The sequence below is a fragment of the Typopeltis vanoorti genome, chromosome 15 (genome assembly GCF_054136105.1).
Source record: "Typopeltis vanoorti isolate ZY-2024b chromosome 15, IOZ_Tvanoo_1.0, whole genome shotgun sequence".
NCBI lineage: Eukaryota > Metazoa > Arthropoda > Arachnida > Uropygi > Thelyphonidae > Typopeltis > Typopeltis vanoorti.
The window spans coordinates 15,814,175-16,075,461 of NC_143563.1; the positions used below are offsets into that span (position 1 = coordinate 15,814,175).

Sequence of the window (261,287 nt, forward strand, 5' to 3'; positions counted from 1 at the left end):
AATAAGATAATATTGAAAGCATTACATTCTTCTTAATTCTAGCAACATGGTTTTAGAGATATATGTCCAATAAACTGATTAAAGCATGCATATATTTATCAAGAACAATTATTTTGCTTTTGTTTTTTTTTTTAATGTTTAGATAATCAATATAATGAATTTTTATTTGTTTTAATATACAAGGACATTTTTTTTAATAGAATTATTTTATGGGTCCACCAATATACTAGCATGTCAGTGAAATATATAATTTAAATTATTTTAGCCTCCCCCACCACCTTTCACTCTCAAAAATGTCCTAGTTTGGGTGATAAATTATATGGCTACCCTATATACATCTCCTGTCTCTCCAGTTTATGTCAGCTCTTTTCATACTTATAATTTTATCTGGTTTACTTGGTCAAATGCCTTCTCCAAATTCACAAAAGAAATATGCGTCCTTTCTTACCTCCATTCTCTTATTTATTATTTATGATATGGAAAGGATTGCTTCCCTTGTCCCAGAGAGAAATCAACTTCTCTATTTCTATTCTGTTGTGTATTATTTGAGAAGGATTTTTGAAGCATGTGACGAGAATAATTGTACGATGATGTTTATAATCTGTAACATTAGCTTTCTAATGTTACAGATTCTAAACAGTATTATTATTATACGAGCACCTCCATGGAGTCTGAAGACTCATCGCAGAAGACCTAATCAATCCACACAATCTATAATACCTCTGCTTGAATCCATTAACAGAAAAATTACTCACAACTGACTCTGGCAACCCATTCACTATTCTCCAAGCAAAAAATATAGTCCTCACATCCCTACTGACCACACCTTTATTCAACTTCCAGGGATGACCCCTCGTTCTGGTCCCTCTAGCCAAATGCTGAAACATTTCCCCTGCATCTATCCTATAAAATCCTTTAAGCAACTTAAATGTTTCTATCATATACCCTCTTTTCTCCTATCAACTAACTTCTGCAATCCACACATACCTTCAATCTATCCTCATAGGGCACATTCCACAGGCCACTCACCTCTGAATCCTCTCCACTGCTTCCACATCTCAAGAAACCCAGGAGACCAGACTTGAGCACAGTAATCCAGAGGAATTACAAATTCCTTATCTCTACTTGTTAATGTGTTCTTCACTAGACAAATAATCTTATGGGCTACCTTAGTAATATGTCCTCTAAACTTTAACTCTCTGTCTACCACCACCCCTAAATCTCTAGCTTCATCTATTTCCTGGAGTACAGTGCCATCAATGTGATACACGGCTTATAATCTATTTATCCCAAAGTGCATAACTTTACATTTATTGACATTAAAACTCGTTAGCTGTTGCCCATATTGATAGCCTATTTAAATCGTCCTGCAATTCTCCACATCGTCTTGATTAATTATTCTACCTAATTTTGCATCATCAGCAAACAACTGAATATTTCCTTTCAGGTTATTTCCAATATCATTTATGCATACATTAAACAGCAGTGGTCCCAGCACTAAACTTTGTGGCACACCACTAGTCACCTGCTTTCGCCTCGATTCTGCCCCTCCATATATACCACTTTTTGATATCTGTCCAACAGCCATCCTCTTATCCAATTAACCATTATCACTTTAAAGGAGTCTATTGACTTCATGGTCATATTTTAGACTAAGAGACAGAACAGAACAGTTTGATGGTTTATGGTGAAAGTTAAGCAGTTTATTTTTTTGTTGAAACAAAAAGCATTTATTTGAAGATATCTCTAAAAAGGTTTCAGCGTGTAATTTAGTATTTTTCACTTTGAGTAGTAAAATACAAAGACAGTTCAATTGGTAAGCCAAAGCTGTTGATAAATATATTAAAAAAAAACAAAAAAAAAACTATAAGGTTATTTTAGGAGCCTCCATAGCTCAATTGGTATAGATTAAGCCCTTTGTTAAAAAAAAAAAATGAGTGTGATTCCCATCTATGACACAAAACCTTTATCAGATGTTTATGACAAAAAGGGGTCAGTTATCCAGCCTCACATGGAGGCGGAGAGTTTTTCCCCTCTCAGAAACCCAGGTTTTTCATCGCTCCAAACAGGCTTTGTGAAAACACACATCTACATAGAACACTTCAGGGAACACTTCCTAGTCAGGGGCCAGTGCAGGCCCTAGCTAGGAAGTAGCAGTTTCTAATACCTCATTTTGGATCCAAATGCCAATACTGGTATCCTGAATGCTCCCCTACACTGACAACAACAAGGTTATTTTGCATGTTCAGCCAGTATAGATGTGTGTGTATAATATGCAGCATCAGAAATGCAAAAGGATAAATGGAAAACCAACTGTAGAAAGCCAGCTTTAAGGTCTATAATGTCAAAAGCTGTATAAGGTGGATGTGAGAAGTAGATTTTTTGCATGGAGAGTGGTGGGTGATTGGAATGCATTGGTTGAGAGTGTGGTGAGTGCAGGGACAGTGAATGCATGTAAGTTGGGATATGACGAATTGTGCATGTGATAGTGAGACCTCCCACAATGAGTCTCTTGACTCTATGGAGATCTGTTGATAATAATAGTAATATATTAAAGAAATCTATTTATCTATCTTTCTTCCACTTGGCCTAGAATATATATTTCTTAATCCTTGCAGACTAAAATATCAAGTGACACGTATAAGTTGAATCTTTCTGGCTCTTATCTTCAGAATAAATATAGTTTACTGTTCTGGATGAGTGGATAATATTATTTTGTTACCAAAAACTGAAATTCCATTATTGCATAGATATTTTTTTAAAGTAAAAAGATAATGGATGATTTTCACTTCTCAGTGTGAGATCACCATCTTGCTCATGGAGACTACAAGAATAGCTGAATAAGCAATTATGTTTGGTCTGTACAGAAGGGTTCCCAGTTTATCCAACTCTTAGCACTTGCCCACAGTAATACATGCTACAGATAACCAGTCTTTTGAGAGTTATCTATAGTTGTTATAAAAAAAAACTACTGGACATGCAGATGTCCAGTAGTTTTCCAAATATACTATGCCATTTACAGAGATAATTAAATTTACTATATAATACTCTGCTCTTTGGTTCAATCAAAGACATTATCAAAAGTACAATGTGAAAGTTCTCAAATGTAATGATAATAAGTTTTTCTTTAACTTTCTACTCATATTCTACAGTATTAACGTGCTATAGGCTAGTGTTTGGGATCTCAATGATCAAAAGTGGCATTTTTAAAATGTAATGTGAGTAAAGATTTCCTCTGCACACAATACACTATAAACATAACCAATTAAAACAAATCTTGGCAAATAATATGTGAGTTCTCACAGAACAGGAAAATGTCACACAGAATTAATTACCTCAACATTATTAATGTAAGAGGAATGGAATAATAATAATAATAATAATAAAAAAAACTGGTGTCTTTTAGAACTTCAGAAACACCAGATTAAAGGCTATAAATTACAGATGCCAAGAAATTATATTCTTGGTTTCATCCTTTATCCAAGAGTAAGCAAACAAAGTTTGCATGTGAAATAACTTCATGACCAGGCTACTTGTATATAGATGCTAATGACTTCACATCAATTGTCTTAGTATCTCATAATGCAAAGCACATATCCTTACAGACAACTATAATGCATAACATTATGGAATGGGTCATTACCCAGACTGATTTCAACCTTTATTGAGGTCTGTCAGTGGGAGACTGACCTAGTAGTGATGTGATACCAATGCTGAAGTAATGCAGAAGTTATATTTCCATATACAATTAGTCAAGAGGTGTCACACTTTATTACTAATATTACTCTGGATTAAAAATATATGTTGAATTTTTTATTTATTTATTTTTTTCACTTGGTTATACTATAAATTATAGATACCAAGAAATTATACTCTTGGTTTCATCCTTTATCCAAGTGTAAGCAAACCAAGTTTGCACGTGAAGTAACTTCACAACTTGGCTACTTGTATATAGAGGCTGACTTCACACAAAAATCTAGACTAGCTACTCATACCATTACATTCAACTACCATACACACAGTCAAAAATTTTATAGACATCTGAAGTCTGTGTATATTCTCTTAATTCCAAAGACCATGGAATGTACATCAGTTAAATTTCATTCAAAAACTCTTATGAGCTTTATCAAGCGATGAACAAGTCCTTTATGGTGTCTAAATAAAAAAAAAGTAAACCATATTAAAATCTACCATAACTTCTGTGACTGTTTCACAATATTTTGATTTGCCATAATGGGTAAAATGACAAGTAATATTACTCTGTGATTTTCTTCCTTGACTACTTGTATAATAACTAAAACACTTTTTTTGAGTGGGATAAGTCATATGCCCTATATAGAAGAAAGCTACCATTCCAGAACCTTCAAGGAGGTTGCTATGGTCACCCGTTCAACAGGAAATCTAAATAAGAATCAAGGTCCAAGCCTACCAGAAATTTGGAAAGCTTTAATCAGATCACTAAACATCAAAGAAATGAACTTTCATGCCAATTACATTATGTCTCATAACAAATAAATTATGTTCCCGAGACACGGGCATTGTCTCACACAATACTAATTTTGTATGAATTAGAACTGTCAGTTAAAACCTAGTCTGTTACCTTCATATAGCTTACCAATTGTATTCCCTGAAGATGCCGATAGCAAAACTCGGCGAAACATAACCCACTTGACTAACATTCAAAAGAAGTGTTAGTTATTAAGTAATATTACTCTATTTAATTATAATTTACTATATGGCTTTCTGGTAGTTTTATTGTAACAGTGGTTGCCCAATATCAGCTTTAGGTCAACTTTAGCAAAGATGTGTTATATTGAGATATTTGGTGGGGGGGGGGGGTTACTGCAGAGCTAGGGAGGAGTGGAGGGGGCTGTCCACCTCGGGGCACTTTGAACCTTTTCGAACTTTTGCAATTAATTCTAAAATACAGTCTCGAGAACCCATTTCCAATTATTGTAATACTACTGTGAATTTTCCTCACAATTGCTGTAGGTGTTGTTAGTTGTGAGAGAAGTTTTTCTAAATAAAATAGATTAAGAAATACCTATATTACTATGAAATAGACTTCGCCAATGTTATCGATGATTTTGCTAACAGAAAAGCAAGAAAAATAACATTTTAGAATGTCGAAATTAAAGTTTTACTTCAAAAACGAACATAGTGGTTTAATTTATTTCCCTATGCGTTGCGTTTGACTTTCTGTAGTATTTTTGGTGTATATTGAGAGGGGCGGCAAAAGCTCTAGCTGCACTACTGGGTTACTCCTACGTAATGAAATGGACACTTTCAAAACAAGCATTCTTGCACAGTACAAAATGTTCTTTTGCCAGGTTAAGAATGGAATTTTTTAACTTTGACTATTTTGATTAGTTTCATTCTTGAAATACTGAGTTACATCGATCAATTTGAAATTTTCTCTTTCTTCAGAGAGAAATTTCGTTGCTTGTTATTTGTTACATTGTTTATGTAAGAAAAACAAATTCTATAATATGAAGTAGTATCTGAATTTAAAATGAATTTAAAAAAATATATATAGGAAAATTATTCAGATATGAAGTAGTATCTGAATTTAAAATGAATTAAAAAAAAAAATGTAGGAAAATTATTCAGAATTATACTTTTTTTTTTTTTTTTTTTTTTTTTTTAAACCCTTATCAAAAACTGTTTAAACCTGAAAATACAAAACTCGACAAAGTTAAGACTGGTATGGAGAGGATTTTTAGAATACATAATAGACCAATTAGAATCATTGGTTTCACATATGAGTGAACTTTGAGCCTGAAGTCGCTCACTTGTGAAATTTTCAAACTGAAGATTACTTAGTTGCAGAATCGTCAAACCTAATATCATTTTAGGTTCTTAAAAAAGTTATAAACATTGTAATGGAGGTATGTTTCTATCTTTCTCTTATTTTCCTTTTGATTCTAGAACAATATATGTCTACTTTTTTGACTGTTTTAGCAATCAAAAAATCAAAAAGAGAAAAAAAAAAGTTAACTTAGGTGTTACATATTTATCCAGAGTAACTCTCATTCTGTTAACATATTAATATAATGTTCATTCATTATCAAAATACATAATCCATGTGACCTCTGACAATACCAAAATCAGGAACATTTATTACCATTTGAGTCAAATTGTTACACACTAATATGCATCACCAGTCATTCACTATGTCTGGCACAATCCAAAAAATATAGTACATCCTTAGTATTTATTTTGCACAATTTATTCACAGGGCACAAGCTAATTAAGAAAACCATAACTTCATCATTCAGGTATTATTACTTTTAAATGCTATATACAAAAAAGGTATGGCATGCAGATAAGCAATAACAAAACCGGTATTTATAAATAACTTTAAAAATGTGGTCTTCACATATTTACATATACAATCAAAATATAAAAGGAAGTGGTAGTAACAAATAATAATGCTGCTAGAAATTCAACTTTTATTATTATTATTATTTTTTTTTTTTAACTATCTTCACTGATAGTTAAAAAAAATATATAAATAAACGTCCTCTTTACAAAACTGAAATTTCACCTTTTTTTTTTTTTTGTCATAATATTTTATTAAATAGCTTATTTCTATTGGAAGTGATTTGGTTTAAAACTCCACCTCTACAAGATGTTTAAGTATACATTCAGCAAATGCATTATGCCTATTATTTATATTGAATCATAGCTTAATAAAGACAGCCTAAAAATTAATGTAGTTTGTGATGTGTGTATTTTAGATATTCTTTCAGTGAGAAAATAAAACTCAGAAAATTCTATAATGACAAAGCACAGAAAGAGTCATTTTCAGATAATGATTTTTTTTCCAACTTGATATCAATTATTAACTTTTTCAACCTATGCAGTTCAAACTATACTAGGAGTGAGAATGAGTTTAAGGTTCAGTATCATAGATATGTTGCTGGTTCAGTGAGACCTACCACAATGAGTCTGTTGACCCCATGGAAGTTTGATTATTATTAATAATCATAAAAGGATGGGAAAAGTTAGCTGCAGTTTTTCAAATTTTTTAAGAGATGAAGGGGGGGGAGGATTAGACAACGCTGATTATAAATGTGCAAATGCTAATTATCTTCTCTAAATTATCTCCTCACAAACATTAATTCAAATTTTCAGATTGGTTGATGAATGTGCCTAATAAATTATTATTATTGAAACATTAATTTAGCATTTCTCTGAATATGTCTACTTATTCTACCACATTGTAAAATAAGCCATACCCATATATATATATGGGTATAGCTTATTTTTGTCCATTAGTGGATGTGAACATTGAACTGTTCCTGGAACTTCTGAATTTATTCCTATTGAACGGCAGGGCTCCAAAGGAGTAGAAAGTGAACAAGACAGCTCCATCACATACAGGAGGATCAAAGACAAGGTAGCAAATTGAAGACCTGTTGGTATTTCTGGAGTGGTATATTGGCAAATTTGTTTAAGGCTTGAATTCAGGAAAAGTGAGAGATATACTCAATTAAGGTAATTGTTTTATTATCTTTAGGATTGAGCAAACAGGGATAAAATCCTCAGTAAAGGTCCAGCATGGCTTTCCTAAGTATATACGTTTATTCAGAGCATATATAACCATAGCTATTTCCCCTATATATATATATATATATATATATATAGAAAGTATTCAACCTTGGGTATAATAAATGTTAAAGATACCAAGCTATTTTTAAACTTGGTTTTACTCCATTTCCCAAGAAAACAAACAGACAAACAAGTCAAGTTTGTGTCGGCAAGTCTATCTGATCCTGCATGTAGAATAAGCTCTGATTGCTAATCTTAATATTTACCCTTAATGCAAAGTACATCTCATGGAGGAGATGTATGATGCTTTGTATTAGAGGCAAGGGGCCACTACCCAGACTGGTTTCGGCCTTTATTGAGGTCTCATCAGTGGGAGCCAGGCTAGAAATACCAAGATTTTAATAATACAGAGCTTATAAGTATTTTACCAGAACAAGTTACCATAAGGTGTTTTAATCTTATTAAATAAAAATCTCTGGAGGAGATATAAATGTAGAAAGTATTTTACCTTGGGTATAATAAATGTTAAAGATACCAAGCTATTTTTAAACTTAGTTTTACTCCATTTCCCAAGTAAGCAAACAGACAAACAATTCAAGTTTGCGCCTGCAAGTGTTGCAAGTCTAGCTGATCCTGCACGTACTGCAAGACCAAGGCAACTCATGGTAAAAGTAGAATAAGCTCTAATCACTAATCTTAATATTTACCCTTAATGCAAAGCACATCTCATGGAGGAGAGCTTATTCTACTTTTACCATGAGTTGCCTTGGTCTTGCAGTACGTGCAGGATCAGCTAGACTTGCAACACTTGCAGGTGCAAACTTGACTTGTTTGTCTGTTTGCTTACTTGGAAAATGGAGTAAAACCAAGTTTAAAAATAGCTTGGTATCTTTAACATTTATTATACCCAAGGTAAAATACTTTCTACATTTATATCTCCTCCAGAGATTTATTTAATAAGATTAAAACACCTTATGGTAACTTGTTCTGGTAAAATACTTATAAGCTCTGTATTATTAAAATCTTGGTATTTCTAGCCTGGCTCCCACTGATGAGACCTCAATAAAGGTCGGAACCGGTCTGGGTAGTGTCCCCTTGCCTCTAATACAAAGCATCATACATCTCCTCCATGAGATGTGCTTTGCATTAAGGGTAAATATTAAGATTAGTGATAATAGCTTATTCTACTTTTACCATGAGTTGCCTTGGTCTTGCACTATGTGCAGGATCAGCTAGACTTGTAGGCACAAACTTGACTTGTTTGTCTGTTTGCTTACGTGGGAAATGGAGTAAAACCTAGTTTAAAAATAGCTTGGTATCTTTAACATATATATATATATATATATAGGGGAAATGGCTACATCATGATACTGCACAGAAGGATATCATGTAAACCGGAACAAATGATGATAGGAATAAGAGGATAGCTGACAGGATCAGAGAATTGTGGAGCAGGGTCTAAATAATGCAGATAACCAGGAGTGTGCCATAGGGTTTTGTGCTTGACTGCAGCTACTGCTATTTAACTTGTATGTTAATGTTACTGAGCATGATTTGAAGAGAAATATCAGTTATATGAAATTGATACATCTTTCAGGATGATTTGAACTGACTGATACTGTAGGAAAAGAATAATGGCTATTAGTTTAACACTGCAAAGCATGAGGTCATGAACTTTGGTTTGAAAGATTACAAGATGTATATTATAATGATGAGCTTGCAATGCAAGAAATTTATCATCATTATTATTACACTCTCCATGGAGTTGGCAGACTCATCGTGGGAAGTTCATTGAACTAACATTTATCATACTGAATCTTAAAATCCTTAACACTCCCTGCATTAACAACATATTCTGGTAATGTATTCCATTCATCCAAAATTCTCCATGTAAAAAATCTACTCCTCATACCCTTCTTCACCACACTCTTACATAACTTCTAGGGATGCCTCTGGCTCTTCTCCTCTCACTTTCTACTCTTTTTATAATTACCTCTAGATTAATCCAATAAAATCCTCTTACTAACTTAAATCTCTCTATCAGAGGTATTATTTCTGGGAAAGTTCCCATATATTATTTTTTTTTCTTCATATATCTGTTCCATATAAAACATCAGTAATGCCCTAAAATTTGAGTAAAAAGGCAATGACATTATAAAAAAAGGGATACTCCTAAACAAAAATAGGCTAAATAGCCATAAAAATAATCTATCATATTACCTCTTTTCCTCCTATCCACCCAACTCTGCAATCCACATTCCTTCAACCTTTCTTCATAGCTAACATTCCTGATATTGTCTTTGTCACTCATCTGTGAATCCTTTTCAGTGTTTCCACATCCCCATGAAAACCAAATCTGAGAACAATAGTCTCAAATCTCAGCACAACAGGATTATTAAATGGGTATCTCCATGGGAGTCAGAAGGCTCACCACCAAGATAAAAAACACACTTTTACTAACCATACTTTTATACAACACTTCCAGGAGTAATCCTCAGTTCTCTCTCTATTCATCATGTACTGAAAAAATTTCTTTTGTATCACTCTAACAGAACTCCTTTATTAACTTATAAGTTTCATGTCTCCTCTTTTCTGCCTATCAACTAAACTTTTGAAATCCACAAACCTTCAATCTATCCTCATAGGGAGCAATTCCATAGACCTATCACTAGCCTGGTCACTTATTCCTGGATCTCCTCTGCCACCTGCTGATCTCCAAGACACCCAGGTGACAAAATCTAAGCATAATAGTCAAGATGCAGCTGAATCTTGAATGAAGCTAGGAATCTGGGAGTGATAACAGATGGGGAGTTGGAGTTCAGGGGATATTGCAATAGTGCACAAAACTAAACAAAGAATCACTTGGATAAGAACATACTGACTTAGGAAGCATAAGAAAATGATTTCTTCTTTATAAGGCCTTGATATGACCATATTTGGATTACTGTGTGCTCAGATCTGGTGACCTGAGTTTCACAGGAATGAGAAAGTGGTGGGAGGATTCAGAGGTGGGTGATAAGATAGCATAAAATGAGCAGAATGCTTGCTATGAGGATAGATTAATAATGGTTTTCATGTTTACAAAATTTGGTTGAGATACAGAAAAGGGGGTATGATGATAAAAATATACCTTACTACAGGGATTTCAAAAGAGAGAGAGAGAGAGAGAAGACATTTTTAAATGCATGATGGGAAAGGAGGGAACAACAAGGAATCATACCTGGAGAATGGAAGCGTTGTTAACAAGGATGTGGTAACTAGATTTTTTGCTTGGAGAGTGGTGAATCAGGGAAATGGATTGCCACTGAGTAAAATTTAAAGGAGAGGTACAATAGCATTATGTGAGCCTACCACAATGAGTTCAGACTCTTTGGAGATGCTTGAATAACAATAATGATGATGCCTGCCATTTGTTCAATAATTTAATTATATAATCAGGCATTTCAATTATTTATATAACATTGTAATCTTTAATGGGAGTTAGCCAGCAAAGTGAGTAAGGACACAGTAAAGTCTAAATAAAAGAATAAAGAAATTAAATTATCACATTCTATATTAAATGAAAAATTGCAGTTAATACTCAGTTTGGAATTTCCAATTTCTGATATTACTATCAGAACTGAAGAGCTAGCAGATATATTTTGATACTGATCTGAAATATATACTTTATCATAAGCATGCAATCTCCATATGAAAAAAATTTGCACTATTACATAAGTATCCTGGTCTGATATTAATTAATGCCAGACCAGGATATTGGGTATATATTTCACAACAGTGGTATCATTTAAATGCTATAATAGAAACATATGGAAATGTATGATATAGCAGGGAGTGATGTGTAGATGAGCAATACGATTGATTCATTTTTAGAAAATTATTAAGTAATTTTACAAAATATAATAATGTAAACACTGATTTTTTAATATACAGAATATTCTGAAAAGCAAGTTTTATATAGACTGATTTATTTCACCACACACACACACACACATACACCTGTAAAAGTTGATATTAATTCAGTTATCTTTATTTACTCATAATGCCTATTCAAGGTAGCAAGGAATAAGAATTTTAAATGGATTTATTTTATAGTATTGAATTTTGCATTACTTGCAGTTAACTTTCTTTCTGTAAAATTATATTTAAAATGGCTTAACAGCAATAACTGCCTGTCAATGGAAATCACAAGTCTCTATACAGCAATGATATATTGCAGCTACAGTAACCAAATGAGCTTTTTTTCTTCATCAGGGTTTAAGGTTGGTTCAGCAGGAAAAAAAAACATTATTGGGTATGCTATAATTAGAAATTCTTTAATCCAACACTGAACATTAAAGTGTTTTACAAAACTTACTGTTTTACCTTTGAGAAAATTATTATTTTCTCATTAAAGTTATTCTATATTTATTAAATATGCAATATTATGAATACAAATAAAATTAATTTTTTTGAATACATTTTTTAGAAACCTGATTTTTGTGTTTTCGCAATACAAGGATTTTGAAATGTCACAATCAATACTTATTTATTAATTTTAATAATTCAAGAAATCCTTTACTGCTGGACAATTTTTTAATATAAGATACAGTTGAGCTACATTATGATCAGAGAAAAGACTAGAGCAGGGGTCGCCAAACTTCTTTGACCATCGACCCCTTCAAGAGTTTCTTCACGTTTCATCGACCCCCTCTATTTTACTATTACGTAATTATAACAGGACAAGCGAAAAAGATGCTTACGTGAGTTTTTAGATTGTTTATTTTACAGTTACAGTGTTTATTGTATGTATAATATAGTATATATTATTACATTACTACTACTATCACTAGTAATATCACTGGTATTACTAGTGATATTAATATTAATAAACTACTGGTATTACTACCAGTCCTGCTCAACTCTTCAACATAGAGAAGCTTAGTTCGTGAATGAATAACGATTGAATTATAATATGTGTTGATGAATTTTAGAACATTGTATGTTGATGCGCAAAAATGAGACTGGGATCGAATACGTGTAAGTATAAGTAAATAAGCAACCGCACACGTGTTGCCATCTCGCTCCCACCGCACCAGCCGGGCAGGAACCACAGACATCCGTTTATTGGTAAATATGTCATTTTGGCCTACTTGATCTGTAACTATTTTCATGACCTTGCTCCATCTTACAGGTCCTATTCATGTGACTGTTCCCACGATTCACTCTTAATTGCGTTGTCATTCAGGATGGAGGTAATCCAAGTTAACCGAATTAAATATTACCCGTACAATGATGTCTTATATTTTTCTGTCGACCTCTAACAATGCTATATCGACCCCTGGGGGTCGATATCGACCACTTTGGCGACCACTGGACTAGAGCATCGGTTTGAGCCCACTAGAACTGCCAAACAAATTTGGCACTTATGGCTCTACTTTTATTATTCAACTTTTCTATTATTTCATTTAAAGTTAAAATGAAAACAATTATGTGTAGATACTACTAAGAAGTGCGTGTAGGGAAGTGGGACCAAACCATGATACAATGTTGCAGTATATACACCATAATATGAAAAGCTAGTTTGGCTTTAAATTATTTAAAGGCAATAATTACTTAATAATTATTGCCTTTAAATTATCTACACATCCATGGTTAGTGTAACCATTCAGTTACAATTCGACATTTTGAAAGGTAAGGTTCTAGGTACATAATTACACAGAATAGTTTATTTTAAAATTAAAATTAAGAACGTATGCTATAGCAAAAAAGAATTTGCTTAAAAAAAAAGCAAATTCTTTTTTGCTATAGCATATGTTCTTAAAACTTGTTTTTGGTGATAATGATATGTTATAAAGTAAGACGTCCTAATTATTCAAATGAAGCACTTTTACAAAATATTTTCCAAAAAAACACAGAATAATTTTAAATTAATAATACCCTCATAAATGCTAGCTTCTAAGACAAAATTGTGTCCATATATGTTAATAAATAACTTGAATGATTTATTACTTCTGTAACAAATTCCTTGCATGTTCTCTTGGAATTTATTGAATTTAAGAGCTGAAGCTTAAAGTGAGAAGTAATTAATAAAGCATTAAAGTTCTTTATTAACATATATGGGCATACACAAATCTAAATGAGTGTATCGGGTATTTGCAAGCAATATATATTTTTTTCTTTTTTTTTTTGTAAGTTTGATGAATGGAAAATTACTTTTTATAAGCAATTCAGTTTTAACTTATGCTAAGTTTCAAAATACATTATAATTTTGGAGTGCTGCATACTCCAGAATTATATTTTGAGTGAAGTTTAAAAACATCCATAAAGTGATAGATAATACAGGGTATGCAAGGAATTTTGGATAAATGAGCAGAAAGATTTCAGGTCATGAACTGGTTGTAAAATTGATATTGAGTTCATGCTCCAAGTAGATGAAATGAAAATAATATTCTTGAAGATGACCATTATAATGAAGAAAAATATCAAAAGAGAAATTAATGCTAAAGTAACTCCCTCCAATATTCTTAAGAGACTTATGGATACCAACATATACTGTTAAATACTAACAGTACTAATTTCTGGTTAACAGTGAGGTTACCCAAAATGCAACATTTGTGAAACATCCTGGTATGTATAAATTATGCTGTTCCTGCAACAGGTTATTCTTTTGAGATCAGAAGAAGGTACTGATCAAGTAAAATATATGAAAAGGCAAATATGTGATCTAAATAAGCATATTAGTAAGTCACTACATAATATCAATTGGTCACTCAAAAACAATCACTCTAAAAGTGCTACCATATTAATCAGACTATTGATTGATTTTGAGGAAGTGATCAGATACAGCTCTAATCTAAATAGAAATTCACATATAAAAATGTAGTATTTATGATTAGCCAACTTAAACAGGGTTAATATATATGTAAACATTAAAATACACTCAGGTCTCTTTTTTATGCATATATTTTTTATGTGGTTTTGAAGTTATGCGGTGCATATTTCATGCAAATTCGAGATTTCTCTGTTGTACATAATGAACAGAGTGTTGCAGCACATTCTGGCATAACATGAGTAACATGTAAGCAGTGAGTGGAGTGTCCATGAAGTTTAATTTTACAAGCAAGTGTTTGTCTTTTCATTATCGCAAGTCTTGCTAATTTTTATTTTAAAGATTTAATTTGGCCCAATGGAGGAAATAAAGCCAAAGAAAAGCAATTTCTTTGGAAATGAAAATTGCAATTTTAGATTGCTTAGCAAAAGAAGAGGGATCTATGGTGATTGGTAAACATTTTAATTTAGGTGAATCTACTATGAGCAATTAAAAAGAATGAAGTCACAATAAGAAAATCTATCATTTCCGACAAAACAGGATTGTTTTGGAAAAAAATGCCTAGTCGAACTTACACTGCAAAGTCTGAGAAAAAAACAAGTGAGTTTAAAGCAAGCAAAGATCGAGTAACATTGATAATTTGTAGCAATGCATCAAGGGATCGATGTTGAAACCCCTCCTAGTAAATTGATTTCTAAGACCACCTGCTCTAAAAGGCAAAGATCTAAAACAGCTGCAGATATTGGATGGCTAATACAAAGGCCTGGGGAACAACTTCTATTTACTGAATGGTTCAATAATTGCTTTGTACCAGAAGTGGAAATATATATGAAGCAAAAACCTCTCAATTTTAAAGTTTTATTAATTATTGACAATACACCAAGACATCTGCATTTAGGCATCAAATGTGTAGGTAGTGTTTTTTCCACCCAATACAACAAGCATTATTCAGCTATTAGATCAAGGCATAATTGCTACTTTTAAAAAATATAACGGTAAGCACACTTTTCAATTTATATTGGATAAACTGGAAAATGTATCATTAACAGTAACCAATGTTTGGAAAAAATTTTCTATTTTGGACTGTTTAAATCATGTTGCATCAGCTATTGCTGAAATAAGACCACAAACTTTAAATGCCTGCTGGAAAGCAGCTTGGCCTGAATGTGTAGCAAACAATGCAACCATTCAAACATCTACATTATCATTACTTTGGCACATGAATTTGGTGGAGAAGGTTTTGATACATTTAGACAGAATGATGTAGATGAATTGCTTGTGGATAATGCCTTAAGTGACGATATTATTGGAAATCGATTAACTTTAGATATCGTCGAAGATCCAGAAAACAATAGTGAAGCGGAAGAAAAACCTGTCCCCCTCACTGCAAATATAATTCGAGAAGGTCTTGAACTGTGCAATAAATTGGAAAATCATTTTCTTGTTAATGACACAATTCTGAACAAGCTTTTAAATTCCAACGTGAGCTGAAGAACTGTATGTCTGGATATCGCGAGCTGTATAAAAAAATTAGTAAAATCATCATCGCAAGGTTTAATCACTAATTACATTGTCAGAAGAAAAAAATCAGCACAGAACGAGAGTGAAGCTAATTCTGTTTGTGAAGAACCATTGCCTTTACCATATAGATCTGATGCGCTGACTATCTCTTCTAGTGATGAAAGTGATTTTGCACAAGTTCACAAACATTGCCATATACTGCCTAATAGCAAAGATAATTCTGATGAAAAAATGTAAAAAAATTTGTTACTTTTCAATAAAATTAAATGAATAAAGCTTTAAACAAACTTGGGCATTCTTATTTTCCTGAATTTTTATAAACTTTTTTATGCGATTTTAGGTTTATTTTAATTCATTGCTTCAGTTTTATGTGATTTTAGAAAATTATGGAATGTATCCCTAATTTTTCAACGTAAATTAGGTCTTTTTTGTGCAATTTTTTATATGCGGTTTTCTGTGGAACCTATCTACTGCATAAAAAGAGACCTGACTGTATATAAAAGCATAATGCATACACATCAAATAAATACAAAAGTACTGTGAATGAAGTTTCAAGAAACTCATTCTGTGAGGTCTTACTGGTAAAAACTACTGTAGAAAGTTTTTGATTTTTTTTCCCACATTATTACAAGCTCCAGTGCAATCAGTGATTCTTATTTTATTTATATTTTTAAACAACTATGCATTAACTACTGTTACTCACTTCTACATTGAAATCTTACTACCTACAGGGTGTTCGGGATAAATTTGACATATTTATAATTAATTATATTTTTCCGTAAGTTACATGTATTAACACACACTTCTCTTCATTTAAAAGTTTGGACCCTTCTTCATTCATATACAAGATGTCAGAAAGGATGGATAGCTGGAACCCACCTGAATCATGGAAGAGAATAACTTGTATCATGATGATTCGTGCCCGCCATCAAAATAAGGATATTACGACTGCTGCCCAATGCTCCCTGAATACAGTAAAAACAATCAGGCATGAACTAGAGACTTGCAATGGTGACTACGAGGATGTAGCAAGAAGAAAGATCCCTAGCAGACGATCTGATTGCGTTCGTACAGCAGAATTCCTCGCAAATGTGCAGGAACAGGTGTTGAAGAACCCTGGCATTGGAATTCGGGCTTTGTTCGTGGAGTTGCTAACTGTAGTCAAGCCCTGGATAACAAGGGTAGCCAATGGTAGGCCGTATGTATGGCAGCAGGATTCGGCCCCTTGCCACACCTCTGGGAAAAGTCAAAAATGGTTGTCTGAAAATTTCTACGACTTCACCAGTCCAAATGTTTGGCCTCCAAACTCCCCAGACCTTAACCCCATGGATTATTTTGTATGGGGCGCAGTTGAAAAAGACACCAATCGCACTTCCAGTAATACAAAAGCCCAGTTAATGGATAAAATTAAAACGGTTTTTGCGGCCCTTCCCAGGGAGACTGTAGCATCAGCTTGTTCGAGGTTCCGAAGCAGAATTGAAGCTGTGATCGATGCTAATGGTGGTTATTTTGAGTAAATCTTGTTGATAGTATTGTAATTAACTCTGCCTGTAATGTTTTTTTGTCAATTCATTAAATTTAATAGATACAAAGAAGATTTTCTTTTTCCTTACGAAACTGTCAAATTTATCCCGAACACCCTGTATATATGTTTTTTTGTTGTTGAAGCTCAGGGACTCATAAGAACAATATATGAAGTATATTAAACAAAATGATAATGCAAATATTATATAGGTATCCTAGAGAGAGTTTGAAGACTCATGTGACCATTATTATTAAATATCATACCTCTCAAACTTATTCACTGACAAGGTACTTATTACCACCTCTGGCTACCCATTTCTTCTCATTCACCACTCTCCTAGCAAAAAAATTTAGTACTCATACCTTTGTTAACCACACTACAAAATTTTCAGGGATGAACACTACCACTTATCTCCTTACTTCTTATCATGTTTGGCACAATTTCTTTTGCATCTAGCTATAGCTCTCTCTCCAACTTCAATCTTAAACAAGGCACATATCCTTACCAGCACCTTTTGTAAGGCTTCATCAGATTGAAATATACATGGACATATTTCATCTTTATTACTCCAAAATTTTAGCAAGAATCTACCCCTAATTCTTGCGATCTGCCTTGTTAAAAAGGTAACTCCAAGGCCACCAAGCCCAATCGGTAGTCTCATATACTTGTCACTAATATTGTGTGTATATGTAACCACTTCCGGACTATTTTCCTAATTCCTTGGTCTATTCTTTTAATTTCAGCCTTTTGATAGGCCTTGTTAGACAATACATAAGTTAATCTTGGAAGGACATATTGTCTTAGTATGAAGAGCTTTTGTAAGGGCTTCAAAGGAGAGACCGTTATTCGTCTCAGACTTCTCTCTAATATGTCTTGATCCCATTCTCTCCCAAACCCAGCCGGAGAAAACTTCATTCCCAGATATCTCAAAGTCTCCCCCCCAGCAAGCATGGGTATAGGAACTCCATCAATATACCACCTTACAGAGCTGTCTACCTTGTAGGTGTAGGTACCGCCATGCAGGTACACTCCTCTACATTTCTGTGGATTTAACTTTAAACCCTGCTTTAATAGATATGCCTCTGATAATGCAAGCATAATAGTGATATCTTGAGGACTATCACTCAGCAGAACCATATCGTCTGCATATGCTAAAATATGAATCATTGCTCCCTTAATAGGGTAGCCTAGGGTTACTGGTAATTCCTTTATTAATCCATCGATTACCACATTGAATAATAGAGGACTGAGTGGGCAGCCCTGCTTAACACCTCGAAGTAATCTTGCATTCACTGAGTCACCACTGTTATTCGTGAAACTTGTAGTACAACCTTCATACATATTCTTAATGAGTTCTATTGAACACCCTGGGGCTTGTAGCTCTGAGAGTGCTCGAAATATAGCTCCATGCATCACCGAGTCAAAAGCCTTTGAGACATCCAGAAACGCTGCACAGATTGGCAAACGACGCTTAACTGCTCTCCTCCATACTGAACCTAGTATGGTGATATTCGTGGCACAGCCATTTCCGGGTAAAAACCCTTTTTGCATGGGATTCAATTTCACTAACTTCCCTAACTTTGCTGCAACAATCTTGCAGAACAATCTTAAAAGAACTGACCCGACCGTTTATCATACTCTCCCCTTTCTGCTTACCATCCAAATTTTGTCATTCACAAACCTTTGCTCTATCCTCACTGGGTGCATTATGAAGATATCACCATCTTGATCACCAACCTCTAGATCCTTTCCATCACTTCCTGATTTGTTTCTTAAGAAACAAAGGTGACCAAATCTTTGTGCAGTGTGGCCCTATCAAAGCTTTATAAAGCAAGATGATAAAAAAAAAATAACAATTAATTAACTATGGAATAAATTACATGAGACTTTTATTGTTGCATCTTTTGGTTGTCTCTTTTGCTTGTTTCATTCAAAAGTCACACTGAAGAAAAAGTAGGGTGAAAATGCTATGCTATGTAGTTAGTTATTTTGTTTGATTGATATTCCTAGTTGTCATGTTATTAGGGATAATAACCCTCCTACTTGTGTGTTTTTCAATATCCAAGTGACATTTCAAATTATTTTGCTCAATTTTGTAATATGTCTTCTAAATGTTAATTTTTTGACTGCTATCATCCCCAGATCTCTAGCCTCATTTATTTCCCAGTCTAGTTCTGTCAGTGAATGCCACATTTAACTGACAACCATCACCTTTGCCTACTCTATTAATCTAATTTAATAATCTTCGTAGGATCTCTACACCATTTTTGACTATTGCTCTACCCATTTTTTACATTAATAGGATACCCTTGAAATCATTCTATTTCTTATTCATGTACAAATGTACAAATGTACGATGTACAAATTCAACAACACTGAGGCTTCTGGTAATAAATTAGTAGTACGCAAATGGCTCTATCAGTTACATTACTAAACGATACTTGATGTTCTACCATTTATTAATGGCTATATAAAATCAATGACAGCTATGCAATGTTACTAATAAATTATTTGGTCATAAAAATTCTTAGTCAAAAATTTAAATATTCAAAACAACCCTAACTATGTTTGTAAGACAATCACAAATTTATGGATGCACTAATTTGCAATTAAAATACTTGTAAAACTATTAGCACTCATTAGTAACCTGCTGCTTGTATATTATACTTCTGAGAAAATACTATGTATATTAACTGTTTAAGAAAGTGGTTTTACTAATTTGGTTAATAAATTTTTTTTTTTGCTTTAAAGCATAACAATGAATGGTTTGATATCTTTGCTGGAATCACTGATTTGCTAATAGTGACGAAGCTCAGTATAATGGCATTGGCTATAGTGAGAGATGATTAGTAGAATGTAACAGTAAGGGAAAATAAACGTGTGTGTCACAATATCATTTTTTAATTTTATCTGAAGTTGTCAAAGAATAAAATTCTGTAGTAAATAAAGACACATTTGTATGCGAAAATTTCTGTGGTTTATCAGTTCATAAGAAAGATTCCGGTAATTGGACCACATGTTTATTACAATAAATAACAATAAAAAACAACCCGACAAGTTTCGTAAGTCGTATGACTTACATCTTCAGGGGTTAAAGGTAACTAAAAGTTAAAACACACGAAATGAGAAATTACTCAAAATTACTCATTCTAAGCAGTTGTCTAACTGTTCATTAAATTGAATATCCGAATGAAGATTCAGTGCAATGAACAATGCTGGATGCTGTCATGTTGTGTTGTTCACGTTCATATTGTCCGAGGTCTGACTTGGGTATATTTTTTATCAATGCTGACCAAACTTGGCATAGAAATAGACCCTGGTTTTTGTTGCATTGCATTGGAATTCTAAGGATCTTTGTAGCTTCTTTAAATTTCCTTATAAAACAATTTTTTTCAATGTAAGCCATGTTTGTTTTTTGTCAGAGTACATTATGGCCGGTGGAAGTTGTATGGTATGCTTCCTGTCTTGCCTACATAGCAGATGCCACAGGAACAATGAATATTATTTACACCTGGTTTTTTTTAAAGGATGATGTGGAGGTTTGGGGGGATGTAGAGATCTTGAAATTTTTCCCAACGGTAGAAAAGCCACTTTGATGTTATGTTTATTTAGTAATTTGGCCATTTTGTCTGTAACATTCTTGATGTATGGAAGCATGATTGTGTTCTTGAAATCTTGCTTTTGTGAGATGATTGTAGGAGGTGTGTTCAGGTTTTTTTGATAGTCTTCAGTTCATAACCATTTCTTTGAGGATCTGTGTTAAATGTTGAAGTTCTTCATTTCTTTTTGTGCTTGAAATATTATAAGCTCTGTCCCTCAAGGTTTTAATTAAACCTATCTTTTGCGAGGGGTGGTGGTGTGGTGCCCCATTAAGAAATCTTCCTGTGTTGGTGGGTTTTCTTAATTTCTTAATGCGGCCTCACACCACCAAACCAGGTGTATATAATATTCATTGTTCCTGTGGCATCTGCTATGTAGGCCAGATGGGAAGATCAGGGGAAATTCGCATGAACGAACACCAAAAAGACGTGCAAAAAAGAAGAGAAAACAAATCAGGCTTAGCATACCATACAACTTCCACTGGCCATAATGTACTCTGATAAAAAACAAACATGTCTTACATTGAAAAAAATTGTTTCATAAGGAAATTTAAAGAAGCTACAAACATGCTTAGAATTCCAATGCAATGTAACAAAAACCAGGGTCTAATTCTACACCAAGTTTGGTCAGCATTGATAAAAAATATACCCAAGTCAGACCTCGGACAATGTGAACGTGAACAACACAACGTGACAGTATCCAGCATTGTTCAAACTTAGCATTGCACTGAATCTACATTTCGGATATTCAATTTAATGAACAGTTAGACAACTGCATAGAATGAACTATTTTGAGTAATTTCTCATTTCGTGTGTTTTAACTTTTAGTTACCTTTGACCCCTGAAGATGTAAGTCATATGACTTACGAAACTTGTCAGGTTGTTTTTTAATGTTATTTATCGTAATAAACATGTGGTCCAATTACCAGAATCTTTCTTATGAAAGACACATTTAACCAGAAATTAATAATGCCAGTGTTTCACAGTTTTGTTTTTTTTTCTTCAAAGCAAAATGAATTCTCCTAACCATTTTTTTAAATATAAATTATTAAATATATATATTTATTTGAAGATAGATTTTAAAAGCAGCTGAATTTTGAAACTAGATCATTTAGTTTTTAAAACATTCATCATTAAATCAGTAATGTTAGTGATTCTAATAGATGCTATTTCAAGAGAATATTCATAAGTTCCCTAAATTTAAGTCTATATTTAAGCACTTTACTTTTAAAATATATTAACAGATCAAAAAATAACCTCATGATATGCTATAAAGTAAACTATATTCATCTATTATTATCTATTAATATATTTGTTGAAGTCCAAGCAGCAATGCGTTTTCATCATTACTACCTTTTTTTTTTTTTTTAAGAATTCAAAGGTTGAAAATCAAAAAGGTGATGCATCAATATAGTCTGTCAAGGGGGTTTCACTTAATTAAATCTAATTAAGTAACTGGCCTTTATTGATACAGATATAAAATACAATATGTTGCATTCATTTATATGAACTATCACTTGTAATAACAATGTTAAGAAAAACTGCAGCTTCATGGAGTAAGGCACAAACCTTCATTTGGGATAAAGGGAAAAATAAACTTTTAACATAAGAAATATCACCGGTTCTTGCTTTACAGATTCTCACACTCAGGCACTTGCTCGATGGTAAATTTCAAAAATGATCCTGTACTGATGTCACAGAAAATGCATGTATATATATTTATTTTTATATATTTTTTTTTCTTTTATGAAAAATCAGATATTTCTATTTTACAAGATGCTTTTCCACAAAAAATAGTTTTCTTAACGACAAAACACTGGTAGAGTTATGTGACACAGCATTTCCAAAAGTGCAAATGATGCATATTTCGTACAGAAATGACAGGGTATTCTGTCAGGAAATAATGTATAAAAATAACCTCCTCGATTTTCTGCTTAGCATCAGAAAAGCTTTATAAATAACAAAAAAATCAACTAACAGTAAGGTATATTATTCTTTATTTCGTCTTGAGAATGATGATTAGCAAAATAGTTGCTAGAACTTTTAAAACTACTACTTTCTGATCAACTCTTACAAACAATTATTGATCATATAACAGTTATATGATTTTTTTTTTTTTTTGTCAGCAGATCAATTAAATTAGAATCAAGAACAGAGAATGATTGCCCACTTAGCATGATAAACTAAGAGAATGCAGCCATCACAGATATGTCTTTAACAGGTCATGAACACAACATGGTGAAAATTTATAGGATATACATAACTATTAATTTTTTTTTATAGAAATTTATTTCCTATTTTAGTTTTTTTTTATGTACTTTAAGAATACATCTTCAGAGAATGGCTAGATAAGGAACAATGCTAACCAAATTTCAAAATTGTTGCAATCAAAAAAGGTATCAAATATATATATCTTAAGAAATACAATTACATGAATGAGCATTTAAAAATCTCAAATAATACAGTTCTTGTAAAACAGCATCCTTTTCCCAATATGAAAGAAATGCAGTTTACTACTAAGAGGGTGATAATATGCCAACATCACATTATGCTGTTCAGAATTCCTCCACACGAAATCAATCAAATGATGTATAAATAAAAGATGCAAGTTAGCAGTGTTATTCATTTGAAATAACTTTAATTGAAGATAATTTTCAGTTGACTCTTTAAAACTACACTGAGAAGAAAACTTAGCAATGGTGGCATACAGAAAGATAAAGAAACATGAAAATTTAAATTGTCGATGCTGGAAGTCATCTCAGAGAGAGAATTTTTTTTACCCGCCCCCACGAGATTGCAAAACCTGTAACATATCAGTGCTGTGTATGCAGATCAATAGTAGTTAAGAAGAAGGAACCTATTGATGTGATTCACAAACAGCTCAAGAACTTGGGAAAAACAGTGTGAAGAAACTTAATGGAGTACATCAGTTTTTTTTTTTTTACAACATCATATGACTAAATAAATTCTTTCTTTTCTTTTTTTTTTATTTGGATAACACTTGAAAAGCATTTCAGAAAGAGTGGAAATTAATTCATGCGGGTTACTATATGATTAAGAGGAACTAACTAGACAATGTAAACAATAAACATGTACTATGAATTATTAGACAAAAACACAGTTAATAGTAAGTTATCATTTAAACATTCTGATTGGTGATGAACTTCTAAACTTATGAATCCAAACGAAATGTGACAGATGTATTGCAACATTTGGCAGCTACTAACCATTAAAAAAAAAAAAAAAAAAAAAAAGAGTAAACCACTCTCTGTTTTCCCCTCTATCTATATATTATATTGATTACTCAGCTTGTGGAGTCAGATAGCAATCTCTAAGAGTAATGCAAAATTGAGAAGCCAATTGTATCACTGTTGTCTCAGAGCATGTATGGACATAATTTTAACTGCATTGTATTTGATTGTTAATTACATAAAATAACTTTACAATCTTAGTGTAGATGTCACAAAGCATGTGACAAAAACCTTTAGAAATAGTGAGATCAAAGGGGTTAGAGGATTATTCAGAGCCTCTATTATGGATTCACACAGAACTTGCCTGAAGATGTTAAATATGATGAATGTGGACAAGAGTGAAAGAATTTATAGCTACAAATTCAAAATATATTTTGTAAAATATAAAGCGCCTTGAGATGTAATAAATCAAAATTGTTCTGAGCATGAAAATTTGTAAAAAATCTTACAATAAAATATTAAAATGTAAATAAAAGTTAGGAAGAAATGTAACATTGACAATGAATTCTTAAAAATAACTTTTATATTACATTTTTGCTATAAATGTTATAACATTCAGAATTAAAAGTAAAGTAATTACATATTTCACATTTCTTGAAAAATTATTTATATACAGTATACACACAAACATAGAACAACTGAACACACATACATAGGTTTATTTTACATTACACAGGTACTGTGTGTTTCCTCCTACAGCTTTCGAAAGTACTGCAAGACATTCCTAAGAAATTATTTGAAGTTTGCTTTTTTTTTTTCCTGTTTATTTGTTAAACACACAGCATCCATGATTATAAGTTAACATTTATATGGCATATGTAAACGCAACTAGTTAGGTTAAGCTAGAATTACAAGGCTAAACTATACAGTTCAGTTATTAAAAAAAAAAGTAAACGTAAACAAATAGTATCAGGTGGTGTCTCTTGTTAACTTTGAATCTGTTTTCCCCACACCTCAATTTCATAAATATATGCACAAGTCTAGAACTGATGATGGTTAGCCATATGATATCACTTTGTGGTTTCTGTTGGCAAATCTCTATGGTGACATTGTAATAACACACAAATATTTAATCAAATCATGGACTATGAAGATACCACATACTTTTTTTTTAAGAGAAATCACCAATTCTGTGGCAAAGACCACAGCGTGGCAGTTTTATCAGCACTTGTAGTAAGAAATGAGAAATCTTGAGGATGCCAACGCCCTTGGATCACCTTGTCTGTGTGTTCAGCTACCACTATACTTGGAAGGGGCTGAGTAAGATCCCCTAAGTATAAAAATTATACATTTATTAATGTTTAATTTATTTATTATAAATAACTATTTATATATTTCTTTAAATATCTGAGCTTCTATTTATGTTATGTATTAGGCTGGGCAACCTGTTAAGAACAAGTAACTTGCTTGTCCCAAACCTAATTTTTACTAGAGCAGAGAAGTTACTCCTAGTCAATTGCATATATTCTCCAATATATGTTTTGGGAAGAACACATCAGAGTTACCAAGGTTCTCACCATCAGCTGGAGACCCTTATAAATATTACTTGCATTCTAGATGGGTTTTGAGCTCTGGTCTTTCTTTCAAAATGGTACATCTTTCTGACAACACTGTATAGACAGTAATTCTGTTTATTTATTATTATAAATAATATTTTGTTTTAAAAAAATATTACTATGACCTTCCTGCATAATATAATATTTAAATTTATTTCAAGGAATACATTTCATAATAAATCTGGAGTTAGATGAGTAATCACATTATTAAGGAAATGTTTCATAAGAAAAAAAGTTATGGAAATACTGTTAAGTACTGGTATAAATGACAACTCTTGCAGTTAATGAAACCGTGCTAATGAAATGCTACTGTGAGCAAAGTAATGGTTAGATAAATCAGAAACCACTGCTACAGACTAAAATGAAACTTTTTCATACTACTTCAGAATTTACAAAATTAGTAGATAGGCAGAAAAGAGAGGGAGGGGGTTTATATGATAGATGTTGAAGAAATTTTTTGACACAAGAAAGGGTTACTGCTGGAAGTTGTGCCAGGATATTTGTTAACAAAGATCCTTTGTGATGAACAGATTTTTTGCTTGGAGAAAGGTGAATGAGTGGAATGGGTTGCCAGTCATTTGCGAGTGCTCAGTGAATGAGAGTTCAAGAATTATAATAGGGATTGCACAAACTGTGATTAGTGTGAGCATCTTACAATAAGTCTTCAGACAGTGGAGATGCCCGTGCTATAGTAATAATAATTCTCTGATGGTCATTTTCAGTGAATCACTGAGAATGGAAATTGTCACCTCTTCTCAGTAGAGGTTTGCAAGTTAGTGCAATGGCATAATTGTGGCTCAATGCGCAAAGTGAAGAATTATAGATTAGTTTTATTAGTGTTGTAGACAAGATAATGGCAAAATTAAAATCATCATCAAATTTCTAATAACCTTGAAATGGTCCTCAGGATACTTTGATAGTACTATATTATTAAGTTTGATTAATCTAGCTTCATTTTAACAATTTTCTTTAAAATTAATCTGTCATTTGTCAGAATTCCTATATGGTAAGATTTAACATTCTAGTCTTCAAAAAGTACGTACTTTTGAAATGCATCAATCTACCTAGATCTCAGTCTTCCTGAAGGTCTTCTTTCCCTCCCTTCCTGGCACCAAATATGTTTTACTAGTACTTCCTCTCCTATTCTGTGACCATACCACCTACGATTATCAGTGCGCACACATCATCCACTCAAACTGTCTTTTTTTCACATTTCAAGTTTCTGATGAATTTTTCTATAGTATTGATTTGTGAGTGCTCAGTGAATGAGAGTTCAAGAACTATAATAGGGATTGAACAAACTGTGATTAGTGTGAGCATCTTACAATAAGTCTTCAGACAGTGGAGATGCCCGTGCTATAGTAATAATAATTCTCTGATGCTCGTTTTCAGTGAATCACTGGAAATTGTCACCTCTTCTCAGTAGAGGTTTGCAAGTTAGTACAATGCCATAATTGTGGCTTAATGCGCAAAGTGAAGAATTATAGATTAATTTTATTAGTGTTGTAGACAAGGTAATGGAAACATTACCTTGTCTAAGCTCTACCAATCGAATGTCAATTGGTAGAGCCTCTGCTACTAATGGCTCATGCAAAAAGTTAAGCAAGTTTGAGTGCGATTAGTAGTTGGAAGGAGGTCAATTGTTCGATGCTGTTGGCACACTCTCCCTCGATGAGTCTGACTCCCTGGAGGTGTAACATAATAATAATCTTCTACCACTGCTTTGTTCTGCTCATTTAATGATCTTTCAAAGTAATTACTCTAGATATCCAGAATATCTTTATCTTCCCCTTTTTATGTCACCTTTATCATCTATAATTCCTTTTATAGTACTCTTTTCTCCATTTCTAAGCTTTTTTTCAATAGACTCGAACATTTTGCTATGTTCACAATATATTTCTTCTGTCTTCTTACCAAAGTATTCTGACTTTTATTAGCTATTTTTGCACACAGTGCCATACATTTTTCTCTCTATTCTCTCATGGCATCTAATTACTTGCAAGGAACTTTGTATATTTGTTCTTTATCTGGACCACCTTTAACTTCTTGAGTCCAACATGAAATTCTGATTTTTCTTTCTTTGCAAATAACCCCCTCACATGCCTCCCTGTTTGAATAAACCACTAAGTCTTCAAGTTTTGTTTTTTGTTTTCAAACTCAATTTTTCTTATATATCTGTAGTTTATAGATACAGACTGAAGACTGGTCAGCTCTGATTTGTTTTAAAACTTTCTTATATATTTTTCTTCTCAGCATAATTGCTTTAACTTCTTGAGTCCAACATGAAATTCTGATTTTTCTTTCTTTGCAAATAATCCCCTCACGAACCTGTTTGAATAAACCACTAAGGCTTTAAGCTTTGCTTTTTGTTTTCAAACTGAGTTTTTCTTATATATCTGTAGTTTATAGATAAATAGATACAGACTGAAGACTAATCAGCTCAGATTTGTTTTAGAACTTTCTTACATATTTTTCTTCTCAGTATAATTCTCAAAATTCACACAGTATCTATCATACTTCAAATTGAACTCATTTACAGTCATGGCACCCACAACAGACTCTGGCAGCTTATTGCACTCATACACCACTCTCCAAATAAAAAAACCTAGCTCTAACATCCTTGCTAACCACACTCCTTCCCAGCTTCCATGGATGGCCCCTAGTCCTACCACCACCAGTCCTATTCTTAAAAATATCTTCTGAATTAATCTTATAGAAACCCTTCAGTAATTTGAATGTCTCAATCATATCATCCCTTTTCCACCTATCAACCAATTTCTGCAACCCACAAATCTTCAACCTGTTCTCATAAGGTTCATTCCATAGACCTGCTATCATCTTGGTCACTTGTCTCTGGATCCTCTCCACCTCCTCCCCATCAAGAAGAAACCCTGGCACCCAAATTTGGGAACAGGAGTCTAGGTGGGGTCTTATCAAGGCTCGATACAGAGGAACCATAACCTGTTTGTCTCAGCTTGTTAAAGTATTTTTCAGCAATCAAGTGATTTGATAAGCTGATTTAGCCGCTTTTGCAACGTGCCCCCTAAACTTCAACTCCCTATCCACCAACACTCCCAAATCCCTGGTCTCATCAATCTCCTAGAGTACAGTTCCACCAATGTGATATACTGCTGCTAATCTTTTCACCCCAAAATGCATAACCTTACATTTTGCCACACTGACACCCATTCTCCTTAGCCCAGTCCAAACTATCCAACTCACCCTGCAAAATCTCGACATCCTGTGCATTCACTATTGCTCTACCCAACTTTGCATCATCAGCAAACAAATAAACAGTTCCTCTCAGATCCTTTCCTATATTGTTAATGAACAAACTAAACAGTAGTGGTCCAAGAACAGAACCCTGCAGCACACCACTAGTCACAGGCTGACGTGAGCAAGTTACTGAGGCATGACCTACCCTTCACAAAACCATGCTGTCTCCGATACAGTATCCCATTTTCATCTATCCAATCCTGTATTCTCCTCTTGACTATTTTCTCCAAGACCTTGACAACGATTCCTGATATGCTGATTGGTCGGTAATTTACAACAGCAGTCTTGGAACCTCCTTTATGCAGTGGAACTATTTTCCCCTCTTTCCACCCGCTTGGGACTAACCCAGACCCAAGACTCAAATTAAACAAAATGGTCGAGGGCATTGACAATTCTTTAGCCACCTCACGTACGACACGAGCTGGAATACCATCCAATCCCACAGATGTATTGACATTGAGGTTTTGTAATAGACTATTCCGCCACATAGACCTCCACTTCATTCACCACCATTCCCATATAAGCTGTTGGTTCCTTCATTCCTGCAATGTCGCCACCTGGATGATATACTTTGGCAAAGTGCTTGCTCAGTAATTCCACCATATTAACTGATTCGGTTACCTCCATCAGCATTCTTTAAAATCATTCTGTCGTATACATTTTTTCTTTTACTTGCAACATATCGAAAAAACTGTTTGGGATTCTCTTTAGCCTGCATGGCTAATTTTCTTTCATAATCCGCTTTTGCTTTTCTTACCACACTCGTTACCCTTCTGGCCTGCGCTTTATACCATTCATGTGCCTGCAGGTCACCTTTCTCCTTAAATTCCCTCCACAGTTGTTTCTTTTTTTTTTTTTGCAGCTCAAGCTTAATGGTGTTATTCACCCATTTAACCCCTACTTCATTTACTATTCGGACTTTAGATATACAGTCAGCCATTGCCTCCTGCAAACACTTCTTAACCACCTCCCATGCACTATCAACATCCAGCCCTTGCAGTTTTACATGCCATGGCACTGAACCAAGCAAACTCCTAAGCTTGTCATACTTACCAGCCCAGTAATTCCTCATGTACCCTGTCTTAATTAAAAATTCCACACATTTAGCCACCTCCCAAGTCAAGACCCTATGACCACGTTCTCACCAATTGGTGGCAATGTGGTCATATTCATTACAACCAAATTCTCAGATGCAATTACTAGGTCAAGCACTCTCTGATCCCTAGTATTTTCCATTACATGCTGTCGCAGATAGTGATCCCTTAATAACTGCATAAAATCCAATTCATTCCTCCCATGTGTCCTCTCCTCCTTCCAATCAATGTTACCATTGAAATCCCCTATAATAATTGCCCTCCTTCCATTCATTGTTTCTATTTGCTAATGCATACTATCTCCACCATCTATTCCATCACCCGGTCTATAGCAGCACCCAATTGTACATTTTGTTCCGCTAGCCTCAATCTCACATCAAATAGCCTTAAATGTGCTCTTTTCTCTATCCTGCAGTTCAACTTCTATTCTCCTTGGCTGCAGTTCATCAGCTACCATCAATAACACTCCTCCCCCTTTTTATTCTCCCTGTCCCTCCTGAACACACTATACCCCTCACAATCAATCCCACTAGCTATGTCATCTTCTGTCAGCCATGTTTCACTAATGCCAATAACCTGTGGCCTGGAAGAGCCAACCAAGGCCAAAAATTCTTCCTTCTTGATCCTAATACTCCTGGCACTAGTATACATGCAATGCAGAAGCCAGTTAGTCACACCCCTATTTTGATGCCTTATACTAACTATCCCATTCTGATTTGTTGTCCTTCGTACTTGCTCGGGCATATTATACACTCAACTGCCTCCCTAAAGTCTGTATATCTAATCCCCCTCCCCATAATAACTCTAATTTCTCTGATTCTGCACTTCCACTTCATTCAACAACACTTTTTGCAAGTCTGTGCACACCAAATCCATTCAAATACAAACCATCCCTCATATTTTACCCACAAACAAAAGGTTGCAAGAGCTATAGCACATCAAGTGCCAAGTGTGGGTAAGAAGAACTTTATATGTTTTTCAAATAGTTCAGATTGTAGTCTTAGGAGAAGACAGAGTTAGGAAGGCTGTTCCAGAGGACTAAGGTAAATGAAATGAAAGAGAAGTTGGTTAATAATGATACTTTAAAAACATTGCTTTACACAGGTAAGGGAAATTAGAATTTATAAACAACTCTATATTTTGTTCACTGTAACATCAGGGAGAGAGCAAAATAATTGGTTGCAACACTTAAAATATTAACACAAGAATGAGCCAAACAGCATGAGTCATACTTTCAGGTGTCCTAGTTGCAGGTGAGCGAACAGGAGACAACTCCATTAAAGTTCCACGGAACCATGCCAATAGTTGTGTCATTAAAAATAAATAAAATAAATAAATACAATATGTATGAACAATTTATGAGGATTAGTTCCTAAAACTAGGAGATAGGCATGCAGTCTGATTAAGATTAGGGTCAGAACATAGCATTCCACATATTTAAAAGAATAGATGATCAAATTTAAATCTACTATAGTGTAACATACTATAGTGTCTGATCTCACTGAACTCTATGTCTAGTATCCATTGCATGTTTCTCATGTCACTGACACTAGATATGGAGTTGATAGCATGAAAAACTAGGTCTGAACCCCTCTGATTTCAGAAATCATATGTATGTTGAGTTTTTTTTTTTTTTTGGATTTAATAGCACAAGGACAGCTATTGTCATACTGCACCAAAGACATGTAATAAATAAGGGACTTATACAGGTCTAAAAACTATATATAAAAGTTGAAATAATAATAAAAATCATAAATGAAACATTTCTTAGGAGCATACTAATTAATAAATAAGACAACATAAAATCAGTGTAGAAAAACAAATGTAAAAGATGCATATAAAATAAAAGTAAAAAAAAAAATGTTAAAATTCATAAAACATACATTAAATTTGAGGGTGGTCTGAAAAGTAATCAGCCTAACAATGAAAAAACGAATTTTTAATTTCAAAATTATTTTTATTTTTCAACATAATCTCCCTTAAGACAAATATATTTATTCCAGCCGATGCTCCAGTGCCATTATCCTGTCCCTGTAGTAGTTCTCAGCAAGATCTGCAAAATATTCCTCTACAGCTGCAACCACCTCTTCATTCGAAGAAAAACGCCGACCAGCGAGGAAGCGTTGTAGTTTTGGGAAGAGACAGAAGTCAGAAGGAGCCAAATCTGGGGAATAGGGTGGATGTTCCAACAATTCATAGTGCAGATCCCTTAATTTTCCCATTGTCAAAACACCTTGGGCAGGTGCATTGTCCTGACGAAAGATAATTTTTTTCTTCTGTAAACTGGGTCTTTTCTCAAGAATTTTTTTGTCTAGTCTGGTTAAAAGATCAGAATAATATTCCCTGATTATTGTTTTACCCTTTTCAAGATAACTAATAAACAAAATGCCTTCAGCATCCTAAATTACCAATGCCATGATCTTTCCTGCTGATGGAACCGACTTTGTCTTCTTTGGCACTGAAGAAGTGGCTTCTGTCCACCGTTTTGACTGCTGTTTGAATTCTGGTGTGTAATGGTGAATCCAAGTCTTATCCATAATAATAAATCAATGCACAAAATCAGTTTTATTCTTGTTAAAATGCTCCGAGCACTGTTCAGAGATTTTCATGGGAGTGCGTTTTCGATCTGCCGTGAGCAAGCGTAGCACCCATCTTGTGCAAAGCTTTTTCATTTGCAATTCTTCATGCAAAATATATCCTACATGTTCTTTTGAAATGCCTATAGTCTAAGCAATTTCATGTACTTTCACTTGCCAGTCATCAAATACCATATCGTGCACTTGATCAATGATTTCTAGTGTTGTTACATATTTTGGACATCCTTCATGTGGATCATCTTCAAGGCTGGTACTGCCATGTTTAAACTCGGCAGCCTATTCCTTAATTGTCGATAACGAAGAAGAGTGCCCATAAACTTTTATGAACTTTGAATGAATTTCTTTTGGCTTTAAACATTCTTTTACAAAGAATTTATCCATTTCACAGGATACAGACAACACTTTTGCTTCAGACAGCTATATAAAACAAACTACTTGATAGAATGACTTGCAATTTCACATGGATGCTTAAGACAGATGTACCAACTTAGGAAAAAAACATAGTGTTGCCATTCATGGTCAAGGCTGAGAATGTTTCAGACCACCATCATATGTTATATGAGGTGGAAAAGATTAATATTCTGTAAAAACCATGTTGAAGTTGAGTCTGATAAAATGTGCCAAAGTGTGTAAGACTCAGATTCTAAAAGTTGCTAAAATAATGACGGCGCTCATTGGTGAAACATGGGTAGTCGATTAAAACATGAGTGATGGATAGGCATGTCATCACCCCTCAGAAGGAAGGAGTGGATGAAATGACTATGACTTATATGAAGCTGAACAAGAACAACTTTCTCTGTTCAAAACCTGCACAGGCTAGACTGTCATAATTTAATTTCAAGCTTAATTTGGTAGAGCTTATTATTACTCTCTGTTCTAAAATAGCCACTGAAATAGGAGTTTTTGTCTTATAATCTGCATATGGTACAAGCAGATAGTGGATGTCTGAGAAATGAGCTGATCTTGCTGAATTATCTGCAGCCTTGTGTCCTTTAATCCCAACATAGCTTGGAATCTAACAGAAGCATACATCAAAGAGTAGCTTTCATAATTGAAATAGGTGTTGAATTTGAGAGAGAGCATTGGACATTGCTGTAGCTCTAGACTTCTTGCCTGAAGAGAACTTTGCAAGTCTGAATATATTATGCACCTTTGGTAGCAGTGGAATCTGATGTATTTTAGTGCAAGCTCTATCACATACAGCTTTGCTGTAAAGTTGTTACACTCTAATGGGATCTGTGCAGATATATTTTCTTAAAATATGGCAGAAGATCCCACTAGGTCCTCTGATTTTGAGCCTTCTGTGTAGACAGATACCAAATTAGAGTATCCAGTTCTATGAGCTTTGAAGAGCTGCTGGAAGATGACAGCAGTGATGGAAAATTTCAGTGGCCTGCTGAAAGAAAAAGCTGCATGTATGATTGCCACCATGGTGAAAGTGAGTTAGGAAGCAGCTGAACTATGTTGTCTATCGCTATTTCTTGAGGATGTAAGAGAATGTTCATCAGCAAACAAAAGGGTTTTATGGCAGTCTGTCAAATTGTGGCCAAAAGATAGTTGGATAGATGGGGGTGCTCTGGCAGGGATTCTATTTTAGTTACATATAGAAGAGATAGCTGTTGGCACCGAAGCGACAAAGGTGGTTCATTTGTCTTGACATATAGACTAGGAATAGGTGATGTGCGAAATGCTCCATTTGCAATTCTGATAGTGAGTAGGGTCTAGCCATTGCAGCATACTCTCCATGATAGAAGCATACATAGACCTGGGACAAGAGGATGAAGTGCTCATTCTCAGGAGGAGTTGGATTCGGTGCCAGAGCTGCACATCCACCATAAGAGCCACAAATGGAAGCCCACTCACTAGCAAGCAATGCCTATGCTTGGGAGTGGAACACCAGGGCTACCCAGGACACTATACGAGCACCACAGCAAACCTTGTCGATATCCCTGGACCATGGGGAAGGAGACTCACTGCAACACCCTTGACCCTTGCAAGGAAACCCACTAGTTAAATGATACTGGTTGAGCTATCCAGGACTGCCTATCTTGCAGAAGAAAAGCAAAAGCACTGACAAAGAATAAGAATGAAAAGGTCGAGTACCATTACCGGTCCCCTGCAGCATGGTCACTAATTAGCTGGTGGGTGTCCAAGGTGGTGTAGAAGTTGGCTGTTGATGACCTTCTCTATAGTTTGTTTTTGAGAAAAAGGAAATGAGAGCAATTGGATGGTAGTTTGTTGGTTGACTTATCACCTTTCTTTGGAATGGAATGAATGTAGACTTTCATGTTGCAGGGTAGATGCCAATTAAGTAGAAAAGATCAAAGAGGCAATACAGGAAAAATATAGACAAAATTACATGATAGGTGTGAATTCCAGAGCATAAGTTTTTAGCACAACAGATAGCATGCTATCAGGAACATTGTGTCCAAATTATTCATGATTCTTGTGTTTCTTTCTGGCAGAAAACTAGAGGTGGCATACTTTGCCATGTCAGAAGCTATCTTCAGATCATATAACTCTTGATCATTCATTCAATGATGACTATAGTGCAACTTAAAAAAGAACATATATTCATTCGTGTGACTTTTGAACGGAGAAGATCTCCAGTGTGTTAAAAACTATCGTGCTTCTTCCTTCTATCCAGCAGTGAACTGATCTAGGTTGAAAAAAGACCATACATGCAGGTTGTTTTTCATGGAAAGGAAAAATATATAAACAAGTGAAATGAAATGTAACAAGTCTTCTCTCAAGTCAATTTCTATATGAAACACACCTGGAGAACAAAATACTCAATACAGCTGCACTCAAACCTGTAGTCTGGTTGCACTATGTAGATGATGTGTATGTTATCTGGACCTCATAGCATTAGATAGTGTGCACTTTTAGTGCACTTAACCAACAACCACTAAAAAAATTACATTTCACCATGGCAAGAGAATCAAATAACTGTCTACACTTCCTGGACATATTAGTCACACAATCCTTTAAATGGTTCATTATTTTTTTCTATTTTTATAAAAAGCCAACAAACACTGGAAGACACAAAAACAATTACTATCATGAAGTCCTACAATATAGTATCCTCAAAACAATAACCTATTTATATAACATACACGAGAAAAGTTATCTGTTCCAATGAATGACAACTTTTGCTACTGAACTTTAGCCAATGGTTACAACTTCCTATAAAAATCATAAAATCCCTATATCTGAGGTATGCTGGAAAAGATAACCAGAATGTTAAATAAACAATCTCCAAAAACAATCACTACACATTATCTACATAGTGCACTCTGGATGTAATAGATGGAGTATAAACAGCAGCACACCTTGTGCCTGTAACTTAATCTAATGTGGATTTTTCACTATCTCTCATATCTTAATGTGTCCCCCAGAGTTCAAAGAACAAACTAGGTGGAGTGAAATGGATGTGCAACCTTATTAAGCAAGAGATTCATAAGATGATATGAAAGGAGTATGTGAGAATAAGAGTGAGAGGAGTTATAGAATATATAAAGTTCAGGTCTGAAAAGTTACGAGTATCATGTGGAAAGCTAAATTAGAGTATAAAAGAAATTGGCTGTGAAAGCTAAAGGCAACCAAAAAAACTTATCACATGCTGCAAGTAAAAGAATGAACGAATGTGGAATAACTTTAGTGAATTCAATGGTACCTGTCTTTAGAGGCAGGTTCATTACATGCCTCTCCAGATGAATCAATTTACTTTATAGTTTGCCAATTTGTCTCCAAGGTTTGGTTCTTGCATTTCATGACAGAAAAATCAGAACTCCATGTGAGACCTAAGAAGATAATGAGACAGTCATGGTAAAAAAAAGTATATTGAAAGCACCTAGCAGGTAAGTCAGCATGTACTCTGAGGGAATAAAAAAAAATGCAAGAAAGCAAAGTGTAAAAGCAGCTGAACAAAAGTCATGAGAAGACTGGTAAGAATACAGAAGATAAATACCAGAAAGATGGCAAATTTTTTCAATAGCTTCGAAAATAAAGCTTAGAAATGAAGGAAAGAGGACATGTAAAAAGAATCACAGATGATAAAGATATTTTAGATGACTGGTGTAATTATTTTTGAAAGATTGCTAAATGAAATAAGAAGTGAGAGAACAGTGGTAAAAAATTAAAAACAAAATACATTCAAGAGTGCATATCAATGTCTGAAGAGTAAAAGCCATCAAAAAATTGAAATGTGGAAAGGCAACTGGAATAGTAGTATTCGATCATAAATGTTCAAATATTATTATTACACAGGTATTTTCATGGAGTCAAAAGACCACTGCAGGAGACCAACACTAACCATTATTCACACAATACCCACATACCTCTCCTTAAACTTATTCACTGTTGGGGCACTCACAACTACCTCTGGCAATCCATTACATTCATTCACCATTCTTCAAGCAAAGAACCTAGCGTATACACCCTTACTAACAACACTCTTAAACTTTCCTTGTTCTCCCCCCCTACTCCTCAAGCATTGAAAAATTTCTTTTGTGTCAATCTTACAGAATCAATCCCTTTAATAACTTATAGGTTTCTATTATGTCCCCTTTCGTTCACCTCCCACTAAACTCTGCAACCCCCCCCCCACACACACCTTCAATCTATCCTCACAGGGAGCATTTCACAGACCTCACTAATCTCTGAATCCTCGCACCACCTTCTGCTCTCCAAGAAATCCAAGTGACCAAATCTGTACATTGCAGTCCAGATGTGGCCAAATCATAGCCTTATGAAGAGGGATAATAAACCCTCCTATCTTTGTTTGTCAATGTGTTCTTCAACATCCACATAATCCTTTCAAAAGGAGTAATCCTTCATGCTACCCCTAGAGCGTATCTACATTCCTATCCACTAATTCCTGGATTTTACCTTTAACCAAACTTTTCCAATACTTTAACCAGCAATCCAGAGATATTAACTAGTCTGTAATTTGCTGCTTCTGTCTTGGAGCCATCTTTATGTAATGGAACTATCTTGCACTTTATTCACTCAATTGGAACCTTGCCAGAGCTGAGATTTAGATTAAACAACTTCACCATAGGCCCTGTCTGTTCTTGTGCACATTCTTGTAGCATACAAGCTGATATACTGTCAACTCCCACTGAAAGCTCAGGTATCCAGAATATGATTACCTTTCAGTTTTTATTAGTATGACTTAACTCCATGGCATTCAAGGGCACATCATGGGACACTGTACACCTATGCCCTTCACCACTCACTATGATAACCACCATCCACTAATTAAGCATAATATGGATTTTACTTACATAATTATCACAGAATTTTTGCTCCAGTATCAAGGGCTCAGATATCCTTGATACTGGAGTGACAATTCTATGCAATTTTAATATTAATTTACAAGCAGTGGAAATGAAAGTTTTTCACTGAAGGAAGATTAGAGAAGATAGAAAGAAATGGAGAGAATTGATCCACCTGATCTGACAATTTTTGTTGGAGCAGTTGTAAATAAAGAAGAATATTTTAATAATATGGTGATTCACCAATTTCCTGCTTGTATATGGAAATATGACATATACCACTGATTTGATTTAGCTCTCCATATCTCAACAGATCTAGCATCCACTGATGAGACCTCAATAAAGGTTGAAATTGGCCTGGGTGATGACCCTTTTTCATAATGTATGACAATATACATATTCAAAATATGTGTTGTGCATTATGGGATACTAGGACATTTGATGTGAATGTCATTTGCATCTACAGGGTGTTCGGGATAAATTTGACATATTTATAATTAATTATATTTTTCCGTAAGTTACATGTATTAACACACACTTCTCTTCATTTAAAAGTTTGGACCCTTCTTCATTCATATACAAGATGTCAGAAAGGATGGATAGCTGGAACCCACCTGAATCATGGAAGAGAATAACTTGTATCATGATGATTCGTGCCCGCCATCAAAATAAGGATATTACGACTGCTGCCCAATGCTCCCTGAATACAGTAAAAACAATCAGGCATGAACTAGAGACTTGCAATGGTGACTACGAGGATGTAGCAAGAAGAAAGATCCCTAGCAGACGATCTGATTGCGTTCGTACAGCAGAATTCCTCGCAAATCTGCAGGAACAGGTGTTGAAGAACCCTGGCATTGGAATTCGGGCTTTGTTCGTGGAGTTGCTAACTGTAGTCAAGCCCTGGATAACAAGGGTAGCCAATGGTAGGCCGTATGTATGGCAGCAGGATTCGGCCCCTTGCCACACCTCTGGGAAAAGTCAAAAATGGTTGTCTGAAAATTTCTACGACTTCACCAGTCCAAATGTTTGGCCTCCAAACTCCCCAGACCTTAACCCCATGGATTATTTTGTATGGGGCGCAGTTGAAAAAGACACCAATCGCACTTCCAGTAATACAAAAGCCCAGTTAATGGATAAAATTAAAACAGTTTTTGCGGCCCTTCCCAGGGAGACTGTAGCATCAGCTTGTTCGAGGTTCCGAAGCAGAATTGAAGCTGTGATCGATGCTAATGGTGGTTATTTTGAGTAAATCTTTTTGATAGTATTGTAATTAACTCTGCCTGTAATGTTTTTTTGTCAATTCATTAAATTTAATAGATACAAAGAAGATTTTCTTTTTCCTTACGAAACTGTCAAATTTATCCCGAACACCCTGTATATATAAGTAGCCTATTAGGATGTTGCTTCTCAAGCTTAAAGGATAAAAATAGGAATATAATTTCTTGTTAAGAATAATTTACAATTCACTTTAGTCATGTGCTGGCTGGATGACCTTTTGGAGGATTCACCTGAAATGCTCTGGAAAGGAGTCAAAGTAATAATACAGGAAGGATACAGCCAAGAAGTATCTAAGCTCAATTAGAAGACCAAGAGACCTAGGACGTCAAATTCAACATGGGAGCTTATCAAAAGGAGGCAGTTGGTGAAACAGACAAGAACAGAAGAATATAAAAGATTACATAGAGAAGTCAGTGAGGTCATCAAGTCAGGAGAAGGAAAATTTTTATGCTAATAAATGTGAAGGGATGGAGTTGTAAATGAAGAAGTACAATTATAAAAGGATACTTATATTTCTTTCAGTTTGTGACCTAAAACACAAGTTTAAAACCAAATTGAATGAAATCAAAGATAGCAATGGAACAGTACTAACAGAAGAACTGGAAATCAAAAACAGATGTTAAGAGTATTGTGAGAAACTGCACAGCAGAGAGAGTAAGGAAAATTTGGAGGAGCCTTCTCACCAGGAAAATTTCAATTTGGAACCTCTTCCACTTAGGCATGAGATTGAAAGCAATTAAACAGTTTAACAATAAGGCCCCCAGATGGAATCCTGGCAAAGTTAAGGCCACAGGAGGGGGATGGAGGGATGAGTGTTTCATAGATTGATAACAAGGATATGGGAGACAGGAAGAAGTCTGTTTTCATACCACTGCACAAGACCATAGATATGAAGGATTACAAGAAATATAGAACTATTAGTTTAATCTCTCATGCAAGCAAGATTTTATTAAAGCTCATTCTAAATAGGAGTGAGGCCAAAGTTGAGGTAGAGATACCCAAGGAACAAACAGATTTTAAGAAATAATAAATTTAGTTTAATCCTTTATCCAAGTGTGAGCAAACAAAGTTTGCACCTGAAAATATTTTCAGGACTGGAGTAAGGTAGTACAACACCCAGCAACTCGTAGCAAAGGTGGAGCAAGCTACCATCACTCCTATCCCAGTATCTCCCATAATGCAAAACACATCTCCTTGCAGATATGTATAATGTTATGCATTAAAGGAAGGGCCACTACCCAGACTAGTTTCGACCTTTATTGAGGTCTCTTCAGTGGGAGCCAGGCCCAGAGGTGGAGATACCAGGCAGAAGCAATAGCGAGGTCATCTTTACCTATAGGAGTTACCAAACGGTGTGCCACCTTTTTATTAAATTACTCTGGATTTAGAGAAAGATGTTAACATTTTATTTTTCACTTGGTTAGACTATAATAAATTTAGTTTAATCCTTTATCCGGGTGTGAGCAAACAAAGTTTGCACCTGAAAATATCTTCAGGACTGGGGTGAGGTAGTAACAATGGGCAACTCGTAGCAAAGGTGGTGCAAGGTACCATCACTCATATCCCAGTATCTCCCATAATGCAAAACACATCTCCTTGCAGATATGTATAATGTTATGCATTAAAGGAAGGGCCACTATCCAGACTAGTTTCGACCTTTATTGAGGTCTCTTCAGTGGGAGCCAGGCCCAGAGAGGCAGAAGCAATGGTGAGGTCATCTTTACCTATAAGAGTTGCAAACGGTATGCCACCTTTTTATTAAATTACTCTGGATTTATAGAAAGATGTTAAAAGTTTATTTTTCACTTGGTTAGACTATAATAAATTTAGTTTAATCCTTTATCCAAGGCTCCCACTGAAGAGACCTCAATAAAGGTCGAAACTAGTCTGGATAGTGGTCCTTCCCTTAATGCATAACATTATACATATCTGCAAGGACATGTGTTTTGCATTATGGGAAATACTGGGATAGGAGTGATGGTATCTTGCTCCACCTTTGCTATGAGTTGCCCGGTGTTATACTACCTTACCCCAGTCCTAAAGATATTTTCAGGTGCAAACTTTGTTTGCTCACACTTGGATAAAGGATTAAACTAAATTTATTATAGTCTAACCAAGTGAAAAAAAAAATAAACTTTCAACATCTTTCTCTAAATCCAGAGTAATTTAATAAAAAGGTGGCACACCGTTTGGCAGCTCCTATAGGAGGAGATGACCTTGCTAATGCTTCTGCCTTGGTATCTCCACTTGGGCCTGGCTCCCACTGAAGAGACCTCAATAAAGGTCGAAACTAGTCTGGATAGTGGTCCTTGCTCCACCTTTGCTATGAGTTGCCCGGTGTTATACTACCTTACCCCAGTCCTAAAGATATTTTCAGGTGCAAACTTTGTTTGCTCACACTTGGATAAAGGATTAAACTAAATTTATTATAGTCTAACCAAGTGAAAAAAAAAATAAACTTTCAACATCTTTCTCTAAATCCAGAGTAATTTAATAAAAAGGTGGCACACCGTTTGGCAGCTCCTATAGGAGGAGATGACCTTGCTAATGCTACTGCCTTGGTATCTCCACTTGGGCCTGGCTCCCACTGAAGAGACCTCAATAAAGGTCGAAACTAGTCTGGATAGTGGTCCTTCCCTTAATGCATAACATTATACATATCTGCAAGGAGATGTGTTTTGCATTATGGGAGATACTTGGATAGGAGTGATGGTAGCTTGCTTCACCTTTGCTACGAGTTGCCCAGTGTTGTACTACCTTACCCCAGTCCTGAAGATATTTTCAGGCGCAAACCTTGTTTACTCACACTTGGATAAAGGATTAAACTAAATTTATTATAGATTTTAGGAAAGATCAGGGTAGCAAAGATCAGCTCCTTTGCCTTATACACAGATCATTGAAATGCATAAAGAATTTATTTAAACTCTATGTAATGTTTTTCAGAGACTGCCACAAACCTTTTGACTGTGTTCAGTATATGAAATTGTGGGAAATAATGAAAATAATGGGCATATCAGGTTGATAGCTAACTTGTACAGAGAGCAAGAAGCCATGGTAAGAACAGGTATTAGATTAACTGATTGGCTTCAGGTCAGCGAGGTTACCTACTTTCTCCTCACCTATTTAGTATCTATGCAAAGAATATTATGCACATAGCATTAGATGAGCATTAGACAGAAATTAGGTATGCTGAACTCCTTTGCAATGACAAGGAAGAACTATGATGAATCCTTGACAATGTTCATGAGATTAGTAAGAACAGAGGAGACTTCAACTCAATCATAGCAAGACAAAGATTATGGTTCTCAAGGGAAATATAGACAGGGAAGCTCTTGAGAAAGAAGTGTAACTTAATGGAAAAAGAATTGAGGAAGTCAGAAAGTCTGAGTAGTACCTGGGATCCATTATTAATGTGAAGAATTTCTGTTCAGAAGACAGCAAAAGAAGATTAAAAATGTCTAAAGCAACAGTCAGACTTGTCTAAAATCTGGAATGATGGATCTATCTCCAGAGGAACAAAGTTCCTCTGGAGATAGATCATTCTGGATGCAGCTTTTTTCCCAAGTCACTTATGGATGTGAAAGTTGGAACCTAAAGAAGTTTGATAGGAAAAGGATATTTTTTTAGATGTGGTTTACAGAAGGCTGTTGAGGATATCATATACTGCAAGGTGGTCAAATGGAAGGTGCTAGAAAGGATCAATATCTTTAAGGCTTCTTAAAGATATTGATAGAAGAAAGCTGAAAAACATCAGACACAATTGAAAGGATGGAAGGAGAACTCAAAACAGTAATAAGATAAAGTACCTGGATAAAGAAGAAGGGGTAGATCCCCCGATGAGATGGATGGTGCATCTGGAGTGACTGATCTACAGATAGTCTAAACCATTAGAAAAGCATACAACATGACCACTTGGGGAGGACCTGATGTGCCATATCGCCAAGCAGATCAGTGACCATATGGCCCTTGATGATGTCCAATGAACAGATGAATGAATTTTAGTTATATATGTTACCAAAGAACTTTAATGGTCTATTAACAACTCCAAAATTAAAAACTGAACATTTTAATTCAGTATTTTGCCTAACAGTAACTGAGACATTTTCAAGAATAAAGATAGCATGTAAACAGAGAATACCAATCAATCATTAAAATATTTTTACTACATCTCAGGGCACAGTTAAAAGTAAACAGTTTTTTTTATTGATTTAAACACAGAATTACAGTCTCCCAGAAGTTTGACAGTTTTTTACATTTATATTTATTTAGATTAGAAGTATTCTGTAAAGCCATAAGCAGTTTCCCAGAATAAATAATCTGTCACTATGAAGTATAGTATGAAAAAGACTAACAGTCTTTCTCAATATCTAACTGCATGTAAGGTGTCAGCTGTCCTATTTCTTTTATCCTCCCTGAAAATACAGTACCCTGTACATTCTATCCCAGTAATATCATTTTCTGCCAACCAGGTCTCACTAATAACTATAATTTTTGGCCAAGTTGAGCTGACAACTTGGTTTAAATTCATAAACTTCTCTCCCTTATTTCTGATGCTTCTGGCATTCAGGTATATGCATTTCAACATCCCCTTTGATACACAATTACCTTTGTGTAATGTCATTACCAATCTATTTGAAACCGAAATTTGTGAAATTACATTCAACATTGCATAATCATTTTTGTACACACATTTATCCCCCCCTACCCCAATATCTCCAGTTTTCCTTGGTTTTGGCACTTCAAACTTTTACTAAACAACACTTGCTCCAAACATCTAACTCCACACAACCATTGAAATGAAGTCATTTAGGCATATATCCTACAGTTCTTTTTTGTCCACCAAATTCACTCCATGCATCTGTAAACTGCACTCTTTCCTTCTACAAAATCTCCTCATTGACTCATTAGCAATATCTGAACATTAATTCACATCACTATCCACAAGCAAATATATGGCATAACAACATTAACACACAGGGCTAGAGTTATTTCCTGAAATGACAATTTAATCCAAAAAAGAATTATAACAACATTTTTAATAATTTCACCAGTAATAATTACAATTCTAACAAGATAAACAGGTTGATAAATCCAGCATCTAATAGCTCTCTATTAGAATAAATAAAGGAAGCTAGTTTTAATATTGGTTTATTGGTAGTTTATAATAGTATTTATTGAGTATTTTTTCAGATATATTGTCAGTGTAAACTCCCATATTATAGACACCTGCAGCATAATGGAGAGAATACTAGAATTATATAGAGGTGCACCACAGATTTTTTGGCACTGTTGGTTCAGAGCCAAGCCGAATTAGCTGTTTCTTCAAAAATTATAGGAGGTGTTGAACCATCCATTTCCAATGAGTTATATACTTGTAGTTATGAACCAACATAATGACGAAATTAGAATGAGATCAAATCAGACCATCTGGCTTAAATTCACAAAGAGAAGAAACTACACCAAACTTACTGGATGTAGGTATTCAAAGTAATAGTTGGTGGAGTGTTTGCATTAACAGCAAGAGAGGGTCGACATTAAAGTTTATTTTGAATGGTACCATGTTCGTATAAACTAATGCACAAAACTTAGCGATATAAGTTTATGTAGTTTAAATTCTTAACTATAGAAATTAAACCACATGTGGGGATTTTAAAGTCTTGACTTATCAATGACATTCTTGATATTAAAGTGCATAATGGTGATTACAACATTAGTAGTCTCAGAAGAAACAGAACATGAAACAGAAGCAGGGATATGGGATTAATGATACATTGAATTCCTAGCGAGATGGCAGGTGTATGTTAATGTAGTGGAAGAAGCAGTGATAATATTATGGGACTGTTACTTAAAGAGATAAAAAAGAAAGTATTATTAATGAGAAAAATTTTTAAAATGAGAGATAAGAATTAGTGATGAGCCACATTAATTAACTCTGTGATGGCAACAGTATTGAGGAGTGAAATTTCAACAAAGCTTATTTTGAGGATACGTTAAGGGCATTTAAAAAGGTATTAAACAGGAGACAATTAATGGAAGCAACATCTTGCATAATTTAATGTATAGTTTATTCTTAGAAATAAATTTCATAAATAATTATGGCATCAGATGGATGGATAATAAAGTTCTCAGAGAAATTTTGCTAGCCTGGGCAGCCAAGTGGCTATGACTTTCAACTCTCCAACCAATAAGTTATGAGTTCAAATCGCATAGCAAGAATAGATATATGTGAATGTCTTTAATGAGAACTGACTACTGATGAACTAAAATAACTTTTCAAACAGCAATGTGAAAAAAAGGAAATGGAAATTTCATCTGAAGATGGAGAGAAAGAACAAATTACGACTTCTGAAATCAAAAATGTTTTGGCAAAGTGGGAGGAAGTTCAAAATGTTGCTATGAAATGGAATCCAAACAAATCTGAGGTTATCAGAACTGCAGATCTATTTAATGAAAAGTCCATGCAATTTTTCAGAAATATTTTAAAAAAGAGGCAGAAGCAAACAACCCTAGACATGTTTTTTACAGGTCCATTTGTCAAAAAACTCCGAAGTGAGCCCAATTGTCCTTCTGGTGAAGATTGATAATTAAATATTTTCATGAACAATTCATTTTATTAATGTTAATTTTTTTTGTAGCAAACACATATACAGTACTGTATAATAAATAAATGATATTTACCATATTTTTATGACATTTTAAATGAGTTTTATCTGCATTTTTAATATGTACTATGGTTGTGGAGAGGAGCTGGAACAAATTAATCGATTTTCAATTAAATGTTATGGGGAATCGTGCCTTGGATAATGACGGTAATCCATTCCAGGAATACCATCATTAACCAAGGCACCACTGTATATACAATTAAATAAAATAAAGTTAGGAAAGATTAGCTAATTTAAAAACTACTATCTCCCACAAAGAGGATAGATGTAGACCACTGGATCTGTTTAAGTTAGGAGAGTGAAGTAAAGTTTCATGTTTCTTTACAAAGCCATTCCACGAGGAGCTGACTTTTATGAAGAACTCTCGTCTTATTCCAATGAATTATGTCTAGTGTTGAAAGCAAGCTCTGCAAGTCCAGAGTGTTCAGGTTCAAGGTATTGAATATAAGACTTGTGTTCTTCTAGCTGTGATTTTCAATCAGTGTGCCATGAGGGGTCCTCAGGTGTACTGCAAAATTTATGGAAACAAATTAATTGATAGAATAATGTCGTAATTTGCTCATTTATTTATTAGTGTCTGGTCTCCCTCTTCTTGTGTGTGTAAATCAATCAAAATTATGCCTATTTTTTGCCAGATCATCAAAAAAATTAAAAGAATATATTTTTTGGTGTGCTGTATTATGGAAAAGGTTGAAAATCAATGTTCTAGCTGAATAAAAGCAGAACTTCCTGTTTGTCTGAAATAAGATAACACACAAGAGCAAGGAATCTGGTAGACAGCTGGATAACTGAGATGTGGAAGCTTGTCATTTGGAGAAGTGAGAAAGGTGGAGATTTTTCTGATGGGACGAAAGGCAACAGAAATATTTAGTGGCTTTAAAACTTTTGCTATGCATTCATTAATGCCTTGCACATAAGGGACAGGAATACGAGTTATTTCTTTTGTATTTGAAGAGGTAGAGATACCAAAACTGTTCAACGCTCTTTTGATGAAAGAATTCTTATAACCATTTGATAAAAAAGTGGAAATCATATGTTGTAATTCTTTCTGTAACAGTTCATCTGAAGAACATAAGGAATGGGGTTTGATGAACCAGTGTTTTAATAGTTCCAGCCTTTCGATCGGGATGGTGATGAGATTCAGCATGGATATAATATCCTGTATGAGGCTTCTTCCTAAAAACTGAGAAATGTAGGTTGCCATCTGGTTGATGAAGAATTAAAAGATCTGAAATGGTTCATCAGGCCCACTCCTTATACCGTTATAACTGGTAATTAGTTTACAGAATTAACAACGCATATAAAGTATATTAATTAAAGGTAACTTTAATAAATAACTTCTATATTTCGGCAACATCACGTTGCCATCTTCAGGAACATAAAGATATGGTATGTGCACACAGGCACTAACAAAAGCAAATGGGGAAGAAAGCAAGAAACTAATATTGTTCCTAAAGTCCTAATGGTGCCCTCTGGTGGGCTAATTTTTATTGACTTGGCAGTTGGGCTGAAGTTCTCAAAATGTAAGTCTCCCAAATTTGGGGTAGTTTCATGCACCTAAATTTGTTGAGGTTAGGAACGTTTTTTAGAGCTGCTGAAGATTCCTTGAACAATCTTTCGTATTTAAACTTGCTGCGGTGCATTATTTTTGTTTTCTTCCAACGAATTCTATGCTGCGGTGTATTATTTTTGTTTTCTTCCAATGAATTCTAAGGCATGGTCTGCCAGCCCAGAGCGGCTGTACTGGTGAAACCGGATGTAGTTTTTGTGTTCTGAAATCCTGATATTTGTTGTTCTGCCTGTTTGGCTCACACACTATACTGGCAACACACCATCACACATAAAAAACTCAGCCCACTTTAAAGCCAGTGTAGAAAACCTCTCACTCCAACACACTGACATAATGGTCAGTTTTGACGTCTCCTCTCTATTCACTAATGTCCCACTGAAAGAAACCCTAGAGCTCATCCAAGCCAAGTTTCTTCCCGATATCTCAGCCCTATTTCAGTTCACAATGAACTCAGGCTATTTCATTTGGCAAGGAAAGTTCTACAAACAGATAGAGGGGACAGCCATGGGTTCACCACTTCCCCCCCCCCCTGGCCCCCCCTCCACAATAAAGATTACACCAAATCTATCACCATTCCCTGCATCCAGGGCACCTCTGAGATGTAGGGGATGGTGATATAGGGAATCTGAGACTATATAAAAAGTTGGCATCCCTTATCTGCTCTACCAAAGACCAACCACTTCCCCTAGACCTACCTGGTGTATACCAGGTCCCTTGCAGCTGCAAATTGTCCTACTTTGGCCAAACAGGCAGAATAACAAATATCAGGATTTCAGAACACAAAGACTACATCCAGTTTCACCAGTACAGCCGCTCTGGGCTGGCAGACCATGCCTTAGATACCCACCATAGAATTCGTTGAAAGAAAACAAAAATAATACACCGCAGCAAGTTTAAATACGAAAGATTGTTCAAGGAATCTTCAGCAGCTCTAAAAAACGTTCCTAACCTCAACAAATTTAGGTGCATGAAACTACCCCAAATTTGGGAGACTTACATTTTGAGAACTTCAGCCCAACTGCCAAGTCAACCAAATTAGCACCAGAGGGCACCATTAGGACTTTAGGAACAATATTAGTTTCTTGCTTTCTTCCTCATTTGCTTTTGTTAGTGCCTGCGTGCACATACCATATCTTTATGTTCCTGAAGATGGCAACGTGATGTTGCTGAAATACAGAAGTTATTTATTAAAGTTACCTTTAATTAATATACTTTATATGCGTTGTTAATTCCGTAAACTAATTACCAGTTATAATTCATCATCATCATCAAATTCCTGACATGTACTGTCAAGGAGTGTAGAGGATATGATAGCACTACATGAAAAACTTACATCATTACTAACTTCCTATCTACAATTTTCCTCCAGATCTTATATTTCTAATTTCTAAGACACTTTTTACTGTATTAATCCACATATATCTTGGTCTTCCTCTGGGTCTTTTTCTTGCCAACCTAAAGAGAACACTTGTTTTGCTAATCTTTCCTCTATCATTCTGTTTAAGTGACCATACCAACTGAGATTACTTCTGCTAACACATCCCTGGTTGCTAACAATATGAAGTTCTTTCTCAGATCCACAAGTTAAAACTAGTTTGAACACTGTCTTGTATACAGCTAATTTAGTGTTTTGATTAATTTTTCTCTGAATAAATTTATATTCCATATAAATTTATTCAGTTCACTTCCTACCATACATAGGGCATTTTATGTCCTACCAGCTTTTGTTGATTCTCTTGTCTATTTCCATATTTAATTTACTATCTTCATTAAAAATTGCACCTAAGTAGCTGAAATGTTTTACTTTTTCTATAGGTTCTCCATTCACAATGCAGTTGATATTTTCAATGCTTCTGCCTATTTTCATTGTCTTTGTCTTGTTACCTTCAAACCAAATCTATTACAAGAGTTATTCAATTCAGTCAAGGAATCTTGCAGCATATTTATTTAGAAGTATAACATTATCTACATAAAGCAAAGAGCTGAGATTAACATCTCTAATTTTGATATCTGGTTTAATATCACTTTCCTTCATAATGTGATCCCTGTAGATAATGAATAACAGAGGGAATAATGTACATCCTTGTCTGACACTAGAGTTAACATTAAACCATCCTCCTGTACTTCAATTCTAACTGCTGACTTACAACTCAAATAAAGACTAAGTATTGCTTGATATAATGCCTCTCTGACACCGTACAATTGTAGCGTTTTGAATAGCTTCTCTCTTGGCACTTGTCACATGCCTTTTCCACATCTATGAGTGTCTGTCCATTTTCATTGTCTTTGTCTTGTTACCTTCAAACCAAATCTATTACAAGAGTTATTCAATTCAGTCAAGGAATCTTGCAGCATATTTATTTAGAAGTATAACATTATCTACATAAAGCAAAGAGTTGAGATTAACATCTCTAATTTTGATATCCGGTTAATATCACTTTCCTTCATAATGTGATCCCTGTAGATAATGAATAACAGAGGGAATAATGTACATCCTTGTCTGACACTAGAGTTAACATTAAACCATCCTCCTGTACTTCAATTCTAACTGCTGACTTACAACTCAAATAAAGACTAAGTATTGCTTGATATAATGCCTCACTGACACCGTACAATTGTAGCGTTTTGAATAGCTTCTCTATTGGCACCTTGTCACATGCCTTTTCCACATCTACGAGTGTCTGTCCACTGTTCTGATTGCTGCTTGGACTCAAGTGTGTAGTGGTGGATCCAAGTTTTGTCTACAGTTACAAATCAATGCAAAAAAAAAAAAAAAAATCCTACAAATTGCGATTAAACATGGGCAAACACTGCATTGAAATGTCTTTTCACATAAGTTTTTTGATCAACAGTCAACAATAGCAACACAAATCATGCACATAGCTTTTTCATGTGCAATGTTTCATGTAGGATATTATACACCTGTTCAGTTGAGATGACTACAATCTCAGCAATCATGTGCACTTTCGCTTGGCAGTCTTCCATAACGATACCATGAATTTTGTCAATCATTTCCTTCGTAATGACCTCAGTCAGGCATCTGGAGTGCACAAAATCTTCGATGGACTCACGACCACATGTTTAAACTCATTTATCCAAAAATAAATAGTCTTTAATGCTGGTGCAGAGTCCCCATGAACTGCATCATCTAACTGGTCTTTGATCTGCATGACTGTCCACTTCTTCAAATAAGAGTGTTTTATCACTGCACGATTTCGTTTTTCTCCATTTTTATGAAAAATGCAAACAAGGTCATTTTAAATGTTTGCCAAACGAGAACTACATGTCACACACATCTAAAATTTTGCCAGGGATCATGAAAAAGATGATACGTGCCAACACTGGTATGAATTGTGTCGCAGTCTATTGGAAATTTACCAAATTTTCAAACAACCCTCGTACAAAACTTAAATACCAATCTTTGTTATATTCTCATGATTTCTCATAAAGTGAAAATCTGATCCTGACAGCCTCTATCTTGCCTGAATCCAGTTTGTTCTTTTTTGCCACAAAGCTGCCACTGATTTCATTTAGCAATTTTTTAAAGTATTTACTCCATACATCAAAGATATCTTTTTCCCCAGTTTTTATGTAACCTTTATCATCTCTTATTCCTTTTATAGCACTCTTTCCTTCCATTTCCCCTTGACTCATGAGCCTCCAGGAGGGTGCTCGTGAGTCAAGCTTCTCTTCCACAATCCTTCTCAACCGTTTCTCAAGTATACTTATATAAATCTTACCAGGAACGCTCAGGAGGGATATACCTCTGTAATTCTCACATTTTATTTCTCTTTTTGTATAATGGGTACTATAGGTTCCACTTCAATCATTTGCAATTTGTTCCTCTGTCCAGGCCTTCTGAACTATGCAGTGCAGCCACTGTAAGACTTTTATACCTCCATACTTGAACATTTCTGGTCGAATATCATCTACTCCAGCTGCCTTTCTGCATTTCAGGCTTTTGATGGCATGTCTATTTGAGTGTCTTTTTGCCACAAAACTGTCACTGATTGTTTCATTTAGCAATTTTTTGAAGTATTTACTCCATACATCAAGGATATCTTTTCCCCCCAGTTTTTATGTAACCTTTATCATCTCTTATTCCTTTTACAACACGCTTTCCTTCCATTTCCCCTTGACTCACGAGCCCCCAGGAGGGCGCTCGAGAGTCAAGCGCAGTGACATGTATAAGAAGAGCTCCTGATTGGGATAAGTTTTCTAGGAATAATTAAATATACATGTGTAATTGTTTGAGTAAGAGAGGGCTGTAAACGTTGTGCGCTACCGGTTTTATTAGTGTGGGGAGATTTTTTTTGCCAAAACTTAATTATGAAATCGTTATTATTAGACTTAGTAACATGCAAAAAATGGTGGCAACATTGTCATTCCATGACTTGAATTTAGATTTCAGTCGTTTCATTAAGTGTGAAGTCTGTTATATGTATTCTTTCGATTACATAAATGATTTGTAGATATTTGGTGCAGATGGAAGGAGGGTGTGTGCGCGAAGTGTGACCTGAACGAGGAATTGATGAATGCAAATATGAAACTGATGACAGAAAGTGTTAGTAGCAAGATTGTCGCGGGGCAAATGAGTGCACGTTTGAAAGAAAAGGATGGTGAGAAAGAGAGGCAAAAAAATGTTAAAAAATCAGTATAAAAGAAAAAGAGCGATTTGAAAACCGTAACAGATGTTAAAAGGAACGAAAGTGAGGTGAGAGTGGCGGAAGGAAATGAAATTGAGAGAACGAATGAAACTAGAAATGGCGTGATGCAGAAATTGAAAGAATGGATGATAGCGAAAAAAGAAAGAATGACAGCGAAAGTTCGACGCATGTTGGATTGAAAGTACAGAATGATAGAGAGAATGTGTCGCAAGATTCGGAAGCTTAATTGGATTGGATGAGGCAAGAAATGAAATGGATGCGGAATGAAATTAAGAAAATTCGGGTAAAAACTATTAAAATAAATAATGATGGCATGAAAGAGTTAACGAAAGATGAGCGAGTGGTGTTGTATGGCGACTCCATTATTAAAGGTGTGCTGGAGGATAGAATGCACAAGGTATGTTTTCCAGGCGTTAAAATGAGTAGAGTGATTGGGGCAGGAGCGAGCAAAAGAGTTAATAGCATTAATAGGTACGAATGATTTGAGAGGGTACAAAGAGTGTGTCAGAATGTATATAGAAATCTGCTTAGAAGGATAAAAGAGAATAGTGTGACAGGAAGGGTAGTTAGCGTTTTGCCTAGGTATGACTGTGGCGAAATGAGGCGGAGAGCAAGGATTATGAATGATATGCTGGCTGAAACGTGTGAGGAGATGGGAGTACAGTTTGTTAACATGTGGAATGATTTTGAGGGACAAAGTGAGCTGTATGGGAGCGATGGACTGCATTTGAGTGGTTATGGTGTGAGTCGCTTGGAGAGACTGCCTGCTGGAAGGTAGAGAAGTGAATAGAGAGAATGAATCATATCGAGTGGGAAGTGATGTGGAAGAGCGGGAGAGTAAGACGGGAGAGATTGAAGAGGTGGTTATGAATGGGCAAGTGAGTGGTATGAGTATAGAAAATGAGAGAATGGATGTGCAAGAGGAGCAGGGAAACGGGGAGACTCAGGGTGGACAGGGGTACACAGCATGAGAAAGGTGGATGCTCCAAGAGGAGGTGAGCATGTGTAGGCAGGAAAGGAATGGGATGACTAGGGATCAAGAGGAAACAGTTGGAATTGAAAAGGTTTTAAAATGAAGAAGCAGAAAGGGAAATGGCCCCAGTCAAGCATGGAGAGATCATATCGAGTGAGTGGTATCAGTGGAACTAGCTGTAGATCAAGAAATGAGCTGTTGTGTTTATATACAAATGCTAGAAGTATAAGAAACAAGGCAGATGAAATGGTTGCACTAATTGTGTCTGTTCATCCAAAGATTGTCGGAATAAGTGAGACATGGTTGGAAGAGGATGACATCCTGACAGCAATAGAGATGGAAGGGTATGATGTGTTTCGTGAGGACAGAAGGGGTAAAAAGGAGGGGGAATGCTATGGAAGGGTATGATGTGTTTCGTGAGGACAGAAGGGGTAAAAAGGAGGGGGAATGCTATTGATGATAGAGAAAGAGTTATGTCCATATAAAGTAGAGATGCAAGAGGGAAATAGTGCCAGTGGTTTTGAGGCAGCATGGTGTGAGATAGAGGTGAATAGAATCAAATACTTGGTGGGATGTTGTTATAGATCAGGTAATGTGGATGGTGGTGATAATGAAATGTACAATCAAATTAGCCAAGTAAATAAGAAAAGGGTGATCATTATGGGTGATTTTAATTATGGCAATATAGACTGGAATGATGAGATAGCAACTGGAAGTAAAGAAAATGAGTTTCTTGAGTTTTTGAGGGATAACTACCTCAGACAGTATGTAACAGAGGGCACATGAGGATTGAGGGTCTTGGATTTGGTCATCTCATCAGAGGATGTAATTATAAATGAGGTGTCAAATCATCCACAATTGGTGAGAGTGACCATGAGGTGATTACCTGGGTAGTTGCCAGAAGTGCGAGGGCCTCTGTGAGAAAAGGGTATATGTGGAACTAAAAGGGGGGGTGGGTGATTATGAAGAGCCCAGGAGACAGCTTGTGGGTGTAGCGTGGAATGAGGAGTTAGCTGGAAAAGAGATCAATGCAGCTTGGGGAATTTTCAAAAACTGTTTAGTAGATGCAATGTCTAAATGTATTCCAAGGGTGAGAAGGTTAAATAAGGTGGATGTGAGAAGGATGAATAAAGAGATTAAGCATGCGATACAGAGAAAAAGGACATTGTGGAGGCAGCATAAGAGAAGTGGAAATAACCAATTCCGTGAGGTCTACAAAGACCAAGCAAGGAGGGTGACTTGGTTGGTGAGGGTAGCTAAAGAGAGGTATGAACAGCAGTTGGCTAATGAAGTCAAAAATAATCCTAAGGAGTTCTTTCGATATGTAGCCAGCAAAAGAAAGAATAATTATGGAAGGATGACATTGATTGGAGAAAATGGTATAAAGACAGCTGATGCAGAATGTGTGGTGGAGATACTTAATGAGCAGTTCATAAAGATCTTTCAATCTTGTGAATGTGACTTCATGGAGAGATTGAGAGCAGTTGATGATGGGGAGAAGAGACTGACTGTAGGTGAGCAAGAGGTGTGCGGGAAGTTGAGTAAACTAGATGTTAATAAGGCTGTGGGACTTGATAATATATCACCACGTATTCTCAAAGAATGTGCCAGGGGGTTGACACCGGTCTTGACATATTTTTTTAATATGAGTCTTGCATTTGGTCAAGTTCCTAAGAAGTGGAAGGAGGGCAAGATTGTGCCACTTCATAAAGGAGGTGATCGAACTCAAGAATCAAACTATAGGCCTATCTATGTGTCAAGTGTTGTGGTTAAGTTGTTGGAGAAGCTTGTGAGAACTAGGATTCAGAGTTGGGTTGATAACAATGGTATTATCTTTGATGGACAGCATGGATTTGCTAAAGGGAGGTCTGTTTTAGTAATCTACTTACAATAAAGTGACTTCTTCCTTGGACAGAGGAAAAGGATACACAGTAATATACTTGGATTTCACAAAGGCTTTTGATAGAGTACCTCATGATAGGTTGACAGTCAAACTAGAGCAGGTGGGGTTGGATATTAGATTGGTGCATTGGATTGGAGACTGGCTATCTGATAGGTATCAACAAGTTGTGTATGGAGGGAGCGATATCCAGGAAAAGGAAAGTCACTAGTGGAGTGCCTCAGGGGTCTGTTTTAGGTCCATTACTGTTTAACTTGTATATTAATGATATAGGTGAAGATTTGGATGGAGATATTCAGTTGTTTGCAGATGATGCAAAGTTAGGACGAACCATGAAGTGTAATGAAGATGTTGTGGCCTTACAGGAAGACTTGAATAGATTGAGTGATTGGGCACGGAAATGGGGATGTGAGTTCAATGTTGCAAAATGTAAGGTTTTAAAATTTCGAAAACAAAGATGGGATGCAGAATTTATGCTTGGTGAGAATATATTGTTGGAGGTAGAGAAAATAAGAGATCTGGGGTCTAGTGGATAAGGATCTGAGGTTTAGGGAACACATCGCCAAAACTGTGAAGACAACACAAAGGCTTCGAGGAATGATGCGGAGGACACTGACGTGTAGAAGTGGGGAGATTCTTGTTCTGTTGTATAAGGCTTTGATTAGGCCATACATGGACTATTGTGCCCAGATTTCGTCACCGGGTTTTCAGAAGGATGAAGAGATGTTGGAAAGGGTCCAAAGGAGACTGACTAAGGTAGTTTTTGACCTCTGGAATGTCGAGTATGATTGAGAAGATGTAATTTGCAGTCTGGTGGAGAGGAGGAAGAGAGGAGATATGATAGAGACCTACAAGTTGGTAAGGGGTTGTTATAGGATCAATGATGGAGAAGTTTTACAGAGAATAGTGGGATATAAGGGGAAAACCAGAGGTCATCCCTGGAAACTGTATAAAGAGGGTGTGAGAAGCAGGTTTTTTTTTCGTGCAGAGTTCTGAATGATTGGAATGCCTTGCCTGAAAATGTGGTGTCTGCAAAGAGTTTGAATGTGTTTAAAACACGGTATGATGAGCTATGTGTGATAAAAGACCTCCCAGATGAGTCTTTGACTCCATGAGGTCTTGGGGTGATGATAATAATAATTTCTGAGCTTTTTCAACACCTCCAAAATATCTTGCCACCTTCTTGATATTTATTTTCTATGTTCTTACCAAAGTCTTCCCATGACTTTTGTTTAGCTAGGTTTACATAGTGTTTAGCTTTCTTACATTTCTCTCTGTATTCGAAGAGACACTTGTTTGCCAGGAATGTTTGATATGCTTTCTTCTTTTCTTTCACTGCCTCTAACTTCTTGTGTCCATCATGGAGTTCTGATTTTTCTATCCTTGCAGACAACCACACCACATGCCTCTCTGGCTGAATCAATCAATGTTTTCTTCAATGCTTGCACCGAATCTCCAAGGTTTGCTTCTTATTCTCAAACTTTCCTTTTTTTCTTGAATAATGTTTGCGTATTTTAGTCTACAGTTCACATCTAAGAGCTGCTCAACTTTTATTCGCTTTAAAAACTTTCATACATGTTTTTCTTTTCAATATGAAATTCAATTTTATTCTTCTCAAGACTAAATGGTGATCACTTCCAGTTTCAAATTCTCTACACTCTAGTGTCCTGCACCAGGGAAAAAACATCACTATCAACAATAACATAGTCAGTGAGATTTTTCTTATTCCTTGCTTCCTCTCTCCATGTGAATTTGTGCACATTTTTATGTTGGAACATGGTGTTAGTAATAACCAGTCCATGTCCTGAGCAAAAATCCAACAGGTATTTACTATTAGCTTTGCACTCTTTTCTTCAAATTTTCCCCAAATATTTTTGTTCTATTTAGATCCTCAACAAGAACCAACTTTTCATTTTTCATTGTGTCAGTTGCTTTCTCTAAAGCCTCAAAAAATTCCTCCATTTCTGCCTTAGTAGAACCTTCTGTGGGACCATATGTACAAATAAGTCTCATTGTCCAGTTCCCCATTCTGATATTAGCCCACATCACTCTACTTGATTTTGCCCGTCATTCAAGAAGATTAGCCTCATATTTAGTGTTGAATACTATAGCCACTCCTTTTCCATGATTGTCATTGCTTGAATTTATTATTTATTTTGCATATCATTTTGTATTTATTGCTCAGAAAGATCTCAAATTCTGTCATGTTTTTGTCTTTTTTGTTTCAGTCATCCCTATTATGTTGATCTGGTGCTATCCACTTCCTCAGCTAACTCTATTTCTTTGCCATTCAGGCTTCTTATGTTGATAGTACCGATCTCAAACCATGGTGATGTTGAGTTGGGGGTGCGTTTTAGGATTTATTCCAGCAGCTGACTTTTTTGCTGTTTGCCCTGGTTCCCTGGCAAAAACAATGGGGGGTCTTGTTTAACTGGATGTACCCCAGCCAGCAGGAAATTCTGTCATGTTATACCATCATTTTAATTATTTTATATTGTGATTTAAGCCAATAAGAATAGAATTTGGTCGGATAAATCCCAAACTGCTAGCCCATCCTCGTTTTTTTTTAGTATCCCGGTAGATACCCAACAGGGTAAAACACGAGAAGGTGAGTATTGGACATTAGGTCAGAAGTCCTGGTTAGTTCTCCACATTCCTTTAAAGGCTATGTGGAGGTCTCCTCTCAGTTATATAGCTTTGACTCTCAAGCACCCCAAAGCATAATTCAGAAGGTCAAATTCTAGATGAATGGGATAGCTAGCTACTATAACACTCATCTATAAAAAGTGATATGAAAAATTGTGGAAGAGGAACACTTGGGAAGATAACAAGAACAAGTTTCAGACTAAATAAGGATTGTTTAAGATGAGCTTTTACTTTAAAGCAAATAGTCAAAAATTATGGTAACCTAACAAGGATTTGTAAGTATCAAGCAAAGTAAATACCTCATTTATGTGGTTAATTTGTTCAAGTTTTTGCACAAGTTGCAAGTTAAATGGTGCTTAAACATGATATATTTTGGGCGAATATGTTTGATTCAAAGGATAATTAAAGCCAGGTTCTGCTTATGAAAATAAAACTGAGAAAATGAAAGTTCATTCTGGATCCCCCATTCATGTGCTGTCTCCTATCTAGGAGGTTAACTACGGGTGAAACGACATGTGATGAGGGCCCTATCTCTTCCACATATTGTTTGTAAGTATTCATGACTTTAATCCATGTATGTTCACCAAGCCGGTTTGCCTGTTCTGAAGGACAAAAAAACCAGTTTCTGGGTGAAAACCCTCAACCTCCGTATGAGACCTGGCTAACTCACCTTTAGTCGAAAGAGACCAGTTAAAGGTTCCTCACGTCATAGACGGGAATCGAACCCAGGTCTTTCTGACCAAAGGGCTTCGTCTATATCGACTGGGCTACAGAGGCTCCCATTCTATTGAGATTATAAATATAAAAGCATGTGTTATTGTAAGAAAACATACAAACGATATTAGTATATACAGTCTGTACTGCTGCAGCTCCCCCCCCCCCCCCCCCCAATTGTAAACCAGTTTATAGCATGCAATAGCATTTTTGGTTTTCTCTAGCATAAGCACATGACTTATCAGTATTTGTTGTTGCATGTCTTCAATCAAAATTACCAATAATTTTTTCCATTTCTTCTATTAATATTCTTTTCCATTAATTTCATCTTTTCTTGGAAGTGATCATGGATTGCATTGGCTGAACTTTTAACTGATGCATAATGAAAACTTTTTCTTTTGATGAAAAGCCAAATGGCTATTTTTCTGGCGAGGTTGATAAGTTAAGATTATAAATAAGGGATTTTTATCCCCTTAACTTAACTTTTTCTTTTATAATTATTCTAACATTCTTGTAGACAGGCTTATACGTTGGTTATGCATTATTAAAACACTTAAGGAAATGAACAACGTAGTTAAGGATAAATTAAATTATACTTTAATAAATATTTTCCGATATTTCGGCAACGTCGCGTTGCCATCTTCTAAAGGAACTTACAAAAAAAGGCACGTACACGTAGGCACTACAAATACAGTAACTGGGAATGAAGAGATGAAGCTATTGTTCTTCTAAAAGTCCTGATGGTGCCCTCTGGCGGGCTAAGTAGGTGTTCTTGGCCGTTCGGCTGAAGGTCTGCTGATGTAAGCCTCCCAAATTTGGGGCAGTCGCATACAACCAAATTTGTTGAGGTTTGGAGAATTTCTTAGGGCTGAGGCTGATTCCATAAATAGTCTTTCAAATTTGTATTTGCTACAGTGTATTACTGTAGCTTTCTTCCACCGTATTCTGTGGCGTGTATCCAGAGCATGGTCTGCAAGACCAGAATGGCTGTACTTGTGAAACCGGATGTAGTGGTGTATACCAGTTCCCTTGCAGTTGTAAACTGTCTTACTTTGGCCAAACAGGCAGGACAGCAAATATCAGAATTTCTGAACACAAGGACTACATCCGGTTATGAAGGAGAGTGGCATTAAACCTGATATCAAAATTGAAGATATTCAACTCAGCTCTTTATAGAGATATTATACTCCTAAATAAAGACAGTAAAAATTTTCCAGATTATTTAACAACTAAGCCAAATAACTGCTGTAACAAAAAATTGGCATGAAAATCAATGAAAAAACCTGCATTCTCAATGGAAAACGAATAGAACAGAAAAATATTTCAGGTATTTTGGGCATTATTTAATGAACATGAAAATTAAATGACGAAATAGACAACAGAATAAGCAAAGTGGTATGGCAGACAGTCAGATAAATACATTTATATGGAATAAGAGAGAAATCACTCAAAAAATTAAACCACATAAATGTTATTTCTGGAAATTTTTCATGTTATTCCTCTAAATTGATGTTACGAGGGTGGTCTGAAAAGTTCTCAGCCTCCACCATAGATAGCAACTATTGGCAAGATTTTTTTTTTTCTAAGTTGGTACATCTGCCAAAAGCATCCATGTCAAATTGCAAGTCATTCTATCAGGTAGTTTGTTTTATACAGCTGTCTGAAGCCAAAGTGTTGTCTGTATCCCTTGATATGGATAAAACTGAGTATCATATAGTTATAAAATTCTTTGTAAAAGAAGGTTTAACACCAAAAGAAATTCATTTGAAGTTCATAAAAGTTCATGAGCACTCTTGTCTTTCGTTTTCAACCATTAAGAAATGGGCTGCCGAGTTTAAACGTGGCTGTACCAGCCTTGAAGATGATCCACGTGAAGGACATCCAAAAAGTGTAACAACAGCAGAAATCGCTGATCAAGTGCACGATATAGTATTGGATGACCGGTGAGTCAAAGTGCATGAAATTGCTGAGATTATAGGTTTCAAAAGAACATGTAGGATATATTCTGCACGAAGAATTGTAAATGAAAAATCTTTGCACAAGATGGGTGCCATGCTTGCTCACAGCAGATCAAAATCACACTTGGATGAAAATTTCTGAACAGTGCTTGGAGCATTTTAACAAGAATAAAACTGAATTTGTGTGTCTATTCATTACTATGGATGAGACTTGGATTCACCATTACACACCAGAATCCAAACAGCAGTCAAAACAGTGGACAGAAACTGGTTGTTCAGCACCAAAGAAGACAAATTCAATTTCATCAGCAGAAAAGGTCATGGAATCGGTGTTTTTGGATGCTAAAGGCATTTTGTTATTAATTATCTTGAAAAGGGTAGAACAATAACCAGGGAATATTATTCCGATCTTTTAACTAGACTAGACGAAAAAATTTGTGAGAAAAAGACCCAGTTTGCAGAAGAAAAAAATCATCTTTCATCAGGACAATGCACCTGCCCACAAAGGTGTTTTGCCAGTGGGAAAATTAAGGGATCTGCACTATGAATTGTCAGAACATCCACCTTATTCCCCAGATTTGGCTCCCTCTGACTTCTATCTCTTCCCAAAACTAAAACTCTTCCTTACTGGTCAGCGTTTTTCTTCGAATCAAGCGGTAATTGCAGCTGTAGAGGGATATTTTGCAGATCTTACTGAGAACCACTACAGGGATGGGATAATGGCGCTGGAGCATTGCTGGGATAAATGTATTAGTCTTAAGGGAGATTATGTTGAAAAATAAAAATAATTTTGAAATTATAAATTCGTTTTTTCATTATTAGGCTGAGACCTTTTCAGACCACCCTCGTAATACTTATGGTTATTTTGCCTATTTCCATAAGTACCACTTGTAATAGGTCATTGGCTTTTTTACTCTAATTAAATTAAAAGTAACATAAAAGGAATTTTTGACATACCTTTATAGAATCCTCAAGATGAACTTTTTATGGAATAGCATCAGAAATATATTGATAAAAGTATATATATAATTGAATTTTGAAACCATTACAATGAACTATAACCATTTAGGGCTATTATTTGAATAAATACATTAGAACTTTTTTTTTCAAAAAAGAGCAGTAAAATAGAGATAAAAATATATAGAAAATAAAAATGCAGAAACTAAAGATGTAATTTTTTTCATGTAGTACTATCATATCCTGTACACCTCTTGAGGGTACATGGCAGGAATTTGATGATGATGGAGAAAATAAAGATATGTAGACTAAAAACTAAAATATTAAAGACGAACTACAAAATTTAAAAAACAAAAAGGAGAAGATAAAGATAAAAATTGGGGTATGAGTTATGAGCAGTTTTGGTAAGTGTTGTCTTCAGAGCTCATGCGCAAAGTGAAGTCTATGTCATGCGGCTTTAGCTTCAGATTGTTTCTATTCATGGGAATTTCGGCGTAATTTGCATTTTGTTGAGATTCTAACTGTGAGATTACATAGGGACAGTGGATGTTTATGAAGTTTTTGTTGCATTTAATGGCTATTGTTTCTGATATCCTTATCATTACTTCATTATTCTGTATGTCTAATATGGATTTATCAATTTGTGGGTGTTTCTGTTCAAAGGCATGTATTGCGATTTCTGTTTCCTAGTAAATGTTTTTTTGTTCTTAATTTGGTTTTTTCTCATCTTATTACTTAAATGCTCTGGAATTGGTATATTGCAATCTAGAAGTGTTACTGTAGTCTTGCCCATAATGATCTAATCATGGAACTTGTATAGGTGACATCATAGTTGTGCTTGCAAGGAAATTTGGGAGGTTTTAAGAAAGTTGCCAATTTGTGACTAGTAGTAAATGTTCCAACATAAAAATGTGCACAAACTCACATGGAGAGAAGACACAAGGAATAAGAAAAGTCTCATTGACTATGTTATTGTTTATGGAGTTTTTGTTGCATTTAATGGCTACTGTTTCTGATATCCTTAGTATTGAGAAGATGCAAGGAATAAGAAAAAGTCTCATTGACATGTTATTGTTAACAGTGATGTTTTCTCTCTGGTGCAAGACACAAGAGAGTACAGAGGATTTGAAATTGGAAGTGATCACCATTTAGTCTTGAACAGGATAAAATTGAATTTCATATTGAAAAGAAGAACATGTAAGAAAAAAGCGAATAAAAGTTGAGCAGCTCTTAGATATGAACTGTAGACTGAAATATACAAACATTATTAAAGAAAAAATGAAAGAGTTTGAGAACAGGAATCAAACCTCGGAGATTCAGTGGCAAGCTCTGAAGAAAACATTGATTGATTGATTCAATCAGAGAGGCATGTGTAGTGAGGTTGTCTGCATGGATACAAAAATCAGAACTCTGATTCAGGTGGACACAGGAAGTTAAACGGGCAGTGAAGGAAAAGAAGAAAGCATATCAAAAGTTTCTAGGAAATAAGTCAGCTTGTGCTCTTAGAGAATACAGAGACAAATGTAAAAAAGCTAAACACTGTGTAAAACTAGCTAAACAAAAGTCATGGGAAGACCAGGAATGCAATCAGGAATGCATATCCATACTTGAAGTAGAAAAAGTCTGAAATATGGAAAGGCAGCTGGAGTAGATGATATTCGACCAGAAATGCTCCAGTATGGAGGTATAAAAGTCTTACAGTGGCTGCACTGCATAGTTCAGAGGGTCTGGACAAAGGGACAAATTCGAGATGATTGGAGTAGAGCTCTCATAGTACCCATATATAAAAAGGGAAATAAAACTGAATGCGGGACTTACAGAGTTATTTCTCTACTGAGTGTTCCTGGCAAGATCTATGCAAGTATACTTGAGAAAAAGTATTAAATATGATATCAAAATTAGAGATGTTAAATTGTGAATGAATACAATTCACTAAAGAATGTTTCATTCATAATTTGACAAGTTAAAACCCTTGAAAAGGATATGCTTGTATTTTAGTATAAGTTGTATATAGCCTGACAAATATTGGATACTGTAATTAGTGTAAAACTTGTGAAGATTCCCATGTAAAATACCTACTAAATTGTATATTAGACAATGAATTTATTATACATATTTTCTGTTAGAATTGATATAAAAGAATTAATGTGTAAATTGCATATAACCAACCGAGATTATAAGGTCAAAGTATGCGGGCAAGACACTGGATTAGTAAGTTGCCTCAAGCGGTCATGCGTGCATACGGCACGTGGCGACCAAAATGTTCGGGAAAGACGCTACGAAAAAGCAAGACCCACAAGTGCAAAGGAATAACGCGTCAGGTGAAAATTTAGGGTTACAAGGAGTCCCAGAAAGGGTTCATATAAAAGGGCTGGAACCCCCCCCCCCCCACACACACAGAAGGATTTTTTTTTGTCTGGAGTCTCTGTTCACTCTCTCGGTGGCAGAAGTTGGAGGTGTCGGGTCGTGATTAGAGGGATCGCGGATTCCAAGCCCTACAATAACGAATAGTAGATTCTCGAAGCAACAGGCAACTCCTGGAAAAGATAGTGGCCAGGTAGCATGTCTTATGGATGCAGAATCGCCTCGTGCTAATAATATTCTAGGCATAGATGATCAGTATGCAGACTCCATGAGGACCAACCTAAGCTGACAAGAATTTTAGCCTTAACATAGAGGGAAGAAAATGTTTGGAAGGAAAGGAATCCAAGAATCGAAAGGACAAGCATTAGGAATCCTAGAGTTCGGTATAGTAAACCTTTAATCAAGTAACGTGAGAGATGAAGGTAATTGTAACTTAAGAATCTTATACCTTCATAAAGTTTTGAGAAAGAACTGTGATATTTTAATTGTAGTCGGTGAGCAATATGTGCTATGTATTATAATTGGACTTGTGTTGATTGCTAGCTATGTTTAAGAGCTGTAGAGATGTCTAATCCAGACAGCTTGATTAACACCTAAAAGTCATTATTGGTTTTATAATCTAAGAATGTGAGCTTTGAATCTTCGAACAATGTTTTTGTAGTATTAATTACTGTGTGATGTATATTGATTTTAATTTTACTTTGTAATCTAGTAGTACAGTGATAATTGAAAGTTCTTCATTCTGTATGATGATCATTATGTTAAATAAACCTTTTGCTCTTATTAATTTGGTTGCCTGTGTCTAAGAATCCGATGCACCACTCATAAATTATTCGGATCTAAGTGGGAGGTAATTGTTAATTAAGACCATGACTGTAAACATGGTTGATTATAGAAGGTACTGATAATTGTTAACTTAGTATAGAAATAGAATAGATTAACCACATGCATATCTGAAAGTTCACTTCTTGACTGAGAAGTTTTTCCAATCTAAGGGTTCTGGGTGGTGCAGCAGAACAAAATAAATTTTCCCAGAACCTTAAGAGAAGTTAACTTCAGAAGCTTTGTTACTAAGGAGTTGGCTTAACCTTGAGACAATCTCTTTGTAGACCAAACTCGTGCACGTGATAATCTGAGGGGCTGAAGTATATAATAGTAAGACAAAGACAGACACATTATTCAAGAGATGGTTAAGTAAAGGAGTTAAACCATTTTAAGTAAATATCAACTATTAACTACTACAACATCATAACATTATACTTCTAAATAAATCCGCTACAAGTCTGCAAGATTCCCTGACTAAACTGAATAACTGTTGTAATAGATATGGTATGAAAGTCAGCAATAACAAGACAAAGACAGGCAGAAGCATTGAAAATATCAACTGCATTGTGAATGGGGAACCTATAGAATAAGCAAAACATTTCACCTATTCAGGCACGATTTTTAGTGAAGATGGTAAATTAAATATAGAAATAGACAACAGGATCAACAAAGCTCGTATGGTAGGAAGTCAACTGAATAAATTTATATGGAATAAGAGAGAAATTATTCAAAAAAGTAAATTAGCTGTATACAAGACGGTGTTCAAACCAGTTTTAACTTATGGATCTGAGAGCTGGGTTGGAAGTAAAAACTTGACCAAAGACTAGAGACCACAGATTTGAGAGTACTGAGAAAGATCAGGGGCATGAACAGATGGCATCAATGGCAATATCATATTAAAAACGAGGATATTAGGAAAGAACTTGACACTGTTAGCATCCAGCAATGTGTTAGCAGAGCTAATCTCAGGTGGTATGGTCACTTAAACAGAATGGGAGAGGACAGATTAGCAAAACAAGTGTTCTCTGCCAGGTTGGCAAGAAAAAGACCTATATGCTTGAATATTCAGAATATTCAAGATGATATGCTTGAATATTCTGGATATATGGCAGTTTAATGATTTTTTTTTTTTTTTTTTGTGCTGGAAAGTTTTCTTTGATTATGGGACTGGTTAGACAAGTTTCACTGTTTAGATAAAATTATTTATTAGCTACGTGGGGTAATTTCAGTTTTTCACAAGTTCACTGCCAACTACGAGTATACTCATAGTTGATATATGAGTCTCACAAGCCAACTACGAATATACTCGTATGTCGATTACCAACCTCCTATGCCAAGCACAAGTTAACCCATAATATAAGCACATTAATTTGGACCCTTGGCTTGTGAATAAAACGGAGAGCACGTTTGGGGGATTGGTAGAAGGAAAATAATTTCAGCAAAAGTATAGTATATTATAAGAGGTATTGTTGCGTAAACTGTGTATTTATTAATGCAAATAACACAATTTTTTTTAAGTTTTTTTAACATATATATTTATATACGATATATCATCATCTGAGTCATCGCTAGAGTCGTCTGTAGAATTATAATCATCTTTGGAATCAGAACCAAATAATTCATTCCATTCATCATCACTCATATTAGCGTAAGCTTCTAATTCTTCATCAGTAAGTTTTCTTTTACTGGCCATGATGTAATTTTTTTTTTTTTTTCACATTTGATGTCCGTAGACGCGTATGGTCACTGCCGTACCTCACATGGTTTTGGCAATGATGTCTTCTGCTAGAATAAGTGGCAGGGTCGCAGATTCCCTTTCCACACAAAGTTTGTAGGACAATCACAAACATCCATGCCCAGGGCAGGATTCGAATCCGCAGCCTCTTGGCTGAAAAGTGGACATGCTAATCACTCGGCCAACTTGGAATGACATAATTGAAGGTTTTTATTTAGATAATTTTAAATAATTGTAAGATTAGACACAATAAACCTCAATGAACTGAATGCTGAACGTCACTGGCTCTGAATGATATTACACAGTCGTCAGCGCATGTAAGACATAGGTGGGGAGTGACACGAGATTACTCATAGTTGCCGTATGAAACAAAATTCTGTCTGATAAGCGAGCTATGAGATAACTCGTACTGACCTACCAAGCACTTTCACTTGTAGAAGTGAAAGTGCTTGGCGTGCGGTAACAAACTATGCCCAAGGAGCGTGACAGTGAATGTGTTAAATATGTGTTAATTTTCTAATCTCCATATTAAGATAATTATTTGTGGTCTAAAATTTGTATGCTGTTATAAATTGTGAAAGAATAACCAATGTTTTAATTTTAATGTATAGTATATTAGTAATTGCCAGGCTAAGGATCTCCTCCCTCCCGGCCTTTTTTTAATAGTTATATATATTTTTGTATTTTAATTTATTTTGTTACACAGTTTAGAAATCCCACTTTACAGATCAAACATAGAATTTTTTCAATCCACTTCAGATACTCAATAAGTGAGGTGGTGGTCTCACACTAGATGATGAAATTCATCTCACACCTACAGACAATCACAAACATCCATGAACATGGCAGGTTCAAACTCAAAGCTTATTGGTTGGAGAACAGAATTTGACCAAACAGGCAAGCATTCTGAATCGCAAGAGAATCCTGGCAAAACAATTCATAATAATCTGATCTGTACTCTCCTGGGTAATATATGCAATTACACCAATAACGATATACAGGGTGTTCGGGATAAATTTGACAGTTTCGTAAGGAAAAAGAAAATCTTCTTTGTATCTATTAAATTTAATGAATTGACAAAAAAACATTACAGGCAGAGTTAATTACAATACTATCAACAAGATTTACTCAAAATAACCACCATTAGCATCGATCACAGCTTCAATTCTGCTTCGGAACCTCGAACAAGCTGATGCTACAGTCTCCCTGGGAAGGGCCGCAAAAACTGTTTTAATTTTATCCATTAACTGGGCTTTTGTATTACTGGAAGTGCGATTGGTGTCTTTTTCAACTGCGCCCCATACAAAATAATCCATGGGGTTAAGGTCTGGGGAGTTTGGAGGCCAAACATTTGGACTGGTGAAGTCGTAGAAATTTTCAGACAACCATTTTTGACTTTTCCCAGAGGTGTGGCAAGGGGCCGAATCCTGCTGCCATACATACGGCCTACCATTGGCTACCCTTGTTATCCAGGGCTTGACTACAGTTAGCAACTCCACGAACAAAGCCCGAATTCCAATGCCAGGGTTCTTCAACACCTGTTCTGCAGATTTGCGAGGAATTCTGCTGCACGAACGCAATCAGATCGTCTGCTAGGGATCTTTCTTCTTGCTACATCCTCGTAGTCACCATTGCAAGTCTCTAGTTCATGCCTGATTGTTTTTACTGTATTCAGAGAGCATTGGGCAGCAGTCGTAATATCCTTATTTTGATGGCGGGCACGAATCATCATGATACAAGTTATTCTCTTCCATGATTCAGGTGGGTTCCAGCTATCCATCCTTTCTGACATCTTGTATATGAATGAAGAAGGGTCCAAACTTTTAAATGAAGAGAAGTGTGTGTTAATACATGTAACTTACGGAAAAATATAATTAATTATAAATATGTCAAATTTATCCCGAACACCCTGTATATCATAATATTAGCATATATGAAAACTTCTAATAAGTGATGAAACATGTAAAACATGATAATAGCTTTAAGTTCATACCACATACCTTGCAAGTCAGTCAGGACCACTTTGTGATCATAAGAGCCTGTAAGAAGATAATAAGCTTTAGGTGAGAAGCGAATAGTTCTGACATCAGCTGTATGAGGGCGAAAACACTGGATAACTCTTCCTCCTCTAATATCATATAACATACATGATGCATCTTCTTGGCCAGATACCAAGAGACGACCTGAAGGATCCACAGAAACTGCTGCTACTGGGCTTCCTAATAACGATAATGTAAATAAGTCTTTTAGGCAAAATGAATTGGTAGATGAATGTAGTATATATCTAATGAGATAAGACTAGTTAAAGAATAAATTAGCTACAAATTAAGAGATTTTATTGTGTAAAGCTCCCTCCACACAAACATGTGGAAAGCCTTGCAGATCTGCTTACCAATGATACTACTTACTGTACTGCTGGCATTATTTTTTTTCTCTTTCAGAATACATTAAAAGCAATCTTGGTCCAACCCACTTACCTGACTGATATTCTAAGGCAGTGAAAATATTTTTTTACTGCTCAAACTAGTAAAATTTGATACAGATTATTAGTGATGCTAGTGACAAGTATATATTTGGAAATACAGTACAAAATGCCCACTTAATATATTTTTTAAGCCCTGCCAAATTTTTTCACACTTTTATTGCATATTAGAAAGAAAGAATAAACCTTCAATTTTTCATCTCATCTTATCTTAGATATACCAAGTGAAAGTAGCAAAGTGAAAAGATGCAAGAAAATATTCTATGGTCACACGTCAAGAGTTTGCCTCTATGAATATATAAACCTATGTGTGCGTGTTTTGGAACATATAATTTTGTTTAAAAATGCAGAACAGTATGATTAAAAGCAAATGTTTAGTGATTCACTATAATTTTATGAATAGATGAATTGTTTTCCTAGTTAGGATGTGCCCACAAAAATGAAAAAGTGATGCTAGTGAATTTCTTTCAGATAAAAGCAAAATTGGTGCATCAAATATATGAGTATGAAATACTGTATCAGTGAACAATTATTATCTGAAAGAAGTGAATGTAAATTGAAAGACATAACGCATCACTTATGCATGCTAATTTAACATTTCTTCATTTAAATTTTTTGCTATAAAGTTATTTTAATTAACACAATTTACAACTGATAATGCTATTTTTGACCACTGAATATTATACACGTAAACATATAAACTGGGTTTAATTGGTCAGAGATATAGCCTACTAGTTTCACGAACTTTACTGTTAGTCTGGGCACACAAAAAGCAACAAAAACAGCATAATACAGAAACGAGCTAAAGTATCAGGTTAAAACATAACTGAATGCTAAATATTATCAAAATTCAAATGAAATGTTACATAGAAGTGTTGAAGGGTCTCGCATCTGTGGTCGGACAGTACATTGAGATGAAGATGGTTTTAAAATGACAATCCCTGAAATATTTTAGAAATGAATGAATCATATTTGTCAAGATTGCATTAATTGTAGATGCCAACTTCTTCAAAAATGTCTGAAAAAGCTGACGAATTGTTAAATAAATACAATGTTCACACTGTTTTAAATCACATGTCAAACTAGCAACCCTTAAGCATTCTTCTAAGGACAAATTCCATCCTTTGACACATTCTGAAATGTATAAAGTATTTTGTTCTTATAATTTAGTGCATCATGGACAGGCATGAACTACTGATGTTCACCTTGAAGAGCATCAGAAACATGTTACTATCGGTGTGACAAGGAGGATTGGCAGACGACATGTTGGACATCCTTTAATGCAGGATTAAATGAAAGGAAACTACAAGTCTGAGAGACTATTTTTGGAATTAGTATCAGCAATTAAGCACTTCTGAAAGCTCGATTTAAGAGCTGCATTAATTTGCCAAACATTTTGAAGATGGTAATTTTAACTGTAACTTAATCAGCTTCTACATATACCTAGTGATTTTCAGGAATTACAAGCATGCCAAATGGGACTCTGCAACTTCTACTCTTCCTTCTTCCCCATGGTATGACTATTGCTTCAGTACTCGCAATCCAAATGCCTTCTTAGATAAAAGTCAGCCGACAAAACTACCATCCAACTGCTCTCAGTTCTCTTCTCTCAAAAAATATGGCAAAGGTCATCAACAGCAAACTTCTACACCACCAATGGCTAATTAATGACCAATAACATGGTTGCCAGTCTCAATCCAAGTTGACCTTCTATCATTCATCACTCACTTCTGAAATCAAGCTATGGAAAGGGTTAGCAAACTCACATTTTGCATAATAGAATAACAGAAATAATTATAACTCGCCCCACCCAAAATTCCAGATCAGTAAAAATACCTTGGTTCTCCAACAGATTTTTCAAGACAGTCATGAAAATATTCAGCATATCACACAAATGGCTCGAGACCAAAACTTTAGTATTACAACTCCACATATATTGCAGTATATACACACATATATAGATGTAATGGCGAAGAAGTTTTTCAATTAAAAAACAGAGCCATATTGTATTATAGAGGCCAAGATAAAGAAAGAATCAGTTAAGTTGGATTCATGATTAACAAAAAATTGAAGAAAAACATAAGAAAATATGACAGTATATCTGATAAAATAGCAAGTATTATTGTTCAAATCTCAAAAAGATACACTCTTAAGATCATCCAAGTCTATGCACCAACAATAAGTCATACTGATGAAGAAATTGAAGACGTCTATCATGATGTATCCCAACTTTGCAATAAAGAAAAACATATGTTGAATTTTTTTCTTGACAATTATTCATAAGACTATTAAACTTTTTTTATAATCTTTGAATTTTGTTTTATAACTACCATTCAAGAACCTTTAAAGAAGCAGCTACAGTCGCCCGTGAATCAAGGTCTAATTTTACCAGAAATTTGGAAAACTTTTATCAGATCATTAAACATCAAAGAAATGAACTTTCATAACAATTACGTAATGAGCCATAACGAATAAATCACGTTAACAAGACACGCACATTGTCACGCACAATACCAATTTTTTGTATGAATTAGAACTATCAGTTATAACCTAATCTGTAACCTTCATTTTAGCTTACTAGTTTGTATTCCCTGAGGATGCCAATAGAAAAAGATTGGCAAAACATGTAGGAGGATAAAATAAAGCTACTTGACAAAGATTATAAAAAAAGTGTAATAGTCTAAAGAAAAACATAATTTCAGAATTGTAATGGAAGACTTTAATGCTAGAATTGGTATACAACGATCAGATGAAAGCTCAGTGGGAAATTTTGGATATGGCATGAGAGATGATAGAGGAGCAAGACTAATAGAATTTGCAGAAAAAGAAAATGTGTACATCATGAATTCTTTTTTCAAGAAAACAACACATAGGAAGTGGACATGGAAAAGTCCAAATGGGAAAACTAGTGAAATTGACTTTATCCTCAGCAATAAGAAAAACATCTTTCAGGACCGTTCTGTTATAAACACCTTCAACAATGGAAGAAGTGACCATTGTATGATTGTATGGTGGCAGTAAGATTGAAATAAACTGCCAAAAAAGAAAGAAGAAAAATGTTTCAAAGATCAAAGCAAAACATAGATGTACACAAACTCAATATTAAAAAAAGATATATTCCAACACGAACTAAACAACAGATTTAAAAATCTTATTATTGATGACGGTGCTGATCCATCAGAAAGTAATGACATTATTACCCAATACCTTTTACAATGCTCACTCGAAATAGTCGGTAACACAGAATAGAAACAAGACAAAATGTCTGAAGAAACAAAGAGAAATGAATCAAGCAAATAACCTACAGAATAAAACTGAATACACTGAATTGTGCAAAACAATCAGAAAACGTATCAGGGAAGAAATAAGAAAATTCAATTGAAAATTCATAAAATAAACAATTAAAAACAACTGTAGTCTCAAAAAAAGCCAAACAGCAATTGATGAACAGCAATAAACAGACTGTTGCAGTCAAACTACAAGATGAGACCATAACCAGAAATAGATATGCTACAGCAAAAAAGAATTGCAGAATTTTATTCAGTATTATATCAGGATGATGCACTAAATGATGAAGAAGAAGACAACTACAAAATAACTGAAGTGCTGCAGATTCTACCAGAAGAAGTTATGAGCATCCAAAGTTGCAAAATGGAAAAGTTGCAGATGAGGATGGAGTTCTAGCTGAACTTCTAAAAAAAGGTAGGGAAATGATCTACAAAATCCTAGCAAAATTATTTACCTTATGTCTGAAGAAAATTGATGTACCAAGAACATGGAAGAAGGCTATCCTAATTTTCTAATACATAAAAAAGGTGAAGTAAAAACTTGATAAACTACTGACCCATCAGTCTACTATCAGTGGTTTACAAAAGTCTTGGTTCATAAGCTTGGTACACCTCTAGACCTAGCACAACTAAAAGAACAGGCAGGCTTTCGAAGTGACTTTAGTACAATAGACCATATATCAAGTTGTACAACAGATTATTGAACGGTGTAACGAATATCAGTTACCATTATGTCTTCGTTTTATTGATTATGAGAAAGGCTTTGATTCAGTAAAAATATGTGCAATACTCAAAGCATTACGAAACCAACAAGCAGAGGAGCCATACATCAGGACCATCAAATCATACCATACGCCAATACAACAGCAGCAATTCATTTCAATGGAAGCATCTCTACTGTGGAAATACAGAGAGGTATAAGACAGGGTGACACAATATTTCCAAAATTATTCATAGCATGCCTAGAAGATAAATGGAAGATATTTAAGTAATTTACACTTTGCAGATGTCACAGTTACCTTTACTTCAATTGTCCATGAATTACAGACTCGTACCCACAAACTCTGAATTGCTAGCAAAAGAGATGGCCTAAAGATAAAACTAAAGAAGATCCAAGTTATGCTCAACCAGAAATAATAAAAATCAGTAATGATGAAATGAAACAAGTATAGCATAGAGATATCAATGGAACAAAATATCATAGATAAAATTAAAAGACGCATGATGTTTGGATGGAAAGCATTTGGAAAATTACAATTAATATTCAAAAACCAATTTAACCATGTATTTTTCTTATATTGGCATATGGCTGTGAAACATGAACACTAAATGTAAAGGAAATTGAAAAATTAAGAACAACACAATTTAGTATGCTTGGTATCACAAGACATCTTCTTACAAGTTTACAGGAAAGTAGATAAATGGTGGTGGCCAGTTTGGAAGACTATCGTCACCTATGAAAAGACATAACGAGAAAAAAGAATATAGTGACTCTTCCATTCTAAAAGGAATGTGTGTTTTGCATTATGGGATACTAGGGCAACTGATGCAAAGTCATCAGTCTCTATACACAAGTAGCCTAGATGTTTGCAAAGTATGCAAACTTTGCTTGCTTATATACTTGAATAAAGGATTGAACAAGAATATGATTTCTTTGCAAGTTTAATTTGAAGAAATAACAAAATGTCCATGAGGAAGTGATTAGTGGTCTGTGATAGAGAAGTCATCTCTTAAACTAACTGCCCTCTTTTGCACAGCATTAAGCATTCTTAAAGGTTTTTGTACATAACCCCAAATATGCATTCTGTGATTTATACAGTGTTAGTTTCTTCTGGGTTATGCTAGACTGTGAAAGTCAACCCAAGAAGGAAAAAGTTAATCTTGACCGGAGATCAGAATATTTTTAAAAGCAAGGGAAAGTGAAGAAAGATTTTTCTGAGAAATAGGACAGGACTGTCTTTGGCAGCCCTGAAATTCACTAAGTTATCTATATTCCAATGGAGAACATTGAAAAGATCGGTGTCCATCATCAGCAAAACCACAGAGGATTTTAAGATTAATGAGAAGAGAAAGTGTTGTGAAAGCAGAGATCCGAAGTACACCCTGGTACCGACAGAGAAATCTGATGATAGAAATCATCTATCATCTAGATTTCTCTAGAAATGAAACTGGCAACCCAATAGCAAAGGGCAGGATGGAGACTGGACAATGGCAGAATGGTAAGAAAGTCATTATGCCAGGTCTGATTAAAGGCCTTGAATATTTGTTGAGAGAGATGGAGTTTCTCCAAACTTTTTTTCATGGCTTTTGTCAAAGGATAGATAAGGTTGGCTATGAGATCTACAGTGGAATAAAAGTGGCAAAATCCATATAATTATTTTCAAGAGGGCTGAGGTGAGGACAATGGGATGATTTATCCAGCCTGTCTCTTTTTAGAGATAGGCTGGATAAATAAAGGCTTACTTCCAATGCTGTTTGGTAGGTACCATATAAGTAGAGCAGCTTGAATAGATTATATCATCTACAAGACAATAGACGATATAATCTCTCTCTCTCTCTCTCTCTCTTTTCTCTCTCAATACAGAATGAGTGTCTATTTTGGGGCACAAGTTTTAGCACAACTGAAGAGATACCATTTGGACAAGGAGACTTATTATTATCTAAATTGAGGATTTTTCTGGTGAAAGATCAGAGGATGCAGTGAGCTGTTCGTGATATGATGAAAGATAATTTTCTTTTGTTGTCTACACATAAGACAGAGAGATGACTGAAAGTGGCAAGAGGTTAACTTTATCTTTTGGTGATGTTACTAATGCACCATCAGGATGTGAAAGAGAGAGGGGTATAAGTTGCACCTATCAGTCTTAGTGATGAATTGATTGCTGTTAAGTAGGAAGCAAGTGTTCTGCATTTGGCCCTTTCAAAGTCAGATTTGGATTTGTATGCTGAGCGTAAGCTGAGAGAAAAAATGGTGCTTGATTAGAACATTTAAAAGATGTAAATTTTGAACTGCTTTGGCACACTTACTGGGGAAAGGCTTGATAGTGGCCAGGAACTTTGTGTGGGGGTGGGGAATGAGGCATTTAGCAAGTTATTACAGTCATAGATGTGCTCAGATTGAGAAAACAGAAACAGTAATCGGAACATGGTCATTCCAACTTGTATAGTGTCAAAGGAGATGATGCTTAGATTGGTTGATTCAGAGATAAGAAACCATGGACAAGGTTATGATCAAAGTTGCTAAGAAAAAGACAGCTAACATTTATAGTATATCTGGATAGAGGGAGGTTCAGAAAAAATCAGTATGTTGATAGAATGATCAAGATTATCCAGTATTCTGGTAGCAGGCAAACAATTTGTCTCAGATCATTACTGACAGCAAAATAATTTGGCTTGCCTTCCAGTTGGATCTGTAAAATTAGAGAAGAGAAGCCAGTTTGATTTGTGAACATTGAAATCTTTTAAGATGTACTCTCTGTATGTATTACAGTGTAGAAAACAACCTTCAGAGAATAGTAACCAAAGAAGTCAGTATGCAATGGGAATCAGTGAAGACAGCAAATGAAAGCAGGAAAGTGTGGCAAGGAAATTTATAGGCAGAGAGGATCATACAAAGGAAATTCAAAGCGTGGTACTCTTTAGAATGTTGGATCTGACAAATATGCATATTCTGTTCCTTCTTATAGAAGGATTTAGACAGAAAGTAGTTAGGATGAGGAAAAATTGTGGCTGTGGTGGATGTACGGTACTTGCATGTATGAAAATCTGATCAAAACAGATCAGTTTGATGCATGCCACATGCAAGTGGTGGTGGTATTTATTGTATTTGATATTTCTTTGTTGGTTTTTGAAGATTTTTGAAATACGGTGCCATTTATTATGATATCTTGTATGACAGGCAATGTTCCACAGAGCAGGGACATGCAGTGAGGTGCAAGACTTCTGGAAATGACTTTTAGAGATGAAAATGAATAGATTCCAGTCCATGCATGGCCTCAATGCATGGACTGATAGATAAATAATCTTGCTGACACTTACTTTACCAGACCATGCCTGCAGGCATGGTCTGGTAAAGTAAGTGTCAGCAAGATTATTTATCAGCTGGTTGGGAAATCTCTTTGAAGCATTATCATCAAGTTCGGACCATATACTGTTTACTGGCTGGCATGCAGAAACACTTTGCTATTGCACTCCTGAAGGAAGTGATCGCTGCCTAGTTAATTACAATATGTTGAATATACCTATGAAGGAGGTATCATCCACAATGCATGTGTGCAGAGTTGGGAGGAGAACCTGGACTACTCTGGAAATGAAACCTGACCACAACCACTTCAGCATTCAATAAGCAGGATGGTGGTGGTGTTTCACCTGATGAAGAAAGTAATCTACCACCTAGATGTCTAGCAGGTATTCTTCCAATTAGGAAAAAGTATGCTTATAAGGCAGAAAAATGTACCTTGGTAGAACTTCTAGCCATGGCCCACTTGGGACAAAGTGGGCCACGACTAGAAGTCCCCTAACATTACTAAATGTCATTGTTCAAATGACAGTCCTTGCCACTGAAGTCTAGTTAGTATCTTCTTAACATTTTTAGGTAATGGCCACAACTCCTAAATCATAGATAAATGTTACATGCTCCCCTCCTTCCCATCAATCCTATGTACAACCAACACACAAGATCATTTATTTTGATCACAAGAGTAAAATTATTCCTATCCCATATATTCAAGGTACATCAGAAAAGAACTAAAATTCTCCTTACATATAATTTCCATGCTACTTCTGAACTACACGTCCAGCTAGCAACCTTCATCCATTCTACTAAGGATCAACTTCATCCTCTTGCACATTTCTAGAGTGTATAAGGTTCATCAAACAACTTAGCTTGGATTGAACAGACTGGTAAATTTGTTAATATCTGGCTTGAAGAAAAACTACATCTGCTATACCCTATATGGCAAGTTAGTATCAGCAAACTATGCTCTGGATATTCCTTCACACAGAAATAAATGGAAGAATAGGTGTGAGACACTATTTTTGTAATTGACATCAGCTATAAAGCACTACCCTAAACTCAATAAATATGACTGCATTAATCTGCCAAAAGTTCTGAGAGACAATCCTAAGACCACATTTAGTTTGAATTTTCTAAATTAACTTATCTGATCCATAGAGAGTGCCTTGTTAGGATATTAATTTATTTTCAATTACAATCTGAATTGTTTCAACAACCATCTAAATGAATACTACTACAGCTGATGACTATAGTTGAAATTTGAGCTCTAATGATACTGATTAGAAAGTGAAATATTAAGTTTAAATAATAAATTATTTTCTTTAGGTGTTGTTTATATCATGAAGCCTACCTATATGCACTCGAAAATTTAGCATGCTATGTGCATCATAGCTCTAGTTGCTTTCATAATGAGCTAATCACATATTAAAAATAAAAATTATTACTTTTAATAATTAAAAAAATTTAAAACATCCACTAATACAGAAAATTAAATAAAAAATAAATTATACGAGACAAACAATTATATTATTTTTTAGTCCTTCAAGGATGTACATGAATTATCTTCATGACTAAGCTACTTGTATAAAGTTAACTTCACATCAAACATGTTCCCATAATGTACAGTATACCTCCTTTCTGATGTGTAAATTGCTATGCATCATTGGAAGAATCATAACATAGGCTGCTTTTGACATTTACTGAGGTCTCATGAGTGGGAGCTAGATCCAGGATGCTACTGAGGTTAAATCAGTGCAAAAGTCATGCATAGAAACTTCTTGTAAAAGAAGTATCATATTTTGAATATTGATATTATCACAATATTACACAATACAAGTGAAGTATATTAATTAGTATATTTGATTTTCTTTAGTATGAAATTTACACAGTTTTAAATTATTCATCCTTGTTAACATACCTGGTCCTGAGCCCGAGGCAGGTGGTGGAGTTACAATATGTACACAACCACGAGTTCGCAGATCCCAAAATCTGATTGTCCTATCTTGTGATCCACTAATGAACATTGCTCCTCCCCAAGTATACAGTGATAAAATATGGCCTATATGAATTGAAAGATTTCAATATGAAGTGAGAAAAATATTTTCAAATATGTTGTTCTTACACAACTGTTTGATGCCATATTTATATTGTTACTATTAATATGTGAGATTATCTACTATAATTCTTTCTATATTTCATAATTAAACATTCATAATACTAGGAATTAAATATATTTTTTCATGGAATGACTTAGAATTAATTATCCTGTCACATAATTAAAGAATGAAAAAAGTATAATGAATTAAACCTATATAAATGACATTAACCTGAATGTCCTGACAATGCTTGAAAGGGTGTTGCAGTCTCACAGTCAGTAACATAGATTTTACAATCTCCAGCTCCTCCCGTTATGAGAAGACTAGATCTATTACTCAAATCTTCTATGAAACACATATCTCTTACTGTTCCATCATGCATTGTAAGTTCTGCTTCATTTCCTGAAGAGAGAAAAGAGAAAAAAAGCACATGATTAATTCCATGATATACTACTCAGATAAAATACAAGTAATTATGTAATTTTTTTCAAGCTTTTTTACCCTACCAAAATCCACTACACATCTCAAATTTTAAAACCCAAACATGAAAAATCATATCCTCCCCCACTCTGTGTGTGTGTGTGTGTGTGTGTGTGTGTGTGTGTGTGTGTGTGTGTGTGTGTGTGTGTGTGTGTGTGTGTGTGTGTGTGTGTGTGTGTGTCATTAATTTATGACATGTACCTTCAAAGGGTGAACAGGATACTATGATAATGCTATGTGATTGATTTAAATATAGTAGACTAGCACTATAGCTAACTCATAGGGGCCACAGGAAGAATTGTTTGTTATAGTGGATATTTGCTACAGTGAGTTTCCTTTAACAAAGCAATGCAACTTTGGGGCTTTTCAGTAGTTTATTGAGTTTATTTATTAAAACAATGTTTGCTATATAGTGAGAGCTGACTGAACTGCTAGCGTCCTATTCACAGTTTTCTTCCAAATTAATTTTATTTGTCAGGACTCCAATACTGCCAGATCTTCTAAAGCAGATACCACTAACCACATCAATTCACCTAACCTTGGTCTTACTCCCAAGTCTCTTTCTTGCCATGCTGGCATCAAACAAGCATCCTGTTCTGCTAACTAACATTTCCTTATCTTTCTGTTTAAGTGATCTTACCACTTTAGATTAGTTATCCTTATGGGAAGACAAAACTAATCTTAGGATGTAATCCAAGGTTAACAATATCAAATTCTTTCTGATAACTTACTTTTTATGATTTTGCCACTGAAGCTGCTTGTTCACTTTCATTTTTCTCAGAATTCTCTTATTTGGAGTCTCAAGTCTTCAATCGATGTCTTATTTCTAACCCAACTTATTCGCAAGTTAAAACTGGTATGAATATTGTCTTGTATATTACAAGTGTTTTGGCTATTTTCTCTTTCATTACACATACATTTATTCAATTCACTGTTCACCATACCTAGCTAATATAGCTGAAATATTTTACATTTCTACAGGTTTTTCATTCAGGATGCAGCTTAAAAGAAGAGTCTCCAACTGACAACTAAGTGAATTTTTGCACATCTTTATGTTGGAATATGGTGTTTGTAATGAATAGTCCATGTCAAACAGAAAACCAGAAAGCATTTATCATTATTATTAACTTTTCTCTTTAATCAAAATTTTTCCCCAAAATTTCTATGTCTGGAATTAATTTCTTATTTATATCCCCAACATGATCTTACAAGTTCATGTCAACTGCTTTCCCTAATGAAATAAAAATAAAAAACATGAAGCAGATCCTCAGCACCTCAGAAGTGGTGCTGAGGATCTGCTTTAATAATTTAATAAGCCGAAAGGCTATTTTACTGGTGCATATGTTAATAGAAAGGGGGATAGTAAATCCCTTTATGTTTTTATAGCTGGGTACGAAACTCGGATCGAAATCCATAGAGTTTCATGCCGAAAAAACTATCGGCGAGCCCAAGTGTAAATGATCACTCGGGTAGTACAACACTAGGGCAACTCCATGCAAAGGTGGAGCAAGCTCTGTCACTAACTTTAATATTCTCTCATAATGTAAAACCCAGCTCCTAAGAGATGTATATATATTGTTTTACATTATGAGAAGAGGTCACTACCCAGACCAGTTTCAACCTTTTTTGAGGTCTCATCAGTGAGTAGGTAGACCTGGAATATCGAGGTTTTAGTGAACATGAACTTACATACCTCTACTATCGAATTGCCGAAGTGGTGTACTCCTATATTTATTGTTAATTACTAATTTAATAAGCCGAAAGGCTATTTTACCAGCGAATATGTTAATAAAAGGGGGATAGTAAATCCCTTTGTTTTTATAGCCGGGTACGAAACTCGGATCGAAATCCACAGAGTTTCATGCCAAAAAAACTATCAGCGAGCCCAAGTGTAAATGATCACTGGTTTGGGTAGTACAACACCAGGGAAACTCCATGCAAAGGTGGAGCAAGCTCTGTCACTAACTTTAATATTCTCTCATAATGTAAAACCCAGCTCCTAAGAGATGTATATATATTGTTTTATCCAGACCGGTTTCAACCTTTTTTGAGGTCTCATCAGTGAGTAGGTAGACCTGGAATATCAAGGTTTTAAGTGAACATGAACTTACATACCTCTACTATCGAATTGCCGAAGTGGTGTACTCCTATATTTATTGTTAATTACTAATTTAATAAGCCGAAAGGCTATTTTACTGGCGAATATGTTAATAGAAAGGGGGATAGTTTTTAAGTTTTTAAAAAAAACAATGTTTTTAAGAGATGTATATATATATTGTTTTACATTATATATTATTAATATATATATATATACAAGGTCAATAAATTTCCTAAAAAATTATATATACAATAAAAAGTTAAGAAAGATTAGCTGAATTATAAAGTACTATCTCCCACAAAGGGGATAGACGTAAACCATCAGATCTGTTTAAGTTAGGCAAGTGAAGTAAAGTTTCATGTTTCTTTATAAAGCCAGTTCCATGAGGAACCGACTTTTGTGAAGGACTCTTGTCTTTTTCCAATGAACTCTATGCCTAGTGATGATGGCATGTTCTGCAAGTCCAGACTGTTCAGGTTCAAGGTATTGAATATAAGACTGGTGTTCTTCTAGCCAAATAGAGACAGATCTTCCTGTTTGTCCGAAATAAGATAATCACAAGAGCAAGGAATCTGGTAAACACCTGGATAATTAAGATATGGAAGCTTGTCCTTAGGAGAAGTGAGAAAGGTGGAGATTTTTCCGAATGGTCGAAAGGCAACAAAATTTATTCAATACCTTGAACTTGAACAGTCTGGACTTGCAGAACATGCCATCATCACTAGACATAGAGTTCATTGGAAAAAGCAAGATCCTTCACAAAAGTCGGTTCCTCATGGAACAGCTTTATAAAGAAACATGTGAAACTTTACTTTACTCGCCTAACTTAAACAGATCTGATGGTTTATGTCTATCCCCTTTATGGGAGATAGTACTTTAGAATTCAGCTAATCTTTCCTAACTTTTTATTGTATATATAATTTTTTAGGAAATTTATTGACCTTGTTAGTTATCTTACACTAGCTACTTAGGTGGCGCTTTTTGGAATTGTCAGTTATTGTTTAATTTGAGCTTAAAATGTACTGAAGATGCCTGTGACACACAGGCGAAAATAATACTATTAAATAATCTTTTTAGATGAATTTTTCCATTATTAATTTTGTATTTATATGTCTGCTCACGGTTTGCCATTATTAAAACTTATTAATATTTATAATAGCATGAAGAATACTGAATGTTTTCCAGAATTGCACGAGAGTCTAGTCATTTCCTTTAGTGGTAGAAATGGCTTGTAAAAAAGTTGTCCATAGATAAGCCTTAAACACTGCAAGAAATCCCTGATCCATCGGTTCGATCAATGAAGTAGTGTTTGGAGGGGAAACATGACCTTGAACTTGGTGAAGATCATTGGTATAAGACTTAGAAGACGGAGGACCCAGGAGCATTATCCAGAATTAATAAAATTTTAAATTCCACATTTTCTTTCACACAATAACTCTTTATTTCACTCGCATAACAGTTGATTAAGGCATCCTCAAACAATTTTTGAGTCATCCATGACTTCTTATTGCTCCGATAATGAACTGGGAGTATACCTCCTAATGTTTTTGAAGATTCGTGGATTCTCACTGTGCCATATCACAAATGGATTCAGTTTGTATCCAGCCACATTACCCGTAACAGAATCATAATACGGGCATTAAGAGCTTTGAAACTAGGTATAGATTTCAGCTTTTTGTGGATGAATGTTCGCTTGGGCATTTTTTTAAACAAGGACATCTCATCCATATTAAATAATTGCTGTGACAAATAATTTTCCTCCATAATAATTTTATCCAATTTTTCCACAAACTCCTTGGCAGCCCTCTTAGCACTTGCAGATTCCCATACATTTTCACACTAGGCAGTACAAAACTGTGCTTGAATCTCATGAACCAACTGGAAGAAGGATTGAATTCGTAGTCATAATCGGGTTCTGCTTTCTCCTTAACATGTTGAAGAGACTTAGTGCCTTAGCAATTATAGTCACAGTGCTAAGGGGTATGCACTTTTGGTTCAGGTCTTCTATATATAGCTAAAAATGTTATTTATTCCCTTATGGGATCATGGATGTATTTTCAAAAGGACGTAACTCGAGGGATGACTGTAGTTCTGCAATGATCTCAGATTTTTGCTCTGAGTTTCCTCAAAGCATCAAGAGGTGTTGTCTTGAGAGGTAATCACTGTTGTCAGTGTAGATAAATTTTTGACTAGCTGCTGAAAGGATGTCACTTGTATACAGGTTGAATAGAGATGGGCCTCATTCTGAAAATTAACTAACTGCCTTCCTATATGAAACGAACAGTATATTGGCATATTCACTATACTATGGAGAATGAGATTTCTGGAAGTTTACCCCTTCTTGGATATCTTATTTACCTGTCCAACTTCTGATACTTTGTCAACCAATACATATCAGAAATCTAACTTCACTGCCACATATACAAAATTCTGTGCATTTCTCCCAGAAAATTGGAGCTGTCAAATACTTAATTAACAGATCTGATTAGGAGAGGGTGATTAAGTGAGATGTTTGAAAAGTTCATGGCCTGACAGATGATGCTTAAATTGCCAAAATATTTTTAGCATTCTAACCTTTCAACCATTAGTATGAACATAGGAGAAATTTCATCACACAAGTAGTTTTTAGTTGTGCCATTGTTTTGGCCCATTAACACGTTCGCTGCCACGCTACTTTGGCATGGTCTGTTCCCCTACGCCGATCAGTTTTCCTTCTTCAAGGTCAGTACGATAATCTCGTTACCGGAGGTAAACGTCCTACGAGTATACTCGTAGTTGGCTTGTACGGAGCATATACGGTCTATGGGAATACACAGTTTTGATGCTAGCCCCACAAGCCAAGCATTTTGGCTTCTTCAAGGTCACTACAATAACCTCGTTCCCGGCGGTAAGCGTCCTACGAGTATACTCGTAGCTGGCTTGTGAAGCAGGTTCACCTACTACGAGTATACTCGTAGTTGGCAGCGAACGTGTTAAAGTCAGCATCTTGAGCAGTTATTTAAAAAAATGGAAAACACTGACTGTTATGCTATCATCATATAAAGAAAAGTATAACTCCAACTGATAAAACTGACATGGGCAGCTATATTTACACATGGAAGATGACTGGGCCACACTTACACTTTTCCTGAGGTGGGCAGGGCCTGAGGCACTAGTGCTCCAGGGGCCACCTCATTGACTCTTAAATTAGCCCTAATTTTATGCATTCCCCAGCTAGAACCTTGTGTGCCTGTGCATAAGTACAGTCCTGAAGATGACTATACACAACAAATGAATAAACCATTGAAAAAATCCATGTTATGGTGCTGAACTAAATTAAAGTGCAAAATTGGTAAGGGTATGTATGGGCATCTCAACTGAATGGGTACACTATATGCTAACACAAGAATCAGGTATATATCAAAGGTGCCCACAAAGTGAGTGTTATGTTTGTTGACAATGGACCACAAATACTTTCGATATCAAATTTCGATATTGTTCAGAGCATTCAATAAAGAATCAATCCAATTTTCTGAGGAGATTTGTCATCATTGATGAGACTTGGATCTACCACAATAAACCAGAGATGAAAGATCAATCAAAAACAATGGTAACAACTCAAATATCCATGTCTGAAGTAAACAAAGGCAGTTCCTTTAGCTAATTATGGAAATGCTTTTGCATAAGTCATGACAAGTCTTCTAGGATTCCAAGGAAATAATAATGATCAATTATCTCCCAAAGGGTCAAACTATAAACTGTGAGTAATATACTAACTTCCTACAAAAATTACACAAAAATTTTTGAGAAAAGAAGATGGACAAGAAAAAAGATACTATTCACCATGCCATAGCATCAACACACACATCCACAATTGCAGTAGCTAAGCTTTACAAATTTGGCTTAAAATTGTTGACAACATAATTTATCCATCATAACTTCATGATCCTCCCCAGCCTCATCAGTTTCTCTAAGCATAATCCCACCAATATAATATGCTAATGTGCTTAACTTTACAGTTACTAACACTGAACAGTCATTATTGTATATTAGTATCAGAAATATCAGTAGCATTCCTGATTGTCCTATTTATCTTTGCATCCAAACAATCAAACATCTCCTGCCTGGACCTTCTCAATATTATTAACATATAGACTGTATTACAATGATTCCCTACATTGTAATTCCCCAGAACTGGTTCCCTAGGGAACCAGTTCTGGGGAATAATACCACAGTTAATTGAAAGATATGTTACCATGTTGGAATATAAACTATTGACTTGGATAAGTGAGAAGCTGATGAACAGCTATTAGAAAGTGATATATAGAGATATATAGAGGATGTTAAGTCCACCAGTCACCTTAAATCTGGCAGACTAACTTCTCCATATAATATGACACTTTCTGATACCTGTCCATCAGCTACTCACTTATGCAAGTCAATAATTTATACTCCAACATTATATCTTGCAATTTATGCAAAACAAAAACTCAAACATGTAGATACAAGAGGTTTACAACACTTTATTAAATCAAATTCAATCTAAATAAAACAGATTGTCAGCAGAGAATTCAACAAGGAAAAATAACAATAGATATCAAAAGATATGACATGCACTAGTGTAATACAGTAACTAGATTGCTAGGTGTGATCTAAAACAGAATACTGCTTGCAACTAATAAGGATATGATTTTCCCAAATTTTAGGTAAAGAAAGACAGTCATTGTGGTTTCAGTTAGGGTGATTCAGTAGCAGTGCTTCAGCTCTTTTTGAAACAAATGTTCAAATTAAAAACAGCAATGTGTAGTAGCATACTAAACCAGACTTTTCAGGCTTTTTATAAATAATAAGATTCATGTTTACTATAGTCCTTAAATAAAGCATCCTGTCTATCCAAAGTAAGAGAGATGGCAATCACAAGGAACTTGATAAGCACTGGGAGGGACAGAGACTGTTTACCCCTGATAGAAGGTAACAAAGAAGTGAGTTTGTTCATAGGAAAAAAAAAAAAAGGGCTCTAAATTATACTTCTTGAACCCTTATGATCTCAAACTAGAACTTTACAACATCCAATATATTATGCAACAGAATATCTTCTCACAGAAGATTCAGTGCATCCTTGACTTTTATAAGCCTCTTTCTAAGAATCCTGAACCTGTACAAAGATGAGAGTTCCAATTCCTTATGTGACTAGAATCTCTGAACCAATTTCAAATATCCTCAAGAAATTATTTAGTGATCATGTTTTTTCTGTCAACAAATTCACTTCTTGGTTACATTTCACCAAGGATAAATGGTCTGCTCTGTTCCTCTCAGGTGTTTACCAAGTTCCTTGTGATTGCCATCTCTTGTATACTTTGTCCAAAGGAAAAATTACAGATTCATCTACAAAAAGTCTGAGAAGTCTGGTCTAGCACAGCACGGAGTTCATTCTGACCATAGAATCTTCTGGTTTGAGACTACCCTAACTTAAAAGAAATGGGCAAATTACTAGCATGCGACCTCCTTTTAGTAAACCCATGCTGTTTCTGACAAAGTACATCTTGTATGTCAATCCATTTCTGTGCAGGTTCTTAGCATGGCACAAAAAAAACTGCAGAGGAAAATTAGCAGTACATGAGAAATGGTCATGGAATATTTGAAGGAAAGAGTACCACACTGCATATACAGAACGGATTATTATTATTATTATTATTTAGGACCTCCATGAAATCATTGTGGGAGGTGAGTAAGTGAGAGGAGTGGTATGTCAGTCTATCATGCCATTCCTTAAACTCACTATCTATCTCACTATCCTTTCAAGAAATGCATTCCATGCTGCTTCTTCCACTTACCATGTAAAAAGAAAAACATACCCCTAACACTTTTATCATTTCCTTTTGCAACTTCCAGAGATAGCCTCTTGTCCTTGTTTCTCACCTTCATTTTGCTATATCAAAATGCCTCCCCAATTCCAACCAATAAATACCTCCCAACAGCTTAGATGTCTCAGTCACTCCCTTCATCTTCTATCTGTTACACATTCTACAATACTGATAACTATACCATTTTTGTTATCTGCATCTCAACTCCCTCCAAAGTTACTTCATTCCCTTTAAATTCCAGTGGCCTGACATGAGCACAGTGATCCAGATGTGATCTGACCTTATACAATAGAACTACCACCTTCTGATCTCTATGTCCTCAGTAATGCAGAAATCCTATGGATTGTCAAATACCATTTTGGCTATTTCACTCCTCAGTCTCATTCAGTTGCAAGTCTTTCATTAAGTAGCCACATCAGTGGCATGGCCAGTTCTCATCCAGTCCCACAGTTAAACAGATAAGTAGCATCGTTAAAAAAGGGGTTACAAAGAGAAATGTTGTGAAGATAATGCAAGATGAAAGTTGAAAAAGTTCATGAGCAGTACAGAGTTCTGGCAAGAAGGGCGACCAGCAATTTAAAAAAGGTAAAATGAAATAATGAAAGTAAATTAAACTAAACTGGCTGAAATAAATCATAAAGCGTTTAATTGCTAAGTGGATATTTAAAAGAAGGAATCATTATGGAAGGATAACTTGAACAAATGTAGATGGTGGGAAGGTGACTTTGTAAGGATGTGAAAATAAAGCTAGAAGAAACAGAGGTGTTTAGGATATTATGAAATCACAGAGTGGATACAATCAAAGGATTGGATGGGATATTGGCACATGTAAGACAAATTACTCCCACTTCTTTTGTCCCAGTACAAGAAGTGGAGAGCCAGTGCTCTGCCAGAAGTGGCAGAGCACTGGCAGGCAAAGTCCTAAGGGAGTGAAAAGAGGATAAGATAGTTCCATTACATGAAGGAGGCTTTAAAACAGAACTGTAAATTACAGACCAATCATTACTCAGGAGTAACAGTTAAGGTATTGGAAAGGCTGATTAAGGCCAGAATTTATGAATGCTGGATAAGAATATGATAATCTAAAGAGGATGCATGGTTCTGCATGCAGGTCTTGCCAATGTAACTTACAGAAATTATAGACTAGTATATAATTTGTAGGTAGTGGTAGTTGGTTTCACATTCTCAGTCAGTAACAATGATGTCTTATGGCTTGATAGATGTGGGTTTGAATCTTCTTTAGGATGTGAAGAACTTGAGGGCTTTAATTGAAGGTGAGTTAATCAGTCTCATAAGGAAGTATCATTTTGCAAAAAAAAAAAAAAAAAAAGCAAACAGCCAGAAGAACATACACCCACAATTAATAGACATAATACACTGTCCTTCCCAGAGCCTGCTCCTTCAGCTACAATTACAAAATTACCTAAATCCAGCTTTAATATTTTGTATTCCATGATGCACAGCACACTCCCTTCTTGGACATGCATAGCATATTCCTTTCTTTGACATGCATGTCATACATTGCAGGAAAGATCATCAGCCTGCACACTTATGCACAAGAAGCACAGCTATGAAACAGGTAAACTTCCATTTCTTCATGCTTGGAGATAAGAAGGATGAAAACAAGAATATAATTTCATGTAAAGTATAATTTATTTTCCTTCTGACCAAAACCCTGTTAAAACTAGGTCTATTCTGGGGTAATTTTGCTACTCTCCCTTTTCCTTCACTAGAAATATGACTTCTGTCAGTGAGGTTCACTCTTGGTATCTTCAGAGGCCTAGCTGCATTGATGAGGGACCTTGATGTATGCCTCGAGTAGGCTGCCAATGAGTAAAGTTGGGATTTGGCATAGCGTTGTCCATACAAAAAAAAGTGTATCCTATTGAGGAACAGGTTTAGAGTGATCTTTTTAGATCATTCATAGTCTTTGGAAACTTTCCATATATATTTTTTTTACTCAATAGAAGTCTAAAACTAATCTGTATAGTGACCCTTCTGATGCCATGCATTATGGCAAGAGTCAACCCAGACTGCCTATTTGTGCCAACTGCCTCTATATGCCTCTAAATAGCCTAGTTGAGAAGATATTTCACCACATGTTTGCTCATGCTCTAGGTAAAGTACAAATTAATGTTAATATGAGTCTCGCCTGCAAAAAGATTTTAAACCTATAGTAATTTAGAATTAGTCCCACAGGTCTGCTAAAGGTCAAATAATCCAGAAAAGTACTCTGGGGATCAGACATGAAACTTTTTCAAGTCATTACAGGCTTCCAGTAAGCAGAGTGGTGGTCTTTGCACTGTAGACGAAAATCACCTACCACCTAAAGACATTCACAAATATGCCCACAGTTTGATTTGAATCCTTATCCTGTTAGTTGAAGAATGGATATACTGTCCACTCAGCAAACTATGATGGCAGATTTCTAGTTAAGTATAATTTACTTCAGTGGGTTCTGTTCATGGCATCCACCATCCTTCCCTTTTCTGCAAAGATTACATAAATAGCAACCGATAAACATCCATTTACAGTTCAACTAATTCACCATATCTGCTTCTGCTAAACCTCTTTCATTCCATTTACCTCTATTCTCTGGAGGAGCCTTCCTCACAAAGTATTTCTCAAGGACTACAACCTCTTAATAGATTCCTCCCTTAGGCCTTGGTCACACATGACACTAATGTGCTATAGATTCTGAAACCTCTTATTTGTGAGTGATAAAAGTCTAATGGAGCTTTAATTAATCCAGAACAATTTTCTTTGGCAGAAATGCGAGTTAATGCAAGGAAGCTTATGCTGAAGATTATGTTTTTACTTTACACTACCAAGGCTCTTATGAGCTTCTAGTTTCTAAATTTCTTTATTGGCAATCATTTATCTACATTTATAGATAACTATTCACCAAATGAAACCTTTCTACATATTGTAATAGTATGGTTTATTAATGTACTAATAAAGGATAATTTCCTACTCATGGCAGGAGTTCATCTATTCCAAGGCAGTATACATTAAAAAGCACATTGTCTTATATCCAATATTAAATTTTTCCTGATTTTTTTTTTCTCCAAAAAACTACACAAATTTTTTAGCCCAACTTTTTTGCCCATTTTTAATACAATATGAATGTTATATGGATAGAAACATCCTGTTGGTGTGGGTGTGGGTGTGTACATGTGCAGAATCATTATAAAAAAAACAACAACACTATCTTATCTTATGAAATTAAGTATATTACATGATTTTGCAGCTGAATTATTGCCATTAACTGTTGGAGAAAAGCAAGCAAACATGGTTATGATAGCTGGTGAACTACATAACCAGTAGTAATAGTGGTCATGCTCTTCCTCTAACAGCAACAAACATGCAAAATCACAGCTTCAGGATCATTGTCTTTTTTAATACTGATTCTATACACAAGGGGCAGAAGAACCTACAGCACATTAATGCCATGTATGGAGTACAGGTGACAACTGGGAAAAAGAAAATGAGGTTGACAGTTTTTCTTGATGAGTTGGAGGAGTTGTAAATGAGGAAGGCTGTTCCAGAGACAGAAGTGGATGAGAAAAAAAAAAGGAAAAGCAGGTTCAATATGTTTGTAGTTGTACTGAAATAGAGATGTTGGACAGCTGCTCTTGTTTTAACAGAGCCAACACAAAGTAAAGAAATGATAGCAGCCCATTCAGTGGAATGGTGTCCACGGAATACCTGTACAAAAGGTAGAATTGAAACAATATAAGATAGTTGTTGAAGTGAATCAGTAAGTGGGGGGGAGGGATTATCTATGAGCTGAATTTCTTTCCTCTGGACAGCATCCAGAATTTTTATGGAGGTTTTAGATGCATCAAACCAAAATGTGAACAGGATTTTAAGGATGTATGGATCAGGGATTTGTATAGGGCTAGTAGCTGGATGGATGAAAAGTATATCTTTAGTAGAAAATAATGCTTAGTTTTTTTTTTTACCCATTTAAAACTTCCATAAAAATTCTGGCTGCTGTCCAGAGGAAAGAAATTTGGCTCATAGATGATGTATTACTGAGGGGATAAGGGGTGTGCAAACAGATCCCTTTTGTGATTAAAAAAGGCAAGACTGCATTCAGGTGGCAATGAAAGTGACCAGGTTATCATTACTCCATTGCGGGATGGCAAGGAGATCAGGATTTAAGACACTAACTGCAGAGTTTGAAGATTGGAATGTCACATGGTTTGTTAAACAAGTGGGATGAATGGTATATTAGTTTGTGGTTTACTGGTGCAAGGAGAGCAAAGGTCATACTGCAACATTACAAAGGTTACATAATATTATTTGTAAAAAGTTAAAACTTCATGCAGTTTGTCTGAGTCTGGCAAGATCTGCTGGACTGTATATGGCCCAGCCAGATTAATAAAAACTGCATTCCTCTCAAGCAAAGTGCTGCTACTTCACTGGAACATGACATACGGTAAGATGATTGTTGCACGTTTTACACACAGGTGAGTTATCAGTCCTCAGATAACTAACATTTGTGGAGCCTAGCAAGTAAAAATTCTTCTCTTCTGTTTCTACATAGACTAGACCACACTTTACTTCAGTCTTAATCTCATGCAATATGCCACTGCTTCCTGCCACTGATTACTTAACTTTGCACTTCTTAACTATCTGTAAGGGAAGTGAGAAACAGTATATGGAGAAAGTACAAGCTAATCTTAGATGCATCTGCAGTTTGATTTCCTTGATCTAAATGCAGCTGGATATATAAAATCAAAGTCCTCATTTGATACAAAATTGTAGAACGTATAGAGACCTGGATGTGAAACATACATTCAGTGCTTTATGATGGCTTGCAAAAAAACTCAAGGAATCTGTATAAATTCTTATACCATAACAATGGTCTCGCATCAAGTCTCTTATTTTGATAATTTAGCCAGTTATACTTTACACAAAAGTCTTTTTTTTTTTTTTTTTTTTTTATCAAAAAAAACTAAGCAACTTGAACAGTCATTCCATCACAAACAAAGAGTCTTTGACATGTGCGTTCTGTAGTTAACTCCACTCATTTTCTCAATTGTTTTTAATTTGTTAACCATGGAAGGGGGAAAGAAACTACTAATCTTTTTCATTTTGTTACTTTATGGTTCAAGCATTTTTTGCATCATTTCTTAGATGAACAGAAAATCTACTAATGTTGGATAAAACCAGTAAAATGATTTACTTAACACGTTTGTGAGGGAAAGTGAAAAACTAGTGTTGTACCTGACCTTCAAGCAGGACACAAAAATTTGTTGAGTGCTTTCTGTTTGCATATCCAGTATATATTGGCAGTTTAGCACTAGAATGAAAATGATCCTATATAGTAAAACATATCTCCCCCTACACGCATCACAGTACACAGATACAAGCAAAACAAAGTAAATTTTTATTGTAGCACTAAAAACAGCAAACAGAGACAGTCAATGTATACTATATTTAGTGAAAAATAGAGTAATCAGAGTAGTTAAATTAAAGTGCCAAGAAATTATATTCTCGGTTTCTGTGATTGATGTGAATTTATTAGTATATACAAGTATATACTCTATATACAAGTAACCCAGTTGTGATGCAACTTCATGCACAAACTTTGTTTGCTTACGCTTGGATAAAGAATGAAACTGAGAATATAATTTCTTGGCATCTTTAATTTATAGTATAACCAAGTGAAAAAACTTTCAAAATCAGAGTATTAGAGTTTAATTAGAAACAACAGGAATGAACACGATACTGCATACTTGCAAACAAAGCACTAAAATACAGTAGAGTTCTGCTTGAGGTGCAACTTGAGGTGAGACACAGCTAGTCATTAATGTGTTGATATTGATATATTATAAACATGAAGGAAATTTAAAATCCTAAAAATAAATTATAGCAAATATTTTAACAATAGGTGTAATAAAAATGTAAATTTCATTAAATAACTAAGCTGATTTGAATAATAGGTAAATGTGCAAAAAAATTACTGAATATTACAAATTTCTAAATGCATCACATCCATATGTTAAACATCACTGTTTAATAGAGGTGCCAGTACTCTGCCCAGTTGCATATCATAAAAAAAAACAAAAAAACACTGAACTAAATTAAAGATTATGTAATTGAATTAATGGGCACATCTCTCCCTCTCAACCAAGTTTGGTTTGGTTATAATAATTACAGCCAAAGCATTAATGCTATAAGGCCAATGTATTGTGTCTACTAATTGCATGCTCTCTTTTTTGCAGAATAACATTTCTCACATCTTAGAAGGGATTTGAGTCCAAGTCTTTCCATGTAAAGGAAAAAATATTACATCGTCCTCAGAAATGTGCTACAGAGGTACTCCTCAAGTTTGGATAATTAGTACTATATTAGTAAACTATATTAAATAAGACGTATACATGTCTTAAAAATTCAGATTTTCAGTAAATTGAACATTGAATTTACTAAACAGAAAATTTATGCTGTGGGATAATAACAAAGGTATATTTATTGTCTCATTGAGTTACAGTAATAAAGCATGATCCACAAAAAAAATTATATCTCTTACCTTCCACATTACATGTTTCCACATTAAACTTCATTAATTTTACCGTTTTATCATTGGATCCGGTTGCAAGCAAGTCTCCAGTGGTATTCCAAGCCAGGCAATAAATTGATCCTTTGTGATGTTTCATTCTTTTAAATAAAACTGTTGGCTGATGAGCCACATGGTCTTCTCTAATAAATATAAGATGTCTTCATCAATATAACGTCTTTATATACAGAATTATAATAAATATATTTTTAAGACATGAATTCTGTAATATTCAGGTATAATGCAGATAAATGCAGGTATATCATAATCAGAAAATGTTTGTAAAATAAAATATTCTCACCTGCACTGAACTGAACTTCACTAAACACTCACTGCTCTGTGAGAGAAAAATCTAGCATTCAATCCTTTCTTAACTGCACAAACTTCCACAGATATACTTCTTGTCATTTTTTCAGATAATGAAAAATTCCATCAAATAGCATCCTATAACATCCATTCAGAATTTTACATTGCTATTATATCACCCCACTTTCTCCTGTTTACCCATGTCTGCAGTTCACATATTCTATAATCCATAAACTCAATATCACCTTTGTAACTCTTTTTTGCACATTCTCACAGCTTCTTCATCCTCTTAGAACACAGAAGACCATATCTGCATAGTAGGTCAAGTGCAGGCTACTGTTTGCAGATTTGGTCTGCAATAACTATGATTCCTGGCTTCAGTTTCTCCAAGCACAATCATGCCACAGGAAATATGATTGTACCAAGTGCATAACTTTACATTTACTAATTGACAGCTATTATGATTTGTCCACAGTACAAGCCTATTCTGTAAGTGTTGACTGCCAATGACTTTCCCTGCCTATCTTTGTAGCATCAGCAAATAAATGACAATCTCCTGTCAGGTCAGCAGTCAAGGAAAAACATTCCAAAATAGTTGTTTTCTGTTTCAGGGGTAAATAGTTCATGCCTATGAGATAAACTATTCACATTTTTCAATTATTCATGTATCATGCTTGGATAAATGATTAAAACAAGCATATGATTTCTTGTCAAGTATAATTTATTATAGGAGAAATGCAATAAATCCAAATGTTTCATTGATTTGATAACCAGAATTCTCTGGATGTACAGACTGGATAAAGATTGAATAAATTCACCTATATGGAGAAAAATATGAGAATCTGAAATGATGCATTCTGAACTGCATCATTTCAATGCAAATTCATGGCAATTTCCTCACTTGAATTCATGAGTTTGCTATAGTCAACTGAAGTTTTATGTTTCAGCCAACACTATTTCTAATGATGGCTAACCATATTTTCAAAGATCATGTTGTGTTACACTATCAGGGAACCTTGGAGGGTGGCAGATTGGAAATTCCACCAGATATGATGGAGTTACCCAAATTTATTGAATGAGGACCTGTGAACCAACAGGACCACAGAGGAATATTGACTAGATAACAAGGGAAGTGGCTCTTCCATGGTCCTCTCGTTTGGTCATCTTTTGTGTACTTTGAATCACACTCATTTCTTTTAGCTGTTCTATTTGGTCATTCTCTTGATGACCTTGTTTTCATCTGACTCTGATGTTATTATCAGAGTCAGATGAAAACAAGGATGTGTTTTCATCTGACCCCTTCTTCTTCTTCTCTGGTTTAATTCCTCTTAAGCCTTAGCAACATACCTAAGAAGAGGTAATTTTGAAATCAAATGCTAGTCCAACAGGTTGGAACTTTTACAACATGCTAGCTTCTTGTCTGGATAAAAATATTGCTCTGAATCTCAAAATGAAAAGATTGGTGGATCTTCTTGGCAACGACTATGCAAGAAACAGAATGATTTTTGGGACAAAGAATATACGAAGTAGAAAATTGAAAAGTAGATGTTATAGTCCTCACAGAAATGAAGAAAGGTAAGGATTTTGAAATATTGGAGTAAATATTTAGATATATTTACATATATGGAACAGAATGGTTAAAAGCAGAGGGGTTATAGCTGGAGCAGCTATTCTCATAAAAAAAGCAGATCAAAGAACTAAGTAAAAAGTTGGGAAGTAGTAAATGAAAGGTTTATAAAAGTAATTCTTGAAGTACATGTTTTGAAAATACTCTTTATCATGTGAAGATGCTTTGCTTGATGAAAGAGAGTATTTTGAAGATCTCAGAGAAATGACTGAATCAGCAGGTGGATGCAAGGAATTATTAGTGTTAGGAGACTTTAATCAATGAGTTGGTTGGAGTGATAATCATTATGTGGTGGAACATCGTGGACCTCTCATTTTCATACACCTGTTAAAGAAAATGGATGCAGGTTGATTCAGATGTGTGAAAATGAGGTGTCAGTTATTAATTACCTTTTTTCAGCACTAAGATATACAGAAGTTTACATGGACCCAACCAACTAGTGGTCTGAAATCAATAACTGATCTGCTCAATAATAGCCAGACAAAAGAACATGACCAGTGCAAGATGTGGTTCTGTGAAGCTGAATGTAGGACAGATCATTATATGGTAATACGTACATACTGTTACATCCAGAAGGCCAAATATACCTCATACGATGGTAGAGTTATTGAAATTCCCAAATATAAAACAGGACTATTAAGATACAGATACAGAATATAGAGTACACAGAATTTATACAGATGACATCTTGGGGAGAAATTGGATTTAACCAGAAAGGAATATACATCTGAGTTGTATGATCATTTAAAGGAATGCGTAGATCAGGCTGCTTGAGAGACCACTAAAGAAGAGGTAGGAGATGAGGAAATATGGACTGAATGAGTCAAACAAGTGGGAAAGATGACAAAAAAAAAAAAAAAAAAAGACGGGAACAAATAAGAAATGGTTTATCAGTACATACTTAGAGAGAAGTACAACAATATTAAGAAATAAGTGAAAAGAATAGTGATTAAGGCAGAAGTGTATGGACTGAAATAGTCACTCTGCTGAGGCTTGATGATTTGTGTGAAAGGCAAAAGTTCCTTACTGATTTCAAGCAGAACTTAATATTGTTTCCCTTCAAGTTAAGAGATATGAGGGTTTATTTATATGATAGGGTAGAATATCAAGGAGATGAGAGGCTAGTGTCAAGAGAAATGACATTTGAAGTGACACTTGAGGAGGTGATGTGGACTGTTCAAGCATCAAAGAATGGAAAGGCAGCTAGCCATGGTGGAATGGTAATAGATATGATCAAGTATGTGGTTTTGAAGAATTATAGATCCTGACAATGATATTCAGAAGTTACTGTATGAGTGGAACTTTTCATCTATAAGACAGTGAGAAAGATGCTAAAAGTTATAGAGGAATAAGTGTTGCATGTTTTGTTAGCAGGATATTTAGGTGAGTCATGAGTAAGTAACAGAATTGAATTCAAGCTATCACCGAAAATATCAGAAGAGCAGTCTAGCTTTACAGCAGGAAGATCTCGTGTGGATAACATAGAGCAGAACTCGGTTATAACAAATTCCACAGGACCGCATATATTTGTTCATAATAACCGTTATTCATTATATCCAAGAAGGTCATAATTTGAGGGAATTAAAAATGTTTTCAGATTTTTCTCAGCATAGGTATATTGGGTAACATAAATACATATGTGCATACATATATATAAAGAACAAAAATTTATTTTTAAAACTTCACATTTTTACATAAAAAATCATCAAGCATGCTTTGCATTGCACAAGATGCATATTTCATACATTTGAAATTGTTCCTTATACCACTAAGATGCTTGAATGTGTTGTCTGAACTTACAGATCGCGATTCCATAAATCTTATTAAAATATGTAAAGCACTTTCTGCTTCACACCAGGTAACGATTTTTTCATCATTGCTATTTTCTTCCTCGGAGTCACTACTACTATTATCTTCTTTTGGTGTATGAGAGATTTGTTTTAAGATGTCAGTGTCTGTTGGTATACCCGAAGTTGCGACGCCATAAGGGTCAAAGCTGTATAACTGAGAGGAGACCTCCACATAGCCTTTCAAGGAATGCGGAGAACCGACCAGGGCTTCTGACCTAATGTCTAATCCTCACCTTCTCGTGGTGCACCCTGTTGGGTATCTACTTTGATACTGAACGAACGAGGATGGGCTGGCAATTTGGGATTTAGCCGACCAAATTGTATTCTTATTGGTTAAACCAAAATAAAAAATGATGGTACTACATGACAAAATTTCATGCCGGATGGGCGCGTCGCCCGGTTAAACAAGGCCCCCGTTGTTTTCGCCAGGGAACCAGGGCGAACAGCGAAAAGTCAGCTACTGGAACAAATCTGAAAACAAACCCCAACTCAACATCACCAGAGTTAAAGATCAGTACTATCAATGTAAGAAGCCTGAATGGCAAAGAAATAGAGCTAGCTGAGGAATTAGATAAGTACCAGATCGACATAATAGGGGTGACTGAAACAAAAACAACAAAAACTGGTGAGATCTTTCTGAGCAATAAATACAAAATGTTATATTCAGGCAATGACAATCAAGGAAAAGAAGTTGTAGCCATAGTATTCAACACAAAATACGAGGCTAATCTTCTTGAATGGCAGTCAGTCTCAAGTAGAGTAATGTGGGCAAATATGAGAATGGGGAACTGGACAATGAGACTTATTTATGCCTATGGTCCCACAGAAGGTTCTACTAAGGTAGAAGTGGAGGAATTTTTTGACACTTTAGAAAAAGCAACTGACACAATGAAAAAGGAAAAGTTGGTCCTTGTTGGGGATCTAAATAGCAGAGTAGGAAATGATTGTGAGACATACAAAAATATTTTGGGAAAATTTGGAGAAAAGAGCAAAGCTAATAATAATGGCAAATATCTGTTGGATTTCTGCTCAGGACATGGACTGGTTATTACTAACACCATGTTCCAACATAAAAATGTGCACAAATTCACATGGAGAGAAGAGGCTAGGAATAAGAAAAGTCTCATTGATTATGTTATTGTTGATAGTGATGTTTTCTCCCTGGTGCAGGACACCAGAGTGTACAGAGGATTTGAAATTGGAAGTGATCACTATTTAGTCTTGAGCAGGATAAAATTGAATTTCATATTGAAAAGAATAACATGCAAGAAAGTTTTAAAGCGAATAAAAGTTGAGCAGCTCTCAGATGTGAACTGCAGACTAAAATACACAAAGATTATTGAAGAAAATTTGAAAGAGTTTGAGAACAGGAATCAAACCTTGGAGATTCAGTGGCAAACTCTGAAGAAAACATTGATTGATTCTGCCAGAGAGGCATGTGGTGAGGTTGTGTGCAAGGATAAAAAAATCAGAACTCCATGGTGGACACAGGAAGGTTAAAGAGGCAGTGAAGGAAAAGAAGAAAGCATATCAAAAGTTCCTGGCAAATAAGTCAGCTTTTACTCTTACAGAATACAAAGACAAATGTAAGAATGCTAAACTCTGTGTAAAACTAGCTAAACAAAAGTCATGGGAGGACTTTGGCAAGAATATAGAAAATAAATATCAAGAAGGTGGCAAAATATTATCGAGGTTGTTGAAGAAGCTGATGAATGGAGGAAAGAGTGCTGTAAAAGGAGTTAGAGATGATAAAGGTGACATGAAAATGGTAGAAAAAGATATCCTTGAAGTATGGAGTAATTACTTTGAAAAACTGCTAAATGAAACAAGCAGTGATGACAGCACAGTGATAAAAAACACTGACCAGGCATGCAGTCAGGAATACATATCCATACTTGAAGTAGAAAAAGCCATCAAAGGCTTGAAATGTGGAAAGGCAGCAGGAGTAGACGATATTCGACCAGAAATGCTGAAGTATGGTGGTATAAAAGTCTTACAGTGGCTGCACTGCATAGTTCAGAAAGCCTGGACAGAGGGACGAATTCCCGATAATTGGAGTAGAGCTCTCATAGTACCCATATATAAAAAGGGAAATAAAACTGAATGTAAGAATTACAGAGGTATTTCCCTACTGAGAGTGTTCCTGGCAAGATCTATGCAAGTATACTTGAGAAACGGTTGAGAAGAATTGTGGAAGAAAAGCTTGGTGAAGAACAAGCTGGATTCAGGCCAAATAGAGGCTGTCAGGATCAGATCTTCACTTTACGACAAATAGTCGAGAAAGCATGGGAATATAACAGAGATCTGTATTTAAGTTTTGTCGATTTGGAAAAGGCATATGACAAGGTGCCAAGAGAGAAGCTATTCAATACGCTGCAGTTATATGGTGTCAATGGGACATTATATCAAGCAATACTTAGTCTTTATTTGAGTTGTAAGTCTGCAGTTAGAATTGAAGGAAGTACAGGAAGATGGTTTAATGTTAAATCTGGTGTGAGACAAGGATGTACATTATCTCCTCTGTTATTCATTATCTATATGGATCACATTATGAAGGAAAGTGGTATTAAACCTGATATCAAAATTGGAGATGTTAATGTCAGCTCTTTGCTTTATGCGGATGATGTTATACTTCTAAATAAATCCGCTACAAGTCTGCAAGATTCTCTGACTAAATTCAATTGCTGTTGTAATAGATATGGTATGAAGGTCAGCAATAAAAACACAAAGACAATGAAAATAGGCAGAATCACTGAAAATGTCAACTGTGTTGTGAATGGAGAACCTGTGGAACAAGTAAAACATTTCAGCTACTTAGGCTTTTACTGAAGATGGTAAATTAAATATAGAAATAGAGAACAGAATCAGCAAAGCTGGTATGGTGGGAAGTCAATTGAATAAATTCATATGGAATAAAAGAGAAATTAGTCGGAACACTAAATTAGCTGTATACAAGACAGTGTTCAAACCAGTTTTAACTTATGGATCTGAGAGCTGAGTCAGAAGTAAAACACTTGACCAAAGACTAGAGACCACAGATATGAGAGTCCTGAGAAAGATTAGAGGCGTGAACAGATGGCATCAATGGCAATATCATATTAAAAATGAGGATATTAGGAAAGAACTTGACATTGTCAGCATCCAGGAATGCGTTAGCAGAGCTAATCTCAGGTGGTATGGTCACTTAAATAGAATGGGAGAGGAAAGATTAGCAAAACAAGTGTTCTCTGCCAGGTTGGCAGGAAAACGACCCAGAGGAAGACCAAGATATAGGTGGATTGATACGGTACAAAGTGCCTTAGATGATAGAAATATAAGATCTGATAATGTTGGAGTCTTGACAAGTAACAGACTGATTTGGAGGAAAATTGTAGATAGGAAGTAAGTAATGATGTAATTTTTTCATGTAGTACTGTCATATACTGTACACCCCTTGAGGGTACATGGCAGGAATTTGATGATGATGATGATGATGATGATGATAAAATTATCAATCTCTGCGCACGTTTCAAAATTGTTCCAGTTTCGCGCTTTTAACCAAGATGAAGAGGATAACAGTAAGTTATCCTCTTCATCTTCTTCAGATTCACACTCGTATTCCGCAAGACCGGCTTAAAACAGTTTTGTATCGTAGACGATGACACCAAATTCCAAGCATCACTCATTAAACGTATTGCGTGAAGTACACTGATTTTCGAGTCGTAAGCATAAGCATTTTCCGCAGATTTTTCTCTGCGTTCTATCAGTTCCACGACTAACAGACGATGAAAATGGGATTTAAAACATCTAATTACGTCTTGATCAAGTGGTTGCAAGACAGATGTCACATTCGGCAGCAAAAAAACAAGTTTCATGTTCGTTAAATTAGCCACTACAGGATGGGCAGGACAGTTGTCTATCAATAACAAAATTTTCCGGTTTTCACTGAGAAGATTTTTATCCCACTTGCGAATTTCATTTTCGAAAACTGAAGATGTCATCTAGGCTTTCTTATTCGCTGTATAATCAACAGGAAGTTTCTTTATGTTTTTAAAGCAACTAGGCTTTGCCGATTTTCCAATTACAAGAAGCCTTCTTTTATCGCTACTGGTCATGTTCGCACAAACTAAAACTGTGAGTCTATATTTGATAAGTTTTCTGCCAATGCACTTTTCGTTTTTAAATTGAAAAGTTTTATCAGGCGTTAAATTATAAAAAAAACCCTGCTTCGTCTGCATTATAAATGTTGTTGTATCCATACCTTCATTTGATGTCTGGCCATACATTCTTGTTCCAGTCAGAAACAACGTTTTTGTCAATGGACAACACCTCGCCACTTACTTTTGCATAGACAATATTGTTTCTGTTCTTAAAGCAATCAATCCACCCATTGTTGCATTTAAAATCGCTATAACCAAGTTGAACAGCAAATTTTTCGGCTTGAATTTTCAAAATTGGTCCGCTAATAAGTAAGCCAGCGGTTCTTTGCACTTTAAACCACGAAAGAAGTGCCTCGTCAACGTCACTTTTATTACACTTTTTAAGTTTTTTACACTTCGATAAATTGTTTTCAAAAGCTTTCAGGGTCAACTCGCGATTCTTCCAAATTGTTGATATTGTAGATAGGGACAAACCATACTTCTTTGCTACTGTCAGATTTGATTGGCCACTTTCCACCTCCCGTATAATTTCTACTTTTTCGGAAACCAATAAAATTTTCCGTTTGACTCCCAACATTTTTCCACAACCAGAAAATGCGTACGTACAAAATGTCAGTAAAGGAACGACTAACGTGTATTATTCGTTCGTTATTCCCATGAAACGAATTCGTAATAAACATGAAATACATGCACTAAATCAAATGCAATTCAAATATACCTTCAAAATTATTCGTTAGAAATGTGAATTCGCTGTAACCATGATCGTTATAACCGAGTTCTACTGTATTTTCTTTATGGCAAGTATCCCAAAAAATGGTTGATAAGAATAAAGAACTCCATTTGATTTCTGTAGATCTAGGGTAAACTTATGATACTGTCCCAAGGAAGACAACGTGGCAGGCATTGAAGAGAGTATGAATAGATGAAGGAACAATAGATATGATGATGGGATTAGGGTCTGCTATAAACATTGGTAACTCAGAGAATTTTATTACTAGCAAAGGGCTCAAAAGCAGGAATGTAGCATGTCATTAATATTGTTTAAGAGGTTTTATTTATTTATTTAACATATGGGTAAAAATACAAGAAATTAATAAGCAAAACTATATATAGAGTGAGAGTTCAGTTAACTAATCAATGGCACTATTTGGGAGTAAATACAAGTTTCTCAGGCCTCCAGGGAAGGAATGTGTCTAGGGCAGTGAGTGATATGAAGGATAGCAGCAGCAGCAGCAGCAGCACCACCACCACCACCACCACCACCACACACACACACACACACACACACACACACACACACACACACACAAAGGTGATTCTGAAATTCCCCAAAGATGTCATATATCTTTGGGGGATTTCATACATGGGCACAGTGGCCTTGTTCAGTCTAAAATATGTTTATAGTTGGCTCCAGAGGTGTTGAGATAGAATGAATCCAAGACAACTGATAGATGGATCTGTAATCAGGTAGTTGTTTGTAGTTTATTTCAGAGTTTTCTCCACTAGTCCTGGGGACCTTCATCTGGTATTTCCATAAGGCAGATGGGAGATCTGGAGGTCAAGTGGCAAGCTGAAGATATCTTAATGTACAAGAAGGTTTGCGTTATTTCTGATTTTATTAATTTCTTTGATGGTAGCTTCTCTTCTGAAGCATGGAGGAGTGATGTGGAAATGAACAGGCACTTATGGAAGAGGATTAGATCTTAAGGTAACAGAGATGGTTCTCACTGTTAAGCTGCGTGTCCATGAGTTGTGTGGCGACCTTGGCTCCAAACTAACAAGCAATACTCTGCCACTGGGAAGACCAGAGTCAGGGTGCTGTTCTAAGAGTTGATGCATTACAACCACAGTTGTGCTTGTGAACTTGCTTACGATGTTGTTCCTGGCAGATATCTTTAACTTAGTTTTCCCAGACTTTTTGGTATATTAAGCTGAGGTTAAGTGTGACATCAAGTGTTACTTTCATGTTGCAGAAATTTATTTTTAGTTTTCTATGAGTCTCATTGTTATTTAAGTGGAAAGTTGAAACAACAGCTTTGCTGGGGTTAGGAGATAGTGTCCAGTTTTCAAAGTAGTTTTGCAGTGAGCTCAGATCGTTTGTGGTGTTTCCTTAAGGCATGGTACTATCCTGGATGGTGAATGCTATGTCATCAGCATATAAACTTTCGACTAGCTGTTGGAGCAATTTTGCTTATGTACAGGTTGAATAGAACTGGGGCAAGGATAGATCCTTGCAGCAATCTTCAGAATGAACCTTTATTTTCCTATTGGAGAGCATTTACTCTAGTAGTTTTTTTTGGCAGTTGATTATTTTGGCTATTTTATATAGTAAGCCTTTCTTCCATATGACGTCATAAGCTGATAAGTCTATGAAGGCAGTACCTGTTTTCAAACCCTTTTGGTATCCACCATCTATGTGGGTTGCAAAGGCAAGGACCTGGCCACAGCAGCTTCTGCCAGGTCTAAACCCAGCCTGTTCATTGTGTAAGATGGCTTCTATTTTTAGAGAAATCCTAGAGATGATAGTAATCATTTCAAAAAGTTGTGAGGATCATAAAAATCACAGAGAATGGAATCTGAGAACAGGCAGTTGCTGACAAGTGGAAAAGCCTAAAAAAAAAAGTATGTTTTGTTACAGTTCAATAGTATACATTTCTATGAGTGAAACACAGCTTCAAATTTTTATGACATATCTATAAGAAAGTTATGGCTTGCTGCTATGCAATGATCTGACGTCACGATGTAGAAAATATTTCTTTTGTTTTTTTTTTGTTTTCTTCTCTCTGCTGCACAGCTGTCTTTTATAATCTTTACCACATAAGTGAAAGATCTTAAATACATCCAATCTATTTTAAATGAAGTGAGGAATTTTTTTCATAATGAAGAAAAACTTAATAATGAAGAGAAATCTATCAAAAAATAAAAATGTCTACTTTTTCAAGAGTGACAATCCTACCTGTTATATTTAGATTATACAGTAACAAAGCTGCTCTTTATGTCTGCATCTCCTTATACAGGGTGGCCCGTAAGTCATGAAATATTCTGTAGAAAGGACCCATCTTTGTGAAAATGAAAATGGCAGGCATTTATGGTATCTGGCTTTTTATAACTGATAAAAAAATCTCATGATGTTAAAAAATGTATGCAGTTGCTTCACAAAGATGGGCCGTATCTACAGCATGTTCCATGACTTATGAGCCACTATGTATTAATGCCACATATCTCTTGAAACAATGCAATTTCTAGGTTTTATTATAACCATTTTTAGATCACTGAATTTCAGGCAGTCATGTTATTGTTGTTGGATTTTTTTAAAAATCTCTTCATTATGCCTAATTTTCATGCGAGATAGCAGTGTGATACAACATTTTGAACAACAAAACCTCATGTACCAATGGCAAAGTATTTGGGTAGATTCTGTTCCTCAGGAAAGAAAGAAAAAAGCCTCTGGATGCACAAATGAATACTTTGCTGTTTCCATTACATTTCATTTAATTGAGGTTTGTAGAGATTATTCAAAATGCTACATCAAAACAGATAAACGAGAAATAAGCTGCTGCAGTGCATAATCATTAGAGGGAATTACAATTTTCAGAAAACAATGACAGGAAAACACAACAGAAAAAAAAAAGAAGAAAAAATCACTGAATTATTAAGAGGAATCTGCTTCAAGTTGCCTACACAATGGGTGTCTGAAAAGTTTTAGTAAAAGTTCCAAAAGATTAATTGGATCCAAGTTGCATCTATAGTTACAAATCAACTGGCTGGATTGCATTTCAATGTGATAATAAATTATGGGACATTCATTTAGGTGTTGTTGATCAAAGTGTCTGAATTAAGACATTCTGACCAAATGAGGCTTTCCTCATGATACTACTATAATCAGATATGCCCATTTCACATACCAACACAAGAGAGAGAGAGAGAGAAGCACAAAATATCTTCCTGACCAGAAGTCTCAAAGGCTCTACTTTCCATGCTCATTCTATACGAGGGAGAGAGTCTTGAATTTACCATTTTGAAGTAATGGTAAAGGCATTGTGTTCTAATTAAAGTTATCAATAACTGCACAAGAAACTCTTAGATGGTAAACTTATTTTATCCTTTTTTTTCTCGATAAAAAAATGATTAGCAAAACAAGTGTTCTCTGCCAGGTTGGCAGCAAAACGACCTAGAGGAAGACCAAGATATAGGTGGATTGATACTGTACAAAGTGCTTTGGACGATAGAAATATAAGATCTGATAATGTTGGAGTCTTGACAAGTAACAGACTGATTTGGAGGAAAATTGTAGATAGGAAATTAATAATGATGTAATTTTTTCATGTAGTACTATCATATCCTGTACACTCCTTGAGGGTACATGGCAGGAATTTGATGATGATGATGATAAAAAAATGAATCATATCTCAAAGACTTGGCTTTTATTCTTCCTAGGTAAAGACCTAAAGAGTTTGATGGAAAAAGAAATTACTTAAAAATTACATAAAACAATCTCTTCCACTGTCCACAGATAAACTTTTCAAATTGTGTAAAATGGAAAATACATGCTGAACCAGTGACTTCGACAACTTGGTAATTTTATAAGATATAATTGTTAGAAAAGTAATAATGTTACTGTAATGAAAGAAATATTCTAGAAGATATCAACTGAAACAAAGCAATAGTCTTGTTAATAAGCTATAATAATACTCTTATGGTATAATCCTCAGAAAAGAATTTCACTTGCAAAACTTATGAGAGAGAGAGAGAGAGATGCATGCAAACAAAATTGGGATAAGATACAATACACAAGACAAAAAGGAAAAAAATGTAAATATTTTACTGTATAAGAATATTCAATATTACTTTATATCTCATAGTTGAGAACTAACCTCAGATCATTCATTTTAGGATAAGAACAAACCCGCAAAGTTTTGGAATTAGAACCAATCGCATATAGTTGTCCACTAGGATGAAACTCTGCAGCCCTGATTGCTTGTGCATCCTCCAGTCGTGTAACTGTGATAAAATGAGGTTTTTTCCCATCTGTGACATCGCCACCACCTGATTTGGCAACATTCTGGCCTGGAATATGCTAAAATAAAATTAGGTGAAAAAAAAAAAAGATTCTTCAACATATTTCATATGATTAAAAAAAAAAACTTTTTTATTTTATGATTTTTGTATTAATAAACTATTCTATTATTTATGTTTCCCATATTTTGGGAAAAGTTTTATGCAACCATATTATTCAAATTAGGCTGATTTTTAAGAGCAGCAACAAATTCTAAAAATAGTCTTTCTCTTCTAAATTTACTGTGATCGAGCATGGTGGTCTTTTTCCAACTGATTCTGTGAGCTGCGTCCAAAGCTAGTCTGCAAGATGTATATTTCATGTTCTTCCATGCAGATGGTAACTGATCTTCCTGTCTGTCCATAGTAGGACAATTTGCAGGAACAAGGAACTATATACACCTGGAAGAGAGAGAGAGAGAGAGAGGAGGAAGTTTGTGTTTAGTAGGTAGATTTAAGGGTAGATAGTTTTAAGTGGCTCTTGAAAGTTGTGCAAAGATTGTATTTCTTTTAAGATTGACTATTTTTTCTGATGTGCCTCAGTCACTATTTTTCTGATACTGTGGCCATCACGTTCATTTTGTCAGTGCACACAAACTGTTCTGAACTCTGGCTGAACAGATTTTACTAAAGTTTGGTACTCAGGATTACTAAAAAAATTGGTTGAGCACTCTCAATTTTCATTTTAATTCATTAATTTGCACAAACACTAAATTGGAATTATTGCAGTTATATACTGCAATAATTCCAATCTGGCTAGATGAAGTTTAATAAAACTTGGGATTTAAGATGTACAAAAGAAGATGTTAATATCATTCAATTTTATAATAAATTTAGTTTAATCCTTTATCCAAGTGTGTGCAAACAAAGTTTGCGCCTGAAAGTATCTTCAGGACTGGGGTAAAGTGGTACAACACCGGGCGACTCCTTGCAAAGGTGGAGCAAGCTACCAACACTCCTATCTCAGTATCTCCCATAATGCAAAACACATCTCCTTGCGGATATGTATAATGTTATGCATTACGGGAAGGGCCACTACCCAGGCTAGTTTCGACCTTTATTGAGGTCTCTTCAGTGGGAGCCAGGCCCAAGTGGAGATACCAAGGCAGAAGCATTAGCAAGGTCATCTCCTCCTATACGAGTTACCAAACGGCATGCCACCTTTTTATTAAATTACTCTGGATTTAGAGAAAGATGTTGAAAGTTTATTTTTCACTTGGTCAGACTATAATAAATTTAGTTTAATCCTTTATGGGTAGTGGCCCTTCCCGTAATGCATAACATTATACATATCCGCAAGGAGATGTGTTTTGCATTATGGGAGATACTGAGATAGGAGTGTTGGTAGCTTGCTCCACCTTTGCAAGGAGTCGCCAAATGTTGTACCACTTTACCCCAGTTCTGAAGATACTTTCAGGCGCAAACTTTGTTTGCACACACTTGGATAAAGGATTAAACCAAATTTATTATAGTCTGACCAAGTGAAAAATAAACTTTCAACATCATTCAATTTTAGTTTCAATGTTATTTTTATTAGCAAAATGATGTGAAATGTTTATAATTCTGCAGGCTGAAGGGAATGTAATGACATTTGCCATTTAGGATCTCCATTAAAATTTTGTCAAGCAACAACAACACTGGTTGAAATCGAATCATTTGTAGTGGCAAAATTAGACAAAATTATATGATCCAAGTATACAAGCCAAAAATGACGTATTAAATTTTTACAACAGTAATAGCAATAACACTGGAGAGAGTTCTTTGAATAATGCAAATTTGATTGACATGGTAGTTTGCATGAAAACAGCAGAATTTCAACAACTGAAAATTTTACTCTGAAAAAATTTTAAACCATGTCTATAAATAATTATTAAAACCTGATTACAGTGTGCATTTGGCCATATGAACATGGTGATGCAGTACATAATTTTCATTGTAAAATGAAAACAAGTTTAAAGACAGGTTGAAAGAGGATTATTTCTTTGAAATTCTGTTTTCATTATCAAAATAATTGAAATGATAATTTCATGCTGGCTTGTTGGAATTTAATTAATTTGGTATTTAAGATTATTAAAGTTCACTGTGAAAACAGCCTGATCAAATGGACCACTTGATACAGTAGATTCTGTATCAAGTAGTCCATTTGATACAGCTGGTTTTGATAGTGAATGGTATCATTATATAAAATGCACCAATTTTTATGACAGTTTATAATAATTTCCATGCTGTTACAAACACTAAGAGGAGGATTTATGTTTACATAAATACAATTTGAAACTGTTGAGAGATGAATTTTCAACTACTGACATTTCCATCATTTTAATGAAATCCATATAATTATGTCTACGACAAATTTAGGGTATTCAAAGGAGAATACTGAATGGTTGCAGTTTTATAAAAAAAAAATAAAAATAAAATAAAATTAAATGAATAAGCATTAAAGTTACTTGGTTCTATTGCTGGACAGCATATGCTGAATGTTGCCTTTAATTCAGCAGCAGAAAATAACACACCAAACTCTGGAACATCTCTACAGATACTGAATGCTAACTCAATGGTGGATGTAACCATATACATACATATGCAAAATGATTGTCATATTATTACAATATTTTTATTAAAGATTATTTTTATTATATTCTTGTTTTCATCTTTATTTTATATACCAACTACACTGCATACAAATAGCTCTCATATTTTACATGCAGAAGGTTGTTTGCTACACTTTAGTAAAATAAAGATAAAAGCATGAATATAATTTGTTGTCAAATAATTTCTTTCATAGCAAAAAAAAAGAATGACAATTACCTGGTTCTCTAATCTAGAATACTGTAATATGGTGATTACAGTGTTATTATTAATATTACTGACCTTCCACAAGGAGAGATATGTTCACTTACAGTGGCAACTGTATTATTATTATTACATGACACCTCCAGGGAGTTCTAAGACTCATCGAGGGATGGCACCTACTCTACATCTCTCCATCATCATCATCATCTACACCAGCGGCACCTACTGCCTACCACCACCACTAGTATTTTCACAGACAATCACAAACATCCATGCCCATGGTGGGATTCGAGCCCACAGCCTTTTGGCTGGAGAGTAGATATGCTAACCACTCGGCCGGCTAAATGAATGAATTATATTAGTATAATAACAAGAGACTCTGTAGCTCAGTCGGTACAGATGAACCCCCATTGGTTGGAAAGACCTGGGTTCAATTCCCATTCATGACATGAGGAACCTTTATGTCTGGTCTCTTTCGACTAAAGGCGAGTTAGCCAGTCTCATAAGGAGGTAAAGGGTTTTTTCTCCCGGAAACTCGAGTTTTTTGTCCCTCAGAACAGGCAAACGGGCATATGAATACACACACACAGATCTAGAGTCATGAAATACATACTTAATCTCTCATTAGAAGGGCTCAACCTGTCCTAAGGGACGGTGAGGAAAGGAGGAACCTACACAAAATAAGAGTATAACAACACATAACAGACTTGAAAAAAAAAAAGTTTAAATGAATATACATTTTTTTTTGGCATCTCCACTGTTCCACTAACAAGTCGTGGGTTTGAATTCTTGCATATTTATCAGCCTTACACAGTGGAAGGTTTTCAGTGACTAGTGTGAGACTACTACTGGCTTGAAGTATAGTATTTGAAGTTTTAGTTTTCTGATTAGAGAAGTTTTCTGATTACTTTAACAAGCAGTCCACCAACAGTTCTACTAAATGTATGATCAGTTTATAACTTGGTGAGTAGCAAGTCAGACATTTGGTCTGTTTCGCTCATTAATCCACTAATTTTTAATCATTTTTTTTAAAAAAAAATCTGAATATGCATTGCTAATAGTGAATTATAGAACAAATCTATTTTCAGTAATTTCATAGAAAAATGTGACTAAAAACTCCATTTCTGGTAAGAAAATGGAAAAACTAGCAAAAAATGAGTAGCACTTCTAGTGTCTGTAGAATTGCAAACTTACAAATCTAGTGTCTGTATGTTTACTTGTTCTGAGAGACGAAAAACCCTCTATCTCCGTACGAGACTGGCTAATTCATCTTTAGAAGATAGGAAGATTGCCAAGAACTACAGTATACAAACTGAGAACTAAACGTTTTGTGCTGTTCACCATAACTACATCTGTCCGCATATAAAACACACTTTATAATAATACAATGCAAATTATAAACAGGAAACATTTCGTTTGTTTTATTCAATATGGCCCACCAAAATGAATAAAAAGTGACGTAGTTATTTTCATGAGTTCAGAATTCGGTAAGACCAAACCGAAGTTAGATTGCGTACTATATTTTTCAGCAACATTAAACTAGAACAATATCACAAAGCGAAACTTGAACAATTCGAAAATGGAAGTTCAGTGCAGGTGCTTATGTAAAAGTAGGAGTTGCACATTGGCAAGAACCGTATATCGGCACTTGGCTTAATTCCCACGTAACCATAACACTGTTAGCCATGACCCCCGGCGCATCACTAATTACACTTAATTATTACCATTCCCAGTTCGCAGTGTTCCCACATACAGTTACTTCAATAGTACGTTTTGAAAAACGATAACAAAAACGCATTAATTTCTGTCTACGGCACACCTGAAAGAAATAAGTTAATTATCTTGTTCAAAATACAACAAATTCGCACAATGGCATAATCATTATCAGTCTCTGTTCAAGTTCTGGTTACACCCATTCGTAAGTGATCTTTTTATGTCCGTCACGTTAAAAAAAATACTTTTTAAAAAAGTAGATTTTGGCATACTTTTCATAGTTCGTATATTTTCATACACAGCTCTAAGTAAATATAACTAACTCCTTATATATATAGTCATGTCAACTAATGCTAAACTAGAGTAGGTTAAAATAAAGAATGACCACGACATACACAAGCGAAAGCAATACGACAGCAATAAGAAAAACAGAATGAAAATACAGTATTTAAACAATAAAAGAAACAAATTGTACTAATGATGAATGATAGACAACAGTATCATAATGACGAGAAACTAAAAAGAACAAGGCTCAAAGAAAATTAAAATTTCTGATCACAACAACTGAGGAAAAAAAGAGCAAGGATCGGGAGTCTTAGTCTAACTAATCTGCGTTCCATGACCAAACAAGATCTTTATCAATTCATTTCAGCTGGATTAAAACAGGATGATAAAAAGCATCCACCTTTAGATTTTGCATCCTTGCCGCCTTCTTTCATAGTTGATAGTGATTTGCATTCATTATGAAGACAACACCATGTTAAAGTAATAACTTTATTTTAAATTAAAGATTTTACTCTAACACGGATTATAATGAGAAGACAATGTGAACTCGTTCGCACATGAAAAAAAAAAAAAAAATCAGCGGAAGCATAGATTGAAAAGCAACAGGAAATTACCATAATTCAAAATCAGATTTTGTGTGTGTTGTTTTGAAAATGCTGAAACATGATTGATATTAAAATATAAATAGTTGGTAGAATTGAGACTATTCAAGAAAAAGTAAAAGGCAATTCAGAAAGAACTATATACAAATTACATAAACAATAGTAACATTGTTGGTGAATGGATTTTTTTCATATTTGTTTTCGGAATTAATATATTAGTGCTCATCATTATTAAGGGGGTTCACCCATAGCAAAATAACCGTAATTAACGATCAACAAAATGGCATGTCGTTCATTCACCTCATCACCCAGCAATTTAAAAGCTGTTTCCGAAGTCGCACACAAACGTTCGAGTGTTATTGCGGTTGCTTTGTGCCTTTGGGATTAACAGACCTATATTCTGTACAGCTTGTTTCCTTGAATGAAAAATTTGAATCCACATATTCATATTCCCCTTAAGAATATCTGCACGGCATTCTTGTTAGCATCTCATGATATTAAAAGTGGTCAAGAAATGAGTAATTACGTAACTATCAAAGCAAAATATTTCAAATCTATTAAGGACGCGAATTAAATTTCACAAACATTTATAACAAAAAAAATAATGTTTTTTTTTTTTTTTTAAGTTCTCAATCTGGAAATAATATTTTACGTTTGCCCAGCACTTACGCAGTTTTACATGCTATTTTTTAAAATCAAATACTGATGAAGCTTTATTTAACTTTTTTATAATTTCATTTGGTTACTATAGTCATTATCAGCATTATTCTTTGTTTAATTTAAAGATGTTACAATGTTTGCCATGCCAAACTCGCACTCATTCTTCGCACTCCCTCAGCTTCGGGCAATGCATTCCACTCACCCAATAGGGGAAGGAAATAAATAAATAAAAAGCCCTACTCCAGACACATTCACCGCACCTTCAAATACGACTACCAAAGAGAGATTCGCACACTCTCTCCCCTTCTACCCTGTGGAAAGGGAAGTGAGTACGCCCATACATGTGTTCATTTTATACCTCTGCGTATCATACGACTGATATCATACGATAAACTCATAACTATAGGCTTCCTACAGCGGAAGCAGACTTAAAAACCGGCATACATATAAAGGCTACTCCGAACAAGGTTTCGTCGATAGATTCTATTTCGTATAAAAGATATTTAGTATTGTAGTGAGACTAGAGCGCACCTATCTCACGATTAAAATAGTATTAAAATGTTAATGTTGCGAAAACATTTAAAATTGCTATATATTATATGCATAAGTCACCAACAAACGTATGTGTGGTGGTGGATTAGTGACGCGTGAAGGTGAATTGCGCAGAGCCCCGTAATCTTTTTATTTATTTTATTTTTTTTAAAATTTATTAAGCACTGCACTGTTGAAGATATCTAAGTAACTTTCTGCAAAAAAAGGTGCGGAAGAGAAGGGAACAGTAGAAACAGTATGAGAGAAGCTTACTAATTAATGTTTTTCCAAGACAGACTAAACTAAATACGAGAAAGAAGTGAATCGGAATCCGTGGAAATGGATATTAAAGATTATACAGGGTTATTCAAAACACAAATTGTCATAAAAATCGTTTAATGTGTTTATTGGAAATGTAATAAATACTACTAAATAAAGAAAGGGCGGTTTGTTTTCGAATTGCATTCTTAACATTGCCTGTTCCAGTTATAACACCGTCACCTCGAAACTTTTTTTTTTTTTTTTTTTTTGGAGTGGGGGTCTTCGAGTTTCGTAGGAAGTTACAAGGAAGAAGTACTGCATATATTGTTTTCGTAAAGTTGGCTGGTTAGGTCTATGAAAGTTTTGTTTTTGTTTCTCAATATTGCAACTATTTATACCAGTGGGAACGAACGTTTGCGAACACAGCTGACTGACAAACAGGAAAGTTTTCCGAACATAAACATACGCACGCACATACAAAAGCTGTGTTCAACGAAGTAACCGAGAAGTGAACTCTTTTTCTCTATAATCACACACTGAGTCATGGTAAAGGCCTTCCAGTATAATGGCTGCTTGTACATTTCCTTTTATGTATATATAAAGAAAGATTTACAATCTTATGTACAGACCTTGAAACAGCAAACTGCAATATTTTGTTCCTAGTATCGCCTATTAGACACGGTTTCTGTCATTTAAGGAAGCGATAACAAATTTAAAACTCCTAATGCAAGATTGCACAACAGTAAATCAGAAATATTAAATAAAAGTGTCAACTTTTTTTGGAAATCTTTATATGAAAGGTAGATTAATGAATATAAGTAAGTACTGCGTTATTATTATAACCAGTCGTGGGGGGGGGGGTCGAAATACCCACACAACTGACTGATGTTCCAAGCTTAGTATTTAGACAGACGTCACAATTTAAAAGGAACTCCAACTGATTTACTGACCATTATTTCATCAATTGTTTCATCAATACCAGATAAATAAAATCCACGAACCCCAAAACATGAGCAAAAACAAATTATTTGGAAGCACGAAAAGTATTTCGTTCCCACCTCTAGCTTACTCTGTCTATTTTAAATCGGATGAATTCAGTACAGGACTGGTGTTCGGGCAGGCAGAACATCGAATTAACACTAGCCATAGCATCCTCTGGTTTAATGCTATGTTCTAATAGAAGCACCTACAAATTTAGACACGTCTTCGGAGAAAATGCTTAAGTTGTTCCTCATCGTCCACATCCCAATTACGGATTTTCTATGGGAAAACGGTCATTAAAAACTTATATAGAATCATACTACTGCAATAAATGTTAACCTTTGAGACTCTTGCGACTACATACTATATATATACGTCATGCTCCCAACGCTCAATTGTTTTTGAATTATTCATTCATGACACTGATGGTAGTCTATGAAAAATAAACCAGAATATTTATATCTAATTTTCATTTTTTCATTAAGTTTCTATGGTCCTGGTTGTCCGAGTGGGTAATATTCCACTGTAACTAGCAGGCGGGCTGTGGTCAGACACATTACGGCATGGACGTTGATGAATTTCCTTCCGCATTCGGGGAGAAACCGGAAAGGAGAACACACGCAATTTACAAACAAATATTACATTACAATCGATATCTCTATATTGGTCTCATAAGATGGGTGCCTGCCTGTATGAGTCTCATGGCTGACGGTGTATCATCATGCGTTAAATAAATAGTATTGTTTTCTCTCCCATAAAAAGACGCAAAACGAACAGAAACACGCGCAATTACATAATTGTTTTAGGCGTAGAGTGGATCTGTCATAATGTGGCCACCTGCGACGAGTTATGAAACTTTATGGCGGTGGCATGTGATGATAAGATAATCTTCACTGTATGTACAATGTGTAAGAGTCGTCCAAAAAAAAAAAAAAAGAATCATGTCGACCCATTAAATGCGAATCAATAACAGAAATATCAACTTGGCATTAAAGCACTATTCAGTAACGATAAAAAATATATTTTTTTTTAGTGTACGCGGTACGATGTTGTGAAAGAAAATAATGTTCGTATTTGAAAATACTTCTCCACTGAATAAAAACAAAAAATAAAAAATTAAGTCTTGTGTAATAAGGAAATGACAAAACCTGAAGCAACGCCACATACAGACAAATGACCCATGCTACTAGCCGTAGAAAAGGCAACAATTCTGCGACCTAAGTGTTGATTATTTCTTTAGTTTTGTGAATCCACCTTATCACCCATGAGCAGTACTTGAACACACAACAACGTGTTCCTAGTCATAGAGAAGAAATGATACGACCAAAGTGTTTATTACTTTTTTCAGTCTGCTGAGTCGCCTTTTGTTTTTATTAAAGCACATCTGTGGCAAGCTCGGCAATCAAACTGATTGCCAGCATCAGTTTGATTATAATAAGTTCATAATACCACACTCGTATTATCCTTGACATTTTTTTTTATTATTCTTTTTTGCAGGAAGAGCGGATACAGTGTCACAGGAAATATGAAAATAACCTCTGCTTTTATGTTACTGTAATCATTAAACGCTTCAACATAAAATGCTAACCTTTTAAACCCGATGGCATGTTACAGAGTCATCTGAAATAAGTTGGAATTCAAAAATACGTCTAAGTGTTCAATTATGAATATCAGGATATCGATATAGCAATCACCTGGGACTGTTTTCCTGGCAGAAAATGTAGTAGTCATCCTCTTTATTCGAAAAAGAAACCCCAAATAATCTGACAAGCAGAAAATTTGGCTGCATCGTTTAGTTTCGAAAAGCTTCACCAGATCTGATATGCTTGCATTCCATCACAGATGTGCCAAAATTTAAACTCTAACTCATTTGAAAAAACGAGTCTTGGCTGTTCTAAACTCCACTTAGCATGTTCCTTTGCCAATTTTAAAAGTGAATAATATATGCCGTTCACCAACCGACCTTAGCACAATACTAGTTACAGTGACTTCTACATCAAGTTTCAGGTAATTTAAAAGTTGCCCTGCGATTTTGTAGTAGTAATAGCACTCCTAAAATGTTTCAGATGAGCTTGTAGATGGTGCAATAGTGAATGTATTATACAATCAACTATTGATATTCCATCATGGTAGTGATAACAGTTGTGAGTTTCTCTTTGAGTATTTATTCCCAGTAAAAGCGGAAGTTACACGTTTTGTATAGGTTGAATTTCTTAGCATTGTTGTATGTAATCAAAGAGAAAAATGCTGACAATTAACTAAATGAACCACTTAATTAAAGTGTAGTTTTCGGGAAATGGGTTATCCAGTCTCACATGAAGGTGGCAGCAGGATTTTTCACTCAAATCTCAGATTCTTCAACCTCGCACTGATAATTACAGCAAATTATGTTAAGAGGATTAACTGCAATTTGAAATCGGCTACTTCAATGACATTGCTTTTAATAATTAGTGATACTGCAGTTATTATTTGAAATTAAAAAAATAATAAAATAAAACAAAATTTCATTCTCGACAAATATTTAGCCCACACAAGTCATTGATGTGCTTACTGCAGGTTTTGCAGCCTCTCTAGGCAGGGGAAGGGAGGGGGGGGGTTGATACTTGAAATAAAACAAAAATGTTAATAAATTGCTGAAATCAGTTGAATAACGATACCTGTACAAGTATTTGCATATTTTACTTTTAGCGAATAAAAACATCTAACTATATTCTAAATTTTGCCGAGAATGGTTGAACAGCGCGATTAACAGAAGTTCTGCAGGAAAAAAAAAAAAAAAAAAAGGCAATCAATCAATCTTTATTTTAGCAACCGGTAATAGATGAATTTCATAGAACCACGGTAAACAACCTACGAATAAACTACGTTCGAAATATGGTCAACTGAACGATGCAACTTCGGGGTATGCTATCCTTTCGTTTTTAGTTCGACTGTAAAATTCAGACCGCTATGCTCAAATTTGGTTAAAACCGGTTGCATGCTATCTGTAGAAGCATCTGCGAAGAACAAAAATTAAGTAAGGAACAACAACCGTCTCGATATGGTCGAAATCAGTTGAATAGCGCAACCTGCAGAGATGTCTGCAAAGGATGGGGGGGGGGGGTAAATGCCTTTAGCGCATTCAGGCCCGTTTCTACATTTTGAGGGCCCTGTGCGAAATGGAAAAGCGGAGCCCCTGAAAGTTAGTAACCTGTATGGAAATTTTAAATGGAAGAATATCTTGTTAATTAATTAATTAAATCAAATATGAAAAATATTTATGCCCATAAATAAACAAATATGCTCTCTAGCATCAATTTAAGTAAAGGGAAAAAATTAGTTAAAAAATAATGCATGTACATGATATATTATTTTATTATGTAAGTACACATTATCATATAAATACGCCAGAACAATGATTTATTTAATAATATAAATAATAATATAAAAATATTTTAAAAAATCCGTTTTTACTATAAAGAATGAAATATATGTATAACAACTTATAAGATTTAAAAGAAATCTTAATATATTAAATTTTATTTAACCTAATGCGCTTATCAATAAAATCATTTATGACGCTATCAAAATTCAATTCTTTTGTAATTTCATGCTCTATAGATATTATTGCCAGGGACGACAAACATTCTTGAGACATAGATCGCAAATAGGTTTTTATTAATTTTAATTTGGAAAATGGCCTTTCTGCTGATGCGACCGTAACTGGACTGGTCAATAATATTTTAAATGTCGTAGTAATATTTGGATAAATATCGGATAAATTATTTGCAATTACGAATTTTAAAACATTAATGGGTGCATCTTCTGGAACAATATTTTTAAAAATAATTAATTCATTGCAAAATTTTGATTCATCAATACCTGTATTTAATTTTTGATACAGCTGTTTGCAGCAAAATTTTAATTCATTTTCTGTCCTATTTCTTATTAATTTCATATCATAAAGAAATCTAAATGATTTTTCGTATATTTCATACAATTCAAATATTTTTTTGACAGATTGTAGAGCAGTATCTAAAATTACAAAAAAAGAAATTCATCCTAAAATTATCTTTCTTATCACCTATACGTGATTCATCACGCGTTTCATAATCAAAAATTACTTTTCTTCGACGTACTCGACTTTCTTTAAATTTAATTTCCATTTTTAATAGATTTGACAGTTCTTTAGCAATCTCAAAACAGCTATCAAATCCTGATATTCTCTGCTCTTCAAAGTGCTGCACTAACTCTTTAATATGCTTAGTTGCTACGTCTATGGGAATTTTTGCATTTTGTAATACTTTACTTACTAAATTAACTTTTGACAAAAACTCATACCAAATTACAAGGCCTAGTATAAACTCAAATTAATCTATTTGTTCATATATTGAAACTACTTCTACTTTGATAGTACTGTATTATCTGATTCAGTTTTAAACAATTCTTTTAGTGCATTTAAAAACGTTATACGATATTGTTATATATCTTAGAGTAGTTTCAAATACTACCACTACGATCTTAAAATTTATTCCCTATACAAATTACTGTTTATCCTAATGTTATTTCATCGAACAATAGAACGGCCCCGCGCCACCGCACAGTTCGCACACCCATGAATACGGCTCGGAGCGCATTTTAGCTGCTATTTGGAAACTTCAGCTTTTTTTTTTTTTTTTTTTACTTGAACCCAACAATTCAAATTTTGGTTCGTTTGTTTGGATATCGGCTAAAGCAACTAAGGCTATGAGGTCAATGCTAAATGGTCTGACCAGTTTGGTTAAATTCGCCAATTTTATTCCATTTTTTTTTTTCCCCCCAATAAAAATATTCAACTTAGTATTACATCAGGTCGAATTGTGGCACCAATGATTCTTGTAATAAAAATCAGTAATTCTTTACGGTACGTGGCTTATGAGCCAGTGCTGTAATTCCAAAATATAATGAAGCACTTTACTAAAGTATTAAATGAAATATTTCCAGTAACGTCAGAGATTGTTAAACGTAAACACAGGCAAATGGACTGCTTTTTTTTTAAAAAAAATATATTATATATATATATATATATATATATATATATATCGCGGAAAGAACTAAACGCAGCCTCAAGACAATCATTAGGTTATCTGTTCAATCACTATTGTTTAAAGCGAAACAATTTTTTTGTGATGACTACATTTGCTTCTTAAAAAGTCATACTTATGTTTACATATGCATTGTACTGAAGAAATGATACAAACATTTGAGTTTTTCTTAATAACAAAAAAATAAAAATAAATAAATAAATCCGAATACAGTAATATTACAGTAATTGTAATTTTATGTACGCGATATCCCTGTCTTAGCTAGGTTTTTGTTAAATATTCATAAACCGCTAAGACGTTCAATTTATTAAATTAAATGTTGGGACGATGTATTTGCCTAATAACATATGCCCCAACTGTAATTAATTAACAAATATGTCCATTAATTTAAAGAATAAACATCGTGCTTCGTCACATAATAACCAGATCTTCCCAACAGTCTAGTCTGTCTAATCACGGCGGTCAATGCACCACGCAATTCAAACTTCAGTTATTATAGCATGTAATGTGTTGGTAAAAACCTCTACTCCTAGTTGAGAAAATACACTGATGCGGCATGGGAGGAACGCACAACTTTTCTTGCATCCTCATATCCTTTTCGGATTTCTTTCCACCACCATGTTTTCATCTTTTAATGACGTCAATTATCTCGGATGATATAAAATGTAACTTACAATCACACAAACTGATGATTAATGTAATAGTTTATACTAATAAGTAATTAAATAGTTTTTTTTTTTTTTTTCCCCTCCTGGGACGCTACCATACCTCAACCACAGCCATCCAAGTGTCAATCACGCAAGATGCACACCATTGCAAATCAGAAACATTTCTTGGGATGACGCTGAGCTTATACGCGGCAACCTCATGCAAACTGACGCTGTGGAACTCCGCCCATGACGTTTCTCTCACAAACTTCCATGGCTATCCAACTGAAATCGTAAATAAACTTCTAGTTGAAAGAATCCATTACATAAGCTGCTCCCAAATGAATAGAATGGTGCTAGAACGAGTTGTGAATTCCTACGCACTAATCTTTTCAGCACAACTCTATCCCTTTTCAATAGGTTATGTGGTGTGCCTGACAATTTCATTTCTTTTTACCATCATGATTCCATTCTTAACATCGCCAGCCATAGCTGATTTTGAATGTTCTAAATGAGCTGTAATCACATGAACTGAGTGCTGACTAATAAAGAACCCAACCTTAGTCGAAGTCGAACTAAAGTCATTTTCAGCTGTAAATAGCTACAATAATTACACTGAATTCCCTTGCTATGTCAAGTGATTTGTTACTGGAATGCGACTGCAAGAGTAATCTCTGCAACACTATATGTGAGCATGCACACCACTCTCCAGGCTAATTATGCAAGCTACGTTTACGCGTTCCAATAAACGCAATGGTCTTCACTAATCCACGATATTCCACACTTCCAGTCTCGTATTGTTTCCAACTTACATCGCGTACAAGTACTGGGTTCGCATCGCATGCAGGGAGCGAGGAACCTTAATAAAGACTTACACCGAAGGTGAGCTAGTCATCTCACACAAGTAGTGCTCTTAATAAGCAAGGAGCCTATATTCTACCTAGCAATAAAATTAATAACCTGACTTACACAATCAGCTATGCCTAGTGGGATTCGAACCACAATATGGTTCGAATTCCCAATGGCCATCGAACAAGCATCTAGTCAACTGTTTGCTACTTTTATAAATTTATGAAGCGCCTCCGAAGGGAACGAAGCTCTCAGAATAAAAACATTTATACCTTTCCGACCAATGTTATATCAGCCATGCCCCATACGGAGGTGGCGGCGTTTTTCGTTCTGCAAAACACGCAAACCGATCGGAGAATACACGCAACAGACATAATGCACCCACTTCATAACCTTAAGGGATCCCCTACAATGCAATATTAATTGCAAAATGAGCTGCCGAATTAATATTTTACAAGTGATAGCTTGGGTGGGGGGGGGGGGGAATTAAACGACATTGGGCGAAAAGAGCGACAGGTACCTCATGACTAATAAGTTAATAAGAATTTGTTGAAGGTGTTAGAAATAAGTGAACTTGCGAGGGCACTTCAAACTTGATTATATAACAATAGTTTTTAAAAAAGAGGATATTGTTATGAGAAAATGTCATCTACTTAACAGTAGATGACATTATATTAACATATCATGTAACATTAAACTAACTAGTGGTGCAATAAAAACCGATACGTCTACAGTTGTAATTGTTGTTTATAGGAAAATATAGGACTGTTTTTATACACTTTCCGTTGCATACTTAAATTGAACAAACGCCTTGAATTTCAGATTGTCTGGAGATAAATACTACAGCTCGTTACACCAATTGTGTTTATACACTCCCCAACATTTTTCTTGATTACACCAACTTTCCTTACCCCCCCCCAGTAATTGAACAGACACTCTTATTAAGAAAAAAATAAAATATAAAATAAATGCAACAACAAAATACGAACTTACAAGATTGCTGAAAGGCGGAGGGGATGCCGCCAATCTTTCGGTACTATAAGTGCGTTCGGCATGTACTGGACAAAATCCAGCTATAGGAATGGGTTTATTCAGAAACACTTGAGTCATGACTGAAGATATTAGTCCGTTATCTCGTTGCTACTAACAAAGTAGTGCACGATGTTTCTGAGGTAATAAAGAGCAATCAATGGCGCCAGGCTTAAGAATGGCTGTACTTAATAAAATTACTGCAGTCTCACGTACTTCCGAAGCTCACACACGCGCCAAGGAACCAATCACCAGAGGCAAGCAGGGTATAAAATATAAATATACCAATGTTGTAATAGTTGTTTACCTACACCTGCGTCTTCCGTCTTTTTTGCACACATACCCTACCATGCGGGAGTAAAAACCAAGGTCGATCTGAGTAATAATTATGAAAGACGAACGTTAATGTAAACTTTCATAATTGACGATATTAACAATGTATAATCGGCTGTACGTGGGAGTATAACCCGGCACACTCTTGTTATGAATTTATTCGCACTAGTTAACGTGAGAGCAGCGTTGCGTAGTTATGGGTTACACGTCGAAGCACGTGTTATTTGATTCTAAACAAGTTCCTGCGATGCATCTAATGAGGAGAATTACCAAGGGAATTGCGACATTCTCCTGGAATCTAAATGTGGCAGACGATAGTACTCAAGCTCAAGTAAGGCGTGTCATGATTTTTTTAAAAAAAGTGCACGTGAAAAAAATATTAAAAAAAAAAAACTACATCAACGGAACTTTATATCAGTTTACTTTTATCGCAGACGATACAAAGAGCGTACTTGACCATTTCGGCAGAATGCCTTCTCGAATTACAGACACGTCTCTTGTCAGATGCGTTTTTGTTTAGCACGCAACGTACTTTGTACGTTGAAGACGTACAAAGCATCGTCGCACAAAACAGGAGCATTCTACGTATGGAATTCTGATAAAATTTGTTATGGAGAAAAAAAAAATTCAACTAAGCATTCAGCAAAAATAAAATAAAATGTTTAAGAATTAAAATTGGAAGTCCGATTTAATATTACTTAGAACTCACAACGGAAACATTCCATATATGTGTTAGCAATAAAGTTCAGAATTGGGTTGACAACAGAAAAATCCTCCTTGGCGGCCAGCATGGATTTACTAAAGGAAGATCGTGCTTTAGCAACCTGCTTACTTTTTATAATAAAGTGATAAATGCGTTGGATAAGGGTATTGCATATACAGTGGTATATTTAGATTTTGCAAAGGCGTTTGATAAATTGCCACATGACAAGCTGGTAATTAAATTGGAACGGATGGGGGCTGAACAGTAGATTGGTTCACTGGATTGGAGATTCGTTGTCTGATAGGTATCAGCGAGTTGTCTATGGAGGAGCGATATCCCAGAAGAGGAATGTTACTAGTGGTGTACCTCAAGGGTTGTTTTGGGTCCGTTGCTGTTTAATTTGTATGTAAATGATATCTGGAGAGGTCTGAATGGTGATGTGCAGTTGTTTGCAGATGATGCAAAGTTGGGCAGAGCTATCAGGAGTAGTGTGGATGCTGTAGCTTTGCAAGAGGACTTGGATACACTGTCTGAATGGGTAAATAAGTGGGGATGTCAATTCAATGTTTCAAAGTGTAAGGTTTTGAAATTTGGGAAGCAGAGATGGGATGTAAAGTACACAATCGGTGCAAATATCTTGGAAGAAGTAGAGGAAATGAGAGATCTGGGAGTGATTGTAGACAAGGACCTAAAATTTCGGGGACATGCTACCAAAATAGTGAAGACAACACAGCGGATAATGGGAATGATGAGGAGGACATTGACTTGTAGAAGTAAGGATGTTATGGTTCCTTTGTATAAGATTTTGATCAGGCCACATATGGATTACTGTGCACAGATCTGGTCACCTGGTTTTCAAAAAGATGAAACTGCGTTGGAAAAAGTTCAGAGGCGATTGACTAAGGTGGTTTCTGGTCTCTAGAATGTAGAGTATGAAGTCAGATTGACAAAATGCAATTTGCAGAAATTGGTGGATAGGAGGAGGAGGAGGAGGGATATGATTGAGACATATAAGCTGTTAAGTGGTTATTACCATATTAAAGTCGGGGAGGTTTTGCACAGAATGGGTGAGGATAGCAGGAGAAAAAGAGGCCATTCCTGGAAGCTGTATAAGGAGGGTGTGAGGAGCAGGTTTTTTTGCATGGAGAGTGGTTGGAATGCTTTTCCCGAGAGTGTGGTGTGCGCAGAGACAGTGAATATATTTAAGGCACAGTATGATAAACTGTGTATAACAGTGGACCTCCCACGATGAGTCTTTGATTCCATGGAGGTTTTTATAATAATAATGTGTACATACACACAACTTGGATTCATACATCGATACTCTGACAGGCTTTTATGAAATTGGAGAGCTTTGTGCTTTTTATTTTTTTTAATCTGTTAACTAATATGGAAATCCAAGCTATCACCACAAACACTAAAATTCAATTTTACAATGTGCAGTTAATATCAATGATAGTTTGGGACAAATGCCTTCGATCGATATTAGGATATACGTGGCAAGACCAGATATCTCCTATTATTACTCTGGAGCAGGCCACCAAACACAACTAATCAGAAACAATTCCAGAAAAGTCAACGGATGCGATTGAGACATCATCTTAAACATCCACCATCACCTATGTTCAGTGCTCTTGCTCCGTAACCAACAAATGGAAATAAAGAAAAAGGAAGACCAAGAGAACAGTTTGAAAATGTTCACATATACATACCATTATTATATACATATTTTAAATATTATTTATTAACCACACTATTACAGAATATTAAAGTAAAAAAACTATAAAATCCACAGGGATCTTTTTTTTTTTTTTTTTTAATTTATTAAGCTTTTTATCAACCATTTTTGGTCTGTAAGAAAAACGAACACGAACCAATCGTGAAGCTTTTGTGCACTAATCAGCATATAAGCAGTGGTGAGCTATAAGGAGCTCGCGCGAGCCCTTTGTTAAATTTTTCTCAAATTTGCGAGCCCCTTGTTCTTCTTGTTTACTTTATTCCCCCCCCCCTTTTTTTTTTGAAACATATTACAAACTCATAAGGTAACCTAACAAAAATCAGTCTATTCAGCAGTGTATAGATTATTTAGAATTATTGTTTCAACTCCTCTATAACGAATGCGTCCAAGTTTGAAATAAGTGCATGCGCTATCTTTACCCTTCTCTCTTCTAGTAGCCAATCGTATGGTAAAACCAGTAGCCAATCAAATGTTTTATAAAAGACTATAAAATATTTCATTCTGTTATATTCTGATAGTTAAAAATGTTTTGCTTATGTAAGATAAATTAACACAGTTCATTGTGTGCAAATATTTCATGTTTAGATCATGAAATATTTGTTTAAAAATGATAGCCTTTAGATGTTGATTGTCCTCTCATACTTTTTTTTATTGGAATTTGTACACAAGCTGTATTAATAAAAGTTTTTGTGAAATACGGCTTTTTTTTTTTCTTTTGCTCGACGATTACGAGCCCTTTGTTAAAATTTCCATAGCTCACCACTGCCTATATATAAGGCCTGCGGAGAAAAAAAAAAAAAAAAAGGAATTTTCAAAAACTCGCATCACCTCCATCTGCTGAAATCAGTGAGCATCGGATGAAACTTCAGCTTGTAAGATGCATAGGTAATTGAAATTTATGAAAATCCAGCTTAGTCAAACAGATGTACGCAGTAGGCGATTAAATGTCAAAAGCCGCATATGTAATATATTGAGTTGCTCCACTATTGTGATAAAAGATAAGACAAACCTCAATATTTTACTTCATTCGGCATTCTATACGCAATGCACAATTCCGGATTAAATAAATTTGGTTTTTCTATTTCACACTTCCTATCGCATAGGCAATGATGTTATTTTGAGGCGTTTTATTTATTTTGTATATATGCTTTCCACTGCGATGCTTTTCTGTTTCCTGATACGCTTTTTGATTGAAAACGTAATTTTCGTTCTCTGATGCGAGACATCCACCTTATTCATTGAAAAAGTTTCATGTATGGTCTGTAGACCAAGGTTTTCGGATTATCAAACACCTCAAACTCGTGAGTGTAACTTACATTAAAAATGTACACTTGTATTTATTTATTTATTTTGTAGTGTACTAATATTAATAATTATGGACGAGGAAAAATTCTGCCTGATGGGCAAGATATTCTTCCACACAGTGTTTCGATGGTCAAACTTCTTTTAATTTGTGGAGCAAATTAAAAGAAGTTTGTATCATGGATGTGACTACAGAAAGTCACATCCATGATACACTTAGAATTAAAATCCATGATACACTTAGAATTAAAATCGTGATTCTAAGTGTAAAATATCACATCGCCTAGACTTATATCTGGAAAAATATTTAGCATCGTAATTTTACCCAGAAAATTATTTCATAACCTTTAAGCGATTTATTAAGAAATTTTTATTATGGTGTCACGTAAATGATCTCAGGCTGCAGTTAAACTGCATGCATTTTTAGTTTTGCTCCTCTCCCTCCATCACATTAATTCTTATGGAGGAAACTCTTTCGCTAACCGTCGTGTTTAAATCTAGAACATTTTAAAACCAGCAAAAAACGCACAGGAATCATTTTTCGCTTTTTATTTCTCTGCAAGTCGTATCTTCGACCAATTTGAATGAAATACAGAATCGAGTTACTCCTCGCGTTTTTTATGCTCTTCCCCAGCATCTTGATACACTGGAACCAAAATGAAAGAAGTGTTCCTTTCTACATAGACACTGCAACCAATTTGAAATATAGTTGTTTCATATGTTAAAAAAGTGTCCTGAGAAATTCAGCTCTAATTTTTTTTAATCTCTGCCATGAACGCTTGTAAATCTATGGTGCACATTGAGTGAGCTGTAAATCCTGCTGTAAAGACCAAACATCAACCCACTTGCAGTAAGCAAAGGTAGTCTCACATTCAACACATAGCGCGATTACATTCATTAGCAAACATTCCATGACCACTTTTGGAATCAATGGAGCCCAGATACGCTTAACCACACGACAAACTTTAAGTCACCAACCAGGCCGGGGACTAAAATGGAGAATTACATGGAGACATTCTTATCTCCACTAACAATTCTAGGTAGCATCGTTCAACCATTCTTTACCAACTTCGGAACATTTCGTGGGAAATTCAACACAACTAGACTAAAATAAAGGGGTACGGGAAGATCACTTCCTCAGACGCCTGTAGAGATCAAATCGTTCGACGGTTTTTGATAAAATAAAACTTGGTTCACTTTTTCTTTCATGGGATATTTTTTTTTAAACGAGATATTATATAACGGTCAAAATGACCTGTTACAGTGGCAACATTGTATTAAGTTGTAATTCCCGTTATTTCAGGTGTTATATAGTAACCCAGTTTGTAAATACAGCGGAAGAAACCAAGGCTACAGAATATTATGTCTATTAATTGCATATATTCTTCGGTTGCATGCTTTATAAAATGGGAAACCCTGTCACGAGATCGGCTAAACTCATCTTTAGTTGAAAAACATTTACAGCAATTCGTGGAGTCCTAGATTGGATTCGAATCGAGGGTTTTCCGAGCCAAGGGCATCGTCGTTCTGTGCTAAGGAAGCTCTGGATAACAGACTACATGGGTGATTCATTAATCCTCTTTGCAAATCTAAGGGTATTGAGCTAGGAGCCAATTCCTTCGATTTTCCTACAAATGTAAAGCTAGAATGACCGACTTCATGGGCCCAATAGGTAGAGCCTCTGCCTTTTCTCTGTATTTCTTTCTTTTTCTTTGTATTCTCTTTCAGAATAGCAATCGAAAATTGCTATTTTGAAAGAATATATGGAATACCACCAACACAGGAACGATAAGTAAAGTGGGAGGCAGCAACCTTACGCGTTACTTTGTAAATGGTTCCGATCTTTAGGAAGATCAGAACCGTTTAGTTTTACTAGACATTTCATAGCCTGAAGTGATATTCCTTTTAAGCAACAAAATATCTAGTCACGCCCCGAAAGCCACTCACCTAAACACCGTGAAACTTTTACTTTCTATTTTGTATATACATTCGAATCAATGGAACACAAATTTCGCATCGTCTTCCATTCGACTATGGAAAGAGCCATTTTATTGAACCTAAAATGATCAGCTGGGTGTTACTCGTGCAGAATTTTTTTAATTTAAATTTGATACATTTTTTAAAGATTTTGCTGAAGAAAAAAAAAGAAAAGAAAATTTCTTTACAATTAGGATTTTTTTAAAAGTATAAAAAATAATATTTATTAATTAACTTGCTATGGGTGAAAATTACCGCCACAGTGAAATTTGCACGCGCAACAACTATACACAATAACACAGCATTATCCTTTGTAACGACAAAGGACTTCGTACATTTTCCGCAACAAAACATGAAACCTAATATAGTGCAGAGAAAAATAAGGAATCACTTTCTATGCACTCTATATTAGTATGTTACATTATACATCATGAAGTACAAATTCAATATTTTAAACAATGTTTAAATATTACGATCATTTCAAAGGTAAAAATATCTATACATTTCAAAAATGCATAAATGGAACTGAAATGTTCGTGTGGGCAGAATGATTCTCCATTAACATCGTGCATGCGCAATGCCCACACAAAGCCATCACTGGTATAATGTTAAAATTTTCGTTATGCCCAAATAATACATGTATTATTGCAAACTGTTATTTAGAAAAGTGGTTTTCTTTTTATTTAATTTTTCAATTATGAACCTCTTAAATGAATTTATTTGTTCCGGGAATTTGGTTTTTAATCTTAAGCCGCGCCCACACACAAAGATTGCACAATATATCAGTACTGTGTGGACAAATAACGTAAGACTATAGCAGTAGTTTTCATCCATATATTATTTATATATTATATAAAACAAACAGATAAATTTGCTCATCCTCGCTAAATCATTTTATGTGGTTGAATGAGGTTAGGATTTTCTTTCCATAACACACAATGCAGTATTTTACTCCTTTCACAAAACATATTTTCTCTCTAAAGAGGGCACCACCTACACTTCAAGACAAGCTGAGAAGTCTATGTGGTCGAATGGATAGCATTTACGCTTTGCAATTAAGAAGCTGCATGTTCAAATCCCACTAGATGAAAGTTTGCTGCAAACTTTTAGAGAGTAGTGGCGTTCAGTCGGCAGGTTTAATTGAATCATCCAGAGATTATTTAATCCTTAACCTACCAACAGAATTAAATGTTACAGGTTTTCCAAACCTTCCGTGGGTAGGACTACCATTAAAATTAACATTAAAACAATCCCTAATCGCAACTTGCCTTAAATGTTACCTTGGACATTCTGATCGTCTACGCAAAAAAAAGTGAATACAAAACAGTATATGGATCTTCTCATTCTGAGAGTGGCCTGTCAATAAGTAAATAAAATTATTATAAATAAATAACAAGATTTTCGCTCATTAAGGGAACTTCGATTTAGAATCTCTAAATTTAGCTGAAGAACAATTTTTTCAAGTCGCTGATTCAAAGCTATATAAAATTTAGGATCGTGTAGGTTAATTAGGAAGCAATGACACTTGAAGGAGTTTTTATAATATTCCATAATGGCATATTGCAGCTATAGCTGGAAATCTTGCAAAGAAGAAAAACTTTTAATCACTGAGTTAACACTGGCTTCAAATTGCACCTTAACTCAATATTGTTCAATCTATAAGCATATCATATAAACCTGCTTGCTTGAAGTACACGATCAACATCGTTTCTAACTTATATTGTACACAAACACGTTTTTTTACCTGCATCATACAACTTCAAGTTTCTAAGATGAAAAGTCGTTAAATTGGAATAGCGTTTTATTTAGTTCTTCCACCACTAAGACAAAAAAAAAAAAGTCATACACAAACCGAAGTTAATTCCAAAAAAAGATAAACAAATGAAGCACTGACTCACTCTGACACCAGCAACTCGAGGAAGACGAAAACCCCATGGATACAAAAAGCTCATGTGATTAGAAAGAAAACAGTTCGCCATACTCCTAACCCATATTAATAATCCAGGTGACCTGTGGTTTCCTGACTTACTGATATGCCAACAGGAAGTCAACACCAATGTGTAGTTAGCAGTAACTATTGCCACACAATGGCACTTCAAAAGGATGTCTACCGAACCGAAAAGTGCGTTACTCATCACCATGAATACAATAAACAGTGGACAATATACGTAGAAAGTTCTTTCAACAACAAAAAAACACCAACGCCATCTCTGGACAGGTCCAATAAATGAAGGGAGAAACCAGCAAGATATGAACCATCAATGTGTAAAGATTAAATAATGAAAAGATAATCTCGTATCCTATAATGATTTTTTACATCCCAGTAAAATTACTTGATAACAAGAAAAGCCTAGAATCCTTTGAAAACGTGCACCTTAATATTAAATAATGGCATATAACATATTAAAAAAAAAAAAAAGAAGGAAAATAGCGTAACCAAACTATAGCATGAGTTGGCTACAAAAAAAGTTGATGTATCTTAGCCGAACAGTCTACACTTGTTAGCTAAAAATTTAGAAGGCAATTGCTCCTCGTAAAGTGAGATGGGCACACATACACGATTCATATTTATACTGAAAACAAACGTTCGCGATAATGAACATTGCACGAGGCTTGCGCCAAATTTCCAAGTTGCATCACTACGTACTGCTCATGTTTACTAACCTAAAAACGATTGCAGTTATTACATATTCTGATTATCATTCTCTCTTGAGTGCGTCATTCGCTCATGCCCAATTTCCTTTAATTTAAGACCTCTCCCAAGCAGTAACAGTACACTATAACGTAAGCATTGTTTCTATCTGTAACATACGGTAAATGCTCTATAGAAATACTATAGTATTAATTAAAAAAAAAGACATTTTCAAAGTTTTGTCGCAATATTAGAAGAACAGTTTCCTTCATACTGTACAGAATGAATTTCCTAGCACAGATTGAATATGGTTTCTTTTTTTACAGTCCAATCGTTTATCGGTTTAGTATGAATAGAATAATGGCGGAGGCAAGTAAGACCACAAAGAAACCAATAATAACAATATTGTTCAAGTATCAAACTAATAACACCAAATAATCAGATTTGTAAATCAATAACCCAACTGCGAAAAGTAACAGAACTGGAATCACTTTCTCTTGCCTCAGAAAGGGTGAGGTTGAGAAACAGTTAACAATCCTTGTTTTATTAATATTTCAATTTTCATGGAATTAATTTATTTTGATTTTTCATTGATATCAAAATTTTAAAAGTACATGCAACAACTTAATACTTTTTTCCATTTTTGTAGTAAAAAATTATCGATTTCCTGAAAAAAGAACTCGACCATTCCTCCATATTAATCTGCCATGGTATATCAGTGATCCGATCGCAATGAACTTTTTGTAAAACCCGATCACCGCCTTTAGTTTAGAAGTTTCTCTAAAAAATTATAATTTGTACTCCTCAGCGAAAATAACCGTAAAACATGCACGAGAACGTAAAATAAATACTAGTTAGGATAAGGAACAGTCTCTTTCGTTCAACACGCTTCCAAAATGCAACAAAGTGAACTAAGGCGATGAACGATTGAAACCGGCTGCCTAACAATTTCCAAAAAGTCAGTAAACGGGATAAAACTGTGTTATTTGCTTCCTTTCAGGAAGTCAGAAGGCATTATGTTTATTTATTTTATATTTTTGTGGGCAGTGATTGTCCATCTGTGTGCATTGGTCAGCTACAGTTGTAATTCCTTGATGCGATCCCAACGAAATTTTGGTAAAATTCTCAACAGTTCTGAGACATCTAGTTCAAACGTTATGTCTATAACAACTGCGGTTAAGCTCGTTTCAGATTCCCAGTGATCCAATTTCCGTGTAACATTTCGCACTATTTTAAATCACACAAGAGGAGCAAGCTGTACAAAACATTTCGGTAAAAATAAGGGGGTTTGAAGTTTTAATTCAAAAGTTGGATAGGTTGATCACATCAAGACATACAGCCATAAGCGGTAATAGGATTTAACGCACAGTGCTGAAAATAAGTCTCAAAAGTAATGTGTGATGTCAGAAAGCTATTCAACAAGACGTGCGTTTTCCTGAATTTCTTCTTATCAGCATTTTTAAGAAGGGGACAAACAGAGCGGGTCACACTGACCGGAAACTTTCGTGCTGTAAGAAATGCAAACAACTTTCTTCCCTTAATTTTGACGGCTGAATAAGCAAGTAAATACATAAAGCAATTTCACACGTTTGCCTGGCTATTTGTTGCTGACACGAACTTGTTTCCGTACTATTCAAGCTGACTAGACTTGCGAAGGAAACTATGTTGTATGTATTCTAACAGCACATTTTACCTCAGAGATTTAAAAAAGAATAAATAAATAAAACCGTCATGCAGAAACTTATACCAAGAGAACTTCGGATGGTATATTAATGTAGTTCAAGAAATTTATTTTATTTACATTTCCCGGACAACGACTAACGTTATGCCGTACGCTGTTCTTTCCATCCTCGATGCTTTTCTTTCTGTCTCGTGTCTACTATTCTTACTGCTTCAGAATTTCAGACAATTAAATTGTCTGAAATTCTGAAGACAATTTTCAAATCACGTCGTAGCACTTGGCCATAATCTTCTATAACTGTTTAAATTCATCCATCACGATTTTCTCAATCCCGAATTTTCCGACCGAAAAAAGATGTGGTGGATGACTATCTCGGTAGGTTATTTCAGAGGGTGCCCAGAAAGGACGACCACACACACTACCTTCGACTGTTTCTATATTGCTACACGAACTGCCTGATGCAGTCTTGAAATCATTCATTCATACCTCTGGAACTATATTCGCACAGGCAGAATTTGCTTGCAAATTCCTCGGAAAACAGTGGTCACAGATTGTTTTGTCACTGCCACGATGAAACAGTTACATTGGTAGTGTCCATCGTAAGAATTCATATGATTTTTTTAAATGCAACTCCCACTCAAGAAACTGTAATTGGAAATAAATTAGTACCATTTTTTGATGCGATTCCCACTCACAAAAGGTTGTAAGTCAATAGAACATTATTTTACCGTGAGTGGTTTAAGGATTTTTTTTCTTCTATTTTTATAACTGTTTTGTATTTTTATTTGTAGTCTCACACTGGGCGATGAAATTCAGCTCCCACCTAAAGACCATCAAATATGCATGTCAACAATGGGATTCGAACCAGCAACCTGTTGGCTGAGGAGCGGCCAACTAGACCGGCAAAGCTAAATGATTTCACTTTATTTTATATAATCCAAAACCTTACTCTAGAGATCAAACATAGAACTTCAGAAGTCACTTGAGGTCTCGCCCAGGGCGAGATTCGAACCAGTCTGTAACTTAAGAGTGGATACGCTAACATCACTCAGCCAACCTCGCAGAATACACATAAAAACTCAATGATGCGATAGCAGGGTTTTTTTTTTTTTAATTTTTTTATTGCCTTGTCCATCGTGATACCAGACCAAAAGGGTAGAAGCTCTGTTTTACTCCTTTTTCACTTTTCAAAGAACCATGTCGGTTCGACAAAGGTTAAATATGCATACCGTAAGTTAGAAAAAGGCATCTAACCCGAATCTGAACTTCGATTCTCTTCACGCAAATATGAGGCTCAGAAACTGATGGCATTTACAAAAAAATGTAACCAGACAGTGATTAAACCAACTGTTTGCAAAAGTAAAACAACTGTTCACTTGTTAGTAATCTCATTTCCAGGGAACAAAGCATTTGATTGTAAATCAAGTTATAACTTAAGGCATTTTCAGAAAGTGGAACAATTCTCTTTCATTATTCGAGGCCACTCATCGTCATTCATGTAATCATAACTTTTACCCACATGACTGAAAACCTTTTATTTTGCACAGAAAATTATTTTTCCGTTTGCAAAGAACATTTGTAGGTAACATTTGCGAAGCCAGACAGAGGACATACTGATTGTCTACTGAACAGTAAAAGATACTGAATCAACCCATGCAACCGAGTTGCTACAAGATGAGAATATATAAAATTACAATAAATAATTAAATTTTACGTAACAGAACTGCTGAAATCGGCAATCAGAAAAAGAAATACTAGTAAAAGCAGCAAATGAAAGTTTGAAAAAAAAAAAAAAAAATATGTGACAGAGTTTTAAGCATGTTCCTGAAGAAACTACCCTCACATGCTAAGTTGTCGACTTCAAAATTACTCTACTGCAAATATTGCCGAAACACTTCATTTAGGATGTACAGTATTTGACTGGAGTCAATGTCTGCAAAACAGTCCAATGCATCCTCACTTTCGGGGAATGCCAAAAATCACGAGACCAAAACTGAAGAAGAAGAATGTATGGTGAGACTGAGTGATGTTTAGCCCGAAACTGCCTAACAGTATTTTTAATGGTTAATATTTTTAGCAGACCATTAAAAAGTCTATTTTTCTAAATTACATTCCTGTCATCATTCAAGGGCCTCTGTAGCTTAGTTGGGGACGACACTCCTTTAGTTGAAAAGACCTAGGTTTGAATCCTAAAACGCGAAGAACAATTATCAGGAATTTTTAACAGTGGTGAGTTAGGGCGGGTTTCTTTTCCCGCACGGAAAATAAATTAAACCGGCTAATGAATGTAGCGCAATTAACGGACAACAGACTATAGGTCAAACTGCCCTATCAGAGAATCGTTTCTGTGAAGCCAAGTTACTTGGCCGTAACAGGCTTCAGCTTAACGTGTGTGTGGAGGGGGGGGGGGTAGTATGATTCGCAAGCTTAAATGTCTGATGAATCTACGCCCGCGAATACTACGAGTTTGTATCATTTCTTTCAAATCTTTCCACCTTCTTTATGAGCTAATCAAATACACCATTTTTTCCCCTGCATTTCCATGAAATGAATCGCTGTATAGAGCAACAGATACATATCAAAACATAATCAATGGCATCCTCAGACTCAAGTATTTTCCCTTAACATGGAAGATGGCGGATATTCACGCCAATCAAAAAGACTGGAAAGAACACCCAGCTCCCCGAAAGCTACAGACCTATCAGTCTTCTGTCCAGCCTTGGAAAGATTGCGGAAAACGTCATCCTTACAAGGCTTCAATCAGAAACGGATAAACTAGGTATTATTCCTAATGAGCAGTTCGGATTCAGAAAAAAACCACACTACCGTACAACAGATTCACAGACTGGTCGAAGTCATCACCAAAGGCTTCAATTGGAACCTCCACACAGCTGCAGACTTCATAGATGCTGCGAAGGCTTTTGATAAGGTGTGGCATCAGGGTCTTCTCTACAAGCTCATCACATTCAATATACCAACAAATCTAGTAAAAATAATTCACTCATACCTCAAAGATAGAGTCATGCAAGTCAAAATAAATGAAACTGTGTCAAACAGACGCAAGGTCCTAAAAGGTGTGCCGCAGGGCTCACTCTTGGCCCCTCTCCCTGCTGTTTTCTATCTACATAGCTGATATCCCTCAAAACCCAGGCTCGACAATCACTGCGTTATATGCAGATGATACCGCATTATTAGCAAGATCTCTTAGCCACAAACTAGCCATCAAAAGACTCCAAAGCAGTATTCACACATCAGAAAAATGGTTGATGGACTGGAGAATCCAAGCAAACCCACAGACGAGTTCAGCCATACTGTTCACTAGAAAGAAGTTTCAGACCAAAGAAGACATCTACTAGGAGTTAAGATCCCTTGGCAGAGTGAAGTCAAGTATCTCGGCGTAATGCTCGGCAAAAAACTACAATTCACCAGTCATATAAAACACATAAGCTCAAAGACATCCAAAGTAATTGTGCAGCTCTACCCCATGATCAACAGAAAAACCAAAACTGGACACTCAGAACAAACTACTCATATACAGGATGGCAATACGCCCAGTCATCACTTACGCATCTCCTGCATGGAGCCATACCTCGAATTACAAATATTCAAAAGCTACAGAGAATACAGAACAAATGCCTGAGAATGAGTTTAGATGCCCCATGGTTTATCAGAAACGCCCATATTCACAGAGAAGTCAACGTTCCCTACATCGCACCCCTCCTCCATGACCTAGCAGTAAAGTTCTTCATCAAGAACTAATCATCCGAACCCGCTGATCAAGCAAGCTTCAGACTACAATGAAGCAGAATTCTGCAAATACAAAAGGCCAAAGTCAATTCTATGCTCAGCTGAACACAGCTAATCTCACCGCCCTTTCAGGGCGAGCTTAAAGCACAATAATTTTCCACTCAAAGAACTTTCCTTCTCAGACAGAGGGGAATATGAAAAGCATTTATGCTTCACCCATCAAACCAGCATCGTTCTGCGAGATACAATACATAGCAAGTTTTGTGCAGAGGCAAAAGTTTGCACTTTTGCCTTACATGTATGATATGTACATGTTGCTCTATACAGTGATTCAATCAGTTTTATGACCAGACAAGAGGATTATCTCATTATAAATCCGGCTATTTTGCAAGGACTGGCGCAACTGTTAAATTGCAGCATAAGCAAGCATAGATGCGTTGTAATGCGTCATAATACTCAGGCGAAGCAACACCGAACATCTGTAAAGGTACTCCAACTTCACTATCACACATCCTAGAAAAGGATGTGTACTAGTGAAAATCATCCGAAGATGAGAAACCTTTTAGATAAGGAATGCTAGCTCATGATTCTGAGACAGTAAAAGGGGTCAAAGAAGGGTTTAATCTAACTGAAAGAAGCACAGAAGTCGCTTTTATATAGAATGCGGTCTTGCCTTGCTCAGAATAGCCAAGAGACCTTAACGTAATCCAAATGAAGGTGAATTTGATGATGGGATTTGGATGGCTATGTATCAGAGGATTATCGCTATCCTTAGCTTGCGATGTTCCCACGATATACCTATATCTGGTTCACGAACTCGTGCCGTTTACACACACAGCCCTAACATGACAAAAATGAAATTTAAGTTCAATGTACAACGTGACCTTTTCAAAATGATTGTTCATGACCACAGTTTTTTTTTTTTTTTTTTTTTTTTTTTTTTAAAGAGGTGTTATTAGAGCTACAGTGGCATGGTTATATAATTTTTCTTACCTACGGATCTTCACAAACCCTGAACGCTACCTTGACGAATACTCAATCAGATCTACTGTTAGAATAATACGGACATCTACTCTAATTAAGCTGCTGTGGTAAAAGCGCAATTTTTATCTATTCCTTGTTTTAGCTTGCTGTTTTGTGATGCGATAAACATGGCGGTGCAACCTAACGACCCCCCCTTCCCAACAAAGATGAGCTGGAATGTTTGTTTTGGATATACGGCCTAAGCAACTACGGCTATGAGGTCAGTGTATTGTGTCTGCAAATTATGTATGTATTCTGGCTGGTTTGCGGGATGAAAAACCCTACTACTTCCATATTAGATCCGCTAACTCAGCTACAAATGAACCCCCGATAAAGGTTAATCGTGTCCCATGATTTATTTTTAAATTTCTCTAGAGATGTCAGACGACACACTCTTATCAATTTCATTTGATGCAATATCAACGTTTTCTTGTTGCTTACAGCTACTTGTATTTGCTATGCTCTCTTTTGGGATTTTTATAAATCCAATCTTTAACCAATGATCCATATGTAAGAATTTGAAAAACTGTATTTACTATATTAATCAAAAATATAACTCTAATTTTTTCCCCAAAATTAAAACTAATAAATCGTGTTGCGAGATACGTGCGGGAATTTTCGGAAACTAAAGTTTTCAGAAAAAAAATGGCGCGACTTACCAAGAAGCTCCTACTCGCTATTACTACTTTTGGCATCGAGAACAGTTTCTTTGTATGCATCGTCAAAGTCATCTACCCAAATAGCGTCATCTTCTTTCCCATTATTTCCAAACAAAAATTACCAGTAATTTACAAGACTTGAGATACGTAGAGCAGTGAAGAACTGCATATAATTAGTGCGGTATTAACAAAAAATCGCGCGAACCAAAGACAAATTAGCATTTCAACAGTTGAGTTGAAATGCTAATTTCAACTCAACTGTTGAAAAAAACGTACCACACTTTGAGAAACACTCGGTTAGGATAATCAATTACTTATAGTTCTTTAATAGTATGAATGGACTAATAGTTAAGTAACCCAAAAACTTTACTCTAATACTGTGATTTTCAACTTTTTTCATAATAACCCACAACTAGACTAATTATTAAAATTCTGCGGCACACTAAAAATATATTCTTTTAATTTTTTTGATGATCTGGCAAAAAATAGGCATAATTTGATTGATTTACACACACAAGAAGAGGGAAGACCAGACACTAATAAATAAATGCGCAAATTACGACATTATTTCTTTCAATTAATTTGTTTTCATAAATCTCGCGGCAGACCGGTTGAAAATCGCTGCTCTAACAACCGAACATTCCTCCCCCCCCCCCCCAAGCCGCTTCATGCTTCCCATAAGCAGGGTAGTGGTCTCACACCGGGCGATGAGAATGATTTAAATACATACATTCACACCTACACCTCTAGTATTATATTATAGGATTTCAACATTCAGCTGTTGTCAGAAAGTGGAGACTATCCACCTGTCAACCAGATGATCCGTTTATTTTGTGTCAATGTTTGCCTAAAGTCTGTTAGAGCGAAAGAACAGCAAAATTATATGATTGTTTCCTGCATAAGATCCGATTAGATCACATCTGAGCCTGGATTTCAAAAACATGAACAAAAAATTTGGACGCAAATAACAAAAACAATATCGGACCGCTGGAGTTGGTCATGAGAATGAATTTCAGGAATGAAAATTTCAAAGCTTGGTAAGTATAAAATAAATAACACTGAGATTTGTTGAGGGGGATGCTCCCCCGGATATTTTTCGAGTTGAAAAGAGGAAGGAGATATTTCCACTGCTGGAAATATACATGAATGATGAGTAAAAGAATGAGACGCAGATATTTTGTATGAAGATCGCTGACGGTGCATTAAGGTAAGGTATGATATTGCACTCCATAGATTACATTCTTCTTTTAGCCACCTTCCAAAATGAGTGACTCTAGGGATGTATTAGTAGCGATAACAATAATAAGTTGTACTAAGATGCCTTAAAATGTTCTTAATATCTAACGGGGGAGGGGAGAGTCGGCTTAGCAAACGTTTCCTCAAGATTTACGAGTCCTCTTGTCAGTCAATGAATCCCTAAAAATAACATTCATCCTTTAATTCATGCTAACTAAAGATTAAAGTATCCTGCAAATGGATGCATAATACTCCAAGGTGGAATAATACAAAAACACGCGACAGCAGCTTGGCGAGCAGATGACGTTTTCGAGAAGCGAAATCCAAGTTTGAAGTGAAACGGGAGGAAAAAAATAAATAAAGCTGAAGAAGATTTACGAAAAGAAAAAAATCTTGCGCGGATGGCTTCGCGTAATGAGGCGCATCGCGTGCATCACAATTTATTCTTTGGTTGATACACTTCAGAACTTCCGCAAACACAATTTAATGCACTTACTGGATGCAAAACGCACAAAGGTCGTTAATACTTTCGTCTGTGAAGTTACGCAAATAGCGACCTATTTGTAAAGATAAATGTTTCCTTTAATAAATGATTTCATTGGGGAGGTGCTACAAAGAGAAAGGGAGAAAAATTCGTTGAACTGCAACAAGGAAAAGTGGTCTAGAAAATGCCACGAATGATATTTTAATCCTGAAGATAATGTTGCTGCTGTTTTCGTTTTCTAACTGGTGAAAGTTAGGCATTGCCAGAGGCAAACTTGGTATGTTATGGAGCACCAAGTTCAAAGACTAAAAGGCGCCATTTAAACCTGTGACAAATATTGCTGCTTCTTGCAGGATGACTCATTATTTTGCAAATAAAAATCTTTTGTTTCTTTAAACTGAATTTTTCAGTAATTTTCTTTTTCTGTTATTAATTTATACATGGTACATAATTCTTAACCTGGGTTGGATTCCCCCTGATATAAACCGAATATGTGTGTGTGTGTGAATCCCATGAAAAGTTGCAAATCTATAGTAACAATATTGTGGGTGTGGGCTAAGGGTGTTGGATAATCTTCAAGCTGTTCAAGAGAACAAACATGGAACTTTTTTTCAAGCCGTTTCTGACTTCGAATAAGGGTAGTGGTGGTCTCGCACCGGGCGATGACCTAAAGATATTCACAAACATCTAGGCTCGCGGTAGGATTCGAACCTATGACCTGTTAAGATGAAGGGCAGACGCGCTATTGCTTAGGCCAAATAGCCTGACAGTTTGAAAAAAAAAAAGGGGGGGGGGAGACGAGCAAAGCATTTCACGGTCCATGTGAAGCTAGTGGAACTGATTAGGAAGTGTAAACTTGGCAACGAGGGTTATCTTCAAACAGCAAAGAATTTGCATGAAACAAAATAGTAATGTCATTCACCAATGGAAAACATACTAGTTACTTTCATCGCTTCAGGCTTCCAATAAGCCAAGTGATGTAGCGTCTGGATATAAAAATCTACTGTCACTTTGCTACAGAATAGCTCTAATAACTTTCCGAACAGGGGAGGGGAAAAAAAAAAGAAAAAAAAATACAACCAGTAACAGTCGAATCCGTAGTGTGTGGGTTGGCAGAACAGACACAACTTCTAATAGCATCGTCAAACTATGGGCGATTTGGGTACGAATAGTTTTTGCTCCCTCTTTATTTGGTAAGGAGGAGATAATTTCTGAACGGATTTCTTTACATAGTAGTGAATACGGACTTATAACAATTTGGCTCTATTTTAAAAGGTCTTGAAATAGTCCGTTTACATGATGATAACTGCAACCTGAAGTTTCACTGAAGCACCCACTTGCCTCGCACAAATTATACTTGATCATGACAGCCCACCACTGTTCTTCCTCTTTGATTCTGTTAGTTCCGCATGTTTAATCACGCTTTTAGACAGTCACAAAAATTATTCCCGGTAAAAGAAAATAAATACTGTCACTAAAAAAATCAAACACTTATTTCATGAAGAACATATTTCGAATTCCAGTAAAGGTCACGCACATCTTTGAAGAAATATCTCGGAAAAGACTCCTGCTTCACAAGCGATTTGGTCAAGTAAAAAAAAAAAAAAAAAAAAAAAAAAAAAAATCCACATTTTTTTAACAGCCTGGAAGTTTCTGTGCTAAACCGTAATTTCTAACATCGTCACGTACCTAAGAGTCAAGCTTTGTAATGTAACCCGTGAAATACTTTTGATTACTCATAAAAATAACATACAAGTAAAAAACTCTAATACACTGACGTCACCTGCTGAGAAATCAAGATGACCCCCCCCCCTTTTTTTTCCCTTACTCGCAAACTACCGGTACATTCTACTAAATTAAACATTAAACAACGCAGCCAAGTGGCAGTCGGTACTGTGAAAATTTATCATGTCCTGGATACGATATTCACTGCTTACGTCAAAGCAATCTTACTTAGTTAAAAGTGGTGTTGAAACTTTTTCAAGTAGTGTGAAATTCATGCGCCCTCTTTTGGTGCTGTTTCTATTTAATCGATATTTAGTGTTTATCATGAAAGAAAATTTACAAGTGATATAGCCACATATATAAAACAACAATGACATTTCCTGACTAGTATTACAAATGCAATTGTACATATATATGAATGCACGTTTCTACAGTTTGTAAGGACATTACGAACTTGAGTGGCAGCAGATATCGATTTCCAGATGTATGAGTGAGATGATAAAAAAAAAAAAAAGAATGACAAAAGTGCAATGACCCCAATCGTGTATGTGTGAGTCTATACATGGGCATCTCCTGGTAGTTATGGGAAAGATACTGCAGAATTCTTAAAACCTTAAAAACACTGCCATCATACTACTGACTAATAATTAATTGCCACTCGAACACGGTCTTGGTAGTTGCTATTTAACTATCAATATACTGGGACAATTAATGTTGTTCGATAATTCGAATCTGTTTCATTACTTTCTCAAGAATTCTTCACGTATTTACTTATATATATATGACATGACCCAAATGAAAAATATGTTTTACCCTCCAGTCTTTAAGAATCTGAAGCGGTTTCGGATAACGACACTTTTGAGTTCAGCAGGAAGAAAACCCAGCACTGCGGGACAACTGACAGAACAACTTCCCACACACCACTCATAACTAAGTCAAATGGAGAAAAGCCAAAAACTTAAACGCTGGAGAAAAGCCAGTTACGCCTCTTAGTATGGAGGAAGAAGGAAGTAGCCTGCCTACCAGCCCGCCTTAGGTTAAAAAACAGCTGCCACCCATTAATTGCATGATATAGTTGAGGAACAAAGGTCACGGTCAAAGGTAACATTCTTACCATTAATGAAATTAAAAGAATGTTTTACCTTAACAGTTTAAGCCGTCCAAATTTTGCTTGCATTTAATTAAGAAAAACGGCAACTCGAGGTCTTCAGTGTTACTCTCTAATAATACTCATAAATAAATAAACAACCAACGTTTTAATCCATTCCGACACAGATATGATGGCTGATGAAACTGTTATCTGACAAACACCAAATGTTGAGCGGTTAATGTGTAATAAATGCATTGTAACTATTATCTGGCAAAGTATGATGAACGTATACAATCGGGTACATAATTTGGAGATGAGAAGGTAACTCAATTCCACGGAAACTTCGGTATAATAACCATAACGTCAACAGACACCAGGGGGTCCAAATAATTTGTCAAGTGGACTGCTGAGTGATTATATAAATACACACAAACTCACCCCTTCTGCCATTTTTTGGAGTTAATGCAATTTTTAATGCCGATCCATATTCTGAAAAATACCTGGATCCGAATCTCGTCTAGGATGCGAACCTTTGTCAGGGCTTACTGAAGGCGAATTATCCGGGCTCATATAGAAGAAAAATAACAATTGAAAACTAATGCTTTATTAATTTTGCATTCTCGACTCCCCCCCCCCGCCTCTTGAGGTATAGCCCTATCTCAGGACTATACCTCAGAACAGTCACTAAATGATGTACGATAAGAGCAGTGTTGATGGTCATTTTAAGGTTTTTGAATTTCACGCTGGTGACCGATAGTTCTGCCTAATATTAAACGCCAGCTGAGATCTATTCCGGTCAATAATTTTCTCCTTTACACAAGTTGGTATACGAAGCTCAATTTAGATTTTCTCCAGATATTTCTTTATGTTCTTGGTATAAAAGTATGGGGAGTGTTACACATATTTAAGTAGGGAACAGAAGAGTGTCAGGAAACTATATTTACGATTAATTTATAAAATCTGCTGGATCATTTTGTGAGCTTGTCTTTGGGGTTCAATCCTCCTTTGTTTTCTAGAATAAATCTTAAGTTGTATTTTACTATGAAAGAGCTGTGTTGCTAATGTTTCCTTAATGCTGATTAACCATCTGTAACAATTTGCGATGTAAAAGTCTCTCATCCCCCCCCCCCCCCTTCATACAAACCTTCGATTTCTGTTTTGTATGAGCTATCAGCTCGATGTCCTTCCCAGAAGTTGAAAACTGAGCTTACTATTTTATTTATTTATTTTTTTTTTTTAACTTCCTTATTTATTCTTGTTATACTGGCTATGTGTCATTACTTTGGCTCTTTCCATTAAAAGTGATTCAGTTAGAGCAAATTACATTGTCAGTTTTTTTTTTATATTTTTTATTTCTAGTATTCCTCGAACGGAAAGATGATTGTCTACATAAAACTAACTCCTGATTACTTTTATTTCGTGACCACTGTTTTTAAAATCAAGCATTTTTTTTGTTTGTTTTGTTTATCTGGATTTACAGCTTGAGCTTAAAGTTTTCTGCATATTTCGATGAGTTCGTCTACTGTTATGTTTCTATCCGATTATATTACATTCTGATCTGTGACCTGGTAATGGTATCCCTTTTATTTCGTTTAGTCCGCAGACTGAATAAAGGCTCAAACTGCTATTGAGAACAATGTGGGACCCAGTAGGCAAACGAGCTTCATGCCATGTTCTATTCTTGGCAAATCACCAGATTTAATGGTTTTTGCTGTTGACCTTATAGTACGCATTTTAATCCCGATAAGGCATTATTCTAGTCAGTGGGGAAAAAATGCGTAGCAAAAAATAAAGGAAAAGGATGTATAATCAAAATATTTTATTTTATTTAAAATTATTAATTAATACAAAGAACTGCATAGATTATATTATCATAAATAAACAATGGAAAAGATCAGTAAATAATGTTCGAACATTAAGAAGTTTCGATTTTGACACTGACCATGAAATATTAACTGCCAAAGTGAAAATAAAATTTAACAGGAAAATAATATCAGTCAAAATGAAAGATTCGATCTATCAAAAGTAAAAGACAGCTCAATCAGAAGTCAATATTTAGAACAGATGCGCCCGAGATTAAAATCCTCCATCTCTCAGAACAGCGGAAAATACTGGGAAAAGGAAAAGTGTTATCAATTTCAAAAGATATTCTAGGTAACAAACCCGAAATAAACAATCAGTGGTAACCCAAGAAATCCTAACCACAACAGAATCAAAAAGAGAGGCCAAGATACTTGTAAACCAACAAAACAACAAAGAGAATAGAGAAAAATACAGAGCACTAAAAAATAAAGTTGATAACTTGTGCAAAAAAGTCAAAGATAAATGACTAGAAGAAAAAGCTAAAAAATTCCAAGAGAAACAACAAAACAAGCTAAAATTTTTCCATGACACTACAAGAGAAATTATAAAGGAATTCTCAGCAAAAGCAGTATAACAATGATAAACAACAAGATGACCTTGACAAGATGATATTGTAGAGATAAGGAAAATCTGGTCGAAACATTTTAAGATTATCTTTCATCAAGGTAATAAAACTACGATGCCAACAACAAGAAAATAACGATCACCTAAAAATTTTAAAAGAAGTTAGATACGTAATAAAACAAATGAAAAACAATACAGCAAGGTATTGATACTATCCCTACTGAACTGTGGTCATATGGAGACAGCACATCAATAGAATATTTAACCATCCTATTCAACAAAATACTAGAAACAGGAGAGAGACCAAATGACTGAAGAACTGGTAAGATCATTCCAACATACAAGAAAGGAGACAAAAGAGATTGCAGAAATTACAGACCAATCAATTTACTCTCTCACACCTATAAAATATTCGTGAGAATAATACAAAACAGATTAAAAAGCACCTATGAAGAACTGATAGGCACAGAACAAGCTGGTTTTCGAGGAAACTATTCAACAATAAATCAGATTTTCACATTGCACCAACTAGCAGAACTCAACTGGGAAGACCATAAAGAACTATATTGTTGTTTTGTGGACTTCAAACAAGTTTTCGATAGCATCAATAGAGAAATTCTTCTTAATGTTCTACTAGAAAAAGCAATAGATAAATATATAATGCAGTTTCTGATAAAATATTACTCTAAGGCAAATGCAATAAGAAAAAAAAACACACACAACAGAACCCATAGAGATCCAAAAAGGAGTAATGCAAGGATGTCCACTATCCCCATGTCTATTCAATATCCAGAAGTTGTAAAGAATGCAATAGATTAAGGCTGTCTAAAGAACTGCCCGCGGGCCACATGCGGCCCGCCTGTAGGTTTTGATTTTCACGAGTGATAAACAATTTGAATTGAATGAGTATTAGATATTTTAATTCAATCACTAATCGATAATCTCGATGTTGGTAATTTTATTTGGTGTTTTTACATCACTATATACCTACGTGTTTTTCAAATATTAGATGTGTCAAAGAAGCGTTCTTATACTGTTTTGTTCCAACGCGCATGCTCCGGTCGTTAAAGGGGGAACGTGAGGGCGCGATTAGTATTGTTCAGCTATCGAGGTGTCGCTGCTGCTCACCAAATCACTAGATATGCTTTGTGATGCGGCCCTCGGATTACCTAACGTTGGACAGCCCTGCGATAGATGATGAGCCTGGAATCAATATCAATGGTTTAAATATAAATAATATCAAATATGCAGATGATCTTGTTCTTATTACCAGAACCCCAAATGAACTTCAAAGACTGATAAACGAAACCTGTAAAATATATGACATGGTAATAAATTTCAGTCACCCTAAATGGAGAACAAATAAAACAAGTAGATAACTTCATATATCTTGGATCAAAACTAAAAGAAACAATAGACACTCGAAACAATCAAACACAGAATAGCGATATGATAGACCACCATGGGAAAATTACAGAAAATCTGGAAAACAAACACGATATCTAAACAAGCCAAAATCAAATTATATGAATGGAGAAGTATGGACAATTAAGAACAGAGAAGAGAAAAAAAACTGTTGGCATTTGAAATGAAATACTCAAGAAAAATAAATAAAACAAGTTGGATAGAAAAGAAAACAAATAGCACAGTTAGACAAGAATTATCGTATAAGACAATATCAGAAAAATTTAGAAAATAACCGAGATGGTTCGGCCACGCTACACGCATACAGACCCAACCTTCTAGGATCATTAAATGGTAGTCACGTACAAAATAATGGAAACACTAAGATTTAGGAATAGAATTTGTTAGGATATGTTAGGAATAGAAACCACGAGTTTTTCTGAAAAACTGAATGTTCTCGTTTTGTTTACACCCTGTAGTTCTCATGCAAGTGCATCAGTGATTGTACTGAGTGATAATTCATGTTAAAAATTGGTAAACAGGAGATTTGTCCGACTTTGAAAGAGGACAGATCGTTAGTGCGCGTTAGAAGGATTGTTTCGAAAAATCACAGAACTACTGCAGCACACAAGTAACAGCAGAACTGAATATTCATCTTGCAGAACCTGTTTCTACAAAAAAAAAAAAAAAACTGTCTGACGTGAGCTTCAGCAATCCAATATAGAACTGCAATTGCTAAACATTGGAGAACTGGGAGAAAAAAATGCTCTTATGCGTAAACGATGCTGTCACGACCGTCAAACCTGGACAATAGAAAACTGGAAATGTGTGATATGGTCACACATTTTCAGTATGACCATATCACACAGGTCAGATGAGTTGACCTTCACATGTTTTCTACATCAGGAGAAGCTTACTTTTGGAGAACACCGAAGAAAGCGTACAATCTGGAATGCGTGGTTCCAGTAAAGCACGAGGGCGATTCTATGGTGGTCTGGGTAGCAATATCGTGGTATCGTTAGTCCCATTATTACTCTTCATGGCAAAATTACTACAAGTGATTATTTGGATATTTTGGGTAATGAAGTGCATCCCATGATCCAAACAATGCAGTGTTCCAAAACGATAATGTCTCCATTCACACATCTTGGACTAAACAGTTGTGGTTTGAAGAGCATGAAGGTGAACTTCGTCTTCCCTGGACAGAAAAATCACCAGATTTGAACATTATTGAACCACTCTGGTCAGCTTTGGAGACTAGAATAATAAACAGATCCCCATCTCTAACATCTTTAAAACAACTTGGAGAATGTTAAGAATGGTACAGAATTCCACCAGAAACTAATCAAAATATCCGTCCATTCCACAAAGAATTAAGGGTGTACTGAAGGTGGCCCAACACCATATTAATAAAGAAATATGTATGCATAACAAGTGTTTCCATTATTCTGTCCAATCCCTGTATATGTGCCACAAAGATAATTATTAGTTTGCGTTGCTTTTCTTGGTATAATGATTATGGTGAATTGGCTGAAACATTCATTAGCTTAGTAAAGTTAATATTTTAGTAAAACTTAATGCCTCTGTTAATCCCCCCCCCCGTCCCAAATCATGTCTAAAAGACAAGCATTTCTGAAGTTCAATTTCAGGGATTTGTTGCAGTTAACTGAACTGCAACAAAGTTGATGGTATTTGTTTACTCTTATAAGATTCAGAATATATATATCAGAAAATGTGAATCCTACCATCTGATCGAATCCTTGAGGAAGACTAAGGACATCACCTACACTTAAACAGATTGAAGGAGGGCAGTACCCAACAACCTTTTTATTCTTAATTAGGCTACAGGATTACTGATTACAGATCACATTTAAGAAATGATTTTCACTGTTTAAAGCCAAGTAATTTTTATATTGTTCTACATTTCGGTAGGTAATTATTTCACTACCCTCATCGGGAATTAAGAAGGCTCGAATCCACATCGATACCTCTTATAATAGCTTTATTAAGAAAGGCGCTTAAGTTTAACTTACATCAAGGATAGAATTGGCGTGTTTCAGTCTCGATTGTGTTTTACCGATTGCGTAAGATTTTTCTTTCTTCTTTTTTTTAATTATTATTTTTTTTTTTGTGTGTGTTCGTGATCTTTCTAATTCCAAAAACACGATTCCTGTAAATGCCTCAGGCGACATCTATCTGCTCTTTGGGTGGAAAGATGGGTTTGAATCCCATGTAGAAGACGAGCTCACCTTCAAGTCCAACTCGTTTTTATTTTTTTTTTTCGCATTCTATAAAACAAACAGTCAGAACATACAATTCAGGCATCAATATATTGGCTTCGTAACCTTTTTTAAAACAACTAAGCCCTATAACCGAAGTGGGGAATGTGGAATTCATATTTAATCCTGTACAAGCCAGGAGGTTTTGTCTACGAGTGCAGTAACAATTCTACTGACATTAATAGTGCTATTTAACATGTACCTGTTTAAAATATTTCTTTGAACTACTTATTTTGCTTAGCCTTTATACAGATTGAAGGTAGCTGGAATAATCGGCTACTGAGATGAAAGATCATATTTATTATATGTAAAAAAATTACTTGGCTTATACAGTGAAAAAACATTTCTTCATGACAAGTCATGCTTAAGCGTTAATTAATGAGAAAAGGACACTTGTTTTCCATAATTTTCTTAAATTCTGCAGACAAAGTTATGCTTCATAATTTGAACGCTTGCCTAATGGAGTAGGACACCCCAGGATTGGGGCAGTTGCCAAAGGGCGCCAGTGGCAGGATATTTTACCGAAATTGTCACACTACAAAAGGCGCTCAGCCACGAATTTACCAAAAAAAAACTTAACTACGTTGCTGCATTTATCAGTACTCGACCACAAAGTATGATTTTTATACTATTTCCGAGAAATTTTAACGATTCATAAAGCGCACATTCAATTTAAAACATTCATGTTTTTAAAAGTTCTTAAATGTGACTTATTTCATCTGTGCATCAAAAATTGTAGACGTAGTGCGGTCCCTCAAACAGCAGTACAAGTACAAACGACAAGTAATTATATTTTGAAATGCGAGAATGACATGGAAATCTCTCGCATTTAGGAAAAATTTACCGCAAATCAAACAGAAATAAACATTTCAATGCGATATCCTTATATCTTTTTATTATTATTACTTGCAGTTGAACTAGTAATATTTGTTGGCTGACAAATTATTATTCTCTTGATGCTAAGAAAGAGAACATGAAATCTACGTCATGCAAACTGCAAGTACAGACATCTAAGTCACTTAAAAATTAAGGTAAAGTAGGTATCTTATAAGTTGAAACGCTCCAGTGTTAATAGCAGCAGTTGGTACTTCATTCAAGTTTAATATCTTGTACGATACTTCCAGAAAATGTAGATCAGCAGGCAACTTAAGCCTAAAGATATACGAATAAAATGCAAAGGTAAGTACGTGGTACTTTATTTTTGGAAAGCTCGTGAAAAACTAAATAGTGACTGCTGCAACGTTTAGCGTTCATGAGATCGGCCTAAATTTAAATATTTATACTGTTTGGGAAGCCTGCGTTTCCGCATAATTAACGTAATGACATTAACTTGTTTCGGGAGAACAAAAACCACGTTTATTATTAAAAGTCTGCATAATAGCATCGTTTCAATAAAAGTTCACTGAAAGATAAGAAAAAAGGATACAACTTCTAATTTTGAAGCATCTGTGGGAAACTCAAATCTGTTATTGAAGAGAAAGTTAAAATATCATTTATAGGCTACATTTTCAAGTAGGGTTAGGTTATGGGAGTTTTCCCAGAAATAATATCCATAACAGTAGTGTTTTTAGATACTGTATTCTACAAAAGATTATGTCGATGCAAAGACGGTTACAATCATTAGCTAGAATGTAAAAAGTATAGAACAATTGCCTTGATAAGTCATCTTGGTAAAGTGGTGATGATCATATTGACAGAAAGATTGAGAACACAATTGGAAGCATACCTTGCAGACGAGCAAGCAGGATTTAGGAAGGATTGAACTACAATCCAACAGATTTTGACAATGAGGTTAATAGCAGAGAAAGCTAGGAGAAAAAACAAAAACATATATACTTGCTTTGTTGATTTTCAGAAAGCATTTGACAGTATTGACCAGAAAGTGACATTAGCAGTTCTGGAATCCTATGGAAATGATAAAAAACTAATAGCTATATTCTTCTTCTTATTGTGCTATCTTCTATCGAAGGTCAGCGACCATCTTGGCGAACAAACTGCGCTCTTGTGCTAATCTGAGCAGTTGTGCACTGCTCTTTCCTGTCCACGTCTTGATGTTGTCAAACCATGATATTCTTTTTCTTCCTCTAGTTCCTTTGCCATCAATTCTTCCTACCAAAATAGTTTGTAGAAGTTGGTATTTGCTGTTTCTCATGATGATTTGTTATTTGTTGGTATTTGATAGATGAGTTGGTATTTGCTGTTTCTCAAGTGGATGGAACTGAAATAGCTATATTAAAAGATGTTTATCAGAATGCAGTTGCAGCATTTAGAATAGGTGATGATTTGGGGAAATGGTTTAAAACAAGCAGAGGTACTAGACAAGGAGACCCAATATCACCAAGCATTTTCATCGCACATTTAGAAAGAGCAATGGATAAAATGAAAGAAGATGCCAAAGGAATATCTGTACACGGAATGAGAATTAACAATCTGAGATTTGCAGATTACATTGTTATTATTGAAGAAGACGAAAGAGAACTACAAAAAACACTGAATGTTAAATGAGGAAGGGAAGAGATTTGGACTTGTTATGAACTTTGAAAAAACAAAGACAATGGTATTTGGTGAGAAGAACATGAAACAAAAGATACAAGTGGATGGAACTGATATAGAAAATGTAGAACAATTCACATATTTGGGAAGTAAACTGACATATGACTTGGACTGTAAAAAAGAAATAAAGACCAGGATTGCAAAGAGAAGAACAAATCTGAAGGCCATGGATAACATCTGGAAAAGGAAAGTGATTAGTTTGCAAACAAAACTAAGAGTATTGGAAACATGCATCTTCAGCGGTGTACTGTACGGATCTGAAACGTGGATAATAAATAAGGAATCAAGAAAAAGAATTTTGGTATTTGAAAGAACTTGTTACAGGAAGATTCTAAGAATAGGTTGGGTACAGAAAATCACCAATGAAGAGCTCTATCAGAAGATACAACCAAAACAGAATCTAATGCAGAAGATTATAAAACGGAAGCTGCAATTATTTGGACACATCTGTAGAATGAGTGAGGACTGGAAGATAAAGACATTTATGTTTGGTATTTTGGATAGTTTAAACAGAAGAGGTAGACCATACAGAGAATGGATAGACGATATAAAAGACTGGTGTGGAATGGGTGTACAAAAACTGCGACACTGTGCACTGGACAAAGAAAGGTTGAAGAAGATAGTGAAACAGGCATCAGACATCAACGGGCAGTGAGCCCATGGTTCGTGATGATGATGAAAGACGGTTACAAGGTAACTGTGTTTGCATCGGTTAAAAATGACTTAGTACACCGTTTCATTGGTATTTGAATGAAACAAAACAAAAGTTAATATTACATAAGCAGTAATGTACTGCTTAAATATTTTCATTATCCGACTGGTAATGAAAATACCAGTCGGGCTGCATAATTTACAGACCTTCATATCAATTTTATTAATACGTGAGAATGACGTGTGGAAACGTCATTCTCACGTATTAATAAAATTATGGAGCAGCGAGCAGAGTAAAAGCATTCCCACACCAAATAAGCATACGAGGGTGGTCTGAAAAATTCTCGGCCTAACAATGAAAACAAGAATTTCTAATTTCAATATTATTTTTAATTTTCAACATAATCTCCCTTAAGACTAATACATTTATTCCAGCGATGCTCCAGCGCCATTATCCCGTCCCTGTAGTGGTTCTCAGTAAGATATGCAAATTGCCCCTCTAAAGCTGCAATCACCTATTGACTGGAAGAAAAACGCTGAACAGCGAGCATGAGTTTTAGTTTTGGGAAAAGATAGAAGTCAGAGGTAGCAAATCTGGGGAATAGGGTTGATGTTCCAACAATTCATAGTGCAGATCCCTTAATTTTTCCATTGCCACGTGGCAGGTGCATTGTGCTGATGAAAGATGATTTTTTTCTTCTGCAAACCGGGTCTTTTCTCACGAATTTTTTCGTCTAGTCTGGTTAAAAGATCGGAATAATATTCCCCGGTTTTCAAGATAATTAATAAACAAAATGCCTTTAGCATCCCAAAACACCTTTTCTGCTGATGGAATCGACTTTGTCTTCTTTGGTGCTGAACAGAGAATGGATAGACGTCCATTCTCTGTTCTGTCCACTTGTGGACAGAACAGGACACAAAACAGTGGACAGAATATAGCTTCTGTCCACTGTTTTGACTGCTGTTTGGATTCTGGTGTGTAATGGTGAATCCGAGTCTTATCATGCTCAACAATTTTGGTTAGATCTAACCTGTAGTTAGATTTATCATATCTCAAGTGAGAAGCTCGAGATTTGCGCTCAGCCTACATTGCAAAATCTGTAAACAAACCAATAAATTCAAATCAGACTGTGAAAGGCTTGTCACCTGCAAAGAATACTAGTCGCAACTTCTGCTTTTCCACCACATATCTCGCATCCAAGTACTACTATAGTAACATCACCCGAAGATAAGGCTAATCTTCCATTGGTGTTCTTTTTCACTTCTTGCACATACAACAAAGTCAAATCACCTCCTACTAAACTAAGAATATATCAGCTCACTTTCTGATTATCCACATGAAAGACATTAAAATTCCTCTAAAAGTTTGGATATATCAAGTCACCAGTTCAGACTGGCATACCTCAATGAGGCTCACAATTTGAGTCCCAATGATAAAATCGTTGAGCATGATAAAATTCACCCATCAAAATATCGTCCATCTCTCTCACCTCAATCCTTTTGAAAACAGCAGAAAAAGGTCATCAGCCAATTTCTTAACTACACGAAAGTTAGCTAAACTGGTATGTACCAGTATGGATTCCACTACTCATGCTCTACAGCAGATTTCTAGCCAACCTACCCACTTTAAGGACAAGCCACCAAAAATTTGGTGGCTTGTCATTTCTTCTTACTTTTTATAATACCTGTTTTCTCTAGACAATACCAGATTTCTCTTCTCGGACAGACTTATACCTCTGTTTTTTCCTGGCACAAACATATCACACCAAAAGCTTCACACTAAACAAATTATCATTTTTCGTTCACGATATCACTCCTCAGCTACGCATTCCCTAACGCTATAAATTTCGAATTCGCCGAACCCTTAAAAAAATTCTATTAAAACAACAGCTTGATGCTATAAGCTTGTAAGTCAGTGGAAATGACGTTTGCTTCTACAGCGTTAGGCTGCCAGAAGAAAGACTTAAGTTCAACTCTAGTCGCCGACTAGAGGAAAAAAACCAGTTTCTTCTATTGGTTCAGAAATATTTCCGGCACAGCAAGCGGGTTTTTCGTCCCGTAAACTCAAGAAAATTGACAGTAGAACCCCACTATTTCAGACAAATAACACTGTATTAGGAACCACGAGATGGCACTTCTCTGCCGTCTCTTCGCTGGTTGATGCTTAAATTTAGTGGTAGTCCGAGGCCAGCTATCTCTGATTGGCTACAGGTGGAAATTGAACTGCCCACTCGGTTAGCTGATATTATCCAGAAGAGGGAAGTCTAATAGTTGACCTTTCTCTTATGGGGGTGAAGAATCAGCTATTGGCAGACTCCGATGACTTTCTTACAGAAGTTTTGTTTTCATTCTTTACTGAGAATATTTCCATGCAGGGGCGAATTCTCCATGCTTGCAGCACAAGCTCATTAATTGAGAAAGAAATAATATTCATTTGTTAATAAATGCATGCATTTATAAGCATTCCATTTAGGCTTTTATTTTTGTAGACAGAAGACGTTTTAAGCTTGCGCGGCAATAATTGAACTTTGCGTTGTGTATCGAATGCCGACGCTTGCTCGTCTAGTCAAAGCTACCTTGGCTTGCTCGGTTGTAGGAACTTCCAGGTCCTCGCAGCAACACTGTGATTTCATGCGCGCGCATAGCAATTTCATGTTTGTTTGTTGCTTAAACACAGGCCATACGCAATCAACGTAGCTCTAGCCAGTGAGCTTCAGCCAGCCTTTACAAGTGTGCGTGTTTTTTGGGAAAATTAAGTTACAACCAACTTTTTATGACGATGTTATTGACCAGTTCATAAAGAAGAACATTGGGTAGAATTTGTATTCAAGTAGCTAAATTGAAAAGGATAGAATATCATTTGTAAAATAAATGTTGTATTTGTATGATTAAATGTACATAAATTTCTAAATATATAGTTTTAAATGGTCAGTAATTCATTATTCCGCTAATCAGATTTCAATCACACTTCTCACTCCCTGAATGATAACAAGAGCAAGCGTGAATTTTAAAACCAGCATTCGTCCCTGTTTCCATGAGCACTCTATTGATATGGCCACTATAATTTCTCTGCGTATAGGCTTCGATCCAGAGTTTGAGCTACAGAAGGGGAAAAAAAACAAAAAAACTTCTCATTCTCGTTGTCCATTCCGTGTAACTGTTCTTCGAAACCGCCTTCCCGACGCTGATATTTGCCTCAAGGATCACATGCCTACATACGGCACTCTTGTGTTACAGGTTTTGTAACTTTTGGTTTGCGGGGGTTGACGCACAGCTCACCATCGGCAACAAAATTTTAGAATTCACGAATCAAACTGCTGCAGTAACTAAGTATATTAATAAGGAAACTAGCCTACAAACATCTGCACTGAAAGCAGTATTTGCAAACTTTATATCACTGTCATCAGCTTACAAGCACTTAACCACCAGGGCTTCAGCATGGAACGATACAGACTTCCTTTCTCTGAGCTTTCATCATGCTTGAAAAAAAATCCTGTGCCTACTCAGAATACCAATGAAGTTAAAGATTGACGGCAAAAAAAAATCAGTACCTTGGTGGAATGAGAAACTAAGTCGATGTGCCAATGTAATCAATGTGGTTTTAAGTAGGAGTAACAATTGACAAATTCAACAAGCACATAGCATATGTTGCAGACAAAAACATAAGTAAACCTTCTGGCGAAATCGGCAAGGATAAACTGGAAATCAAGACAACAAGCAATGAAGAAAACAAGCCATTTTACAGTTCATGGCAGATGCTGCACCTGCTTGGAAAGAGGTACTAAACTCTAAGAAAAATCAACAAAAAATTAAGTTTCGACGTGTAGAAAGGCTTGTGTTCGTCGTACATGATGTTTCATTTTGATGATATATATCAGAACACAGAATTATAAGTAAATAATTATTTTTTGACTTATTGCTGATATTATAACCAGCATCTTCAGAGCATAAAAACAGTTTGTCACAGTATGCGAAACTAAAACAACATGGTGTAACAAAGGGACTAGTTTAACAAAATTGTGGTAACAACACAAAGACTAAAGGCGTAATTAGGCGCCCTCTATCTTAAAAAAAAAAAAAAAGAGAGAGAGAGAAAGCAAGTACTAGTTATGTCTTAAAATGACTGTCTCCCAAATCTTAGGCAAATTTATACAGCCATATCTGTTGAGATTCAAAGTATGTTTCAAGACTTCTATTACTTCTAAGAACAATCTATCTGACTTGTACAAACTTCTGTGCAGTACTTTTGTTTTCTTCCAGTTGATCCTGTGTGCAAGGGTATCCAAAGCATGGTCCACTAGGCCCGACTTGCCATGGTGATAATGCCGGATGTATCTTTTATGTCCAAAGTTCTTCCTGTTTGACCATCGTAAGCTTGATCACATGAGCAGGATACTTCATAGACTCCTGGATGTGATAAAGGAGGGATGCAGTCCTTGGGTGAATGGATGAGAGTTGCTAATTTGACACGTGGTCTGAATACAGTGGGTAGTTGATGTTTATTGACTTCCTGGCCTAAAGAAACAGTATCCCCCTGATATATTTGAACCATTTAAATTTACAATACATGCAGGATATTTCACATGGAAAGGGAAAATATACAAATAATTAGATGGGACAGCTATGGGCTACCCCATTAGCCCAACTTCTACATTGAACACCTGGAAAAACTAGCTTTCAATACAGCTACTCTCAAACCAACACTTTGGCCATGCTATGTTGACGATGTGCTTACTATTTGGCCACATGGCCCAGGCACATTGGATACATTCTTAGTGTATTTAAATAGCCAACATCCAAAAATCCACCTTACAATGGAACTGGAAGCTCATAACTGTCAGCCCTTCCTGGATACACTAATCACACATCTTATCATTCTCAGTTTTTAGAAAACCCACACATACAGGGAGATATTTACACAAACAATCACATCATCACCCTTCTCAACAGTATGGTATCTTAAAAACGCTAACCCACAGAGCGAGAGCAATCTGTTCCAATGACAATGCTCTTGCTACTGAACTGGCCCACTTTAGCCACACCTTCTTGGCCAATGGCTATAATCTCCATAACATAAACGGAACACTAAATGCTCCTAAGAAACCCCTCCCACTATCCACCATGGAGAACTACAATAAAACAGTCACCATCCCATATATTAAAGGCACATTGAAAAAGATATCTAGAATTCTCAATAAACATCAACTATTCAGCACTGTATTCAGACCGTGTGTCAAATTAGCAACTCTCATCTGTTCACCCAAGGACAGCAACCCTCCTTTATTACATCCAGGAGTCTATGAAGTACCCTGCTTGTGTGATCAAGCTTACTACGGTCAAACAGGAAGAACTGTGAACATAAAAGATACATCCGGCACTATTACTATGGCAATCAGGCCTAGCAGACCATGCTTGGGATACCCCCTGCACAGGATCAACTGGAAGAAAACAAAAGTACTGCACAGAAGCTTTTACAAGTCAGAGAGATTGTTTTTAGAAGCAACAGAAGCCTTGAAGCATATGCCGAATCACAACAGATATGGCTGTATAAATTTGCCTAAGATTTGGGAGACAGTCATCTTAAGACATAACTAGTACCTGCTTTCTCTCTGTTTTTTTTTTTTTTTTTTTAGATAGAGGGTACCTAATTAGGACTTTAGTCTTTGTGTTGTTGCTACAATTTTGTTAAACTAGTCCTTTTGTTATACCATGTTGTCTTGCGTACTGTGACAAACTGTGTTTTTGTGCTCTGAAGATGCTAATTATAACACCAGTGAAATATCAGCAATGAGTCAATAAATAATTATTTACTTATAATTCTGTGTTCTGATATATACCGTCAAAATTAAACAACATAAGAGTTGCAACATTTTATAGCCATGGGGGACAATATTTTTCAGGTAGCGTCTGTTCGTTGCCGGTGTAACACCGATCTGCTTAAAAATGTAAGAATTCTGCTTCATATATGAAATTACTTCAGGAATATATGATGGAAATACCAATAATCAAACCAAAAGAAAACATATACCGTACTGTATATATATTAGTTGGGGCAGAACTCTCCCGTAAATCGAGAGAGGGCTGACTACACACACACACACACACACACACACACACACACACACACACACACACACACACACGGGGGCGGCTTCCCCTTGATTTGATGTTCTCCATCTACTGAAATGAAGTCATCCACAGTGGAATTGGTATCCTCAAGTTGGATTGGGGCTATCAAGCTTGCCAAAAGAGGATGACTTCACCATTTGAGTAGATGGACAGCATCAAAACAAGCTTTGGATATAGGAAATATTTTGACTTTTTTTCTTAACTAGTTCTAGAGTACACTGTAGTATCTTTTCTTGAGTGTAATCTTTTGTGAGTGAATGATCTTACAAAATGTCCTTTTCTCAGCATCTCTCAAACTTGGGCATTACGCAGCAGTAAGTGGAATGACCTCTGGGATTTCTGCTCTTTCTTTCCATGATCAGGCTACTATTTCCACTCTCCTGATCCAAACACTTCTGCTGCTTGAATTAGAGATCTTATTCTCACTGAAATAAATGCCTTCATTCCAAACTATTCAAAGCTCCTGCCTTGATTTCCTATAAGTGTATCCAGGATGTTCAAGAAAGGAATTCAGTATATAAGTGGATTGAGACAAGAACTCCTCTAGTTTCATTCTCAGCCTACACTGAAGAAACGACCTCAAAACAACCAACAAAAACAAGCACAAATTTGACAATGAAAGGACCACAGGTAGAAATTCATGGACTTGTATAGTATGAAACTTCTGCTCATTTGTGCTTCCGCTATTCTCTATCATCTATCTATTTATAAGCAGTACCACTATAACAAACATCTAAAGATAAAACTGACCTCCAGGCATCATATCTCTTTCAATTCCTGAGAAAGGAAAATCATCCCTACTACACAAAAATTTACAATTTGCCTCTCATGGTCATTCGCTCAGTGACATGAGAAGAATCTTAGCACAGATATCAAAAAAGTAATTTTGTCCTGATGGTATAAAAGCTGTTCTGAAACTACCATTTCCTCTAAATTTTTCATGCACAAATATATCATATTCAGTGTTCTTAGCCTCAAAAAAAAGTTGATATCCTTTTCATCTTGAAATGTTACTCATCTGTCTGGCTACTAACTATAAGAAATATTGTCCTTATACTTGGGGTAGTGCTGTCCAGAGGACAGTTGTCAGTCACTCATTTTTAACTACTATCTCACAGAAGATCTGGTTCTGCCTTGTCTTTTACGAGTATACTTCCATGGACACTACTCTATTAAACTGACATTAATTTTTTTCTCCATTTTATGCTCAGCTTGTGGTGACAAGTAGTTATCCAACATCCACTCATATTCCAACTGTAAACCCACAAAACTGTTTCTGCTTTTTAAAATGTTTTTCCAAGCATTACAATATTCATTTATTATTGTTATTATTATTATTCAGGCCTCCATGAAGTCAAAAGACTCATCGTGGGAGGTCCTTCCTAAGAAACACAGTCTATCAAGACTCATCGAGGGGAGGCCCCCCCCTAAGAAACACAAAGTCCATCATACCACTCCTTAAACTCATTGACCATTCTCGCTCTCACCACTCCATCAGGCAATGTATTCCATGGTTCAACCACCCTCCATGCAAAGAAACCACTCCGCACCCTCTTGCTCACAGTTTCCTACAGCGAGAAGGAGTGATAACTTCCAGGGATGGCCTGTTGTCATCACTCCTTCCCGCTGTTCAACCAAGTGAAAGAACTCCCCAGTGTCAACATTGTAACCACATCTCAACAGTTTAAAAGTCTCAATCATATCATCTCTCCTCCTCCTATCCACCAAACTCTGCAGTCCACATTCTCTCAGCCAATTCTCATAACTATCATTGAACAGTCCTGAAACCATCTTTGTTATCCGCCTTTGTACCCTTTCCACAGTTAATTTATCCCCTTCAAATCCTGGGGACCAAATCTGAGAACAATAGTCCAAATGTGGTCTGATCAGGATCTTATACAACAGAATGATAACTGTTTTATCTCTGCAGGTCAGCATCCTTCTCATTATTGCAGCAATCCTCTGTGTTACCTTCACCACCTTTGTAATATGTCCCTTAAATTTCAAGTTTCTATCAATCATCAACCCCAGATCTCTTGTCTCCTCTACTTCCTCTAGTATAACTCCTCCCATAGCGTATGCAGTGTCCCATCGATATTTCCCAAACCTCAAGACCTTACATTTTGCTGCATTAAACTGACACCCCCACTCATTTGCCCATCTATCTAGCTTATTCAAAACCTCTTGCAGGGCTGCCGCATCTGCACTATTACTAATAATCCTTCCCAGCTTTGCATCATCTGCAAACAACTGAATATCCCCTTGCAATCCACTGACAATGTCATTGATATAAAGGTTAAATAATATAGGACCCAGTACTGAGCTCTGTGGGACCCCACTGGTAACCCTCTGCTTTCCCGAAACTGCCCCACCATACACAACTCTCTGATAACTATCAGACAACCAATCCTGAATCAAGTTGACCAATCTGACATCCAGACCCATGTGCTGCAACCCAAATATCAGCCCATCATGTGGCACCCTGTCAAATGCCTTCGGTAAGTCTAAAAAAATGGCAGTATATGCCTTTCCCTCATCTAATGCTCATGTAATTTTATCATAAAAGGCGCTTAAGCATATTGCTAAAACAAGAGTGCCCCTTCACAAATCCATGTTGACTCTCACAGACAACATTACCCTCATCTGCCCAATGCTGTATAAGGTCCTTCACTACTTTCTCCAAGACCTTACTAACTACTGATGACACACAAACTGGCCACTAATTAGACACTTCCAGTCTGCTACCACCCTTATGCAATGGCACTATCCTACCTTCCTTCCATCGGCACCTTTCCTGCAGCCAGATTTTCATTGAAAAGCCAGGTCAAAGGCTCTGTCAGTTCCCTAGCACATTCTCTCAAAACTCGTGGTGAAATACCATCCAGTCCCACAGCTTTATTGACGTCCAGAGTACTCAGTATTTGTAATACACTCTCCTCCTGTATCTCTAAACCTCGAACCTGCCCTATCTCTCTAGCATTAAAACCGACTCCTCCAGGATGAAATACTCCAATAAAGTATTCATTGAACAATTCCACTATGTCCTCTGCATCAGTCACTCTATTCCCATTTTTATCCCACAATATCATTCTTCCACAGTCATTTCTCCTCCTACTGGCCACATTCCCATCTCTTTGATACTCCTGCATGTCAATTCATTTTCCAAGTCAAAACCATATGGTCACTCTCTCCAAGTGGTGGGAGAGATGTCATCTCAGTTATTATCAACTCTTCTGATGCTATAACCAAATCCAAAACTCCTGAACCTCTTGTTCCCTCTATTACATGTTGCCTCAGACATTTGTCCCTCAAGAATTCTAGAAATCCATTCCCTTATTGCTATGTGCATCTCTGAAAAGAAAACCATGTGCTATAGAATTATGCAACTTTTAAAAGAATAAGTTAAGCTAAACCAATTTGCAAGAAGTATCCTCTCCTTCACTCTAGTGCTGATGAATGTACCATTCTTTCAAGTCAAAAGTTATAATTCTCTTTTTCCTTTTTTTGCAAAGTTTTGGAAGTTTCACAACACTAGGTTTGTGTGATAAGAAAATTAAATTATAGTTTTTATAGATATTTTACTAGAATAATTTTTTTTCCTTCTTACTTATTCTAGAAAGACTGGCAAATGGCAGTACACCTAAAATGTTTGGGTGTGACATACTTTTATTAATGCACAACCTTTAGATAAGAACTGCCATCTATGAGGAAAATCCAATACTACTAATACATGACAGAAAAAAATCAAATTCATTCTGTGTTTGTCTATGAAGAGAAAGTCACATCATCATAGGAATTTAGAAAAAAAAAAAAAAAATTGGTTTCTATTAAAGACATGATTTACAGATAGCTCAGCAAAATAAGACATTATATTCATACTCCCTTCTTACGTACGATGACAGAGACATATTATTACATATTATTAAACGTTATCCTTCATAGAACAAAGCACGAAATTGAAAAACTGCAAAAGCGACAAAGATTAGTAGGGCTGAAAAAAGAAAGAAGCAGGTGATCTAAAAAAATAATACTGACTGAACAAACAAGAAAAACAAGTTAAGGAGAAAATTATGTATGGAGACTCAATGAGCAGGGGAGTGCTTAACGAAAGTGTGACAAAATCATGTTTCCCAAGTGAAATCTCAATCGCAGATTGAGAATCTATGAACTGCAGCCTCTAGTAAACAGGAGAAAGAGGGATGATATAATTGAGACTTACAAATTTCTGAAAGGATGATACAGGATATCAGTGGATGGAATTTAATTTTATGGAAGGGGAAGAAAGGATGTAAGGGCATCCTCTAAAGTTGAGAATGAATGCCATTAAGAAGGGGGGTGAGAACGAGTTTTTTTTCCTCATAGTGATGTGTGATTAGATTGGAATGCCATAGAGATGGCGAGTGCCATCTCTATGGCATTCCATCGTTAACAAATTAACACATGTTCGTTAACAAATTAACTTAAGACATGTTCGTTAACAAATTAACGAACGTCTTAAGGTAGTGTGAATGAATTTAAGAACAGGTATGACAGATGGTGTAGATAATGTGGCTTTTCTTGATGAGTCTCTGACTTCCTGGATGTCTCTCTATGATAGCTAATCTGGAAAGTAATGATTTTCTTAATAAAAATGCAGGGAAAGAAGTTACACTATTAATTTAATTTACACTAATCAAAATGGATTTTTCTAAAAAAATAAATTCTTTCTCCTAATCATCTTAAGTGAGCATGTGTGAATGCACACAAACATGCATGTTAGTCATGTGAAAAATGTCAATATCAAAAATAACAATGCCAGGATTAGAATGCATTCCAATTTTCCTAGGTTTGCTCCTTACCTATGATATGGAATAATTGACAATAATTTATATTTTCTTTTTCAAGCCATTTTCTCAATGAAACTGACTGACAGAACTTTATGGCATCTTGTCTGACAAACTATCTGATAATAGTTCTGAAACATTTATAACTTATTTTTAATGGTATTACATTAAACCAAACAAACTAAAAAAAAAAAAAGATGTTTATTAACTGGCTTATATTTTGCTGGATTTCAAACCAGCATTTTCAGAGCACAAAACATGTTACAGTTTACATGCAACAATGAGTAAGTGAAACAGTTCAAATTGTAACAGACAATAGATGTGGAGACAAAAGGTGTTACAGACAAATTACTATACAAGCATAACATTAAAGTAGCTTTTCTACCGCTAGAAAAAATATCAAGATTTCTACAGCCCCGAAAACCTCCAACATCACCCTTTAAAAAAACCAGGTGTCTATAAAATTTACTGTTCCTGTGGCATCTGTTACGTAGGCCAGATGGGAAGATTAGGGGAAATTCGTATGAACAAACATCAAAAAGACGTGCAAAAATGGAAAGAACACAAATCAGGCCTAGTATCCCACACAACTTCCACTGTTATAATGTACTCTGGCATAAAACGAACATGTCTTATATCGAAAAAAACTGTTTTGCAAGGAAGTTTAAGGAAGCTGCAGATATGCTTAGAATCCCACTGCAATGCAACAAAAACCAGGGCCTAATTTTACACCAAAACTTGGTGTAGAATTTTCCTTTTGGCTGGAGAGTGGATATGCTATCCACTCGGCCAACCAGGCCAGAATGTACTATAGGTTTACAAATTTTTCGTGGATGAGAGTTGCATAAAAAATACATTTATATAAAAGAAAATAGATGATATACTTAGCACTAAAAAAAAAAAAAGACAAATAAGTCAATTAACAAGTTAATTTTGGTTATTTTCTGTAAATGCATTTATGTTTCATTCAGTCACTAGTATGACTGAACAACATAATGAAAGCGAAAATGGTTATATATTTGTATAGTGACCTATCATATAAGGCAAAAGCAAAGCAGCAATTTGTATATAAAAAATCCTATGTTATTTATACACTTTGTAGTGGATAACATAACAAATCTGTTTACAAAAATTGAGTTATGCTGCAAATTTCAATTCTGATTGAGAAGGTTTATAAGGAATAATGTCTGCTCCAACTAATTGCACTTGTGACTAATCACATTTAATAAATTAGAATATGTTCAACTTTTCCAATGGAACATTTTTTTTTCATGGAGAAAGTGCAGTTGAGAAAAGGCACTGCATGTTACTGTATTTGGCAGTTAAATTTTCTATTACATTATTATAATGGTATCAAAATTTAGAGAACAAAAAGAAAAAATGCAGAGGGCTACATTAGCCTATTAAGTTCCAATGTCCAAAATAGCTTTATTCACTTGTTATTAGCATTTGCCATTCTTGGAAAATTATAAATGCTAATGAATGAAAGTCTGGAGTCTTATAACTGAATCTCTTAAATTCTTTTTACAATAATGAACAAAGAGAAGAACAAATCTACTTCAATGAAAATATATACAGAGGAAACAAAAAAGTTCAGACCCCAATAATTTGTAGTTAGAATACTTTGCTGTTAGAGTACTTTGTTCAGAAGTATGGATTAGAAATTCTCATAGACCTATGATAAAGCAAAAGCAGCAGAACTGACACTTCAATTAGCATGTGATCATGCAGACAACATGTCAATTGAAACTTGTTTGACCTTTCTGCAATTGATAAGCTCATAACATTACAAATTTGTTGACATTTACAAGATGTCAGTGTTTTTTTTTTTTTTTTTGCTTTTTTTCCTATTAAAGTTAGAAAACAGTACTAGAAATACCAATATACCAAAATTACCAATACAGAAATACTGTACCAGAACATATTTATTATTGTAATTAGGTGGGTTTTGCAACAAGCAAAGATATTTGTGTATATACAGAAAGGTTACAATTTTATAATTAATTATAACATGATGGACAAACAAAAACAAGAACAGACAAATGATTAAAACAAAGAGTTTTTCAGAGGCAGAAGAGTGGCAATGTTAAACCAAGGGTTACAGGTTCAGACCTTACAATCCTCCTTTGACAGCCAATAAAATACAATAAAACATTATATAGAAAAACATGCTCAATTGTCATACTTTTTTAAATATTTCACTTCCTTTTTTTTTTTTAAATTAAACAGTCACTGGCAACACAACAGCAACTTAAATGCAGATCTTAAGCAAAGCCCTACATGCTGTTATTTTTTCATCAATCTTTTTTTACTACAGGTGATTTCCAAAAACAAGATAAAAAGATTGACAAGGATTGCCACATAAAATAATTCCTCACACAGATTAATTATATGTACTATGATTAAATGGAGTTGCTCCTCCCTATATCCAGCTACAATTATGCATAAAATTTCTTGCTATTTCACATTTGAGTGAAATAGCAAGAAAATGTCTGGCAAATATGGAATCAAAAAACTGTCAGGTTGCATTGTATTCCTATCATCAAATTACTGGTGTTGTAGTCTTTAGATCAAAGTGTATTTTGTTTTCTGAAACAGTAATTTTGTATTTTATTCATCAATGCATGCTATTATTATTATTGTTGTTAAGATAGACCTCCAGAGAGCCACAGACTCATTGAGAGAGGTCACATATTATCCTCACCAGCCTGTCGTACCTGTTCCTGAATTCATTCACACTACCTACACTCACAACCTCCAATGGCAATCCATTCCATTCATGCACTGCTCTACAAGAGAAAAAACTTTAGCTCTCATCCCTTCTTAATGACATTCATTACCAACTTCCAAGGATGCCCTCTTTTCCTTTACCCATCATCTATAAAATGAAAAATTCCATCTACTGATATCATGTCTGATCCTTTCAGAAGTTAGCAAGTCTCAATCATATCATTCCTGTTTCTCCTGTTTGCAAGTACCAGAATTTTTGAACCGCAGAAAAATTTCAGCAGTTCACAAATTTTCAATGTCTTCATAATCCATATTCCATAATTTTGATTAGGGATGTGACAAATATTCAGTTTTGCTTTGGTATTTAGCTGCTTGTTTTTCAGATATTCAGCTTGGGCTGAATTAGTAGAAAGCTTTGATATTTAGCTGGCTGAAGCAAAAAAAAAATTCTGTTAATGTGTCATAGCAAATGCAACCAATCAGGAAACGCCTCCCCTTATCTTGTGTAACTATTCAAATAGATTTGGCCAATGAGTCAACTTACTTATTCTGTAGTTTCAAAAAATTCTGAAATATTTATTAGGGATGCACCGAATATTTGGTATTGTGTTTGGCTTTGGCCGATTCAGTAGAGGGATTTGATATTTGGCCTGCTGAAGCAGAAAAATTCATGTCACATGCATCATAAGAAATGTAACAAATCCAGGGGGGGGAGTATACTCTTATCTTGCATGACCAAAGCTCAAACTGTTTGCTATAGGTGTTTATTTTGGTGTTCCCCACTTTTATTTAGTTTATATTATGAAGTCTTAAAATACTAAAAATGAGTACAGTTTTGGCCATGAATAATAAAACTAGCAATATTTGAAACTTTTAAGATTTATGTGAGGATTCAAAATTTGCAACATGTAAAATATGTATACAGCAAATATCTTGGGGATGGTAGAGGAAAAAATGAAAATGCAACTTCTATGATTAATCATGTTCAATGCAAGCATAGTGATGTATCTGTAAAACAAAATAGTGAAACTGAAATATCAAGCCAGAATACAAAAACAAGCAGGCGGTCAAAATTGAAAATAAATTCACCAAAACAACAAAAAATGCTATTTAATGTTATAGAAAAATCTAAGGAAGATGTAAAAAAGGATAAAAAAATGCACAAAAACTTTGCGTTATGCCATAGCTGAAACGATTGCTTTCAATGGCATGCCGTGCACAATTGTTTGAAATGAAGGAGTTACTAGGCTAATGAGCAAACTTGCTCTATGCCTGGAATAAAATATTTTACAGAAAAAATAATTCTAGATATTTATACCCAATTAGTTGTAACTATTAAAAGCAAGATTGCAGATAGTAAATATATTTCTTTTACATTAGATATATGGACCTGCCAGCATACAATTGAATGTTTCATTGGCTTCACAGGACATTGGCTTGATACAAACTTTCAATGTAACCATAAAATACATAGTTTTCAACTGTCAACATTTTCCTGGAAGTCATACAAGTGATATGATTAAAGAAAAGCTTTCTGTAATGTTGCAAATGTGGAATGTACATATTTCACAGATTCCTGTAATAGTTCGAGATAATGGCACTAATACTGTAAAGGAATGTAATGATGCTGAAATTGCAAATGTTTCATATTTCATTCAAAAGTTACGATTAGCAATAATGGACTCTTAATACACAGATGTTGATTTCAAATTTAATAGAGGTGTGTAAGTGGTGGGCATTTCAACCATTCATCTACTGCATGCTTGAAACTACAAGATATTCAAACCAAATTGAATACCAACCATTGCATCCATATAAAATTAGTTCAAGATGTGCCTACTCGGTGGAATTCTACTTTTTATATGTTACGAGTACAAGAACAGAAAAGAGCATTAAATATGCAATCAACAACAATTTAAATAAGTTAAGCTCAAATCAGTAGCGTTTAATGGAACAATTGCTGAATTCATTTGAGCCCTTTGAGGAAATCACCAAAAAAATGACTTCAAATTTTGCTTTAATTTTGGAAGCGCTTCCAACTATTGTGACTCTGCAAATGTATTTATCTAAAGATGATAATAGTTTCTTTGGAATAGGAACAACAAAAACAATTCTCTGCAAAGAAATTAGCAGAAATTTCTTTGAATTGTGATGCAAAAAATTGCTTTTCTTGCATCACAATTTATCGCAACTTCATTTTGATTATTAAATCCATAATTATTCTATATTTAACAATTTAAAATCACAGATCCATTAATATTTTTATTTTGTTGCTTAAGGAAATAAGAGCAATGTTTTCCTCATTTTTGTGCTGTATTCTTTTAATAAACATTCCTTTGAAAATTAAGAGTTGATACTTTATTTGAAAATAAATATTATATTATTTCAACAATATTAAATCCAAGATTTAAGCTAGTATTCTTCAAGTCAGACAAAATTGATTGTTAAAAGCATTCTAATTAATGAGAAGTCTGATTCAGAACTATCAAGTAATAAAGAAGTCAATAGCGTTCCTTTATGGGCAAGAGCATGGTTAGTAAGGGTGTTAGAGCTAGGTTTTTTACTTGGAGAGTGGTGAATGAGTGGAATAAGCTGCCAGAATGACTGTGAATGAGTTCAAAGCGAAGTATGATAGATACTGTGTGAATGTCGAATAGTTGTTCTTGACATGATGTTAGGGCCTCCCTCGATGAGTCTAAAGACTCCTTTGGAGTTGCCCGTAATAATAATAATAATTTTATCAAAAAAAGTGAGGTTGTCAAAAATTCAAGCCAAAAAAGAAAAATAGTAGTAAATCAGGGCAGTGTTTTGATGATATCACTTCTGCTGTTATATTACCATTAGGTCAAAAGCAGAATCAGCTGCAGAAAAATATTAATGATGAGATGATTACACATTTTAATAAATTTTACTGTTAAAAGAACTGATGATCCATTAGTGTGGTGGCAAGAATGGAAAATCACATAACCAATTTTGAGTGAAATAGCAAGAAAGGAAAATCACATAACCAATTTTGAGTGAAATAGCAAGAAAATTTCTTTTCGCATCATCTACAAGCATATACAGCAAAAGTCTTTTCAGAAGCTGGAAATATTATAAAGAAACCAGAAGTGGACTTCTTCCATAAAATGCTGAACAATTGCTTTTCTTGCATCACAATTTATTGCAACTTCATTTTGATTATTAAATCCATAATTATTCTATATTTAACAATTTAAAATCTGAGTTCCATTAATATTTTTACATTGTTCCTTTAAAGGAAATAAGAGCAGTGTTTTTCTAATTTTTGTGCTGTATTCTTTCTTTTAATAAACATTCCTTTTAAAATTAAAGGACTGTTTTTTTGTTTTTTGTTTAATTTAAGGAACATAAAATTTTATTTTTGCATGTTCATGTGGTGACATTATTCAGTGAGTTATTATCATGCATAGTGTTTAATATTTTCTCAATCTTTTGTAAAATCAGTTTTCAACATATTCACACTGGACAAATTGTATCACTCAGTACTCCCATTGGGGGGGGGGGGGAGAACATGACAAATTGCTTCATGCTTTTGGCTTGCTTTCTCTTGAGCAAGCAGAGTATTGTTACATGTACTTTCCAGAGAAACTGAACTTACGTTAGAAAGGAAATAGTTTTTTTCTTTTTGGTTATACGTCACCAATAATTAAGACTAATTCTATAATTGTACTTTTAAATTTCTAAATTTAAAAATCAATAATCATGAACTCGCTGCAAATGACAATCCTTCTTTCTGAGGGAAAGAATAAGTATTAGTAAATAAGAATAAGTAAATAGATTTGTTAGACAAATATCTAATAATTTAAAGTTGTGCTGTTATGGGTGGTGCAATAAAAGTTATTCTAGTGGACAATGAATTACACGTCATCCTATAAACTCCAGTTATGGATGTGAGAATTTCTGAAAGGCTTTGTTTTGGGGAGGGGTGGGGAAGAAATGAAGAGCGGTTTGTTTTGAAAAAAATAACCAACCAAAATAATATAGTTTCCGTATAAAAATGTGTTTGCTTGCCTGAAGCAGAAGGAAAATTTACAGAATCAAGTGAGCCAACAGCAGATGCATGATATGCAAAACATAGCCCAGCATGAACGGGGAAAAAAAAAAAAAAAAAACCTGAGTATTTTTTTTATCAAAGCATTTGTTTGTACAATATAAATCAGAATTTTAAAAATTTAATTCAATATGCTTTGGCCAAATTGCAAACTAAATATTCAGCTATTCAGCCAAATCGTCAGCACATCCCTAATTACAACATAATAACAGATATAAATATATTATTACACTTCTTTTTTTTTTAATGCTTCTTCATTCTGCAACTTAGCCGAAGCATAATTAATAATTAATTACATTTTAAACATTGTGAATTAAATTTTATAAACAAAACACACATTAAATTTTTATATCAATTTTTAATTAGCATGTTTTTTTTTAAGAAAAATTGTTTTCGTAAAATTTAATTCAGTATGCTTCGGCCAAATTTCAAACGAAATATTCAGTATTCCGTGCTTTGACCAAATCCTGCTTTGGTGCATTCCTAATCCTGATATCATTTTTTAACAAACTCCTTTGCATTCTCTCCACTGTATCAGAATCACTATGGAAACCAGGGGACTAGACCTGCACATATGAGTCGAAGTGAGGTTCTATCAATCTGTTGTAAAGAGGCAAAATGACTTTCTTATTTTTGCATGTCAAGGTTTTCATTTCAGCATTATAATTTTTCACTGAGTTCTATTTAGAATCTTTGCTATATGGCCCTTGAACTTCAAATTCATATCTACTAAAATTGCAAGCTCTCTAGCACGATCAGTTTCTTCTAGCATAATCCCATCAATCTAATATGACACTGGATATCTCATCACTCCAGAGTGCATGACTTTACTAACACTGAACTGCCAGCCATATTCGCATGTCCAAAATTCAAATATATTCAATTTATTCTGCAAGTATTACCTATCTTTGCATCATCACCAAACAGCTGTTTCAACAAGCATCAATCTTTGGTTCACTGTTACTCAATGTAAAGATTGAATAACAGTGAACCAAGGATTGATGCTTGTGGTACACCACTGGTTACCTTAAATCTTGCAGACTCACATCCCTCATATACACCTTTATTGATATCTGTTAGTCAACCATTTCCTTATTCCTCTTTATGCAGTCTTCCATGCTGTATTCTGTCAAATGCTCAAAATACAATTTAATGGAATAACTACAGCACAAAGAGAAATATTTAAACAGCAGGTTTAATAGTCTCAATATTTTGTCTGTCACAGAAATCTTCAGGAATACAATATTAAAATTTTAATAACACACACAAAAACAACAAGTGGAAGAAATGATATTAGACTATATGAAGACAAAAGTCCTATGAGGGGCACCCTCTATGGGTGCTGTTAGCTAGCCTTAAATGTTGGGAGGAAGGCCTAAAGAATTAAAGTTTCCAAAATCTTGGGAAGTTTAATACAAACATATTTATTAAGAGTAGGCTGGTTTTTTAAATCTGCTACAGATTCCAAAAAGTCTTTTAAGTTTGTACTTACTGTGATGGAGCACGATAGTTTTCTTCCATCTGATTTTGTGCAAGGTATCCTACACACAGTCTGCTAGATCTGACCGACTCCAATAACCAGCTCCATGTACTACGCAAACTCCACAAAGACAACAACATAATCATTATTACTGCTGACAAAAGGTAATGCTACTGTTGTTCTCAATTCCGGTGATTATAATCGTTGGAATTGAGAACATGAACGTACTGCTCGGAGATCACATCCCTTAAACCACAAAATTATGATCCTACCAAGATGCAGAAAAAAACACACACAAAAAATCACATCATGGCCTTATGAAGTTGTTAAAAAACTCCAAACTTAAATATTTTAGTACTCTTCCCCCCCCCCTCCCCCAAAGATTGCCAAAAAGTTCATGAACCCAATTACCCTCTCTGCCCCATAGTAGATGCTACTGACTTCCCCTTCTTTAAATTAGCCAAATCATTAATTTCACTTAGTGGCTACACTTCTCATATAAAAAAATTCCACACATTTCAAATTCTTATCCAGAATTTAGTTTTAAACAATAATGATATCATGATGATCTTTGATGTCATCTCTTTATTCAAAAATATTCCCCTCTGTGATACTAAATTTACTGTAAAATGCTTTACCTTCTAACATTATTGATCTCAATAATTTTGCTCAATAATATAAGGTGCCCTTCCAAGAAAAGTAACCATACTGGTTACTTTTCTTGGACGGGCACCTTATAAAAACAGATAGAAAGGTGCTTCCATGGGCTCTCCACTCTTCCCTCCTCTGGCCAATTTCTATATAGAGCATTTTGAAAATCATGCCCTTGATACTGCCAGTCTCAAACCTTCTATTTAGTTAAGATATATTGATGATGTTCTGTCCACCTTTTACCGTCCTATAATTGTTAATTCCTCTTACAAGTTTATTTTTTATCTTGTTTGTAACAAATTTCTTACTATATGTGATATCACCCAAATACAAGGTATCTCTAAGCTCTTGCTCCCCTTAGTATCCTAAAACATTTATATTTTTTAGCTGCGCCATTTAGGACATTTAGTTTATGAAAGAAAATCGAAACAAGAAGCAATTTCTTAAATATGTTTAGGTGTGAAACAATTATGCAGTCGTGACCTTGAACTTAATTTTTCTTCCCCCCAAAACCTGCAGCTAGATTCATAGGTTATTACAAGTGGTGCATTGAATGGCAATTTCAGACAACTTAGTTTTCAATGAGCAAAAGTTTATTATACACATAAGCATAATACAATAGATTAAAAATCGTTAAAACTCGATTCAATACTAAGCTGAGGCAATACAAAGCAATACTAGCAAAACACAAATGATAAGCTGCCACAAAAGACTCCACACATACGATAAAAGGATATCCGCGCAAATGTTAACAATTGACTAAAACTTCTCATCTGTCTGAGCACAATATTATGATACAATACCTTAAACACAATTAGTTTACACACGTTAGCTCACGAGAGTAATGTGGGTTAAACAGTTCTATCGCTACAATAGTAACCACATTCGATTCTTCAGACAGCTCTCAGACAAAATATAGATGACATACATAAGTTACTAGACGCACAATTACTTATCTATTAACACTGACAAGGTGATTCTCTTTCTATTCTTAAATGCACTAAAGTCCTAGTTCAACTCTCGTTCAAGTCTTTCAATAGATCGGTAACTGAACACAGCTACATAAGATTTGAAATAATATAAGATTTTACGATACCATTTGATAAGGATCTTCTACTAGTCTCTGCTCTTACTGTCTGTAATTTCCGAGGACGAATTCTTCCGTAGTGGACCATATCTGAGATTTCTCGGATCAAGGTGGGCCTTTATGTCTTCAGCACATAAAGCTTCTTCCAAGAAAACACAATGGATCTGTGATTCGGTAGTCATGAGATTCACTATGCGGGCACCTACTTCTCCACAGATTTTCCTTTTTTGTCAAGAATACGGTTGATATAACATGCAGTAGTTATCTTTCTTCTCAGCTGTACGGTGTCCCTCCTTTCTATAATAGGGAAATAGGACCAAAATCCCGCTTACTTTGTTCCTTGTCGTGGCAGAAGGAGAGAACTTCTGACAGTCACTCAGGAAAACCACATAAGACAACCTATACGGAGACTGGAGAACCAAGAGAGAGCCTCGTGTGTGTGTGTGTTCCTAACCCTTTTATACCACGACCCTACCGACACCGTCTGCAATTAATTACCCCCCCCCCCATGTCTGGATATGCTTCCTGTGACCAGTGTTAGGGTGGAAAATTCCCACAGACCGTGTGCACACGACTGACTCGTGGTGACGTCTAAAACCGGGAACCTTAACCTTCGACCTAACCTTGGTTCTTGCTAACTCTATGAGTCACATTCACTAAACTTTATCAGCTTACCAAAATTTTCTAAGAATTGACATAAACCTATAATCCCTCGTTTCAAATTTTAACAACGAGCCTTTGCATGCAAAATTCTTATGACCAATATTCTATAATTTAATTACCTTATTTTCATCATATTACAACAAATTTTCTTATGTGAGTTAACAAATATTCTCAGTTGTATTTCCCACTTAGATGCAAGTATATTTTTCCTTTTTGTTAAAGGTTCCTACTTGTTAAATTGTGATCAAAATAAATTGTTTTAGTAACTTTATTAATTACAAACTTTAACAATGATGTGTTCTCTAGTTGGCAACATGGCTCCAACATATTAGACTCTTTCCTCAAGTCAGAACCCAGAATCCAATTTGCTATTGAAAAAGAAAATAATAGCTTGCTTCTTTTAGATATTCTAACCACACTCCTGATGAATGGCACCCTTTCTTTTGCAGTTCACAAAAAAACTCACCCACAGGTGGATACATATCTCTGCACTGCTTTCAAACCTCATTTGAAGCTGGCTTTCCTTCTCTGCTCTCCTAAGGATCCACCCCCCCCTCTATTCCAGGTGTTTACAAGGTTCTTTGTTCTTGCAACTTATCATATGGTCTGACTGGGAGATCTGCTAACATCTGTCTAAATCATCACAAAAATACATCTGCCACCACAAGCATGGTCAGTCAGGGGTCTAGCAGACCATGTGGCGAATACCTTGCACAGAATCTGATGAAAGAAAACTATCATGCTCAATCACAGTAAATACAAACTTGAAAGACTCTTTTTATAATTAGTAGAAGATTTCAAAGACCAAACTAATCTTAATAGATATGGCTGTATTAAACTTCCCAAGATTTGGGAAACTAATTCTTAAGCCTCCTGCCCAATATATAAGGCTGGCCAACAGCACTCACAGAGGAAGCCCCTCATAGGACATAAAACATGCAAGAAACTATGTAAGTTTAACATTTCTTCCACTTGTGTATTTTTGTGTATGTTATTACAATTTTAACATTGTATTCCTGTGTCAGAGACGAAATATTGAAACTATTAAACCTGCTGTTTAATTATATTTCTCTTTGTACTGTAGTTATTCCATTAAATTATCTTATGAGTACAAACCAGCATCTAAGTCTAAAAACTCATTTACTAATTCTGCCAAATGCCTTAGCAAAGTAAGTCCAAAAGTATCATGGTCTATTCATTCCTCTTGTCTAACTCAATTGTAACATTATTAAGAATGTGAGCAGGTTGCTCAAACATGACCTTTCTCTACTAATTCAACACATCATCCCTGTGTAATGACAAAATAGACTGAGGATTTGTGGACTGCAAAAGCTGGTTAATAGGCGGGAAAAAAAAAAGGGTGGGAATAATATGATAGAAACATTTAAGTTATCTAACAGCTTTTATAAGAATGATGCAGGGGAAAGGTTTCAGCACTTGGCAAGGAGTAGCAGAAATGGAGGTGACTGTGGAAGTTGGGTAAGAGTGTCATTAGCAACGTTATGAACACTAGATTTTTCACTTGGAGAGTGGTGAATGAATGGAATGGGTTGATTGAGCCAGTTGTGAGTTCTTTGTCTGTTAATGGTTTGAAGAAGAGGCATGACAGACAGTGTATTGATAGTTTCAGTCTCTCATGATGCATACATGACTTTACGGTTGTTCTATTTTCATCCCAATAAGGGTTTCCACCCAACTGGCACAATTTGTTGGCAAAAACTTGATTCAAAAAAAGTGCATCCATGATGACAAATGTTGCCTGGAAGCAATAATGAGTCTTAGGACTCCATGGAGGAGCCTGTGCAATAATTGTAAGTTCAATGTTTACCTCCACACAACGAAAAAAAAAAAAAAGTAAAAAAAAAAAAAAAAGCTATCCATGCCCTCTCAAACCTTTGGTAGTTAAATAAAAATTATCTCTCCAACAACATTAACCTTTCTGATAATCATTCATATAAAACTATAAGGATCATTTTCTTAGAAAAGCAGTCATATTTTTAAAAGTTTGAATAAGGAATATTTGTCTCTTAATGTTTGTAATACAGATATTTAAGTTTGCATTTATGTTTGATTAACTATAATTTAAATATATGTTTGATATTAATACTCCATATAATCATGATCAAGTATTTTTTTACATATATTAAAACTTATTCAAATTTCTTACTCTTATTCCATCTTGCATCTTCCCTGGTACCAGAGAGCCTGCATACTGAGAATTACCAGCAGCATATCCCATTAACTGTGCTTGTGTAACAATAGGATACTGAGGTGATGCCTGCACACCACCACTCATACCACCAACTCCTCCACCCATATAGTTACTAATAAGACTTCGTCTGTAAAAATAGATTATCAAATAAAATTCATTACAACTGAATGAATTGAATGCTTAAACGATAAATAGTTGTTTAGGATTATAGAAAGATTAAACTAAAACATATGTACTTCTTTAATCATAAGAAACCCAGTTAATAGAAAACATTGAAATCAATAAAACATTTAGGAATATAGATGCACAGAGCATGACTTCATTATAACCAATCAACTGTATCACCTATCCATTTGAGAACTGCATATATTATTATTAGACACCTCCAGGGAGTCCAAAGACTCATAGAGGGAGGGTGTGCCAACAGCATCAAACGATTGGTCCCTTCCAACTACTAATCGTGCCAAACTTACTTAACTGAGCCATTAGTAGCAGAGGCTCTACCAATCGACCAACCTTTGCCGGCAACATGGTCATCTATAATGAAGACCACTGCTGTAGACTATAAACAGAATCAGTCTGGAGTCATCTTCTATTTATGAAGAAGATAAGCACATTTGTTATGGAATTTATGAAGTAGCTTAAAATACAGTTTTATCATTCAAATTTATACATCCTTTCATTTGAAACAAGGAATACGTACAGTCAGTATGATACCAAATGTTTCTCTTCACTGCTGTGAATTCATCCTCAGGAGCAGTTTTACTGAGTGTTTCCCTTAATTTAATTTTATTTGGCAGTGCTGCTCTCAGGCAACATGACTTTACAGTTGTTCTATTCTCATCCCAATAAGGGTTTCCACCCAACTGGCACCATTTGTTGGCAAAAACTTGATTCAAAAAAGTGCATCTATGAAGACAAATGTTGCCTGGATGCAATAATGACAACAGTTGGGTGAAAACCCTATTGGCATGAGAATAGAACAAGCATAAAGTCATGTTGCCTGAGAGCAACAATATCAAATAAAGGGTTAAGGAAGGGTCAGTAGCATATAATGTGGACAAAACAGATTGTTCACTATATATAACCAGCTCCCTAGTTACTATGACTTATTAATCATAGTAGCCAAACGTGATATTTGTCAAGACTGAGAGCTAAACAGCTGACATGCTTCACAACATTCCAATAATCTTCAAGTTGTTGAATTCAGTATCCAGAAGGTGAACATGTACTGTTTTCAACCACTGTGGTAGAAAAGATCAGTAAAAAAAAAAACAAAAAAGGCAGTATCAGTGATACTCAAGATTAATTCAGAAATTTAAAATTAAACTGTTAGAAGACATACCATATTTACTCAAATATAACTTGCCCTCGTGTATATCGCACACCCCTGATTTTACTTTACGAAAAAAGAAATTTAAAAGTTTTACACATACCTTGCACACAAAAAAAAGTTTAAAACATTAAGAAAGAGATAGTCAATGTTGTTATGGCAGTTTCAGATATTTTGGAATTCGGTTGAAGAGAATCAGCATTTCAACTCAATAATTGTTGGCTTGCCTTTGTTGTTGAATCGCATGATCTTTTGTTAACACTGCACCCATTCATTTTGTTAACATTTTGTTAATATGCACATCTTCATAGCTGCACTATCTCTATCATTGTTGTCTGTTTCGCATTCTGCTTTCACTTTTCATTAGTCATTCGTGAAGGATTGTTCATAACGTATCTCAAATCTTGTAATTGAAATATATCAAGTGAAGATGGGTGCCAATTATGTAAATAACGTTGATAATTAACATTTAAATGAATTCATTTCATAAATAATGTGAGCAATTATAATGAATACTAAGGATTTAATTAGAAACGTTGATTTAGATTTTTCCTGAAAAACTTTAGTTTCCAAAAATCCCCACATATCTCACCCCGTGATTTTTTAAGTTTAATTTTGGGGAAAAAAGTGAGAGTTATATTCGAGTAAATATGGTAATTGTACTGTTACACGAAAATCAGGATTGTAAATCTACAGCAAGTACTATCTATGAGAAGGCTAAGGGGAGATGACTTATGTTGTAAACATAGCTGGCTACTTATGTGAGGGGAGGGATATGACATAAGTGACTAAGAAGCATAATTGGTACAGAGCCTTCCAAGTCTTAAATGGTAGTATAGGAATGGCAATATCTATGTTATTGGATAAAGGAAATTCTTGATAGTTCTATTTAGGTCCAGGATATATCTCTTCTGCTCAACATTAAACTGAACTTTAACGAAAGGTCATCTTTTAGCTGGTGGGGATTGGGGGGGGATAGGAATTTGCCGCAAGATGGAATTCAGCTTATCCTTTCCTTCATAGTTACTCAGTGATCAGCATTCATTATTAAAAAAAATTAGGAAAACAACTGCAATGTTATAGTAAATCTTCAGTTTAATATAAAGCAAAATAATCACTCGATGTTTCAATCTTCATATATCAAAGTCATTATCAGGAGTATACACATATTATTATTATTATTGTGACACCTCAAGGGAGGTCAAAGACTCATCGAGAGGGAGTGCGCCAACAGTATTGAATGATTGATCCTCCCAACTACTAACTGTGCTCAAACGTGCTTAACGTTTTTTTGCGAGTCATTAGTAGCAGAGGCTCTACCAATCGACCAACCTTTGCAGACATATACAAAGAAACAAGTTACATTACAATCTACATGGTATGCTAAAGTCACAGTAATCTGGTCAGCCATTAACACTACTGACCTGATCTCTGGTAAAAAAAAGACATTTTGATGTTTCTACCCTTTTCATAAATGTCCCAATCAGTGATAATTCTTCTCTTACAAACCAATTTCCACCTTACATTATGGCTCTCTTTGCCCAGGTACTATGTTCCAGTTACGTTGTATGGCAAAATAATTTTTATCTGCAAAAAGATGTTAGTCATGAACTCCTTCCCCATGATTGCTAATTTTTATATGGAAGCTTTTGAGCATGTTCTCTAGATTCCTTTACTTTACAACCTACAGTTTGGCATAGATACGTTAACGATGTTTTCGTTATCTGGCCACACAACAACCAAACTTTAAATATCTTCCCCAGCCACCTGAACAAACATGAGCACATACAATTTACTAATGAAATTGAAAATCAAAACTCACTTCCTCTCCTAGATACGGGTCACATGTTTTCCCTCAGGCAGTCTATCCTTCACTGTCTACCACAAGCCTACACATACCAGCCAATATACACATGCTAACTCTTATCACCACCTTCACAAAAACTTGGAGTCATTAACACCCTTAAAAATAGAGCTATAACAGTTTGCTCTAATGAACAAGCACTTAAACAAGAATTACTAATTATTAGCAATACATTTATAAACAATGGCTATAGCATAAATGCCATTAATAATTCTTCATAAAACTTGGTCAAAATATGCAAATATAGATTACAGTAAAACCATAGCTATCCCATACATTAAAGGGTTATCAGATAAAATAAATATAATTTTATACCATTACAATCTCAATGCTACTTTTAAATCATCAATAAAATTATTTTTAATTTTATTGATGATTTAAAAGTTATTGATGATATACTAACTCCTTCATGGATCTCCTCCCACCCATTGGCCCACCCTAGGGTATACCATATATCCATTGCATCTGTAACTTACCTTATATTGGTGAAACTGGATGCACAATTCCTATCTGTAAAGAAGTACACAAAAGACACATTAAATTTAACAATTTTGGTAAAGCAGGCCTCTCAGAATACGTTCTTAACACCCTAGACTATAGACTAAACTGATTGGAAAGGTATCTGTTCCTTACCTCATACAAAAACCTGGTATGAATACAAATTTAAAGATGATTGTGAAATTTTGATTAACCAATATAATCCTAACAATGAGGGTAGCAAAAAAATCCCAAGCATTTGGATGCACACATTCAGCCCACTTAAGTTCTTCAATTTCTCCAGCAAACCCTTATTTTAGGACTCTAATCAATAATTAATTTCAGCTCTTATTAGCTACCATCTATACTGTTTTGTTCTAATTCATGTGAGAGCTTGTTGCTCTCTAGCTTAACGTATCTCCTTAATATTTGTAACTGAAACAGATAATACCAGCAGGAGTCTAGCTTTGATGTAGCTTTTTTTTTTTTTTTTTTTTATTTATTTTTTTTTTTTTACACCAGAGGTCAGGCCAGCGATGTTAATGGTTGACCAAATTACTGTGACTTCAGCATACCATGTAGATTGTAGCATAGCTTGTTTCTTTGTGCATGTGTACTCCAGATGATGACCTTGATATGAAGGTCAAAATATCAAGCGATTACTTTGATTTATATTAAACTGAAGTTTTACTATAACATGGTAGTTTCCATGATTTTTCAATAATGACTTTTTGTTTCAAAATTTGTCCTTTGCATTTGAAGTAATTTTCATCGAAGAAATGTTTGACTAGCTAAGTGACACAAGTTGTCAATGAGCTCTAAAACTTTGTCTACAGGAAAGTTAATGAACCATGAAATGTCTAGCCTATGTTTAGTGAGGAAGTATGATGATAATGTCAGATAATTTCTGGACAAACTGTAAAGAGTCCTTGATGAAGGAGTCTGAATATCAGATATGGTTCTTTAATATAGTGGAAAGGTGCCTAGGTAACAAGTAGGTAGGTGTCCTTCTTCCATCTCTTGCATCAGTAGACTTTCAAGCAAACTTGTTAATCTCTTTAAATTTCATGATATGGTGGTATTATGGACCTATTCTTACTATATGGTGTCTTAAAAAACATTAACCTCTTCTACAAAACCTGGTTGGCTGAGTAGTTAGCATACTCACTCTCCAACTAAACTAAAAGGATGCAAGTCTGAATCCAAGCATGGGCATGGATGTTTGTAATTGTCTTTAGGTGGAAGGGGAGATGAATTTCATCACCTGGTGTGAGACCATTGCCCTACTTATTGGAGGCCTGACATGGCTTGAAAAAGTTCAATGTTTGATATCTAGAGCAAAATTTTCAGACTATATAAAAAATTACAAACAAATATATAAAATCAATAAAAATAAGGGAAAAAAAACAACTTAGCCCACTCACAGTACAAACTGTAAGGTTTACTAATAATGTTTCGTGAGTGTGAGCCACATAAAAAAAAAGACCATAACAGACCACTAGAAGAACTTTTTTTATGACTTTCTTCAGCAGGTTCCATAGTTGATCTTTCACACAGCCATGTAGATCCCCACTCTTCTGAAAATTTATCACAGTACTTGCACTATATCAAACAATAAACAATACAAGTTAGGGTTAAGAGTCAAGAGATGGCAGCATGTCTGCTGTATTCAACCCTCATCCTTACAAAGCACTGGTAACCCTGAACTCAGCTACTGGTAACAACTTGAGAATGGAGACTGCCTGCTAACTGACTTAAAAAAAAAGAAGTTAGGGCTAAATAATTTTAATGTTCTCTAGAGAGGATACTAACTGTCTTGGAGTTGGGAGTACAGATGGGAAGACAGGGTTGCTGTCATCCCATCTGTACAATGAATGGATCAGAATCGATTACCAAACTTTATTATGGAATATCAACTGGAAAGAAAGAGAATGTTGACAATGATCAGTCCAACTAAAAGATGAACTGATCAGATGGACCCACAATAGAATTGAAAGCCTATAGCTTGAAAAAGAGTTGTCCACTCCATTGAGTAACAAAGGCTTCAGCAGGTTTATTATAATTATTATATTTTTTCTTTATTCAGTGAGAAGTTATTTTTCAACATAATTATGTACCTGACTGCTCAACAGTATCTACAGTCATTGATGGGCTGAAGCTTTGATGATGCCATTGCTATATTAGAGAAATATTAGCTTTACTGAATCTAACGTTTAGAAACTAATTTGTTAAACTTGCCAAGAAATTATATTCGTGTAAGCAAACAAAGTTTGTGTGTGAAGTATCTTTGTGATTGGCAACTTGTATATAAAGGCTATGACTTCACATCAAATGCCTCAGTATGCTATAATGCAATGCATACAACCTTTCAGACATGTATAATGTTAGGCGTTACGGGAAAATGCCACTACCCAGAAGAGATACCAAAGCAGAACATTGCTGGTTTGATGGGTGAAGCACTAATGCTTTTCATATTCCCCTTTGTCTCTGAGTGGTGTGTTATCGAGCTCTAGGCTTGCCCTGTGAGAGCATTGAGATTAGCTACATTCAGCTGAACATAAGATTGATTTGGGTCTTTTATATTTATTATTCTGATACCTCCAAGGAGTCTGAAGACTCATCGCGGGAGGACACCTACAACTGTCTCTACACCTAACCTCTACTACGAATCATCTCCATCAACGCCATCTACTGCCCACCTCCAACACCACCACAATAGTAATAATTTTTGTCTGTAAATTGCGTGTGTTCTGAAGGCCGATTTGTATGTATGCGGGATGAAAAACCCGAGTTTCCGGGAGAAAAAACCCTGCTACCTCCGTATGAGATCGGCTAACTCACCTTCGATTGAAATCGACCAGATAAAGATTCCTCCCGTCGCGACGAGAATCGAACTTAGGCCTATTCCAATCGAAGGGCGCAATGTACTGTCGTTCTTCCAATTGCGCTACGGAGGCGCTAATTGTATATTTGTAGTATTACGCTTCATTGTAGTCCGAAGGTTGTTTGATCAGCGGGTTTGGATGATTACTTGCCTTGATGAAGAATATTTCTGCTAGATCGTGGAGAAAGGAGGAAATATAAGGAATATTGACTTCTCTGTGAATCTGTGAGTTGCTAATGAACCATGGGGCATCCAGAATCATCCTCAGGCATTTGTTTTGTATCTGCTGCAGTTTTTGAATATTTGTATTCAAGGTATGGCTCCATGCAGGAGATGCACAAGTGATGACTGGGTATATTACCATCTGATATATAAGTAGTTTGTTACATACATCAAGCTTGCCACTTCTGTTGATCATGGGGTAGAGTTGGGCGATTGCTTTAGATGTCGTCGAGCTAATGTGTTTTATATGAGTGTTGAATTTAAGTTTTTTGTCAAGTATCATGCCTAGGTATTTAACTTCGGTCTGCCATGGAATCTTGGCTCCTAATAGGTGAATGTCCTTCTTGCTCTGGACCTTCTTTTTGGAAAACATTATACCTGTACTTTTTTGGGAGTTTACTTGAATTCTCCTGTCCATCAGCCATTTTCTAGTATATGAATACTGCTCTACTGATTGCAAGTCGGGGGCTGAGTGATCTTGCTAGTAGAGCAGTGTCATCTGCATATAATGCTGTGATGGTTGTACTAGGGTTTTGGGGAATGTCAGCTATGTAAATTGAAAATAACATGGGGGGGGGCAAGAGAGAGACCTGAGGCACTCCAGCCAGGATTTTGCGTTTAGTTGATGCGATTTCATTTATTTTGACTTGCATAAATCTGTCTTTGAGGTATGCATCTATTATTTTTAAATTGCTTAATTGGTTGGTTGAATTCTATGAGTTTATAAAGCAGGCCCTGATGCCACACCTTGTGAAAAGCCTTTGCAACATCTGTGAAGACTGCAGCTGTATGGAGGTTCCAATTGTAGCCTTTTGTGATTTGCCTCAAACAGTCTGTGTATCTGTTATACAGTATTATGGTCTTTATGGAATGCAAATAGTTCATTTGGAATGATTCCTAACTTGTCTGTTTCAGATTGAAGCCTTGTGAGTATAGCTTTTTCAGCAACCTTACCAAGACAGGGTAGAAGGCTGATAGGTCTGTAGCTTTCTGGGAGTTGGGGGTTCTTTCCAATCTTTTTGATAGGGATGATGTCAGCAGTCTTCCAGGTTGTGGGAAAGTGCTGAAATCTGAGAGTAACATTAATTATGTTGACTAAATGAATTATAGCTTTTCTGGGTGTAGTAATTTGATTATTCTGTTGGTGATGCCATCTGGACCTGGAGCCTTTTGTTGTTCAGATGGGCTATAATATTTGTTATTTCTGTTGGAGGTGTAGGTGTGATAGGTTCAGAATTGTCCTGTTATTGTCTTAAGACTTGATTAACATGGCGGTGAATTTTGTAGATAAGGTTGATGTTTATTTTCATAAGAGGGGTTACATTGTGTTTCCAAGTTGTCTATTAGAGCTTCTGCTTTTTCTTTGTCAGTGTGAGCTACTCCCTTCTTGGTCTGTATTGGTGGTATAAGTTGCCTTTTAGTGCAAAGAGATCTCAAGAATTTCCAGATGGAGTTGTCCTCTGGGTTTACGTTAGTCAGTTTGGTTTCCAAATCAAGGTTTCGGTGCTTTTGAAGAGCTTCGCAGACTTGCCGATTTAATCTGTTCAGTATTGTTTTATCTTGTGTTGTGGTATCTTCTACGAGCTTTGTTTTTTATTATTAGGTCCATGATTTCCTCGGGGATCTGACTGATCGGGTGAAAGACTATAGATTGGGTAACTGAATTTATTGCTTTTTTTGATTTGACTGGTTAGGTTGTTTACAGCATAGTCTATCTCCTCTTTATTGTGAATAACAAGGGCTGGGTCGATGTACTCTGGGAGAATTCTAGAGAGTTTGTCCCAAGATATAAATGAGTGTGGAGGAGTGAGTTGCTCGAGCGTACTGAGCTTAAGCAGGATGGGGTTGTGGTCGGAAGACAGTTCATTTAGTGTTTCCAGCTGATACTAGTATCTAATGTTTCTGAGGAAGACTATGTCAAGTTCATCTGAGCTTCCAGTTGGGCTACGATGAGTGGGCTCTGTAGGTCCTGCTATAACTATTGAGTTTTAGGTTGAGTAATTGTTTAGTGCACGACCTTTATTGTTGATGTGGAGCTGAACCAAGCTGTGTGTTTGGCATTAAATTCTCCAGCCATAATAATGGAGTCAGTAGAGCTGAGAATAGAATCCAAATCAGATGCCAACAGTGAGATGCTAGGTGGGTTGTATGCGACGTAGATTTTGTTGCTGCTAGTATTGTTAGTATGAATTTCAATGCCTGTTATCTCAAGGTTCTTGGTTTGTGAGTTGGTCAGGATGTTATGGCTTAAATAATTTTTGATGTATACAGCTGTGCCTCCTCCACCGGCAGTGAGTCGGTCTGTTTTATACATCACGAAGCCCCATAATTTAGGGTTATTAGCTGGCCTAAGATGTGTTTCATTAACTAAGACTATATCAGGATTGTATCTGTGAGTGAACTCTTGCAGTTCAAGGATTTTGTTTAACAGACCATTAGCATTCCATGCTATTATCAAGAGTGAGTTCGGTTTGAATTTTTATACATTGTATAGAGCTGTCGGTATGGATTGGATTTCTAGATAAAATCTCTTTCTGGAAGATGGTGAAGAGCTTGCTTTGCTGAATTCCTGCAGCATGATGGTAAGAGAAGCAGTTAGAACTGATGTTAAATTGGAGCGTGTTTGCTCATGAGATGAAGGAATCTGATTTCGAGCCGCCTCTGCGTATGTTTTGGTCGTGGATGAAGATGCGTGCCTTCCTGTGCTCCTGAAGGTAAGGTATTTCGTACAGGAGGGCAACCTGTTTAGTTGCTTATAGTGTCATTACGTGGAAGGAGCAGGGTTCACTCTTGCTGATCCACAATTTTTTTTTGGGTGGAAAAGGCACCCATTTTAATTTGCGGGGTGAGGTCCTCTACAATTAGCACAACAGGCAGGTGTAGTTCTTGGCTTGGTACTTGAGTTGGTCTGGTGTCCATCACATTTTAGACATCTGTAGGCTGCTCTGCACAAATTTTGGGCATGCCCAAACTTTTGGCATTGGCCTGCCGATTCCTTGAGCCTGCAGATATCTGTCACTTCATACATCCTTTTCTGGGTGTTGCTGATTTCTACTAGTACTAAAGGCATTGGCCTTTTGTCGGATCTCAGCATTCTGCTAACTTTGATTGGGGTAAGTCCTTGATTGTTGAGGTTGACAGCGACCTCATCCGTTGTGATGAGAAATACGACTTCTGCATAAACTCAATCTGGGTATCTATTCTGAGTCTGGGTCCCAACGATGAGACCTCAATAAAGGTCTAAATCAGTCTGGATAATGGCCATTCCCACAATGCATAGATGTAAATTCATCTGCCTCTACATATAAGTAGCCTAGTTGTGAAGCTCCTTCCATGCAAACTTTGCTTACACTTGGATAAAGAATCAAACAAGAATATAATTTCTTGACAAGTTTAATTTAATTTGTAACCAAGTGAAAAAAAAATTTCTAAAACTAATTTGCGTTTTAATCTGTCAAGTTTATTGCAATCACCTCACATTATTAATATTCAAGAATGTGTAAACAGAACTACCTAAGATGGTATGATCGCTTAAACAGAATGGGTAGTGAAAAATTATTAAAACAAATGTTTGAAGCAAAAATGGATGAATAAAAAAAAAAAAAAAAATTCATTAGAAGAGAGATATGAACGTGGTGACACATTGAAGAATAAACTGATCAAATCAGAAAAACAACAGACTACGCTGGAAGAAAGACTGGTTAATCGACATCAAGTGATGAAATACTATGGTGAAATGTCCTAATATTTAGTACACCTCTCAAGGATATATCTAAGGTCAAGTCTAATCTACACTACAATATGACCAAGTTTATTTGAGTAGTTAAAATATTTCAAAAGAATATAAAAATATTACCACATATGCTACAAAAATTACTCACCCAAGTGATGAAACATCAGAAGGATAATAAGATGATGGATTATTTGATGCAATAGATACAGGTGATGATGATACTGAAGAAGTGTCTAAGACAGGACCTAAATTTCTAACGACCACAGCAGGGGGTCGTGCAGGGGTTGACTCTACTGAGTCAGCACCATTCCTTGACAATACCGGAGAAGACTGTGGTAAAGATGTTATACACTGACTTCCAGAAACTTTGGGTGTGCTAGTAGTGAGCTGTTCTGTACTAGGAGGTTTACCCCGTCCAGGTCCAGCAGGAGTTATGGTAGATCCAGGCGTGGAAGAAACATTCAGATTTTGACTCACATCACCTAAAGTAATGTTTGATACTGTAGTTTCTCGAGATGATCCATCATTTTGTTTTTCCTGAGCATGAAGTTGTTCCAGCAATTGTTGTTTCTGTTTGTGAAATTCTCGCCAAAGATCAGAAGTGTTATTACTTCTAGGAGATGAAGCTGCAGACTGACTTTGTAATGAACTGAGTGAATGAGAATCATCTGAAGCTGGTGATGCTTTGGGAGAATCTTCAGAAGTTTTTTGCCTAACTGGTGATCTTTCTTGAGATGGTACTCTCTTAGCAGAGGATTTACTTTCATCTGATAATGATGCTTTTTTTTCTGGTGATTTTATACACAATGGTGGTTTCTCCTTATTTGACGGAGAAACCTCCAAAATAGCTTGGAGATCAGCACAACTGGTACTAAATACATCACCACCCTCAAACAACCTGTCAACAGATGTATTCATAGATTTTTTACCAATAAGATGAAAACCAGCAAATGATCTTGACATCAATGACAAGTCTCCCATTGAAAATGCCATCATATTTTTATTGTGACCCAAAACATCTAAATTTGGTGTTAACGACTTGGACATAAAATCAGAAGTCCGTAAACGTGTGAAAGGTGTGGCTGAATGAGGAAATATTCTTGGCTTAATAGGTGTGACTAGTATCTGTTCAGACCAGGATGCTTCTAGAGAAGGTTTCTCTAGTTGTTCGACATCTACGCTAAGAGTCTTTTGTTCAAACGGATAAGAAAAAGTTTCAGGAGGAATGCACTGTAACCATGACAACAGGCTCAAATCAGAGTCACTAAAACCTGTGCCATTTAATATATGAGCAAACTGCATTTCCTGAGTATCACTAGATGATGATGTAGCCCTTTGTTGGCAGTATTCCACACATGACTCATATAAAATGCCTTTAATTATAAGTTGGATAAGCCTATCACCTTTAGCAGTTCTTTGAGATTCTACTAGTTTTTTATCTAAAGGAAGATACTTTTCTACAAGAGAATAAACAGCCTTAAAACAATTAACCCTTGCATTACTAGGATTCCAGTTCCTATAATCAAAATGATCAGATAATCGTGGTAATGTCAACAGTAAACAAAGTTTGTTATAATCTTCTTTTGAGGGGCAATACTTTTCCAGTTCATTTAAACTTTTCACTACTTCTTCAACTGCTGAATCAATATTCTGAAAAGGTCCCGACTCTGAACGTATACACAGTAACTCTATATATTTATGCTTAATCACTATATATTTAAACTGTTTGGAATCAAACGATTCTATACTTTCAAGTGGCTGAATAAATTCAAGCACATCATTCCACTGTCCATCTAAGATGAGCTGCCGCAAGAAAAGCATATCATCAGAGAACGTTCCATTGATGACTCCAGTCTCTCTCTCTACAGATAACTGAGAAATGCTTAACTCCCTATTGGATAAAAACTCCAAAACTAGTTGTATCACTTCCCCTTCTTTCAAAGTTAAGTGGGCTGATGGCATTGTGAAATGCAAAGACTAAAACCTAAAGAAAGGAAATCATTATTATTACAAGGAATAAATAAATAAAGAATAAAGTAAATTTAAATATTGTTAGCATACTGAATTATACTATGCAAGTTTTGTTCTATGCATAAATTCTACTGATTTTTATGTATTTTGGCATGCTCATTATGAATATACTATATAGAAATAGTGGATATTAAAGATCCAACATTATTTCAAAGCTGAATGTTTGTAGAAACTATGAAAGTTTTGTAAATTTTCATAATGTTGGATCTTTAATATCCACTATTTCTATGTAATCTGAAATGAAGTCACATGGCTCTTTCATTATTAATTAATATACTATTTTCTATCGCCCACTGCACATGCTCTCTCTCTCTGTAGAAAAGTATTAATGTTGCATTAAATGTAAACAACTTTCGTTCAGAGACAGCCATTATGTCTAATGACTGATCAACAAAATCCAGCCTAACAGACCGATCTTGACAATCTGATAGGCAAAATTTTGTCGCTAAAGAGAATAATACTTTTGACTAAGCTTCTAGTAGATCTAAAAGCCTTCTTGCTACTGCTTCACATTAAACTAGGTTTGTTAAAAACTTTTATTAAAATCACTAAATAAAAACAATGAAGCATTTAATTATTTGAGGGATAAATTCCAATTTTTTTTTTTTAAATTCTATACATGAGAGGTTGCAGAATATATGAAACAATGACACATGTGGGCTACAGCATGATCCGTATAGTTATGAAAGTAAGTGAGGAAAATAATTATTAGTTTTTAAGTCAATTTCTTCAAACTTCCTTGGTAATGTCAAATTTTAAAATTATGTTAACATTACGAATGAGATTTAAGCTAATATAATAAATCCATGAACTGTCATTTGTCATTATTATTAATATTATTCAGGATCTCCATGGAGTCACGAGACACTGTTGTGGGAGGTCCATCTTAGACAAAGTATCATACCACTCCTAAAACTACTTTACTGTCCACACTCAGCATCCTTCAGGAGATGCATTCCATGCTTCCATACAAAAAAGGTACTTCTAATGCTCTTACTCACTACTTCCTTTTTCAACTTCCAGGGATAGCGACTACCACATGAAAAATTTTCCCAGTCTCAATTTGGTAAATATCTCTCAAGAGCCTAAATGCGTCAATCATATTATCCTTTCATCTTCTAACCACTAAAACTCCATAGATTATAGCCCCTCAGTCTATCCTGCATTCTATAGCAAGGTGCATTGGTGGCATCTACTATAATGCACCTTGCTATAGACTATCTAAACAGCTCGCCAACTCTCTGATCTCACCTCACCGGACGGTCCCCTTCCTATATAAAAAACTCGGCCCACAGAAAGTTTAACCTTGAATAAGACAGACATATTGGTAAGCTTTGATATCCCCTCTTTGTTTACCAATATTCCCTTACTTGACACCTTATCTCTCTTAGAAAATGTTTATCCCTCTGACATCTTAGATCTCTTTTCCTTTGCCATTAACTCTGGGTATTTCTCTTGGAACAACAAAATCTACAAGCAGATAGAGGGAACTGCCATGGGTTCCCCCCTCTCACCCCCCCCTTGCCAATTTCTATATGGAAGATTTCGAAAAACGAGCCATAGACTCAGCCCCACTCAAACCTTCTATCTGGCTAAGATATGTAGATGATGTGTTCTCTATTTGGACTCATGGCCCAGACACGTTAGACTCCTTCCTCAGTCATCTCAATAGTCTACATCCAAGAATCCAGTTCACTATGGGAAAGGAAAAGAACAATTGTTTACCCTTCCTAGACACCTTAGTCACACACCTGCCTAATGATACACTTACCTTCACCGTATACAGAAAACCCACACACAGGCAGATACATTCACAAACTCTCCCACCACCACCCCTCTCAACAATATGGCATTATTAAAACTCTTACCAAGAGAGCCCACAATCTTTGTTCCAGTGGAACCGCCCTCACTTAGCTTAACCACATACACAGCACTTTCCTCTCCAATGGCTACAGCGATCACAGTATCAAAAAAATAATCAACTCCTCCTCCATTCCCCATCCTTCTCGTCAACAAGATTTTAAAAATGCCATCACCATACCCTACATCCGAAAAAATAGCCAAGATACTAAAACAGTACAACCTGCACACAGCATATAAGCCCCACCGCAAACTTGCTACCCTTATCCATTCTACGAAAGATCAGCTCCCTCCTCTCTCTCTCTGCCTGGAGTTTACAAAGTACCCTGTTCCTGTAAGCTGGCGTACTTTGGACAGACAGGCAGATCAGCATCCATCCGTCTAGAGGAACACAAGTTTTACATCTTCAAACACAACTATGGCCATTCAGGCTTGGCTGACCATGTTTTGGACAGCACCCACAGGGTATCATGGAAGAAAACCACCATGCTCCACCACAGCAAATTCAAGAAAGAGAGACTTTTCTTAGAAGCAGCAGCAGCTCTCAGAAACCAACCAAATCTTAACAAATACGGTTGCATTAAGCTTCCGAAGATTTGGGAAACACTCATCACAAAAGGTCCCACCTTACATTCCAGGCCACCTACTACCGTCCTTAGAGGGTGCTCCACCTAGACAGGACTTTAGTGTCACCCACGTGGTTGGGCTTAGTATTGTAAGTTTTTGTGTGCATGTTACATTAATTGTTTTTGTAATCCCCATAGATGTCCCAGTGACTAGGATGAAATATAGGAAGTATTAAATTCTATTTTAATTCTTTTTGAGTGTTGTAAAAAATCCATTAAGCCTCCAACATGATGTCCTCAACAGCATTTAAGCCTCTACACACGTACCATTACAATATGTTCCCTGAACTTCGAATTTCTATCAACTGTTACCCAAGATTCCTTCTCTCCTCCACTTCCTCAAATAAATAGAGCTCCGCTTATAGAATATACAGCCTCCCATGTGTGAATCCCAAATTTCAAAATATTACATTTAGTTGCATTAAACCAATATTCACATTAATTTTCCCACCCTTCCAACTTATTCAAATCCTCTTGAAGAGACACATCAGCATTGTTACTAATAATCCTCTCCAGCTTAACATCATTCAAGGAAAAAAACTCTGCAATCCAGTGACAATATCACTAACATGAAAGATTGAACAGTTCTCAGAATTTACATATCATAAAAAGTAAGACCCTAGTTAGATCCTTCCTTCAACCAGATACTATTCCCCATACATAACCCTGATACCAGAAAGCCAATTTCAAAACAATAAAATAATCTGAATATCAAAACTTCTTTGATGAAATTTAAATATCAACTTATGTGAAACCGTGGATTTCATAAAAAATCATCATCAACAACAACAAATTCCTGACATGTACCCTCAAGGGGTGTACAGGATATGATTAGTACTACACGAAAAACTTATATCACCACAAACTTCCTATCTATAATTTTTCTCCAAATCAATTTCTTACTTGTCATGCCTCCAACATTATCAGATCTTATATTTCGGTCTTTTAAGGCACCTTTTACTGTATCAATACACCTATATCATGGTCTCCCTCTAGGTCTTTTTCCTGTCAACCTGACAGAGAACAACTGTTTTGCTAATCTTTCCTCTCCCATTCAGTTTAAGTGACCATACCACCTGAGATTAGCTCTGCTAACAACGTTAAGTTCTTTCATAATATCCTCATTTTTAATATGATATTGCCATTGATGCCATCTGTTCATGCCCCTGATCTTTCTCAGTACTCTCAAATCTGTGGTCTCTAGTCTTTGGTCAAGTATTTTATTTCTAACCCAGCCCTCAGATCCATAAGTTAAAACTGGCTTGAACACTGTCTTATATACAGCTAATTTAGTGTTTTGACTAATTTCACTCTTATTCCATATAAATTTATTCAGCTGACTTCCTACCATACCAGCTATGTTGATTCTGTTATCTATTTCCATATTTAATTTACCATCTTCACTAAAAATCGTGCCTAAGTAGGTGAAATGTTCTATAGGTTCTCCATTCACAATGCAGTTGATATTTTCAATGTCTTATTACTGTTCACCTTCATACCATATCTATTACAACAGTTATTCAATTTAGTCAGGGAATCTTGCATACGTGTACTGGATTTATTTAGAAGTAGTATAAACATCATCTACATAAAGTAAAGAGTTGAGATTAACATTTCCAATTTTGATATCAGGTTTAATACCTTTCCTTCATAATGTGATCCATATAAATAATGAATAACAGAGGGGATAATTTACATCCTTGTCTGACACCAGATTTAATATTAAACCATCTTCCTGTACTTCATTCAATTCTAACTGCTGACTTACCACTCAAATAAAGACTAAGTATCGCTTGATATAATGCACCACTGACACCATACAATTGTAAGAACGTTTTGAATAGCTTCTCTCTTGGCACCTTGTCATATGTTTTTTGCAGATCTACAAAACTTAAATACAGATCTTTGTTATATTCCTGATTTCTCAACAATCTATCGTAAAGCGAAAATCTGATTCTGACAGCCTCTCTTTGGCCTTAATCCAGCTTGTTCTTCACCAAGCTTCTCTTCCATAATCCTTCTTAACCGTTTCTCAAGTATACTGGCAATATCTTACCAGGAACATTCAGTAATGAAATACCTTTGTAATTCTCATATTCAGTTTTATTTCCCTTTTTATATATGGGTACTATGAGAGCTCTACTCCAATCATCTGGAATTCGTCCCTCTGTCCAAGCCTTCTGAACTATGCGGTGCAGGCACTGTAAGACTTTATACCTCCATACTTGAGCATTTCTGGCCAAATATCATCTACTCCTGCTGCCTTTCCACATTTCAGGCCTTTGATGGCTTTTTCTACTTCAAGTATGGATATGCATTCCTGATCACATGCATGTTTTTTTTTTTTTTTTTTTAATCACTGTGCTATCATCACTACAAGTTTCATTTAGCAATTTTTCAAAGTAATTACTCCATACTTCAAGGATATCTTTTTCTCCAGTTTTCATGTCATCCTTATTATCTCTAATTCCTTTTACAGCACTCTTTCCTCCATTTCTGAGCTTTTTCCAATAACCTCCAAAATATCTTGCCACCTTCTTGATATTTATTTTCTGTTCTTACCAAAGTCTTCTCATGACTATTGTTTAGCTATTTTTACACAGTGTTTAGCATTGTTGCATTTGTCTCTATATTCTCTAAGAGCACAAGCTGACTTATTTGACAGAAACGTTTGATATGCTTTCTTCTTTTCCTTCACTGCCTCTTTAACTTCCTGTCCACCAGGGAGTTCTGATTTTTCTATCCTTGCAGACAACCTCACCACATGCCTCTCTGACTGAATCAATCAATGTTTTTTTTTCAGGTTTTCCACTGATTCTCCAAGATTTTGTTCCTGTTCTCAAACTCTTTCATTTTTTCTTGAATAATGTTTGTGTATTTTGTCTACAGTTTGCATCTAAGAGCTGCTCAACTTTTATTTGCTTTAAAACTTTCTTACATGTTCTTTTCAATATGAAATTCAACTTTATCGTAATCAAGACTAAATGGTGATAACTTCCAATTTCAAATCCTCTGTCAATAGTCAATGAGACTTTTCTTATTCCTTGCCTCTTCTCTCCATGTGAATTTGTGTACATTTCTATGTTGGAACATGGTGTTAGTAATAACCAGTCAATGTGCTGAGCAGAAATACAACAGGTAAAAAAATTATAAATCAAAGTTTCTTCAAAATCTTAGCTACAGAAGAAATACTTCTATTCTGCCACTATCCAAAGTTACTATCTTACTCTCCTTAACTCTTTAGGGACTGTTCCACAGTTATAAGATTTTCATAAAACATTCAGATCAATTGAACTGTCAGTATCATAACACATTACCTTAAAATATACTGCAAAATCTCATCCAATCCCACTGCTTAACTGATGTCTGGAGTATATAATATTCAAAACTACTCACTTGTCAATGTCTCCATCTAACAAGGTCAATATGCTCACAATATTTGTCATCCCACTGCTGCATAATGAAAGAACTTGGGATTTTCCCCAAATCACAGTGTTAGTCTCATCTTGTATTCTCATTTTTTTTAATACTAAGTCACTTTCCCAGCTTGAGACTTATATTCCTCATTCAATACTTCACTTAAAACTTGATACATTTTTGCATAACTGCCTTTTTTTTTTTTTTTTTTAATTTGCAATTCCTGTTCTAAATACAAAATTAATGACAGAAAATCTCATGAAAATTATACTATTAAAAAAAAATCTTTTTTTTACGTGAGATTTTCCATCATTAATTTTGTATTTATATATCTACTCACGGTATTCCCTTACTAATAGTTAATTCCTGTTCTATTTCCCTAGTCTTCTATTTTAATCAAATTGCTATCTTTTTCATATGATTTAACCCATACATGCAAAAGGTCACAAGACCTACAACAGATTAGTGCTGTGTGTGTGTGCATGTGTGTGTGTGTGGGCAAGAGGATAAGAAAAGAGGAATCTGTTCACATTTTATTTGAATAGCTAAAGGTTATATTATTTGGGAAATACAAAGTGGGGGAGTGTTCAAAAAGATGAGAAGTAGATGGAATGAAAGAGGAGGCAGCAAAGTTGGTTTGGTGAGTTTCAAGATGGATTGTAAAACAGTGTTGGTTAGTAATGGTTCGTGTTCTAAGGATTTTGGAGGAAAGCAGAGGAACAGCAGTAACCAATTTAGCAGAGCACTAACCATGAAACTATTTGCAGAAGAGGCACAAGACAAACTATGTGAGAGAGTGATCATTAAAGTGATAACCAGATTGCCCTCTTCTGGATAGAATTGAGCAATCTTAGATAGGATGTGCACCATCCAAAATATGGGAGCAATATTCCATGGTTGGGAAGATTTGGGATTTGTACAGAGTTAGCAACTGCGAAGTAGTGTCTTGTGTGAAAAAGCATACCAAGTTTTTTTGGCAGCTACAGAAGCTATAGTTGAAATGTGTTTATGCCAGGAAAGGTTGGAGGTATAGGTCAATCCAAGAAGGGAAAATCTGATCATGTTTGGATATCTGGATATTATTGGAGGTAAGGGAAGCTCTCTCTCTCTCTTGTGAGAGATCAGATAGGATTAAGTTTTGGTAGCATTAAGTCTACAAGGTTGTCCTTGCCCCACTGGAATAAAGATAGGAGATCAAAGTTCACACCATTGGCTGTGGCAGATCTTAATACTTGAGCACTACAAAGTTTGTCAAATGAAAAGGAGGAATGAAGTGTACTGTCACTGGCAAAGTCATGGATATCATTGCAAGTCTATGAGAGCAGGTCATTTATATAAAAGAGGAAGAGAGTGGGTAAAAGAATGGAACCTTGGATACTACTACATTGATGGGGAAATCCAAGGAGAGGAAACTGTCCACCATTACATGGAGTGAGTGGCCGTGACAAATTTGGAAATCTAGTTACAGAGTGTGAAAGGCAGAACATAGGATGACAGTTTGCTAAGTAAGTAGGATCCTGTGCTAAACCCAATCAAATGCCTTTGAAATGTAGAGGGCATAATGACGAGTTTCTCCAAAAATTTCCATGATTTGAGTCCAGAGGCAGATGGTGAAAGCTACATCAGCTGTAGATTGTGTTGTGATCAGCTGTAAAGTGACTGCTGGTCACTAATTAGTTGGTAGGTCTCTAGGTTATACAAGTATTGGTTGCTGATGACCTTCTCCATAATTTTAGAAAAAACATTAGTGAGAATAATTGGATGATAGTTCACGATCAACCTTTATCACCTTTCTTGGGATGGAACAGATATGGGCCTATTTCCATGTTGTTGGGTAGATGCTAGTTGAATAGGATAGATTGAAAGGCAATACGGGATAGGTATTAGTTTTGGGGCACAAGTTTTTAACACAATAGGTGGGACACTATAAGGACCAGATGTGTTCAGGTTATTGAGGATTCTTCGGATTTTTTTCTGGCAGAAGACTATGGGTGACATGGAGAGAGCAGTTCTTGGTGGAGTGGAGGGAACTTTGCCCAGGTCATTGATGAAGGAATTGGAAGAGAAGAGTGATGCCAGTAAGCTGGTCCTTGTCTTTAGGTGAGGTGACTACAGTACTATCCAGATGTGAGTGGTGGATACCTGAGTGGGAAAAAGTTGCACCCAATGGCCTTGGTAAGGGATCAGAAGGAGTGACTGCCATTTGGACAGGAGGCAGGTTTGCAGCATTTGGCCCTTTCAAAGTCTGATTTGGATTAATTGATTCTTTTACAGCTGTTGCGAGCTGCAGTATAGCCAGAGTGAGCAACTGGAGTTTTGGTCTTCAGCTATTTGTGGTAAGCAGAGGTTTATTTCTTTTACTGCACTGGCACACTATGAGAACCAAAGCTTGGATGGTGGCTGTGAATTTAGAGCAGAATAAGAGATGAAAGTCTTCATTTCTGCGAGGATGATCTCTATTATTCAGTCTGAGCAGGTGTTTCGATCAAGAGAACTGAAGCAGTAATCAGACCATGGAAAGGAGGAATAGAAGTCACAAAGGCCATCCCATTTGGCACTCTTGTAGTGCCAAAGGACATGAGACTGAGAACTGTTAAGTGAAAGTTATTCTGTAGCAAAAGGAAACTTGTATGAGACTGCTGAATGATGGTTTCTAAGTCTATTATAATCACTTGCCTTTTCTCCTTGATACTTCCACACCTATGCATTCTCCAAGTCAAGACTACATATGGTCACTCTCACCAAAGAGGAACAAGGATGACATGACATCTCAGTTAAAGGTCACAGTGTTATTACGGCTTCATTCCCTTAATTCACATTTAGCTTGTTTGGGAAGAAATACAGATAAGCAAGTACATTAATAATGAGCATGGGAAAATGTTCTATTAGGACATGACTACCATAGAAAAGTGGTTTGAAGGAAGATACTATTCCATTATAATGTCTTTTTAACAAGGAAATTCAGAAAATGATTACAAATAAACACATGGCAGGATAGGTATCAGTTTTGGGGCACAAGTTTTTAATACAATAGGTGGGACACTATAAGGACCTGATGTGTTCAGGTTATTGAGGATTCTTTGGATTTCTTTCTGGCAGAAACTAAAACATAATGATGGCAAAAAATTTGCCAGCATTATGTTTTAGTTTTTTATTAAAATTTTATAAATACAGTGGTATATCGCTAATCCGAACCCTCCAGTAATCCGAACTGCGATTTGAAAGGGAAAAGTTTTATTTATTATGTATTATTATTTTGTATACTATTATTTTTATTTAATAATAATTATTTTAACTATTATTATTTATTTTATTATTATTACAGTACAGTATTTTTTTCATATTGTCGATTGTATGGTTATACTGTAGATCTATTTTGATTTATTGTGTGTTCACGTTTGCTTTTTTATACTGTACAGTATGTACTGTATTGTCGGCATGAATCACAGCTGTCATTAATGAACTGATTAGTCACCACTACTGCATAATGTTTGTGTATCTTTATGTTCCTTCAACAACGACGACTTAGCCTAAAGCCTGGTTGCATATAATGCTCAGTTTTTCTTTGGTTATTGAAATGAAACATTGTCTGAGTTGTCTAAGTTTTCATTGAATGATTATCGATTGTTTTAGTAAGTGCAATTTTATTTTTCTGATAAATTTTAAAAGCGAGTTTTATTATTTACTGACTTCATTTTTTATTTTACTGTTTTTAACACTAAAATTTATTTCGTTAAAATGGCTACCGGGTCGAAGCCTACCAAAAGAATAAACATTAAAATTATCATTGTCAGATAAGTGTCAAATAATTCAGCATCTAGAAAAGGGTGAAGCGACCGTACAACTTGCTACTGAATACGATGCCAGAAAATCTACAATCAGTGACATAAAAAAAAAACAAAGACAGGATTTTAACTTATGTTTCAACCACAGAAAAAGTGAGGTGAGCAAGAGACAAACTCTGAAAAAAGTGATTTTTCTTTACTTGATTCTGCTGTTCACATGTGGTTTCTTCAAAAAAGAAGTTGTCACACTCCAATCTCTGGAGACATTTTAAAGCAGAAAGCTAAGCATTTGCATTCACAAATTTACCCACATCAAAAATTCAAAGCAAGTGATGGTTGACTAGAAAAATTAAGAAATGCCACAGTATTTGGTATCTATCAATATCAGGGGGAAAACTGTCTAGTGACATTTTCGCCGTAGAACTATTCCAAAAAGCTTTTTTAGAAAAAAAATTCTTGAATTAAATTTAACTGATGATCAAATTTATAATGCGGACAAAAGTGGTCTTTGTTCAAGGTCGTTACCAGAGAAAACTATAGTTTACAGAAATGAGTGCCCAGTTGAAAAATGTCCAAAGAGTGTGTCACAATAACACCTTATGATCCATTTATTTATTATTCCTAATTGATCCATTTATTTATTATTCCTAATTGATCCATTTATGTTGGTTAGTTGGATCTATTCTTATTTCTTTAAATTCCGTTTTTATTTTGTTAAATGCTGATTGATACTGATCGGAATATAAGGAAATTTTATTATACTGTGCCACCCTATATCCAGACTAGTCTATATAATATAGAGGAATCAATCATCAACTAACTTTTGCAATCTCACTTTATACAGGCCAAGGTTAATATTATCATTTAAGGCTTCCGCAAGGTTCGAATAAATTTTATGAGCGGTGCAATGAAGAAAAATCAGGCAAACAACAAATTGAACTCAATAAAATAAACATTTAATACAGAGTTATAGAACATGTACATTTAAGCATAATTTTCTAAGCAAGATAATTTAATTGAACAATATTCAAAATATCTCTGAGACACTAGTAGCCTCTCGGTTTGGTTTAAAGATTGAAGTTAAATTTACAGATCTTATTGTCCAATGCTTAAACACTATTATCACAACTTGTCTCTATTCAATGAGATAATTCAATTCTTTTATACATGTACTTAGTTCAAATACTCATAACAAACATAAAACATTAGGCATTAAACATTCAGTTATCAATTCTATATTCTTCCGAATAATTGAAAATGATTCACACAGTTCAATGTTCCAGAATTTTACAGTAATTATTCTTAAGGTAGAATTTACTAATTCTCTCTCTTAGTCAACAAACAATTTAATTATGAGGCAGTTATCATTTCAAGGGGGAAACACTTTAAAGCTCCATACTTCAGCTATTTTTAGTAGAACTACACAGTTAATGTTAAGATATATGAGGCGGAGCTAACTCTTATTTCTTCACACTGGATTTACTATAGGCACACTTAAAACTGTAGTTAACTATTACTTTGAAGTAACACTATTCAAAAGAAATCTTCACTATAATAACTGAAATATTATACATAGTTTCACAAGCCTTAACGCACTCGTTTTAGGTAATCTACTTATTCCTTATTTTCTTCTATGCATTAAATTCAGCTTTACACTATTCTTCCTCAAAACAATTGGAATTCGTCGTAATTTTAGAATTCAGTAGAAATATTCCGAATTGCTTATTAATTCCCAGTGCTTTCTTAATCGATTTACAGCGTTTCCAAATCCCCTTACTGCCACCTGTTACTTCACTCCTTGCTGTCCAGAACGTTTCTCCTCTCTCTTTACTTTCATTTTCCAATTAAATACGTTCATTCTTCCCACCAAAATCCGGTTCTAACCAGATCAGCTTACATTTACTGGCTTCTCTCCATATACATTGCCTTTTCACATTCTAAACACATGCTAAAAACAAGCTCCGTTTCTCCTTCAGCAGCCAATCAAATTCAATCAGAAGAATTACATAAAATCACTCTTACATACAGAAACAAAATAAAAGGATATTTTACAATTCATATAATATACATTTAAATATGATAAATACTAATTCTTATAATATATTTGCACAGCTTCTTATAATATTAACAGGAATAAATAAAATAAATTGAATGACATTTTAACACAGAGTTCTTTCATCACTATATAATTAAATTCATATATAAATTCATTCATATATAATTAAACTCGAAGTAATTATATGAATATTAATTTACAAGCAAGAGATTAACATCAAATAATATTTACAAGTCTTCCTTAAGTTATGGCAGATTATGTTAAATGTGAATGAAGAGTTATAATTCCCAAATATCTTCATTCACAATTTAACAACGATAATGCCTTATGCAAACACCTCAGGAAACATAAATTAAAGTTACTTATTATTGGAAAATCAAAACATCCAAGACCATTTAAGAACTGCTGGCTTCCAGTTTTGTACCGAAATCAACATAAAGGAAGGATGAATGTCGAACCTTTTTCAAACTGGTTTCACAATGATTTCATGCAGTCTGTTAAAACTTATCTAAAATCCCAGAATTTAGAACAGAAAGCACTTTTATTATTGGATAACTGTCCTGGACATCCTCCAGCAGATGAATTGATTAATGAGATGGAAATTTTACAGCTATGTGTTTGCCTCCGAACTGTACTCCATTGTTGCAACCAATGGATCAGAACACAATACAATCCATTAAATTACAATATCATAAAGACCTCCTTTAAATGTAATTTCCCAAAATTATGACACATTCTCAGTTGCTGCTGCTTGGGAAGCCGTCGAACCTGAAGCAATTCGAACATCCTGATGTTCGAATTGCTTCAGGTTCGACTTGATGTATCATGGAAAAAACTGTGGCCTTCTAGAATTTACCAAGATAACTACAGTGATATACAAAAAGAGAAAATTCAAAATGTGCATAATTTGGTTAAAAATCTAAATCCAGATGTTGAAATTTCACAAACAGATGCTATGAAATAGATTACAGGTAGAACCGAAAGTGAATTTGAAATCAAATCAGATGCTAAAATATATAAATATGATGCTACAGAATGAATTAGAAGACAATCATAATGATAAAGAACTCGAAGGAAAAAAAAGTAAAACACGGCAGCTGACAGTTTTAACATGTGTATAGAATGGGCTAAGCAAAATGATATGCCACTCCACAAAATTTTATTGCTAATGCAGCTCCGAGAAGAACCATTCAAAAAAAGTTTAGCTTCCAAGAAGCAAAAGAAATCAGTGACTTTTTGACTTTTTTTACAAAGAAATAAAAAAAAAAAACTTTTTTGTGTATTGTGTACAAGAAAGTGATAATTTTTACGCAAATTAAGTTATGTACTGAACAATGCAATTTTATTAAATTAGAATCCTCAACAATACAAGTACATACAAACTAAATTTTTTACTAAAATAAACTTGTGTACTGTATTATTTTTTAAGTTTTACATTACAGTACAGTAGCTTTTATTCTATCAGTTACTTCTTCATTTATTTACTGAATTAAACTGATGTACCATTAGAATCTGATTATTTTGGTCTTAAGTGCTAATCCAAACGAGCACGGTTTTTATTAGTTCGGATTAGCGAGATACCACTGTATATTATTTTTGTTCTATTTTAAAAACAGCAAATAATACAAATAATTTTCAAATCAGGTTCAGCTTCAGAATTTATAAAAATCAACACAATTTTTTAAGGTTTTAAATTTATTAATTTTTAAAGAATGAGAAAGCACAATGGATTGGATGATATAATGGTACAGGCTATTAAACATGGAAAAAAGAGTTTTGGAAACAACTGCCAAATAACTGTAATGCAACTCTAGCTACAATCAACTTTCCATCACAAAGGAAAGAAGCTCAATAATACCAATACCCCCCCCCCCAAAATGTAAACAGTTTAACCCAGAGGAAGCACACTACTTCTTGTGTGTGTGTGTGTGTGTGTGTGTGTGTGTGTGTGTGTGTGTGTGTGTGTGTGTGTGTGTGTGTGTGTGTGTGTGTGTGTTATGTTCCATCGAGTTGTTTTCGACTCCTGGTGATTCTATGAACATGCACTCTCCATTTGGATCTGTCCCTGACCATATCTTTCAGAATTTCCAAGTGCAGTCCAGTTGCTTCTTTAACTCCATCCACCCATCTAATTCTTGGTCTTTCTCTTCTCCTGCTTCCATCAACTTTAGCAAGCATCGCCATCTTCTCCAGACTTTGCTCACATAATATGTCCAAAGTATGAGAATTTTTGCTTGATGATCATAGCTTCGAGGGAGCAATCTGGCTAAATGACTTCTGTCTATCACTGATTTATTGGTTTGCTTTGCAGTCCATGGTATTCTTAGTAAGCATCTGCAAACCCATAATTCGAATGCATTTATCTTCCTTCTTTCACTCTTTCTCAGGGTCCAACTTTCACATCCATACAGTACCACAGGGAACACCATTGCTTTCACGATTCTGATTTTTGTTGTGAGGCTAATATCTTTAACGATCTTGCTTAATTTATCATTGCTTTCTTTCCGAGTAATAATCTTCTTCCAACTTCTTCAGTACAATAAGCATCTTTATCAATTCGGGATCCTAGGAGCACAAAATTGTTAGCTACTTCCATTTTCTCCCCATCTACTTCAAAATCATTAAGTTCACATGTTGCCATAACTTTTGTCTTTTTGAGGGTTAAGTTTAAGGCCATATTCAGCTTTCTTCTTTAACTTTCATAATAAACTTTAACTTTCATTTTAACTTTCAGCCCTGCCATTCTTAAAATGTATTCAGTGTACAAGTTAAACAGGTGTGGAGATAAAATACATCCTTGTCGCACCCCTTTACCTACTGCGAAATATTCACTCAGTTTCTCCAAGATTCATTTGGACAGTAGCTTCTTGTTCATAATAAATATTCCTCAGAAGGTTACGAAATGCTCTGGTACACCAATTGTTCTTAACACATTCCACAGTTTCACATGATCTATAGAATCAAAAGCCTTACAATAGTCAAGGAAACAAAGGTAGACATTCTTTTGATATTCCTGTTCTCTTTCTATTATCCATCTCGCATCTCGTTCCTCTGCCTTTTCAAAATCCTGCCTGTTCATCTGGCATTTCTCTCTTCATGAATGGTTCCAGTCTTTTCTGAACTATCTTAAGTAAGACTTTACTTGCATGAGAAATGAGTGCTATAGTTCTGTAATTTTTGGACTCTCTTGCATCGTCTTTCTTCAATAAAGGTATATAAACTGATTTTTTCCATTCCCTAAGCATGTAGTTGTGATCCAAATTTGCTGACGTAGAGCTGTTAAAAATTTAACTGCCATTTCTCCAGGCTTTGAGCAGCTCAATAGATATTCCATCCCCTCCAGGTGGCTTTCTTACTGGATAGCTGTTGCAGTACCCACCTCACTTCACTCTCCAGTGGTAATGGCTCCTGTGTATAATCCTGCTCTTCAAATTTTTTAGTAATTTTAGTCCTTTCTGTAAAGGGACTCTTATACTCTTTCCATCTTTCTTTGATGTCTTTGTAAGATATCCTTTGTGTTTACTTTTCAATATTGTCACCTTGGCACTAAACTTCCCTGATCTTTTTGAAAAGATCTCTTGTTTTCCCTTTCTTGTTTTGGTCTTCTATTTGTTGGCATTCCTGGTTAAAATATTATTCCTTGTCTCTTCTGGCTTGTCATTGAAACTCTGCATTCAAATGCCGTATTTCCTGCAAATTTCCTGTGGCCTTCATTTTCCTCCTTTTCTGAGTACTTTTTGACGGCATCTCTGACAGCCATTTACTCTTCTTCTGCTTTAATTATATTTTTAATCTCTTCCCATAATTCATCTGGTTCTCTTTCACACTACTTCCTACCAGACTAAAATTTTATAACAGATTGCCTCTACACCAAAACAACCATATGTAACACCTCTTCTGCTCAAATATCAAATATGATTATTCAAAATTAAGTGGATGTTGAATACCACATTATTTCTTAGCCAAATAAGAAACTCAAAGATAGGAAATCTAATCTAACAGTTTCATGCCAAATATAGAAAAGTATATAAAGATCGGCGAGTCCAAGCATAAGCCAAAATCTGGTAGTGCAATGCTAGGGCGACTCGTAGTAAAGATGGAGTCAGCTCCGATCACTGTTCTTAGCATTTTCCCATAATGTAAAACACAACTCCTAGGAGATGTATTACTGTTCTACATTATGAGAGAGGGTCACTACCCAGACCAGTTTCGACCTTTTTTGAGGTCGCATCAGTGAGTAGGTAGACCAATATAAGTTCTGACCATTGAAACCTTAGTATTACATCTAGGTCTACCTACTCACTGATGCGACCTCAAAAAAGGTCGAAATCGGTCTGGGTAGTGACCTTCTCTCATAATGTAGAACAGTAATACATCTCCTAAGAGTTGTGTTTTACATTATTGGAAAATACTAATTTTCGGAGCTTACTCCACCTTTACTATGAGTCGCCCTAGCATTGCACTACCAGGTATTGGCTTATGCTTGGACTTGCCAATCTTTATATATATAGTTTTCTATATTCGGCATGAAACTCTTAGATTAGATTTCCTATCTTTGAGTTTCTTATTCGGCTAAGAAATAATGCAGTATTCAATATCCACTTAATTTTGAATAATTTTACCTCGCCGAAGTAAAGCCTGTTGGCTCTTATTTTAGTAATCAAATATGATATTTGATATTTCAAATATGAAAAACAAAAGAAGCAAGAGATAAAATCTTTTAATCCTGAACTTCATAGATTTTTCTCAAAAGTCAATTCAATCAACAGATAAAGGATGTTCAACATTCTCAGTTACTATGGCATAACTTTGGAAATAATCAAAGCAATAGCAGAACCATACCAGAATTACCATGCAAAAGTACTGGTTAATGGAGAGATGACTAGGAATAACTTTTGAAATTTGGTAGGACAAACCAACATAGTAGTCTCTGGTTTGCAGATGATGTGCTAATTGACTAACATTCTAATTTTATTTTCAACATCAGTAAAATTAAACTAAAGTCCTGTAAGAGAGCACAGAGGGAAATATTAGGCTAAATGACCAAACTTTTAAAGTAAAATATTTTCAGTACCTTGTTTCCTATATCAATATTCTGAAAGATGGCACAAAACTCTTCACTTACATGCTAACTAATATCTGGAAATCCAATCTCATTTATATATTTGGTTTCTAGACATGGAACATCACTACTCAAAGAGAAGTTAATAGCTTTGGGACACCATGCCTTCAATCAACACTAGGATACACATGGCAAAGATTACATTCTTAATATTTTCCTTCTTGAACCAGCAGAGATAGTGGGACACCAACTTTACATCTGCCTTTATCTACATTCATTCAGTGTTCTTGCCCTCTAAAGACTAATTAATGGACAAAGAGTAATGCCAAGAAAACAGTTTTGGCAGTACATAAATAAGCTTCTGTTTGAAGACAAGATTCATGAACCATCTGACATTTACCAGTTGAAACATAACAGAACTTTGTTCATTTAATCGACTATCTACATAAGTTGTCACATGCACATTTCTGTTATATCCCTATGCATGTATGAATAAATGACGATATGCAATGTAATACTGAAAATTAATAAAATTAACATATCAAATAAAAATAACATACCAAAAGGAAAATATATTATTATATTTTTAAACCTTTAAACAGGAAAAAAATATTTTAACCACTTTTATAAGTAAAAACAATATTTAGATTACAAAATCTAAACACAAATACCTGCACTTTCTAGATTAAATTTTTGACAACCAAATATCTTATTATTAACATCAGACTTCCACAGAGTGGAAAGACATCATGGGAGAGCCCACATTCACACAAGGATCACAGGACAGTGTCTTGAACTTATACACCATTTCTACGCTTGCCATATTCTCATGGAATGAATCACACTCACCATGCAAAGAACCTGCTCCTTCCCTGCTACACCCTTCTTAGAGATTCCAGGGTTGGCCTCTTTGTTCTGTCTTGTCTGTCATATTTGTAAATAGGTTTCATTAAGTCCATGACATTTAAAATTTAAATAATTAAGTAAATTATGAAAAATTAGGATACTTCTTTATGTTGTTCCAGGCAACCTCAATCTCTAATATTCTTGTTAAATATAACAGCTAACAAGGTACACATTCAACATAAAATGCATTATGAGATGAAATGGATAACACTATTATAGTAAAAATATCAAATAATTTTCTGGATCTGTTTATGAATGTCAGTAATGATTCAACAAAATCTTTGATGATGTTGGCCTTGAAGACTTGCAGTAGAAGAAGTAGCCATAACAGCCATACTGAAATTCTCAAGGAAACTACAATGCATTTACTGAAATTTCAAACAAACCCTTGAAATACTGAATGTATCATAAAACACTGCATATACTTAAGAAATCTCAGTAAATACAGCAACTTTCACTATAGCAAACTTGTAAGGACCACAGGAATTGTGTTACAGTAGACAATAAGCTATAGTGCATTTTTTTTTTTAAGCATAGTGTTATACCTCTGGGGCCAAGTCAGGATTTTTCAGTAGTTTTAGAGAGCAAGTGTTATAGCAGTGTTTGCTGTAGTGAGAGGAGTTCACTGTACCATATAAAAGGGTGTTCGGATATCATCACCTGAACTTTCTATATGAAGATGTTTTATAAAGCATTCTGTAATGACATTTTGTGGAAATATACTTTTTAATACTTTTCTCAATCTAGAATTCTTTTTTCCCCCACTAGGCATTACAGTAAATTATACTTAAAAAATTATATTCTTGTTTTAATCTAACATCTAAATGTGAGCAAGTGAAATAACTTCACAACAGACTACTCAGTGGTGAGCTATAAGGGGCTCGTGCGAGCCCTTTGTTAAATTTTTCTCAAATTTGTGAGCCCCTTGTTCTTCTTGTTTACTTTTTATTTAAAAAAAAAAACCACATAATTTTTTGAAATATATTAAGCCACACACTCGGACGATAACCTAACAAAAATTATTCTATTCGGCAGTGTATAGATTATTTGGAATTATTGTTTCAACTCCTCTATAATGAATGCATCCTCTATAACGAAAGTCATCAGCAGGTTGTTCCACTGGACATTAGTTGTGTTCGTCAGTACACTGATGTATAACAATTGTTTGTGTTTAAAATTTAAAAATAATAATAAATTTAAAAACTGTATATTCAGCAAATTTTATTTTTATAATTGTAAAAATATTTTTACCCGTGAAACATGAAAAGAGAGTGAAATTCATTAATTTTTTTGGAAAAAAAAATAAAAAGTGATTCTGTTGATTCTACTACTGTTGAAAATGAAGTCGAAGATGAAGTTGAAGATAATATGCACACTGATTCAATGAAGATGCATCAAGTTGGAGGAGGAAAAGAAAATCATTTACCTGATTGCTGGAACGAGAAGCAAGCATCATATTTCTAAACGCAGTATAAGTGGTTAGAAGTTAAATATGGTAAATTAGAATGTCACGTTTGCTCAAAATATAAAAACTTGGGTGTTGAAGGAGAAAAAAAGTTGTCACCTATTAAAGGAATGGGTAGAAATGAAAATAGAACCAAATGGAAACACTGCAGACTCAAGAACCGCATCTTTGCATAAAAAGTTATCCAAACATAATGAATCATTTGCTCATAATAAAATCATAAAAATAAATGAAGAATGTAGCGAATCTATATTACCAAATTTAATTGACAAACTAAATGAAAAAGAAATTTTGATAACTTCAAAAATGTTTAATTCTGTTTATAATTTGGTTAAGAGAAACCGACCAATGTCTGATTTACCAGATTTAATCAAGCTGCAAATTAAAAATGGTATTGATCTAGGATTATCATTGCATTCTAGATTCTCAGGAATTAGAATAGTTGAACATATTTCTAAACAAATAAAGTTAGAAATATTCTGCAAAATAATAGAAAAAAAATTTGCAAAATTTCTATAATAGCAGATGAATTGATAATGTTGTCAATTTGTCTACTATTATAGAAAATAAGTGTTTTAGTTATTCACATACAAGTTGAGTTCACTGAACCATGTATGACTTTTGTAGAACTAGAAAACACCACCACAGAATGTATACATGCTACTATAAATTCATATGGATTTTCGGATAACTATTTAAAAAATCATCTTATTGCATTTTGTTCTGATGGAGCTAGTATAATGTTAGGAAACAAATCAGGTGTTGCAATCAAACTTCTACAAAAATTTCCCAACATTGTGATTTGGCATTGCATAGCTCATCGTTTACAATTAGCATTAGACGATTCGATAAAAAACATTAAAGAAATAAATCATTTTGAAATATTTATGGATAAATTATATGCTTTTTTATCAATCACCAAAAAATCAACGAGAATTAAATACGATTGCAAAAGACCTTGGTATCGAACTTTTAATGATCGGCCATGTGTTTGGAACACGATGGGCAGATTGCAGTTTACGAACGGCTCTTGCTGTGTGGAGAAATTACACAGCTTTATGTAAGCATTTTGCATCGAACGATAAATATAAGCGCTTTTTAAACCGACTTCCCAATTTGAATTTTTAAAAGATCTAGCATTAATGACTCACATCCTACAGAAATTATCATATCTGTCAGAAGCTCTACAAAGTCGCAATATAAGTATTATAAGAGCTCCCCTTAATCATGTGAACAATTAATGATTTTAAAAATTGATACCATGTTAAAATCAAAAGAATTGAAGGAATAGCAAGTGAAAGCAAATCAGATTTCACAAACTACTGCAAGGAACATTACTAAACCCTCTTATAATATCTTTAAAGGATAGATTAATGCAGCAAAGAAATTCTAAACTTAAAAATGAAAATTATGAGGATTTGGAAGATGAAGAACTGAAAAACATTTTAAATGTATGTTATCCTGAAACATGGAATATGAAAGAAGTTACGTGTCCATGGTTAGAAGTAAAAAAGAGAACCAGATCTTTAACTTTTATTTTGAAATATGAAATTAAAATCAATGATTTTGGGGATTTAGTGGAAATGGCTTTGACTGGAAAGTTACAAAACGAAATTCCCAGTATAGCGAAAAAAGCCAAAGTGATTATGGCAACAATTGCAGTTTGCTCTGAAGCCGAATGAGCTTTTAGTGATGAATAATATCGTAACAACGAAGAGATATTCTCTCACTATAACATATTTCGGATTTAATGACAATATGAATAAATGGGAAACCTTTGAATGAATTTAATCCAAATCCCTATGTCAAATATTTTCTAGAAAATCATCGCTTGGCTATAGATCCTCCTAGAAGAACACAAGACATGAAGGAGGAAGGAAATAAGGTGTGGCAGCTGTTGTCATAAGTATTTCCTTAAATTGTTTGTAAATGTTAACCTAAAGGAGAGTTTTTTTCTGGGTAAATGTGCACCAGACAGAGTTTTTTTTTTTTTTTTTTTTTCATGTAAAATCGTCTCATCATCTCGAAGGTGATTTTATTAAATAAAGTATTATAGTTACTGTTACTACCATTTTACAAATAAGAATTCACTTTTGGTAATCACATATAAATAAATACGACTATAAAATAATGCCCCTTGATTGGTACTGTTGATTATCACTTGAAGTATAAAAACAAAAAAGAAATATAACGTATTTCAATATTATTGTGTTTTAGATAATATTTATGTATTATTTATAGATTGTTTGTCATAAAAACGTTTATCGTAAACAAAACAAATTTATGGCAATATATCAGAAAGGAAGTGTGCTATGCATTCTTGGAACAGAGGTGGAAGAAATGGAGGTTCTTAGGATACTGCAGAATCTCAATGTAAATATAGCTGTGGGATTAGATGGGATATCAGCTAGAGTTTTGCAAGAATGCACAAGGAAACTGGCAAATGCCTTTGACTACTCTGTTTAAGTCTCAGCTCTGGTAGAGTTCCAAGGGAGTAGAACGAAGACAAAATAATTCATTTCCATAAGGGAAATGAATTATTTTGCTAAGACTACAGTAGCAAATTATAGACCAATCAGTATCTCAGGTGTGGTGGTAAAAGTACTAGAAAAATTGGTAAAAAAGAGAATTCAAGAATGGGTAGATAAAAATATGATACTGTATGAGGGTCAACATGGCTTTGTGAAGGGTTGATCATGACTTAGTAATTTACTAATTCTTTATAACAGAGTAACAGCCGAGTTGGATAAAGGAAATGGCTACACAATGATTTTGAAAAGCATCTGACAGAATACCACATGGAACTCTGTTACACAAATTAAAACAAATGAGGATGGATATGACACTGGTTCAGTCGATAAGAGGGTGGCTGCTGGATATATATCAAAAAGTTGTATATGGAGGGGCAGAATCGAGGCAAAAACAGGTAACTAGTGGTGTGCTGCAAGGTTCAGTGCTGGGACCATTCTTATTTAATTTGTACATAAATGATATAGGAAATAACCTGAAAGGAAATATTCAGTTGTTTGCTGATGATGCAAAATAAGGTAGAGTAATAGTTAATCAAGGCAATATGGAGAGCTTGCAGGATGATTTAAATAGGCTGTCAGTATGGGCGAAAGTTAATGTGTTAAATTAGCAATATGTTCTCTAAACTTTAACTCTCTGTCTACCACCACCCCTAAATGTAAAGTTATGCATTTTGGGATAAATAGATTACAAGCCGTGGATCACAGTGATGGCAGTGTACACCTGGAAATCAATGAAGCTAAAGATTTAGGGGTGGTAGCAGACAGAGAGTTAAAGTTTAGAGAACATACTGCTACGGTGGCCCATAAGATTACTTGGCTACATTAACAAGTAGAGATAAGGAAGTTGTTATTCTTTTTTATAAGGCCTTGATAGACCCAAATCTGGGTTACTGTGCTCAAGTCTGGTCCCCTGTGTTTCTAGGGAATGAGAAAGCGGTAGAGAGGATTCAGAGGCAAGTGACCTGTGGAATGTTCCCTATGAGGATAAATTGAAGGTGTGTGGATTCAGAAGTTAGTTGATAGGAGAAAAAGAGGGGATATAATAGAAACATTTAAATTGCTTAAAGGTTTTATAGGACACATGCAGGAGAAACGTTTCAGCACTTGACTAGAGAGACCAGAACAAGCGATCATTCCTAGAAGTTGAATAAAGGTGTGGTAAGTATGGGGTGTGAGTACTAGATTTTCTTGCTTCAAGAGTGGTGAATGAGTGAAACGGGTTGCCAGTCATGAGTGCTTTATCTGTTAATGTGTTCAAGGAGAGGTATGATAGATTGGGTCTCCCGTGATGAGTCTTCAGACTCCATGGGGGTGCCTGTATAATAATAATAATAGGACAATCTGGTATGAATTCAAGTGCCTCGATATTGTGAAGTTACTTAACATGCTTATGCTTGGTTATAAGATAAAAACAATAACAATTTTTTTTTTTGTTAAGTATAAAACTGTAGTCAAGCAAAAAAATTTTTCTACAACTATCTATAATCCAAAGAATTTTAATGATACAGTGACACACCATTGTCCTACTTGTACATGGAAACATGACTTCCATTATCAGTTCCAATCTTAATATCACCACGCGGGACTAGCTTCCCAGAGACCTCAATGATGATTGAAACCTGTTTAGGCAGTCACCTTTCCAAATAATGAATAGCAACATTCTACTTCCTAATGGAAGTATATGTTGACATTAGTGAACAGCAGTAAGTTTAGTAATTATTTTTGGCATTATTGCAGAATTACACATGTATCACAGTAAAAATTGATTAGTTATGAGGGTGGTCTGAAAGGTTCTCGGTCTCGACCATTGATGACAACAATATCGGCAAGATTTTTTTTTCTAAGTTGGTACATCTGTCATAAACATCCATGTGAAATTGCAAGTCATTCTATCAAGTAGTTTGTTTTATACAGCTGTCTGTATCCATTGAAATGGATAAAATTGGGTATTGTGCAGTTATAAAATTCTTTGAAAAAAAAAAAAAAGTATAACGCCAAAAGAAATTCATTCCAAGTTCATAAAAGTTATAAAAGTTTATGGGCACTCTTCTCCATCATTTTTGACAATTAAGAAATGGGCTGCAGAGTTTAAACGTGGCCATACCAGCCTTGAACATGATCCATGTGAAGGATGTCCAAAAAGTGTAATAACACCAGAAATCATTCATCAAGTGCACGATATGGTATTGGTTGACCCGCGAGTTAAAGTGCACGAAATTGCTGAGACTATAGGTATTTCAAAAGAATATGTAGGATATATTTTGCACGAAGAATTGCAAATGAAAAAGCTTTGTGCAAGATGGGTGCCACACTTGCACAGCAGATCAAAAACGCACTTGCACAAAAATCTCTGAACAGTACTTGGAAAATTTTAACAAGAATAAAACTGATTTTGTGCGTCGATTTATTACTAACGATGAGACTTTGATTCACTATTACTCATCAGAATCCAAACAGCAGTCGAAACAGTGGACAGAAGCCGGATGTTCAGCACCCAAAGAAGACAAAGTCAGTTCCAGAAGCAGGAAAGGTCATGGCATGGCATTTTGGGATGCTAAAGACAATTTGTTTATTAATTATCTTGAAAAAAATAAAATAATAAGTGAGGAATATTATTCTGATCTTTTAACCAGACTAGATGAAAAAATTCGTGAGGAAAAGATTTGCAGAAGAAAAAAATCATCTTTCATCAGGACAATGCACCTGCCCACAAAGATGTTTTGGCAATGGAAAAATTAAGGGATTTGCACTATGAATTGTTGGAACATCTGCCGTATTCCCCAGATTTGGCTCCCTCAGACTTCTATCTCTACCAAAATTAAACTCTTCCTCGCTGGCCAGCAATTTTCTTTGAATGAAGATGTGATTGCAGCTGTAGAGGGGTATTTTGCAGATCTTACTCAGAACCACTAAAGGTACGAGATAATGGCGCTGGAGCATCGCTGGAATAAATGTATTAGTCTTAAGGGAGATTATTTTGAAAAATAATCTTAAGGAGATTATTTTTTCAAAAGGTAAGGGAGTTATAATTTCAAAAATAATTTTGAAATTATAACTTTGTTTTTTCATTGTTAGGCCGAGAACTTTTCAGACCACCCTCGTATATAGATATTGTTTGAATGTTAATTCCAACAATATCTATGTTCATGATTCAATGTGCAGACTGTAGAAGAAATGGATGCGAGTTTTTAGATGGGTGTAAGCATTTTATGGCAGAGAAGACTTGTATAAGAGGGACAGCCTGCACTTGAATGGATTAATCATCAGGAGAAAAATCACTTATTAGGATGAGACCTAATGCAGAGTGTTAGGGAAACTAGATCATCATGGGAGGAATGGCGAGAATGTGAAATTTCAACTATGGTATGCAAATGTGATAAAGATATGAATGGCACTGAACATGGTAATGCATCTAGTGAAGGGATGAAATTGATACTTTGGGTTTGTATCTTTTGAGTGTGTCTGGGAAGGGAAAGTTGTCTCAAGTATAAGACAAGGGCAGGTGGTAATTTGTTATGTTTATACACAAATGCCAGGAGCATGAAGAACAAAGCAGGGTTGAGTTCATTGCTTTATTGAATATGTTGTGACCTAAGAATTTTTTCATTAGTCAAATCTAGCTATCGGAATCAAATGTTGTAACTGGGATTGAGTGTGAAGGGTATACTATTTTTAGGAGTGACAGAAGAAATAGAAGAGGAGGGAAGTACTACTAATGACTAGACAACTTGTCCAGTTAGACTATGGTAATAATGCCACACGTAGCAGAATATTTGAGGCTAACAGGATGGTGGTTCAGTTGCAGCAGACAATGAAATGCATTGCCAAATTACCCTAATGGATATTAAACAAGTGATTATGGGTAGATTTAATTATATCAGTTACTGAATGGGAAAGATATCTGTAATGCTTGGGAATCTTTAAAAAGTGCTTGAATGAGGCAGTATCTGAATACATCCTTACGGTTCAAAGAATAAATAGGGTGGAAGTGAAATGGATGTGCAACCTTATTAAGCAAGAAATCCACAAGAAGATCTTGTGGAAGAAATATCATGTGAATAAGAGTGAGAGGAGTTATGAAATAAATCACAGGTCAGGAAAGTAACGATCATTTCTCAGAAAGCAAAATCAAGACTATGAAAAGACATTGGCTATGGGAAAGTTGTCCCAAGTAGTATAGTTATATCTAGTCTGCTTTAAAATCAACGATGCAAAGCAGACTAGATCTAAGTATAAGACAAGACCAGGTGGTAACTTGTTATGTTTATACAGAAATGCCAGGAGCATGAGAAACAAAGGGGTCGAGTTCGTTGCTTTATTGAATATGATGTGGCCTAAGATTTTTGGCATTAGTCTAGAATTTTATTATGCCCCTAAGTAAAAGAAAGAATGAATATGGAAGAATAACTTTACTGAATGCAAATGGTACTCTAATATCAGAAGCTGAGATTATTCAACTGATGAGTGCTCACTTAGCTAAGCTATATCAACCAGGTGCATGTAACATGGTGATGCACAGTGTTACTAAGCAATGGTTGAAAACCATTGAAAACAAAGGTTGAAGCAATGCAGAAGTCAGTCCACCTTTGCCACGAGTTGCCCCAGTCCTGAAGATACTTCAGGCGCAAACTTTGTTTGCAAACATCTTTCTCTAATCCAGAGTAATTTAATAATAAGGTGCGACACCTTTTGGCAACTTGTATATGGAAATATGCCTTCTGCATTACATCAACCTTGGTATCACCTTTGGGTCTGGCTCCCACTGAAAAGAGACCTCAATAAAGGTCGAAACCAGTCTGGGTAGTGACCCTTCCCATAATGCATAGCATTATACATGTCTGCAAGGAGATGTGCTTTGCATTATGGGATACTAAGGCAAGTCATGCGAAGTCAGTCTACCTTTGCCATGAGTTGCCCCAGTCCTGAAGATACTTCAGGTGCAAACTTGGATAAAGGATTAAACCAAATATATAATTTATACTATTCACACCATTTCTATTCCAATCATTACATCATCCTCATTTCTTTCAGTTATACCAATAATTTTTAGGCAAAGTAACTCAATCAATGTAGCAAATTATTTCCCCCCTTATTTTCTGATGCTATCATAAACACTATTATCTGATGCTATATTAAATATAGCATCAGATATATTTAACCAGTCCTACTTTGACATGTCTAAAAGAATCTCCCTTCCGAGAACCAACTGATCCCATACATGTCCTAAGCCATATATCCTATTTAAACTGACCACATTATTGACTGCTAAAACAGAACATTCCTTAAATGTTATGCTAGCCTTCATAAAGAATCTTACCTCCGATCCAATTAATTGGGTATCTATGCTAACCAATTTCTCCAAAACCTTAATCACTACTCCTGAAATATAAACCAGTCTGTACACCAATGTCTGCCTTCCAAACAAAGGGCTTCACACTACTAGAGATGAAGCCCTTTGGTCAGAAAAGGCTGAGTTTGATTCTTGCTGTAGCATGAGAGGCTCGTTTATAAAGATTTTCAAGTGAAAGCGAGATGGCTAGTCTATATGGGATAGCAGAGCTTTTCATCTCTTAACATGCAAACCAGCATAGGCATGACAACAATCAACCAGCCTTCAACAACACTCACCCTTGTGCATCAAAATCCAATTGTTTCACAGCTTTACTGGCATCTAGATTACTTAATGTTCATAACCCTGCTAATCTCTCAATACTCCCAAGAAATATCTTCTATAATCACTTCAGTAAAATGATCACTAAGTATCGTCACAGCAGTGGCAAATTCTCCATGCTTGCTGCGCAAGCTCATTAATTGAGAAAGAAGTAATATTTATTTGTTAATAAATGCATTTATAAGCATCCCATTTAGTCTTTTGTTTTTGTAGACAGAAGACATCTTAAGCTTGCACGGCAATAATTGAGCTTTGCACTGTGTATTGAAAGTCAATGCTTGCTCGTTCTAGTCAAAGTTATCTTGGCTTGCTCGGGTGTAGGAGCTTCCAGGTCCTCGCAACAGCACTGTGATTTCATGCACACGTGCATAGCCATTTCATGTCATCTCACTCTGTTACTTAAACATATGCCAAACGCAGTCAACATAGCTCTAGCCAGTGAGCTTCAGCCAGCCTTTACAAGTGTGCGTGTTGCTTGGGAAAATTAAGTTACAACCAACTTTTTATGATGATGTTATTGACCAAAGAAGAACATTGGGTAGAATTTGTTTTCAAGTAGCTAAATTGAAAAAGATAGAACATCATTTGTAAAATAAATGTTGTATTTGTATGATTAAATGTACATAAATTTCTAAATATATAGTTTTAAATGGTCAGTAATTTATTATTCCACTAATCAGACTTCAATCACACCTCTCACTTCCTAAATGATAACAAGAGCAAGCATGAATTTCAAGACCAGCATTCGCCCCTGCTTCACAGATCTAGCTCCTGCTGATGAGACTTCAATAAAGGTTGAAACCAGTACGAGTAGTCTGCTAGAAAAGGAGACTAAATAATGTGGAAGTGAAATGGATGAATAAGAAAATTAAACAGGAGTTGAGCTATGGAATAAGTAGGAAGTAGTGATACCACCTTTCCAGGAAGAATATAAAGCAAGTTAAGGAAGGCAAAATAAATAAAAAGATGCTAGCAAAGCATGCAAAAGAGAATTCTTATGAAATTTTTCCATTGGTTGGTTGGCTGGCAGGAAGAGAAGCATTATACTTGATAAGGAATTATATTTTTGATTGCATCCTTATTGTACCCAAGCATGACCAAATAAAAGTTGGAATGTGAAATGGCTTCATACTGGGCTTCTATATAGTGTGTTTTGGATTATGGGATATTAAGACAATGTGATGCAACATCTACTATCTCTATATAGAAGAGTCAAGTCATGAAGCCATTTCACATGAAAACTTTTGTTTGGTGAATGAATACATTATCCCATGTCTAATATGGAAACATTCTTGCATGATAACTGTAGTCCATATCAGTAATGTAATTTGAAATTAAATTCGGTCTTCAAATGAGGCCAGGCCCAATGCCAATCTCCAAATCTCAAGGAAAGTGTCATTCATGGTTCTAACATCTTTTAAAGAAAACTGCTTCTTGGAAGAAACATCTGTCTACAATCACAGAATGTCACAACTGCTGCATCCCCAGCTAGCATGTATTTGTGTCTTATTAACACAAGACCTCCATGGAGTTAAAAGGCTCATCATGGAAGGTCTGCACTCCCAAAAGATCATAAATCATGCCTTAAACCATTTAGCTTCTGCACTCATATTCTCAGGCAATACATTCCACTCACCAACAACTCTTCATGCAAGGTAGTGAGGAGCAAGAACTTGCTCACACATTCCTTATATAGCTTTCAGGATGAGCTCTTGTTCTACCCCTACCTTCCTCTATGAAAAATCTCTTCCACATTAATTTGGTAACAACGCTTCACCGACTTATGTCTCAATCATATTGCTTCGCCTATTCTGCAAACTGCATTCCCTCAATTTGTCTTCATATCCCACATTGCAGAAGCCTGACAGGAACTTAGTAAATCAGATCTGGATCATATGACATCCTTAAAAACCAGTTGATCAGATATGTGCACATCTGTCCTGTTTCAATATCATTAAGTGAAACAATAATGGTTCCAAAACATACTCCTGCAGCATATCCCTTTGCCAGCCTGGTTGGCTGAGTGGTTAGCATCCACACTCTCCAACCAACAGGTCATGGGTTTGAATCCTGTGATTGGCTTTAGGTGGAGGATGAATTGTACTGCCTGGTATGAGACCACCATCCTGCTTATTAGAGGCCTGAAGTAGCTTGAAAAAGTTCCATGATTTTGGTCTCTAGAGCAGGGTTTATGGACTATGTAAAAATAAATAATACAAAAAAAAAACCAAAATTGATAAAAATGGGGGGAGGGGAACAGCCAATCATCTATCCAACTTACTAGTCTATTATCTAATGCAATTCAGTTACAAGTTTGCGTGGCATTTTATCAAAGGCCTAAAAATCCTTCACTAAGTACCAAAGAGTAATTAGATTAATCATCCATCTCTCACCAATTCATGACACAAACATTTGGGTGGCACTGCTACTGAGTACATTTTCTAAACAAATTTTCACAATCACATCAGAAAGAGCATAAGTAATTAATTCTCTTACTATTTTCTAAATCTGTTAAAATACATGTGATTATTCAGTATGTTTTCACATTCAACTCTGTGTCTGAACTATGAAGATGTGTTATCTTGAAAATTTGGGAAAAATAATTTTCTACAAATCTTTAAATGCATTACTAACATCTTTCTTCACAAATTCCAATCCATACATGGTACTAATTTACAACAGATGGGTTTAACCAGGTCTAATGTCTGGGATTACAAAAAAGTTATTGGTTTGGTTCACTTGCAGAAGATCGTGAAGGCAAATGCTGAATTCAGGAAATGAATCACCCTATTCCAGATTTACAGAAACCAGATCTCTTGCTTACCTTCACACTTTCCATTCCTGTTCAGTTATTCTTCATGGATTCATCTGCTATTTTTAGCAACTTCTTTCCATTTTTCCTTCAAATCTTTGCAAATACACTTTTTATTCCTGTCCATTCCACTAACACCAATTTCCGGATAAACTGTTAGTTAAGGCGACAAAATTTATTTCCCTTATTTGCAGTGCTTCTGACTTTTGTATATAAACCAAGCAACAAATTATAATCTGCAATGTGATATAGCCTTTCTGTCCTCACAGCCAACTTCTCTGACCAATGCCAATCCACACATGCCAAAAATTTAGTTTCCTTAGTTCAATCTAATCAACTCTGATGCTAAAAAGTAACCTCTCACAATGCACATTTCAAATGTATATCTCTCTCTCTCTGCAAATTCTATGAACTCGTAAAAAATTCACATCTCTCATCCATTTAGTGCATCCTAACCAAGATTCCTAAACCTTAATCATCACTCCTGAAATGCAAACTGGTTTGTAAATTAATGTGTCTACCTTCATACCAGCACTAGTTAGTTGGTCTAATATAAAAGGTAGGAGGATTCTCCCCCAGGATCTCGTGTGTGTGTGTGCATGCACGCACGCGCAAGTTGGGGGGGGGAGATAATTTTTTTGTATCAACCACACATGCACAGTTGCAGTGCTATGTGTGTGAGCCAGTGATCGAGAGAAGGAGTCTTTTCATATATTTTTTGAGCTACTGGAGATTGTAGTCTTTAGGGAAACTATGGGAAAGACTGTTCCAAAGCTGAGGTGGATGAATTGAAAGAGGAAGAGAAAAAAAAAAGAGTCATGTTTGGAGTTGGATAGTTGACCAGCAGCTGCTTGTATATTTAGGGACTTGAGGAAATGTGAACAAATGGTGTCCACTAGGTCAGCAAAACAATACCACCAAAAATAGCAGTACAGGAGATATTAAGAGGAAATTGTTATTCTTACTATTTATATCATTAATAATTTTCACTCCTTTCTTCAAATCTGAACTATGAAAACTAAACAACACACTGAAACTAGTCCTTTACTTTTCTCCTTTGCCATCTTTAATATTTTTCTCAGCCTCATATGATTTGAGAGGTAGTATAACGTAATGAGTTCAAATTAATTTAATAATTTCATACACATTTGCATTCCTTAACTCTTGACTTGATTGCTAAATTAGTGACAAAATGAAAAGATAATAGATAATACTAGTGAACGAGAGAGAGATTCCAAAACAGCATCAAATTACTGACAGCAAATGAGAAGAAACTTTTTTAATAGAACACTGGGCCTCTCTGGAAGTTTTGTTCCAGCAATTTTTAATACTTAATATTTTTAAAAATATGAATTAGTTTGCCTTTCTAAATAACAGTCATTCTTTCAGAAGGACTGATCAGTTATTGCAGGATTTAATCTAATTTATTTTAAATCCAGTATAATATAAAATAAAACTTAAATTTTGAAACATTCTAAATTACCTTGTAGTATGGTGACTAGCATAATATCAAAATACTGTTTACCAAAAGCAGGCGTTTAACATGAATAAATTACAAGAAAATTAGAAGGGCGGTATTTTATTATTACGAGCAGCTCCAAGGAGTCCTTAGAATCATCGAGGGAGGCCCAACATCATGTCAAGAACAACTATTCAACATTCACACAGTATCTATCATACTTCCTTGAACTCATTTACAGTCATGGCAACATGACTGTAAATGAACACAACAGACTCTGGCAGCTTATTCCAATCATTTACCACTCTCCAAGTAAAAAAACTAGCTCTAACACCCTTGCTAACCACACTCTTACCAAGCTTCCATGGATGGCCCCTAGTGCTCCCACTACCAGTCCTATTCTCAAAAATATCTTCTGAATTAATCTTACAGAAACCGTTCAGTAATTTGAATGTCTCAATCATATCATCCCTTTTCTGCCTATCAACCAATTTCTGCAGCCCACAAATCTTCAACCTGTTCGCATAAGGTTCATTCCATAGTCCTGCTGTTATCTTGGTCACTCGTCTCTGGATCCTCTCCACCTCCTCCCCATCGAGAAGAAACCCTGACACCCATATCTGGGCACAGTAGTCTAGATGGGGTCTTATCAAGGCTCGATACAGAAGAACAATAACATGTTTGTCTCTGCTCAAAATGTTTTTCAGCAACCAAGTGATCTGATGAGCTGATTTTGCCACTTTTGCAATGTGTTCCCTAAACTTCTACTCCCTATCCACCAACACTCCCAAATCCCTGGCTTCGTCAATCTCCTGGAGTACAGTTCCACCAATGTGATATACTGCTGCTAATCTTTTCACTCCAATATGCAAAACCTTACATTTATCCACATTAAATTGACATCCATTCTCCTTAGCCCAGTCCTCAAAACTATCCAAATCATCCTGCAAAATTATGACATCATGAGCATTCACTATTGCTCTATCTAACTTTGCATCATCCGCAAACAGATGCACAGTTCCTCTCAGATCCTTTCCTATATCGTTAATGAACAAATTAAACTAGCGGTCCAAGAACAGAACCCTGCGGCACACTGCTAGTCACAGGCCGTCTTTTGGACTCTACTCCTGAATAAACCACTCTCTGATATCTCTCCATCAACCACTCTCCTCTCCATCTCACCAACCATATATCCATTCTCATATGCTGCAGTTTACTTATTAGAATTCCATGTGGTATCCCATCAAAGGCTTTAGCAAGGTCCAGTAGAATCATAAACCCATTACCCTTATCCAGTTCAGCCGTCACTGTGGTGAGCAAGTTACTGAGGCATAAACTACCCTTCACAAAACCATAGAATATCCCATTTTCATCTATCCAATCTTGTATTTTCCTCTTGACTATTTTCTCCAAGACCTTGACAACAATTCCTGATATGGTGATCGGCCAGTAATTTTCAACAGCAGTCTTGGAACCTCCTTTATGCAGTAGAACTATTTTCCCCTCTTTCCACCCCCTTGGGACTAACCCAGACCCGAGACTCAAATTAAACAAAATGGTCTAAGGCACTGAAAATTCTTTAGCCGCTTCTCGTATGACACGAGCTGGTATACCATCCAATCCCGCAGATGAATTGACATTGAGGTTTTGTAATAGACTATCCACCTCCACTTCATTCACCACAATTCCCGTATAAGCTGTTTGTTCTTCCATTTCTGCAATGTCACCACATGGATGATATACTCTTGCAAAGTGCTCACTCAGTAATTCTACTATGTCAACTGATTCAGTTACCTCCCTACCATCGGCATTCTTTAAAATCAATCAATGGACACCCCCATGAACAAGGTGCATCATGCCACATAACGAGTCACGTAGCTGGTATAAATTACAGGAATATGATGCTTCCTATTTTGTGGTATTTCTATGGAACTGACCATCGTCTCTTTCAGCAAGACAATGCAGCATGTCATAAGGCTGCTGCTGCTGTAACTGTGCAGTTTGTGGACATGAACATCACCACACTTGACTGGCCTTCATAGAGCCCTAAACTCAACCCTATTGAACTGTGGGATGAGATGGAGTGTCGGGCGAAGTCAAGGGATGTTTGTCCCAAGAACAGTCCAGGACCTCATTACATGCCTACAGGAAGAATGGTCCAAAATTCTCATTGATCATTATTGTACGGTTGTGGAAAGTATTCCTGATAGGATTGCTGCTGCGGTCATCATAGCAAAAGGAGGGCCTACATTTTATTAAGGTGGGTGCCATTGTTGTTTGTTCCTTACACTGTGGTGTCTGTTGACTTCTTCCCAAGCAGTGTGTACAAAATCAAAATTTTAATCAAACTTATCTGACCATTAAAAAAAAAAAAAAAAAAATATATATATATATATATGCATTACAAGACTATACATAAGAAAAGGAGCATTTTGTAATTCACTTTAAATTCATTATGTAATAAGCAGAAAACATTGAGCAAAGAAGCGAAACATGCAGGGAGAACGTACATTCAAGTTTCATTAAAAGAGTCTAAAGTAAAAGCCACCTGTTATATTATGCAGGGAGTCAAGGATACATCAACGAAGGGCCTTTCCACAATTCCAAAATATCTATAATATCTTTTAAAACATTAATTACACTTAACAAGAAATGGTATTTTATTTAAAGTAATTTTCACATGAAATTTCATCTTATTCTATGTGAACAAGATGAAAACGAGAACATAATTTTTTGTAGTATAATTTGCTTTGTCACTAAGTAAAAATATTTTTTCTACAATTCTCTCTCATCAAAAGTTTTTGTATTAATATGGTAACACATGGAAACATGACTTACTCAAGTCATGTTTAGCTCTTAGTATCTTAGCTTTGCTCTTTTCTCCAAATTTTCCCAATATATATATTTGTATGTCTGACAATCATTTCTTACTCTGTTATTTAGATCTCCAACAAGAACCAACTTTTCCTTTTTCATTGTGTCAGTTGCTTTCTCTAAAGTCTCATAAAATTCCTCCATTTCTACCTTAGTAGAATCTTCTGTGATACCATAGGCACAAATAAGTCTCATTGTCCAGTTCCCCATTCTCATATTTGCCCACATCACTCTACTTGAGACTGCCTGCCATTCAAGAAGATTAGCCTCTTATTTAGCGTTGAATACTATGGCTACTCCTCCTTTTCCTTGACTGTCATTGCCTGAGTATAACATTTTGTATTTATTGCTCAGAAAGATCTCACCAGTTTTTGCCTTTTTTGTTTAAGTCAGCAGTATTATGTCGATCTGGTACTTATCCAATCCTCAGTTAGCTCCATTGCCATTCAGGTTTCTTATATTGATAGTACTGATCTTGAACTTTGTTGATGTTGAATTGGGGTGGGTTTTAGGATTTGTTCCAGTAGCTGACTTTTCGCTGCTTGCCCTGGTTCCCTGGCAAAAACAACAGGGGCCTTGTTTAACAGGGCGGCACCCCAGCTGGCATGAAATTCTGTCAGTTGTAGCAATTACCATTAATACTCTGCTTACAATGACTTCTGTCCCCAAAATGCATAACCTTATGCTCAGTAACACTGAAATGACATTCAGTATCTTCTATCCATAGAACCAGTTTGTCCAGATGATGCAAAGAGCCTATATGAGAAATTTTGTTTCATTAGCAAAAGAGTGTCAGCTTGGCTGACAGTGTTTATCATACCTGCTCACCAACAGGCTGTAGATTTGAATCCTGCTAGGGCAAGGATGCTTATGTCTTCATATGGAAAATGAATTTCACTGTCTGATGTAAGATCACGACAGTGAAATACTTTCAGACAGTGAAACTTATATAAGTTTCACTGTCTGAAACTTATATAATCTATAAGTTTCAGACAGTGAAAGTTATAGATTATATAAAAATAATAGCACCCCTTTGCCACCTGTGGTGCTAATGTAATATATGTCTATATCCTTTTAATGAGTGAGAGTCAGACACAAAATTGGACATTACTATCCAGTCCAATCCCACTATACAAGCAAAATAACAATGGCTTGGTTAATTCATCCAATAGTAATTTTGTAACAAATCCAGTGTAAGTGTGTTAATGCCAACATAAAACAATCCTTTGAGGCCTTGTAAAATTTTCAAGAATGATGGTATGTGAATGAAGTCCCTCACATATTTTCACAGGAAGAGCCTGGGAACCTTGGAGACTACACCACTAGTTCTATTATTATCCACTTCTTGGAAGGATTTAATTAAGGTATGCTCACTCAAACCTCAGTGAGGTGGATCCTATTCTTAATGGAAAATGTAATCATTTCTGGAAATCTTGCTATTGAGACATCAGAAATATCTGATGTATTTAGATAAATTCTAGATATGTAGCTTGCTGTGAGAAGACAAGCCTCTTTTCTGAAAGTCATGGTGCAAAAGGCATTAACTGTACATCTGAGCATTGCTGTGGAAATGTTTGATGCTCCAAATCCTGATGTGTAGCAGTTCCTGATGCATAAAAACATTGCTCCATCAGAGAGCAATGATAAAGCAGGGCATGAGATGTCAAGTATTCCAATAGGCACTATCATGCATGATGAACTGAACAAACACATGGCTAGTGTGCAAAATTGATTCACTCAGATGAGCTTGTACACCATTTTGCAGTAAAACATTTGTAGTCTGAAACCTGAAGTGTATCTTACTAGACACTTTTGGATTCAAATTCCTGCTAAATTTATACAGTTTCTACATATTACATAAATGAATGTGGAAAACAGAATTACAAATAATCATTTATATTGCTATGCTTGAAATACAATATTTATTGAATTTCAAGCACAGCTATATCTTGTAAAATATAATACAGACGTGCTTAAAATTTGAGAAATCATAGTCATATCTATTTCAATAGACCCAAAAGAGGATAAACAAGTAAATAAGTAATGGGAAGTTTATCACTTGGCTATGCTACCAATTATTTATTTGGTTTAATCCTTTATCCAAGTGTAAGAGCATATACACAAAGTGTGTTGCAATGAATTCGTAAGAATTTCAGGAAGCCATTTCAAAATAGAAAATGGCTGATAATTTCACATTATGTTAGTTACATAAAAGCAACACAAAAAAAAAATAAATAAATAAACAGCACCGTGTTCATCTTCATACAGTTCATATTCAAAATTGGAAATCAAACATTTTTCCTAAGAGATGAAACATTCTCTGTGTTGTGTGAAAAAAATGAATGAATTCTGCTTCTTAATTATTCCATACAAAACAGGCAACATTCTAAGAGGTCCACCTCCCCTACCTTTTTTTTTTTTTTTTTTTTTTGGAAGAAAGGATACACTCAGACTAAAAGGAATCTCACACTCACAGCATGCATTCAGTAACTGAAATGCATAAGGAAAAAAGGATCTAAATCACTGCAATACATTTGTTTCCTCCTTATGCAAGGTCTCTGAACTCTGATCATTATTACTGCTGTCTTAAATTTCCTGCTATTCTTAACAAAGTTGAAAGATGAACAAAAAAGTTATTTAAATAGAGTAATATAGTACTTAATAAAATACCAGATGGATTAGCTATAAATTCTCTTCTGTTGTATATGTTCTCCAAGATTGTAAATAAATAAATTAAAAAAAATAAATAAAAACATTACAGAGAAAGGAAATGTGTTTTATTTTGATTAGGTAAGAAGTTAGATGTCTGCAATATCAAATGAGTAAGAATTAAAAGGAAGACTTGCAAGATAAAGAGATAAAAATCAAACGTAACAAAAAGTAACGACAGTTATCAAGAGAGCATGTCTTAGCTATAAAGGCTGAAACTGACCAAATGGAGATAAAGAAGCCATGTACATCTGCATAAAATATTACTTCAAACCCCATATCATCCTTCGTGAAATTGGGGCTTATTACAAGTTTGTAACTGTTTTTTTGCTGACTCATTCCTAGTTTCTAATTTTTTTTTAAATACATTAGTATTATTTCTTGCAAAAAAGAATAATATTTTTGCCTATTCTTAATTTAGTCACAGCATCAGATATCTCTTCTTGAAAGTCCACAGGTTATAAGCAGAAACTTCTTTGGCATTTCTCTTTTGCTCCATACATTATTTCTCTCTGGAACAGATCACAAATCTATTATAAAGTACTGCTTCCATTTTTAGGAGGGGAATATGTTTCTATAATATTTGTTTAAAATCTTAACTAAGTTCAGGAAAGAACTGTGAGGTTAGTCAATGATGCCCTCCTCTTCTGGTTCTCTCCATTTCCTGCTGCTCTTTATAGATGTTCTCTATAAAGAGCAGCAGTTTTCTCTCAAGATGTAGCTATGAATGATGCTTAACTTAAAGAATTATTTAAGTTCGAATTCCAGATATACATGTATCCTCAAGAGGGTGTAAGGGATACTGAGAGTACTCATGATAAGTTTACATTATTACTAATTACCAATATTTAAGCTTGTTCTCAAAACCACATATCATAAAACAAAAATAGATAGTTTCAATGTTATCAGAAATGTTAAAATACAGGTTCCAATTACCATTCAAGGTTACCATTCATTACAGTTGTCTAGTAATGAGCCTTCAAAAAAGAAAATAACTACAACTTAATACAATCGATATTGCCCACTACTGAAATTAATTTAATTAAAAATATAAATAAAAATGCTAAATATTGTATTTCAACCAGAGCTATATCTTGTAAAATATATTACAGAAGTGCTTAAAATTTGAGAAATCATAGTCATATCTATTTCAACAGACCCAAAAGAGGATAAACAAGTAATGATGGAAGTTTTTTCACTTGGCTATGCTACCAATTATTTATTTGGTTTAATCCTTTATCCAAGTGTAAGCAAACAAAGTTTGCACCTGAAGTATTTTCAGGACTGGGGCAATTCGTGGTAATCGTGGTATAAGTTCTCATCACTTGCCTTAATATCCCCCATAATGCAAAGCACATCTCCTTGCCAACATGTATAATGCTATGCATTAATGGAAGGGTCACTACCCAGACCGGTTTTGACCTTTATTGAGGTCTCATCAGTGGGAGCTAGACCCAGAGGTGGTGATACTAAGGTGGAAGTAATGGAGAAGTCATATTTACCTATACCAGTTGCCAAAAGGTGTCACACCTTATTATTAAAATTCTCTGGATTAGAGATAAGTTGATGGATGTTTTTTCACTTGGCTATGCTACCAATTATTTATTTGGTTTAATTCTTTATCCAAGTGAAAAAACTTCCATCAACTTATCTCTAATCCAGAGAATTTTAATAATAAGGTGTGACACCTTTTGGCAACTGGTATAGGTAAATATGACTTCTCCATTACTTCCACCTTAGTATCACCACCTCTGGGTCTAGCTCCCACTGATGAGACCTCAATAAAGGTCAAAACCGGTCTGGGTAGTGACCCTTCCATTAATGCATAGCATTATACATGTTGGCAAGGAGATGTGCTTTGCATTATGGGAGATACTAAGGCAAGTGATGAGAACTTATATCACCTTTACCACGAGTTGCCCCAGTCCTGAAAATACTTTAGGCGCAAACTTTGTTTGCTTACACTTGGATAAAGGATTAAACCAAATAAATAATTGGTAAATAAGTAATGATCTTATAAAACATACTGAATGTTACTTTCTAGCAGAATCCCTATATCATATATATAAAAATATTACTCTTCTTGTAATGCTTTTTCAATTTTCATTCTCTAAATGTGGCAGAAGTACTCTTTTAGCTTTCAAATTTTCAAGTTTGAGGTGCATCCCCACAGCAAGCTAGATGGGAGGAATATATATTAGTATACTAGTGTACTAAATGGCCTAAATCACCTCTTGTCTTTGTATCAAGTTTCACACCACAAATTCAATTTGTGCACTTTGTATGAACAGGAATGCATATATTACTAGACACCCACTTTCTTGGGTTCCCATTTTCCCCCCCATAACACTCATTGCATACTGCGTAAATTTCCAGTTTCAATTTCAAATGCTTAAAAGAAATAGATGTGTACAATTATAGGCAATACCTTCATGGAGTCAAAGGCCTCACTGTGGGAGGGTGCTCTATACCAGAGCTTCTTAAACTGTGGGTAGCGACCCCAAATGGGGTCACATAACCAAATGTGGGGGTCACGGAAAATTTGGCAACAGTAAAAGGTTTCTGAACGTGCAACGACCTTAAATTAATTCAGATTCGAGGCTATTGTTTGCAATTCTTTATGCAAATGGTAGAATTATATTTATACCAAAGAAATGTTTTAAAATTCATTTCTTTATGATTTATTATCAGTAAATGTTTGATTTGTATACCTATTTTATATACCCGAGGTCGCATAAAAATTTATACTGTATATATATATATATATATATATATATATAATATATATTACTAGGGGGGTGCTATTCCCCCCTGGCACCTACAGCACCCCCATGTTCCGGACTGGTAGGCGGGTTCTCCTTGAATTCTGATGACTCGACACTCGGTAGCCCCTGAGTGTCAAGTATTCAAAAGGGGGGATCCCCCCCCCCCCCAAAGTTCCGGACTAGTAGGCCAGTTCTTGAATTCTGATGACTGGGGGGTGTTCTGTCCCCTCCTTCCCAAAAATCGTTATAAGTCGGATTGTTTTTGGAATCAGCAGCAGCAGCAGCTTTGAAACATATCCCAAACCTCAACAAGCATAGCTGTATAAATTTACCAAAATTCTGGGAGACAGTCATTTTTAGTCAATTATAGAGAAAGAAAACAAATTAATATTTGTTTTCTTTCTCTCTTTAACAATAGATAGCACTAATTAGGACTTTACTTCTGTGCATTGTCAATTATAATTTTTTTTAAACTAGTCCCACTGTTAGTACTAACTTGTTGTGGTTTCGTGTACTTCACACTGTGTTTGTGCTCTGAAGATGAAGGATACAATGCAAATATTAGCAAATATGTTAAATAAATGATAATTATTTTCTTATATTCTGTGTTGAGAATTAAGACCATTAAATAAACAGTCAGAATTAACACCCATCCTGTACTGAATTTGCAAGCTATCCTACTTCTCTGGCATTTATTTTCTTCGCTATCTAGAGACTAACCAGTTAATCAGTGATCAGAATGGATTTCACCATTCTCGTTTTACAGCGGATCTTGCTAACCCTACTCACCTTTGGACAGAGGCCATCAAAAGATTTGGAGAATCTCATGTGGTTGATCGTCATGTTTCCAAGGCATCTGATAAGTCTGGCATTGTGGACTTCTTTCCAAGCTGTCATCTTATGGTCTCCTTCACACCCTTTGTAAGTGTGGTTTGCCAGCTTCCTCTCTGATCATTCATTGCATGTCATGCTAGATGGTTTTCTCTGACATCCCATTTTCTTGTCAATGCTATAGTCCCTTACCTCAGTATTTTAACAGACACACTTTTGCCTGTACATCAATCCCTCACTAACCTCCAATAATATTCTTAGCTTTGATGGCAGTACACTCCATTCATCTTCGTACTTGACCAAATTTTGTAGTACTCAGATGACTCAAGATTTAAGATCTTCTTTGGCCAATGCTTTAAACATCAATCTTCTAACCATACTCAATGGAATTAAGATAATTAGCAAATTTTAATGCTATCGAACCCACAAGAGTACATTGCTTTTTGAAATAACAACTACGACTCACTCTCCCTTACTTTTGATAACAACCACTTGCCAAACAAAATCAGTTTCTTCTTTTTTTGGACTGACTTTTACATCTAACATATCTGGACATAAATGCATCACATCTGGTGTCTTCCAGCTTTCAAAATACCAAATACTTTAAAAACCTTAAAATGTTACTGTTACCACCTGGGGTGTGTTCCCCCTAAAACCTCCCTCAAATTGCTAGATTGTATCCAGAAGAGATGATCCTTCTCTCACTGCTACCCTCCAACTGCTTTCTCAGATGCTCCGTTTCTGCATTAAGTCTTTTCCATATGTATTTTCATGGAAACTGCTCCCATGAACTATCCACCATTATTCCTGCACTTCCATCTAATTGTAAAAATATGCACAGCTCCTGATCAACATCCATAAGCTGCTCAAAGACTCACTTAACCAACTTCTCATATTTTTCCTTCATTCCACATATCTATGTCCTTTAGAACAGTCTTTCCCATACCATTTTCTCCAACGCATACAACTCCAACTCTTCAAAAAACACATTAACAAATCCCTTACTTCTCTCTGATCACCTGTCCATGCACATGACAGTCATATTATATGTTTTGAGCTCTCTCATGTATAGGATTGAGGGAAAAAATAATAAAACATACAAGCATAGTTCTGATACATACAAGCAGTGTTATTGGGCCAACTTAAGCAACTCCCTCTTTCTGCATTGCAGGAATTTGCAATATATAGTAATAACATTATTGCTTTGGAATTTTAGGGAAGGGGGGGTCACTGCAAGAAAGTCTAAATATCCTGAGAGCTTTTTGAGTTAAACAACATATGACAGCAAATCAGTGTTGGGGCAATGAAATTTTACCAAACAAGGTCAAAGGAAACAGGGAAACAGATTCCAAGTTAAGTAATTTGTGGCAGTACCAAAGCCATTTTTAATTGTCTGGCAAGTACAATACACACCACTTGGAAAGAAGTCAATGGGCACCACAGTGTGAGAAACAAACAGCCATGGCATCCACCTTAATAAGATGTAGGCTCTCCTTTCACTGTGATGACTGAAGCAATTATATGGGGTATACTTTATGTCAAGCATATGATAGTGATCAATTGGAATTTTGGACCATTCTTCCTGCAGGCATGTAAAGAGGTCCCGGACTGTTGTGAGGCAGACGTCCTTTGATCTCACCCGATGCTCCACTTCGTTCACAGATGTTCAACAGGGTTCAGATCAGGGCTCTGTGGAGGCCAGTCAAGTGTGTTGACACAGGTACAGCACCAGTCTTATGACATGGCATTGTCTTGCTGAAAAAATGATCAGTTCCGATCAGAATGAAAGCCTCCTAAAAGTTAATATAAAGTTCTATCCAGTATGTTATATAGTGGTTGGTATGTAGAATAGCTGTTTTAAATTGTATCTTGAAAAGAAATGGCCTCTTCATAATGTCTCATAACTCTGAAAGCATCGTGCATTGCATGCTGGAAGTAATTCAGAAAAAATGAACTGGGTCTTTGCTCTGGAGTTTAAACATGATTTTATGTTTGTACTCCAAAATTGTGGACATCAAACTGCACAAAACTCTAATGTTAGTACACACAGTTTCCTCCAGTCAGATGACAATGTTGGCTGTGAGATATATCCAGGACTACAAACACAATCACAAAAGGAACCATAAGCAAATTCTGGCTGCTGCAAAATGACTGGACTTTAGTGTGCTCTGCATTATGGTGAGCAACATGTTGGCCTGGTTGGCCGAGTGGTTAGTGTCTCTGCTCTGCAGCCAAAAGACTGCGGGTTCAAATCCTACCATGGGCATGGATGTTTGTGATTGTCTGTGAAAATAGTGGTGGGCGGTAGATGGCGTTGGTGTAGATGATGATGGTAGTTGCGGTTGGTGGATTGAGTGGCGGAGACTGAGAGTTGTAGCGTAGGTGACCTCCCTCGATGAGTCGTTGGACTCCTTGGAGGTGTCATGTAATAATAATATCACTATCTTAGATTTCTCATGTCTAGCACGAGAAAATACAATCATGCAATCTAGCTAAACTATCTCAAGAAGACTGTCTCCATTGAGGTCCAAAAACAGAAAAATTACTCAAAACCTAAAGTTTGTAATTTGGTTGCATATTACACAATAACCAAGGCCATTGGAGGTGTCACTAATAATAATAATCAACTAACCCATGGAGAGTACCTTTCAAGGATTTCATGCTTTAAGTCATTTCCACTTGCTGTGCATTTCCTGTATCAGTTTTATACTGTACTCCCAAAGGCAGTTGTGTGATACAGGAAAAATACTGAAGTCATTAAACCAGTTTATTTTACTGCAGACTGTTTACTGCAAATAAGTTATCAAAAATAATTTTGGCAATAAGAAATAAGACCAAAAAACAGCAACAATATAACAAGAGCAACTGTATGTCATCATCTATCACTGCTCAATCACAATATTATCATCTCATATCCACACTGCTCAACTTGCCACAAAATCTCAAGCATTAAAAACAGCTACTGAAAACTACCAATTGGAGACTGGTAGTTTTCAGTAGCTATATTATTATTATTATTATTCAGGCCTCCATGGAGTCAAAAGACTTATCATGGGAGGTCCTTCCTAAGAAACACAAAGTCTATCAAGACTCATCGAGGGGAGGTCCCCCACTAAGAAACACAAAGTCTATCATACCACTTCTTGAACTCATTGACCGTTCTCGCTCTCACCACTCCATCAGGATTCCATGCAGTCCATGGTTCAATCACCCTCCATGCAAAGAAACCACTCCTCATCCTCTTGCTCACAGTTTCCTTTTGTAACTTCCAGGGATGACCTTTTGTTATCACTCCTTCCCGTTGTTCAACCAAGCGAAAGAACTCCCCAGTGTCAACCCTGTAACCACCTCTCAACAGTTTAAAAGTCTCAATCATATCACCTCTCCTCCTTCTATCCACCAAACTCTGCAGTCCACATTCCCTCAGCCAATCCTCATAACTATCATTGCAGTCCTGAAACCATATTTGTTATCCACCTTTGTACCCTTTCCACAGTTAATTTATCCCTTTCAAATCCTGGGGACCAAATCTGAGAACAATAGTCCAAGTGTGGTCTGATCAGGATCTTATACAACGGAATGATAACTGTTTTATCTCTGCAGGTCAGTGTCCTTCTCATTATTGCAGCAATCCTCTGTGTTACCTTCACCATCTTTGCAATATTTCCCCTAAATTTCAGGTTTCTATCAATCATCAACCCCAGATCTCTTTTTTTTTTCCCTCTACTTCCTCCAGAATAATTCCTCCCATAGAGTATGCAGTGTCCCATCGATGTTTCCCAAACCTCAAGACCTTACATTTTGCTGCATTAAACTGACACCCCCATTCATTTGCTCATCTATCTAGCTTATTCAAATCCTCTTGCAGGGCTGCCGCATCTGCACCATAACTAATAATCCTTCCCAGCTTGCATCATCTGCAAACAACTGAATATCCCCTTGCAATCCACTGACAATGTCATTGATATAAAGGTTAAACAATATAGGTCCCAGTACTGAGCCCTGTGGGACCCCACTTATAACCCTCTGCTTCCTTGAAACTGCCCCACCATACACAACTCTCTGATATCTATCGGACAGCCAATTCTGAATCCAGTTGACCAATCTGACATCCAGACCCATGTGCTGCAACTTAAATATCAGCTTATCATGTGGCACCCTGTCAAATGCCTTCGCTAAGTCTAAGAAAATGGCAGTATATGCCTTTCTCTCATCTAATGCTCTTGCAACTTTATCATAAAAGGCTAGCATATTGCTAAAACAAGAGAGCCCCTTCACAAATCCATGTTGAGTCTCAGAGATAACATTACCCTCATCGGCCCAATGCTGTATACGGTCCTTCACTACTTTCTCCAAGATCTTACTAACTACTGATGACACACAAACTGGTCTATAATTTGACATTTCCAGTCTGCTACCACCCTTATGCAATGGCATAACTTCCTTCCATTCCATGGGCACCTTTCCAGCAGCCAGACTTTCATTGAAAACTATATATGTGCTATATTCAACATACTTGAATATAGCACAAACAAGTCACACTCAAATGTGTAAAACACAGAGACCACCCAAAGAAGGTCATCAACTGAACTTTCAAAACGACATAAATGATGATTATTAATTCCAATATGAGCCTCCGTAACTCAGTCAGTATAGACTAAGCCCTTTGATCGGAAAGACCTGGGTTTGTTTCCCATCAGTAATGTGAAGAACCTTTATTTAGTCTCTTTCAACTAAAGGTGAGTTAGCTGGTCTCATACGGAGGTAGGGTTTTTTTTTCCCCACCATGAACACACATGGATTACAGATTACAGTCATGAATACGTCCAGACATTTGCAGGTCCCAAGCTCAGATAAAATTGGTGGATTGAGGAAAGCAATGGTGAACTATCCTGTAAAAATTTCACCAGGAATACTTTGTGGGCAAAGCCTACAAAATCACCTACGGTCGGAAACAACCGAAAGAGGAAAAAACCAGAAATTCCAATATTTATAAAAGCTTCCTCTAGTCATCATTTATTATTATCCATCAATCATCTGTAAAACTCATACATACATGACGGATAGATTGTACATGCCACATACAATTGTTAAAAGCATGCATGCATGCTGATTGGTTATTTTAAATTTAATTTTGAAAAAATTAAGAAAAAGAAGCTGATGTTTAAACTCTGTGTTTATGTGCGCATTTGCACATTCTCCTGGCTGGTTTACTTTGCCTGTTTAGGATGAAAAAACATGAGTTTATGGGAGCGAAAAACCCTACCACCTCCATATGAGACTAGTGAACTCACCCTCAGCTGAAAAGGCCCTTAAAATGTTATTTGCATCATAGAGGATTAACATGCACATAGTATTCTGTGATATTAACAAAATGTGAATATAAATTGCAAATTGTAAAAGATAAAATACAATAGACAAACATCCACCCACACAAATACAGCTGTGATAATCAACCTTGTTATTACAGTGGTTCCTCTAGGGAGTTCAAGACCTACTACTCCATATGAGACTGGCTAACTAACTTTCATCAGAAAAGCCCCTTAAAGGATTTGCATCACAGACAGTATTAATTACTAGATGTTTAATAGGGACATAAGTGGTAGACAGTACAATATTTTTTAAATAACAGCTTCATACATGTAAAAGAAAACTAAAGTTAAATACTCTGATATACTTTCCTCCATAAGTCATGAGCATCATTCAGGAAGAAATGACTACAACATTTAATTATGAATGAAAGAATCGGTCATAAATAAGTCATGCTTCCATGTGTCTTGGTCACAGCTGTATAAGTAAGAGGAGTTCCATTTCTTCTACTTGTACAGTGGTATTAAGAGTTCCTATATTCTACGGGCACCTCCATGGAGTTCAAAAACTCATCACGGAAGACCCAATTTATCCACACACACTATCATAGCTCTTTGAACCCATTAGCAGACAAGTGCTAATAACTGACTCTAGCAACCCATTCTATTCATTCACAACTCTCCAAGTGAAAAATCTGGTCCTAAGACCTTTACTAACCACACTTTCACCTCAACTTCCAGGTATGATCTCTTGTTCTATCCCCTAGAACAAGAAATTCTGAAACATGTCCCCTGCATCAAAACTATAAAACCCTTTCAGTAACTTGAATGTTTCTATCATAATCTCTCGTATTCTTTCTTTCTTTCTTTTTTTTTTTTTTTTGCTTCTCAATCAACTTCTGCAGTCCCCACACTTTTGTTTATCCTCAGAGAGAACATTCTACTCACCATCTTGGCTGCTTGCCTCTGAATCCTCTCCACCACTTCATTATTTCCAAGAAACCCAGGAGTGGGTTTATAAAGAGGAATAACAGTTTCCTTATCTCTACTTGTTAGTGTTCTATAATAACCAACAAATCTCATCAGCTATCTTAGGAATATGTCCTCTAAACTTCAACTGTCTACCCCCCCCCCCGACACTAAATCCTTAGTTTTATTTCCTGGAATACAGTTCCATCAACGTGGTACACAGTTTGTAATCTATTTATCCCAAAATGCATAACTTTTACATTTCTCAACATTAAACTGACATCAGTTATCTTCTGTCCATAATTGAAAGTCTATTTAAGTCATTCTGCAAGCTCTCCACATCGCCTTGATTCACTACTACTCTACCTAGTTTTGCATCATAGCCATTTCCCTTATCCAACTCAGCTGTCACTACTATAAAAAAGTCAGTAAATTACTAAGACATGACTGACCCATCACAAAGACATGTTGCCTCTTATAGAGTATTATATTCATATCCACCTCTTCCTGAATTTTTTTTTTGACCAATTTTACCACCACTGCTGAGATACTGACTGGTCTATTGATAAGTTGCTACTGCAGTTTTAGCACCTCCCTTATGCAAGGGAACTATTTTGTCCTCTTTCCACTCCCTTGGAACTCTACAAGCGCTGAGACTTAGCCAGTTCCCTTGCACAATTCCTCAAAATAAGAGCTGATATGGTGGCATGGCTGGCTGAGTGATTAGCGTATCTGCTCTCCAGCAAAAGGCTGTGGGTTCTAATCCTGTTGTGAGTATGGATGTTTATGATTGTCTGTGAAAATACTAGTGATGGTGGTTGGAAGTAGATGGCATTGATGTTGCAGTTCGTTGTAGTTGGTGAACTGAGTGGTTGTGGAGTGGAGTAGGTGCCCTCCCTCGATAAGTCCCTAGAGGTCTCACGTAATAATCATAATAATATCATATAATCCCACAGCTGTATTTTCATATATTCTGCAATATCCCAAGAACCTCCAATTCATCCATCTCTGTTCCCACATCAGTCTCTGTTATATATGGCACAGCATTAGCCTCACTTGATACCCTTGCAAAGTGGTCACTCAGTAAGGTTATTCTTCCTCTTACTTCCACATAGCAAAAGAACTCTTTGGGATTTTTCTTGCCCTGCTCAACTCGTTTCTTCTTGTAACCTGATTTTGCCTTCCTTATCATACCGGTCACTCTTCTTACCTGACCCTTGTACTGTTCATGAATTTGTTAGTCACCTTTCCCCTTTATATACTTCCCACAGCATTTTCTTTTTCTGAAGCTCATGATTAATGATATTTACTCATCCATCTAACTCCTATCTCACAAACCCTCCTTACCTTAGGCATACAATTTAATATATCTTCCTCTAGATATTCCTTAACTATCTCCCACTATTAACATTCCTCACTTGCAGGATGTTATACCATGGTACAGCTTCGAGCTTATTCCTAAGCTTTTCATAATCACCTAGCTTGTAATTCCACATATACTTCTTCGTGACAGAATACTCCTCATTCTTTGCAATCTCCCGAGTCAAGACATCATGGTCACTTCCCCCAATCGTAGGCAATGTGGCCATCTTAGTTATGGATAGCTCTTCTGATCCTATGATCAGGTCCAATACTCTTGCACCTGGAGTCCCCTCCATCACATGCTGCCTCAAGTAATTATCCCTCAGTGGGCATACAAATTCCATTACCTTCTGCCATGTGATCTCTATTCTTTCCAATCTATATCTCCATAGTTGAAGTCCTCCATAATAATCACTCGACCTGTGTTCATTGTACTAATTTGCTGATGCATGTCTTCCAGATCATCCCTGGAACTCCCTGCAGCAGCAACCAATCATATATTTTGTATTATTGGCTTGATCTCACACCAGACTGCTTCAAATGAACAGCTGCCCTCCCACCTATCTCCTGTTCTTTTTGGCTGCCATTCATCTGCTAATCATCCACAGTACCCCTTCCCCCTAACCCTACCTTCCCTATTCTCTGAAAAGCTAAATGCTTTGCATTCTATCCCTATAACTACATCATCTACAGTTAACCAAGTCTCACTAATGCCTATTAACTTTTGGCAAGGTGTGCTATCAATGCCCTCCTCAATTTGCTTCTATCATAGTGCAGCAGGAGACTTACAATTTACCTTCTTGCTCTTCATTTTTACTTCGTCCAACAACTCCTTCACATATGCCCTCATAAAATACTCTCACCTCTCAGATCATTAGTACCAACCAAGACCAGTTCTTTTGCCTTATCTTTTGAATCCGGATGACATGACTAATGTAATTTCTCTGCCAGAGAAACAATTTTGTTATACTTTTATGAAGTACTCCTTTGATCAATGAGTCTCTTAATAGACGTAGAGGAGAGGAGGCAGAGGAGACAACAGATCTGGGAGTGGTGGTGGACAAGAATCTGAAATTCAGTGGCCCCACTGCATTAGTTATGAAATCATTAAATTGGATAATGGCAATGATGTAAAGGACTTGGTGTGCAAAAATAAATAAATAAGTTATGAATTGATTGTATAAGTCCTTGATCAGGCCTTATGTGTGCATTATTGTGCACAGATTTGGTCTCCAGGTTTTCATGGTAACGAGAACATGTTAGAAAGAGTCCAGAGAAGATTCGCAAAGGTGATAACTAGTCTTCTGGAATGTGGATTATGAAGATAGATTGAAAGGATGGTAATTTGCGAAGCCTCAAATAAGAGGAGGAGAAGGGATATAATTGAGAAATAAGTTGGTCATAGGTTGTTACTAGGTTAATATGGAAGAAATTTTTCATAGGATGGTAGAAGGTAAAACAAGAGACCATTCCTGGAAATTTGTATAAGAAGCGTATGAGTTAAGGGGTAAGGAGAAGGTTCTTGGCATGGAGAGTGGTTGGTAAGCAAAATGCATTGCCTGAGTGTGCTGTAAATACAACACACTCAGGCAATGCAATGAATCAGTTAAAGGTATAGTTGGATGAGCTTTGTGTGTGATAATGTGTACTTCCAATGATGAATCTGACTCCATGGAGGCCAGATGTAATAACAAAAATAGCGCAATTGTGAAATTCAAAATAAAATGCAAAAACCTTGTTCAGCTGCAAAATTCTAATATATTAAATATGATATTAGAATATTATTACTGCTGAACTTGTAAAAAAATATATAAATATCACTTCAATTTTATAGCATATACGTGCAATTTCTTTGAAAGATCATAAGCTATCGCTCATCATCATCATCATGCTTTTCAAGGATTTAGGCCTAGAGTGGCCTGACGCAGCCTTAGAAGTCATCGTTGAATCTCTTTAGAGAAGATGTCCTGGTTTTCTTTTTCTTAATGGTTTGTAATTTCAGGCTTATTTTGGTAATCTTTCTGTTTTCATTCTTTCAATGTGTTTCATCCATTTATGTTTATATTTTTTTAACTTTTTCTATTAATGATTCCAGGTTAATTCTTTAAGAATTTCTTCATTTATTTTGTGATCGAATAGAGTATACGTTGCAGTTTTTCTCATTAACTTCGTTTCAGCTATTATTAATCTTCGGCTATTGCTATGATTTTTATTTATTTTGTATCATCTCCATGAAATCTAATTTTGGAAGGTCATCATTGTTAAATTCAATATTAATTTAAGCAGTATGACAGGTTATAGGTAACTGCTCAAAGGATTACTTTCATTTATTGTAAGTACATCTTTCAACTAACAATAACTAAAAAACTGTTTATCGTAAAAGTAATATGATCACTTAGTTTGATTAGGATACAATTGTTTTGCATTGTATTGGTCCAACATACATCCACTGTAACAACAAAAAAAAAAAGGCAAGTTTATATTGCAGTTAAAAAATGCCCTAAATCCAAAACTAGGTAGGGCAATTGATGCATTTTTCTCAAAAATCAGGATAAATATCCAGAGAACACAGATAGATTCCACATACAGTTTAAGAAGAGGAAAGTAAAATGTGCTTCATGTATTTAGGTAGTAGAAGAATTTATCTTTGTCAGGAGAACACCATCCTGCCTTATTGGATGCTTGAAGTGGCTCAAAAAAACATGTTTAGCTTTACAATTTTTTCACCTAGTTACAAAGTAAATTATACTTGACAATCTTATCCAACTGAAACAAAGTCTGCCTGTTAAGTATCTTTACAACTAAGCTACTTATATACAGAGGCTGATGACTTCACATCAATTGTCTTAGTATCTATAGTTCGCCCACCGATTAGAGATCCTTCGACACTTCTGCACATCTCAGAAAAAGGAGAATCCATTCTGATAATAGGGTAATCAATCTGTATTGCGGGATGAGTTGTTTATTATTACTGGTCAGAAAATTAACTTCTCTTTTATGATTATTGTAGTTAACTATGTTGCTTGTATAACAGTTGGAAAATTTTACCTATAAAGCACGTGATTTCGCGTGTTGGCGACCAATTCGGACGTCCTTCATTTCTTTCTCCCCTTCAACATGAATCGACTATTCTTGGAAAGACGCGAAGCAGGGACCTACAAATGGTGGGCGAACTATAATAATACAAAGTCCACTTCCTTTCCAATGTGCATAATACTATATGCAGTATTCGAATAATAAGTTGATACGCCTTTTTACTACTTGTGTTGGGAAATATGACTTCTGCATTAATTCACCCTCAGTATCTTCCTGGGTCTGGCTCACAGTGATAACATTTCAAATGACTGTCTCCCTGGGAAGACAAGGAGGGTCTCCTTGGACAGCACCCAGCAGTATGCAACAGCCCACTACATATGAATACAGTTGCCTCTTACTGCATTGTGGGTGACAGACCTGGCTGTGCAGGGCTGAAGTTCAGCACAGTGTTTCAAGCAAGTTAACAGACAGATTTTTAAGCCTTTTGTACTATGTGAGAGAGTGGCTTTCCCCCCCCCCCCCTTTAGGTCACTTGTGAGTTTTGAGAATCCTGAGGATACTGAACCAATGAATCCTCAATAAAGGTCAAACTGGTCTGATCCTCAAACAATGCATAGCATTATGCACATCCATTAGGAAGTGTACTTTGCATTATGAAATACTATGGCAATTGATGTGAAATCATCAGCCTCTATATACAAATACCTAGATATGAAGATATTCATGTTTGATTATTTGAAGATTCACTTTGATTACTCATGGATTGAACAAGACCATAGTTTCTTGGCAAGAAACTATTTACCAGTTTTGAATTAGTTTCTCCAGTAGGGTTCCCAGATTATCTAAATCTTTGCCCACCCTCAGTACTAACATGCAATCAGTTTAGAGCCTTTCAAATAAGCAAAGTAGTAGTAGTATTACAGTGGACAATAAAATTGGGTTACCACATTAATAAATTAATTATTTGGGCAGTTATCCATTAGCAACTTTCTTGTGATGGGTCATTAAAAAATCTCACGTATATAGTTTTAGCTACGAAGATACACAGACATCGCTTTCATTTCATCACAATTTCCATCCTACAGAATATTGATTTAGACAAGGGCAACTCAAGAGAAGTTATAAGTTTGTTCAGAATTTGGTAATAAATATTCGATGTAAAAAAAAAAGCAATAAGAATAAAAGTAAGAAAGTGATGAAGGAACTAAGTCATGTAAAATAATTTTGATAAATTATAAATATACAAGTGAGTGGTGAATAAAAAAAATTAGTTTTTTCTTTAATTAATGTGGAAAGTATAACCATTGCCAGAATATGTTGTGAATGAATTTCAGACTCGTTATGACAAATATGTTGCAAGCAGAATGTTGGGAGACTCTACTGTAATGTTCGGTGTTAGTAATATTGTATTTGATATGAAAACTTCTTCCTCATGAGTCTTCGAATCCTGGAGAATTATTATACATCATCAACAACATAAGATCGTTCTGGGATTATTCCACAAAACATTCGGCATAGCATATCATTTACTAATGAGAAATCAACATAAATCAATGAAATTGCGCATATTGGGGGGGGGGGGGGAAATTGCACATAATTTTACTCCCTACATTCCAAGAATTTTGAATAAGCATCCTCCAATGCCTAAATGATACCGGTGTGTATAATCTAAGAACGAGTAACACCAATGATGTAAGTGATTCCGGAAATTAATGCTTATACTTCATTTCCGATTTTTAAATCAAATTCTCTATCAATGTTTAAATGCGAACATGTGTAGTTATTCGAGCACTAGCTTTAATAGATCAGTATGTACTGACCTAATTTCTAGTAGTCGTGAATGAGTTACCTAAATTTACTAACAGGTTATTATATAGAAAAAAAAATTATAGCTGCAGGACTTGCTTATTTATACCACTTATACATATTCATGTTTAAACCTTAGCCACAGTGAACATCTGCAAAATTAGACTAATAAAAAAATTATAACAACAATTCCTTAGAAAATCCAAGATCACAGTTATCTAATGTCACAACCAAATTCAAGGATTGCAATATTTTATCACACCTACCTTACATTTAAGTAAATTCTCCTCTGTTAACGTGCAAACATGCTAAAACATATCCGCAAAAGGAAGCGCGTGATTTTCTTCATCGAAACACAGTTTCAATCGGCGAACCGACAAAAACTAACATCACATATACAACCCACACAGCCTCCACCATCCCGTCAAGGTTCCAGATCTACCTTGCATCCCGCTGTCAACATTTTAACATTCGAGACACCCAACAAAATCATGCGACATCTCGTGAGCAAAGGTATGATTTAAAATTCTTTTTTAAAAATAATATAAAGATGGGTTTTTCCCTTAGAATTAATTGCATACTTCGGTATTAGGGTAAAATATTTCAATGGGAAATATTTAAACAATCATTAGTAAATAACAACATCTGTCCAAAAGGTTTGCCAGTTTTTTAATTCAAAAACATTTTGAATTAATTTTTGAAATAATTTCAAAAACATTTAACATGCAAAAAAAAAAAAAAAAAACCACTAAAAGTCACTAAAGTTAATATTTCATGATTGCTTTCTTAGGAATTTCTTTCTGGAGAATCTCTGCAGCGCAGTCAGCGCTACACGAGAAAAGATCTACATAGGTCCGAATTCTTGTCTAGGAAATGAAGAATATTTATAAGGACATTACGACTAACAGGAAACCTCTACCTTCTGTAGATGAGATGAGATCATACGCAGGAGATGTTGGGGGGGGGTTCTCGCTGGCATCATCATCATCATCATCATGCCTGTCAAGGATTTAGGTCTAGAGTGGTCTGTTCCGGGCTTAGAAATCATCGTTGAATCTCTTAAGAGGACGTCCTGGTTTTCTTTTCCCTAATGGTTAGGTCTTAGGTATTAGGTCTAGCTACTCACTGATGAAGCCTCAAAAAAAGGCTGAAACCGGTCTGGGTAGTGACCTCCCTACCATAATCTAATAACAGCATACATTTCCTAGGAAATGTGTTTTTACATTATGGAAAATACCTAAGAATAGCGATCAGAATTTACCGACTTTGCTGCGAGACATCCGGTATTGCACTATGTGCTAGGGTCACTTGCATTTGCTCATGCCAGTGGTTGCCGATACTTTATAGTTTACTGTATTCGGCAAGAAACTCTCTGATTCCAATCCTTGAGTTTCTCATTCGGTTTTAAAACTATGTGGGATTTAATATCCCCTTAATTTGAATACACTGAATGTTTAGGGAGGAATTGTGTTATTTCCAGACTGACACAATATCAAATGTATGGAGCTGTGCTTACCATGGTATCTTATTTAACACGTTCATTGCCAAGCTGAAAATTGGAATTTCGTGTGGTGGCCAATTTTTTTAAATTTTTTTATTTAGTGAGCGACGTCCACGCGATAACGTGTGATCGGCCGCCCGGTGAGAAGTCGCAACACGCGATATCGCGTGATTGACAATGAACGTGTTAAAAACTCTTTTGTGTGACCAGCTATTTTGATGTAATGTAACCAAGAAACAGTGAGTAACAAAAATTTTATTCATTGAACTCTTTGGAAAATGTTAAGAAATGTAAACTAAATATTGCGAATTATTTTTAGGTAATTACATGTTTCGAATTTTTCTCTGTGAATATACTTGTAAATAGTATTTCAGCAAAATAAAATATGCATTTGTAAACTTAAATGGACAAAGATGTGTACTTTTGTTGTTGTGTTTTTCCACAGTGAATTTTTTACTCAGTTATTCTGATTAGAAATTGATATTTTAAACCACAACTTTATACCTTAATGCAATCATGTTTGATTATTGTAAAAAAATCACTAGTGTGAAATTATTGCCAGGAATGGGGAAAAAATGTTGAAAACTGATATCCATGTAATTCATTATTTTAGAAATTGTCTAATGCTAATGTCTAATTTAAAAATTGTCTAATTGACATTGTTTGAGTTATCTGAAAACAATCCGTTCACATAATTGAAAATCTGAACTGTCAGAATTTGGTTGTTTTACAGAGAGACAGAAAATAATTAACTCAAAAACGTGACTTCAACTCTTAAAGTTTTGTATAGAAAAAATGTTTGTACTCTCCAGTTAACACAAATACAAATTTTACCTTTTCCCACACAAAGTAAGATTAAAACACACCAACAGTATATCCAACAGCATGCAAAAACATTTCGTTGAGTCATCTGTGCAAAAGGTTCATTTTTGAAGGAACGGTCAGGGTAGGACCAGTGCCAGATTTACATTTAAGCTAAAAAACCTACAGCGTAGGGCCTCACAATCTGCTGGGGCCTCAAATAAAAAAACAAAAAAATATAAAAATTGATAAAAAATATTCGTAGAAAAATCACTCAAATGAAGTCAGACATATGATGATAATTTCTAAATAATTTTAAATATACAAAATATAACAAAAGAAGTTTTTTTCCCTTTCAAAAACGTATTAATTAAAATTTTTATCTTTAATATCTAAATAATTTTTAATTAATTTTTAAAATCATTATTTAGAAATGTTTGTAATCTTTTATTTTCTAGCATTTACTTCTGGTATTTCATTTCCAACCATACAATGAAGCGAACATTTGTAAATGCATACTTTATTATTTTTTTAATAAAAATTAAAAGACAATATATTTTCATATATTAAAAAGGCGTATATTATTATTATTATTATTATTATTATTATTCCTGATACCTCCAAGGAGTCCGAAGACTTATCGCGGGAGGACATCTTCAACTGTCTCTACACCTTACCTCTACTACGAATCAACGCCATCTACCGCCCACCTCCAACACCACCACAACTAGTAATTTTTGTCTGTAAATTGCGTGTGTTCTGAAGGGCCGATTTGTCTGTATGCGGGATGAAAAACCCGAGTTTCCGGGAGAAAAAACCCTGCTACCTCCGTATGAGATCGGCTAACTCACCATCGATTGAAATCGACCAGATAAAGATTCCTCCCGTCGCGACGAGAATCGAACTTAGGCCTATTCCAATCGAAGAGCGCAATGTACCGTCGTTCTTCCAATTGCGCTACGGAGGCGTAATATATTTTAAATTTTTCTGAGACCAGCTGATGTAATTTATAACACTAGGGCCCTCTGGAATTTGTATAGCTTAGGGTCTCAGCAAGTCTAAATCTGGCAATGGGTAGAGCTTAGTGAGGGTAACAGTACTATAAGAAAAAAACATAGAGTTGAGTGACTTTGGACTTAAAGTAATCGTTCATCCACTGCAGCTGCTGTATTGTGTTATGATGTTTTGTGTTCGGTAATGTAAAAATAATGGGCGAGCCACAAAATTCTTTGAAAGTTTCTTTGTGAAAAGTTCTAATTGTTCAGAATTTTGTAACAGAAAGTTAACATAAAATATAAGATCCAAGCTAATAATCAGTGAAATAATAATAATAATTATAATAAATAACTATTTATTTGTGTTGCGAAATGAAGTAATGTAAGAAGAAGAATGGACGAAACGAATATGCAAAATCTACAGTTGGTGAAAAATATGTTCGGTCATCATTGCTATAATTGATGTATAATTTCTTTTGAATAAGAGTTCAAATTTATTTCCTAAAGAAATTTGTATTTCTGATGGAATTATTGTAAGATATGCATTGACAAAATCACCTTGTAGTTGGAAAGAATTACCTGAAAGAGTTAAAAAACAGAATTCTTGGTTAACAAAATATAACCATCAGCTGAAGTGGGAAATTGGTTCACTATTTCTGGACAAACTAAGAAATTGGATGATAGAATCAACATGCAAATATCAAATATTACTCGTCAAAGGAAGAGAAAAATCAAAAACATTAACGAGGTTAATAGGGAGGCCTGTTCTTGATTTAAATGAAATTGGATGCCCAAAATGTGAAAACATAATGTGTACTTTTAAATGCTTTTGGAAACATAACGAAAGATTCTGTGCTTTCAATAATTCTCAGAAATATATGTATTGGTTTCAAATAAATAAATATACAACCGTTAATTTTATTAAAGTAATAAATTCTCAAAGAACATCAAATGAAAAATGAACTTTCAGATGAGAGTCACATTGTCAAAAACCACACGATGACAATTCCACAAGCATGGGAAGAACCTTTGAACAACAGTGCAAATTTAACAAAAAGAAAATTAAGGAACAAAAAAAAAAAACAGATTGAATTTTTTACTTTATTTATTTTCTGTATGTTAGTTTCAGTAATACAATTTGTAAAAATATTTCACTCAAATAAAATGTGTAAATTTGCACTGTTGTTCAAAGGTTCTTCCCATGCTTGTGGAACTGTGGGAAATCCAACCATGGGAAAATGGTACCTTTTGAACAGTACCACAACTCATATATTACAAGATGTGATTAATACAAACAGACTAAAACTACAGACTAATACCCGAAATAAATGCGTTTAACAGAAAGGCAAGCACTGAGTTTACTTTTCTTCCATGATGTCAGTAATCAGAGCAGCTCCAGAAGCAAGGGAAAAAAAAACTTGGGAAATTATACTTTATGAACGTCATTTAATACAGGATGTGATTAGTTGTATAGAAAATGAGTAACTATAGTTCCATAGTCTGAAAAGAGAACCGAAAACTAAGGCCGGAAATTAATTAGTCATCTCCAAGGAAAGAAACCGAACCAAACGGGTGGTAATCTAAACGATGTGTCAACTATATTTTCTGGTTATTTACAGAAATATCTTTCAACTCCTATGTTTTGTGTGTTTTTGTGGTGTGAACATATGTTATCCCTAGTAACCTATAATGAAAAAGTCAACTGAATTTTCAGACTTGTGTTTGTGTTCTGTGCTGTGAATATATTTTAAAAATCAACAATTTGGAATATTCAGAAAACCTAGTAGTATCAAGATGTTCCCATTCTGGAAAGAATTGTAAGTTAATTTTTTTTAAACTTAAACATAACAATTGATAATTGTAATTTCAATAATCACTGATCGTATGTTTGGTAAGTGTAATTCTAATACTGAACAGTTTTTTTTCCATAAGAATAATCATAGGGTACATATTAGAGTATCAACATGGATACATTAGCAACTTTTCATATCTAATGTGTGTGTATTTGAGGGACACCAGCATATAATTAAATTTTCAGAAAATCCTAAACACTGCCGCCATCACGACTCTACTCTAAGAATTCCCATCCTTTAACAGGAAAGAAATACCCCAAAATGTATTGGAAAATTAGTACAGCCATCTATAGACAACCAAAGACAAAACATGACGACAATGATGGATGTTTGTCACCCTGGGAAAATTCCAAGATATCTTATCTCAAAACATTACCCACAATTCCATAAGCAAACCAAAACGCCATGTGATATCACAGAGAGCTATATATTCCCCAGAAATTTCCAAACACATAACGACACGATTGCTTATCTCTAAATACCACCCACAATTCGTTATGCGAACCCAACACACCATGTGATGTCCCTGACAGAAGTGGGGCCCCAGCGAATTCCAAACATTCCAAAAATTATCTTATCACTATCCATCACCCATAATGCCATACTCAAACCATTTACTTATCTACAACTCATAACAACACACATCCAGGACACCGACGTCGCTCCCCCTTTCACCCTACCTCTATTTGCTTCATAGTGTCCCACCAATCACGACATGAATGTTTATCCACTAATACTTCTTCCTTTCCATTCAAAACAATAACGTCACTTATTTATAACTAACAAATTAAATCACTTATCTACATCTGATAATAACAAACATTCACATCACGATTCCTTATCTTATCTTGATCTGGTCAGAAGTGTCCCACCAATCATGACACGAGTCCTTATTCACTAATATATCTTCATTTCCATTCAAAACAATAACGTCACTTATTTACAACTAACAAATTATGTCCCTTATCTACAGCTCATAACAACACACACCCACGTCACGATTCCTTATCTTGATCTTGATCGTGTCAGAAGTGCACCACCAATCACGATACGAATCCCAATCACTAATCATCACCCATAATTCCATACGCGAACAAAACAAACAACGCGACGTTACACATACAAATGCTCCCCAGAAAAATTCCTAACATTCCAAACTCATGACGTCACATAAAATAACGTCATTTCAACAACCAATCACGTCACGATTCCTTATCTTATCTTGATCTTGTCAGAAGTGACTACAATACTACTCACTCCTTTTAGACATATTGTTTTCTTTCATTCTGATTTTTCATGTTCTGTGATTAAACATTTGTTTAATCGTTATTTCGTTATTGTTTTACATAGCTCACAGAATTCTATTATATTTATCATGTCTAGATTGTTTACATTTCTCTTCTCTTTAGTTGAAGGTTTAGAGTTTCTTGGATAAGTTTCTTTCATTCTCGTACATTAATGTACTGTTTTATTGTACACCATAATGTAAATACGGTATGTGTACTGTACCATTGTCTGTCTATTATGCTGAACAGCTTCTTCTGTGTACATTTGCACTTGCTGAAGTCTTTGCGACCAAGATGAAATTCATGATACGTGCTTTATTTTGCAATAGATACTCTATTTTTTTTGTGTTTCTTTTGGCTTAATTAGTCATATAAACGAGAGCATGGGTGGATTTGGAAATATCATTTGCATGCATAGCAAAAGTCCCCTCGAAGAAAGCTCATTCATTCTATTCTATGTTCGATTCCAGTCACTCACTAGAAACTTTTTAGTTACCGCTTTGCGTATTGTCGATTTTTGGCCTAGTAACAACGTATTATATAATACAGTATTATACGAAGGGGTATTATACAACGTATTATATAATACCCCTTCGCTACTTTTCGGGTGGCCGAAAAGTAGCGAAGGAGGTTTATAATAATAATAACTTTTTTAAATTGTAAGTTTTGAATATATTTCTCTTCAAAATAGTAACATATAATCCATGGAGAATTTTATGAGCTAGGTATGGAAGACTATGTCGTGTAAGTAACCGTCATTTTCAGCTTCACAAAGTTAGGCTCTTTTGAGAATATTTTCCATTATGCGTGTCAGAGTAATCCGACGTTAATTCCCGTATTTCGGCTCGAATGTTCTCATTGAGCTACTCTGTGGTTCTGAGTTTATTCACATAGACCCTCTCCTTAGGATGTTCCCAAGGGAAAAAGTCAGAGGCCGTTAAATCTGGCGAACGAGCGAGCCAATTGAATGCAGAATTTCTTGAAACTACACGTTCGCCAAAAATCTCCCTTGAGACCCCTGTAGTGGCTCGAACAGTGTGTGCAGTAGCCCAATCCTGTTTGAACCACATCTCTGGAGTATCAGCAGCATGCCTCCGGGTTGATGTTGTTGTGTTTTCCTCAGTACTCTCCTGAACGCGTTGAATATTCACGTCACTTCGGGCAGAACATGGTCTTCCAGATCTTGGCAGATATCGCACTGCACCTTGCTGCCGAAAACGTCCCACGAAGCGTCGGATCATCGATTCAGAATGCGCATTAAAATAACGGCGATAGGCTCGTTGGGTCTGGATTATTGAACGATGATGTTCAAAATAAAGCTCCATGATCTTGGTTCGTTGCATAATTGTGTAACGTTCCCTACTAAATCTCTCAGATGTACTTCCCAAGCTCTGAAAAGAAAAATTGGAACAACACCGAATTTCAAAAAGTTACGATTTTTTCAACCCCTTCGCTACTTTTGTGCCATCATGTAGATTATAGTAGCATATTTTGCTTGGAGAAAGGTAAATGTATGGAATGGGTTGCCAGAGTCGATTGTGCTTGCCCCGACTGTAAATAAGTTCAAAGCAAAGTATGATAGATACTGTGCGAATGTTGGATTGCGTTGGCATGATGTTTAGGGCCTACGTCGACGAGTTTACAGATTCCATGGAGTAGCCAATAATAATAATATTATTACGGAGGGCACTGTACTTTACTTCGCTAAATACATCTGACCCTCTCCACTACTACTTAATTCTCCTACTACCATCAAGGCCATCTACAGCCCATTACCACCACACACAGTATGTTTTGTCTGTATATTGCGTGTGTTTTATGAAGGTTGATTCGTTTGTACGCGGGGGGGGGACCTGAGTTTCCGTTAGAAAAAACACTGCTACTTCTGTATGAGATCGGCTAATTTACCTTCAACTGAATAAGCCTAATAATAATAATAATTTGTGAGGTAACATGAGATGGTGGCAGTTGTTGCCGCTCTCTCTGGACAGGATGCCAGGTATAGATAGAAATCAGCCAGAGAATACATGCAGTTAATGTGTGTAGTTTGTAGCGTGCACATGCTGGAAGAATGAGTTCACACCTGGGAATCGTACGGACTGTATCGTTCACTCGCTGGACTATATGTGAAAAATCATCTCTTGCTTCTGGTTTCCCATCTGTTGGGAACTGGACGAATTGCTAACTGTGTTTTATTCAGAATAGAAAGTTATGTTAGATGGGAGAAAACTTTTTCCTTTGCAGTTATATATTATATAATTCACTGATAATCCAGATAAATTCTATAATTTTTTAACTACTTATTGACTACTAAAAAAGAAAACAATACTGACAATAAAGAGAAAGAGAGAGAGAGAGAGAGAGAGAGAGATAAAGGCTTATATAATGGAGAAAAATACGAATAACAAAATTCTCGAATCAGAATATGCATTTAAAAAAAAATAAAGTTTAGGAACAGTTTTTTTTACTTAAATAAAAAAAAATCAGCTAACGCCTTTTTTTTTGTTGTTGTTATTCCCGTATCCGGAGTACGTGAGGCTGTTATAGCCTTATCTAACTTTTGGAGAGTGAGTGGGCAGTTCAATCTCCACTGATAGCCAATCACAGATAGCTATCCCAAGACTATCACTAATTAAACGGTATGGAGTGAACAGGTAATGGCTGGCAAGTGCCGCCATCTCGAAATTCTTGAGTTTACGGGACAAAAAGTCTGAGTTTCCAGAAGAAAAAACCCGTTTACCCGTGCCAGAGATCGACTAACTCGAGAACCGCCGAGAAAAGGCTTAGAAAATGTCCTTCTAGTCGGCGACTAGATTTGAAATCCAGGTCTTTCTTCGTGTGGTCAAGTAGAAGTGGTGTTTGTAGAGTGCAAACACCACTTCTACTGAGCTACACAGGATACTGGATGAAGAAATTAAAAGAGCAATTAATAAATCGTGTAATTTTTTATATTATATCTACTCTCTCTCTCTCTCTCTCTCTCTCTCTATATATATATATATAAAGATAAGCCGAAATTTGAAACGTTTTTATGTCACGTTTTTTGTCTTACCGGCTTACCAGCCCAGACTCCCCTAATATATATATATATATATATATATATATATATATATATATATATATATATATATATATATATATATATATATATATATATATATATATATATATATACTGTATATATATATCCCACACACAGAAGAGATACAAGAACCTATAGCACATCTGTGAGGTGCAGATGGGCTGAGAAAAAAAGAAAAATATTGACATTCTTAAAGAAACACATCATAAGGAAAGCTGTTCCAGAGCACAGAGGTAGATGAAATAAATGAGGAAGATGAGAAGCAAGTTCGAGAAGTTTGCAGTTGTGCTATAAATGGAGATTGGACAGCAGCAGCTGCTCTTGTTTTAACAGGCCTAATAGCAAGTGGAGGAATGATGTTTGCCGATTCACTGGAGCAGTGACCATGAAAGTACCTGCATGAGAGACAGAACTGAAACATTGCATCTGTGTGAAACATCCACTCATAAATGCGTCGAACTGGTCTCCTCTGGACAGCATCAAGAGTTTTTAAGGAGGTTTTAGATGCACCACTCGAAATGTGGGTACAGTATCTAAGGATGGAGGGATTAGGGATTTATATAGGTTTAGTAGCTGGGTGGGTGTGAAATGGCTTCTTGAGCAGAAAACAATGCCTAGTTTTCTTCGAAGCCAAGGAAACTATTGATGTGACATGTTTGTGCCAATAGAGGTTGTAGGTAAATGACAGTTCAAGAGTGTATTACAGCAGATGAGAGAAGACGAGCTGAAATCCCTTTTGGAGAGAGAAAAGGCAGGTATGTGTTTCAGCAACAATGAAGGTGACTACATCATCCTTTCCTCACTGAAAGTATGGTATGAAGATCAGTATTTAAGGCATTGCTTGCAGATGCCCTTGATGTAAAGGATGTCTGGGAACTACGTGGTTTGACAAAGGAGTAGCATGAGTGGAGAGAGAGAGAGATCGTCGGCAAAGCTATGGAAAGAGTTTGTAGTGACTGAGAGTTGATCATTTATGTATAAGAGAAAGAGGATAGGCAAGAGAACGGACACTTCTGCTTTGGTGGCAAAGCTTGAAGGAATGCAATGCAAGACTTGAGAATGGCAATAACACGTTTCTCCAAACCTTTCCATTGCACGTGTCCAATGGTGAGAGACACAGGCTAAGATATCAGCAGTGGAACTGGATCGGTGGAATCCATACTGGTAGTTGATTGACTGGTGAGCTTCTAGGTAGTGAAGTTGACCATTGATAAATTTCTCTAGCAAACACATGCAATTTACAGGTAGTTGCATATCCTTTTGTAAAGACTAGAGCAGAGGATGTAGTCCACGTGAAGTCGATCGTTAAAAAATATTATTAATAATCAAGTCATTTTTCAACTACACTGCTTCGAAATCAGTTAATGGACACCCCCATATGCAAGGTGCATCACAGTATGTTGATATCCCATCAATCCCGATTGCAGAATTCTTGTTTATGCAACAGCTCTCATACTTCCAACGCATACAGTCAACAAGTAGCAGTGAGCTCAGTGTTGCCTACATCAGGATGATAGCTTTTAGCAAAATGGCTAAAAGGAGAGGAGGGGGAGGGGAGCTGCTGCTAATGATATTGGATGACTTGAATACAGTTAGTGTTAAGACATGATTGTAATACTAGTAACAGTTTATCATGTGAAAATGATTGAAGCCATCTGAATCTGATTGAAAGGTGAGAATATAACAAAATCAAATACACAGGATATTGTTACAGCCCTGGTGTATTGGTTGCTAGCGATGAAGAAAGGAATCATTAAATAAGGAAGATGGGTGCAAAAAGAGTGATCATAATGAGGGACTTTAATTATCCAAACATTGATTTGGTGGCAGTAAAATTCATGAGAAGAATGAAACTGAATGTATTGAGCTGTTGAGTGACAACTTCCTCAAGACGCATGTGACAGAAGGACCTAGAGGTTAAAGAGTGTTAGATCTGATTATAATGTCAGAGGGAGTTTCAGTTAAAGACATAACTATTCTTCCTCGAGTTGGTGACAGTGATCACTTAGGAAGAGACTGTTTATAAATGTTCCATGTAACCTTTTCTGAATATACAGGTATTCATTAAATGCTGAATTACAAAGCAGGAAATTACGACCAGCTGAGGATTATAATGGATGCAGCACAAGGTATCAGTTGCTGGATGGGAAGAATATCAGCACTGCATGGGAACTATTTAAGAAAAAATATCACTTAGTGCCTTTTATTCCCTTATAAGAATAAAAGGCAATAGCTGATTTAGAACTATCTAACTTTTGGAGAGTGAGTGGGCAGTTCCCTGATAGTCAATCAGAGATAGTTGGCCCAAAGCTATCAGTAATTTAAGCGATCCACGGTGAAGAGACAGCTCAACCAGTGCTGCCATCTCGTGGTCCCCAACACAATATTTTTAATGTCTGAAAAACTTGAGTTTTCGGGAGAAAAAACCCACTTGCCTGTGCCAGAGATCACTTAACTTGGAAACCAGTCGAAAAAAGTTGTAGAGTTGATGCCCTCCCTCAATGAGTCTGGAGGTGTGATATAATAATAATAATATGCATTTCCTATTGTAATATGTATCATTTAAATATTTTTAAATGGTTCCCTGGTCCCGCATAGCTCAGTTGAAGTGGTTTCACGCTATTAAACTGTCTGAAGAAAGTGCATCGTAAGTTCGATTTTAGTCGCCGACTAGAGGAACTAATCCTCTAGTCAGTAATAAACTAATCGAACTGACGATGTTCTTTCTTCAGGCAGTTGAATAGAGTGAAACCACTTCAACTGAGCTACGCGGGACCAGGGAACCATTTAAAAATATTTAAATGATACATATTACAATAGAAAATGCATATTATTATATCACACCTCCAGGTAGTCCAAAGACTCATCGAGGGAGGGCATCAACTCTACAACTTTTCTTTTCACTACTCCACCAACCTTTATCATCTAACACCAATGCCATCTACTGCTATCACCACTAGTGCTTTCACAGACAATCACAAACATCCATGCCCACGACGGGATTCAAACCTGCAGCCTTTTGGCTGGAAAGCGGATACGCTAACCACTCAGTCAACCAGGCTGGCATATTAAATGTAATAGGAGTCAAATGGATGTGTAACCTCACCAAGCAAGAGATTCGCAAGAAAAGGATGATCTGGAAGGACTACCGTGTAAAATGTCATTTTACCTCTTTACAAGGTCTTGATAAGACCTCACTTGGACTACTGTGTGCAGGTCTGGTCTCCTGGTTTCAACGGAAAGCATCATGTGATTCTGATAATGGAGAGAGTGTGCATAAAAATGATATCAGGATTGTAGAATACTGATTATGAAACAAATTGCAAATTTGTAGACTGTAGTGAGTAGCCAACAGGAAAAGAGGAGTGATATGATTGAGACTTACAAACTTTGGAGTCATACAAGATTTCAGTTGGTGGAATGAAATTTGACTCCTATTCTATTTTTATTTTATGGGGGGTAGGGAAAGGACAACCTTGGAAGCTAAGAATGAATACTGTTAATTAGTAGGTGAGATCTATTTAGATTTTTCTCTTATTAAGTGGTGGGAGATTTGAATGATAGCCATTGGATGGTGTGTATGTGTGCAAGCAGCATGAATGAATTCAAGAACAAGTATGACAGCTGGTGCATATACTGTAGTATGTGACCTCCCTTGATTACTCCCTGACTCTATGGGAGGTCTCTTAATAATCATAATAAGTTATTTATTTTTATATTAATGTGCACTAATGACATTGGGAAGGATTTAGGTGAGTTAGCCGATCTCATACGGAGGTAGCAGGGTTTTTTCTCCTGGAAACTCGGGTTTTTCATCCCGCATACATACAAATCGGCCCTTCAGAACACACGCAATTTACAGACAAAAATTACTAGTTGTGGTGTTGGAGGTGGGCGGTAGATGGCGTTGATTCGTAGTAGAGGTAAGGTGTAGAGATAGTTGAAGATGTCCTCCCACGATGAGTCCTCTGACTCCTTGGAGGTATCAGGAATAATAATAATAATAATAATTTGACAGGCAACATACAGCTATTGCATTTGCTGAAGATGCAAAGATAGGTAGGGTAATCAGGAATGCTGTTGATATGCACCAGCTATCATACTTGTTCTTGAATGATTTAAACCACCTTCCTGTACTTCCTTCAGTTCTAACTGCTGGCTTACAACTCAAATAAAGACTAAAAGTATTGCTTGATATAATATCCAATTAATACCATATAACTGTAGTGTTTTGAATAACTTCTCTCTTGGCACCTTGTGATATGCCTTTTCCAGATCCACAAAACTTAAATACAGATCTTTGTTATATTCCCATGATTTCTCAACTACCTGTCGTAAAGTGAAAATCTGATCCTGATAGCTTCTATTTGGCCTGAATCCTGCTCGTTCTTCATCAAGTTTCTTTTCAACAATCCTTCTGAACCATTTCTCAAGTATACTTGCATAAATTTTACCAGGAACACTCAGTAATGAAATACTTCTGTAATTCTCACATTGTTTTATTTCCCTTTTTATATATGGGTACTCAATCATCTAGAATTCGTCCGTCTGTCCAGGCCTTCTGAATTATGCAGTGTAACCACTGTAAGACTTTTATACCTCCATACTTGAGCATTTCTGGTCGAATATCATCTACTCACTCCTGCTGCCTTTCCACATTTCAGGCCTTTGATGGCTTTTTTCTACTTCAAGTACGGATGTGTATTCCAGCCTGCATGCCTGGTCAGTGTTTTTTTACCATGTGCTGTCGTCACTGCTTATTTCATTCAGCAATTTTTTGAAGTAATTACTCCATATTTCAAAGTTATCTTTTTCTCCAGTTTTCATGTCACCTTTATTATCTTTAATTCCTTTTACAGCACTCTTTCCTCCATTTCTTAGCTTCGTCAACAACCTCCAGAATATCTTGCCACCTTCTTGATATTTATTTTCTATGTTCTTACCAAAGTCCTCCCATGACTTTTGTTTAGCCAGTTTTATACTGTGTTTAGCTTTCTTACATTTGTCTCTGTATTCTCTAAGAGCACAAGCTGACTTATTTGCCAGGAACTTTTGTGCTTTCTTCTTTTCTTTTCTTTCTCTTTCCAATTAGTTTATATTTTATTATTTGTTTAGGATATCTGGTGTTTTCTTTGAGTACTCACATTGTGAGTACTACGGGCATGGCAAACCCTAGATACCTAAGCTAGACCTGATCTTATTTCCTACAATATACACTTGGTATATCATATCTGTAGGCTGATCTACTCTTGTTTCCTCTGCCCTCTCTTACTTCTTATTCCCCCCCATGCTATCAGAAAAATTTGAGGGGGGGGGATGACTCTTTCCTCTCAAACCATATTTTCCACTATCTACTAAAATAAGGCAAACCTAGTTGTGGCAAGGTGGCAGCCACACCACTAGGATATCTATTGTCATGCTATGTCATTATGTAACTTGACATAGGTGTAAAATTTTTTTTTATATTTTTTTTATTAATGTTTTAATGATTTACTGAATTAACGAATGGATGTCTACTGCGCCATTATATTTTTCTTATTCATTTTAAATCGCAGTTGCTTGAGCTAGTTCAATATGTCTATAGACTTCAATTTCTAATTCACGCACAAAACTCACAATTAATCTTAATCCTTTAGTCCTTAACTTAGTTTTACTCCCCCCACCTCTCTTGTCTCAAGGCCATAAATATGCTCTTGCACATGCTTGAATTGTAGACTTAGGAAAGGCCTCTGGCTGGAGCCAAGTCTTTAATCTACTTTGCCGTATTTCACTTGTATTGATCCTTAATTTTTATTTTTTTAAATTTTTTAATTTTTAATTCTTAATTTTAATAAATAAATTTAATAAATTCTTAATTTTAATTTTTTTTGACTGCGCCATTAAGGATTGCGTAAAAAAATTGTTGTTCGTTCCTTTACGTACAAGAGAAATATTCAGCTAAGCACAAAATTAACTCGTAATTTTACTCTATCTCAAGCAACTCCTATTAATTAATCAGTCAGCCGTGGCTATTACTAATCTTAGGTCAAACAGGTTTGGTATTTTTATGAGAAGTGCATTGGCTAAACAAGATCAACAAAAAAACAACATGTTTATTCTTACTAAGACAAATTATATACAACATTCAAACTACACATATCACGTCTGGTTCTAACTAAGACAACAAGAGTACACTGGAGACAATACTTGTCACATGTCTAACTCTACACAAAATCAATTAAGTGTTTCGCTTAAGCTTTAAGACAAAGAAATCATCATTACACATTAATTTTCAGACACTTGGATGAAACTTAACACACTTAAACTTCTCTCACATTGTAAACGATAGAAGGCAAAACTTAAACCACATTCACTCTTACCATTACATATTATAAGCAAATCTGTAGATCTCTGTATTCTACTGTTCACACTCAAACTAAAATATGACTTTCCGATTCTGTCTAACACCTTCTATGCCACTACATAACAGAACCAACATTTTTTGTTTGACCTTCACAATCTAGGATATTACATGAAACATTCTACTTACAATCTTTCTGGTTCATTACACAGTCCTAGATCCTACAGGCACGTTCCACTTTTTCCCAGCTAACTTTTGATCAGGCACTAGGACACAGTTGCAATAATTCAGTACACATGTAGATCATTGGGGAATCACATGGTGGGGTATCTTGAAAAGGCCGTCTCTGCTACTAGCAAACTTCCCATCTTCATCGGAACTGCTCTTCGCAGGAATGTGACTCTCCCCGTCCTCAGAAAGGCTTGGCATAGGAACAAACTTCGAAACTAGAGCCTTTAGCCACTCAATCTCTGTCTTTAATATCATTCTCCCGACCTTGGCCCTTCTCTAAAGTCCCCCGGATTTATTGGAGGGTTTTCTCTGTTACCCACGCTATTGCTGGGTTTTGGCAAGAAAACTCATAATCCGGTGACCTTTGCGACTGTTGCTAGTCTTAGATCTCCTAGCCTAATCCTGTCTGAGCTTAATTTTAGTTACAAATTTAGTGGTTCTTATTCAAATATTTTAACATTTAGTTACAACATTTATCTCAGTACAGTGAGCTATACATTCTTTTACTTACAAGTATAATATGTAATTTAGTTGCCCACGTAAAATTGACATAGAAAAAATATTTCTATTTTTTTTCTATACGAGATTTTACATAGGGAAACATATATTATTTTTAGTCTCCCTGAAGGCCTCTTGTAACAATAACAACAGTTCGGTTTAGCATGGTGAGAACAAGTACTCTTTGTCTCTCTCACAGAAACATTAACATTTTTGTACCTTTGTGAAGTTACTTGAGAAAACTTCATTATGCTTATCTGGATTAATGTATATCTAAATTTCCATGGTGTTAAGCTATTGGTTGTTTCCTTTTCAGCTCTATATAGGCCAAGGTATCTCTTAATGAATGAATGGTAGTTGGCTAATTGTATCGGGTATATAAAAGCTCTGGTTTATATACCCGATACAATAATGATTTGAAAAATAAATAAATCTGCTAACACTTTTATTTCCCTTATAGGAAGAGCCTCCGTAGCTCAGTCGGTATAGATGAAGCCCTTTGGTCAGAAAGATTGGTTTTGATTCCCGTCGATGTCGTGAGGAACCTTTATCTGGTCTCTTTCAACTAAAGGTGAGTTTGCTGGTCTCATACAGTGGTGGAGGGTTTTTTCCTGGAAACTTGGTTTTTGTCCATCAGTACCAGCCGTGTGAATACACACTTCTACAGACAAAAATACCTTTTCCCCCCAACAGCAGGCTCTGTGACAAGTCAGTTGCAATTACACGTGTAAAATTGCATCATGTAAAAAGGCTGAAAAAGTCCCCAAATAGATGGGATAAGGCACAAGAGGAAGAAAGCAAGCGTATTTTAGCCATATTCTAGCTTTTGGAGAGAGAGCGGTCAGTTCAATCATCATCTGCAGCCAATCAGAGATTGCTAGTCCAAGATAATCACTAATTTTAAGTGACACTTGGTGACATTAATACAAAGATGGATCACCATCTGGTGTACTTAAGCCCTAACACAATATGTTATTGTCTGAAATAGTATGAGTTCAATGGTCGATTTTGAGTTTATATGTGGGATGAATAAATTGTTGTTGACTAGAATAACTTCTTCCAACTTAACTGCATTCAGATGAAATGGTTGTGAGAAGGGAATTGAAGGAGCTTAAAAGCAGTGTTGTGATAGAATGCCATGTTGCAGGCCTATCTGTTTGGCAAACTGCATCCCCCGAGGTCAACAATCAGTGATACCATACTGAGATGGAATCACAGGAAGTCAATTGCAACATGGCATTCTATCACAACATTGCTTTTAAACACAGCAGTCCATTTCATTACATGCCTACAGCCAGAATGGTCCAAGATTCCCATTTATCACTATAATAGGCTTGTGGATTGTATGCCCAGTAGGATTGTTGCAGTCACTGCAGTGAAAGGAGGTCCTACATCTTATTAAGGTGGGTGCCATGGCTGTTTGTTCCTTGGGACAAAAAAAAGTCTTTTTTCCAAGCAGTGTGCATTCATATTCTCTGCTAACACCAACCTGTCTCTCAGGCAATGCATTCCAATCATTCACCAGTCTTCATGCAAAAAACCTGCTTCTCACTTCTTTATTCACACCCTCCTCATACAGTTCAGAGTAATGACCGCTTATTTTTCTATGAAAAACTTCTTAACTTTAATTTGATAAGAATCCTATACTAACTTATACATTTCTATCACATAACCCTTCCTCCTGTGCACTAGATTGTAAATTGCATCTTCTCAACCTTTATACCCAGCATTCCAGAGACCAGAAACCATCTTAGTCAATTGCATCTGTACCCTTTCCAATATCTCTTCATCTTTTGGAAACCATATTACCAAATTCCTGCACTTTCCATATATGGTGGCATAATCAAGGTGTTATACAATGGAACCAGAATCTATCTGTGTGCTCGCATCATTGCCAGAACTCATTGTGTTATCTTCACACTTTTAGCAATGTTTCCTCTAAATTTTAGATCTCTAACCATATTTCTCCCATTTTTACTGCCAATATAACTATAAAGGATAATAAAATGTTTGAAACTATTGAAAGTCTATTAACACTACATACTATATATTCATAATTATGCATATAAGTACATTTAAAAGAAAATCATGAGAGATATTGGAACAGGACAGTTTGCACTAAATTTTGTTTTTTTTACTGTATATACATCTCACAGTAACAGAACTCATAGCTTCATCTACATTCCAGTGGACTTGAAAGCTGCAGTCAAGGTTAGGATCAATATCCATAAGTTGTTTTAAAGTTTCTACACTCAAAACAATGATTGAAATTCATTGGTACATTTGCTTCTGCATTGCAATCTTGTTCTTCACACACATTGTTCATCAATGCTAATGAGGTCGTCATCATCATCACTCAGTTCTTCTGAATGCAAGTTTAATAATTCCAGAACATTTACAACATCCATGTCATCTGAGTAGTTCCTTTCCAATGTTAGCTATTTCTTTAACATTAGGTCCATCTCTTAAGTAAAGAGTACAAAAATCATTTGCACAATGTGGCAAAAGTTTATTTTCCATACACCTCTTATGTTACTTGATATTACTTCATTATAAACAGGTGTCACAACAACGTATTTAGTTACATACTGTGTTTGGTGCTTCAATAAAAGTTTATTTTGCTTGCATGTATACAGCACACTGTTTGCGAGGGGGAGGGAGGTGTTTTTCATTACTCAAGGTCATTTTCATTCCAGTAGTCTCTAATTACATCACTAAATATAGTACACAGACTCTTATTCTCTCCATATATTTAGTGATATGATAAAGTTATGTCTTGCCTCACAAAGTCAGTCCAAGACCTTTTGTGCAGACCAGCATGAGCATGCTAAATAAATTTTTAAACAATATTAAACAAATTGTGGTATCAATTTATTCTTCTTCTTTGAGTACCATCTCCTATCGGAGGTCGGCAACCACCTTAGCAAATTTTGAGCGATTCTCAGCCACTCTAAACAGCCCCTCAGAGCTCATGCCAGTCCACTGTCTGCCAACCAAGATTTTCTTCATCTTCCTTGTCCTCTTCTTCCATTTATCTTCCTCTTTATAAGCAATTAAAGTATTTTATATTTTTCATTACGAAGTAGGTGACCAAGATATGCAGTTTTCCTTCTTTTTATGGTATCTAAAAGTTCACGTGATTTCCCCATTTGTTCCAGTACATCCTGATTGCACGTTTTTGCTGTCCATGGGATTTTTAACATTCTTCTGTATAACTACATCTCAAAGGCTTCAAGTTTTTTATTGATGTTGTCTTCAAGGTCCAAGTTTCTGCACCGTACAGCAGTATAGACCATACATAGCATATAACCATGCATACTCCAAGCTCTAAGTTTAAGTTGCAGTTACACAGTGTTGATTTCATCAAGAGAAAATTTTTTCTTGCCATTTCAATTCTAACTTTTATTTCCATTTCTGGATTGCATTCTTCATTTAACCAGCATCCGAGATATTTAAACTTTGTCACTCTTTCTATTTGTTTCCCATTTAAAGAAAGTGAAGAATTAAGAATTGGTTTCTTGCTTATGACCATGAATTTAGTTTTGGTGATATTTATTTTTAATCCCATTTTTTCACTCTTCATTCACTAGTTCCAGAAGATTTGAAGATCCTGAATATTGTCAGCCAGGAGAGCTACGTCATCAGCATATCGGATGTTGCTGATGATTTCACCATTTATATTAATCCCTTCCTTTTAAGATTTTTTGAAATATGGCTTATGAGTATATGTTAAAAAGAAGAGGTGACAGCACACATCCTTGCCTTACTCCTCGTTTGAT

The 261,287-nt window shown here is 35.4% G+C and overlaps 1 protein-coding gene across 2 annotated transcripts; it reads right to left on the minus strand.

The window, feature by feature from the left end:
- Positions 1–22,990: 22,990 nt before the first annotated feature.
- LOC150098417 (WD repeat-containing protein 47-like) lies at positions 22,991–241,351 on the minus strand. Of its 2 annotated transcripts, XM_090404657.1 has the most exons (10): positions 241,188–241,351; positions 205,088–205,340; positions 185,728–187,563; positions 175,022–175,193; positions 105,981–106,183; positions 93,158–93,327; positions 78,427–78,597; positions 78,018–78,158; positions 68,316–68,534; positions 22,991–25,531 (listed from the first exon to the last, which is right to left on the minus strand). In XM_090404657.1, the coding sequence occupies exons 3-10, from the start codon at positions 187,539–187,541 to the stop codon at positions 25,383–25,385; spliced, it is 3,039 nt and encodes a 1,012-aa protein (XP_090260783.1). In that variant the 5' UTR covers positions 187,542–187,563; positions 205,088–205,340; positions 241,188–241,351; the 3' UTR covers positions 22,991–25,382. The 2 variants fall into 2 exon arrangements, with proteins under 2 accessions (XP_090260783.1, XP_090260784.1); XM_090404658.1 differs by lacking the exon at positions 205,088–205,340.
- Between the last annotated feature and the right edge of the window lie 19,936 nt (positions 241,352–261,287).

Coding starts and splice junctions, on each gene's coding strand:
- LOC150098417 (XM_090404658.1), bottom strand. CDS start 187,541: ATGCCATCAGCCCACTTAACTTTGAAAGAAGGGGAAGTGATACAACTA. Junction 78,598..93,157: donor GGAAACATGTAATGTGGAAG/GTAAGAGATATA, acceptor TTCTCTCTTCAG/GAAATGAAGCAGAACTTACA. Junction 68,535..78,017: donor TGCCTCGGGCTCAGGACCAG/GTATGTTAACAA, acceptor TATCGTTATTAG/GAAGCCCAGTAGCAGCAGTT.